General features: G+C 46.2%; 2 protein-coding genes, 1 long non-coding RNA gene and 1 other non-coding gene across 9 annotated transcripts; 3 read left to right on the top strand and 1 right to left on the bottom strand.

Annotated features, from left to right (window-relative positions):
- Positions 1–98,596: 98,596 nt before the first annotated feature.
- Positions 98,597–99,601, top strand: GPR12 (G protein-coupled receptor 12). The gene has a single exon (XM_007074351.3). It carries the CDS (start codon positions 98,597–98,599, stop codon positions 99,599–99,601), a length of 1,005 nt encoding a protein of 334 aa, XP_007074413.1.
- A 47,978-nt stretch (positions 99,602–147,579) lies between these two features.
- On the bottom strand, positions 147,580–280,802 carry WASF3 (WASP family member 3). Of its 6 annotated transcripts, none has more exons than XM_042987477.1 (11): positions 280,738–280,802; positions 220,505–220,601; positions 218,422–218,571; positions 191,301–191,443; positions 170,031–170,165; positions 167,758–167,911; positions 163,705–163,822; positions 158,557–158,732; positions 153,888–154,154; positions 152,111–152,478; positions 147,580–149,824 (listed from the first exon to the last, which is right to left on the bottom strand). In XM_042987477.1, exons 4-11 carry the CDS (start codon positions 191,431–191,433, stop codon positions 149,667–149,669), a joined length of 1,509 nt encoding a protein of 502 aa, XP_042843411.1. In that variant the 5' UTR covers positions 191,434–191,443; positions 218,422–218,571; positions 220,505–220,601; positions 280,738–280,802; the 3' UTR covers positions 147,580–149,666. The 6 variants fall into 6 exon arrangements, with proteins under 6 accessions (XP_042843411.1, XP_042843342.1, XP_042843283.1 ...); XM_042987408.1 differs by lacking the exon at positions 218,422–218,571 and adding an exon at positions 264,317–264,539 and having other exon boundaries at positions 280,738–280,779; XM_042987349.1 differs by lacking the exon at positions 218,422–218,571.
- LOC122238886 lies at positions 200,266–200,828 on the top strand. The gene is made up of 2 exons (XR_006218074.1): positions 200,266–200,356; positions 200,694–200,828. It is a non-coding gene; the product is annotated as an uncharacterized LOC122238886 (long non-coding RNA).
- Positions 248,572–248,675, top strand: LOC122232020. The gene has a single exon (XR_006209339.1). It is a non-coding gene; the product is annotated as a U6 spliceosomal RNA (small nuclear RNA).
- Positions 280,803–282,668: the final 1,866 nt, after the last annotated feature.

The raw sequence follows: 282,668 nt of genomic DNA, 5'->3' as shown, positions 1-282,668 counted from the left end.
GGGCCTCTCACCGCCCATCTTTCCTCTTTGATATGCAGTGGTGAATCATAGCAAATAATGTCACATCACATAACATTTCCCCTGGGAGACTAAAGCTCTGAGCCTTGATTTTATGCAAATGGAGCCACTATGAATCACCCTTCAAGATGTCTCTAAGTCCCATTTTCTCAAGAGAAAACAATAAAAGAAAAATCTATGTTTGGGAAGAATCTCATTCTTAGGGCCACTAGATGGTCCCAGGATCTGGGATACTTGTCATTTGGTCTCCTTACCTCTGGTGACATGCTCGGGAGGATAATTCCTCAGATGTCCCTCCTGTACTGAAGAATGCCACTGTCCCACCTGGTGCAGCAACTGTCAGTCCTGGACTGGAATTTGCTGGCTAGAGGTTAACCTATTCCACAGGCTTAGAGTTAGGTTGTTGGGAGAACACAAAGTAATTTATGTAAATTAGCATACACCGATATGCAGAAATATGACAATCCATTTTCCCCAAATTCCTGACAGATAATATCTTGTCAGTTTCTCAATATGTTAGTCTATCAGTTTGGCAGATATATTTAGATCATATCAACTAAAATGTATTCAATACATTTTAATCAGTCTGTGCTAGGTATTGTCCCATACCTAATTTCATTTACTTCATGAGAAGACCTGTGTTGGCCTGTAACTTTAGCAGATGATGCATCTGAGGATAAGTGGCTGATCTGAGGTCAGATGGAGGTGGGGGTGTTGGGGTCCCCATCCTCTGTTCTCGCACCTCCACATATCTCCGCATGGATGCCTCCCTGATCAGCAAAGGAACCTCCTTAGCAGAGAACTTGTTCAGGCATGAAATGGTTTCTTCATGCGATATTGTTCCCGGACCCTGTGTACTCTGCTTGAAAACCACGCCCCCCAGGATCCTTCTAGGTTATTTGTTTGGGTCTATTTGAAGGACTCTTCCAGAGTTTGAGTCCTGACTTTGGTCTTCAGTACCTCCATAGTGCAAAACTCTGTACTGAATCTGCCAACCTCCCACCTGGTTGGTGGTCACCCAGGTCGTTCTCAGAACAGCCTGCTCTGCCCTGCTGGAGGAAGGGGTGATGTCAGACTAATGGGCATGGGCTTCTGGGTCACCCCTTTGACCGTTCAAGTGCATCAGACCCTCCCGCTCACTTCTCTGTGGGACAAGTCCTCAAACGACACCTTTAACAACTATTGCTAACTTTTTAGGTATGAAAATCTTCTTGTGATTATATTAAATAAAAGAGTCTGTATCTTTTAGAGACACATATGAAAGTACCTACAGATGTGGTAATAAAATTATTACTTCAACACTATCCAGAGAGGGGGGATGGGTGAAATAACAGATGAAACCTTCATTTTGTTGAAGCTCGGTAATGGATATATATGGATTTGTTACATCATTCTTTCTACTTAAGATAGGTCCGGAATTTTCCAAAAATTGCAGATAGATAAACAGACAGACAGATAGATAAAGGTAAAAAAAAAAAAATCAGCATTAGGCCCTTGCCCCAGGAACACACTCTTTCCCTCTCTCAACTTATAGTTCCTTTCCTCTCTGCTGCTCTCTGATAGGGTTTAGTCCTTTTCCTGGAGTGGGTGAGGCCTTTGGACCTGCTTCTCTGACTTCTTGACTAGGATTTTGCCTCTACTTAAAGTTTTGCCTGAACCTCATAGTCTGGCTCTGCCCACAGCATAGAGTGCAATGCCTTTCTCCACAAAATTTTGTAGCAGAAACCGTCTCGTTCGCCCTGGGAGATTTAAACAATTGAAACATTCTTTACAAAGCTCAGAAGCTTTCATGATCTCCTATTTAAAAAATGAGAAAACAGAGGCTTAAGTAAGCTACCCAAGGCCACACCACTAGAGGACTGATAGGACTAGCCTTGTGAATGCAAACTGACTCCAGAAACTGCCTTTCTGCCACTGCAACATATAGACGCAACACATGACAACTCTAAACTATCAAGCCCAGCAAGAGGTGACCCCACTAAAAGAGTAGGGTGTCATTTTTATTTCAGTATTAAAGAAGTATTTGGAAAACAGAGAAAGTAACTCACAATCCTATCATTCTAACAAAATAGATAGTGGTTTTTTCTTTCTACATATATTTTATATAATTATGTTCAAAATAATAAAAAGTATACATTTTTATGTTTTGATTTTTAAGTATTATATCATAGACACTTCTTCGTCTTGCTTTCCTTCATAATATCGTTTCAAATATGCTCTAATTTTATTGCAAATCCTCTTATTTGGGGACTTTTTTGTTACTCCCAATTTTCTGCTGCTTGAAATAATCTAGGAACGCATATCTGGAGGCATATAGTGTGTTCTTTTTTATTTTTCTTTTTGTGTAAATTCCGGAGATAGTATAGATTATTAGAATGAAGGTTAAATCAGTTATGGTGTTTGAAACTTACTGCTAATTGAACTCCAAGTTGAGAGAACCGTTTATGTCCTATGGTATTTTCACTATATCCTTTCAAGCCTTGGGCATCAACAAATATTTTCTTTTCTATTTTATATACAAAGAATACGAGGTTGGTTTAATTTAAATTTGTCTTATTTCTAGTCCGTGGAATATCTGGGTGGGGAGCCATGATTCTTTCGGCATCCTAGGGTAGCCTGTCCCTGAGCATCATTTATACTCATACACATACATTGGAAGGAAAGCTACATCCTGCCTCATTAGTGCTGCTAACACACACAACGCATGCTCACAGCAATGGCCTCTGAGCCCTCAGCACATATTGCTCGGGGAAAGAAAAAACTGGAAGAAATGTAAGAACATCAGGTGCTGACATGTCTTCTTTACTAAGCCTAAGTTTTGCCACTTAGTAATGTAATGGCAGTTGTGCCAACAGCTCTAGCTTCTATGACTTTCTTCATAATCCTCTAAAATTGCCATCTCTCAGTCTGAGAAAAATCTCTTTCAAGTTATTAAGGCTTGATCACATCTTTTTCTCTTCACAAAACCGCAATTTTGTTCTAATTATAAGTTTAATTAAGACATGCAAATTGGAGAAAATCTGCGAAGCAGGAATGTTTTTAAAAGGGAACAAAAGTAATTTGTAATCCTGTCATCTCAAAAAGCCACTCTTTGATGTGTTCTATTCTTACTGTGTATATAAAACAAAATTGCTGTCACACTCTATCTATTCAGTTTGGTAGCCTGGTTTTCAACATTATGTTGTGAGGACGCAAACGGTCATTACATGGTTTCTAAAAATGATTATTTTAAATATTTTATTGTAACTAATCTCTACACCCAGCATAGGGCTTAAGATCAAGAGTCACATGCTATACCAACTGAACCAGCCAGGCATCCTTAAAAATGATTTTTAATATCTACATAATGTTATATAATTACAACAAGCAAAGTACAATAATTACATAATATTTAGGTAATATTACTTAAGCATATCACCATTTATTTTATGATTTTCTTAATGTTGGTTATCTAGATTGTTTTCAAATTTTCACTGTTATAAATAATAACCCAGTGGACATACTAGTCCATGTAAATAGCAGGCTAAGCAAATGCATTCTTAAGAACAAAGACTCTATAGCGGGCACCATACAGGACCGGGAATTGGGAGGCCTGGGTTCTGGTCCCACTTTGTGATTGTGTGACTCCAGCAAAGCCATGCCATATCGCTGAGCCTCAGTTTCCTCATACATAAAACAAAGGGTCTAAGTAAGTGATCTTTCCAGGTCCTTTCAAAGCTAGCATTTTATAAGTATACGCTAAAACCACAACTTTCTGTTTATGAACATTACACTTCATCATATCTCCAAAGAATTTTATAGTTTTTATTATTTTTGCTTCTGCACATGTCAAGTGAGAATATATATGGGAACATTTAGTGACGATAATGAGAGAACGACTCTTGTAGCTCGTTACATGTGGAACGTCTAAGCTGTGCTCATTAGCAAGCACAGTAGAGTTAGATTACTGTGAGCAATTAAGAGGAGAAAACAATAATTAAGCAAGTGGAAATACATGAGATGAAATACAGTCTACACCCTCTATAGAATATCTGTCCATGTATACAGAATGTATGGTGGAACAGGGGGACATTTTTTTGTGGCAAGTTTCAAATGGGAAATAAAAATTTTCCAGCTAGAAGTCTCTCTGCATTCAAGGGCGACTAAAGATAATACAGGGCAAAAGAAAATAAGAACTGGAGTAATTGAGGCTGCCAGAAATCCCCCAAGGTCTAGTGCAAAGGCTATTATTAAATCTAGTTATTGTCATGCTTTAATCCTCTCCAAAACTCTGGCACAGAACTGACCCTATTGGGTCACTGGTGGTTTATCTCACAAAGCCCAGAGAAAGGATCTAAGCCTTAGTAACATTTTCTTTTTGGTCATGAAAATATTTAAATACAAACAAAGAACAAAACTGTTCCATATGTTCCCTTTTGATAATAACGCTAACCCAGCTTCGGCTTTGCTAGACTGACAATCACCTTAAAGTTTTCCCTAGAGTCACAGGAAGCAAAGGGGTAGGAGATTTAGCATTTATAGTGTCCTAGAGCCAAAAGTAGCAAATGAGGCAGAACAGGGTGTAAGGCCATGCTGGGAAAGACCTTTCAGGTCATGGCGAGGACGCTGACCTTTTATTCCAAGTGTGGGGAAATCATCACAGCAGTTTGAGCAGAGGAGTGACCATAATACAATTTATGTTTAAAGAGGACTCCTCTGGCTGCCTTGTGGAGAATAAACTGGGGCAGGAAACAGCATAAGCAGAACAGAAGCTGGAGACCACGCAGGGCCTAGCAATAGTCTAAGTGAGAGAAGACAGTGGTTTGGAGTAAGATGGTAATGGGTCGGAGGGGGATGAAATGTATTTGAATATGTCTTAAAGGTAAAAGAAGAACTTACAGGATTAGTTGAAGGATTGGATATATAGTTTAAGAGCAAGAAAGATTCAAGAATGACAGCAAAGCTTTTGGCCTGAGCAGATGGATGAATGGTACACAATTTGCTGAGATAAGCTGCAGAGGGAGATTTGGTGAAAGCCAAGAGCCAATTTGGGGGCATGCTAAGTTTGAGAAGTCTATTGGATGGTGTGGTGGACAGAATAATGGTGCCCTATGGATGTCCACATCCTAATCTCTAGAACCTGTGAGTGTGCATTTTGATATGTCCAGGGGAAATTAAGGTTGCAGATGCAATTAAAGCTGATAATCATCTGACCTTGAAATAAAACTATCTTGCATTATCTGGTAGGGCCCACTGTAGGAGCCAAATGTGGAAGAGGGAGGGAGAATCAGTGTCCAAGTTATGTAATATGAATAAGACTGACTAGCCACTGATAGCTTTGAAGATGGAAGGGTCCATGAGCCAAAGAATGTGGGGAGCCTCTTGAAGCTAGAAAAGTCAACAAAATGGATTCTCCCCTACAGTCTCCAGAAAAGAATTCAGCCTTCTGACTCACCTTGATTTTAAGCCCATTGAGATCCACTTTGGACTTTTGACCTCTAGAACTATAAAATATAATTTTGTGTTGTTTTAAGCCACCAAGTTTGTTGCATGTTGTTATAGCAGCCATGGAAACTTAAACACAGGTGGCCAAATGATATGTTGTCCAAACTGGGACAATTTTGAATGGAAGAAGTTCTATTAATACTTAACAGAGACAATAGTTACAAATCAAAACTGTCCTGGAAAAATAGATATGAGGCCATCCTACCCTTCTGCCATGGGATTGGAGATGTCAGGAGCTGTGTCTTCTATTTAGGAGAGAGGAGGGGGATAGAGAATTAAATCTGGAAGGTGCTCTCATGTATATGGTATTTAAAGCCATGGACCTGGATGAGATCACAGGGAAGTGAATATATGGAGTGAAGAGAAAATAACCAAAGATGGAGCCTACTCTTAGAGGTTTGGAAGAACCAGAAGATCCAGTAGAGAAAACTGAGAAGGCACACGCAGTGAGGTAGAGGGAAAGCCAGGAAAAAGAACAAATAAACTCAAGTCAATAAAGGGTTTCAAGGAGGCAGAATTGACCAATTATATCAAATGATGGGTGAGAAGTCAAGGAAAAAGAGGAGTGAAAACTGATAACTGGGTTTGCAATGTGGAGATCATCGGTGAATTTTAGAATAGTGATGTTAGTAGAATGGCAAGGCAAATCCCTGGCAGGAATGGATCAAAGAGAATGGAGACAGAAAGCATAGCCACCCTTTTCAAGTTGGCTCTAAAAGAGAACAAATTGGGGCAGTCACTATAGGATAGAGGCTAGGGAGGGTTTCTAAAAGATGGGAAGTATTAGAGCACATTTGTATGCACAGGAAAGATTTAGTAGAGGGAAAATATTCAAGGCAGACAGGATGTAAGTGCTGGAGCAAAGTCCTCAAACAGATGGGAGGGAATAGCTCCTGGGGGATTTGGTCTTTAATAGTCACGTGGACAAATCTTCCGATGAGGAGGAAGAAAGGATGAAAAGACATTTATATTGGTATTTTTGTTTTTATTGGAAGAATAAGGAAGTTCTTTTCTTATTGGTTTCAACTTCTCTGTGAAACAAGAAATGAGGTCATCAGCTGAGAGTGTTAAAGGACGGAGTAGAGAAAGAGTGTTGCAAATTTGAAAAAAAAATGAGAAAAGGGAAGAATAACATCTGAGAGATTAGGAGAACTTGATGTCAATGACATGATAAAAATGACCACCACCGCCACCACCACAAAACACCCCAAAACCCAAAAAACAAAACACCCACAGAAAATAAGCCCCCCAAATTATGAAACATAAAGGACATAAATTGTAATTTGTTTTGGGCAGTGGAAAAAAACAGATATTTTAAGAAGGAGAAAATAAAAATAAAGACAAACTATTAGCACTTAAGAATAGCTGAGAATGTCACTTCAGTCTTTCTATTACTGCCTAGCTGGCATTGCCAGCCTGTGTGAATGTATTTGTTCAAGCTGAACATTGCACACACAATCCTTACTCCCTTCATGGGTTCACTAGCTCATCTGGGGTTGTAGTTTCTTTCGGTTTCTTTTGGCTATGATAGCAAAAAAGTCTTTTTTCCTGAGGAGTGGCTGTGTCACTGCCTCTCTCTCTCTCTCTTTTTTGTCTTTCTCCCATTATTCATATCCTCTCTTCTCTCCCCATAACATACCCCATAACTTGGTTTCTACCTTTCCAGGTTTGGACATACAGTAGTTTGCACGCTAGCCAGCTGGGCTATTTCAGCACCACGGACAGCAGCCCCCGTCCCTGCCCCGCCTTCCCTCCACTTCATCCCAAAAGGAGCATTTTGGTCATATTCAGCTTATATTTCTCTGTGCCAGGTACTGTAATAGCTGTTTGAATAACAGTTGGTCTTTGGCTTCAAAGAGATTTGAAGGGGAGGGGGAAACAGGCTACCAACACAAGTAAAATATAGAGAACTAGGATAGGTAGTCATAGAACATTGTGAGAGTATCTAGGAAGGAAAGCCCTAAGTGGACACAGGAAGGTATAAGGGAAAGCTTCCTGGAATAAGAGACATCTAAGTTGAAATCTGAAGGCATTAGCTGGCCAGTGGAGATACGTAAGGAAGCGTGCTTTTGGCAGAGGCAACAACGTATGCAAAAGCCTCAGGGCAAGAGGACATGGCTCACCTAGAGAAATACAATTAGTACTGTACACTTAGAATGTTGGAAGAATAAGGTGCCAGGAAGGAAGGAAGAGAGGCCCTGTGCTGTGTGATCGATATAGGCATGTGTACGGTGCTTAAAGGAACACAGCTGAGGGAGTAATTAATTATTGTGGGGTGAGAATGAGGGGGCAGAAAGCTCTAGCGAGGCAGCAACATTGAAATTTGTCCTTAATAGTACGTAGGAGCTTTCTGGATCTCCCCATGGGGATAAGGGGAGAGAAGATTCGACAATAATTTGATGAGGGCTGTCTATCCATATGGTAGCTGCTAGCCACATGTGCCTATTGAAATTTAAATTAAATTTTATTAATTAAAATTAAGTAACATTAGAAATTCAGTTCCCCAGTCACTGATCACATTTCAGGTGGTCAGCATCCACATATGGCTAGTGGCTACCATGTGGGACAATGTGGATCTAGAACGTTTCCATCATTGCACAAAGTTCTCTTGGACAGTGCTGGGCCGGAGGAAACAGCACATGCAAAGGTTCAGAAGCTTGCATGCATGTGGTACGTTCAAAAAATAATGACTAGCCGTGGGGGCTGTAGCAGAAGGCAGGTGGGTGGAAGTGGCTGGAGATGAACCAGGGAGATTAGCTGGAGCCAGGTGGCAAAAGGCATTTTAAGTCATTGTAAAGGAGGGTAGGCTTGACTTATCCATTTTGGCACCCGGGAGCCAAAGGGGACAGGAGGAGATCTAGACTCATGGAGTTAATTCAAGTAGCACTTACAAGGCATGAAAGGAAGAGTGAGCAAACAGAAGGCAGGGAGAATAAGCCAACGGGTTTTTGCCAAATAAATTTTGAGAAAACAGCACTTTTTATCATGTCACCTTATGTTCATCAGTTTCCATTGCTCCAAATTTAATTCAATTTTTGCTGCCTGGTTTTGAAAGTCTTTACCTAGTTTCTCACTACTATCCAACACATCAGCTCTACCCCAACGATGACAACCGTTGCACTCTCCTGCCATGTGAAAATTAACTCCTATCTCTGTTCCTTACAGTCCCTGAGTGGACCGAAAACTCCTTGAGTGTAGAACCATGTCTAATAGTAGGTAAGCCCATGCGAGCTCATAGTTGTGGTTCTCGTGGGTCACAGATAAGAGTCTGTGTAAAGTAAACGGGTAAAATGTTAATTTGCTCATTGGTTATGAAGGGGCTGACTAGCACCACTGCAGTTGTCCCAGTGGTCTCTGACTCACTGGCCCATTAGCCAGAGACCTAGAAGGAAAGAGAACTCTACTCAAATGTATAACCAAAAAATTAATAAAAGAACTATTTAGAGAGCTGTAGGCACAATTAAAGTTGCTAAGCATCCCAGAGATTAGCAGTACTGAGAAACGATCACTACTTCTGGTCTAGAGGGAAAATAGGAATATACAGGATGGCTAGAGCCCAGTGAAAAACAGAGACAGAAAGGTGGGGCCCCCTGGGAAGAAGCGTAGTGTGAGAAGGAACAAACTGCTGTATCGAGGCACTGAAGCAGGGAAGCTTCATGGAAGCATGGGGGTAAGCATGGAAGAAAAATATCCTTCTTTCTCTCTCAACTCTTGCCCTCCATTCTCTTGCTAGTGTCTCCCATTGGCTAGATGTAGTCAAAAGCCAGAGGGCAAGGGAGACAAGAGATGCAGTCCGATAGGATCTGGGTAGGAACAGACATAAAACAATCATCACAGAATCGTGATTGGCTGCACAGACAGGCAACCAAGATAACAATGGCTTAAACAATTGAAAAGTTTGTCTCATGTAAATTTAGAAGTTTGTCCGGGGTTAATATGTCGGCTCCCAGTGAGTGGGGGCCCAGGCTTCTTCTATCTAGCTACTCCCCTTCCTTAGCGTATTGCCTCAAGGTGCAAGGTGGCTGCTTGAGCCCCAGATATCATGTTGGCATTCCAACCAGCAAGAAGATGAAAGAAAAAGGAAGAAGCCAGGGCACACTTTCTTACTTGAAGTCACACATGACACTTCCATTTATATCTAATTGTCCGGAGCTTAGTCACATGAGCACACCTACCTCCAAAGGAGGTAGACAGGTGTGGCCTATGCCAAGAAGTTTTGTGTGCAGCTAAATATCAAGGGTCTTCTTAAGTAAAAGGCGGGGATTGGATACTGGAGGACAACCAGCTCTTTGTTACAATTTCGGGGCGGGGGGGAAGCCCATGATCTACTAGAGATACTTCAAGACGGAGCCCGATGGGGCACCTGGGTGGCTCAAGACTAAGCCTGAGCCTTGTCCATTTTGTAATAGCCAAAGGAGTGAACACATTAATGACAATGTATATCATGACACATCGCATGTGCCCTCACTACGTGGCAGTTACCTTCATACCAACTTCTAAGGGCATATCAATTTTGCTCTGCAGGGATAATGCACATCTGATGGGGAAATGCCAGTTAGAGATATTTTCCAAAGGAGGTTTAAAGACTCATTCGTGAAAAATATGTTGTCCGTAGATATTACGAAGCCAGATGGTTTGACACAGAAGCAACAGATCGTGTTTTCAGAGTTGAAGGATAAATCTGCATTTAACAAGATACTCTCTACAATATAATTCACTAATTCTTATGGAAAAGAGCCCCGGTGGCTGCTACGGTTACAGCATTCATGCCAACTGGCTGGGATCCAGGGCCCTTCCGTGGGGGCACTCACCACTCTCTCCGGCACCCACGCAGGTCCCCAGCCTGTGCGGCCTGCTTCAGCACTCACAGGGGGCCGTCCCAGATGCCTGTGAGCTGGCTCCCACCTTCCTCAGCCCAGGACAGTCCCAGGCACCCTACCACCCTGTGTTGCCCCCAAGGCATGCCGGCAGAAGATGTCTTTCTATTTCTTCCTTCTAGCAGCCCTGGGAGGCCTTGGTCAGTCTAGAGAAGGAGGAGAAGTCTTGGCTTTTCAACCATTCATTCAACCAACTTTTTGGAAGCAGAAGGCTGCACCCCTAGAGGCATGTGGGAGGCACAGAGAAGCAGCAGGAGGACTGACAATCTAGTCAGTGTGGGCCGGAGTTCCACACATGGAGGTGAATCATCCACGAGGCCATAAAACTGTAGCGTCTCATGAATAGCAGAGGCTGTCGGTCCCGTAAGTCCATGGAGGGACAGATACTGTGAACTGAATGCTCCAGGGGGACCTACCGATAAAGTCGCCATTTGGGTACAGTGTTGGCGTTATGGGGAGGAGTTGGCTTACGGGAAATGACTGGGAGGGGTGACAGAAACACAGAGGTAGCATGGGCATGAGAGCTCAGAGACAGCTAGGGCCGGGCTAGCTGGGCAGGTTGTACATAGCCAAGTGCCGGGACAGGAAGAGAGGCAGGCTTCGCGGGGAGGTCTTGCCGCTGGGCTAAGGAGTGTGGCTTTCTAAGGGGAGCCAAGGTTGCTTGCAGAGGAACCGCAGAAAGAAAGACGTGTTTGGGAAATGCTATCTGGCAATGGTGTGGAGACGGCGCGAATTACGTAGAGAGGGAGGCGGCCTCCATATTCGAGGACGTACGCAATTTTCTGAGTCAGCCCAAAGTAATCCACTTGAGTGTTCGGTTCATGACTTCCAAAAATAGCTCCCACAAGGCAAATAGCATCTCTTTATTCGGCAAATGCGTGCAGAGTGTTGCCTTTTGCCAGGTACTGGGGTTTCAAGTGACCTCAGGGACCAATACAGGCATGGCCCCTGCCCTCTGAAGGGAAGCCATCCTTCAGCCCGAGGCTGAGGGCTTGCTGAGGGTGGGGTGCAGGAAGGAGGCGCATCCTGGGAAGGGGCTTACTGCCATAAATCAAGCCCAAAATGGGGCACCACACAACTGCAGTCAGGCCCTGGGTAAAACGTGAGATTCTGTGCTTGAGGGAGCAAGATTGGACAGGGCTTCAGAGATCCGGGGCGGAGGTGATGGGGTGCTGGCGCAGAGCTGGATCGTGTCCAGGGAAGTCTATCCAAAGGAGGTGAGGGAGAGGGTGCAGCGGTACCAGCTCCTAGAAACGGGGTTGGCTTGAGACAAGTGGGAATTCAAGCTCCAGCCTAGAAGGACGGATGCTGGCAGCATCTTTCACGTCCCATCTCCTGGCAGTGATCTAGAGAGTCATCGAAACCCTTCTTGAGCTTGAATAGGTCTTTAGCCCACACAGATTTGCACTCTGACCCATTCCACATATGCTACCCACACGCTCCCTTGCCCCCCCCCCCCCCCCCCCCCCCCCCCCCCCCGTTCTCCCTTCTTGCACATGAGCGTGAACGAGCGCGCTCTGCTTCCGGAGCCCCGTGCCCGGCCTCAGCACGACTTATCCACGGGCCCACAGCCCACAGCGGTTTTGGTTTGTGTCCGGAACAGGGACGCAGCCACTCTCTCAAGCAGAGGCTAGACTGGTGTTTAAGCTCGAGACTGCAAACGGGGACAAGGAACAAAGAAGGGATAAATCCTTTTCAAACTGGCCGGTTCAGGGTCAAGGCCATTTCTGTAGTTAAAGGAGCCCATTGATTCGTGATGTAGTGAAGCAACCAGTCTGTTCAGTTTTCAAACTCTGGCTATTTGATCGAACTGGCAGACCAGCCAACGTTTTGTTTTGACGTCTGTGAGGCCATAACCTGAACATCAGCTGGGCAGCACAGCCCCCACCAAAGGGCTGTGCCATAGGGCCAGGCAACTCACGAAAACTCCCCTCACACTCGGCGGCTCCAGTAAAGTGGGCAGGACCGGGGAGGGGAGGCTGAGCCCCTGCACCTTGCAGCAGCCACGGCTCCCCCTCTGGACGGAGGCTACTTCAGTCCTATTGCTTTTCACATTTGTCCTACTTTAGGAAGTGGGGACGCCATCTGGAAGCTCCTCACATGTTGACTTTCTTCAGGGTCACGTAACCCCAATCACCTGGAAGAGGACTGGGGAATTAAGTCCCATTTATTTCCGCTCTTGAAAGCAAGATCTGTTAGCTGGTGAGAAATCCAGTTTAGAAATAGCATCGAACGGCCAAAGCAGGAGACAGGAACAGGGACGGGCCCAAACAGGGACAAGGAACGGCTCTCCCTTTGGAGAGCATTTGTGTGTTCTCGCAACATCCCTGTTCAGGGGCACTCACTGAGCCCTTAGGGATACAGAGTGCAAACGTGAGCCACAGTGCCTTCCCTCAGGGACCCTGGGATCCGAATGTGCAACAGGCAATGGTAACAGAGATGCCAGAAGGGAAACCTTGATAAGCTCCAGGTGTGTGGAGTTTCTGTCGTGTGTGCTGCTAAGGGACCGTGCCCAGTTTTCAGCCATTTCGGCCCCAGGATATGGGTTTGCACACTAGCCATCCCCACAATGCTCGGCTCAGGGAACGGTGAGGCTGGGAGTCTGGAGCCCTCAATGGAGGCAAAGGACTGCCGAGGACCAGCCAAGTCCCTTGGCCACCCCACTGGTCAGACTGGGCCACAGGAGAGCCCCGAGGCTCCTTCCTGCCCTAGGAAGTAGGACCTTGGCCTCAGGCTAGCAAAACTCTGGTCAACACGAAGTGTCCCCTCTTCCCCGTGGATAATTGAGAGATGACTGACTGTTAGTGGAAGGTCAAACTCACTTTATATGCATGAAAAGTGGGAAGAAGCAGAGACTAGAGAAGCTGAGAACCTACAAGCATCTCCTATAAAAATTCTTAGAATTCTGCATTATAGAGCTGGAAGAGCTTTTAAAAATTTTCTGATCCAACACCTTCATTTTACTGGCAAGAAAACCAAGGGCCAGAGAAACAACGGACTTGTCAGTGGTCTCACAACTGGAACATGACAGAGTCAGAATCCAAACCTAGTTCGGATGCCCAGCTTAATTGTCTTACCACTACGCTATGCTGCGTTCTCAATGGTGGGAGGGGGGGAACCACCTTGAAATTTGCTTTTTCATCTGAACAAAAGTCTGGTGGGGAGAATCATCCACAAGAGTTTATGGGGTCAAAAGTCAAGCCAGTCACTAAATATTTATTGGCAATATTCTGCGTCAGGCACCACACCCAGCTTCGCTATGTTCTCAATGCCTGGGATCTTTGTTGTCTAGTTTGTACGTTCGGATGGCTGTTGAGGGAAGCAGCTGTCAGGGTCTGGCCAGAATTCTGGACTATGTTCTCTCTAGAGCTCTCTGGTGAGTTGGGACAGGATGAGCCCTGGGAACCCTCTGCCTTCAGGTTCCTTATCTGCAAAGTGGAGCTAATCTACTTACCTTGAATGAAAAGAAGATCAGATATGGGGCTTGTCTTGATAAAAGTATAAGACCAGATAGGCAATGAGAAGATATTATTATTATTAAGGGTTCAGACTCAATAAGGAATCAAGGTAAAAGGGCACTTAAAGATTTAAAGTCAGAAGCGATTATAACTAAATCCCTTAATTTTGAGCAAAGTAGCCTATGTCCTTTTGCAAGATACCTACAGAACTTATGCTTTTTTTTACAATTAAAAATGATGCGTTTTGTTAATTAAATTCAAAACAAAACATTTTTTTAAATTTTTTTTAACGTTTATTTATTTTTGAGACAGAGAGAGACAGAGCATGAATGGGGGAGGGTCAGAGAGAGGGAGACACAGAATCTGAAACGGGCTCCAGGCTCCGAGCTGTCAGCACAGAGCCCGACGCGGGGCCTGAACTCACGGACCGTGAGATCATGACCTGAGCCGAAGTCGGCCGCTCAACCGACTGAGCCACCCAGGGGCCCCAAAACAAAACATTTTAAAAGCACCGTATTAGCTTGCTTAGGGTGACCATAACAAGTACCACAGATTGGGAGGCTTAAACACCAGAAATTCATTTTCTCACCATTCTGGAAGCAGGAAGTCTGCAATTAGGATGTCAGCACGTTTGATTTTTCCTGATGCATCATCTCTCCTTGGCTTGTGGATATCACTTCTTTTCCCAGTGTCCTCACACGGTCTTTCCTCTGGGTGCATCTATGTCTAAATTGCCTCCTCTTAAAAGGACACCAGTCAGATTGGATTAGGGTCCACCCAGATGAACTCATTTTTACTTAATTACCTCTTAAATAATCAATTTCTCTCCAAATACGGTCATATTCGGAAGCATATGCATGGGGCGGGGATACAAGTCAGCCCATAACACGGACAAAGGTGAATAGGTAAAGAGTAGAAAAGAAAAAGCAAAAAGCCACCGGACTCCAAGTGCTAGAATGCTTATGAAACACCTTCCCAGAGGAGCCTGGCCAGGGAGGGGCCTGTGACCCAGCTTCAGTACAAAGAGCTGAATTCTTGTTTATTTCTTTTCGTTAATTGTGAAATGGTTACAAATGATTAGGTGGAACTTATTCAAAGAAAGGCAATCTGACAGCTTACGAAACAAGGAACTCTTCTGTACAGCCCATGCATGTGCACACACAAACACACACGTGCACACACACACTGAAAACCCTCCTCTGCTTCTAAACTATGATCCAGACCTGTGTGTGGAGCTGTCTGGAAGCAGTGCCATGGAGATGTTCCGCTCGAACGAGAGGAGGTTGTGCCTGAGTGCCTGAGAAAACCAGGGTGGGGAGAAGGGGCAACAGGGTCCAGCGACTTGGGTCCAAGCTCTGGGGAAAGTGGCTACAGAATAACACCAAAGGAGTGGTTTCCAGGGCCGTTCTGGAGAGGCCTGTCCCCAGCAGCAAGGACGGAGGGGAGGTCTCCTGCCCAGTGAGGCTCAGGGAATGCAGACTGCCCTCTAGAGTTGGACAATCAGAATGCAGGAGTGAGGACTCCAGGGGAGTGTCCGGGGTGAGGCCTTGGGGACAGCAGAGAGCAGCCCTGGGATGAAGGATGATGAAGAATTGGTTATGCCAAGTGAGATATCCCGAGGGATGCCCTAGAAGGAGTGGTTAAAACCTTAATAGGGGCACAGGGTGGGGCCGGAGCAGTGACGGTCTTGTCATTACTCTTGGTGTGATCCCATGGATACCGCAAGCTGGTGAGGCCCCGGGGAATTCAACTCAGGGACAGTGTAGATACTAAGGTGTAGAGGATGTCCCCCTTGGGATCCCTAAGGTCCACTTCTACTTAATGTAGTATAGAATGAGCCGTTTGGTCTCTGGACCATGCAAATCTTGCATGGCCCAAGGTGACACTGAATATAACCGGGCACCTGGCATCCTTGTGAAGGTCCAGATGCCTCCGTGCAGAGAGGCAAACCCATAACTCCATACCATCATTACACTGATGCTCACAAGTGGAAAATTCCAGGCTCTCCATTCACGCTGCCAGGTGTCATCAAAGCACGGAAAGTTCTTCCAAATACAGCAGAGTGGGCAGGTGGCCTTTGGTGGCCACCTGACCGCTGAGGCCGCAGTTTGCCTGTCCAGACCTCCCCAGGACAGGCAGCGCACTGAGCCTCAGGTGCACACGGGGACTCGCTGTTCCTCCCCAGATCTGCTGCCTCCAGAAGGCCCTCCTAGACCCGCTGCTCCTATAACAAGCTCAGATTCTCCTGGAGCCCGCGATGGGGGTGTTTCTGCAATGACTGATGTTTGTATAAGGAACATGTGCCATTTTTCTAATTAAAAAAAAAATGAAATGGAAATGAAAACTGGGGCTCCTGGGTGGCTCAGTCGGTTAAGCGTCTGACTCTTGATTTCCGCTCAGGTCATGATCTCATGCTTTCGTGGGATGGAGACCCTTGTGGGGTTCCACACTGACAACGTGGAGCCTGCTTGGGATTCTCTCTCTCCTTCTCTCTCTGCCCCTCCCCTGTTAGTGCTCTCTGTCTCTGTCGTTCTGTCTCTCAAAATAAGTAAATAAACTTAAAAAAATGGAAATAAAAACAAATACTCTAAGGCAGGGACTGCATTAGGGCACTCTTAATCTCCTTTACTCTTTTTTTTTTTTTAATGTTTTTATTTATTTTTGAAAGAGAGAGAGAGTGCAGGCAGGGGAGGGACAGAGAGAGAGGGAGACACAGAATCCGAAACAGACTCCAGGATCTGAGCTGTCAGCACAGAGCCTGATGTGGGTCTCGAACCCACCAACAGTGAGATCACACACAACCTGAGTCAGATGCTTAACAACTAACCCACCCAGGTGTCCCTTCCCTGTTGTTGTTGTTGTTTTTAATGTTTACTTATTTATTTTTGAGCGGGAGAGACAGTGATCAGGGGAGAGGGAGAGGGAAAGGGAGACAGAATCAAGCAGGCTTTGTGCCATCAGAGCAGAGCCTGATGGGGGGCTGGAACTCACAAACCCTGAGCTCATGACCTGAGCTGAAACCAAGAGTCCGATGCTTAATGGACTGAGCCACCAGGGCACCCCTTCCTTGACTCTGTTCTAATCTTTCTTTCTTTCCAGGGCACCGATCACCTTCTAAAACACCCTAGGATTTACCTGCCTGTTAGTATATTGCTGATTGCAGGGTCTTCAACTCCTTGGACCATCAGCTCCGCGGGGGGCAGGAACCTCTGTCCTTCGTGCTCACGGCCACCCCCTAGAGACAGCCTTAGATCCTGGCACCCAGCGGTGTTCCACGTGTGTGTAGAATGAATGACACTGGATCTCCGCCTTCCCTGAGCCCCGCCAGTAGGAGGCCTAGACAGCACAAAGGACAGTCCGCTGGCAGGGTCTACAGCCACGAGGAACACCTGACTTGGGACGGCTGCCTGAGGTCGGGGCTGTTTACACTTGTGCTTGAGGAAGGGTGGAGGTCTGCAAGGCGAAGCGGGTAGGAGACAGAGAGCCCTTCCAGGGGCAGCAGTGGACACAAAGCAGGCCGCCATGAAGTAGGGCTCGAGAGGATGCAGTTAAGCGGCCATGCAGGGGGGCGGGGGGAGGCCCCACGCCTGGGGAAGGGCAGGGGCTGGAAGCCAGACAACACATGGGGTGATGGTATCTTGGTGCAATGACCCCAGGAGCAGCTGGTGGAAGGTGACAGGGCATGTGGCACAAAGTTGGTCCCAGCACGTCCGGAAATCACCATCAAGTGCCTGGTCTGGGAGGGGGGGTTAGCGGGGGCTACCCATTCTATGAGGAATAAGTGGAAGGAGGACTGTTTTGGGGTTCTGCCACTTCCTTGCATTGCAGCCCCTGGCACCTGATCCCAGGTGTTAAAAAGCGCGGAGGCGACATCTAAACCCCTGAGCTTGTGGGATGAGGGTGAGGTTGAGGGGGCCCCGTTGGCGTGGCTGATGTCGTCCCTGATGGAGACATTGAAACTCCCTCTAAGGAGAGCAAGTCCACGGGTGGCAATCCCCCAAAACACTGTGGTGTTTACGGACAGACTGGATGGATGGAAACCCTCTGTGGGTTGCTGGGGGCCGGACGTGCAATGGAGAAGGGGAGTTAAGAATACTGGCAAGAGATCGATGGCTGTGCCCAACCCCAGGCCGGATGGGCAAGGACATGCGGGGAAGGAGGAGTGTGTCCAGGGAGCAAAATCAGAGAGTTGGGGCCGAGGGGCCAGCGTGGGGGCTGGGATTTCCTGAGGGACTGGGGGTGGAGGAGTCAGGGTTCACGAGTGACAGATTTGAACTCAAGGTGTCGTGGTCCATTCCAGGAAAGAGAACATCCAGAGCGGCCAAAGGGTCAAGCAATATGGAGGGAATAAGTAGAAGGACACGAGAAGCCAAGTGTTGGTAGGCCCTGCCCTGAAGCCACAGGAGGTTGGCAAGGCCAGGGTGATGGCAACCGTGAGCCACACCCCACAGTGAACGAGGGCGTCTGTGGAGAGGGCAGGCCCACCAGAGGCCCCGCATCGGAGGGTCAGAGCAAGAAGAACGCCCTTCCTCGGGGGGTGCTGGGAGACGTTGGCTTGCGTGCTGGAGAGGATACGGAAGAACAGTGAGCGGACCCTGAAAAGCTGAGGATCCAATGGGAAAACACTAACCTCCACCTACCAAGGGCCTCCTGTGTGCCAGGCCCTGGGCTAGGAGCTTTAGACACAGCATCTCAGAACGACTCCTTGGGGAAAGTTTTATTAGCCCAGCTCACAGTTAAGTAAACGAAGAAACAGAGGAGTTCAGTGAAGAGGTAAGGGTGATGTTTGTGAAGATGCTTTGTAAATCCATAAAGCGGTGCGTAATCGCGAGGTATGCTTTTTCTTCCTGACTGGCTTCCGTGAAACAACCTCCAGTACAGCACATGCTTGCGTTGATCGCCCGGGAAACGATATGCGCTAACAATAGAAAGCTCCTCATTGTTTTATTAAAATCTATTCCAGTTCCATTCTTTGTGTATAAAGATGAGTTGATAATTCAGTGATTTGACCTAAATTAATAGTTAGTGGGCTTTTCCGGGGGTCTGTCCAGAGGCTGCCACAGAGTGTGGAGGCCTGTCCTCCCCACCCCTCCCATCCAGGCTTGGAGAGAGTAGTGCCAGTCACAGCCCATCGGACGTCTGGGGGCAAACAACAAGGAAACCTCTTCTAGAAAAACAAAGGATCCTCGTGGATCACTTGGTCTCTAGAGGACAGCCAGGTTTTTCGTGGGAGTAGGAGAGCCCTGCTTTCGTGGGAGTAGGAGTGTCCCAAAGAATCTCCACTCTTTTTTCCTACGTACAGTATGATTTAGATGCAGCAGTCCTGAGGGGGGGACAATTTGAGGGCAAAGGGAGCTGGGTGCTCCGGTTGGGACTACATACCCAAAGGACAGAATTAAGCAAGGAAAACACATTTACTGAGTGAGTAACATGACACACGCTACTCAGAAGCTTTACGAAGAAGGAGCACGGAACGGTCCAAATCCCCGGAATATGGTTTCTCAAGAGGGAAAGCACCTTGAGGTGCTAACCCTTGGCCCACCCACCTTCATTTTAGCCAAGGAGGCGAGAGAAGCCTTCCGAGTGTGTCTGCCTCTCACCGGGCCAGTTGTTCAGGAGGAACTATGACAACCCTCTCCAACTATGAAAGTCCCGGAGGGGTCACAGTGCAGAGGGCCGGACTGGCTTCCAGGATCCCAAGGGCAGTGATCAGTTCCTCCCACTGTCAGGAGGGCTTTACCTGGCTCAAGACTGGACTCTGGCTTAGACACAGGTAGGGGATATTCTGGGAGGAATCTCTAAAGTGCCCCTTTTGTTCCATGATTTGGGAACGATGTTAATGAAAGGTCATCAGCAGCTACCAAAAGTTTACACCCGCGTAGAAATATCGTGAAGATTTCATGGTTTAAATGAAGAATTTTAAATGTGCTTTTTTTTGGCAAGTTGGCTTTTCAGTACCCTCTGAGAGTGGGCTGTACCTTGGAGAAGACCCAGTGACAAATTAGGCTTTTACCAGCTTGCAGATTGTATCAGTAAACGAATCTGCCGCCTTCCTTCAGTGGTCAGCAAATTCTCACCAAGTGCTTGTTCCCTTCCAGGCATTATACACAGCGATAAAGTCGGCGACAAATACATAAATGCATGAATGTAACCAAATGGCCAAATCGGAATAGCTTAAACAAACCACACAGGGATTTATTTTTCCATCACAATAAAAAGTCCAGAGGTGGGCAGGTGCTGGCATTGGTTTAAGGATGTCAGGGCCAAGTCCCCCGCAATTCTCTTGACCTTTCCCTCTGGATCACTGGAGGTTGCTTCCGCGCCAGTCATCAAGTTCTTTTTCTGGGAAGAAAGAAAGAAGCTGCCCCCAAAACAGTCCTCCCTTGGAGTCCACCTTTCTTATGATAATCTTTTGCAGAAGCCCCGCCTAACGATTCTGCTGACATCTCACTGGCCAGTGTTTGTCACGTGGCCATCCTTCCCTGCACGGAAGACTGGGAAATGTAGTTCTTTAGCTGCATCCCTTCCATTGGCGGTGCAGTCAGAGTACATTGGATATTGTATAAACAACAAACAGCATCTGCTTCTCAGATACACGGAAGTATCCATTGTAGGACATATTGCTGTTCATTCTCCTTTTGGATCTTTGGCTGCAAAGCAGTGATTAAAGCGTCTGATCAATATTGACTAATTTCCTCCTGCCCTTCAAAAAAAAAAAAAAATTGCTTCAAACCATTTATACCTGAAAAGCTTTTTCCTGGATAATCTATGAGCTCTTTAAGTCAATGAGAAAAACCATTGCTCAAAAGAAACGTGGAGCTCAGTGGGTAAAGTTACCGTTCCTTGTCTCACTTAACCAATTTTGAAAACGGGGAAGGAAATATTTCCCTTTTATGGCTAAATACAGGCTGCCAGGAGAAGCTTAATTACGGAATGATAAAATTAGACCGTTAGAATTAGATAGTCAAATGGGTTATAATTAGTCTGAGGCAATGGCTATAGCACGTCAAGCCGAACGCCTGAGAATAGCATTTGGCCTGGAATAATGGAACCTCTAAAATCGTGAGATTGGATTTCAGTCTCTGTAGTTTCAATAGCCATCAATCCTTTTCAGCGTGCCGTGTAATCATAACCTCCATCACAGTGTAACAAAATGGCATTTTATCCTGCAAAGAATTACAGGGGGAATGAGGACTTGGCTGTAACCACCCACTCTACCTCTATGAAGGGACAGTATAGATTGAAAATTCCTCCACACATTGTCTACGGTGAGTAGAGGTGAAGGATGATACCAGGGAATGGAAAATGCTTCCCTTCAAGCGAAGCGTGACTCTTGGAATCCACTGCATCTAAACACATACCCCTCCAGATGTCACAGAGCTCACGTGTCTGTCCCCTACCTGTTGTCTGTCACAGCCCCTCTCTAGGATAAATCACTTGGTTTCAGTCCCATGATCACATTGAAGATATGGGAGATGAGATCATAACCAGGGGTCCCAAAGAATCTATATACGCCTGAGACCTTGCTGTGTGTGCCCCAGGCCAGGCAGTTCTAAGGGACAATCAAGAATCCCCTTGGGGGACAAACTGCACAGTTTTTGTGTGTGTGTTTTTGTTGTCTTTTGTGCTATCTTTCAGAGCTAGAGATGGGGCCGGAATTGTGACAAATAGTCGTGAGGGCCGTCTAACCCCAGGAGCAATGGGAATTTAAAGCTGGAGGAGGCTTAACCAATGAGTCCAGCCCCTTCGTTATACACACAAGACAACAAATAACCCATGTGTTCCCCCAGTGGTTGGTGTCACTGCAAGGAAGAAACCAAGCCTGGGAGCATGTGGAAGTGTCCCCTCATGGTGTTGGGGAAAGTCTGCTGCTTATATGGATCTCCTGGTTCCCCGCAGCTGGACCAGAGGGACTGTTGAGGGACAAGCAATCAAGAGGACAGGTCCCAGCTGGTAAAACAAACAACCTTCAATAACAGCAATAAAATTCTGCTGGCCTGTTTTCAAAAATCAATTACATCTGACTCCGGATGCTTCAGGAAATACAGGCGAGGTGGCATTTGAATGGAACCTCGAAGAATTAGGACTCCCTCAGTAAATAAAGGGAGGGCAGGGTTCTAAGCTAAAATCTCGGAGCACGGAATGCCCCGGAGCATTTGGAGAACTGCTCTCAAGTCTGGTGAGGTTGGAAAGGGGCGGGTGGAAGGAGAAACACACAGGGCTTAAGAGACTGCTTGGGGCCAGATCAATCCAGGCTTGTTGACTGCCTTGCAAACTTGCATTATTGGGATTCGGAGAAGATGTTTGGAAGGGATTCATCCTTTAATTTCCTCCATTTTGGTTTTTTATTTATGACTTAATGAGTTCTCTTATTCAACAAATCTTTATTGAGGGCACAGGTTGACAGAGCGATGAATAGTGCACATTTCTAGAGAACTCGCTGTAAGCCACGCATTGTGCTCAGTGTTTTCTATGCCCCGTCTGTTTACTTCGCATTAAGCTCTATGAGGCAGGTACCACCAGAATCACCGTCATACAGAGGAGGAAACTCAGCCCCAAACAGATATTTTTTGCAAGTCACACAGACAGGAAGTGGCAGAAGCAGATACTAACCCAGACAATAGGAGTCTCAGGTTCTCCTCCCCACGCTGCCTGGGGCCAGAGGTCGCGGTATTCTTTCTGACTCCTCTCCCTCTGCCTCCCACCTCTTACTTCTTTTAGGAAAAGAAAAATTTTAAACCACCAACACAATGCTGTCAAATCATGCTATAAAAGTATCACTCAGAAAAAGAGAAGGGAACAGAAGTGTCATGTGGAAAGCCCTGAGTTTTCAGAGGAAAATGTCCCCAAATGGAAGGAGTGGTAACCGTGTGAAAGGCATGTTGGGGTTACGGAAGTTCCCTGCTTTCTTTATCGTGGGTCACTCCCATTTAATCCTCTCTCCCACCGTGAGGGAGTCTTCTACCCACTGCAGCTGGGAGTGTTGAGGCCTGCAGACATGTTAAGTGATTTGTCCAAGTTAACACAAGTGAGGAGACTGAGTTAGCACCTGCACCCAGGCCCCAGAATGGCCCTGCCCGGGACCTCACCATAATTCTCTGCATTTATTACACCCCAGCTCAGAACCATCTGAGCTGGATAAGGACCAAGGACAGAGCCTCCTGTAGCAAAAACATAAGATTTAACTCCCTGTGGCTGGTGTTTAGTCTTGGAACCCAGAAAAAAAAAAAAAAATCCCAACTAACTCACTTTGCCAAACAGACTGCTTTGCACATTAAGCCTTTAAGCAAAACTGAATTCTTTATTTCACTCTTGAGTTCTGAGAAATGGGGAGGTATGAATTTTCTATATTTCTTAGCAATTAAAAAAAATTCAGGAACTTGTTCCATGATTTCCTGGTACCACAACTGCAGGAAAATGTTCAGCGTTTTATAAGAATTTTTATCAGTGCCTCCCCATAGATTCGAGCCTCCATCCTCAGCGGCTGGTGTCCTGTGAGTGAAACAGAGATTTTAATCTTGCTTTTAGAGTCTGGAAATCCTTTTCTGCTTCTTTTTCAGGCGGGGTTTGTCAACCGGCCCTTCTTTGCATTCATAATTCTCCAGCGCACAGAGAATCTGCCCCGGATCCCGTTGGTGCAACACACCATAGTCAAGGCAAGAACACTGAATCTATTTTGGGACCACATATTAGGAGGAACCGAATGAGCAAATGAATTATGGAGGCTGTTCACAGACTTGAGGGCAGCCTGCTAAAAATGGAAGACAGAGAAGGCATCTTTAACAGATTACATCACTTGGATATAGTTCTTTGCATGTCACCTCCCTTTACTCCTCTGTCTTAAAAGGTGAACATGAACAATCTTGTCTACGTGCACGACTGCCAGATGCAGACGCGGCTGCAGGAACCTGATGACAAGTGCAGGAACTCTCCTCTGTGACTTTTCTCTAAGCGGCTAAAATAAACAACAAAAGGGCAGCGGGGACTGTTTATTTCGCAGGCCTTTGCTGCTCTGTGGATGGGGCTGTCATAATTAGATGGGCAGAGCTCGGCTCCGGCCCTTCTCTGGAAGCCGTGATCCGGCCCTGACAGAGGGCTGGGTCATAAAGCCCAAGATGTTTAAGGGCGGGGGGGGGGGGGGGGGGGGAGGGTGGGGAGTAGCTGGCAATTAAAAGCAGGGCCACCCAAGACACGGTAATAAATTATCCATCGGGAGGGAATTGAGAGCCACTTGCTTAAAGGAGAAAGCAGACTAGCTGAGAAACTGGATGCGGTTCAAAGCCAGATGACATCCTGTTGCTGGAAAAGCACAGGACCATTCAAAACCGGAAAACAGCGTGCATCATCCGGAAGCCTCTCAAAACCCGGGGTAGCGGCTTACTGATGCCAAGTCCTCACGTCGGTCCTACCACGCCGAGAAAGGTGTGCTTGGACCGTCCGTTAACCATCGATTACCAGAAGGAAAACCAGTGGCCTCGTTAGCTGGGCGAAGCTGTCCAGAGGATCGTGCAAAACACCTCTCTCTGCTTTTACCGTCGAGTGACCCGCGAGGACAGTCAGAGAAAGTCCCAGACGGGCTCCTGGGGGCCCTGGGCTCCTCCTTGCCCTTTCCTCCACATATCCCCTTAGCTGCTTATCCTGGGCCCATGTTCGGGGCCTGAAGTAGATCTCCTCAGTTCCAGCAGGAGCCTATGCTCAGTCTTTCTACATTTTTCAGCACAGAGCCTAGGACGAGCAAACCTTTCTCCTAGGTTTGTGCATCTCACACTGGGGCCCACGTGCCCCAGAAACATGATACTTTGCCCAGGTCACCCAAACCCACGAGATGAACACCACATGAAAAGCATCATGTGTTTTGAGGGGCCTGGGTGGCTCAGTCGGTTAAGCCTCCGACGTTGGCTCAGGTCATGGTCTCATGGTTCACGAGTTTGAGCCCTGCATCTGGCTCTGTGCTGTCAGCTCGGAGCCTGCTTTGCATCTTCTGCCCCTCCCCGGCTCGTGCGTGCCATGTCTCTCTCTCTCTCTCTCAAAAATCAATAAACATTAAAAAAAGCATCAGATGTTTTAAGATTGGACTGGGTGGGATGGCAGGTTTTTTATGTAGGTTTATTATGCAGATGAATGCGAAGTTTGTATACATTTTAAAAACGAAAGCGAAAAAATTATAAATATACTACAGTCTTCACCTCAGATCCCCGGGAGATCCGTTCACATCAGGTGATGCCATGATGCCAGAAAACAGGTTCATTTGGAGCAAGGAGGTGCCCACGGAAGAGGGGACCCGCACCACCTGCCCCCAAAGGCAGGCAGCCTCGGGGCCTGTGGACGGCCAGTAGCTCACAGAGCCCCCAGCACTGGAGGCCAAGTGGTTAGAGCCCAGAGGGGACACGACACACAGACGCACTCTCCTGTCGGAGGTACAACCGGTCAGCCGGGGGACAGGTGCCTGAGGAGCCAGAAGGGCTTGGTGATGAGACGCCCCTGCAGGCAGAGAGTAAGAAACAGGGCTCCTTCGGCCTGGCTGCAGACAGGGCTTCCCAGGGGAGTTTGCCAAAGCCCCAGATTCCCGGACCCATCACAGGCGTGTCAGGACAGAGTGATCCTGAGGTGGCATGGCTCCAGTCCCCAGGCACCGACCTGAGGCGATAATAGGGAGGAAATCTGCCTTAGTCCCCTCGTGGAAGGCGGTGTCTCTTTAAGCAGGAATATTGAAATACTGGGCAATCTCCAAGCTGTCGGTGCTATTTTCTGGGCCGAGGGATCTTAACTGACAAACACTGCCGTTGGAATAATGTGCCAGAGCTCTGGATCTGTCCAGAGATCCCACCTTTTCGTTTTCAGAAATCTCTTAAGGGGACACAGACTGATTTCAGGACATAGCACAGGTGCAGACACAAAGTGGCTGTCTGGGCCACGATGCCTGGGGTGGAGAGGCGCAAGGTCGCTGCTAGCTCGGCAGGGGATGCTCTTGAGGGAACCAGGCAGCAGAGGGGACCGGGGGTGTTGGGAGGCTCTTTGGAACCTGCAGCTTCAGCCAGAGAACGTGGGGGGCCCTTCTCCCAACCTCCCCTCTGCCCAGACCTCTCTCAACCCTTCGTGCCCGCCCACCATCCCCTTTCACAGCTTATCACCAGCAAATCACTACTTTTAAATGAGACCAAGCCACTCTCCCCAGGGTGAGCAGCTCAAAGGAATTTTTTTTTTTTTTTTAAGAAAACAAAAAAGGAGAAAGAGCTCGTCTAATATATCTGCAACACAATCACTCTTCGGTGGGGGCCACCGGAGGGACTCCACCCTCGTGCCCGCGGTGCACGCTGTTATTAGCTCGGTGACAAATTCCCGAGAAAGACCAGGTTCTGCCGTGCCCGGTGCTCCAGCCGCGGCTTGCTCCCTCGGCAATTACTTGATGAATTGCTTTTTCTGGGACGCAAGCCAACTATGTAGAAGAATCTCAACCCAGGAAAAGCACCAACAAAAAAGTCAACAATTTTAGATGGCCGTGGACAGACGACAGAGGCAATCTCCCATCAGTATGAATTCGCTAAGCGTTTATGACAGCTAGAACATTCTCTGCACGTACAGATGAAAACATCGCTCTCTCCCTAAAAGAAAGATACCATGGTTTCAGGGGCGAATTCTTAGGCAAGCTTTCCAGCACGAGCTCCATAAAGCACTAGCCTTACGAAGGACTCCACTGAAGCAAACGCTTTGTGCTCAATTAAATTAAGCAAACACTGCACACTTTATACCTCCTCTGGAACACCCACGGTGCGCTCTAGCCTCTGAATTATCTACAAGTGTGTTGTTGCCTTTCCAGATACTAGTTTTCCTAGATATCACCTTGTTACTGATTTTCAATGTAATCTGGCTCTGCTCAGAGAATACGCTCTGTGTTCTTTCAATGCTCTTCGATGTATTGGAACTTGCGTTATGGTGAACATACTATGCGCCTTTGGAAAGAAAGGTTATTTGGCAGCCGTTAGATATGGTAGATCAGAAATGTTAGTAAGATCAAGGTGGTGAGTTGTGTTGTTCTGATACTCTGCGTCACTACTGATTCTGTTTTGGTCCAGTTGTTTTATCAGTTGTTGAGATCGTTTTGGAATTGATCGCTTCTTTTATTGTGTCCATGTTTGTTTCATGAATCTTGAGGCTGTGTTATTAGCTGCACGCTCATTTGTAATTGTTACATCTTTCTAAAGAACTTTCCCTTTTATGTCTATGGAATGTCCATCCTTATCTCTGGTAATACTCTTTGTTTTGAAGTCTATTCCACTTGATATTAAAATAGCACCTCTCGCCTTTTAATGCCGACTGTTTGCATGGTACCTCCTTTATTTTCAACCTGTTTGCGCCTTTCTATTTAAAGTGTGTGTCATGTAGGCAGAATATAGGATGGTCGTGCTTTTTAATCCTCTCTGTTAATTGTCTTTTTTCATTGGAGAGTTTAGATCATTAGTATTTAGCATAATTATTAATATGATTGGGGTTCAGTCTACTATTTTATCGCTTGTTTTCTCTTAGTCTCTTCGGTTGTTGATTCCTCTCTTCATCTTTTCCTGCCTTTGTGGGATTACTTAAGAAAATTTTTAGTCTTCCATTGTAATTTATTTGTTTGATTTTTTGGAGCTACATTTTGTTCCTAAGTGGTTTCTCTAGGTATTGAAATATACAAATCCACCTTTCAAAGTCTATTTAGAGTTAATATTGAAACTTAAATTAGAAACTTGGTAAGCTTTAATCTTCCCACACTGATCTTTGTGTTACGGTGTCTTCTGTATTACATTTGAATACATTGTAAACTACAAAGATAATCTGGTAATTTTTGCTTTGAACAGTCACACATATTTTATTTTTTTATTATCTTATTTTTTAAATTATTTTTTTAACATTTATTTATTTTTGAGAGAGAGAGAGACAGAGAGAGGACATAAAATTTAAAAAAAAATTATTTATTTTTGAGAGAGAGAGACACAGAGAGACAGAGGGGCAGAGAGAGAGAGGGAGACACAGAATCCCAAGCAGACTCCAGGCTCTAAGCTGTCAGCACAGAGCCCAATACAGGGCTCGAACTCATGGACCACGAGATCATGACCCGAGCTGAAGTCGGACGCTTAACTGACAGAGCCACCCGGGTGCCCCAGAGAATGGCCTTTTATACTATTCACATATCCGCCATTTTGAGGCTCTCCCTTCAATCCCAAGCTTCTCTCTGGTATCATTTCCAGAAGAGCTGGAAACATTTCCTCTGGCATTTCTTTTATGACAGGTCTGCTGCTGCTGAATTTCCATAGTTTTTCTTCATCTGAAAATGTCTTTTTTTTTTTTTTGCTTTAATTATTGAAGGATATTTCTGCTGGATTCAGAATTCTGAGCTGACAATTCTTTTCCTTCAAGCACCTGGAGGATGTTACTTCTTTGGTCTTCTTGGTATTTGAAGACAGATCCACAAGTTTAAATGATTGTTCTTCTGTACACACTGTGTCCTTTTTCTCTAGCTGCTTTCAAGAGTTTTTTTTGTCTTTATCATTGGTTTTTAACTATCTGATTCTGATGTGTGCAGGTATTTTTGAAAGGATTTGTTTTGTTCGGGGCTCACGGAGCTTCTCAAATCTGTAAATTTGTGTCTCGCAACAGGTTAGGGAAATTGACAGCCATAATTTTTTCAGGTAATGTTCTGCTCTAATCTTTCTCTTCTCTCGTTCTTGGACTTTGTGAAACGCATGTTGTCACGTTTGGTATTGTCCCACAGAACCCTGAGCGTTCACTTATTTTCACTCTTTTCTGTCTTCGTCTGGGATAAGATTTCACTGACTTTCCAACATCGTCTCTATTCTGCTATTCGGCCCCCCGCTGAATTTTTTCATATCGATGTTGCATTTAAAATTTCATATATTGTATTTAAAATTTCTCCACTTGTTTCTTTTTTATGGTTTCTATTTCTCTGATGAGAACCCCTGTATTTTCATTCCTTTCCGGTGTGTTTTGATTCACTTCATGGAGCATAGTTTTAATGCTGCTTGATAGTCTTGGCCTGATAATCCCTATATCTGGGATTGACATCTGCTCTTCTCTTTCCCCTTGAGAACTGGTCACATCGTCCTGGTTCTTTGCATATTGGGTAATTTTGGATTGTGCGCAGGACATTGCGAATATTATGTTGTGGACACTCCGTCCTGTCGTGACGCTAAGGAGGTTGCTGGAGTTTGTTTTAGCAGGAAACCAACTCAGTTCGATTCAGACCACGCGTTCTGTCTCACGTTCTGTGGGCCGCAGTTCACGACCCAGCTTAGTTCTCAGAAACTTCATGGTGCTGGTGTGTGTCTGTCTTGTGCGTGCGTATTGCTTGTGGGGAGTAGCGTTAGGACTTGGGAAGGTTTATATATGGACCTAGGAGAGCCCCTCTTTCTGGCTTCCTCCACTCTGCCCTCTACCTTCCACACTCCAGCCCTCAGGAGATGTCTCTGGGTCCTCCGACCAGAAAGATACAATTTCTCTGCAAGTTTCAGCTGCCTACAGGACCACGCCTGCCACATTGCTCAGTGGCTAGAGGCCATCCTCAGAGCAAAGCTGTGAGAGGGAGGGAGGAATGGAGACTCGCCTTGGTGGACCCTCCTTGAAGTTTTGACTCCTCTCCACAAACCACTGGCTTCGATTTACTTTTTGAAGTCAGGGTCCTCAGGTATTACTATTCTTATTTCCCCATTCAGGATTTCCGGGTGTGATTTGTTGGGAAAGGGGGTCATGCATAGGCCCTTGACTCCCACTTGGCTGCATCAGAACATGCCCATGCTGTGAGATAGTCAGGCTCCCACGGCCTGTGCTGGGCTTGTCCTTGTGAGGGGGAACCTTTCCCTATTGCGGACTCAGTGTGTGCTCTTTTGCCCTGCTGAGACACCTGTGTCAGTGGCCCCCAGTCACAGCCCCAGCTTTCTGTATTTCAGACCCCCCCAGAGAAGGAGTCGGGGCCCTTCCGCGGCAGACAAAGTGGGGTTCGTGCAATCACGCTGCGTGTGTCGGCTGTGTGACCGATCCATCCACCAGCCGCGGGGGACCGATGCGTCGCACGGGGCTGGATGTCAGGCACTGTCTCCTCTTGCTGGAAGCAAACATTGCCCCACGTGGGCTTGGTGTAAGCACGGTCTGTGCTCAGCGACTTTAGATCACGCACCGGTTTCCTCCCTGGATGCACTTATCTGCCTTTTAACCTTGGCCACACTCATGCGACTTTCTATTCTGGGGCACAGCCTGACCACCCAGCGAATGATCAGACATAATCAGATGGCTGTAATGGGTTTGTGTTGCTTTAGGGGAACTGGAACCCCAAGGAGCACTTTAGAACATTCAAGGCTCTGAGAAGTCTTGTGACAGTTACCTTGGCATAACGCCGTCTTTTCCAAGTTTGAAGGAGGCTTTGCCACACCGTTGTATGCACAGCGAATAAGCAATACAACGAACTCTGCCAAGGTGCACCTACATACGGTAAATGTGCAAGACGGGTGTATTAAATTGAATTTTATGAATCCATTGTTTGGGGGACCATATCTTGAAATAAATAAAAAGAGGAATATCTTAAAGAGCCAGTAGAAAGAAAGCCATTCTCTTTCCCCTTCATATTCCTGCCCTGGTCCATAACCTGGGGATGTCCTCAGTGCTCCTTGTCTCAGTGAAGGAGAATTAGTTATTTTTGTTTGGTTGGTTGTTTCCTTCTCATTCCCCCCCTCTCTCTTCCCCGTGAGAAAATAGTGAGAATCTGACATTCGTTTATCTCTGTTTCCCAAATGATTGGTGGTAATACGTTGAATGTAACTGCTCATTCTTGGCCCCTTGGCTCGGCTCTCAGAGTCTTAGTTATTCAGACATCATGAGAAAGGGGGCAGGCTGCAGTTCTCCTCGGCTGCGTGAATGTAGGCCAACCCCTCTCCCTCGACGTGCACATCTCAAGGTCTAGACTGCAGGGACAGAACAAACGGAAAGGGGACCCACCCCGGCAGCAGGTGCAGACTGCATTCTGCAATATAACCGTAACAGCAATTAAATGAATATTGGATGTGACTCTCCTCCGGGATCTGTGTCTAGTTACCAGCTGGCCTGAAATCTGGAGGCCAACAGGAGGAGTGGTTCGGCCACACAGAACCCCCGACGGCCGTCACCGTTAGTGTGAAATCTTAGAGGTTGTCCAAAGGGCAACGGAACAGAGAGGTGTGCATACTGCAATCACCATGAAGACAGCGGGATTTGTTGCCATTTGCTTGCCCCCTACCACACCAGAGGCTGCCTCTAGGCCCCAGGACAATGAGCAAGGCACCATCACCTCCCCCTTTCCGTGGAGGAAACAGGGGCCCTGGGTGATCACACGGCCAAGGAAGGTTCCAAGCTGTGATTTGAACTCGGGTCCCAGCAGTCCAAGTGTCAGGTTCTGCCTGCCGAGCTCCCCTCGGAACACCTCTATTGACAACTTCGTCTGCTCAAAGCAGCATATCAGAAATAATAGGTATACAGGGGCGCCTGGGTGGCTCAGTCGGTTAAGCGGCCGACTTCAGCTCAGGTCATGATCTCACAGTTTGTGAGTTCGAGCCCCGCGTCAGGCTCTGGGCTGGTGGCTCGGAGCCTGGAGCCTGCTTCCGATTCTGTGTCTCCCTCTCTCTCTCTGCCCCTCCCCCATTCATGCTCTGTCTCTCTCTGTCTCAAAAATAAATAAACATTAAAAAAAAAAAAAGAAATAATAGGTATACATATTAGAAAAGCAGAAGAAAAATATTTGTGGACGTTTTATTCCTCTGATAGAAAACCCAACACAATTAAGTGAAAAACGGTGCAAATTGCTACTTAAATCCTTCCTCGCCCTTCATTAAGAAGGAGCAAATGGGAAGAAGTGACAAGGGTTACAAGGGCTCTCCCGATGTGCCCAAGTCTTCTTTAGGGGGTAAAACACACGCTCGTCTCGAGCCTTACAAGTTTAGCTTAAATCCTCAGAGACTCACGCAAATCCCATCTCTTTAAGGGAAGCGCGCAGTCACACGTAGAGATAAGCATAATTAAATATGTTGATTTACTCTCTTTTTCTTTATGGGGAAGAAAGAGCGTAACCGTTCATCCCTGATTTCGACGCTCATGGTCTGGCTTCGCGGTATAATGCTCAGGGAATCTTCAAAAAATGAGGGTTGAGAGGATTAGATTGCCGGAATCATGTTGCGCTTAGCAAATTTCTGTAGGGGAAGAAAAGGAGCATTTCCGGGACCCTTCAGTTCACGGTTCAGAAACTAGCAGCCTGCGTGCCGATCCTGGCTCATGACGGCTCCAGAGAATAAAGAGACGATGCCGCTTTTTATTTGCAAGTGTTGTGTTTTCGCTTCGGTTTTTATTACCTCCTTCTGGTTTGCCTCCAGAAAGCAGGCCCGGGATGTCTGGGTCGGAAGACGATCGTAGGATCGATGGTAGGAAAGAGGTGGGAGGGATTCTTGCTGGGAAGAGAGTGGTAATGGGAGCAGATCCGTCTAGCAAACTTTTTGTTGTCGCTGTTTTTTACTTAAATCCCAGTTAGCATGCAGCGTTATATTAGTTTCAGGCGTACAAGAGGGTGATGCCCATCGTGGGACGTGCACGCCTTAACCCCCGCCCCGGTAACCGTCCGTGTGTTCTCCGTAGTTAAGAGGATGCTCTGGGTTTGTCTGTCTCGAGGTGACCCTTTCTTTGGTCTCTCCGCGGAACACTTCCTGTTACGGAATGAGACCAGTGAGCTTTTCTGATTCGTGGACTTGCCACTTCAGAGAAGAACTGTAACCATCATCGTAACAAATCACTTCACTCCCTTTGTTCCTTTTTTTTTTTTTTTTTTTTTTTGCCCCTGAAAGCATAAAATTCTAGCCTGACGCTAGGTCTGAAATCAGGGGCAGGGTATGGAGAGGGTGGCGATCTGGGTTTTTGTTCTATAACTCAAGGTTCCTTAGTTGAATTGAGGAGCAGGCTAACTTTCTGTAATGCTTTTCATTCCGTCATTTGCTCATTCATTCCAGAAATGTCTATTGATGATTGGCTGTGTGATAGGCACTCTGCCCAGCTCTAGGGACACAGAGGTGACAAGCACACTGTTTGGGGCCCGTGGCCCAGTGGGAGAGAAAGAGTCGAATGAAGAGATCAGGAAGTTGCAACGTGCTATGTGCTAAGAGGAGTGACTGGAAAGGGCCGCGGGCACGTGGCTGAGGGGCCCCTCATCTCCTGGGGGAGTCACGCCAGTTTTCACGTAAGGCCTTCAGCAGGAAGGTTCCAGGCCTAGGGCAAAGCATTAACAGCTGCTGCTGTTTTATTTATTTATTTTTCAAAGTTTGTTTTTTTTTTTTGAGAGAGAGAGAGAGAGCAAGCAGGGGAGGGGCAGACAGAGAGGGGGACAGAGGATCCAAAGCAGGCTCTGTGCTAACAGCAGGGAGCCCGATGCCAGGCTCGAACTCACAAACTGTGAGATCATGACCTGGGCCAGAGTCGGATGCTCAACCGACTGAGCCACCCAGGCGCCCCAACAGTTGCTGCTATTTTGGAGGACGGTCCAGGTGCTAGACCTTTGTTGACACAATCTCCCATCCCGTCACTTGTCCCGTACCTCCCACAAGCACTGGCCATAGGAGGCTCCTCTGTGAATTCACCCCCTTCCCTCTGTCCCCTGGCTGGTCACCTCCTCTGTCCTACTCACTTCCATGGCTCCATTGATACTTTACTGGTTATCTGTTTATGCATCTATCTCTCCCCCTACACTTTAACGGCCCGAGGCTTTTGGACCCCCAATGTCTGGTATGGTGGTGACGTATATAAAAGGCATCGAATAAATGTTTGCAGAGCTACTTACTGAAATGATAATAATATATTAATAATAGTATTAGACACTATACCAAGTTATTATTTCACTTTATATTCAATCCACATATTATCTAGTTAGTATGGTAATAATATATTAGTATAATATATTAGTATACTGCTGTGTTATGATTATTGTTATTCAGGGATCTAACTTTGCAGAACACTTAAATCTTCAGGTTGGGGCGCCTGGGTGGCTCAGTCGATTAGGCGTCCGACTTCAGCTCAGGTCATGATCTCACGGTTTGTGGGTTCAAGCCCTGCATCGGGCTCTGTGCTGACAGCTCAGAGCCTGGAGCCTGCTTCGGATTCTGTGTCTCCCTCTCTCTCTGCCCCTCCCCTGCTTGCTCTCTGTCTCTCTCTCTCTCAAAAATGAATAAACGTTTAAAGAAACCCAAATCTTCAGGCATTCACCCTATTTCTTGGCTCTCTGAGTAGAAGCGGATTCTTTTTTATATCTTCTCTTTTTTGATGGGATGGAGTCAGCCAGGGGTTGGCAAGGAATGCCACTAAATTTCTCAGGCAATTGCCACCAACAAGGGGACTTCTGGGAGGGGGTTGGTGGTGCTGTCCCACCGGAAAAACCTGCTTTCTCTTCCTGGAAGGTTCTGGAAATGATCCTTTCTGTGTTCAGGAAGCTCCTGGTAGCCCTGGGGTCCCTGGGTCTGAGGAGGAACACGTTTCATAAGGATGGTCCTTCTCAGGATGGGGTGCCCACTTGTTCCCCTTTTCACCCCAAGGGGGTGTCGCCTCTGGCCCCTCCCCACCCCTTTCCCCTTTGCCCATATGGGAAACATCCAACATCTGCCATTTGCATAACATGTGTGCTTTTGCAGCTTAACCTTCTCTATTTCTACAAATAAATGCTTTTACAATAAAACTGAAATGCCAGAAAAAGAGAGACAACCTACTTTAAGGTCACTGCTGCCTCCCAGCAAGGGTGTTTAAAAATAACCCCCAATCTGCCGTGTGCTCGCAACTCTCATTGCGCCCGCTCAATGGCAGGCCATGTGCCAGCCAGGATGGCAATGTGGAGGTTTCCAGGCTGTGTGTGTGTGTGTGTGTGTGTGTGTGCGTGCTGTGGACTCTCTGAGAGACTGCTTCCAGCACCTGTTTCCAGCTGTGATGAAATGGCTTCAGGTCCACTCAGAAGTGCTCCATAGGGAAGGAAAACTCCAAGGGGCTGAGGTTTGGCCAACACGGGTATGGATGCCAGGATGTGGCATCGGGTGGTGGGTAGACACTGGGTAGGTTCTTCAGTGAGCGTTGGGGCCATTACTTCTGGGATCTGCTTCAGCGAGGTGGATAGAGGGGAGCCTAGATTTTGCAGCTGAATCTCAGAGATGGGTTTTTCCAGTAGTTTCCAAGCTGTGCTCACAGCTCCCTGGAGGTTGTGGGGGCAGATCTTTAGTCCTTTATTTACGCAAATGGAATGTGTCTGTCACTTCCAATATGACCTTTCCCAAGGATTGTTGCATTGAACCAGAGGCCACCTTCTTAAGTAGAGGAATGGTAGTCAGCAGCGGGCTTCCTGTAAGCCAACAGGCAAGGGTGGGGGGGGGGAGTCCAAGGGCCACAGGGCCCAGTACCCGTGGAGCGTCACCTTGGACAGATGCCTCACATGCTTCTGTCCAAAACTCAGCCTGGGCATCACTGTCTGCACTGCTCTTCTGGGCACAGCTGGTGAACAACGGTAGGGATCAATCGGATCCCTAATTCATGACAGTTTCCTGAAAGACACCAGGGAATTAGGGCTGGAATCTCACCGAGCAGGCACAGCTGATACCTCCCTTCCATCTCTCTCTGAGGGGCCAATCTACAGGCGAATGATGGGACCAGTGTCTTTCCAATCAAGACTTTAACAAGGACCCCTTTCCCCTTGCCTTTTGCTGATGATAGTATAAACAGAAGGTGGGTCCCACCGCACCGGGACCACACCAAGGTGTTCACGTCGATATGCAAAAGAAGAGGAAGAATCTGGGGACCTCTAGAGTCATGGGGGCAATTAAATCCCCAGAAGGTTGAGAATCTGACATTTTCACCCACTTGTTGAGCATCTACTACGTGCCAAGGGCCATGCTTACGAATTCAGGCACGTTGTCTCACTTATTCCTACCCCTGAGAGGCCGTTAACACTATCCACGCTGTAGAGATGAGAAAACTAAGTTGCAGTCGGGTTAGGATCTTTCCCCAGATCGAGGCTTTAACCCAGGGCTTTCTGACTTCAAAGTCTGTCCTCTTAACCTCTGAGGATAAAGACCACGGCGATGGGCAAAGAGGCAGCACAGGTCACATTTGTCCCCAGTGGCCTCCCCACAGTCCTGTTTTGCTGACGTCCTTTTCCCCCTGGTGGTGACCCCTGTTCTTTATCTCCTTCAAGACACATGTGTACACATGCACGAACCCTCAGTTATCTCAATGCCCCAGTCAACAGCCAGCTAACCAACCGTTGCGTGAATAAAGTCACCCTAGGTTAACTCATCCGCCCCATCCAACTTCCCGCTAACTGAAGAGCGAAGGAACCAGCCGAGGTTGACAGAGCTTAGCCTAGATGAGCAGAACGTTCCAGCTGATTCATAAACTCTGAATGATAATAAGTATTATTCTTTTTAAAAAAAATTTTTTTTAACGTTTATTTATTTTTGAGACAGAGAGAGACAGAGCATGAACGAGGGAGGGGCAGAGAGAGAGGGAGACACAGAATCGGAAGCAGGCTCCAGGCTCTGAGCCATTGGCCCAGAGCCCGACGCGGGGCTCGAACTCACGGACCGCGAGATCGTGACCTGAGCTGAAGTTGGACGCTTAACCGACTGAGCCACCCAGGCGCCCCTATTCTTTTTTTAAGCCACTGAGTTTTGGGGTGGTTTATTATGCAGCAACAGCTAATTGGTACAGCTCCACACACAGCAAGTGTACCCTTACCCCTCAGACGTGGTACAAAGCTTATTTCCTCTCATATCAGCCCTATTGCAAAAAAAAAAAATGTATTATCTCAGCCATAGCAAGTCAGACCAGGCATAAACTGGATTTGAAACGTATCTTCTCACTGTGTAGTAAAATACTTCTTGGACTGTATTTCAGTCCAGGGCTGTCTTTCATATAACTGAGGTCTATTTAACTTGCATTTTATTTATAAAAAGGAAGAACTAAAACCAGGGGCCAGTCTAATGTGGTTGGCGATACAGATACTCAATAACAATTGATTTCACTGTCGAAGGAGTTATTTTCAAATGTCAGGGTCAAATTTTACAAAGCGTTTCTCTGAAAGTCTTGGTTGCTTTCTAGGTAAGACTTTACCCACAGTTATTTGGAGAAGGCAATGTTCTGCATCTCAACTGACTTGGACGAGTCAGGGCTCAGGAGTCACCTTCCAATAGAAGTCTCCTCATTCCCCCAAGAGGAGCCACACGGGTGGTGTCATAAAATGCGACGTCTGGTGCCTGATCATAGCTCCCAATCCCAGCTCGATTGCTGGCCCCAGGGCGTTATGTGCTGAACTGCATTGTTCAAAACGTAATGGTCTTTCACAAAAGATCCAGGGTTGCCCAGGAAGGAGTTTCGACCAGCAGTGCCAAGGTCAGAATTTTTGCATCCCTCCCCCAGATTCCTGTGTTGAAATCTTCATGTCCGGTGGGATGGTATTTGGAGACGCGGCGCGACCTCACGAAGGTGGCGTCCTCCTGAATGTGATCAGCGCTCTAATGAAAGAGGTTCCAGAGAGATCCCTTCTCCCATGTGGGTGAGAAGGCGCCAGCTATAAACCAGGAAGAGGGATCTCACCAGAGCACAAGCGTGCTGCCACCTTGATGGTGGACTTCCTAGCTTCTAGAACGTGAGCAATACATTTCTGTCGTTCGTAAGCCACCCCGTCTCTGGTGTTGTGTTAGGGCAGCCGGAACAGACTCAGACCGGTGGTTTGGTCGGGATCCAGGCTGTTTCTAAGAGTTTCTAAGGGAAAAGTCATCGTTGAAAGAAAAACATGCTATTGGCCAGAAGTGAGCATTCCCCACCCGCCCAAACATTTTGCCATATTTCCTTAGAATTATTTAATTAATAAAGCACTGCAGATAGAGGCAAAGTTCCCCATGTGCCTGTCGCTCATCTGTTTCCCCCTCCCTCCCCAGTTGTAATCATTACCCAGAATTCCTGTCACAAGCATAACAATGTTACTAAGGATTTTTGTCAAAGTCTCTGCTAAAATCCTGACATACTATGGCTAGAGCGATAATTGCCTCAAAAAAAAATTTTAAATTAGTAGAACATTGTGAGTGAACCACAATTTGTTCCTATTTGTTCATCATACTGCATTATAAATTATATGTGCTGTTTTATGAGTTATAGTACATCATATTGAATATTTACCCTGTGCAAAGGACTTTTCACATTTTCACTTAATTCTCACAATGACCTCTTTGAGATAAATGTTTCTATCTCCGGTCTACGGACAAAACACTGAGCTTCAAGAAGTTGCTCATGAGCGTGGAACCAAAAAAAATGTACAAGCACGTGGGACCATCTGACTTTGAAAACTGCATTCAATCCCAGTCAGCTCTTTAACATTTTTCTAGATTTTTATTTTTTATTTCTTTTTAATTTTTTTTAATGTTGATTTATTTTTGAGAGAGGAGGCAGAGCACAAGCAGGGGACAGGCAGAGGGAGAGAGAGGGAGACACAGAATCCGAAGCAGGCTCCAGGCTCCGAGCTGTTAGCCCAGAGCCCGATGCAGGGCCCGAACCCACAAACCTCAAGATCATGACCTGAGCTGAAGTCTGAAGCTTAACCAACTGGGCCACCCAGGTGCCCCAGTTTTTCTAGATTTTTTAAGAAAGCTCAGTATGAGTCTAACTGGTGCATAGTTTTGAAACATGTCCTCCACCCAGGTGCCCCTAATATTGGTTTTATTTTTATTTTATGTTTTAAAATCTTTTTTTTTTTAATGTTCATTTTTGAGAGAGACAGAGAGAGACAGAGTGCAAGTGTGGGAGGCTCAGAGAGAGAGAGGGAGACACAGAATCCGAAGCAGGCTCCAGGCACCGAGCCGTCAGCACAGAGCCCGAGGCGGGTCTCGAACCCATGAACCGGAACCCACGTCTCCCTTTCCTGTTTTTTAAAATTGAAATAACCATCCCTGATTTCCAAAAGTCCTGACGTCTAGCCCGCCTCCCCTTCCTCATGCTTCCAGAGGGAGTGGCTCTGAGATCCATCCAGAAGCTGTAACTGACGCCAGGGGAAAAGCCGCTCACATTTCAGGATTGTGCTTCAACGTCCCTGCACCTCCGGGGACACTCTCCGCGCCCTGGCCCCGGCTCCTCACAGCCTCGGCCAGCTCTGCTTCCACCCTGTCCCCTGTGCGCTGTGATCCCCTGAGAGCAGCCGCTGCTCTCTTCTGTGGTCACCTTCCCAGAGCTCACCACTGGATGCAAGAGTTCTGTGTTTAAGCCTGCTTGAGATCCCCTCTGTCCCTCTCTCCGCCCCTCCCCTACTCGTGCGCTTCTCTCTCTCTCTTTCTCAAAATAAATAAATAAAGTTAAAAAAAAAATCTCCAGAGTTTTGGGAAATAGGGTTCTGGTCTTGACTCCACAAATTTACCCCCAGTTTCCTCATCTGTAAAGGAATGAGATTAGAACTTTTGAAAGATTCCTTCTACTTCGAATACCCTGTGATTCCCAGGGATAGCACACTATTTTGTTTTCGAGGCTAACATGGTTCTGGAACAATTCGGAGAGGGTAGGGCTGCCATTAGAACCCTGCGTGATGGCACGTGCTGGGGAGACCGGAGGCCAGAGGCGTGACAGGAACAGGTGTCCTTGCACTGGGAAGACCCCATCCTAGGTCTGCTGTCCTGGTCGGCTGTGAACAGTACCCACATCTGACACTCAGGGTGCCCGGGTTTGGGCAGTAAGCTATATGTAGTCTAACCACCAGGGCACAGGGCGCATTAGCCCTCCATGCCCAAGTGTGTTCAGAGAGGGCTAAACAACTCTAGGTCGCAGCATATCCTGTGGGCTGGGCACCGAAGCTTCTAAAACCCTTATCAGACGCTCTTTGGGAGGGGAGTTTTGTGCATGCGCATATGAAGGGTGTCCGGGCAGAAGGGCACGTCTAGGCCAGTGAGGGATGCGGGGATGAACGGGGAGCCCTGTCCTTGAGGAGCTGCAGCCGCACACAGTGGAACGGTAACAATTCCAAACGCATAAAAGTCACCGAAAGCTAAATTAAAAAGTGCCACACGGGACATGCAGCGAACAAGCTAGGGCTCCTCCAGGAGTGATGAGGTCAGGGAATACGTACAGGTGTCTGGGCACTCTGGGCAGACTTCCTGGAGGCGGTGGCATCATGCAAGCAGTCCGGCCAAGTGTGGTACTGACTTGTGCTGCGTGTGGGACCGCAGCGCAGTCCCCCTGCAGGGACCCAGACTCGGGTCCCTCATTGTGTCTGGGGGCTACCTGTGTTCCTCGCCCCCCCTTGCAAGCAGAATGTGGGGACCCCAGGGGGCCCTTGGTTAGGGGAGACCTAACCAAGGAGCCGTGGGTGCAGGTGCCGCTCCCAGCCCTCCAGAAACAAGCACAGGAAGCACAGCGCAGCTAAAACGGGGTGAAGACAATTCCTTTCTCATGGGGGTAAAAACGTTCATCGACCCCATGTGTGGGGCACTCACCCTGTAAGTTTTATGGATGTAACTAGTTATCAGCGGCAGCCATACGCACAAAATTCAGTTTTCCCTCCATCCCAGCCTTAGCGCGGAACTCAGGGTCTCCCGATCTCCCCACCAAAATCCATCCACATATAGCAAAGCGAGTAGTAGGGACAATTTGCAACATCCCAGAGCACTCCATACAAAATTTCCCCAAAGCCAGGGGTGGTGGCAGTGGCGGAGGTCCCGGGTTCTCTCCCAGCCAGATTTTTTCCCCTGCCCCCCAAACATGTCTTAGGTATTGGCGTGCCTAGTTGCTCTGGCAGCTTCATAAACAGCTCGGCTGCCAGCAATCAGACCCCTTCGCTTTCGGAGGCAATTTCCTGGAACAGAGTTTCTTGAAGTCTCGCACCTGACAACATACCTCTTCCACGCCAATTCAGGGTGTTCTCCTGGAAAAGACCGTTGGCAACTATGATTTTCTCTGCCTTGCTATGTGGGTCAGCTTGGGCCCAGGGAGATTAAATCCTTTCCCCGCCATTTTGCCAGTCGAAATCAAAATTGGATTTGTGTTCCTCGGCCCCCATTCTCTAAGCGCTCACGGTCAGGCGTTGGAAGAACGTTCTAGCATTAAGAGACACATTCAGATAGAAAGCGAGGATGTGGGAAGGCTCCTGCCCTCTAGCCTAAGCTCTGACTCAGCCTTGGGAAAGAAAAGCCCAGGTCAGAAACTTCCACGGGAGAAATGCTATTGGCCACGTGCTTCCTGCGGTCTATTCTACATCTTTCCTCTGGGGCCTGTTGGGACCCCTGGGGTGCGTCTGCCCTCTCTCTCTCTGTCTCTCTCTCTCGAGGAGCCAGATGTTGGGCCAGACGTCCAGGTTTCACGCACCTGGGAGGCCATCCCGGACCCCAAGATGTCCTCGAGCCCATCCGCAGAAGTCCCTTCTGATTATCAATGGCAATAATATTATTATTGACCCGACCACCACACCATCGCGACTTACGTGAATGATGGCCTTTATGATTTCCCAGACCACAGGCTGATGCAAAGTCCATCCCGCCTCCGACCTCTTATCTTTGCTTGCCTGTTCACCGTCCGCAAAGCCTTGGCTCTCAACCTGTAAGTCTTGTTTTTTTAGGATCTTCACGACTCTGTGCAAGAATTCCATCACCGTAATAAACACAGGAGGAAATAACGTAAACTGAAAGGGGAAAGAAAAAGAAAAGAATGGTCTTCCCTTGGGGTTGTTTGTGAGCCGCCCGGCCCCCTGACATGGGCTCCTGGGCCTTATTCCCTCATTCACCGAATCACTTAGGCAAGCCAGGGCTGGATCCCACTCCCTGGGGCTGTTGGAAGGAACTTAGGATGAGGCCCAGCCTCCGCTCAGCTGTGAGGCTTGTTATCTGCTTACCCGTCCACTGACTTTTATTAAGTACCTGGTCAACGACCAACTCTGTGTTTCTTGACATGGGCTTGAGTGAGACCCTACAGCTGGGCCCGTCTTCTGCCCCGTTTGGACATCTGACAGAGGCGGGCATGGCCTGTCATCTCCCCTGCCCCAGGCCCTCTGTGCCCTGGTGCACCTGTCCTGAATGCCGGGGGTACCCTCACCACACTGGCAATCCTTGAGGGCAGTGGCTATGGATTATTCACCCCGAAGCCCTGGGCCTGCATAAAAGGCCCTCCCCCACTTCCTCTCTAGAGCTAGACACACACCCCATCACCCCGCTAGGGGAGAAAAACACACCCCTCGGCTCCCTCTAGGGAAGAAGCAAAACATTCTGAAGTCTGTTACTCGCCAGGATTTTTATCAACAACCTGCTTGGACGCCGAAGGCAGATGCCCTTTCCCTTGAAACTTGAGCCAAGGCTCAGCCAGGGAAGCCCCGCATTGGTTCCCCGGAGCCCCTCCTGGCCCTGCAGGGTCCCTAGGACTGTCTGAGGACACCCCCCAACCATGCAGAAGGCACCCACTCCCGCCCCCAGGGCCAGGGTCCTGAGGACCCCCCGTGGGACGCATGACGAGGCCCCTCTGGAGGGACTGTGACTGGGTGGTGGGTGACAAGGGCCAAGGCAGGATGTATCCTCGGGACCCCGTCTCACTCAGTCAATGCCTGAGCTTAACTGAAGTTGTCACGGGGGCTCCAACAGGGCGCAAAGCCTCGCCCTCGGCACCCCGGAGGGAAACCCTGTGCTCTGCCTTCTTCCCTTGCCCCAACTTCATTCTTTTGCGTTGGATTTGGAGTTGGACATCTCTACGTTGGGCATTTAAGAGTGGGCATTAGGTTTTGTTTTTGTTTCTTTTTTTTTTTTTTTTAATTTTTTTTTTTAACGTTTATTTATTTTTGAGACAGAGAGAGACAGAGCATGACGGGTGAGGGGCAGAGAGAGAGGGAGACACAGAATTGGAAGCAGGCTCCAGGCTCTGAGCCATCAGCCCAGAGCCCGACGCAGGGCTCGAACTCACAGACCGTGAGATCGTGACCTGAGCTGAAGTCGGACGCTTAACCGACTGAGCCACTCAGGTGCCCCTGTTTCTTTTGTTTTTAAGTTTGGCTTTATAAACGCAGAGAAAGAAGCCTCTGAAGGTTGTGAGGGGCAGAGGCCTTGTGACAGGACGGTAGGGTTTTCCAAGGCTGGGGGAAGGGGGGTGAAGAGGGGTCTGCGTTCTGCTGCAGGGTCGCCCCCCTGGAGGTGGTCGGACCCTCGGGGCAGTGGCTGCTGGCCCCCGAGGGGATCAGAGCCTCAGCGCTGATCCTGAGCAAGCCTTCCTTCCTGACCAGTACCCAAGGCTACTGGCAAGTGTCACAGAGGAAGGGCAGGGACTTCTTCAAAGGACAGCAGAGCCTCTTGTTCCCCTGGTGACCAGGGTCTGCTCTGTCACGGCCCCGGTGGTGGGGGCTGGGCCAGGTGTGGGATGACCAGGAATGAAGGACTCAAACATTTCTTGTAGTTCACACTTCTTGGAACAAATTTATACCCATGACATTACTTTAACCGACTGAGCCACCCAGGCATCCCACCCCACGACATTACTTTATAAACACAAGGGATCATGATTACCAGAAGGCCATTGGCCTTCTGGCCTGAGCCCCTCCCCTTCAACTGTACTGAAATATTTATCTCCCTAGTTCTTGAAGATCCAGACCTGGGCCTGGCTGTACGAGTTGGTCTTGGGGTGGGGGGTGGGGAGATAAATAAAATATAATGAAATAAAAAGGCTCGAGGGCATCTGGACTTCTCTGGGAATGTAACAAGATGCCTTGAGGGAGGAAACTCAGAATTTTGCCTGGACAGGCACAGACAGCAGGGAGACTCAGAGGTCAGGAGGCCAGGCTCAGAGGCACCAGATCCGAGGGTCCCTAGACCCCCCACAAGCTACAGCGGCCTTTGTCCCTGAGGCCCAGTGCTGGGACTGAGTCTTCAGGGGAAACTGGAAACGGGATGGATTTCTCAAAACAGAAATTGAATCGAGCAGTGGGGAATATAGATAGTAAATCAACGCCACCTCCCTGATTATTTTTATAGCAAGCTAATTTTAAATGCTCTATTTCTATAGGAATCAGTGAGACTTCCACCCATCTGCAGCTCCAACCCCCGAGTTTTTCTGTCTTCTCACAGCTTGGTTTTTTTTTACAGCACTGACTAAAATCACATGAAAGCGCATTTACACCCCTGATTCCCCAGGCAGCCACTTCTCATACCCTGAGACACAAGCCAATTTCTCTGAGGACAGGGACATTCATCGTGATTATTATTGTTTTTTAACCTAAGCTTCTGTGATGCGATCTCCCTCCTCTGAATTTCCATTTATTTGAGTACTGACACCTCTTAATAAGAATTTCACATTTGCTCCACAGAAAACCACGGGGGTGGTTTACAGAGGGAAGGAGAGGGGAGAAGGCAGACCAGCCTTGAGAGCGACAATCAGAAAGGAGGAGAGAGGGATAAAGAAGGTCAGGTTCTCGGGGACAGCCGGAGGATGCCATCACCACCTGCTCCCTCCTTCAGGTGGCTCTCGCTATGGGTCTCTCTGGGATGAACAGTCTCACATTTTCTCTTCGGTCGCCTTGCCTGATTCTTTGAATCACATCTGCCTTCCTCACTAACCACACCCCATGAAGTCGAGGGCCTCGTCTTCACCTCCGGTCCCTTTCAGCGCCTGCCACAATGGCGTTCCATGTACATTTATGTAAAGAGTGGGGTGGGTGGTCCCGCCTGCCCACGGAGTGCAAGTGGGCAAATCGCCCGCCTGGTGGTGATTTTCAGGAAAGTTTAAAAAGCATTATTAAGGTCTGTTTGATGCAAGCCACTGTGCCAGAAACGTTGAGACTATGTATTACACTCTTGTTCTTACCGGAGTGTTCTATTGGCCAACCGAGTCTCTGTAAGGCTTGAATCGAAACTGCCCAAGGGAGCATTTGATCCAATGGGTGGTGGCCTGGTGGCCTGGTGACCTGGTTAAGTCCCAGGGTCAGAACATGGGTTGCTATGCCCATGGACCCCCCCAGCAGGGGCAGGCTTGCTGATAAGAATCTAAGCAGCCAGGGGGCACCTGGGTGGCTCAGCCCGATGAGTGTCCAGCTCTTGACTTTGGCTCAGGTCATCGAGCTCCGAGTCGGACCTTGCAGAGCCTGCTTAAAATTCTCTCTCTCCCTCTCTCTCGCTGCCCCTCCCCCATGCTCTCTCTCAAAATAAAGTAATTAATTAAAAAAAAAATAAGAGAATCTAAGCATCCAGGGCCACCATGAACATTTATTGGCCCTAACAAGAGTAGAAATGAAAGCCTATTTACAGTCTTGTTGCTTTGATTAGTAATTAAATCTTTATTAAATAAAGAATTGGTTATAGACTGTTTGTAGATTTGATGTGAGGCAGGCTCACCAGAGGTCTGCTAAATTTCATTGGTTCCAGTTTTTAAAAATTTAAGCGGATTGTAGATTTTCTATTTTTTATCTTTTTTTTTTGAGCTCTATTTTTGTATTTCTTCTTTTTTTATAATGTTTGTTTAATTTTGAGAGGGAGAGAGGCAGAGAGAGAGGGAGACAGAGGACCCAAAGTAGGCTCTGAGCTGTTAGCGCAGAGCTTGATGTGGGGCTTGAACCCGTGAACCGTGAGATCATGACCTGAGCCCAAGTTAGACGCTTAACCAACTGAGCCACCCAGGTGCCCCGATTTTTGTATTTCTTTACCTACTTTACTTACTTCAATCTCCACTGCACTCATGTGCAATGATTCACTCCAAGGACTGAAAAAATATATAGAATTGTATTTAAAGTGTCTGGAATTTTAAGGGCGCCTGGGTGGTTCAGTCGGTTGGGTGTCCGACTTCAGCTCAGGTCACGATCTCATGATCCATGAGTTCAAGCCCCGCGTCGGGCTCTGTGCTGACAGCTCGGAGCCTGGAACCTGCTTTGGATTCTGTGTCTCCCTCTCTTTGCATCTCCCTCGCTCGCACTCTGCCTCTCTCTCTCTCTCTCTCAAAAAATAAACATTAAAAAAATTTTTAAAGTGTCTGGAATCTGAATGTCAGTTCATTAGAAAATGTAAATTCAAATTAGTTTGTGTCTTCAAAACACTCATTTTCCCCCTCAAGTATGCAAAGTCATCTAGGAATTTTAAAAGCAAATAGGTTACAACTCATGAATATCAAAAGCGTAAGTCAAAATGACTTAAACAAAACTGCAACTCTCATTTATATTTTCGAAACAGTGATTAAACCCTATTCAATATTAAAAATAAAGCCATTTACAATCCTAGCATTCAAGGTCCATCTCATTGCCAAGGTTGAGACTCAGTGCCATTAGATGGCGCATGTTGACTTTGCGCCTATGCGTATACACCTTTGAGAGCCCTAGGAGAATTCCAGAGTGCAAAATGTTCCCTTCTGGGAACCTGTACAGCCTCTACAGTGAACGCCGTACTAGCCAGCATGTGGCCTGGAGCCAGCAATCAGAATGCGAGGAGAAGCCAGGACATGGGCATCAGCACCCCTGGGAGATGAGATTTTGCTGTGCAGGAATCGATTGTATTTATGCGAAGAGGCCAAGTTCATTAATTAACCTTTCTCTTCTCTAGAAGCCTCCCCAACTCTGAGGAACTGTCCTTCTCTGGCATCAGCATGCGAATCTGCTCAGTATTTGCGCCCTGGGACACGAGAGCAAAGTGTCTTGCTGGGGCCTGAATGGGGGTTGGGTTTGGGGGGAGCACTGGGTCCTGAGTGACAGAGGTGTCATGTTCTTTAAGGAGTTGATTGTCCCTATGTTTGTGACACGCAGGGCCCTCTGAAGCAGGGCCACATGGCAGGGGCCCCTCTCGCCCAGGTCCGAGAGCGGCACTACCTTGGCCTGCCCCATGGAGACATGGAGAGGCATGGTTCTCACTCTCAAGAGCCAGATAGAGGGGAGCTTTCCAAGTGTGGGAAACCATCACCCGCCATACTTACAGGACTAGAAACCTGGGTGGGCTTAAAGGCACCGCAGAAGGCATCTCAGAGACCCCACTGCCCTAGAATCAGAGCTTCCCTAAGAACCAGGATAAGACCGAGCAGCGTGCTGCATTGACAGGGACAGACCTGTGAGATCTGAGGTGCGTTTTCTGGAGGCACGTAGAGATGATGTGTAAACACTTTTGACCTTAGGGCAGGTGGTGGTTAAAGAAAATTACATTTACTCTGTTTGACTGAGTGTCTGGTGGCCAGGCAGGCTCAGATAATTAAAACTATTTTTAATTGGGTGCATTGTTTATTGATTTGCTTGGCTATTTATAGCCTTTCTTGTCCTATCTCTCCAGACTCTGCCCGACTCTGGGGAGAGGGAGGAGCGGGGACATTTTCCCTGTGCCCCCAGGACCCTCCCCATGCCTGTGGAGCTCCCCCAGGGAAGCCTGGGGCTTAGTCATGCTTGAGCTCACAGCCCTCCAGACGCGGCAATGCTTTATAATAAGTGTCACCGGAACATACGACTGGAAGCATTTCTACTTTTTTTTTTTTTTTTTTGCATGAGCAAACACTTGTGGATTCTGGAAAATCTACCCTACTCAGCTCACTGACTCCTGCATTGATAATGGCAACTGCTACCATTTACTGAGAACCTACTGTGAGGTCACCTTTGGCCCTTGCTGAAAGGTTTTGAGGAAGGCTGTCTGCTGTCTTACAGACGAAGAAATGGAAGTTCGGGAAAGGTCGGTAACTGCTGTCGTCATAGCTGTTCCGTGTAGAACTGGGATGGAGTCCAGTTTCAAGGACCCCAATGCCACGTCGCCCCCCACCCTTTCCCGTTCTGTCTCATGCTGGTTAGTTTCAGATGGGAGGGGCTTCACCAGGAGCCCCAGCCCAGCAGAGACACTGCCTGTGAGCTCCCCAGGTTCTGCCGGTGTCTGCTCTCCCCACGCACCTCTGTAGATCCTGACAGCAAACTCCCACCGCCCCTCAGTTCCTGGACTTGCCCCGTCGGTTGGGGAGACCAAGCTCACTGCACCCTCTTGTTCTGCATCTGTAACATCCACCTTGCTCTAGACTCTTTGCATGTGGCCTTGGCCTCTCTTTGCATGACACAAAGGGACCTTTCGCTCCTGGCCAACGTGGGCGTCCCAACACAACCCCCTTCTCTCCCTCCCCCTCCCTTCCCCAGCTTTGCTCCCTACATTTCTTATGCAAAGTTTTTCTTCCATAGGCCCCATTTGGAGTGAAAAGCCAACAGGGGACTAGACGATCCAACATGAACGCATGTTTGGGCCCGTTCTCCTGGACACACACAGCTTCTTTAGGGTCGTAGGGTAGCAAAGCAGATGGAAACTGCTTCACTCGAGGAGTCTTAGAAAAAAAAAAAATTGAACCTAATGTCCATCATATACGTACCCCACATACCCACTGTTCTAGTCAGTTCAAGCTGCTTTAACAAGATACCACACACTGGCTGGCTCAAACAACACACATTTACTTCTCACATTTCCGAGGGCTTGGATGTCCACATCTGCAGATCCAGTGTCCGGTGAGGGCCCTCTTCCCGGTTTGCATGCGGATGGCCGCCATCTTGCCATGTCCCCCCATCGGGAAGGGAGAGATCATCTCTCTCGGGTCTTTTCTTCTAAAGGCACTGATCCCCTCGTGAGGACTCCAGTCTCATGACCTCCTTACCTCACAAAAAAACCCACTTATTAATACCATCACACTGGGGATTAGGGCTTCGACCTGTGACTTTGGGGAGACGCAAACTTGGCAGTCCAGAGCACGCACACACGAGGCATGCGTCTCCCAGCGAGGGCAGCTGTGACCCGCCCCACACAGAGGTGTCTGCGGTCTACGAAAGCAGTCCCGAAACAGAGCAGGCGTTACATCACACAAACGTGTGGCTATTCAAAGCTCGAGTCCCCAAAGGAGAGGACCGTGAGCTTGCTGAAGAGTCCAGGAGGTGGCAAATGCCAAAGTCTTTCAGCTGTGGTTCTTCTGGTGCTGCTGAGATATTAGGTTTCCATTAGATGGGATAATGCCTGGGTAGCCTCTGGCCCCTGCAACCTTAACTTGTTAGGTCTCTGAGCTAACAACCAAGGCACCCAAACACAGACAAAAGCAGACGGCGTGGTGAGCACTTAGTACGCACAGTGAGCCTTTGCATGCTGTCTGACTTTTGAATTATCCCAGCACACCAGGGTTCAGCAGACAGGAAGCTATTTATGGATTCGCAAGTGAAGAAGCATGCGTCTGTTCAAGCAGGAAGAGTCCTGACTCCAGACCGACATCTTTCATGTGACATTAATCGTCAGATTGCAAGCTGTCTCTGGGTCTGACATCTAATTGCCGTGACAATTGGACAGACGGTGGGGAAATGCACACCTGTCCCTGTTGAGATGTGCCACACCCCACGAAGAGGTGCCTCTCGGTGCAGGCAAAAGGCCCTTTTGCTCAGATCTGAGCCCATCTGGCGGTGGGCAAAAATTCACTTGCACGTTGGAAGCTGAGTTGCATCTCAGGGATGGGACAAACCTCAAAGCAGGTATTTGAAACGGAAAATAAAATTGTAAGTCAACTTTTTATTAAATTACAAATACGACACTGAGTCCAAGATAGAACTCAGTTTAAAGAAACCTTAGTCTTTTGGAGCACCTGGGCGGCTCAGTCGGTTAAGCATCCGACTTCGGCTCAGGTCATGATCTCACTGTCCGTGAGTTGGAGCCCCGTGTCGGGCTCTGTCCTGACAGACGGCCCAGAGTCTGGAACCTGCTTCGGATTCTGTGTCTCCCTCTCTCTCTGCGCCTCCCCCACTCACGCTCTGTCTCTCTCACTCTCAAAAATGAATACATGTTAAAGAAAAAAATTTTTTTTAAATCTTAATCTTCTCGATGAAAAGATGAAAGTCTTTTTAAAATCATTTCTACTGAGGGGTGCCTGGGTGGCTCAGTCGGTTAAGCGTCCGACTTCAGCTCAGGTCATGATCTTGAGGTCTGTGAGTTTGAGCCCCGTGTGGGGCTCTGTGCTGACAGCTCAGAGCCTGGGGCCTGTTTCAGGTTCTGTGTCTCCCTCTCTCTCTGCCCCTCCCCTGTTCATGCTCTGTCTCTCTCTGTCTCAGAAATAAATAAAAACGTTAAAAAAAATCATTTCTACTGAATCTGTGCTCAACTGGCTGGTTGACATCATTCCATCCCAAGGGATAGACACGTTAACAACAGCAGGTGGAATCCTTTACCTGTAAAAGCTTAGGACAGGCTATTAGGTAAGTTATTAGAACAACTGGAGATTCCTTTTCTCCCTACAATCACCCACGATCTTTCTCCGCTCTGCTTGGAGCCCACAGGTCTACGACCTCATTGACGGGGCTCCTTGTCCTTGGCTACCCGTTGGACTTGGCCAATGGAGGCACGACTGAGAGGGAGGAGGTAGAGGGAGGCCCTGGCGGGCAGTGGCTACATTCCTTTGCCAAGAGCCCCAGCTCATACGCTGCAAGCCTCTCCCCTGACTCACAGCTCTGAGTTTCCGTAACTTCCTTCTCCTCCTTTGTCCGTCAGGCCCAAGGAGGTAGTGACTTCCCGCTGTCCTTAGTCCCAGGGCAGGTGTTTTGCCCTCCCTTGTTGGATTCCCTTGACTCTGTCTATACCTTTATAAAAAAAATCCCTTGGTCACACTCTTCTAGATCACCCTGTCTTTTTGGAGCCATCGGTTTCCTGCTGGAATCTTGTGGAAAAAACCTCGGTGAGAGCTTCTAGTAAATTATTTCAGCGTTATCTGCCAGTGAGCCTTCAGCTCCTCTGCCGCGAACCTACTTATTCAGCCAACGTTTGTCGAATGCCGCCGCATGCCCTCTACTGTGTGAAGTGCCTTCACGCAACTTGGAGACGCGAGTGGTTAGCGGCTCGGTCTGGGCCCGGGCAGGTAGGCCAGGAGGACTTCCCAGAGGAAGAAGCATGTATGATCAGGAGTCGAAAAGGCAAATAGGGGGCACCGGAAAACGGGCTGAGGGGTAGGAGTGTTCTAAACGTGGGAACCAGAACGTGCAAAGGCCCGGAGAGCACCGGGTACAAAGTAAGGTGGGGGCGCTGAGCGTCTTCGAGACGGTTGTCAGCAAGGAGGCTAGCTGGCGGGATGTGAGGGAGAAGATCCAGCAAGCACGGTAAGCCACGGGAGGAAGCGTGGCTTGATGTTGAGGGCAGTGAGCAGTCGTGAGGGCTGTGGGCCCAGGAGGACCGAGCCCAGATGGACCGAGGCGGGGGAGGTGGGGAAATGAGTTAGCAGGCCTTTGGGGGATCCCAGGTGCCCAGACCTCAGACGGTGGCAGCGGGGTGGCTAGAAACAGACGGACTCAAAAAGGATTTTGGAAACAGACACACCTGCCTGTCACAGCCTCCCTGCCTTCACGGCCTCGCTCTGACCGTGGTTCCGATGCTGCTGCTGAGCTGCTCACGTGGAGGTTCCCTGTGGCTCCGCTTCTCTGCGTCCGCACCCCTCGTTGGCCAATCTCCTGCCCTGGGCCCCCATTTCCCAGCTCCGGCCCATCACCCTTGGGAAACCCCAACAGAGACGGATGCATCTGTGAATACAAACCCAGGGAACATTTTGGTAAGTGCCTGCCACCTGCTGGGACTGGGCGAGGGTCTTTAATGTACGATCTTCTCGAGTCATCGTAATTCCAGGAAGTCTTTATGTGGTCCCCATTCTGTCACCAAGAAACAGCAGGCTCGGCCTCCCCAACCAGGGGGCGCCGTGGCGGGGTGATGGCAGACCGGAGGTGGAGGTGTCTGCCTCCCAAATCCATGCTTTTCCCAACAAGACGCACTGTATTCGACTCAACTGTATTTTGGAGACTGTATTGTGTAAATTCCTACAAGCTGACGATTGTACCTTCGCGCAGCCTGGAGCAGAGGCCCCTGCCTTGAACCTCAGGCGACACATAAACTTGCAACCCGCTGGCATCTGCAGGGCCTAAGCACAGAGGCATTTCTTTAAATGTAAGATGATCTGTGGAGAGGGACCCCAAGAGCCGATTCCCATGTCTGGGCGGCCCCTGCCTGCTCGCTCTTTCCCCTATTAGCCCCCTGCTCTTTGTTCTGAAACCCACAGAAGGCTCACACATTTTGTTCTGCGATTTTAGCGCCCAGATGATGGTTTCACTGCTTTTTAGCTTTTTGTCTAGCTCGAGACGTACGTGTGGTTAGAAAAATAATGCAACTGTTTTTGAACTTGATAAGAGTGTTGCCTCTTTGAACCACAAAACTGTGAGGTTTTCGGGGGCGGAAACAGTGGACCGAGCTCCCAGCACATAGCATGCGTGTTAAATGACATTGACCTGAAGGAACACTTCAAGGCCAGCCCGCGCACCCTGGGCCTTCAGGAGGACTGTATTTGACCCTTCTTTGCCTCTTTAAAATCTTGCTATGTCCCGAAGCCAGTGCCGCGGAGAAAGAGTCCTGGGGGGCTTCTGGAAAGTTCACCTGATTCCTGAACCATCTCCCTGGCCCATGTCATCCCCTGACCCCTAGTTTGCTTTCACCACTGGACTCAAAAAGTGTCCTCTCTAGACGTGGACTTTGTTATGGGTAGAATTGTGCCCCTCCAAACTTACTATGTTGAATTCCTAGCCCCCGGCACCTCAGAACGGGACCTTACTTGGAGATAAACCCATTATAGATGTATAAGATAAGATCACACAGGAGTGGGGTGGCCCCGAATGCTGTGTAACCGGTATCTGTTTTTTTTTTTTAAATGTTTATTCATTTATTTTGAGGTAGGGAGGGGCAGAGAGAGACAGAGAGAGAGACAGAGAGAGACAGAGAATCCAAGCAGGCTCTGTGCCACCAGCTCAGAGCCCAATGCGGGGCTTGATCTCGTGAACCGTGAGATCATGGCCTGAACTGAAATCAAGAGTTAGACACTTAGCCTCCTGCGCCACCCAGGGCTCCCCCTGGTGTCCATAATAAAAGGGAAATTTGGACACAGAGCTAGGCACACAGGCCACCACATATGAAGGTTGCAGAAGCAGAAGCCAGGAGAGAGGCCTGGAGCCTTCAGAGGGAGCAGGGCCCTGCTAACACCTTGACCTTGACATCCAGCCTCCAGAGCTGTGAGACAGTAAATTTCCGTTGTTTAAGGCCTCCAGTCTCATGGTCCTTTGTCTCAGCAGCCTAGGAGATTCACAGCGCTTTGTAACCGACCCTGGGCCCTTCTTCTGTCCGGGCCACGGTGGCCCCTTGAGCAGAAGCCAGACATAGAGACCTGCGGTCCGGCAGCTGCATGAATGTTTATACACTCTTGTTGGGCTCAGAGTTTCCCCTCAGAGGTAACCTAGTGCGGGCTGAGGAGAGCAGGTTCATGATGATCTCCAGAAAGAGAACACAAAACCTCAGGAAGGGACGAAAGCAGCTTTTGAAACAGAGAAGAGCAAAACATAAATGAAATTAAAATTCACCTCGGGAGCACGTACATGTACTGAAGTCAGTCTTTGGGTACAAAAGCATACGCAGGTGGCTGAGCACTCTGGCCATCAAGCATCCGGCATGCACCCCGAGTCCTTGGACGCCAGGGGTCCCTGCCTTCAGGAAGCTTCTCATGTGGCTGAGAGGAAAGGAGTGCACAGAGAAGCTAGAGGGTCGTGGACACCAAGGGCAGGCATGAGTCCTGGATCTTCTGTTTGCATTGACGTTGGGAGGGGGCAATGGGGCAGGGAGAAGGAGACTCCACGGGAACCCAGCCTCTAGGCCCACGAGCCCTAGGAGCAGGGACAAACAGCCAGGAGAACAGCAGACTTGAATGACCCTGGGCGGATTGCTTCCCCTCACTAAGCCTCAAATTTCTTTGCCGTAAAAATCAGGATAACAGCTCCCTTGCAGGGCTCTTGGGTAATACTTTTAAGGCAGCATCATATATGAAGCGGACCTAGAACCTACGAGGCCCTCAGTCAAGAATAGCTATTCATGAGAGAAACAAACTGTTTATTTGCCAAAGGAAATACGAGCGCGGTCTAGGTCTGAACGCCCTCCCGCTGACCTCCACCACTACCCTCCCGGGCTTTCTAGAAGTATGGCTTCAAGCATTCCCAGGACGATTAGTTCACAGATCACACAGCGAGGGGTTCTAGGGGGACCGATGACCTGGATCACAGACTACAGAATAAAAGTTACCGCAGAGGGTGTGAGGGATAAATGATCGCATCTCCAGCCTGATTACTGTGTAAAGTGAAATTTGGAGAGGAAAGAGACTGTGATCAGATAAACCAGAGAAACTGACAAAGAAAATTGATTGTGTCCTGAAATGTTCAACCCAGCTGACCCAGAGCTGGTTCCCTGCAGAGTTTCATCAATCACTGGGGAGGTGGCCCAGGCTGAGCCACAGGGAACAACCTGCATTTACCCAACCAGGCTGTGGAGCTTGCTTCTGCGCATGAGGTCTGCTTTCACGGGAGGAGACGAAGGGATCTGTTCTTTGTCCTTAACAGAACCACGATAGAAAGGCCCAAATACTGCGCATATTTGATAAGAAATGCAAAACACACAACTTTTAAGTAAATGCTTGGTTCTACTTTCTAATACATATCCATTCGCTTATGAGTAGAATATCAGAGGCAAAAATTCCACAGTCTCTTTGAAAACTAGAGTTAATGACCCGTTACTTCTCCTGACCTGATATTGATGACGACGCTTTTGTTAAAAAGTGACACTTCCTAAGATGCCTGGTGTGAGAGCATAGCAGATGGTAAATACGGTTTTCTCGGTGTCCCAGCACAGGATTGTTTTCAAAGGAGCCGAGCAGTTTAATACCGAATTTAGAGCCACTATTGAAAATTTACCAAGTTCGGTCTCTGCCCTGATTAGTATTTTTTTTTTCCCTCTCAAAAATACACTTCTCTTTATGGGGTGTTTTTTTTTTAAACTTTTTTTTTAAATTTTTTTTTAATGTTTATTTATTTTTGAGACAGAGGGAGACAGAGCATGAACGGGGGAGGAGCAGAGAGAGAGGGAGACACAGAATCAGAAGCAGGCTCCAGGCTCCAAGCCATCAGCCCAGAGCCGGACTCGGGGCTTGAACTCACGGACCGCGAGATCGTGACCTGAGCCGAAGTCGGACGCTTAACCGACTGAGCCACCCAGGTGCCCCGGGGTGTTTTTTTTTTTTTTTTTTTATGCTGGCATTTGTCAAGCTTGCAAATATAGACACAAAAATAGATAGGCAGCGTTCTTAGATCAAGAAATACAATGCTGTTGAAACCCAGTTGGAGCTGACAGTTTCTAGAGACACTGGGTTACAGGGTTACAGCTGAGGCCGCAGCAACGGGCCCCCTTTGACTCGGAGAAGCACCAACTTTGAGACGATGGAGGCGTCACTAACCGCTCTCAGCTTCAGTAGTCTCACCTGTGAACGGGATTAACAACAGAAATAATTGTCCATTATACCGTGTTTTCTACCACATGCTATTTGTGGTTAGAAAAAACAAGATGTTGGGGCGCCTGGGGCCCACCCGGGCGCCCCCAAGAGTGTATTTATAATAGTCGGATAAATATCCTTGTGTGCTAATTCTAATATCTGTGTCTTTTTATTATCATTTTTTAAAATTTAAATTCAAGTTAGTTAACATACAGTGTAATAGTGATTTCAGGACTAGAATTTAGTGATTTATCACTTACATATAACACCCGGTGCTCATCCCAACAAGTGCCCTCCTTAATACCCATCACCCATTTGGTCCATCCCAACACCCCACCAGTAACCCTCAGTTTGTTCTTCGTATTTGTCTTTTATGCTTTGTCTCCCTCTCTGTTTTTATCTCATTTTTGCTTCCCTTCCCCTATGTTTATCTGTTTTGTTTCGTAAATTCCATCATATCTGTGTCTGGTAAAAAAACTATTTATATTATTATTTTTTCTTGTAGTTATAGCTCACATTTTCCTGCTTCTTTGCATTCCTGATAATTTTTTATTGTATACTAAAGAGTACAAATTTTATGGGTTATGTTGTTTACCTCTGTATATTGTTGGAGTTTGTTCTGGGGAGCGATTTAATTCTTTCAAGGCTGGCTTTCATCTTTTGTGGGGGCAGATCTAGGGCTAATTTGGCCCCACCACTAAGGCAATATCTTTTGAAGGCTCTACTCAATACCCACTGTACGATGAGGTCTTTCCACCCTGGCTGATGGAAACACAAATTATTCCTGGCCTTGTGGGATCTCCATTGATTTTTTTTGCCCACATTTTTCCCCCTCCTCCTCCTCCTCCTCCTCCTCCTTCTTCTTCTTCTTCTTTTTCTTCTTCTTCCTTTTTTTTAGTTTATTTATTTTGAGAGAGAGTGGGGGAGGGGGAGGGCGAAGAGGGAGAGAATCCCAAGCAGGCTCCATGCTATCAGCACAGAGCCTGACCCAGGGCTCAATCCCACAGACCGTGGTGAGATCGTGACCTGAGCTGAAGTCAGACACTTAACCTACTGAGCCACCCAGGCGCCCCACCCCCACTCTTTTCTGATGGTCCTTTTCCTGGCCTCAGGTAGTGTCCTTGCAATACATACACAGATAAGCCCTCATCCACGTACTCCACAAGCCCCCTCTTCGGATTTTTGGAGCTCTCTGTGAAGCTCCCTCCTCTCTGGTCTTTTGCCCTGAAAATTCTAGAATTTGGCCTCTCTAAACTTTGAACTCTGTCTACTCAACTCAGCCAAAACGTCAAGCTCCGTTCGGACTCGGCATCTCTGAACATCAGCCTGGAAACTCTACGGGCAATAAACGGAGGCCACGGTGAGACTCATTTATTTCCTTCCCTTCTCTCAGAGGTTACTGCTCCGTGCTACCTGTTGCCCAATGATTACAAACTCTCATGTTATATATTTTGCTGAGTTTTGCACTTGTTAAGCCTGGGGAGGTTCTGTGACTCCAGCAAGGGCAGCTTGGAAGACAGGGAAGTTTCTCTGTCCTAACTCAGACGGGGCTTTTACAGGTTGTGTATCACAGCGTAACAAGAGGCTGAGGAGAGAAAAACTAGGCAGCTACATGAGCCTATAGAGTACAAACACTGAAGTTTAAATTTTATTTAAAGTTTATTTTTGAGAGAGAGAGAGAGCAGGGGAGGGGCAGAGAGAGAGAGAGAGAGAGAGGAAGACACAGAATCCAGAGCAGGCTCCTGGCTCTGAGCTGTCAGCACAGAGCCTGACACGGGGCTGGAACCCACGAACCGTGAGATCGTGACCTGAGCCAAAGTGGGACATTTCACCGACTGAGCCACCCAGGGGGCCCCGAACGCTGAAGTGTAATGTCCTCATTCTCTTGTCAGAGATCCTCACTGTTTGTTACTGGGTGTGGGCTGCTATGGTGATAGGAGGGAGCTGAGCCGTGAGGAGACTGTGGATGGTTTGAACGGGGCACTGGGTCTGATGCTTGTTGAATTGGTAAGTATTTAGTACTATGAGCTGGGACAGAACTACCACATCATTGTTTTCCCAGATGGATCAGGAAATTCAGTGTTCGGGAGCCTGCTGGATAATTGGGTGTCTGTCTCTCGGAGGTTTTTATTGCCATCCTGGAATGTTCATCACTTTCAGTGTGGGTACACGGCAAAGTACATGGGAGGGAATCATGGGGAGGACGGTGAAAAAAGAGGTGAAGTTTGGTCACGAAAGGCCTGAATATCAAGACAGAGAATTCAGACCTCTGTCACGCAGGTATCGGGGAGCCCCCAAAGGAGGACAAGCATCGAGAGACATGTGTTCACTTTAGAAACTTGTTTTCGGAATCGATTGGTGCAGTAGGTACAGCAAAAACAGTTATCAGATCAATATCTCCTACAAAATCAATATCAAATCAATATCTCCTACAAAATCAAATAGTCAATGGGCTTATGAAGCTGAACTTCGAGGGAACTCTTTTATACAGAGGTGATCGACGGGGGTGACGGTGGAACCACTGAAGGAAGAAGAGGAGAACACAGGGCCAACGGATGACTTTAAAAACGCGAGTCCTCAACCAAAACCTGAGGGTGAGGCCGTGGATTCACAAATCAGTAAGTAGGATTCAAGCGAGCGGAAAATTAGCCAGAAAGCGCCTTCTGGCTGATCGGGGAGCAATACCCCCCAGAGCTAGATTAAAGGGAGCCCCGCCAGGCAGCCAGGCTCAATGAGGCTGCACTGAGTGTGATGAGACAAAGAAAATTTGACTTTCCAGACCCGCTCTTAACTGAAGCACGCACTCGGTATGAACTGGAGGAGTGTTTTCCCACGTCACGTTGGAGGGGGCCGAGACCTCCAAAAGCTATGACCTCTTCGGATGTTTAAGAGGCTTCCCTGTAAGAGGGGGAGACCCGTCACCTGCAGAGTTTCTGTTCTGCTCAGCAGTGTTTGCCGCTGGCTCTTGACAGGGTGATACTGCCCCCCTAGGGGCCTTTGGGAACGTGGAGAATTGTCCCACCCGCACGAGGGGCGCTGACTCCTGCCAGCGGTGACACCTGCTTCCTCATGCCTCACGCGATGCTCTCTCTCCCAAGGGAATGCTGAACAGGTACGTGAAGAATGCTGGCTGGAGGGGACGATAAGTTACCCTGCCCCCGGCGTGCTAAATTATAGCCTTGCTGACGGCATGCACGTGTCTTAGTCTTACCCCCATTACCCCCAGAAAGGGATCCCTGAAACTGCCGATACCCTAGGGAGGTGTGAGCACCCCTCGTAGCTTGGTCTTGTGGGGTTTCCACTCTCACTAGGAGCCAGGGGAGAAAAGAATGCTCCCTCCACCTGTGGATTTAGACTACTACAGCGTGTGGGTTTCCCCAAGCCCGGGGTCAAAATCAAGGTCACGGAAATTGTACACAGAGCATGGCTTCTCCCCTCACCCCACGCCATTTTTCTCCTGTCATAGGGGAGTGCCTACAGTGGCTGCCGCTGGGGCCTCAGATGCTACGCCCGTGCCAAAAGGCCAGCAAGAGCCCCCCTGCAAGGTCACCTGGTAAGGCACCTCCCATCACAGTCACAGCTCCTGCGGATGCCCCGTCCCTTGGGTCGGCACTGGGCTGCCATCGGCACCTTCACTGCGAACACAAAGCCTCTGGATCGCCAGTGCCGTTGCGTAGAATGTTCCGGAGTCTCCAGTGCATCAGATCAGACTGGGATCTTCGCCAGTTCGGGGAGCCTTCCTGTGTTGGTACCCCCGATTCACCGTGATTTGGGGGAAGGCTTTTCTTCCTGGTCTTGCCCACACCTGCTTCCCAGGCTCAGCGTGGAACAAGTTCATGGGGTCAGGCCAGAGGACAGAGGGGGGTTAGCGGCCCCGCCGTGCCCCCAACAGCCCGGCAGTTATCCTCATCCTTGCACATGGAACCCCTTCCCTTGGGTTTGCTCTGTCCCAGGAGACCCCTTGTTCTGTCACAGAAATAGGCCCCTGGCAGCCTGAGCTATAAATGGCCACACGAGCCCAGACTTGCCTGAAACTCGCGATAAACACCGGCTGCTGTCAGACCAGACACCTTGCGCCAGCCTTGGAGGGATGGCATCTAATGGCCTTCTCCCCAGACCTTGATTGCTCTCTACATTGTTCTGAGTTAGAAAAAGAGACTTTATGGCGCTAGGCGATTCCCTCCAGGCCCCAGAGGACTTTTCCGTGTGCATTGCGGTGGGAATCCGTTCATGCATCCTGGCCGGAAGTTGTCAACATCACCGACCCACAGCTTTCAGGTGCCCACGGGAAGGTCACGTGCAGGACAGGGAGCGAGGGACTCAGGATCCAGTCGAATGGAAACTGCTTCAGGCTGTGGAAGTTCATAAGCTTCTCTTCAGCGGGGAGAGGAAGCAAACGCCGTTGGTACCAAATTCTGGTGAAATACCATTAATAATTTGGACATTATGTGGTGCATCAGAAAGGAAAAGCTACTACAGAAACCCAGCAGACCAGAGCTCAAATGCTCAAATACTTGATTCAAATACTGCTGCTGGGTCTCTCCATCCACGACCCATTCTGTAGCTGTGCCTAGAAGGTCCCCCGCCTCGTCTCTCACTTCCCTAATCGAGAGAGTGAGGGGACTCATTGAAACTGTCTGCGTCATAGTCTTCAGAGAGTTTCTGTCATATCCAGACTGACTCCAGATTTAGGGCAAGTTGGGTAACCTGTGTCTGCCTCAGTTAAGAAGAAAAGAGTACCCACCTCGTATGTGGGTGGGCATTAAGGGAGATTTGACAGGTGACATGCTTACAGAGCATTGTAAATACTGTTTCCCGTTCCACCTCTGGTACCCAGTCCTCTCTAAGGCTGCAGAAATAGTTGTAACCCAGTCTGGACCCTTGATTTTGTATCTCTAGGTGCTCTCATGCCAAGATACCTGCTCCTGGAGTCTGTGCCCTAATTACTAAACCTGCATAATTGCTTGTATGCTCGCTTACCGTAAAATTTGGAAGTACTGAGTCTTTCCTAATTGAGTCTTTCCTAATTGAGTTGTTTTGTTTTTTTTTTAAATGTTTTTAATGTTCCTTTATATCTGAAGGAGAGGGAGACAGAGCATGAGTGGGGAGGGGCGGAGAGAGAGAGAGACGGAGACACAGAATCGGAAGCAGGCTCCAGGCACCGAGCTGTCAGCACAGAGCCCGACACGGGGCTCGAACTCACAAACCACGAGATCATGACCTGAGCCGAAGTCAGATGCCTAACCGACTGAGCCACCCGGGCGCCCCTTTCCTAATTGAGTTTTAAGGAAGGCTTCGTTTTGCCTGGATGCGAGCCTACAAAGGCTAGAGATGTCCAAGGTTGTGTGTCCCAGTCTCATGCAAGCGCCCTGGGTCTGCCCATGGGTCCCTTTGGCCACGACCAGCAGTTTCTACTCTGAAGGGGATAAAACTCATCCTTCCTCTGCTTGGAGCTGGAACCGAAGACAAGGTTCCCACTCTCCAGAGTCTATACACGATGAACCTTTCTGTGCAAGAGCCCTGGACGTCTGTCTCCTAGGTCTTAGTGTCTAATCATGTCAAGCCCAAGGCCCAAGGAAGTGTAGGTTACACTTCCATTTCTCACAGATGCATGGAAAAGGGAGCAGGGACCCTAGGGATAAATGCTGTGTGGGACGCCTCAAATGAACACAGCAGGTCATACAAGTCTTATAGGAGAAACCTTGCACAGCGTCACTAGAGAGGACCTGTCCCTTTTAGAGAGTACTTAGTATTATTTCTGTGGCCGTCCCTGTGGGGGGATCAGGCAGAATCTTTACCCAGAGATGAGGCCACTGAGGAAGGGTGGTTGAATATGGCGTATTCTCACTGCCTCTTCTGTGTTGCCTTCTGTCTTAGAGTGCAGGCACCAAGCCCACAGACGCCGTATCTGCTCACTCTGCCTAGAACAGGTCGCACGAGTGTCTTGCTGTGGCGAGGAGACTAACCAAGAGAGTCGCCTTGTCACAATGACGGGAACGGGAAGCCCTCCGCAGAGTGGCAAGCAACATAAGTCCCTGACAAGGGTTTTCTTCTTTGGAATCCATTGGTCCCGGGGCAACTGTCTCTCAGGTGCAACATCATCTTCCTTGAGGACCAACCCCCCCCGCTCCCCGCCCCCCAACACACACACACTCCCATTCCAAGGAACAAAGGGAGATGGGGTCGTTTGGGGCAACATCCTCCTCTCAGCCCTGGAAGAAGGGCCATCCTGGCCTCCCTCCCGGAGGAGGTGTCCCCCCCGCCCCCCACCCCGTCTCTCCATCAAGGCTTTGAACCTTCCTCTCGTCCATCTCCCTTGGCCAAACTCTACGGCTTTAAGAAGGAAGGAAGAGATCCTTCTGTGATAGGAACCATTTTCATTAGCCACACCTCTGCTCTGACAGTAAGAATGTTTTTCGATGTATTTTATTTTGAATAATTGACCTTAACAGTTTTCTTCACAGGAAGTGAATAATGACACTTAAAAACCTTCAGACCGTATCATTACCAGAGCTGCCAGCAGCCCCAGGATGTCCTCCAGACCCCGAATATCATTAGAAGAGATAAATCAGCAAGTAATTGTTCCTGACAGAGAAGAAAAAAGAGAGAGACAGTTGCCTTTGTCACTAGTGTTTTGCTTGAAATCTTATTTTAATTCTTCTACTAGGATTCGGGAGGTCTGGCCACCCTGCACCTCTCTATAAATGTCCTCTCATCCTTCTTGTAGCAAGGGGAGGGCTGGGGTCACAGGTGGGCTTGCAGGGGCTGTCCAGACCTCAGAGGTGATACAGGCTGGCCAGGTCCGAGGACCCAAAGGGGGTCCCGCAGGACCAGCCAAGAGGGTCCTTGGCTTGGTGCAGAATGGAAACCAAACGCAAGCCAGGAGGAAGTGAGAGCAGAGTTTACTGAAGAGGGAGAGAGAGCTCAGATACAGCAGAGTGTAGGGGAGACTCAGAAGGGAGCCGGAAAGAGAGCCTGGTCTTTGCCTGGAGTCTGGGGTTTTCACGGAGGATTGTGGTCTGATGCACATGTCTTCTCAGACATCCAGCACCAGAGAGAAGTGTTTAGGTGTCCTCCATAAGTCCCTGACTTCTGACTTCATCAGTTGTGCCTCTGGAATGAAGCCTCCATAAAATCCCAAAAGGACAGGGTTTGGAGAGCTTTAGGGTTAGTTGCCACATGGAGATTTGGGAGCTGCTGACCCAGGGAGGGCGTGGAAACTCTAAGCCCCTTCCCACATTCCTTGCCCTACAGATCTCTTCAGCAGGCTGTTGACGCGTATCTTTTCACATCCTTTGCAATACACCAGTAATCTAGTGAGTAAATTTGTTTCCTGAGTCTTGTGAGCCCAGGAGAAGGTGGTGGGGGTCTCTGATGTATGGCCATCAGAAGCACAGAAGTGTGCAACTGGCATTTCAGGTGGGTGACAGGCTTGGGGCCTCTGGGTGACTCAGCTGGTTAAGCGTCTGACTTCAGCTCAGATCATGATCTCACGGTTTATGAGTTCGAGCCCTGTGCCGACGGCTCGGAGCCTGGAGCCTGCTTCGGATTCTGGGTCTCCCTCTCTCTCTGCCCCTCCCCCGCTTGTGTTCTGTCTGTCTCTCGCTCAAAAATAAAATAAAACATTAAAAAAAAAGAGTCCACTATGAGTAAAACACCAAACCAGAATATTTTTTAAAAATAATGAATAAAAATAAATAAAGTGGATGACAGGTTTGTGGGACTGAGCCCTTACCCTGCGGGATCTGCCGTTGTCTCCAGGTAGATGGTGTCAGAATTGAGTTGACTTGTAGGATACCTGGCTGGTGCCAGAGAATTGCTGGTTGGGTGGGGGTGGGGTGGTGAGTCAGGGGGAGGGACCCAAACACACTGCAAGTGGGTATAGAATCCTTAGCAGAGGTATTTAGTTGCCCTCTGACCTGGAAGTGGTTGGGGGCTCTGCTCATTTCAGAGGACCAGGGGGAAAGTTCTCTAAAGTCGAAGAGCAAAACCATCTGATTAGGTGGCCTGAGAAACTACTCTTATGGATGGAAGAGCCAGCATCCAACAACCAAGATGGCTGAGTTCTCAACTGTTCCCCCGTTCGGGTTGTTTCCTTCTTCTCGGTTCATCTGTTGGATTGTTTAACTCGTTTGTTCATTATAATTCTCCATTACCTCCAAACTTGGAATGAAAGTTTGCCACACCAACTGACCACCTGTTAACGGGCCTTCGTTACAATGCAGGAGGTCCAAGCAGCTTTCGCACGTGAGGGCAAAATGACAGAGACATGGGGCAAACCAACTCAGCCGGGACATCAGAGGTACGATGACACCCAGCGTGAATGCCTCTTGCCCAGGAAAGCCGCAGAACAAGGGGGCGGGCATTGAGCGCTGTGCAGTTGAAGGGGGAGGGCGGCGAGTTATGTTGTTCGGCTATGAAAGGGAAAGGCAAACCCAGAACATCCACTGTCCAAAGACATAATCACAGTGACGTGAGAATATAGGTAACCTTTGTCAGAAAGCAAAGAAATCAGAGGCACGTGGGTGGCTCAGTCAGTTGAGCATCTGACTTTGGCTCGGATCATGATCTCGTGAGTTCGAGCCCCGCGTCGGGCTCTGTGCTGACAGCTCGGAGCCTGGAGCCGGCTTCGGATTCTGTGTCTCCCTCTCTCTCTGCCCATTCACACTCAGTCTCTCTCTCTCAAAAATAAATAAGACATCAAGAAAAAAGTTTTAAAAGAAAGCTAGAAATCAGTGCCTGAAAATTTGGTTCCAATTTATTTATGTGTCGATTTATTTTTGAGAGAGAGAAAAAGTGTGAGCAGGGGAAGGGGCAAAGAGAACGGGAGAGAATCTGAAGCGGGCTGTCAGCAGAGATCCTGATGCGAGGCTTGAACCCACAAACCGCGAGAGCGCGACCGGAGCCGAAGTCGGATGCTCAACCGACTGAGCCACCCAGGCGCCCCAATTTTGCTCCAATTTAAAAATCAAGCTTTTCAGAATTTGAAAATAAATTATATGACACACCCTGGACCTGGGAAAATAAAAGCAAACCAAAATACAGAAGGCATGAGAGGCATGGCATAAGACTCAAGACCAGCCTGGAGCACAAACTTTCTCCCTTAAGCAGAGCCGTTGGAAAGAGCTGATTTCGGAAACTGACGTGGCCTTGTCTGCCTTAGAAAGACCGGGGTTTACAGTGACTTCTGTCATGAGCTTCCAGTTAGACTAGTTTCTGAGTACTCATTGTTTAAGGAAAAAAGTTATCTAAAGCAAGGGAGAAATGTTTGGGGTGTCCACAAACATGTTGTGAGGATTATGCCCCACGCAAAGGCCTGTTTCAATCCCTCTGAATGAGGTTCAAACACGGCAGGTGTCGGCTATTGAAGGGTGTGCATCTGGAACCATCCGGCCATTTAATTGTTCTTCCACAGTGTGGCCTTATGGTTTGGTAAGGCTTTGCTGAGGAACAGTTAATTATCACGAATAGTAAAACTGAGCTGGGACAGTATTGGCATTCTCGCTCTGTCCCACTCCGTCCTGCATGCAAATGCACGCACGTGCAAACACACACACACACACACACACACACACACACACGGAGAGATTATCCTCCAGCACTAGAACCTTCGGGAGCAGAGTAGAGTGACAGAGATTCCCCAAGTCACCAGACCTCAGCTTCACTGGCATTAAGGCCTTTCCTGCTCGAGTCTCCACTTTCCTGCCCAGCCTCGTTCCCCGCCACTCACCCGCCACGCGCATCCTGGTTCTCCAACCTATCCTCCAGCTGGTTTTGTTTATTCAAAAAGAGCGACTGAGTGCCGGGTGCCCCATCTATGTGCCCGCCTCACCGTGCTCATGGCGCTTACCACGCATACTTACGTGATCTGTCCCCGTCTCCACTTTCGGTCCCTGGACCGCATGCCCCTAACACGTGCTGGGTATATCATAGACACTCAATGAATCTAAAGCGAGTGAATAAACGAAGCAGAGAACGAACGCTCCCCTTCTCGCACCCTAAGTTCACAATTCGCCCGAAAGGACATTCTACACTTTTATTTACACTCTAGTCACTAATCCTGAATAACACTCTGCTCTCAAATCTGTAGGGCTAGGCTTAGGGCTCAGAAAGATCCATATTATGAATCTTTGTGTGGGTCCTCATTAGGGCCTGCTGTAGATTTATATTATACGTCTATGGTATTTAAAGCCTCTCTTTCGACGTTGTTACACTAAAACATGCTGAAATTAAGTGCCAACAGACACAGTGGGACAGGCATGGGAACAGCCTTCTGGTCTTAATTTTGCGACAAACTAGCCATGACCATGGTCAAGGTCATGCTTGACCTTCAAGGACCCATCCTTGCACTTCATGCTCTCGTTCGATCCAAAAGGACTTTGACTGGATGATGTCATTCATCCAAGGATAGTAACAGAACCCCGACTCTGTGGTGGGTCTTGGGTGACCAGGCTGGAGCTCACGGGACGAGGGGGCTGGAGACACATACACGGAAGACTGTGGTTGTGCTTCATTGTGCTAAGCGGGGTGACACAGACAGATGGGGCTGCTTGAAGGCCTGTCTCAAGGGACGAGGCAGTGTTAGCCGGGGTCGGGGAGGGTGGTGAACTCCTTGGGGAAAGTGAAGAGCATGCCAAGCAATGGTAGAAGGAATGGACAGGTGCAAAACACATTCCAGGAAGGTTGATCCCAGTAGCAGTCACAATGCTCGGGCTTCTGTCAACCTGGCACAACTCTGGGATAGGTGGATACCGGGAGGGACCAGTAAGGGGACCTAGGTTAGGTCCAGGCCTGTCATCGAGAAAGGATGCCTAAGGAAATGGCATTTTTGCTAACATCTGAGGGTAGGCAGGAGCGTGGCATCCAAAGGGCAGGGGGAGGGGAGGGCCTGGGGAGGGCCCATCCAGGGGAGGGCCTGGGGCAGGGATGGCCCATCCAGGGGAGGGCCTGGGGCAGGGATGGCACCAAGACGCTGAGAACCTGTGAGACACCCCCTCACCCTGGCTTCCTGCGATGGGAGATTCCTTCCCTTATCTGAGCTTCACGTTTTCCCATCCCTCCGTGGTTCTCTGCAGTGTGTATGAGCATGTCCCGCCCTAGAAAGCAGAGAGGGGCTTCCAGGGCTTGAAAGCCTCGTGTCTGGCCCTGTCCTTGCACACAGAGGCCTGCGCTCAGTACCTGTCCCCCAGGGAGTGACGAGGCTCCTTACCTGAGGCCCCCACACAGCAATGCACCTGAAGTTCTGAAGAATTTCAGAAAATGCAAAGGCTCCTTTTTTTTTTTTTCCAGAGACAGAGAGAGCACCGAGCGCTGGGGAGAGGGGCAGAGGGAGAGAGAGAGAGAGAGAGAGAGAGAGAGAGAGAATCTCAAGCAGGCTCCACTGGAGCCTGATGTGGGGCTCAATCCCTGGATCCTGAGCCAAAATCGAGTCAGATGCTCAATCAACCGAGCCCCCCAGGAGCCCTCAAAGGCTCATCTCTGGTAGTGCAAACCCCATGCTTTTATGTGGATTTTCACAGGTCAATTTTTCTTAAGGGCAGGGAAGCCATAACAACGTTTTCGAGATTGGAAGAGTGAGTTTTGAATCTGTTTCTCTGGCGGATCTACCTGTTACGGTGAAAACCATTCCGTCCTCCTCAGGGATAAGATGGATAGCGTTGCTGGAAGGAATCCAGCAATTCTGAGGATCCTCTGGGGCCCGGCAGGCAGTGTGTTCGCTCACCAGGGGGCCTACCTTTTGCTCATGTGCCTGTGAACCATGCACATCTTGATTTTCAAAAGTTTTTACAAATGACACGAAATATGTTTTTATGTGAAAAAAACAAATGCATCCTGTCATCATCCCTTGACATTAAAAGGGTGAGGACACTGTTAGAAACACGATGTGGGTCTCCTGGGTGGCTCAGTCGGTTAAGCATCAACTTGGGCTCAGGTCATGATCTCGCGGTCCATGAGTTCGAGCCCCGCGTCCGGCTCTGGGCTGACAGCTCGGAGCCTGGAGCCTGCTTCGGATTCTGTGTCTCCTTCTCTCTCTGCCCCCTCCCCCACTCACACTCTGTCTCAAAAATAAACATTTAAAAAATTAAAAAAAGAAAAGAAAGAGAAGAAAGAAACTCTGTGTATTCTGTGTCCTGAAGAGCAGAAGGAGGCAGAAAAATCTGGTTACAACTAGTAAGAAATGCTATGGGAATATACGGTTACGGTAATCAAAATTGCTATGACATTTTACAGTTAACTGGTTTCTGTGTCTTCATCGTTGACTTTCTCTGTTATGTTTATTATGATTGTAGGAATAAGCATTTAGATAGTCATCAAGGTATATATGACAAAATAAAAAAAAATTGTTATAAAGGAGGTTTCTAATGAAATAAACAAAAAGGCCACTTTCTGCTGAACCAGGCAGATACACATGTAGGGAGAACTCCAGGCCAGCCCTTGACTCCAGGCTAGTCCCGAACTTCTGGCCCCAAAGACAAAGCCAGGTTCCGGGGGGCTTGCACCCAAGGTCAGTGAGCCTGTTCATCTGGGAGTCAACAAATAGCCTCTGTAAGTCCCTACCGTGTGCCAGGCATTCTTTCAGGTCCTGGGAACTTGGCAGTGGCTAAGATACAGCCATCACTCAACTGGAGGAGGAAGGGGGTACAGAAGTAAGTAACACAGTAATGCTGAAAACTGTTCTGGGGGAACCCACAGGCGCTGGGAGCTCAGAGGAGCCATGCCTCACACAGGCTTAGAGGGTTCAAGAAGGCTTACAGAAGGAAGTACGGTCCAAGCTGAGGACCCAGGGAGGAGCTGAGCACATCCAGGCAGGAACGGCAAGAAAGAGGATGTCCCAGTATGAGCAAAGGTCTGGAGAGAGGGTTCATTGAAGGAACCGGAAGTTGACAGAGGGGCCCTGACCTGTGCCTATCCAAATATTTGTAAAGTCACATTGCTCTGGATCTCTGGGTAACAAATCGGTTAAATCAACCCTACTAAAACTCTTTTAAAGAACCGTCCAGGAAGTAGTGGCAGACATTTCGGAGCAAAATGGATTGAACTGAGTTGAGGAAAGCCCCAGGTGAAATAAATATATTTTCATAGAAGCAGAGCTGGTAGCTTCCAAAGCTTCTCTGTGTTTCTACCCAGAAGCGGTTGCCACAATCCGTGACGTAATGTCAGGACAGGAGCTGAGCTGAGGGAAAAGCCGAGGGAGCAGGAAGGAGCTGAGCAGACAGGCAGTGCAGGGGAATCGAGAGTCGACTGCCCAGGGACGTGCAAACCCACCCACACTGCCCACCACAACTGCAGACCATCAAATCGAGGGCATGGAACCTTCCTAACCTTGTTATCACAAACCCTTTCAAGCCATTACGTTCAATTACATGAAAAAGGCCGGGAGGTTAATACAAGCCCATGGATTGCTGAACAGTTAATGAAATCACAATAAAAGAATTCAATGACCACGATCAATTACGAACGTAAAATCTGATTCAATAATGGCGAATAATGTCACTGTGTTCATTTCCAAGTGATGAATTGCTCTTTTCCGTTCAACATTTATTGAGTACCTACTATTTGCCGCCTGTGACATGCTGAGCACCAGGGGTATAAAGATAAATGAGACATACTCTTAGACTTCAGTGGTAAGACAGAAATCACTACAAACAGCTTGGGGAGAAAAGAGCACCTTTTAGCCATGTTTTCTGTTCTCTTCCCTGCTGAGAGCCTATTTCTTTTGTTTTCCTTTCATCGGTCATTGGGCTAGAAATCCTCATTGTCATAGAATTTTATGACCCAACAGGTCCTTAGAGATCGAATGGCCTTTTTTGTTTTCAGACCGTAGGATCCAAAGGTTTCTTGTCAGTGCCTCATGGGCCATCTGTTGATAAATGCCCGGTGGTTCTATGCTCATTCATTCCTCTGACAAGGTATAGAAGACCAACTTATTCTAGCCACAGCACAAGGCATTGAAGATGCGGCAGTGAGCAAAAAATAGAGCTCTGAATGCTCACGGAGGTCCCTGCCTATGTGGCATTCAGAGTCTGTGGGGGAAGGACATTAATGAAACCATATTCCCAAAGCACACTCATGGCTGTGACGCATGCGTAAACCAGAGGTACATCTCGCACGAGTGATGGATAAAAACAGGGTCTGACCCCGTCCAGGAGGTTCAGAAAGGCTGCCCAGGGAGGTGGGGCTAGACCAGAGGGCTGAAGGAGGAATGGGCATTAGATGGGTGGGGAAGGCATTCGTGGAGAGGGATGGTGCGTGCAAATGGCTCAAGATGGGAGAAGTTCTGGTGTTTTCTAGAGAAAGGAAGAGAATGATGGATGGAGCTCTGAGAACGAAGTAGGTTGTGGAGCAAAATGAAGCAGGTTTGCGGGGCCCTGTAAGCCCCATTATGCATTTGGGTCCTCATGCCCAGATCCATGGGAAACCATGGAAAAGGATGATAGAGCACTATTGGGCTCCCAATAGATTGGGTCTAGTGAGATGACCATATGTGAACTTGAAAAGTTCCCTCTGGCCACAGTGTGGAGAATGGGCACCGTGTGGATGTCTGGCTTGGCAAGGGAGCTCTTGGAAGCGGTTCAGGCAAACCACAATGCTGTGTGGACCCAGGAGCCGGTGGTGGAGAAGCAGGTGCGGCAGATACAAACTGCCCCATGACCCCCTAGGGGCAGGAAATACTCCATTTCTTTTTTAAAGACCCAACCATAGTTGGCTTCAAGTGACCACTCGCTTGAAGCGGGGAGTGAGTGACAACGTGGGGCCAGGTTTTATCTGACCACCATGGTTCCCCATGCTATGTCATGGCACCCCTCTCCCTCCCTGGGGTCACTCTAGTTCTCAGGCAGGAAAAACGGGGCAGGGGTGTCAGAATTTGCTCGTGGCTTGCAGTCTTTTCCCACCTAGAAAAGACTTAGCTGCGTCAATCGCTTGACTCTGAAATGAATTTGGACCTACATGACCCCAAATGCCGGCCATCTGTCCTTGTCTAAAAGTCAAAACCGTAAGAAGAGGCACTGACCTTAGGAAACATTTATGTGAACTATCTGACCACACACACACAAATAGATTGCTTGTAGCTTAGAGCTCTTCTAGGTTCTAGCTTTTCTGTTGCTATAAAAGTTTACAGCTGCTGCCAGAGGAAGGCATTCTCTGTGTGTTTAAAATAAACCCAAACAACCTACCTGCAACTCGGCATGCAGTCTCCTTTCTGCAGCACAGCCACCGGCCCAGTGCACTGTGGTCTGTGTTTTCTGTCTTGCCCTTCACACACCATTTGGAAGTGGAAAGTTCTGCTGGTGGGATCGCCTCCCCGCCACCCCTGCTTGGCCATGCAGAAGAACCTTCACCATGGCTCCCAAGATGAAGGTGCCTTGGCCTCCAGCATCCGGGTCCTGCTCCCCAGGCATTGCTAGAAGCACAGGGCAAGCCTCTGTCTCCCTTGGACCTTACAAAACCTGTCTCCTTTCCTAAACACCCTCACCTTTCTCCCCTTGACTGTGTAACCCTTATTTCAAAGAAAGAGCTGTGCCATTTGAGGCGAGGGTGATTGGGGGCGGGCCACCTACCCCACTGAGCCTGAAACAGAAAAGCTGTCGACGTCCCCTAGGGCAGGGGAGCCCACAACCCTGAAAACAAAAGCCCAGGGGAAGAGGAAAGAATATAAGAATACCTCTTTTCATTACTGGTGAATGGAAAATGCGTTCCCACTGCAGAAAAAAAAAACAAAAAAAAAAACAAACACAAAAACCCAAAACAGGGTGCTAATTAATTTATCCGAGTCGCACTGTATCCAGTACTCCCTGGGTCCATAGGGTGCTCATCCCCCCTTCCTTTGAGGAGGATACCTTGAAAGTCAGACAGTTCCCATGGTCACAGAGTCCACAGCCCAGTTGGGAGGACGGGTCCCTGCTGTGCCCACAGCTCTCTTACCCAGAGGCCAGGTATCACCACCTGACCACCCCTCAGGAGAGTCAGGCTGATGGGACCCAAGACGCCCACCCGAAGGCCACCGCGAGTGACTGTGCGGGCGTGCCTCGATCCCCAGAGGGCAATGGGCACTGAGATCCAGGCCACGCTCAGCTGCAAAAAGCCATGCACGGGCTAGAGGTGCAAGAGCCTGGGGACCGAGCCTCCTTTTTTAATTCATCTGCTCAGAGACAGTCTTCTTTGTAATCGTCTTCCCTGCAGGGGCACCTTTTTCCATTTCACAGAAAGGCACAGCGGGCGGTAGCAGGGGGCCCTGGGCACTCGACCCAGAAAGCTCTGCTCGAGGCTGACCCTGTATACACGGTGAGGGCTAAGCAGGGCAGAGGGTCCCAGAGAGTTAGAATGTTGTAACACAGGATCTTAAAAGACGCAGAGACACTGATGCAAGGACAGAGCACAGAGACGTGGCAGTGAGTCAGAGCCGTAAGGTGGAGGGGAGCTGCTCAGTGGCGACATCAACATGGCCGAGTTACGCTGGAGATGGGGCCTGGGTTGGGAGCAGTGGGTGCCTGTTCCCTGGGGCCGAGGACTGGGGTGCCCGTACGCCCAGAGCTGGCAGTGGCCGCCAGCCCCCTGCCAAGTGCTGAGTGGCTCCTGGCAACTCCAGGCCACTACAGGGCTGTTGACATTTCCTTTAACCCCTCTCGAAACCTAGCACTCAGACAACCTAAGGGTTTTCTTGGTCTTAGTGGCCCAAAGTTTCACAGAAGCCAGCGCAGCGTGTGGGAGCGAATGGACCAAAGAGAAGCCCAGAGAAACGCAGGAACTCCCACCATAAGACACAACCGAGAGGCCAGGCCACACCGGCCTCCGTGTCGAGTTGACTTCGCCGTCCGGTCTTAGGTCCCGAACTCCGATGCAGGCTTCTCAACTCTGCTTTCCGTCTCTCCTCCACTCACCGGCCCACCCTACCACCAGGGTCACGGCTCCGGGAGACGGAGCGGGTATAAGGCACCTGACATACGGAAGAGGTAGGGCTTATGGAATCGTCAAGCTTCTGTTCCTTTTGGTTTTTAATGTTTACTGACTTATTTTGAGAGGGAGGCTAAGAGCTCGAGCTGGGGAGGGGCAGAGAGAGAGAGAGGGAGACAGAGGATCCCACGCAGGCTCCCCACTGTTAGCGCACAGCTTGATCCTAGGAGCCGTGAGATCGTGACCTGAGCCGAAATCAAAGTCGGACAGTCAACCGACGGAACCACCCAGGGGCCACGTCAAGCTTCTGTTCTAACAGAATTTCCTTCTAAAAAAAAAAATCCTTCATAGCACTTGTACACAATTGCAATTATTGTGTGTTTATTTGCTTTATGCTCAGCCCCTTCACCAAATAATGAGCTTTAAGAGGACAGGGGGCCCCTTCATTGCACCCCTCAGCTCCACGGTGCTTAACATCTACTTACGCCACAATACGTGTCTAAAGGAACCTTGTTTTCTGCAAAATAACTACCTTGGTGGGCAGTTTCCCCCTAAGCATTTGGGAACAAGGCTTTTAGAATTGTCTTCGGAAAATTAGTTTAGAGGCTTCCTAAGAAAAAAAAGAGGCCTCAATGTTTTATGCAAGCAACAGTAAATGGAAACTAGACATACTAATATATACAAAATCAGCTAAAACCCAGCTGTTTAGAGAGATGCTTTTGAGGGGCTGACTCTTGCATTTTTAATTCCCAGGATTTCTACTCTCCTGGCCTCTGCTCATCTGAGTTCGTTAAAGCCAGAGAGCTGACCCCCTGTTGTCGGAGCTGGGGGTTCACGTGCCTCTGTCATAATGCAAGGAAACTATATTTCCAAATATGCTCATGCATTTTCTCTCTTTCTGATTGCTCGCCGGCCATACTTAAAGTCCATACCATGCTTTCGGTCTCGTTCTTGTTGCCAGTTTTCAGACCTCGATTCCAGAGTCGAGGTGTCCACACTTGGTGTGGACCTGCTTGGGCGACAAAGAGAATCCATCAGCCCTGGAGTCTCCAGGCCCTGTTGCCTCCCCTGGGTCACGTGTGCAAGTCTCTGACAGTGCCGTCTGTCCAGGATACTGTGAGGCCAACAAGGCAGGGCTCGGCTTGCCCGAGCAGGGCAGTTCAAGCAGGGCTGGACCCAGGGAGGCGGCGGGCGGGTGTGCGGCTTCCTACAGCTCGGCCCCGGCAGGAGCAGACCCTGCCCAGCTCTGCACCTTGGCGGTCACAGGGTCGACCCCACCGTGAGATACACCAGCGGTGCAGAGGATATTGGCCTGAAAACCAGAGGCTCTGGGGTCTCTTCCCTGGATGCCGATCTTCGGCAGTCTGGGCTGTGGACTTCTGCTGCCTTGACATTTGACATTCCTGGTTCTTCAAGCTTACTTGACCCCCGGAGCATACCCAGTGCCCTCCTTACCACAGGAGCCTCCCTGGCATCTTCTCTGCTTCCTGGCTCCTGACCCAGCCTTACTGGCGCCCATGCCCCAGCAACACTGAGCTGGGGGACCTGGCCAGGTGGTGGGAAAACAGCACAGCACACATGACGGAGACTGCAGGCTGTGCAGCCAGGGACAACGCCCCCAACGCCTCCTTGGTGACCTTCACACCCAACCCCGTCTTCAGACTCATGCCCTGCCTCCTTACAGCCCTGCTTCCTGCTCCATGACACTAGACTCTGCATAGCTGTTTTGTTTTGTTTTGTTTTAAGTTTATTTTAAGAGACAGAGCAGATGAGGGGCAGAGAGACAGGGTGGGAGAGAATCCCAGGCGGGATCTGTGCTGTCAGCATGGAGTCTGATGCAGGGCTCAAACTCATAAACCGTGAGATCACGACCTGAGCCAAAACCAAGAGTCGGACGCTTAACCCACTGAGCCACCCACATGCCCCTGTTTTTTGTTTTGAGAGAGACAGAGGGAGAATCATAAGCAGGCTCCATGCTTAGTACGGAGCCCGACACGGGGCTCGATCCCACGACCCTGGGACCATGACCTGAGCGAAAGTCAAGAGTTGGACGCTCAACCAACCAGGCATCGAGCCAGCTGCTTTACTCGGGCTGTTTTATTATTTATTCTACAAAATGGGTATGGACATTCCCACTTACCGATGAGGAACCTCTGGCTTCCAAAAGTTAAGTCACTTGTCCCCAAATCACGGGAAGTAGCAGCAAGAAACAATAGCAAACAACATGATTTTGTTGCTAAGATTTTGTGCTAAGATGTATACGTACATGTAAAACACTTCTCTGTGACTGTAAATAGTGACTAAAACGGTCAATTGGGCCAACAGCCTAGGAGGGCGAAGAAGTCTCCTCTTGGGAGACAACAGAAGCCTGGAAAAGACACGACAGACACACTGCTGGTCTCACAGAAGATCAGAGAGATCTCTGAAGCTCTCCGTGTAGACTGAGCAAAGACAAAGCAAATACTCACCGCAGGACAGCTTCCATACGCCCCAGTGTGGGCCCACAGTATCGACGCAGATTAAGATCAAGCGATGGGCTCACGGCCCAAGATAACCAGACACAAGAGAGCAAGGCACTGGGAGTCAGACAGTCAACAGGAACAAGAGGCAGCCGATTTAGCTGGCCAAGGGCCGTAGACATTGGAGTTGTCAGAGAGTACAGACGAGACGAGCTACGTACGAGTGATAAGGGGAATAAATTCAACCACAAAGCTCAATCAGCACGGGATGATCAGGAATAATAAGAGGGGATTTTAAGAATCAGAATTCGAGATGGGGACCTGGGTGGCTCAGTCGGTTGAGCGTCCGACTTCGGCTCAGGTCATGATCTTGTGGTTCGTGAGTTCGCACCCCGTGTCGGGCTTGTGCTGACAGCTCAGAGCTTGGAGCCTGTTTCAGGTTCTGTCTCCCTCTCTCTGCCCCTCCCCTACTCATGCTCTGTCTCTCTCTCTGTCTGCAAAAATAAATAAACATTTAAAAAGTTAAAAAAAAATCAGAATTCTCGAATGAAAAAAGTGCCATAACAACTGAAATAAAACCTCAGCAAAAGTGTCAAATAGCAGATTAGACAGAGCTGGAGAAAGAGTCAGACGCTAAGGTTTTTACCCAAAGAAATCACCCGGAAGTTAAGGATGTGGAAAATATGAAAGAGATAACAGATACGGATGAGACACCTAGTCAGAATTCCAGGAGGAAAGAACAGAGAGAAGGAAGAGATAATTTTCTTCTCCCAGGATGGATGGAAAACGTGGATCCACAGATCCAGGGAGCACTCCGTACCCCAACCAGGAAAGACCATGAGAGGGACAGCCTTCAGCAGGGGCAACCAGCGACCTCCGTCTCCGTCTCCTTCGGGCCCCGCCCATAGCCTGGCCAGGGGGTGGGGTGGGGTGGGAATTAAGGAAAGGAGGGGGAGCTTGGTCTGATCTTTAACTTCAGCCCCTCCCCACACCCTCTGCCTCCTCCAGGTTTGGGATGGGATGGGAGAGGGGCACAAGACAAGAGGCAAAAGGGCCTTTAAGCTTGGAGGTGCCATTCGTGCTCCCACTCGTCTGGCAAAGGGCTTCGGTTTTGAAAGACTTTCGAATCCTTGCTTTTCCCTTGTGTGAGCTGTACTGCTGGGCTAGTCTGTTGTGACCTTTCCTTTAGTTTCTGGACCTACGATGTACCCACAGCCTTGGTTAAAACGTCTCTTGGGTGGGATCCTTCAGGGTGATGTGGGCCTCATTTCCCCCTGCAGGGACATTCCTTGCCCTGCCCACTGTCTGGCCCCCGCTGGCGCCTTCTCTCCCCTCTCCTACCTGGTTCCAGTCTGCCTCTTCAGGAGTACCCCAAACTCCCAGGGACACAGGTCACACACTCTCAAGAGCTGTCTGCCCTGGAAGCGGCATGGGCTGGGCATAGGGGTTGTTTCCCCAGCTCAGTGACTGTTTGGCAGTCTATGACTCCTTGTCTGGGGGCTCCCCTGCCTGGCTTGAGGAGGTGGGGGGCAGGGGCTCAGGGGGAGGCACTGTCTCCGCTCTGCTCTGGCATGGAGAGGGGCCACCGCTCTACTCTGTGCCCATGAATTCCTTTCAAAGACCTCTCCTCAAGAAAACTCCAGCCCCCTCGTTAAGCCTGGGGTCGTGGTTATCGGACCGACCTAGCCGTATTTTAACCACATGGATGAGTCTAGAACTTTCTTTCTTTCTTTTTTTTTAAGTTAATTTATTTATTTAGAGAAAGCAAAAGAGAGGGCCAGCGGGGAAGGGATAGAGGCAGGAGGAGACAGAATCCCAAGCAGGGCTCTGTGCTCTGTCAGTTCAGAGCCCGACACGGGGCTCGAACCCACGAACCGTGACATCATGGCCTGAGTCGAGATCGAGAGTCCGATGCTTAACCGACCGCGCCACCCTCGCGCCCCTAGAACTTTCCTTCAGAATACAGAGCTCTCGTCGTTCGTGGTCCTCAGCTTTGAAACTTTCGCCCGGGTTCTGAGACAGGCAGCGCCCTGATTTGTCGTCGGAAACTGATGCAGATGGTGAAGGAACGGGGCTGAAACACAATTAGTCTGTGTGGGGGGCGCGTATTGGGCATTCCTCGCGTCTGGCTTCAGGCGCTGACCGTGTCTGCGAGCGGAGGGTACACGGCGACCGACAGGTGCACACACACTCAGCCCTTCCCTTTTTCTGCGTCGGCCTGCCTCGCATTTTTATGTCTCACCAGAACAGGCATGAGTCGCGGGTGTTCCCCTCTCTCTCCCACCTCCACGTCCACAGCGCCTGCTCTGTTCCCCATCCCCAAAGGAAAGGACTCGCCAGCCCCCGATGCACACACACGTGCACGCTCACACACAGGAGGGCGCGCACACGCGGGCGTGGGCACAGGTGCCGCGGGGCTGGAAGGACCACGGTTGGTCCCTGCGGGGCCAGCTCCGTTTCCTTGCTCTTTCCTTTCCTTCAACGCTTCTGCTCAGGGCTCGGTGCCACAGGAAAGCAACTCCCATCTGACGCCTTTTCCTCCGGAAAATAAGCAAGGCAGCGTATCTGATTATCACTAGGTTGTTTCCTTTCCCAAAGAGAGAACCAGGCAGATAACACAGCCTGCCGAGAGCAATCCAAGCGGCTCCTTTGCTAAGTCATTTTCGGTAGCTATTTTTTTTCTCTGCCCCTTGGGTGTGCTGAACAGACCCACAGTCTCTCACACACAGCCTTTAAGGCCAAATGTGTTTCAGGCATCAGAAGTCTGCAGATTTGGGGAAGGTAATATAGTGCAAATATCGTATGCAGTGCACCAGCCCCCGGGGTCTAGGACTGTACCCCATAATGAAACTCATTAACGCTTCTGTGGCAAAGACTGTGAACGGCCACCCAAAGCGTCATGAAGAGGGATCCTAATTTGCCTCGCCCCATTTCAGGTCAGGGGCCAGCAAATGAGAGAGAGAAGAAAGAATAATAACAAGTCCTCGGGCTGGGGACACTGGAATTGTAGATAAGGCCTCAGGAGTTGGTATTCCCAATGGTTTTGACTTGCCCCATAAGAATCAATCATTGCATCTTTGTTCCCCTTTTTGCTTACGTCTTCCTTTGTTCATGCGCTTGGTCTGACGTTGGAATTTTTCCCTTCTCCTTCCCCAATCTTAACCATTCTTAAGTGCCTCAGGTATAACCGCCAAACTGATTTGTACTTTAGAGTCTTATAGCTGCAACACCCTTTGTGCACAGAGAACATTCCGGCACGGAGGGAAGTGGCCTAGACTTGGACCGGAGGCTTCTCAAAACAGGTTTCTGTCTCGCGCAGCTTTGCAGACACAACCTGAGCGACCTGCAAAAAAATATATAGGGCCTCCGGTGTTTGATGAGCTAACACTAAAAAAGGATAGTTAGGTGCTCCAACTCCCTCGCCCCTCATTTATTGGTTAAATCAGTGAAGATTGTCAAACGGTTCCTAAGCAACCGATCTCACAAGACTCCACAAGAACTGCGTTCTGGTTGCAGGTGACTTTCCGAAGTAGCCCGGAGTTACAGCCGACTGTTCAGGCCAGGATCCGAAGTCTTCAAATCACAATCCCGCAGAACGTGATCGGCTGCTTCCAACAGCAAATGCTGATTTTACGCCTCTCGGGTGGCCTCGGCCGTGGATCGTGGCTCCGGGTCTCATGCAATCCACTCAAGAGTTACTAATCTTTTTGTGCAACCAAATAAGCAGCCTCACTCGCAACCGCCGAGAGGTGGAAACTGCCCCGTGTCCACTGATGTGCGCAGGGGTGCGTGCATACGAGGGAACGTTATTCAGCCTTAGAAAAAGGAAGTTCTGGGGCACCAGGGTGGCTCAGTTGGTTGAGCGTCCAACTTCGGCTCAGGTCATGACCTCGCGGTCCGTGAGTTCGAGCCCTGCGTCGGGCTCTGTGCTGACAGCTCGGAGCCTGGAGCCTGCTCGATTCTGTGTCCCCCTCTCTGTCTGCCCCTCCCCCACTCATGCTCTGTCTCTCTCTGTCTCAGAAATAAGTAAACATTAAAAAAAAAATTTTTTTTTTTTAAAAAGGAAGTTCTGACACATTCTACAACATGAATGAACCTTCAGGACACGATGCTAAGTGAAATAAACCAGTCACAAAATGACGAATACCGTAGGATGCCTCTTACTTGAGGTCTCTAAAGCACTCAAATCCCCAGAGACAGGAAGTCCGAAGGCAGGCGGCTGCCAGGGGCTGGGCGGAGGGGCGGGAGGCACGGTGGTTTCATGGGGACAGAGAGTTGCAGCTTTTCAAGGTGAGAAAGTTCTGGAGATGTGAGAATTTGCACACCAATGAGAATTTGCTTAACGCTACTGAGCTACACACTTAGAAAGGGTGAAGATGGTAAAACTTACGTTACGTGTGTCTTACCACAACTAAAAACAAAAACTAAAAAAGAGCTACTGACAAAAAAAAAAAAAAAAAAAAAAAAAAAAGGAAGAACTTGAGGACATTGCGCTAAATAAACCAGACACAGAAGGACCGATACTGCACGATTCCACTCGTCTGAGGGATTTCTGTTTGGGAAGATGAAGGGGTTCTGGAGGTGGATCGTGTATGGCTGCCCAATAAAGTGAATGTATAGGACGCACACTTAAAAATAGATAAAATGGTACAGTTTAGATTCTGTATGTCTACCACAATAAAAAAAAATCATTTCTTCTTTTCTAAGTTGATTTCCCTATTTTGAGAGAGTCAGAGGGTAGGAGAGGGAGGAAGGGGGAGAGAGGGAGAGAGAGAATCCCAAGCAGGCTCCACTAAATCAGCACAGAGCCCGACGTGAGGCTCGATCCCACGAAGCACGAGACCGCGACCTGAGCCGCAGTCAAGAGTTGAACATTTCACCAACTGAGCCACCCAGCTGCCCCAAGAATTTCTAATACTAACAAAGACAACTCCTGTTTGGCAGGAGTGCATTCTGCTTCCAGGGCGGACCTGAGCCCCGCACGACAGAACATACCTAAAATTAGAAAGCAAGAGGGAAAAAAAAAAAAAAAAAAAAGGAACCGAGTGCCTCCACGAAGAAAACCTTCAAAACGATCTTGTCCAGTTTGTTTTTGGGTGTAAACATTTTGCACTCACAGCAGCGATGACTCTGAAAAAGGAACAGCAAGTGAATCTCAGCTTTGGGAAAACTAGGACACAGTTATCATTTATAGAAACAGGTGCAACTGGTTTCCTTTGTGATTTTTTTTCTCAACTATCTTCAGGATAAATAAAAGCAGACACCGTGTCAAATGGACCAGGGAACGTGGATCACTGCTGCTGAACTGCTAAATTCCATGAAGATCAAATCTACCTCAAATGTCGGTGCACCCTGGCCTCTTGGCCCCGTGGATGCTGCTGGTTCTGGCATCTGCAGCCCCTCTGTGGCCAGACCGAAGTGATGCTTCACAAGGCGCGTGATTAACCTGGGTGGCTCAGTCGGTTAAGCATCCGACTTCCGCTTAGGTCCTGATCTCACAGTTCATTGGGTTTGAGCCCTGCATTGGGCTCCCTGCTGTCAGTGTAGAGCCTGCTTTGGATCCTCTGCGCCTCCCCAGCTCGTTTTCTCTCTCGCTCAAAAGAAATAAATAAATCTTAAAAAATTAATCCTTCATATGATGTCTGCAAGAGTAATAAAACTATATAGGTTTTCTCCTTAAAAATACATCCTCTAGGGTGACCTGGGTGGCTCAGTCAGTCAAGTGTCCGACTCTTGATTTTGGCTCAGGTCATGATCTCACTGTTGGTGAGTTCGAGCCCCGCGTGAGGCTCTGCACTGACAGAATCCTTGGGATTCTGTCTCCCTCTCTCTCTGTCCCTCCCTGCTTGCTATCTCTCTTAAAATAAATAGAAATAAACTTATATATATATGTTTATAGAATATGTATATATATGTTATATAATATAACATGTTATATTATATATATTATATATATACATATATATGTTATATAATATAACATGTTATATTATATATATTATATATATACATATATATACATATATATATATCTCCTCTGTTTTCTGTCCTCTCTTATGCTCTTTCCTTTTATAATCCCACCAATAATCCCGTGAGAAACTCATATCCCACTCCCACTTCTCAAAATGATCAGTGGAATTATAAACTAATAATTGGCTTTCAGTGAGCATATATTTTTAAGCACCTAATATTCTGGACCCTGGAGACACATTGGGAAACAAGACGACTTGCCAGACCCCTGGGAGCTCACCTTCTAGAGGAGGCATTTGGCCCGAACATTCATCCTTCCAGCTAGAAAGAGGGCCGGCTGCCCCCTCTTGGGGGGCTGTCTCACCCCGCGACGGCCTGCAGCCAGTGACTGGTCTCTGACGAGTAGAATGCAAAAGCCTGGTCTCCTTGCCTCAATTTGGAGCCATCCAGAGCCATCCAGAGCTCCCCATGGCATTGGCAGAGGCTTCTGGTACCCCTGAACCTCAGCTCCCCCTCTGCCCAGGACTGGGTTCCTTGTCCCCACCCTTGGATGTGTTGAACGTGACAAATGTCCGGCATGTAAACCCTCATCTTAGACAGTTGCCCCAAGTCTGGGATGGATACTAGGGTGTAAGTGGTGGAGACGGGCGAGGTGGAGTGGTTAAAGAGGTCCGTGGGCAGTAGAGCTATGGATCAAATGCGAGCTCCAAGGAAAAGAGGAATTCGGGGTGCCTCCTGGGGGTGGGGCCTGAGGGGGTGACGCCAATGCTATTTTCTGAGCTTCAGGTGGGGAGCAACACTGGCCACAGAAATTCTGGTGTGTTCCAAAATAAGGGCTTCCAACTCTAGTTTGTAAATTATTAAATACTCCCCTAATCATAGCTGTTCGTTTTTCATGTTCTAAGTAGTTTAGGTGCATTAGCTACCTTAACTCGTTAATTTTCACAGAAGCCCTTACCGGGTAGGTTTTATTTTCCTGTTCCTGAGAGCCCCCCTCCCCCACCTACCCCCATTCCACATCTCACCATTCTCTTCCTCCAGCTCGAAAGCTGCACTGGCTTTCTCCACTTCTTTGCCTGCACCAAACACTCTGTGACCTCAGTAACCTCAGGCCCTTGGTATGTGCTGTCCTCCACTTGGAGTGGTCTTCCCCTGGCCCCCACATTTACCTCTCTGAATGTAAATGGCTGTCACCTTCTTCAGGGATGGCCTCAAAAATCGCTTCTTCAATGTGGTTTCTCCTGTCTTCCCAGTGTTAACAGGTTGGGGTCTCCTGGTCTCAAAGAACTACCTTAAATATTTACTATCTTGATATGTCTTAAAATATTTTTATGAAGTCTTTTATTCTTTTATTGAATGACTATGATATTTAATATTTCTATGTTATTAACATTTCTATGATATTTAATATTTGTTTTATTAACATTTATATGATATTTAATATTTCTATTTATAACATTGCTTTGATGATTCTCCACAATTACAATTAAATGACTATTTGTGCAATGAATCTCCTTGTATACTTTGAGTTCCATCAATGCAGGCACTGCTTTGTTCTGTTCTCTTAGCACAATGCCTGGCACATAGTCAACTCTCGAGAAATATTTGCCAAATGAATGATGAAAATATTGAAGCTCAGTGAGATTACAGAACATCCCAAGGTTATAAGTCAATGTGTTGTAGAGCTGAGATGTGAGCCCACATACGTTTGACTCCAAAGGTCAAAACACATCATAATTTGCTGACTGAAGTTAGGTAGGCTGCCCTATCTAATTGGTCAGTAACATCTGGCTTAAGCCAGTATGCCCCAGAGCTCAAGAACAGTGCCCCAGGGGACGCCTGGCTGGCTCAGTCAACAGTGCGTTCAAGTCTTGATCTCAGGGTCATGAGTGTGAGCCCCACATTGGGTGTATGTATTACAGAAATTTGAAAACAAAATGGAAGCAATAAACAAAATGTGGTGTGCACATGTAAGAATGCTTCCCCAAAACTAGACTAAAGCATGGGCTCCTGTAACACCCAGGCTTCATTGGGACCTTTCCAGAACAGCAGCAGCAGTTCTGGAATTTTCCCTCCACCCACCCAGGCAATTCTTTTTTTCTTTTTTTAAGTGGGCTCCATGCCCAGTGTGGGGCTTGAACTCATGACACTGAGATTAAGAGTTGCGTTCTCTACCAGCTGAGCCAGCCAGGAGCCCCAGTCAAGACAATTCTAAGACAGACCCAAGTGGACATGTGTGTTCAACATGATGCTAAGAAATGGGGCTGGGAAGGGATGGGGCAGGGGGACAGGAGGCTATGAAAGTGTATATAGTCAACTGGAATCCTCAGAGACTGAGATGGGACGGTTCTAATAGATGATCATTCTTAACTGAGGAAACACTCGCTAGAAAAGCTCTTGCATGTCAACCCTCACAATAAATCTTTTAAGATGGGTTAGTCCGTTTTCCTGCAAAAGGAAATATGATTTGCTAAGCAAAATCTAATTGTTTAGTAATGACAGAATCTTGTGGGGACCCGAGGTGACCGTTCTGACGACCTAGTGCTTTAACGGTGAAGTGGAGAAAGTCAGGTACCCAGCAGGGAACACTCCGGATCAGTGAGCTTAGGACAAGTCCAGCTGGTGAGCGGGAGCAGGGCGATTGATCCGTGGGGGCCCGTTGTGCCTTCATCTGAAAAATGGTGGTAATGGACCCTATCAGTGTTTGTCACATTATTTTGACCACACCCCACAGTTGAGTTAATTGCTACTCCAAGAGTACACATATATACGTATGTTTATATAGATTTGATGCAAAAGTTTTGTATAAAAAAAAATTACTCTTTTGTATTCACTTTTTTTCCAATTTTATTTTCTAAGAAATTTTGCTTGCTGATTTCATAATCCGCTAATGGATTGCAAGGGCAGTTTGAAAACCACCGTCCCCACCCCCACCCCAGATTTGTTGATTCTCAACAAAGAACTGGCTGAGTAAGGGTAAACCTTTAACATACACGTGCAGGATTTATTTGTTTTGAAAACTAAGTGTCATGTTATCTTTGTCATTTGACTCATTCTTCAAAAAACTCAGTAAAACCTCCCACTTTCTGACTGAGAGAAAATTCTAGAATGGTGGTCATTCTGGTTCATTAAGGTTAACTTAACCCCCCTCCCCCAAGGTACCATAAGATTTACCTCAAGGGCAATGAGGGGTGGGCACTCAGTGGAACATAATCAAAGTCAAAGTCGTGGGCAGTGAAGAGAGAATACAGAGGGGATTGAGGGAATGAACCCTTTCCTCAGCTCTGGGTCACCTCTTCTGTGACTTAATGAAGTTGAAGTGTTGGCTGCCATGGTTCCTTCCACTCGCAAATTTCTATGAGGAAATTGCTGTGTCTACAACCTTTAGGTCTGAAATCCCCGAGACCTGGCACCATCAAGGGTCTGGAGCCCCATGGGTGTCAGCAGAGCAAGGTGAGAATGTTCTGTTCGTCCGGTGAGAGCTCCTGACCTCTTTACACCCACCCTGGACAATGAACCTTCCTGTCAGTGCAGCGCGACCAGAAACGTGGATGGCTCAGTGACTGGGCTGAACCACAGAAAGCCAGCAGAGACCTTGTCTTTGAGACCTTCGAGCAAGTGTATGATATGAAAATCTGCTAGCTCATTGTCCTTATCTTTTGGGGGCCTAAGCAAGCTTCAGCAGTGCTGGGGTTGAAAAGCGAGACCCACGGCCTGGTTCACACCGCGGGGTGTCAGCTGTGCCTGTCACCTCCCCCAACCTGGAAAGGCACGGCTCCTTCATGGATTGGAAAATTAAAACTCACAGAAAAGGAAGAGGCCTAGGTTACCCTGGAGTTAGGGACAAGAATCCGGGTCTCTCCGCTCCCAGTCCAATCCCTTAGTACTTACTCCTTGGGCCTGAGTGGAAGGACACTCTCAGGAATGACAACACTGAGCATTTCACGAGCACCTTTTTATTCTGGCCGGGCCCTGCTCCAAGAGTTTCACGTGCGTTAATTTAATCTCAAAATACAACCCCCATGAAGCTGGTGTCATTTTAACCCGTTTCCAAGCCGAGTAGACGAAGGGTGGCAGTTGTGGTGTTTCCATCTCCTCCTGGCCCCAGGGGTACTTTCAGAGCCCAGATTAGGGAGCACAGAGCTGTATATTATTGAACGAGCCCAAGAGGCCTTTTCCTGAACTCCTCTGAGTCACGGATAAATACGTTAGAGAAGGAAATGAATTCAATTGAGCTAATTCAAATTTCATGCCATTTAATTTTAATAGGAAGAATATCAGCCCCAAATAACACTGTTAAATTGTCGGAATATGAATACGTGCAATTCGATGTTGGACTGAAGATATTGTTTTCTCCCTCCACCTGAAACGTCTTCGGTGGCCCGTGGGTCCGCCTGGACCTCACCCTGCTCACCCAGCAATGATCACGACCAACTACGTGCACTCTGCCAGCCCTACAGCACCATTTCCAACTAAATGCAAGAACATTCCAAGGGGATTCCTGGCTTAGAAAGTTTGCGAAACTCTGGATAAAACTCAAAGAAATGTTTCTTTATGGAAGATTTCTTAGAGCCTCAATATGCTACCAAGTGTTGCGATATTCCTAGAAGGACACGCAGCATTCAGCTTTTCTGTCTCAGTTTGGGTTTCCCAGGAAGCAGACTCTGAGACAAAGATTTAGTATAAGTAATGCATTTTGGGTATATGCCCAGGAAATACTGGTAAGGGTAGAGAAGTGAGGCAGGAAAGAAAGAGAAACCAGGCAATACTCAGATTTAAATTAAAAAAAAAAGTTTAGTTTTGAGAGAGAGAGAGAGAGAGAGAGAGTGGGAGCCAGGGAGGGGCAGAAACAGAGGGGGACAGAGGATCCGAAGCGAGCTCCTTGCATTCAGCAGAGAGCCTGCCTGGCACGGGGCTCAAACTCATGAACCGTGAGATCGTGACCTGAGCCGAAGTCGGATGCTTAACCGACTGAGCCACCCAGGGGCCCCAGTAAGCAGGTTTTTAAAAGCACATTACCTTGGGGCGCCTGGGTGGCTCAGTCAGTTGAGTATCCGACTTCGGCTCGGGCCACGATCTCGTGGTTCATGAGTTCGAGGCCGAGTATCCGACTTTGGCTCAGGTCACGATCTCGTGGCTCGTGAGCTCAAGGCCCGTGTCAGGTTCTGTGCTGACATCTCGGAGCCTGGAGCTTTGCTTCAGATTCTGTGTCTCCCTCTCTCTCTGCCCCTCCCCCCCTTGTGCTCTGTCTCTGTCTCTGTCTCTCTTTCTCTCAAAAATAAATAAACATTAAAACAAATTTTTACATCACATTACCTGTCATGGACTGAATAAATTCATAATTCAAAATTCGTAATTTGAAGGCCCAGCTCCTCAGCGTGGCTGAATCTGGAGAAAGAGCCTTTGTAGTGCAGTCAAGGTTAAATGAGGTCATAAGGGTGGGGCCTTGGTCCAATAGGATTAGTGTCCTTTTAAGAAGAGACACCGAGAGCTCACGCGCTCTTTCCACTTGCACACGTGCCCCAAAGAGAGGCCGTGCGAGGACAGAGTGAGAAAGCAGCCATCTACGATCCAGAAAGAGGATTCTCACCAGAAACCAAACTTAGCCAGAACCTTACCCTTGGACTTGCAGCCTCCAGAACTGCGAGAAAATAAACTTCTGTTTCAACCATCCGGTCTGTGGCATGTCGCTGTGACAGCCCCAGCTGACGAAGGCCACCCCACCGCCAGTGACTGGAGCTTAGACCTTCCAAGAGTCAGAGAAAAACGTGCACCAGGGACATGGTTCACCCACCGAGAAACGAGCCGCACAGCTTGACTTTGAAGGCTCCAAACGAGAATAGGACCCAGGGCAAGCTGTCCAAGCTGGAGTCCCCGGCATCCCTGAAACTGAGTGGGCAACACAACCACGGCCGTTTGCCCGTCATCCCGGCTGTGGTGGCTCCTTCAGTGTGAGAAGATTATGGCGATTAGTCCAGTTCCCTGAGACCCAGGGAGGCGGGAGCCGGGGTACGGATACCCCGGTCCCCATTGGTCACGGGCACATGGCTGCTCCAAGGGCATACGCTTCCTGGCACTTCCCATCTGCAGTGCAGGTGGCACCAGAGGAAGTCCTCAGCGAAGAGATGTAGGTGCTGGTTGGTTGGGAGTTAGCTAGTGTGCCCTGAGGGGCAAGGGGACCGTCCGGGCCCCCACAGCACCTGGTATCCTTTCCAAGCATGTAATAGCATCTGTGGAATTATGTTCCTTGACACGGTGTGGAAAGCGGTGCCCCAGACCAATTTCGAGCCCTCCAGAAAAAACTGACTTCCTGTCAGAATCTGTCCCTCTGCTCAGACTCCTCTGCATGGGCCGCCATAGCAAAGTGCCACAGATTGGGTGGCTGAAGCAACGGAAACTTATTGTCTCACCTTTCTGAAGGCTGGAAGTCCGAGGTCCAGGTGGTCAGCAGGGCTGGATCCCTCCGAGACCTCTCTCCTTGGCTCGTAGATGGTTGTCTTCTCCCTGTCTTCACCTGGGCTCCCCCCTTTCTGTGTGTTCTGGGCTCTAACCTCCTCTTCGTTTAGAAGGCCAGGCAGACTGGATTCGGGCCACCCACATGACATCCTTTTGACTTAGTCATCTCGGCAAAGACCCTGTCTCCAAAGGCAGCCCCATTCTGGAAGCACTGGAGGTCAGGGCAGCAACAGATGGCTTTTGGAGGGACACAGTCCCGGCCAGAGCACCATCTGCCATTGGCATCGAGGCAGGTCACTTGAACAAGATCTGCGTGTCGGAAAGAACATCCCACTCTGACAGACAGTTTTCCTCGGTCAGCTGAGGCCCACCCAACGTTGCCGAGGGAGAGGCTCACTTGGTCATTAGTCCCTTGACGTCCCCAATACGTTGGGAAGACGTGCCCCACAGTGAGATGCAGGGTCTCAGCCCAACCTTGCAACGTCCAATCTCTCTAACTTCCCATCTCAATTCCACGACCCAGTCATCAGAAAGAAGGCCCTCCTCTGCACCAGGCCACATTCTAGGCACTGGAGCTATAACAAGGAACCAAACAGAGGGGGTAGCGTTGCAGGGAGGACACAGATAAACAACAAGGGAGAGAAATGAAACTCCGGGCGCATCAGCGGTGATCAGGGCTAAGGAGAGAAATAAAGCGGGAGGAGGGTCATTGGGTGTTGGGGGCGTGCGGTGCGGACAGGGTGGCTGAAGCCTCACTGAAACATGACATTCGAGGGAAGAGGCTAGTCACGGGCCATCGGGAGGAGCCTGGTGCTGGTGGGAAGGACAGTGGCAGGAGGGCTGGGTGGTTGGGGACAGCAGAAGGACTTGGCTTCTCTCTGGGTGAGCTGGGACCACACTGAGGGCTTTGGTGAGGACAAACACGACCTCACTGACGTGCATCAAGAACAGGCTGGATGAGAACGAGAGCACGTGTAGGAAACCAGCTGGGAAACCCTTGGGATAATCCAGGTGAGGGATGACCGTCATTTGCATCAGGGTGACAGCAGCGGAGGAGGAGGTAAGAAGTGGCATCTTTTTTCCTTTTACGATTTTTGCTTGATGAATATTTGATGCATTCTTTGCATTCATCGCTTACGATGTTTCTTTATTTGCTTTTTTTTTTAAATAGACTATCTTGTAGAGCGATCTTAGGTTAACAGCAAACTCGAACAGGAAGTACAGAAAGGTTCCGTATGCCTCCTCCCCCACACGCACAGAGCCTCTCCATTATCAACATCCCTCACCAGGCAGTGCCTTTGTTACCATCGATGAACCCGCACTGACCGGTTGTTATCACCTGAAGTCCATAATACACCTTAGAATTCGCTCTTGGTGTTGTACCTTGTATGGGTTTTGACAAGTGTATAATGGGCTATCCACCATGACAGCACCATAAAGTATAGTTTCGCTGCCCTAAAAATCCTCTGAGCTCAACCTACTCATCCCTCCCTCCCCGCGATGCCTGGCAACCACTGATCTTTCTATTTTCCCCCAAGTTTTGCCTTTTCCTGAATGTCATGTGGTTGCGTGTATAGCCTTTTCACACTGGCTTCTTTCACTTGGTGATATGCATTTAGGTCTCCTTGATGTTTTTTTGTGACTCGAGAGTGTTTTGGGCGTGGGGCTTTTTTAGAGCTGGATAATATGCCAGTGAGTGTCTGGAGGTGCCCGGCCCGGTTTATTTATCCATTCACCTCCTGGAGGACATCTTGGCTGCTTCTGAGTTTCGACACTTAGCGATTCTGGATGTATGCGGAGGGTGGAGTCCACAGGATGTCCTGACAGTTTGGATGGTCTGTGGGCGATGACTCCAAGGACGATGGCTAGGCCCTTGGCCAGTGCGACTGAGAGAATGAGAGCCACCTGGATCCCCACTCACACAGGGCACGGGGAGATGACGCACTGACAATGGCTACAGCAGTGATCACAACTATTGTGTATTGTGCCGGGCTGGGATAAGCGGACTGGGTGCTTCATCCTGCGTCACACCAGCCCTAGGAGGTGGATGCTGTTACCCTTCTCATTTTACAAATAGGTGAAGGGTTTATTTGCTCAAGGCCACACAGGTCTGCTCATACTTGGCGCCCGAGACAGTAAATATTTATCCTGTGATAGCTTTTGACAGGAAGGTATCAATCTGGTTAAGGTAAAGCTTCCCAGACCAGGGTAAATTCGCAGAGAAATTAAGGTCACTATGTAAGCCTTCAGGGGAGGCCTGGCCATTTCCCCAATGACGACATACAACATTGCGGCCCTGAGTATTTTCTAATTCCCATAAAGCATAGAGCTCATGGCACAGGGTGAGGGGTCCATAAACGCGGGCTGTGAGTCTGTAGAGGCGAAGAATATTCCTGAGTGCCTACAAGAAAACTGTGGATAGTTGGAAACTATGTACATTTTCTCTGTTGATGTGACAGAAAGTATTAAATGTCTTCTAGGATTCCTTTGAGTAGCTATAAGATCATCACGTCCATCGGTGGAGAGCCATCCTCTGACTAGTCTCGGCTGCAACAGTTTCCATCCATCTTGAACATGAGTGTTCTAGAAAAGTCAGAAAAATGCAGTGAGGTTTTCATAGAACCAGATGTATTTCATTTAAAGCACTCTCCTTTTGCTTGACATACACCCATGTGTGAGTGTGCACACACATGCGTGCTAAAAATGCCATATAAAATACTAATAAAGGTCAGGGTGCCAGGGTGGCTCAGTCGGTTGAGTGTCCGACTTCGGCTCGGGTCATGATCTCACGGCTCGTGGGTTTGAGCCCCGCATTGGGCTCTGTGCTGACAGCTCGGAGCCCGGAGCCTGTTTCAGATTCTCTCTCTCTACCCCTCCCCTGCTCACGCTCTCTCTCTCTCTGTCTCAAAAATAAATAAACATTAACAAAAATTAAAAGAATAATAAAGGTAATTTGAAGTTGGCTTGCTTAAATGAACTTATTTGACAAAATAAAACCTTGGAAACCCCATGTCCGTCTCTCCATTTTGTTGTTGCTGTTGCTGCCGCTGGCGGAATTTACCAACCCAAGAAATCCAAATTTCTGGGGGCCCCTGATCTCACATGAGCGATATAAACTCAGTTGACCGTAAAGCGATCAGAGATGTGAGCCTCCAGGGAGAACGATCAAGAGCTAGGACAGCTCAGCTTCGGGACCGAGCAGAGCGTGCATTAACTGCCCACCGCATGTTACGCATCATGCACAGAACTAGTAATTCTCCTTCCCTGTTAACCAAGACCACTGCCAAAGCTCTTCTCGTCACACAGCGTCGCACCCTGCGCACACACCCTGCGGGAGTCTGGCTGTGCATTTATCATCCCCAACCTGTTTGTGTCGCGGAGGAAAAGATACAGTGCGTTCTACACAAGCCTAGGGCAGCGCACGGGGCCGGCACCCTAGGGGGTTACTCCTTCTCGCCCCCTCTCCTTCTCTCATTTCATTCCCCAGCACTTTAGTTTTTCATTTTTTATTAAAAAAATTTTTTTTAATGTTTATTTATTTTTGAGAGAGGGAGTGGGGAGAGACAGAGAGAGAAGGAGACACAGAATTCGAGGCAGCCTCCAGGCTCCGAGCTGTCAGCACAGAGCCCGACGCGGGGCTCGACCCTCACGGGATCATGACCTGAGACGAAGTCGGACGCTTAACCGACTGAGCCACCCAGGCTCCCCTTATCCACCAGCACTTTAAACCAGCATTTCAAGAACCACAGGATGGGGGACCTGTCCAACAATCACGTTTTGGCTAAAATTTATTGATTATAATCGTCCGCCTGGGCCTCCTGACATATTAAAGAAGAATTGGAAGAAAAGTAGCACATCAGCCAAACACACTGTTTTCCTCCTTCCAGCTAGCCCCGGAGCATCCTTCCCTTTCCTCGTTTAAAGTAAAAAGGCACAACCAGGAAGCGTGTGCCACAATTCTAAAACCACATTAGCAGGGAAGGCTGTATCTTTGCTCATCGTGCACATTTCCTCCCACCCTCACAGGGATATCCATCAGGTACGATGAAATGTAGGTCACAACAAAAGAGAGAGATCGAGAACGCGTGATTCATGTTGCACCAAGTGATAGATCCCCGAGGAAGGCTTCTTTGCAAAGAGGGTATGTGTTGTCAAGCTGGCCTGCAAAGACATTGAATTCTTCATCTCAAATACAAAGCATTTAGGCTGTGTGAACGGTGCTCGCTCCTTAGTGGTTCAAAAAACCAACAGCAAGCCTGATCACCCCGCTTCTCGCCTTGCGTTTCTTGCACAAACGCAGCAGGGGGGCCACGGCCCAAGAAGCTAACTGTCCAGGCTCTCTGCCCAGGGGAGCATGGCACGCTCGAGCCAGCAGCCTGCTACAGTTCACAGCTACGATGCCCAGCTCGGGATGGGGTGGGGGTGGGGGTGGGGTCCTTGTTACAAAGCCGGGTGAGAGCGATCTCTCTTGTTTACAAGCTGAATGAAGGTCCAGGTGAACGCTTCCTCTTTATACCCAAGCGGTGGCGGCCCGGGCCTTCGCTGGCTTGACGGCGAAAAGTCAGACGTGCGCCAAGCATCCTCTAGTGATGTGGGGAGTCCCCAGAGAGGTGCCTCAAGCTCGGCTTCCTTCGCATCACCTGCCCATCTACCTCGGGAGGAAACGCCAGCCCTGCCCATCAGGGGGCGGCCCTGGGATGGACACAGTGCCCGGTTCCTGCCACTCTATGCTTCTGATGGAGTGCGGACCCGAGGTGCAGGCTCGGCCCCCCCCACCCCCACCCCGTGGCCAGTGCCCGCGCCCACGTTACTAAGGGAAAGAAGCTAGCTCAGAAAGGTTCCACACGGTATGACTCCAACCACATGACATTCTGGAAAAGGCAAACCATACAGTGGTGAACGGGGATTGGGGGTGGGGAGGGAGGGACAGGTGCAGCAAAGGCAGTTTCAGGAAGGGGGAACTGCTCTGTATGACCCTATGATGATGGAGACACGGCATTATAAATTTGCCAAAACCCGCAGAACGTACAACACCATGCGTGAACACTAACGGAAACTATGGACTTTAGTAATTGTGCGTATCAGCAAAAAAACCCCATCGATGTATTCGGGAGGCAAGAAATCACAAGTGGGTCCCTAGAACTGTATTCCTTTCAGAGGCTCCAGGGAGAATCCATTTCATTGTCCTTTCCAGCTCCCAGGCTGCCTACACCCTTTGGCTCCTGGCCCCGCTTCCTCTGTCTTCAATCCTTGGAAAAGACCTTTGGGTTATGCTTAGGGCTCCCCTGCCTGATCCAGAGAAATCTGCCCATCCGGAGATGCGTAATTACATCTGCATCACAAGATCCATTTCCCCGTATAAGGTAATACTCCCAGGTTCCAGGGATTCAGGCGAGGATATCTTTGGGGGCCGTTCATCATTCAGCTACGACCGGGACAGAGAGACAGCAGGAGGCGGTGCAGGAAAGGTATTTTTCCGTGCAGTAATGACAATAAAATACAGTAAAATCTTGGATTGCAAGTAACGTGCTCTGCGAGAGTTCCCCAAGATGAGCAAACATTTGTAATGAACTTTAACTCGATAAATGTCACATGATCACAACTGGGCCAAAGGTTCTTGAGATTCACTTTGATATACAAGTGCTTTGGATTACAAGCACGCGCCCAGAACAAACTATGCTTGCAAACCAAGGTTTTACTGTAATTCCTCAAGTTACTCTGGGGAAAAAAACAAAACAAACAAACAAACAAAATCTCCAGCAAATGCATTAAAAATATGTATCAACACGGGGCACCTGGGTGGCCCAGCAGGTGAGTGTCTGACTCCTGCTCATGTCATGATCTCACGGTTTGTGGGTTCGAGCCCCGCATCGGGCTCTGTGCCGACAGCTCAGAGCCTGGAGCCTGCTTCGGATTCTGTGTCTCCCTCTCTCTCTGCCCCTCCCCTGCTCACACTCTGTCTCTCTCTCTCTTTCTCAAAAATAAACATTAAAAAAATGTATAACAACAAAAAAAAGTTCCCAATGTCTCTCTTTCTGGAATTGAGAGTATGGGTAATTTTACTTTTTAATTTTAGTCGCAGGCAGCAAGATTTCTGTAATGAATATGTATTGTTTTAGAATCAGAAAAAGACTTTTTAAATTTTTTTTAAGTAATACATTTTTAAAAACACAAAAATTTGTACAGAAGGCAATGTTAGCACGGACAACAGAATTCTTTCTCACACAGAATCTCAGCCCGAATGTTGTCTTTGTGTGATGCGTCCTTCCTTTCTCTATCTCCTCATAGTCCCATGAAATAGGTTCCTTCTCCATTAAAATGAGAAGGGTAGAGGGCCTTAGAAAGGGAAAAGGAGGGATGTGTTATGATTTGTCAGAGGCCCTTCACTGCCTTTAAAGAGAAGTCAGGGTTGGTTTCAATGGAGGATTAAACATTAAAATGCAAATGTAAAATGATGCAGCCTTAGGAGTATACCTGATAGAAATACAAACATATGCGCATTAAATGACATGTTCTAGGATGTTCATCATGGCTTTCTTCACGATAGCCGAAACGAGACAATCACCCAACGTGCTCAGGACCCGTAGGAGAATGTATTAGAAAACAAGTGGCATATTACGCAATAGAATACTACGCAGCGATGAAAAAGAGTGCGATACTGCTCCATGAAACGAGTCAGTAAATCTCATGGAAATAATGTCGACTGAAAGGAGCCAGGCACAGCACTATTCAGAATGTAGGATTCCGTTCCTGTAAAGCTCAAAAACAGGCAGATCCAATCGACGGGGTGAGAATTGAGAAGAATGGTTTTCTTTTCCTAGTGGGGGTACTAACTGGCGCGGGGCCAGAGGACAGCCGGGGCGCTGGCAATGTTCTATTTCTCAGGATGGCTAGAGAGGACGTTGGCATATCCACTGGGCATCTCTGCATCAAACCGTGTGCTTGGGAAATACGCGCTTTCTGTATGTAGGTCACCCAGCCAAAAAAAAAAAAAAAAAAAAGGACTGTAAAATAAAGAAGAATAAAAACGAAACATTAATTTGGAGTCGCGTTTTATTCTCAGGTGTGATACGACCCTTGGCCAGGCAGCGCGAAGCGTGGCTAATAATCTGGTTCAGATCAGTGCACCAATTAATCAAACATACAGAAATTGACTCGCAGTCATTAACACGGGCAGCAAAGAAGCTGATTAGTCGCGTTGTAACGTAGGCACCGTGCCCTCCCCACAGTACTGGCTCAGTTTACGACTTGCTCCCGCCAATAATAATCCCGCTGTGGGGACGGCCCCACGGTCTACAAAGTCAATGACGAGGAAGGGCCAGGAAATGTAGGTACAGGGCTGAAGGTAGCCAAGATGCTGTGTGTGATTAACACGGGCACAGTCTTTCTCACACTAAACAGTACTTGTTCGTATAGGTTGTGAAAGTGCCAGGCTGTGCTTCAGGCTCACCGTCTCTTGCCAGAGCTATAGAGAGAGGTGACCGAAACGGTAAGCGATGAAAAGGCAAGACATGTCACGTCCGGAAGGCATCCGCTCCAGTGTCCTGTAACGAGTGGTGAATGAATTGACGAGGCAGCCTTGCAGACTGCAGCTCTACGACCCACGTCACCGAGGGCCACGCAAAACCTCCCGATCAGCCCACCGGATTCCGAGCCGCAGAGGCCATCTGGCGTCCCAGCTCACTTTTCTTGTGGGGAAATGCCCGTTCGGCAAAGTACACGTGGAAACCCCACCGCAGGACTCTATGCGTGATCCGGGCCTTGCCAACTAATTCATCCCATCCCGTCAGCCGTGGGTTGGTGCAGGGCTGGGCACACACCAGGCGGGGCCAGCGCTCTCCATGGGAAGCCCTCGCCCCAGCTCGGAAGATGGTCTCAGCACGTAAGCCGGGCGGTGGGGTTGGGGGTGGAGGGTGGGGAGGGCTGCCCGGGGCCACTTTCATGGCCGCATGAGAGATGCTTGTCTGGGGAAAGTCAGTTTGAGGCGGCCAAACACAGAGAAACAAAGACAAGGAATAAGCCAGAGACAGGGACTGACGGCGAGCCTTGGCACACAGAATTCTGTTCCCGCAGCTTCTGCTTTTCCAAGAGCCACTCCAGAATCTTTCCCAGCCATGTCAGACAACAATTTCCATTTGTAACTCAGTTACTTTGAATTGGATTTCGGCCCTTTGGCAACAAAAGTCCTAACAAATGCACAAATAAACCTAGAACTGGGAGGAAATTTTAAAGTCTTCCTGGTGTTACAAGCGATCGCTCGAGGGGCGGGGGGGAGGGGGAAGCGAGCAGAACTGGGAAGGCACAGCTAATCTTGGCAATCCGGAGGAGGTGCCCACATTGCCGTAGTCCCCGGGGAACTGCCCTTTAGCGTATCCAGCCCCGTGTACGTTCCTTCAGTTTCTTCCTTGAATTCAAGATCTCGCTGTGGGGAAACACACCCACCTCATTACCTTTTCTCTTCCCAACCCTTGCATCTCCCCCGCCCCCCACAACTCCCAAACACACTAAAGAGGGAATGAATGCCACTCCTGTCCGCTCTGTAGGGCAGGGACTGTCTCCGTGTGACCGACCAGAACAGTGTCTGGCTAGCCCTGTGCGTTAGCCTTCCCTGAACTGCGGTGTGGATGCGAGGCTCCCAAGTAGTGGCAGATAGTTTGAACCGCACCGTGCTGAAACTGTTGTGTATGCTTAAGCAGCTGGTTATCAACCCTTGATTCTAAAAGCGCTTTGATTCATCACATAGAAATTGACAGGAAGATATACATCCCTTCATTACAGCATTTGCTGCCCGACATTATTGTTCCTTTTTATGTGTCTGTCACCAGCACGAGATACATGCTTGTGAGTAGGGAGATCACATCTTAGTGAATCTGCGCCCAGCAATTAGCATGGCTCTTGGCAGGTACAGGTGTCTGATGCCTCCCACCAGGTACAAGCAGTTCCTTTTTTTTTTTTAATGTTTATTTATTTTTTTAGAGAGGGAGATTGGGGACACAAGCAGGGCAGGGGGGCAGAGAAAGGAGAGAGAAAATCCCAAGCAGGCTCCACGCTGTCAGCACAGAGCCCAATGCGGGGCTCGGTCCTACGAACCGTGAGATCGCCACCTGAGCCGAAACCAAGAGTCGGATGCTTAACCGACTGAGCCACCCAGGTGCCCCAGGAGTTCTACAAACTCCATAGAACCTTGTGTTTCCAAGGGGAGTACGTGGACCAGGAACATTGGGATCTCCGGGACAGAGGATTGCAAACGAAGAATCTGGGCCCCACCGCAGAACTGCTGATTTGTAGCTGAGAACCGGCATGTAGGGAGAGACAGGGTGATCTTGCAGAGGCCAGAGCTCATGGATGGGGGAAAGGGAGGAAAAGGGAGAAGAGGAAGTCAAGGGCAGGTGAATCTGCAGGGCTGGGGTAAGAAATGACAGTGAGCACCGGAGAGAGGCAGGATGGCCAGAGGATGATGTCCCTGTAGGGAGGAGTTGTAGGGTCCCATGCTCCGCGGACAATCTCTGTTCACACAGGACCCTTACCGTGCGGTGGAGAAAGGCAGTCAGGAAACCTTCACTGTTGAAAGGGAAAAAATAATAATAATAAATAAAAAACAAACAAAAACAGAATATCCAGCCTTGTTTTCTCCCATCTTTAAGCTGGGAGTTCACTTTTAAATTTAAGATCTACTAGGCGCTCTAGGTTTTGCAGCCAGAGGAGACACGAGCTCATAAGAGCAGACGGCTATCGGGTTCTTAATCTTAGAACCTACCGATGTGTTGAAATGAAAAAAATAAGTTAACACTGCCACTCCAGGACCCAGATGAATGGGTTTCGGCCAGCATCTGCAGGAAGCTTCTGCAGGAATTCAGTAGACGATTTCTATTTGAAAACAGCTCAAGGAGCACTTCATAAGTGCGATTTGATGAGAATGATGATTCACAGAAGAGCACCTTACATGCGGTTAAGCAAATGTGCCCCGGGGCACAGTCATAATGCACCAGGTCTAACACACACCTGAGGAAAGGAACCCTTTGGGGATCCGGATGCAGTGTGGTCAGCGGCAACTCTAAACTAGCTGGCCAATCATGTTGCTGCTTGAAGGATCAGCCTCCCTAACCTGCCCTCCGTGGATCCCAAACGCTACTCCTGAATACCACCCTAAGCCATCCTTTGGGCCATGAACGTGGCAGTTTAGGCAAAGGCGTGGAGAAGCGGGGCCCGGGAGACTGCGACTCCCCGGGGAGACCTCAGGAACGGAATAAATAGGTCACCGGGCTCCCGGGCAGTGCTCCTTTGCCCGTCACCCGGTGCAAGCCCCAGACGGCCAGCTGGGGTGGGGTGCGGGGGCAGCGGGCCGGGAAGGCGAGCGTGCAAGTCGCGGCCTCCGGGTCCTCTCCTTCCCGGAGGGGGTCGGGGCGGGGCGGGGCAGGGGGGGCGGGGTGGGGGGGCTGCAGCCGCGCGCGCTCCGCCGTCGCCTGCAGGTGCGCGCCGAGCCTTGGGGGCGCGCGCCGGGCTCCCGGGGCTCCCGCGGGCGGGCGGCGGGGCGCGCACCGGCGGGCGCGGGCGCAGGGGCGGGGGCGCGCGCGCGGGGAGCGTGTGGGCCGGGCGGGCGCGCGGCGGGGAGAGCCGGGCACGCGAGCCGAGCCCGCCGCTCACCTGCCGCCCGCAGCTCACCTGGCGCGGAGCGCGCGCCCCGCGCGCCCCCCCCCCCCCCACCCGCCCACTCCCGGGCGCGGCCACCGCCCCTCGCCGCCGCGGGCCCCGCCGCGGGCATGCGACAGGAGTAGCCCGCGCGCTTCGGAAGCACCGGAGGAGCCCCTTCGGCCTGGTCGCGCCAAGGTGACCCCCTCGATGACCCCCCGCCCCCGTGGGCCGCCTGTCCCGGCGCCCTGCCCGTCCCCGCGCGTCCTCCGCCCGTCCCCGCCGCCGGGGGAGGGGGGGAGCGGCGGCAGGTGCATGGGCGTGTGTCTGTCTGTCTGTGTCCACACTCCCATTGCACACACCTGCCTTTTGTGACCCTGGCCCGACTGCCCCGTGCGCACGGGGGGCGGCTGGGACCCCTCTTTGTTCTGGCTTGGGGAGGGGGGTGAGTGTGTGCACGCGCGCGAGGGTTTATTTTATTTTATTTTTTTGGTTTTGGTTTGATTTTTTTGGAGCGGGGAGGGGGAGTTCGATGGAAATAGGCGATTGAAATGTTCCATCGAGGATGGCGGCCCCCGGCTCGCGACCTGTGGCTGCGGCGCGGCTGCCCCGGCAGCAGCCCAGAGGTGGCACGGGGGTTCGGTTCCAGCATGCAGGACGTGGTTTTCAGCTGTGCGTTGCCCGCACTTTAGCAACCGGTCCGCCGCGGCTCCTTGTGTGCCTGCCTCGCTCACGCTCGTGTTTCCAAGTCCGATCTCGTGTCGTCCCCAGCGCCCACAGGCATCTGTGGTCGCGGGTCCTCAGCCGGCGAGACTTTGCCCTTTGTTTTGTTCCGTGACACTTTCGAGTTGGTGAAGCGTGTGGCATTTGATGGCGGTGTCTGAGCAGGGGCTGGCTTTCTGTGTGTGTGTGTGTGTGTGTGTGTGTGTGTGTGTGTTTTGCATGATCTTGGATTGTCCCCCTGCTGTGTCTCAACATTAAAAAGCCTGTCTTTTCGTTGAAGAGGACGGGGGTTAAAATGAATGAAGACCTGAAGGTCAATTTAAGCGGGCTGCCTCGGGATTATTTAGATGCTGGCGCTGCGGAGAACGTCTCGGCTGCCGTCTCCTCCCAGGTTCCTGTTGTCGAGCCGGAGCCAGAGCTGGTTGTCAACCCTTGGGACATTGTCTTGTGTACCTCAGGAACCCTCATCTCCTGTGAAAATGCCATTGTGGTCCTTATCATCTTCCATAACCCCAGCCTGCGAGCACCCATGTTCCTGCTCATAGGCAGCCTGGCTCTGGCAGACTTACTGGCCGGCGTCGGACTCATCATCAATTTTGTTTTTGCCTACCTGCTTCAGTCAGAAGCCACCAAGCTGGTCACAATCGGGCTCATTGTCGCCTCTTTCTCTGCCTCTGTCTGCAGCTTGCTGGCTATCACTGTTGACCGCTACCTTTCCCTGTATTACGCGCTGACGTACCACTCGGAGAGGACGGTCACGTTCACCTATGTCATGCTCGTCATGCTCTGGGGGACCTCCATCTGCCTGGGACTGCTGCCCGTCATGGGCTGGAACTGCCTCAGAGACGAGTCCACCTGCAGCGTGGTCAGACCTCTCACCAAGAACAACGCGGCCATCCTCTCCGTCTCCTTCCTCTTCATGTTCGCACTCATGCTTCAGCTCTATATCCAGATCTGCAAGATCGTGATGCGGCACGCCCATCAGATCGCCCTGCAGCATCACTTCCTGGCCACCTCCCACTACGTGACCACCCGGAAAGGCGTCTCCACCCTGGCCATCATTCTGGGGACCTTCGCTGCTTGCTGGATGCCTTTCACGCTCTACTCCTTGATAGCTGATTACACCTACCCCTCCATGTACACCTATGCCACCCTCCTGCCGGCCACCTACAATTCCATCATCAACCCTGTCATATATGCTTTCAGAAACCAAGAGATCCAGAAAGCCCTCTGTCTCATTTGCTGCGGCTGCATCCCGTCCAGTCTCTCCCAGAGAGCGCGGTCCCCCAGCGACGTGTAGCAGCCTTCCCCTCAGGGGACACACGGCGCACTAAAGTCTGCATTTACCAAGCACTTTCACTGCCCGGCCCAGTGGTTGAGATGCTGTCCTTAACTTCTTTCGACCGGATTTTTCTCTCCAGCCGCAGGAGCACCCAGCATTTCTGAAGCATTCATTTAGATGAGTTAAGTGATCGAAGTGGAAATAATGTTGCCAGTGTCTTCGCCCTTTAAAAAAAATAAAATAAAATAAATGATTATTTTGTTTTGTTGAGAGGCAGGGATTTTTGTTTTCTGTTGTATTTGGAGGATTGGTAGCGGGTGGGAAAGAAAGTGTGTGCTGTGGCCATGATGTTATCAAAAGTAAACTGGTCCTGGAGTGTTTACTTGGACTCTACAATAAAATTGAATTATTGCGATCAATGGAGGAGCAGTGACTTTTTCCAGATTTTTTTTTTTTAATGTCAAGGTAGATTTTCAACGCTGCATGTATGTAACTGAAGATGATCTCTTTCGAACCAACACAAATAGTTCACGTGATTCTGTTTGGAAGAGACCCGGTTTTATTAACGTGAACTCAGTGATCAGTGACCAACACGGAAACCGTGTACCCATTCTTGTTCATTCTTTCTTTACTTGGAGCAATTACTGTTCACAAGAATTACTTTGGTATTTCTGTGAATGTTGTGACTTTCTGCAAGGTTGCCTGTGTTAGCTAGACCACTAGTTTCAAATGTTGCCGTGTAAATCCAGAATCAAATGAGTCCGCTTTCAATATAGGTTTTCAATGTGTCTCTAAAACGAATTCTGAAAATTGTCTTGATTTGCATATGAAGTAGGATTGATTAGACCGGCCATTGTAGTTTCTTAAACCACAGTCTGATTGTTTTCAGGGAACAAAAGAAAAAATTTAGTAACATCTATTAAAAGTAGGTTACGCTTATTGGAGAATATTCTGAAAAATAAAGCAATGGGAAGCTATCGCGAAATATGAAAACATCACGTTTCCTATCTCTCTATATCTAAGAATGTATTAATAGTCCTGATTGAGACGAATAGCATTAAATCTTGTAGATCAAATATTTCTGGTTCATACTGTCTGTGTTACAAAGTGCATTTGAAACAGGTGGTCTCCTATTTTAACGATTAAGTTGGCGAGTGCATATAAACCACGCGTATCTGACGGTGATATCTGTAAGCTACCCTCTGTAAGTTCACCAGCGGAGTGACCATGTGGCTGTTCGTGAGAAGCTAACTTTGAATTCCTTTTCCTTCTTTTCACCAAAAAAACAACTTAAACGCAATAAAATCTGCATTGCCTGTTCCCAGAGAGCAAAGATTTTTGTCAAGAAATAACACAGAAGACTCGGTTTTAAACACATTGCAAAATCGTTGTCTGAGCGCCATTTCCTTTAGTCAGACAGACGTTTTAGACACACATACCTTCCCTCCATTTGCCGTGGATTCGTAGTGGTGCCTGTACAATCAACGAAAGGTTTCGGGACGGGATGTCAACTAAGCCCATTCGGATGGTGGCAAGACCAGTATTTCAGGGTCCGTGGGAGAATCACTGGTAATAAATTCACCTCATCGGTTTGTCCCAAACGTTATGCCCGTGGTGGTCTCGGGGCCGTTCTGTCAGCCTGCATACTGATGTCCCTCTTGCCTTCGTATGTAGCACAAGGGTGAATCAATCCCATACTCGAATCTGGGTCTCCTCCCCTAGGTTACTTGCGGAAGCGGGAGAGTGAAATATCTCAGAAGCGGGACTTTTAATCCATGTCACCATATGACCAATCTAATCAACCTGATGCCTTTAAAAAATTCCTTTTGAACGTTTGATGGAGTTGGTGGATGGGACGTGATGGGTCTGTTCGTTTTTTAATGACGGAAAACTAGACAGCGTCCCCTTGTGAGAAATGACTAAGGTGAGTTGGTTTTGACATGTGCGGGCAAAGACTCATAATGAGGTTTAAAGCAATAAATGCTGCCTTTCTAGAAATGGTGGTCCACTTGGATATCTCTAATAGTAGGAATTTTAGCGATAATGACCGTGCTGTTTCTCTCTGCACGTTCTGTGCCAGGCTCCCTGCTGGATGCTGTCCCTGCTTTGTTGCTGGATTCACTAAAATACACTTACAGGTAAGAAAATTAACGTGAAGAGAAGCTAACCAATTTCTCTGAGGTCACAGAGCTCCAGGGTAGAGCCAGGTTTTTCCCAAAGCCAATGCCTGACCCCTTCCCTGCACCAGGCTGCCTGTGATCCCTCACTGGACATGAGAGCTGAGCGAAATGATTGAGGACATGTTACTGTCACTAAGTTTTACTTCTACAATTAAGACAAAGCCTCCTGTTTAAAGTTGTAAGTGGTGTGGGGCGCCTGGATGGCTCTGTCGGTTGAGCGTCCGACTTCGGCTCAGGTCACGATCTCGTGGTTGATGAGTCCGAGCCTCGCGTCGGGCTCTGTGCGGACAGCTCGGAGCCTGGAGCCTGTTTCAGATTCTGTGTCTCCCTCTCTCTCTGCCCCTTCTCCACTCACGCTCCGTCTCTCTCTCTCCCTCTCTCTCTCTCCCCCTCCCCCACTCGCACTCTCTCCTCTCTCAAAATAAATGAATAAATTTTAAAAAAATAAATAAAGTAAAAAACTAAACACTTTTGGGGTGGCTGGGTGGCTCAGTTAATCATACAACTCTTGGTTTCAGCTCAGGTCATGATCTCACAGTTCGTGAGTTTGAACCCCACATCAGGCTCCACGTTGGCAGTGTGGAGCCTGCTTGGGATTCCCTCTCTCTCCCCTTCTCTCTCTCTCCCCTTGCCCCTCTCTGTCTCTCTCTCTGTCTCTCTCTCTCTCTGTCTCTCTCTCACACACACACACACACACACACACTCTCTCTCAAATAAACATTTTTAAATACATATACTTTATATATGTATATTACACACACACACACACATATACCTTAAAGGTGTTTATTCTTGTCAGAAGTTGATAGATAACTAGTCCATGTTCAATGGACATGAACTTTGAACTTTTCCTAGGATTTCTCCGTGTCTTGTAAATATCTATACATATATTTTCCATGTTAGGATTCTCACTTTTTAAAATCCCAATTACCATTATCTTAAGGTAATTCTTTCAGAATGTTATGCATCTGTGCAGTATGTTTCCAGATGCATGTAGGAGCATACCCGAAACTCTGCATGTTTACACACACAGCAGTAGCAACAAAGATTTGTTCTCACCGCCATGTTTTCCAAAAAGGACACTTTTCTCTATGACATATGTGGTTCATGTACATGCATAAATTCACCTTGAGATAAGTGAGGTGGAAACTTTGATTCTCTGTGTTCTACAATTCAGCTAAACTCATCCCACAGCAACCTTTCTCTAGCCAGAGACATTCAAAAATATCTCGTCTTCGTTTTGATATTTATCTGTAATCTTTTGTTACTTTTTAACGCCAAAAATACGATTAATGTTAACTGTTACCAACGGTCATTACCACCGTTGTCCTTCCTTTCAGCCCAAGGAGGTGCGAATATTTTTTTATCCAACGGACGAATGTCCAAGTCCATAGTTGAAGTGGATTTTAATATATAACTTCAATATGTCCACAGTATAAAATATTTACAGAAGAACTCCGGGAAATTTTTATCACTGGAATTCAAATGGTAACATCAAGCAGCCGTGAACAAACTTTCAACTGGAAATAAGCGTGGAGCAGAAAGGAAAACATTGACTGCGTCACAGATTTCCTGGCAGGTGAGGGTTTGAATAGACAATTACAGGCAGAATATTTTAAAAGGTAAAAGGACATCTTCCCAACATTCTCTGAAAGGCATGGATTTGCGTTTCTTACCAGACGGCATACTTGGAATCTATGGGATTCTTGCTTGGGTTGGGGGAAGATACCATAAGCCTTTCACATGAGGTGGATATTGACCCGTCTTTCCCAGACATCGTGGTCCCTGGGCTACAACCTGAAGGAACATTGGTTCTGACGCAACTATATATCCTTACTCCTTCCAGGATGTTTTGGAACAAATTTAGTCTCGGATACTGTAGAATCTAACCATTGGAAGACAAGGTACAGAGTACCATGTTGAATATTGACTCTGCATCATCTAAGTCCAAGTATCTTTGGAAACTAAAATTCCACCCTCTCCCTCGCTGCTTAGCAGTGTCTGAATATCCCTAATCTGTCTTTCTTATTACATGCAAATTCTGTTTATCTTGGCTCAGCCCCTGGAGATACAGTGAATGCCCCCGCCACAGTGAACGTTCATCTATTGCAAACACTGATCAAACAATAGAGTTCTCTTCTCAAATACAACTATCCCGATTACTTAAAGCATTTTTTCTCTGATTTATTTTATTTTCCATCTTTTTGACTATTTCGCTGATCTTTTCTTCCATATCTACCGTTCCTCCCCATACCTCAAGCTGGGAGACAGTAACCTGCTAAACGTAGAGCTCCCTAGAGCAGAAATGAGGGTCTGCTGTGTAGCAATGTGCCTTCCAGTGTGGGCCCAACCAGCAAAAGCAGCAGTCTCCTGGAAAGGTGTTAAAAATGCAGAGTCTCAGGCCTCACCTTAAGCCTACTGACTCAGAAACTTGGGGTGGGAGACCCTGCCATCTTTTCACAAGCCCTCCAGATCATTCTGATGCACTCTTGAGTTTGAGTAGCGCGTTGTGTAGCTAACTGAATCCTGACCAACTAGTGTAATATTTTTTTAAAAAGGTTTAAAAAAATTTTTTTTAATTTTTATTTATTTTTGAGAGGGGGGGAGGGGCATTGAGAGGGAGACACAGAATCCGAAGCAGGCTCCAGGCTCCGAGCTGTCAGCACAGAGCCCGACACGAGGCTCGAACCCACGAACCGCGAGATCATGACCTGAGCCAAAGTCGGACGCTTAACCGACGGAGCCACCCAGGCGCCCCCCCACCAAAACGATTTTTTTAAAAGTATGGTTGACACACAATGTTACATTAGTTTCAGGTGCACAAGAGACTGATCAGACATCTCTGTGCTAGGCTATACCCACCGCAAGTGTCGCTGTCCCATCTGTCACCATACAGCGCTATTACAATACCACTGATTATGTTCCCCGTGCTGTGGCTTATCTACTCCACCTGGAAGCGTGTACTTCCCACTTTCCTTCACCCATTTGGCCCATCCCCCCACCCCCTTCCCCTGGGGCAACCATCGGTTTTCTGTATTCATGGGTCTGATTCTGCTTTGCGTTCATTCATCCACTTGTTTCTAACCCAACATAATACTGGCATTAATACCTCGGCAAAACCGGGACCTCTCAGCCCTTTCTACCCGTGCCGTGCACTCCTCATGCTATCCTCTGACAGATGACTCTGGCGTGGGGGGGTAGGGTACAGTGCATGGACTGTTCTCGTACGTGGGTGCGTTTTCACCGCGAATGTGGGTGGTCTTCCAGTGAAAATCTAGTGATTTCCGAAACACCTGAATCCAGAGGTTATGACTAAAGCCATGGGGAAGACTGGTCTTGCTGACCCAGGAGCCACTGCTGAAAGCGGCAGGCTGCGCCCAGTGGCCCCCGCGCCCCCCGAGTGTCGTCCTCCCACAGCAAGTGCGCCACAGAGACAAGGGCTTCCTCTCCCACCTCGTCCCCACCCAGCACACTTAATGCAAAGAGAACACTAACTCGGTGAAAACCAGAGGCCACTGGGGGCCCCAGGGCAGCCCATTTGAGGTCACTCTTATTCAAAAGGTCATTGTTTCAGGCCTGGAACGGTTGATGAATCCTGGGAGTTCTTTCTACACAGAGTATTTCTTTCTCTCTTTCTTGTTAATTTTTTTAATGTTTATCTATTTATTAAAAAAAATTTTTTTAACATGTGTTTAGTTTTGAGAGAGAGAGAGAGAGAGACAGAGTGTGAGCAGGGGAGGGGCAGAGAGAGAGGGAGTCTGAAGCAGACTCCAGGCCCCGAGCTGTCAGCACGGAGCCTGACGGCGGGGCTCGAACTCACGAACTGTGACATCATGACCTGAGCTGAAATCTGACCCCCAGCCGACTGAGTCCCCCGGGCGCCCCTCTATGCAGTGTATTCCAAAGCTGAATTCACCCTACCCAGCCTTAGTGCGAAGATAGTTTCCACTTTTCACACCCTTCCACCTAGTTACGAGCTGGTTCTTACGGACCTATTTCAGGAGGCACCACTGGTCCGAAGAGGTTTCAGCAAGAAAACCTACAGGCCTCCGGGTACCCGCCTCGACCTGCAGACCTGACAGAGTGACATCGATTAAACAGGCCATGTTGACAATACATTTCTTTCCTACTGGAGTGAAAAATTTCAATTTAACAATTTCATTGTTTTGTTTTTTTTTAATTTTTCGAACGTTTATTTATTTTTAAGACAGAGAGAGACAGAGCATGAACGGGGGAGGGGCAGAGAGAGGGAGACACAGAATCGGAAGCAGGCTCCAGGCTCTGAGCTGTCAGCACAGAGCCCGACACAGGGCTCGAACTCACGGACCGCGAGATCCTGACCTGAGCCGAAGTCGGACGCTTAACCGACTGAGCCACCCAGGCGCCCCAACAATTTCATTGTTAATTGCAAGCAGAAAAGACGTCAACCAATAGTTGCATGGTCTTCATTAATAAAGAGATCAGGAACACGGGCTCTGGACACAGACACCTGGATTCATGTCGCCTCCCTGTCACTTCCTACTGGGGGGCGTTGGCTGTGCTCCTTCACCTCTCTGAAGCTGCCTGTCCTGACTCTCTAAGACGTGTGTGAGTCAAGACCCACTTCCTGGTGCTGGATGACAGCATGTGAAAGGTTTAATATGGGGCTTGGTACGAACCTACTTGGATGTTACTTTTCATTAGTATTTTTATTACTCCTGCTAATACAAGTTCCACCATTTAGTTAGCTAAGTACCGAGCTAAAAGCTTTACACATTGCATTAAATCACATCGTCGTGTGATCTTTTCAGCAACGCTATACATCATGTATTGATGTTCTCCATCACAAGCAAGGAAACTGATGCACAGAGAGGGTGAGTGATTTGCCTCAAGTCACACAGCCTTTGTGGGGGTCACTGTGCTAGGAACTGTGCACGCATAGAAATGGGCAGCACCTGCTAAGAAGTGCCCAGTCAGATGAGCCAAGAGTGGCCTGTGCATGAGCAGTTCAGGTGACTCCAAAGGTGGCCTGGGTTCAGTGTCAGAGGAGTGCCAAGCAGATACCTAACGTTCTGGAGTGTAGACAGGCTTCACGAGAACAGCTGGATGCCAATAGGTCCCGAAGGGCAGGCTGGACCTAGTTAAGTGTAAAGATAACACAGGGTTCTCTGAAAGGAATAACCACGATGGATTCCAAGGAGTGAAGTGGAAATAATTTGGTACAGAATTTCTTTTAATGACATTTCATTCAAGGGCCAATTCCTGAAAAATTTTCTGAAAACGGCACTGAAACGAACTTCAGCATGATCAACAAAAGCTCGCATTTAGGTGCTTTGTAAACCTTGTAAACGCCAGATTTTTAAAAATTTATGTTTATTGACATCCATAAAATGTCTGTTCAGGAAAAGAGCTGAGCAACCACAAATTTGCATTTGTAAACATATGCATTTGCATGAATAAAAAATTCTTTAGAAAGATTTATTTTTAAAACAAGGCAGCTAATTTACATGCAGACTCTTCAAACATAAACATAGCACAGGTTTTTTTTTTTTTTTTTTTTTTTACGTGGGTCCTTTGGATATCTCAGGAGGCATAGAGTTCATGTTCTCAAGCTGGAGAGGACCTCACTTCACTGACATTGAAGTGACGCAGGCTGACATCCCAAGGTCATTGCCTTGGAAGTGGCAGGCCCAGAATGAGAAGCCAGAATCGTGATTCCTCATCCAGGACTCCATTCTGGGGCAGATGTTCACGGACAAGGAAAAGCTTCATATGTGAAAAGCATTGCCTAGTGTTCCCTCCTGTGACGGAATAATTTGCTGTTACCACCGACTATTAGAAATTACAGCGATAATTTGAGGAGTGATCATTGCTATAAAGGCTAACGCTTTCTGAGCGCTATGTCCCAGGCACCATTTTAAGGGCTTTACGTGTATCGACTTACTGGCTCTTCACATCTTCAAGGTAGTATTTGAAAACATAAAATCTAGCCTTCAGGAAGGGGTTGTTCACAAATGCAAACCGGAAGCAAGTCTCAGGACCCTTCTTCTCTGTCCCCTAATCCTGTGTCCCATGTATCCTGGAGCTTAACACACTTCTGGGCCAACCTTCTCCAACAGTTGACTGGCTTAATAAGCGGTGTTGCAGTTCAGAAGCCGTTGCATTTTCAATACGGATTGTAAGCTATTTGCACATGCAAAATATCAGCACACAAGGTGACAAATACACTAATCCCTGTGACTCTTTGTCACATGAAAGCTGGCAAGTTTTATAAAGGGATATGCAGAGGTCCGAACCTGTTCCCATCCTGCCAGAAAGTGGGCAGCCAATGGCAGACGGCACAGCGTGCTTTTCCGGTCTGACAAGGGGCAAAGAAATCCCACACGTGACAAGTGGGGTGACAGGCTTCTGGAAATCCTAATGATACAACTATTATTAAAAGTGATAGCAGGGCACCTGGGTGGCTCAGTTGATTGAGCGTCCGACTCCTGATTTCGGCTCAAGTCACGATCCCAGGGCGGTGGGATTGAGTCCCATGTTGGGTTCCACATTGAGTGCGGAGCCTGCTTAAGATTCTCCCTCTCTCTCTCTCTCCCTCTGCCCCTCTCCCCCTGCTCGCACTCACCATCTCTGTCTATAAAAATAAAAAATAAATAAAAAATAAAAGTGATATGAAATAACGAAATTTATTGGGTTATTCTTGTTCCAGCCACCGCACTGGGCACTTTACGTAAATTAGCTCTTTACAAATGACTCAGCAACATGCAGGCACTTCTTTTCTTTCTATTTCATGGGGGAGGAAATTAAAGATTGAGACGCTAAGTCATGTGCCCAAGATCCTCCACCTGTGAGGCGGGCGGGTCTGTCCGACACCACAACCCCCTCTTAACCACCAGACCCCCTTCTTTTCCATCTGTCTTGAGCACCAGCCCGGGGGTCTGTCCTTGACAGGTCTGTCTACGTGATGCCAAAGGTAATTGCTAGAAGACAGGGAATTTCATAATTTCTTGGTGGCCACACCTCGAACTACAAGACCGTCTTCTGCCACACGCTGGAAGAAGGTTCCTTGTCTCTGCTTGAACACCGGGACACAACTTAAATGGAAAGCGTTAAATGTTTGCACAGAGGGTGGCCCTCCCTCCCGGCTTCCACCCTACCACTCTACTGCACGGGGGTGGGGGGGGAGGGAGGGCAGCTGGCCCTTTAAATACGAAAGTAATTCGTGAGCCTCAATAATTTTTTCAAAGGAAGCCCAGAAGACATTTGAAATGACAGAATTAGAGTCAGCCTGAAGACACTCTCAAAATAAGCCAATCAACAAAAAGGGGATTTTTTTTTTTTTTTTTTTTTTTTTTTTTTTTTTTTTTTTTAAAGCAGGCAAGTTGCTTTGTTAGTTCTACCGAGGGTGAAAAACATACATGGTCTATTTTCCAGCCTGCCAAGTTTACAAGCTTTTTAAGAAGATGGCCCATATATTATATTTCATAAAAGATTTCACTGAAAAGGATGAATTATGGCAGCCTATTTCAGCACAGCTGACTCACAGAACTTGAGATCCAAGAATAACAATCCTTACCACGAGGAACATCTAGTAAAGTGTACGTCAGTGGGGGGTGTGTGTGGGTATGTGCACACACATGCATTAGCACACACTTATAATCCATGTATTCTCGTTTAAGTTTTGTCAGTGAAAAACTGCTGAGGACATGTGAACTCAAGCTGGCTTTTTCTGCCAGAGATATGAAATAAAATAGTGGGAATAGGGCAAAACCTGCTCAAAAACACGTACTCAGTTTTTCCCAACACGGGTTGTATAGACTTTTAAAAGCATACAATTCAGGAATCAGGGTTATTTTTTAATTTCTCTTTTTAAAGTTTTTCACTGTAATTCCAGTATATAGCTAAATACAGTGTTCTCCAAATTTGGGGAGGGCAATATATTGATTCAACAGTTCTGTACATGATTCAGTGCTCATCACGACAAGTGTATCCTTAATCCCCATCACCGATTTCACCCATCCCCCCACCCACCTCCTCTCTGGTAACCCTCAGTTTATTCTCTATAGTTAAGAGTCTGTTTCTGGGTTTATCTATCTTTTTTTCCCCTTTGTTCATTTGTTTTGTTTCTTAAATTCCACACATGAGTGAGATCAGGTGGTAGTTGTCTTTTAGTGTGTTTTTTTTTTTAATATTTATTCATTTTTGAGAGTGAGGGAGACAGAAGGTGAGCAGGGAAGGGGCAAAGAGAGAAGGAGACACAGAATCCGAAGCAGGCTCCAGGTTCCAAGCTGTCAGCGCAGAGCTCGACCCGGGGCTTGAACTCACGGACTGCGAGATCATGACCTGAGCTGACATCGGATGCTTAACCAACTGAGCCACCCAGGAGCCCCTAGTGCGTTATTTTTTAATGTCAATGTTTATTTATGTTGCATATTTTAGATGACATTGTTACATATATTACATTATATAATTTAGTTGGTAAATGTTTAGTATAGAACTACCAAATTCAAATAGCTACTTATTTTAAAAGTTGTACCAGCTGTATTATTTATTTATTTTTATCCTCTAGAAAAACTCTGGAGCAGGGCTTTCTGATGGAACTTTCTCTGACTATGGAAATGTAGCCAATTCAGTAACTGCTAGTCTCCTGTGGTGATTGAGCATTTGACATGTGACTCATGATACTGAGAAACTGAATTTTTTTAATGTTTATTTATTTTTGAGAGAGAGAGACAAAGACAGAGCGCAAGCTGGGGAGGGGCAGAGAGAGAGGGAGACACAGAATCCGAAGCAGGCTCCAGGCTCCGAGCTGTCAGCACAGAGCCCGACGCGGGGCTCGAACCCACGAACCGCGAGATCATGACCTGAGCCAAAATCGGACGCTTAACCGACTGAGCCACCGGGGCGCCCAGGTGCCCAACTGTTGATCTCAGCTCGGATCAGCCTGCTTCGGATTCTGTGTCTCCCTCTCTCTCTGCCCCTCACCCCACTTACACACTGCCTCCCTCAAAAGAAATACAATAAAACATTAAAATAATTTTAATTCATTTACCCTTTAACTAATGAGCCTACTCGAGTACAAAGTTTCAGTCATACAAAATGAATAAATCCTAGAGATCTACCATACGGCAGAGAGCCTGGAGTTAACGATACTGTATTAAGTACCTAAAAACCTGCTAAGAGAGTAAATCTCGTATTAAATATTTAAGAGGAAGGGGGGTGGGAAAAAGAAGAAGGAGGGGGAAAGGGAGGAGGAGGAGAGGGAGGAGGGAAGGGGAGAGGAGAGGCAGGAGGAAGAGAATGCGGGAGGAAAACATCTGGAGGTAACGGGTAGATTTATGGCACAGATTGTGGTGGTAGTTTCACAGGTGTACGTTTATCTCCAAACACATCAAGTTACATGAATTAAGTATGCACAGGGTTTTGTATGTGGATCGTACCTCAATTAAATTGGTTTGAAGAAATGAATGAGTGAATGAACGAAATCCATTTTACCAATTCTAATAAGGTTTAAAGAATATATAAATATACAGAATATGAAACACATATATAATTCATTCATACAAATTATTTCTCCCCCCGCCCCGCCGCCCCCACCAGGTGGGCAGGGCAGGAAGGATGGGAGAGAGTGACGATGAATTTTAGTGCTGTGGACTGTGGCTTCCGAAGGAACGATGACAGCATTCATGTGACTAGGTTGGAATCAGAAATTGTGCTGTCAGTCATGAAACCCCTGTGTTCCGGGGCTGGCGAGAGAGCTGGGACCAGAAGGTTCCTGCCTGCTGGTGACCGGGCTGGGGCACTGGACACTCGGCCGGTAAAAGAGTGACCGTCATACATACATTCCAGGCTTGCTCCCCAGATCACTGGCAATAAAGAGTCCATTTTCTTGATTCTAACAGAATACTTTCATCTTTGACATTGTGCATTTCCCTCCCCCACAACCACTGATGTCTGCGTAACCGAAGGAAAATGCAAGATAATTTACAGTAGTCTTCTTCCTGTAGAATTTTTCAGATATTGCTTTCCCTAGGGAACTTAATTCACTTTAATCCCAGCAGATGATTTCAGCGGGACGAGCTGCCCCTTCAAATGAAAGCAAACAGGCTAACCTCTGAGGTGTGATTGTGCCTGAGCCCCAAGGGGACTCTTTTTCACAGTCATGCTAACTACCCACTGCTTATGTGAAGGTGTTGTAATTAACTTTCATGCTGCTGCTTTTTTTAAAAAAATATTTTTAACGTTTATTCATTTTTGAGAGAGAGAGACAGAGTGCAAGCTGGGGAGGGGCAGAGAGAGAGAGGGAGACACAGAATCCGAAGCAGGCTCCAGGCCCTGAGCTGTCAGCACAGAGCCCGACATGGGGCTCCAACTCACCAACTGCGAGATCATGACCTGAGCCGAAGTTGGACGCTCAACCGACTGATGTTAATTTTTAAATGGCACAAGTCGCTCTTTGTCAAGCATCCCTATTGCGCTATGCTGAACTGAAAATGCGCAGTTTTCTAACTCATGTCGTAATAGCTTAGTTAAAAGCAAAACCGTTGTCTATGAGGTATGAATGATACATCAGCTTGGCTTCATAAAAAGCTGCCTATTTCTTCATATTGAATAGATACATGTATTGTTTGTAATTTACCTACATGTGCCGTTCAGAAACAGGAGCTCGCCTATCTCTAGAATGGGGAGGTTGACTCTAGAAGTTTAGGGTTTCAGCAAAGCAAAACCTTGAAAAGGTGACAAAATTTCATCTCATTACATTTGTGCAGAATCCTGATCAGATTAATTTTTGCATACTACATACTTTTAGAACATAGAAGAACGTGAAATAAACAAAGGCTATCCAGATTGAGCCACAGATGAAGCGGCCAAAAAATAAAATGTACATGTGTCTCAAAAAATGAACTCTGATCCTGCCTTTGAAGATTTTTGCTTGTTTGAGCACTAAGGTAGGTGGTTGATGCCTGCAGTAGGAGAGACCTGTCCAAATCCCGGAGTTCCCACTTTCTCATTGTGTCGCCGCAGGTAAGTCATTTTATTTCTTTTTTATCTTTTGAGAGAGAGACAGAGTGTGAGCAGGGGAGGGGCAGAGAGAGAGGGAGACACAGAATCAGAAACAAGGCTCCAGGCTCCAAGCTGTCAGCACAGAGCCCGACGCGGGGCTCGAACTCACGGACCACGAGGTCATGACCTGAGCTGAAGTCGGACGCTTAACTGACTGAGCCACCCAGGGGCCCCTTATTTCTCTAAGCCTAAATGTCCTCTTGTGTAAGATGCCACCATTGAGAGCATGGATAGACCCAGCATCTCCATATGGGTTCCAGAAGTGGAGCTATTTTGATGATGATGAACGAAAATTCTCCCTAGTGTCAACACAAGCACGGATCCCCTCACCTAAAGAAGTCAGACATTATTCCACAAATGGGTAAACAAAGCTTAGAGGAGTAAAGAAAGAGACATGTCTAACATCACAGCTCAAGGAAACGGAGTAGGGTTGGGACAGCTTTGGCACAGGGCTCTTTGTGGGCGACCGTTCTCAGGTGATAGAGACGGGCCACTCAGATTTCAGCAAGACTCTTGCCACACAAAAGTGGAAATACTGGTTCATTACAGACACTTCAGAAAATTCAGAGAAGCACGGGGGAAGACACATAAATCTATAACTCTTCTACGCATTGATAACCACTTGAGGTTGTAATGCATTTTCTTCCATTATTTATGAACGCTTCTCTAAAACCTCAGATCACATTGTTACAAACGATGATAGCGAACACAGAGCCACGCAGAATGCTAAGTGCTTTACCTGCATTCTGTTTTACAGCATCGTTTTTTAAACACGCTCTTTTGTCCCTTGATATGCGGCGAACACATTTAGGTGTCATGTAATCCTTAACCACATGCTCTTCACTGACTCTATGGAATTATATATCAGATGGACACACTGCTGCTTATTTCCTTTCTGTGGACTATCCAGATCATTTGCAATTTTATTATTGGAAATATGCTTCAAGGAATATTCCCGCATACACGTTCGCCCACACCTATGATGTTTCTTTAAAAATCCTAGAAGAGGGGCGCCTGGGTGGCTTAGTCCGTTAAGTGTCTGACTCTTGATTTTGGCTCAGGTCATGATCTCACGGTCCTGGGATAGAGCCTTGTGTAGAGTCCCGTCTCAGGCTCCGCACTGGGCAGGGAGCCTGCTTAAGATTCTCTCTCTCCCTCCCCCTCTGCCCCTTCCCTGCTCTCTCTCTCTTAAAAAAAAAAAAAAAGATCCTAGAAGAATTATTGTATCATATTTCCAAACTTCCTTCCAGATAACAATTTACAATCCTACCAGCAATGCATGCAAATGTTCTTCATAGACATTTGATTCTATTCTAGATGCATTACATAGTTAAGATTTGATGATTCTGTTGAGTGAGTGGCTAGTTTTGCGGGTCATAACGCAGAGGAAGCTACTGGTGTCTCACCCTAGAACACGGGGTGGGGGGGAGAGGTGAGTGGGGAGAAAAGCTTCAAGTGAAATTGGAAGGGGGGTGGGGAACTCCTTTTTTGCTCACCTCCCCACCAGTAACATTTCTGTTCATCCATTGCACCCACCTGGGGACACCATACTCAAAAAGTGTTGCAGACAAATTGGAATAAATCCTGTTTACAAGGTGATTAAAGGGTCAGGAAATACAGCCAATGAAGAAAGATCAAAGGAATTGGGGTTATTTGTCCTGAAGCAAAGGAGGCGAGTTGATGAGCTAATTACTACGTTGAAGGTGTAAAGAATGTGAGAGTATTTTTTTTTCTCAGTATTAATGGAGTACTGAAGAAGAAGGCTAGATCATATTAAAACGGGGCTTTTCTAGGGGCGCCTGGGTGGCTCCGTCGGTTAGGTGTCCGACTTCAGCTCAGGTCATGATCTCGCAGTCCGTGAGTTCAAGCCCCAGGTTGGGCTCTGGGCTGACAGCTCGGAGCCTGGAGTCTGCTTCGGATTCTGTGTCTCCCTTTCTCTCTGCCCCTCCCCTGCTTGCGCTCTGTCTCCCTTTCTGTCCCAAAAATAAACATTAAAAAGTCAAAAAAAAAACAAACAACATTTAAACCAGGGCTTTTCTAGTTGGATATGATGCAAATACTTTAAATGCATTTTCTCATTTAACCCTGATGACAACCTTTCGATGAAGATAATCACGTCTGTAGTGTCATCTCCGTTTACAGACAGGGCTCTAAAGGAATGACAACTTGCTAAAGGCCCCACAGTCGATACGACAATTTCCATGGAATGCCCAGACACTTGGCATTGTGCCTGGAAGAGTCTGTGTCACTACATGTGTATTTATCGACTGTTGACTACAGGTAGGAGAACGAGGACTTCAACTTCAATCTGCTGGGCTCCAAAGCCCGTGCTTTTAACCCTGGGGTACGCTGTCCCGGTGTATAGTCAGTGCATGACGCATTGGAAAGCATCGGTGTCGTCTAGATATGAGCTGTTCCTTTGCAAACGTGACATAAATCTTGGTCCCGTCGTCAGCCCTCACCCCGGGCGTATCGTGATACACGTTGGTTCATCCGGCACTTGAGGGGTCAAGGGAAGAGTCCACGGGGTCAAGTGTTGTCTCTCCCCCAAATGCCCCTCTGGCATGCCTCTTCTCCAAACCTAATCTCTGCGCCCCCCCCCCCCCCCGTCCCCACAGGGGAATCTTCCCCGGGCCCCTGTTCCCTTCCCAGGGTGGCAGTCAACCGAGATGGTCCCCCCCCACACCCCTTTCAGAAGTGAACTCTTTTCAGGGCGCCTCGGTGGCTCCGTGCGTTAAGTGTCCACCTCTTGATTTCGGCCCAGGTCATGATTTCACAGTTCATGAGTTTGAGCCCCGCTTCAGGCTCTGTGCTGACGGTGCAGACCCTCCTTAGGATTCTCTCTCTCTCTCTCTCTCTCTTTCTCTCTCTCTGCCCCTCCCCCCCCACACTCTCTCTCAAAATAAATAAACTTAAAAACAAAACCAAAAGAAGTGAACTCTTTTCTTTGCTCGTCCCAACTCTGCCAACTCGTCCCTGTCATAAGCGACAACTGGAGGCGAGGTCCCGGAGCCCGGCCTCTACCCGAGTCCTGCGGATTTCATGGCAGCTCTCCCCTCCTGAAGCAGGTCTCATCCGTGGCATCCGCTCCCAATCATCTTATTTAATAACATGTATCACCTGGCGTGAAGGTATAAAACCCCTTCCTTCCGCATGAGCCCCCCCAGACCTCGTGGCAAAGCCCCCACATCCACAGCTGCCCAGAACCCCCGCGCCCCAGTCCACCCACCTGGAACCACCAGCCCCGGCACTGGTCCAGGAGGCCTCCGGAACTGCCACTGGGTGGGGCCCCCGGGCCCCCGGCCCCCAAGATGCCGAAGGGCAGTGGGTTCAGCTCAGAAGAACAGGAGGCTATTTGCCTGGACTTGGGGGAGCCACCCAAGCAAAGCTCGGGCCCCCCTCCCTGGTTAGAAATGGCCAGTGAGGTTCAGACGGTTGGCAGAAAGGCAGAATAGAGGATCCAAACTAGTTTCTTCATCAGAGATGTCAAGCAGCTGCGTCCTCAAAGCATCCCTTTTGGCTAAACCCAGCTAAAATCGTGGGGCTAGAATTAACGAACGCAGAGGCGTGCCTGTGTAACTTCGGTGGGGCCCTCCTCGAGTTGGGAAGCTGGGCTGCCGTAACACGCCACTGGCTGAGCTTGAGGCGTGCGTTCTACGTAGACTCTGTGACCGCATCACAGATGACCCAGGGCCCACGGGGTCTCACGTTGCTCTCCGTCCACACTTGTCGCTGGTTCTCGTTGCTTCGCTTTGCCAGCGAACCGAGGCCACTCGTGGTGGGTGTTGAGGGAGTGGCATTTCCTACGTAGAGAACTCCACAGAAGACCGTGTCTGGGGGTCAAAAAGAAATCGAGCACCCCCTCCGCGCCCACGGAGGCTGACACTTCCGGGTGAGACACGCCCCGGAGCCCTGTCACTCACACAGTGGCCGTCACTCCTACTGTTCCGATGTCACTCGAGAAGGCACACCGGGATGACAGCCACTCTGGAGGTAACCTTGAATGTGTTTTAATGGGCTTGAAAGAGACAATATTTCAGGCTTCAGGCCTTTCTTGTCAGTAACGATTTGCCCAAGACACATGGCTGGGATGTTGCACTGTTACTGAGAACTTCCGAAACAGAAGGTAGGACTCGCAGCTATCTGGAGGGACAGAAGTCACACTTTTTGTGAAAACAAGACCATTTCCACAGGACCGAAATTCGGCAGGCAGAGCAAAATGCTGAAGGCAGTGGCTCCATCGCTGCTGATGGAGGGGTGGGCACTCATGGGATAGACCCTGGGAGACAGGAAAGGCTCAGTGGCATTTTAAGGACAGGCGTGGGCTCCTCTTGGTGAAGATCCACCCACACGTTGTCTCAAAACCCAATCCAAGAAGAGGGAAATAAAGGCTTCGGACACACACCACCGTCTGTGAAACCCTATGCACCTATAAGTGACAACCATTTTCCATGACCTTCCACATCCGGCCCCTGCTAAAGAGCATTGAACTCTGCTCAGGAGGAGAGTGAGGCTAGGGGCCTGGCTGCCTTGCCTCCATTCAGGATCACTGGACGGTCACTGTCCCATGATTCAGCGATCATTTCTTCCAGAGAGTACAGACTTCAAGAGCCTTAAAGAGGGTGAACAGTGCCACGAAATATCAAAACTGATAAAAAATCCAAAAAGGTCACCATTTGTTGGGGTTTCTATTAAGAGGTGACTTTGGCTTTACCGGTACTTTGGTCAGCCTCTCTTGGAGAATAGATGAACTGAATTTCCTGACACCCTCTTCACCGTGGTTTTAGTATTAAAGTAAAAGTCGCTTAGGGTGCCATGACAAGGTTCTATCTCGAACGTGACTTTTCCCTTCTTCTTCCCATTCTTCTTCCCATTTTCCTCAAGCTTTAGCTAGGTACATGAGCACCCAGAAGAAAGTGACGCTTACTCACCTTCCTTGCACCTAAAGCACCCAATGAAATATAAGCAACATTGGTGTCTACAGCCACCTAGAAATGTCCTTAAGAGGAAGAAACGCACCCTCCTCCTCCTTCTTTCTTCTCACTGGCTGGGATGCATATTTGATGGCTGGAGCGACAGCAGTTATCTGAACCATGACTCAAAAGCCATGTGCTCAGAATCATGACAGAAAGATCTAGGTCTCAGGTATACCACACCTGTTTGCCCCGAGTGTACCCAATTAAACTGATTCCTCTGACTATTGACAAATTGCCCTTCAGATACCAAATTACAGTTCTACCAGTCATGGACGCGCTGCCCTTAAATGACTTGATTCTGAGTAGTCCTTAAATAAATAATGGAAGGGGTTTTGCCCTCTATTTATTTAAACTATCGTCATTTTGTTACCTATCCCTCACATATCACCTTATTTTAGTCAATATTGGCCCCATTCAATGTATGAGAGAACATCTACACTCTTCCTCCAACCTACCCTCCATGGCTCTGGAGATGCTCAGGGGAACTATCTTGTTTTAAGTCATCATTGCTCTGATTTCCTGCCTCTGCTGAACCTTTATTCTCTCTCTGTTTGATCTCTGTATCTTTTTTCTTTTCTCTAGAAAGCTGGGAGGTGGCCAGGAGGAACAAATCCAACAAACCCAGTACTCCTTGAGCAGGAACCACATGCAAAAGCAATGTTTTACAGAGTAGACAGCCATGAAGTGTTGTTAGGTTTCTAACGATGGGCAGAACAAAGCAAGTGAGAAATCAGAGGCTAACTCCCTGAGGGGCAGGCCTCCCTGCCCATCCACCCAGGCAGAGTGACCTTGAGGGGCAGGAGACATCTCAGGCACTCAGAGTCAAGCCAAACCAACCCCAGTGTTGGTTCTAGTTTGTTTGAATCAGGATTTCAGCCAAACTTGAACTTGGACTTGGATCCTTAAACATAGGTGTGGTCCCACACTACGTACAGCCCCAGACAGGGAGGTTAGAATTCAGGGCAAAGAAGAAATCGGACTCCACAATGTCACGTGAGTGGGAGAGGGGAGGGAGGGCAGATGTAGTCGATGACAGCCACAGACAAAAAAATTAATCTAGACACAGAACTCACGCCCTTCACCAAAACCAACTTAAAGTGGATCATGGACCTAAATGTAAAATGCAAAACTATAAAACTTCTATAGGCCATCACAGGAGAAAATCCAGGTGATATTGGGTTCGCTGACGACTTTTTTGAGACAACACCAAAAGCACAATCCACGAAAGGAAAAACATCGGTAATTTGGACTTCATTAAAATGAAAACCTTCTGCTCTGCAACAGATACTATTAGAGAACGAGAGACAAATCACCTGTACCTCAAATATACAAAGGACCATTAAAACTTAATAAGAACACAAACGACTCAATTTAAAAATGGGCAAAAGACATGAATAGACATCTCACCAAAGAAGTCACGCAGGTGGCAAATAAGCATATGAAAGATCGTTAACAGTCATCGGTCACCAGGGAAATGCAAATGGGGACAGCAATGAGATACCACTACATGCCTATTAGGAAACCCAATATCCAGAACACTGACAACGCCAACTGCTAGTGAGGGTGTAGCGGGACAGGAGCTCTCGTTCATGGCTGGTGGGAATGCAAGATGGCCCAGCCACTTTGGAAGACAGTAGAGCAATTTGGTACAAAGCTAAACACAGGCTGACCACGTGATCTGACAATCACGCTCCAAGGTATTTACTCAGTGGAGCTGAAAACTTACGTTTACACAGAAAACCAGCACATGAATATTTATGGCAACTGTATTACTGATTACCCACAACTGAACGGTACTCGTGCACCTAGCCAAACTATAGAAATGATCCCTGAAGGTATAGTCTTAAGATGTCTCTTAATAGGACAAACTGAGAGGCATCCATACAATGGAATGTGTAGAATGTGATGCTACACGTCTTCATTTCCCCCTAACCTTCCCTTTGGCAAATCTAAGAAGTAAATCGCGGTCAACCACAGCAACAAGTGACACTGTTTCCACCAAACCTGTTCAAATCCAGACTCTATGACCTCTCTGCAGCCCTTAATCTGATTTCATAAAGAAGATTCCCAAACTCTCCTCATGTTGCTAGATATTAATATTTTTGTTGCTAAAAAAAAAGCTAATCCATTTCTAATAACATCCTTCTATTCCATAAACATATATTCTGTTTGTAAGAATGTATACTTTTTCCATGAATAAAACTTCAGTATTTTAATTTTGGACCACATTTGCCTGTATGAAAGAGGACTTCGATTACCTACCAATTTTGACCTTTGTTTCTACCTTCTAATGGATTAAGTTCTTCTTTCCATCTTATCTCCTGACTCAGGCAAAAGACACAGATGGCAAAGAGTCCCCTATGGGAACGGAAACTATTCCTTCAAGTAATAAGGAGTGCCCCGAGCCAGCAGACTCCACCCGTGACTGACCCCAAGACACTGAGGACTTGGCCTTCTCTGCCCACCTGCACATACTCATTGACCTTCGTCCCATATTTTCCTAATATAAACCTGGAAGTACTGTCAGCACTTTGAAGGCAGTCTCTGAGACACTTGTCCTCTGTCTTCTCCCAGTTGGCCTCATTGAAATAAATTCCTTTCTTGTGTCATTACCACTCATCTCTCTGTGTCTGGATTTTCTCAGCGGTGACTGGCTCAGCCTGGTCTGTTGGGGACCCCTAGAGCCCGATGTTCTTGTACCCTTGGGTCCTAGCTATGTGTAGACATCATTTTCCTGAATTGGTCATTGTGGAAAAATTTTAAGATAGATAGATAGATAGATAGATAAATAAACTTCCAACTGTTCTAGAGCCACTGGCCCCAGGGAAAACGTATTGCTTTTAAGACAACATGTAAGAAAATTTAGTTCATAGTCTTGCACCAAATAGTCCACGTATAGGAATTTATCCCGAACGATGATCAGTCAAGTGCAAAGTGATATAAATCCAAAGACAATAATTGTAAGCATTGTTCAATAAAATGGGGTGAAGGAACCTTAAATATATGTCAAGAGGACATCGGTGGAATGCCATGTAATATATATATATCTATTTACATGAAGAAGATTATAGAAAATTATTATGTGATAAGGTACATTATCATATGAGTTGAAATATTTAATAAACATAAAATTGTGTGTGTGCCTGTGCAAACATACAAAAGAGATACCTATGTGGCTATTTGTCAAAATATTAACAGACAAGGGTGCCTGAGTGGTTCAGTCAGTTGCATGTTCAACTCTTGATTTCAGCTCAGGTCATGATCCTAGGGTCACAAGATCTAGCCCCGTGTCAGGCTGTGTGCTGAATGTGGAGCCTGCTTGAGATTCTCTCTCACTCTCCCTCTGTCCCTCTTCCCCGCTCCCACGCACCCTCTCTATAAAATAAAAATTAAAAAATATTAACAGACAAATATCGTATATCCCACTTATATGAGGTACCTAGAATAGGTGAATTCATAGAGACAGAAAGTATAATAGAAGTTGCCAGAGTCGGGCGTATGGGGACAATGAGGATTTTGTGTTTAATGGGTATGAGGTTTTTATTTGGGATGATAAAAAAGTTCTGGACGTGAATAGTGGCTACGGCTGTACAACACTGCGAATGCAGCTAATGCCATTAAATAGCACACTTTAAAAGAATAAATTTTATGTTATGCATATTTTATCCCAATAAAAAAATCAATTGAAAGAATTTAATTGGACTCTCTCACTGTTCCCAATTTCATTTAATTTTTCTTTTTTGCTATTAAAAACTCTTAACCATTGCCGAACATGTAAAAAATTGTTGACAGTGGCTGCCTTTGGGTGGTATGTAAGAGACATTTTTATTTTTATTCTGTAATCTCTTCTGTATTGCTGGTAGCGTGTTTATAATCAGAAAAAAAGTAAAACAATTTCATTCAAATGAAAAAAAAACGAGTGTAGGTTCTGTGTGTTCTATCCTGTTTAATGTTGTGTCTACATGACAGACACTCAATGAATGAGTGTAGCATGAACGAGAGTATGATTATTAGGATTATACGGGATAGAACCTATCTGTAGGCTAAGTCACGGACACACACACCCATGCAAACTGAGTGGGTGACAGCTTTGGTTCAACCTACGGGAGACAGTTTGTAAGTGGCTGCAAAAGTACATCTGGCCTCAGCAAACTAGGAATAAAGGTGAGCTTCCACATCTTGGTAAAGGACATCAACAAAACCCGACACTAACATCATACTTCATGGCAAAAACCTCATGATCTTATGCCAAGATCAGGAACAAGGCAAAAATATCTCCACTCGCCACTGCTTCCAACATTGTACGGGAAGTCCTAAATAATGCGGTAAGACAAGAAACGGGGGGCAGGGCATACAGATTGGGAAAGAGGACATAAAATTGTCCTTATTCATAGATGACATGACGATCCATGTAGAAACTCTGAAAGAATTGTCAAAAAGAAAAAAGAAAAACCTACTGGAACTAATTAACAATTAGAGCAAGGTTGCAGGATACAAGGTTAATACACAAAAGTTCATCACTTTCCTATATACCAACAATGAACAAGTGAAATTTGAAATTAAAAACATAATACCACTTACATTAATATCCCCCAGAATGAAATACTTAGGTATAAATATAACAAAATATGTACAAGATCTGTATGAGGAAGACTATAAAAGGAAAGGCAAGTGGGTTACCACTGAGACTTGAGCAGGGTTCTCAACAGTGGCTGAACCTTGGAATGACCTGGGGACTTAAAAATAATACAGATTCCTGGATCCAACCCCCCCCCCTCCCCCCAGAATTCTGATGGAATTGCATTATCTGGGCATTTGAGATTTCCAAAATCCCCTCAAGTGATTCTCATGTTCAGCCAACATTGGGAACCATGGCCTCAGGGCACCCAGGACACTCTTTTTCCCAGTACCCAAGGCCTCATGAACAACCACAGATGGCTGTAAGTGATCATGATATCAAGTTTGCATTATGCCAAGAAAATTCTGCTTCCTTGCTATTTTGCCTATCCTAATCATCATAAAAACTGTACTGCATGGCATAATTTGGAATCTTAATGAGAACTGCTTTCTTAGGCTTAATAGGATTCCAAGTTACGTTAATCCTTTATAAAAACCATTCAATATATTATGCTTACTATGCCAAAAATATTTTGTTAGCACTGCATTTTAAACTCAAGAGAGTGTGGGGGGGGGGGGAAGAACAGAGCAGATAGCTCATTTTAAAATACTCTAAAAGGCAAAAGCAGTTCTTTACACACGCCAGCATTGCAGACATGCATGGATGTTGGCCAAGCTCGCTTTGTAGAAACAAGACTTCCGCCTTGCAGGAAACAGAAAACACAAGCCCAGGAGGAGGCAGCGTGACTCAGGATGGAACCTTATCTACAGCCACTCCCCTACCTAACCCCAAGGAGGGTCACCTAACCCCTTGGAGCCTTCTGTTTCTCCAGGCTGGGGGGAGAGCTAGCTCGCTCTCACTACCTAATATGTCCTATATTTGCTGTCCCGTAGTCCTCCTGGCTACTTCATGAGATAAATATTATAAGACTTCCTAATTGAGTTTGGGGAAAACTAAGGCCCAGGGCATATTAAGTAAGTCGTCCCAAATCACATCACCAAAGGAGGCAGAGCTAGGACTCGAAACTGGGACCCTCTGAGTCCAAAGTTTTCTGTCGGACCCCATCCTGGTATAATAATTCTGACTGAGATCACAGACCGGTTTAGAATTGAAGACATCGTGCCAAGTGAAAGAAACCAGGCACAAAGAAGACAAATATTGTATGAGTCCACTTATACGAGGGACCTGAAGGAGTCAAATTCACAGATACAGCAAGGAGAAATGTAGCCGCCAGGGGCTGAGGGGAGGGGGAATGGGGAGTTCGTTTTCAATGGATACAGAGCCTCCGTTTGGGAAGATGAAAAATTCCAGAGATGAAGAGTCACGGTTGCACAACAATGGGAATGTACTTAATGCTACCGAACGGAATGCTTCAAAATGAGGACGATTGCAAATGTCGTGTGATTTTGCCACAGTAAAAATAAAAACAGATTTAAATTTTTTAGGGGTGCCTGGGTGGCTCAGTCGGTTGAGCGTCTGACTCTTGACTTTGGCTCCAGTCACGATCTCACGGGTTTGTGAAGCCTGAACCCCGCCATCAGGCTCCGCCCTGCTTGGGATTCTGTCTCCCTCTCTCTCTCTGCCCCTCCCCTGCTTTCTCTCTATCGTTCTTTCAATAAATAAATAAATAAATAAATGTCAACCTAAAAAAATTTTAAGAAGTCCAGAGAGATGAGCAAATAAAGGGCTCGTGACCCACCTGACAGCATGAAAAGCAACGGAATTCCTAAGCCTGTGACTGTCAACCCTTCAGCTCTCTCCTCCCACCAAAGGCTGAGATCAGGGGTTTGTGCCCCAAGGCAGTGGGGGTGGGGGGTGGGGGGGTGGAGGAGGGAAAACCCAGAGCTCCTAATGTCGTGCACCGGGTGATCTGTGACCACTCCTCAAGCACTTTTCCAAACCCCACCAGAAATCCAGTTGCATTAATTGCCATGAGATGCATTAAAATGGGGGCTCTGTTTCGGGCTTGCGCCCCTCACCTCAGAGGGAGGGACTCACCTCTTGGCGGGGTGAGGACCAATACAGTGACTGGGGGCAGAAATGCTTCCTTGCAGAAAGCGGTGGCTCATCCAGGGTGGGCCCCACCAGCTGCATCAGTGACACCCGAAAACTTGTTGGTTATGACCCCACCCCAGGCCAACTGAGTGAGAAATGCAGGGAGTGGGCCCCAGAAATCTGTGTTTTAACATGCCCGCCAGGTAATTCTGATGCGTGCTGAAGTTCGGGGACCATCCGCTTGTGTCACTCCCCATAAAGAAAATACAATCGCCTTTGTACTCACAGAACGTTTTGCCCCAAGGGGGTTGGGGATGGGGCGAGGAAAGAGGCAGAGCTCTCAACCCCCTGTTGCATCTTAGAATCACCAGCAGAGCTTTTAGAAGTTCTGCCCCCTGATTCTTGACTCAATGGGTGTGGCGTGGGTGCTCGAATGGGAATAAGGGATTCCCAGGCCACTTGCTCACTTGTCTCTGTCCTTTCATTTTGGGCTGGCCTCCACCCCGGCTGCAACTCTTCTTCTGACCCTTTGAAGGACCACAAGCCCGGGTGCAGTTGTTACCAGCCTTGAGCAGCAAGCCAGGAACTCCTGTAGACAGCGCTGTGTCCACAGCCGGGTGGGTCTCTGGTGAGCCACCCTCAGTGAGCTGACTCTGGTGTTGTGTAGATTCTTCTACTGTGGCCTTACCCTACGCCCCTGCTCTACCGACTTCGTAAGAAAAGAGCACTTACGCTGTCTTTGTACAGAATGTTAAACTCGAAAGGCAGGATTTATGCTGGTGGGAGTTGGGTATTTAGGAGTTGTGGGGTGTCGTTCTATGGTGAAGGCATGCTAAAGCATCTAGGGTTGCTCCTCTGCTCGCATTTTTAAAGGATAGGGTTACACCGTATCAGGCGTTCCAGGAGCCTGGCAGAGAGGCATGTGAGATAAATAAGAATAGATCACGTGATCCAGAAAATCCGTCTTCCTCTTACTGTTTCCTTTTTCTTTCTTTCTTTCTTTTTTTTTCAATAAAGACTTCAGGATTTCATTGCTCACGTAGGGGAACATTTTTTTTTTTTAATTTACATCCAAGTGAGTTAGCGTCTAGTGCAATACGGATTTCAGGATTTCAGTGATTCATTTCCTACATCTAACACCCGGTGCTCATCCCCACAAGTGTCCTCCTTAATGCCCCTCACCCATTTAGCCCATGCCCCACCCACCTCCCCTCCAGCAGCCCTTAGTTTGTTGTCCATATTTAAGAGTCTCTTCTGTTTTGTCCCTTTCCCTGGTTTTCTATTATTTTTGTTTCCCTTCCCTTATGTTCATCTGTTTTGTCTCTTAAGTTCCACGCATGAGTGAAGTCATGTGATAATTTGTCTTTCCCTAATTTCCCTTAGCATAATGCACTCTAGTTCCATCCACGTTGTTGCAAATGGCAAGATGTCATTCTTTTTGATTGCCGAGGAATACTCCATTGTATATATATATATACCACATCTTCTTTATCCATTCATCCAGCGATGGACGTTGGGGCTCTTTCCATACTTTGGGTATTGTCGATAGCACTGCTATAAACTTTGGGGTGCGTGTGCCCCTTTGAAACAGCACACCTATATCTTTTGGATAAATACCTAGTAGTGCAATTGTTGGGTCGTAGTGTACTTTTGTTTTTAATTTTTTGAGGAACCTCCATACTGTTTTCCAGAGTGGCTGTACCAGTTTGCATTCCCACCAGTAGTGCAAAAGAGACCCTTTTTCTCCGCATCCTCACCAACGTCTGTTGTTGCCTGAGTTATTAATTGTAGCCATTCTGACTTGTATGAAGGGGTATCTCATTGTGGTTTTGATTTGTATTTCCTCGATAATGAGTGATGGTGAGCATTTTTCATGTGTTTGTTAACGATCTGGATGTCTTCTTTGGAAAAGTGTCTCTTCGTGTCTTTTGCCCATTTCTTCACTGGATTATTTGTTTTTTGGGTGTTGAGCTTGAGTTCTTTATAGATTTGGGATACCAACCCTTTATCTGATATGTCATTTGCAAATATCTTCTCCCATTCTGTCAGTTGCTTTTTAGTTTTGCTGATTGTTTCCTTCACTGTGCACGAGTTTTTATCTTGATGAGGTCTCAAAACTCATTCTATGAAGCCAGGATTACATTGATCCCAAAACCAGACAGAGACCCCACTAAAAAGGAGAACTATAGACCAATTTCCCTGATGAACATGGATGCAAAAATTCTCAACAAGATACTAGCCACCGTGATCCAACAATGCATTAAAAGAATTATTCACCGTGACCAAGTGGGATTTATTCCCGGGATGCAGGACTGGTTCCATATCCGCAAATCAATCAATGTGACACATGACATCGATAAAAGAAAGGACAACAACCACACGATCCTCTCAATAGATGCAGAGAAAGCTTTTGACAAAATACATCATCCTTTTTTGATAGAAACCCTCAAGAAAGTAGGGCTAGAAAGATCGTACCTCGAGATCATAAAAGCCATATATAAAAGACCCACAGCTAATATTCTCAATGGGGAAAAACTGAGAGCTTTCCCCCTAAGGTCAGGAACACGACAGAGATGTCCACTCTCACCACTGTTATTCAACATAGTATTGGAAGTCCTGGCCTCAGCAATCGGAGAACACAAAGAAATAAAAGGTATCCAAATTGGCAAGGAGGAAGTCAAACTTCTGCTCTTTGCAGATGACATGATACTCAATATGGAAAACCCAAAGAGCCCACCAAAAAACTGCTAGAACTGATCCATGAATTCAGTAAAGTCTCAGGATATAAAATCAATGCACAGAAATCATTTGCATTTCTATACACCAATAACGAGGCAGCAGAAAGAGAAGCCATGGAATTGATCCCATTTACAATTATATCAAAAACTGTAAAATACCTAGGGATAAACCTAACCAAAGAGGTGAAAAATCCACACACTGAAAACTATAGAAAGCTTATGAAAGAAATTGAAGAAGACACACACACAAAAAGGAAAAAGATCCCATGCTCACGGATTGAAAGAACAAATACTGTTAAAATGTGGATACGACCCAAAGCAATCTACATATTCAATGCAATCCCTATCAAAATAACACCAGCATTCTTCACAGAGCCAGAACAAACTATCCGAAAATTTGTATGGAACCAGAAAAGACCGCGAATAGCCAAAGCAATCCTGAACAAGAAAACCAAAGCTGGAGGCGTCACAATTCTGGCCTTCAAGACATATTACAGAGCTGTAATCACCAAGACAACACAGTACTGCCATAAAAACAGACACTTAGATCAATGGAACAAAATATAGAACCCATAATCGGACCCACAAATGTATGGCCAACTAATCTTTGACAAAGCAGGAAAGAATATCCAGTGGAAAAAAGACAGTCTCTTTAACAAATGGTGCTGGGAGAACTGGACAGCAACATGCAGAAGAATAAAACTAGACCACTTTCTTACACCGTTCACAAAAAGAAACTCAAAATGGATGAACGACCTAAATGGGAGACAGGAAACCATCAAAATCCTAGAGGAGAAAGAAGGCAAAAGCTCTTTGACCTCGGCTGGACAGCAACTTCCTACTCGACGTGTCTCGAGAGGCAAGGGAAACAAAAGCAACAATGAACTATTGGGATCTCTGTTTACTTTTTCTCTGAGTTAGCAAAGGAGAACTTTAAAACAGCTATTACAAGTAAAGAAAAAGAGGTACACAATGAGTGAACAGATAAGAAGTCGGTAGGAAAAATGGAACCTTTTTTTTTAGAAATCAAATGAAAATTCTAGAACTGAAAAATGTAATATTTGAAGTACACAGATGTGTCAAGAATATATGTGGCATCCCTAGGTTCCAGGGCCAGGAGCAAAAGCAAACAAACAAAACAAAGAGGCGTAGCAGGACACCCAACAGAGGATATACAATGGAATACCTGAAAATACTTGACTAATTCAAAGGCAGGGAAAGAAAAAAGCAAGACAGATGGGATAAATAAAAACCAACAGCAAGACAGCAGACATAAATCCAACTTATAGCAACGAGTACGTTAAAAGAAGATTGAATAACAATTTAATGAAGCATTAAGTATAAGTAGACTCAATGCTCCAATTAGAAGGCAGGAAATATTAGATTGAACCCAACTGTGTTTTCTAGAAGAAATGTACTGTAAGTACAAACATACAGGCTAAAAGTAAAAGGATGGGAAAAGATATTGACGTAAAGTCTAGTCATAAGGGAACTAGAGCGATTATCTTCATCATAGACGAAGTAGGCTTCAGAACAAGAAAAATCAAAGAAAACACTACTTGAAAACAAGCGTTTTAAGAACACTTCAACAAGAAGACATAATGTTCCTGGATGTGTATACATCTACCGAAGAACTCCACAACGCATGAAGCAAAAGTTGGAAGTGAGAAAGGGAAAGATAAACGAATACAACATTAAAGACGTTGACGGTCTTTTTCGAATAACAGATGTAATATTTTGGTTATGTATTATTGCCCAACACACCAATGACTAGAATGGAGGTCTCCTGACAGTTAATGCAGAGTTCTTACCATCACATACTTTCTCTCTGAACGAAAAGAAAAAAATTAGATCTCTCAGGTTTGGGAAGGTCTTTGTAAGTTTTACAGAGGCAAAAACGATAGAGGAAAATTTGGGCAGAGTATACATTTTAAAACATTTGCACCTCCAAAATCACCCTTTAGAAAATGGAAAAGCAAGGAAAATAAAAATAAACTATTGGGACTACACCACAAACAAAAAGCTTTTACACGGTGAAAGAGACCATAAACAAAATGAAAAGGCAACCTACTGAATGGGACAAGATATTCACAAATGCTATATCCAATGAGGGGTTAATCATCAAAATACACCAAGAACTTAGAGAATTCAATACCAAATAAACCCCACAAAAAACTAATCCAATTCAAAATGGGCAGAGGAATGGGGCGCCTCGGTGGCTCAGTCGGTTAAGCGTCTGACTTCCGCTCAGGTCATGATCTTGCGGTTTGTGGGTTCGAGCCCCACGTCAGGCTCTGTGCTGACAGCTGGGAGCCTGGAGCCTGCTTTGGATTCTGTGTCCCCCTCTCTCTGTGCCCCTCCCCCACTCACACTCTGTCTGTCTCTCTCAAAAATAAAAAAAAAAAAATTCTTTTTAAATAAATAAAATGGGCAGAGGACCTGAATAGACATTTTCCCAAAAAAGACATACAAACGGCAGACACATTACCAGATTGGCCAACATCACTCATTATCAGGGAGATGCAAAGCAAAGCCGCAGTGAGATATCGCCTCACACCCGTCGGAATGGCTAGAACCAAAAACACAGGAAACAAGTGTTGGTGAGGATGTGGGGAAAAGGGAACCCTCGCGCACTATTGGTGGGAACGTAAATCGGTGCAAACACTATGGAGACAGTATGGGGGTCCTTCAAAAAATTACAAATAGGACTACCACGCGATCCCATAATTCCACTACCGGCTATTTACCCACAGAGAACGAAACACTAATTCAAAAAGATATTTGCGCCCTTATGTTTATTACAGCATTAGGTACAGTAGCCAAGACAGGGAAGCAATCCAGGTGTCCCTCCGTAGACGAATGGATAAGGAAAATGTGGTATCTTGGACGCCACTAAACATCACTCAGCCCAAACCGAATGAGACCTTGTGCAACAACACGGAAGGCGTCCGAGATGTCATGCTGCGTGAAATGAGTCAGAGAAAGACACATAACACACGATTTCACGTACATGCGGACTCTAAAAAAAACCATAACAGATAAAGCAAAACTCATAGATGCAGAGGACAGATTAGAGGTTGCCACATAGGAGGGGAGTGGGGGGTATGCGACAGGGGTGGAGGGGATCGGGAGGGATAAGCTTCCAGTTACGAAATAAACAAATTATGGGGATTGACGCCCGCCATTTCTCCAAAGCTACGTTAGTTCTGTTTCTCTGGAGGACAAGGGACACGAAGAGGCCAGCAGTGATTCTGCATCGGGGCCCGGCTCCTGTTGTGCTACACACCTGTTTCTCTGGGGAGTGAGAGGAAGGCCACTCGTGTCATGCACAGCAGCCACCAGAGTCTTGGGACTTGGGAGATCTGGCCCTGCCTTCAAAGGGCTGCTGCTCTCACCCTACAAATGTTCACCTGGCTGGCTGGCAGGTGGCCCCCTGCTTCAGTTCAGTTCATGCTGCAGGGCACGGGGGGCGCAGATCTACCCACAGTGAAGCTCCTCCAAGACCTGGGCACCCCCCCTGCCTCCACCGACCCTGCTTTCCCCGCCCCGGGCAAGGTCAGGTCCCACGAGGGTCCACCACCCGGAACGGACCCCAGGCGGCCCTGCTCCCCTTGGCTCGTGCCCTCATCTGCCCGCGCCGTTTCGCTGACCCCAGACGGAAGGCATAACCCTTCTCACAACCGCAGAAGCTGAGGAGTGCGCTTCCCTCCGGCTGGAAGACTTTCCTGCTCAGAATGCAGGCGCCCAGGCTGCGGCGGGCAGAGGGCACACGGCAGGAGTGCGCTCAGCCAGGGGCAAGGCCGAGCAAGTGGAGGGAGGGTTCGCGTGCGGCGTAGACGAAATCACATTCAGGGGCGAGTCGGCGCGTCCTTAGAAGCAGGCCCTGCGAAATCGGCGGCACTCGCGGACCTCCGCAAGGGGATTTTCGCTGCGACACAGCGCTAGAACTTGCCAGAAAAGAAGGGAACCCGGGCCCGCCTTGCTTTTGACGGAGCTATGTGGTTACTGAACCAGCTCACCCGAGATGGGCACACCCGCCGTGTTTACGATCAAACCCACTGATTCAGGGGGAAAAAAAAAAATCCTCCCAGGCCAACAGAGTTACCCCGCCCGCTGCGTTAATTTACAGAAACACAGCTTACCTCCAATATCAGCGGCCTGTTAGCATTTGCCTGCTTGACTCCACCTCTGGGAGAAAAGTCGGCCCCCTTGAGGCGCAAAACTAGAGAAGCCTGATGAAACTGCGGACGGGACGGAGGAGGGCACTGGGTAAAGCGGGGCTTCGTCGACCCAGACAGCCGGGGCCCAGGAAGGCAGGCGACTTCCCACCTTCACCTGCCACCCCCAGTCTGCGGCCACGGCAGCCCCCACCGCTGCTCTGCTTCCTCTGGCCTCAGTTTCTTCGGTCTCCACCATAAGCCAGCAGCTCCAACACTGGCCTGCCTCGCGATGCGTTTTTGTGGTTTCTTCGGAGTCCGCAGCAGCCACGCCCCAGCCTCGGGGCCCCGAGAGGATGCGGTGAGAAAGCCTGCAGGGGTGGACCGCCAACGCGTGACGTTGGCCGTCGGGGCGGCCTTGCACGCCGTCGGGTCTCGGGAAGCGCCCTTCGGGCCTCGCCCTCGGCCTGCAGAGAGCCCCACCCCAGAGGCAGGCACTGCGAGAGGCAGGAGCCACGGGAGGCGCCCAGCGACGCGGCTCCCTCCTTCCAGGAGTCACCTGATCCCACGGTGTAGACTCCTAAGGCCGCCGTGCTCAGCGGGAACGCCAGCGCGGGAGACACCGAGCCTTGCGACGCCCTCTACGGTCCCGCTCAACACGAACCGGTGATCACGCCCGTCTCGCGGCGTCTAGGGCAGGGGGTTTTACGTTCCTTGTCCAAGTTGACCCAGCTGGTGAGTGGCAGAGTGGGGCTCAACCCCAGGCAGTCCTGCCTCCAGGGGCACCTGACTCTTGAGGGGGGAGATGACCCTGCAAACCCATGGCAAGGCCGCAGGAGGGAGGGAAAGCAGAGTGCTTAAGGAGGGGGAGAGAGAGGAGTAGCTCCATCCAGGGGACGCTATGGGGGAGGAGAAAACGGTAGAAGCCACGGCCGCATCGGCAGTGGCAGTGAACGTCTCTTCTGCACTTGATACAGGGCAGACATCGTGCCAGGTGCATTGCACAACCCTCAAGGGCGCCCGCCCTGAGGAGCAGGTGGGACGGTCGCTCCCGTCTCAGTTACGAGGAGCCTGGGGCCTCTCGGGCTCCAGCCGGCACCTTGCGCTCCTGTCTCCACCCTGCCCTGGGTAATCCCGCGTTGACGGCGCGAGGTGGCTGCCTTCAGACTCGTTAGACCACAGAAATGGGCAACGGCTACAAACCAGGGCTCCGGCAGTCCCCCGTTTTTGCTTAAGACTCGGTCATCAAGCAGGTGCCAGCCGGCCCCGTCACCCAGGGAGCCCACCCAGCGTGCTTCTGACCCCAGCGTGGGCTCTTTAACTGCAAGAAGGCTCGGCCAATGGGGGCTGGGACCCCCTCGGCAGGTGGCAGGCTCTGTGAGGAGCGTGAGCCCTGGGGTGGAGGCCACCTGCCGGGGCCAGGGCTGCCTGCCAGGTAACTTGAGGGCAGGGAGGTGTCAAGGCGGGTGGGAGGACCCACAGGGGTGCTGAGGGACCCTGGGCCCCGGGGATACCTCGTCCTGTCTTTTCAAACCCGGTCAGACAGAAAAGCTTCCCAGGCGCTCTAAGGCACCACTGACACCGTGTGGAAAGCCCGTGAACTTCTCTGTAAATGAGCTTCTCAGAAAGGCCTGCCTTTCTAGCATTTCTAGCCACCCCCCCTCTTGGTTCCCCCCGAAGTCAGGTTCCCTGATGCTTACAACCACACTGTGGGGTAGGTACCATTCTCAACACCTTATGGGTGAGGAAAGAGAGCCCCAGTGACTGGCCCGGGGTCCTGCAGTCAGCAAAGGGCAGATGAGGGACAGGCACTCCCAGCAGCCACAGTGGAAGACAACTTTTCAGGTATTTGATTAAGACGTTGCAAATATGACTCCCCGCTGTCTTCCAAGTCCTTCATCAGGTATACATTTTGCAAATATTTCCTCCCGGTCTGTGTCTTGTCTTTTCATTCTCTGAACGCTGGATTTCGCAGAGCAAAAGTTCTTGACCGACTTGCCAAATTTTCTTGCCACGGATCATGCTCTTGGTGTTGGAACTGAAACGTCATCACCAAACCCAAGGTCACCTTGGTTTCTTCGGTGCTATTTTCTAGGAGTTTTATAGTTTTGCCATTTCCCATTGAGGTCTGCGATCCATTTTGCACCAATTTTTGTGAAAGGTGTAAGGCCTGGGTTTAGATTCTTTTGTTTTTTTTTCTTGCACATGATCGTCCAGTTGTCCTAGCACCATTTGTTGAAGACTGTCTTTGTTCCAATGTATTACCTTTGTTCCTTTGTCAAAGATCAACTGACTATATTTGTGCCATTGACTGAATGTTTGTGTCCCCCCCCCCCCCCAAATTAAGTGAAACCTGCTCTTCAAGATGGTAAGTTCGGGGGCGTGGCTGTTGAGGTGTGTGTGATTGGATCATGAGGGTAGGGCCCTCTTGCATGGAATTATTGCCCTTATAAAAGAGACCCCAGAGAACTCTCTCGCCTCTTCTGTTGTGTGAGGACACGATGAGAAGACCACCCACCATCCATCTATGAACCAAGAAGGAGGATCTCACCAGACGATGCATATGGACACGTAGCTTGACCTTAGACTTCCCAGCTTCCAGAACTCTGAGAACTTGACTGGATCTCTTTTGGCACTCTCTATATTGTTCCGTTGATCTCCTCGCCTGTTCTTTCCCCAGTAGCGCACTGTCTGGCTTACTGTACCTTTATCGTGAGTCTTGAAGTTGGGTGACATCGGTCCGACTTTGTTTTCTTTTTCTTCAACATTGTGCTGGCTATTCCGGGTCTTTTGCCTCTCCCCCTCTGCTGACCAACATTGTCCCAGAAACGCCCTCTACCAAAGTGGGCTGCTTCTAGAACAGGCCTGCCCACATCCTCCGGGAATGGTGGGCTCCCTCTACAGACCAGCGCCAGCCCACATTCTTGCGGGTTTTTGTTTCCTTTGTTTGGTGTTTTGCCACGGGCAGCCCGCACGTTTCTGAGGCGTCTTTGAAGAGGCTTCAGCCTTGGAGGGGGTCCCCATCCTGTCCTCAGTTCCTCCAGTGTCCTCTCTTTCTCAGCCTAGAAAAGCTGTCCTTCTGCACCTTCCACATCTGGGCTCCCTCCTAACTCCTGTTAGTAATTAACCACCTTGTCTCGTTCTACTCAGTAACTCGCTATACGAGAATGGCCCTGTTCCAATAAGCAGGGACGTTTCTGTCTCTGTTTCCGACGGACCCTGACTAATAGAGTCCCCTAACAAGGATTCAGCTGGGAGAAGCAGCAATGTCGCTGGCAGGGTCCCGGCTGCAGGACACAAAGCAGAGTATGTGTGTGTTGGGGGGTGGGGGTGGCGTCTGGGGTTGACAGACAGGCAGGCGCTCAGTAACTAGAACAGAGGGTGACGTCAAGATATTTTCAGGTGAACACAGCACCTTCCCGTTAGCAGATCCTCACTAAAGAAAATTCTAAAGCCACATACTTCGGGAAAAAACCAAAATGATCCCAAGCGGAAGGCCAGAAATATACAAAGAAGTGATAAGCCAAACTAATAATGATGGGGATTGGGATAGATCTAAAAGCGCGTCTATTCACTGCGTGAAACAATACTGTCTCATGAGGTTTAAAAAAGCAAAAGAACAAAAGCATAGAAGTCCAACAGGGGTGGCTACAGAATGAATCGTGTTCCCTGCAACTCGTATGTTGGAGTCGTAACCCACGCTGTGATGGCGTTTGGAGATGGGGCCTGGAAGAAGAGGTGACTGGGTGGAGGTGAGGCCATGAGAGGGGGGCCTCATGACGGATCGGCGCCCTTATAAGAGGCATCAGCGACGCGCTTGAGAAGGTGCCATCCGCCAGGGGAAAGAGGGCTCTCACCGCAACCTGACCACACTGGCACCCTCGAAATCACACCTCCAGCCTTCGGAACTGCAAGAACATTAATTTCTGTTGTTTAAGCTCCCCGGTCCCCCCGTGTTTTATGACGGCAGCCAGCAGAGTATAAACAGAGTGCAGGCTCTGGCATTGTCCCCGGGGCTGACACTCAGGCATTGTGCACTTGTACGAGGGAACTGGCTCCCGTGCGTTCTGATTGGACCCCGTGTGCGTCACCCTGGCCGGCACAACCATGTTTTCAAATTCCCTCTGAGAAAAATTATTGATTAACCTTAGATTTTGATCAATTAAGTTTCCATATTGTGATTTTTAGAGTAATGACTCCAAAATATAAACAGTATACGCTTCTAACTTACTGAAGAAAAATTAGAATAATTAAAAAAAAAAATCAATCCAGGGGCGCCTGGGTGGCTCAGTCGGTTAAGCGTCCGACTTCAGCTCAGGTCACGATCTCACAGTCCGTGAGTTCGAGCCCCACGTCGGGCTCTGGGCTGACGGCTCAGAGCCCGGAGCCCGCTTCGGATTCTGTGTCTCCCTCTCTCTCTGCCCCTCCCCTGCTCATGCTCTGTCTCTCTCTGTCTCAAAAATAAATAAAAACATTAAAAAAAAAAAAAAGCTAGTGGAGCATGGTGTATCAGGCAAGACAGATTTAAGGCAAAGACACTCACCAGGAAGAAGCCCGTGTCATAATGACAGAAGCCCGTTCATTAGAAAGAGGTGAAAGTTCGATTCAAAGAACAGTTTCCAGAGTCAGCCTGTTCAAATCCCAGCTCTGCTACTTAGGTATGTGATCTTCAGCAAAGCACTTAGTCTCTGTCGTTTTCGGTTTCCCCACATGGAAGCGGGAAAATCCAAAAGCCTAAAAAAAATCCTCGTATGTTTGGAAATTAAGAAACATGCTTCTAGATAATTTACATATGTAAACAGGGAAATGCCATGTCACAACTAATGGAATTTAAGTCAGCAGAATTTAGAGGAAAACCAAAGCCCTAAAATATGTATGTTGGAAGAGAAGAAAGGCTGAAAAATAATGAAGATCCCATCTCCGGGAGCTAGAAAAGGAATGGTGAAATAAACCCAAAGAAGGAAGAAATAAGGAATCACTAAAATTCAGAGCAGAAACAAATGAAATTGAAAAAAAAAAATCTACAATAGCGAAGATCAACAAACTAAAAGTTTTTTTGGTTTGTTTTTTTGTTTTTGTTTGTTTTTGTTTTTGTTTTTTGTTGTTGTTGTTGTTGTTTTTTCAAACACTAATGGGATTGATGAGCCTCCAACGAACCCGGATAAGAAAAGGAGAAAGCACAGACCTATTTCAGTGATGGAGAGAACGGAAATCACTATAGTTGCTGCTCACATTAAGAGGATAAGAACTACATTTACATATGATTTTTTTCCACTCAAAAGACACAGAAATAGAAATACAGAATGAGATTTATAGCATAATATAACTGATACGAGTTTACCAAATATGGCGTGTGTGTGTGTGTGTGTGTGTGTGTGTGTGTGTGTGTGTAAGATACGCATGTTGCTAAATAAATATATAAAAGGTTAACCTGGGGGGGGGCATGTAATGAAAACTTTTTCTCTAAATGTAGAAGAAATGGTCACAGTTCTAGAACAAGACAATTTATCAGAAATGACTCAAGAAGAGATAAAACATTTAAGTTGCCCTATGAACATTTAAGAATTGAATCAGCAACCCAAAGCCCTCCTTCAGTGAAAAGTTCAGACTCACGTGGCTTCACCCTCCATTTCTACCGCGCCTGATATCAAGGACCAAAACTTCAGTCTTATACAAGCTCTTCTACAGAATAGGGGGGAAAAAAGCAAATATTTTCTTGCTTATTTTATGAGGCAAACATAACCTTCATGCCAAAATATGATGACAGCTTAGGAAAGGAAAACTACAGGGGTACCTGCGTGGTTCAGTTGGTTAAGCATTCCACGCTTGATTTTGGCTCAGGTCATGATCTCACGGCTTTGTGAGATCGAGCCCCGTGTCTCAGGCTCTGTGCTGGCAGCACAAAACCTATTTGGAATTCTCTGTCTCCCTCTTTCTCTGCCTGCTCCCCGCTTGTGTTCTTTCTCTCTCAGAAACAAAATAAATAAACATTTAAAAAAGAAAAAAAGAAAAATTATAATCTACTCATGAACATAAACACAAAACTTCTAAAAAATATTAACAAAATAATGTAATCTGTAGTTAACAGCTTAAAGGTGAAAGTTCATAGGAATGTTGACATCAATACAGAAAGTCATTGATAAAATTCAACATCTATTTATAATTTTTTTCAAAATTGAGAAAGGAAATGGAGGGGAATTTTATTAATCTGATGAAGTTTTTTATTTTTTTTAATTTTTTTTACTTTTTATTTTTGAGAGAAAGACACAAAGACAGAGCATGAGCCGGGGAGGGGCAGAGAGTGAGGGAGACACAGAATCCAAAGCAGGCTCCAGGCTTTGAGCTGTCAGCATAGAGCCTGACGTGGGGCTTGAACTGATAAACCATGAGATCATGACCTGAGCTGAAGCCGGACGCTTAACCGACTGAGCCACCCAGGCGCCCCTGATGAAGTTTTTTAAATAACATACCTATAGTAAATATCACTTATAATAGTCACCCATTAGTATAGTAAGACAAGAAAAAGACAAACTTATAAAGATTAAAAAAGAAGAAATAACAAGTGACATGAATATCTCTATATATGTGATATGTCTATTGTGAAACACATTTAAAACAAAAGGATACAGATTTTTTTTTTAAGTTTTTGAACAAGCGCCAGGCAAAAATAAAGCAAAAGAAAGCTGGTATAGCAAATTTGGTGCCAGAGCTGTTTAAAGTCCAAAATTTTTAAAATCAGAAAGAAAAAGAAAAGAAAGAATATTGTAAATAAAAAGATAACGGACAACTGAGTTAGAGATTTTAAAATACTCTCTTCATGGGGCACCTGGGTGGCTCAGTCGGTTGGGCGTCCGACTTTGGCTCAGGTCCTGATCTCACAGCTCACAGCCCGCATGGGGCTTTGTGCTGACGGCTCAGAGCCTGGAGCCTGCTTCAGATTCTGTGTCTCCCTCTCTGCCCCTTCCCCACTCACATTCTGTCTCCGTCTCTCTCAAAAATAAATAAACATTAAACAATTTTTACAACTTAAAATACTCTCTTTGAAACAGATCAAGCAGACAAATAAGAACCAAACGTATAGAAGATTTGATTAATGTGCCTAACAAAGCTTGATCAGTTAAATATTAGAGAAAGAATACACGTTGCTTTCAAGTACATACAGAACATTCACAAATGTCGATTATGCAATAAGGCCACAGAGGAAACCTCAGTATATTCCAGAGCCTCCACAGCAAGTTCAGACTATGTTTTCTGACCTTATGTAAAATAAATCAACATCAAAAGGATCAATTTATAAGATCCCTCATGAATGAAAACTGAAAACAAAATGGAATATGATGAAATAATCTTTGAAATAGGGAAGAAATAATAAAGGAAATTATTAAATATTTTTAATTGAAATGAAAAATACTCCATGTCAAAATGTATAGGACAAACGAAAGAAATTTAGAGATAAAATCATAGTTTTAAAAATATTCATGAGAAAGCAGCAAATGAAGTTCCCATTTAGTAAGTTCCCAGAAGTGAACCCAAGCAAGCAAACAAGCAAACACAACACCCAAAGAAAAGAGTAGAAATGGGTGAAATGGGAATAATAGAAAAATGGAAGGCCAGTAAAACCAAATAACTGGTCCTTTGAAAAGTCTCCTAATATAGACAAGCCAGCAGGAGAACTAATCAGGAGAGGAGATTCAAATAAACAAAAATACAACAGGAAAATAGAAGAGGAAACAAACATTTCTCTAAGAATTTCAAATGCTTAAATGGCAGGAGGCCGCCCCCAAATCCCACCCCGCTTCAAAGGAAGGGGAATAGAATCCACCTCTTGACACGGAGTGGCAAGGTCCTGGAAGAGAATTCGAGTCCAGAAATACCGTTGTAACATTTTAATCCAATCCGTCATGGGTACCTTTCTGGAAACGCACTTGCTCCGTGACAGGGAGGTACAGCTCTAATTTCCATAGGTGTTTGTTAATAGCCCTTCGGAGGATTTGTACCAGTTCACTCCCAACAGCAGTGCATGAGAAGCACGGATCTGTCTCCGGAAGGAGTGAAAGATTGATGGAAAGGACAAAGAGTGAATGAAGAGTGACTGAATGAATGCCAAGTTGATCTTCAGAGAAACACTTAATCGTCCGGCCACTGGGAGGCGGTGTTTTCCCACGGAAGCGCTGGGAGGCGCCCTGGGAAAGAAGGTCTGTGAGCACCGGTTTGCTTTGGGCAGGGGAGGCTCCCTACATCCAGGTCCCGGTGCGTGGACTTATACCCCACTTGGTTGCCCTTGACAGCCCGGAAGAGGAAGACAGGAGTCACAGCGCTCCGTTCCTTTTGTCCTTTACAGTACAGGAGACTCCGATGCCTGTGTAAAGCCCTCCCGAGGCCACGGCACCAGAGCTCAGAACGGATTTGTCCTCTGTAGGGGCCTCTGGAGGTGAGGCCATTCCTTCAAAGGCACATTTCCAGTGGTTGTGGTTTTAGGCCTGCAAACGCGGGGGCTTGCATAGTGCCAGGGGACCTGGGGTGGTCGCTCTGCAGAGACCTCGGAGGCGCTGAGCCTCTGTGACACCTCCCCAGGGTGTGGCCCCTTCCCCCCTCCTTCAGGTGGGACCCTTGGTCACTTCCAAGGATGGCCTGGAGCCCCCGAGACCCATGAACGCCAGTGTGGCTCCAAGCACAGGGGCCCTCGCACAGGCTGAGTTCCCTCCCAGGCAGGCCCTGCAGGGCCCCAGCCAGCTTCCTGCCCCTCGACACCACTGGGGACAGAGCAGGACGTTTTGACAACGTGGCTTTGAGGCCAGGACGATTCCGCTGCGCACGAACCTTGTCAACAACTGAGTGAGGTGGGCGGAGGTCCGCCTGCCCCATCTCGGACGCTGCCTCGACCACGGAGATCCAGGCACAGCTCGGGGATGGGGTGGGGAGTCAGGGGCAGGGCAAGGAACACGGCCTCTGAATTTCACAATCTGTGTTTGGGTCAAATTAGGGACCGAGCGGGCCTCTTGGGCTGTTCGGAGGCCACGCTGTCCCCGTGCGTCAAGCTCACCCACGTGCGGCTGACCCTTTGGGAACCAACCCATGACTTCCCGCGTCAGCCTTGTGGTGCAGCAGGGGTGAAGGCTGACCACGGCGTCCCGCGGGTCCTCCGCGAGGCCTGGGAGGCCGCTCCAAGCAGGAGGGACGCAGAGTCGCTTTAGGGAGGCCCGGCTTGGAGCCTCACCTCTGGGAGCCGTGGGCAGATCACGGGGCCCCGTTTCCTCGCCTATGATCTCGGTTCCTGCTTCGTAGAGGTGCTATGTTACGTCGGAGAGTGGTCTTAGTGCCAGGCCTCGGATCCGAGGGCAATCAGTTCCCACCTCTCTGACCCTTGTCCCCTGCAGCTGTGGCCCACACACCCTCATCCGGACGGGACGGGCACTCCAGTGCCGCCCCCCCCCCCCCCCCCCCCCCCCCCCCCCCCGCCAGCAGAGGAGGGCCAGGCTGACACTGGGCACCACACACCCCGAGGGGCGGTCTCGGGCCTCCCTCCAGCGACCCCAAGCACACTGAGGAGCACGGGGCCCTGGGGACACGGCGGCTGCTCCCTGGCTATCATCTGTCCCTCAGGGGACCAGTCTGAGCAGTCAGGCACTGAGTGCCATCCCCCACTAGGGCCGATGGCTGTGTCACTCTATGCTTGATCCAATGGGACTCGGGCTTCGCCCTGGCCCTGTGTTAGTGGCCCCAGGCCATGGTGGAGGGGGGGTGGGACTGTCCTTCCCTCCCACGGGCTGACCTCTCACCGCTCCCTAGTTCACAACCAAGAAGGAGTTTGAACACAGGAAGCCCCACCTCCTGCCCTCACTAGTCCTGAAGGCAGACATTTGTGTTAAGCTACTTTGAAAATCTCTTTCTTGCCTCAGAACAGACAGGCTGGGAGTGAGTCCAGTGGGCGTGCGGGGGAGGGGCGGATATGGCCACGGGGCTTCCCGTGCTGTCCCTGAACCCAGACGAGGGTCCTTCATCACAGGGTAGAGGGCCCACCAGGATGTACACCAGCCTCTGGCCATTTAGCAGAGGGCAGAGAGCCACGATGGCTAGATGTGGGGCCAACCCAAGAATGTTTCTTTTGTTTCCCATCCCGAGGCAAGGACACCCCTGGGGAGCCCCCTGCAGGGAACCGCTTAGGGACCCGCCTGCTCCTGGCCGCCCACAGACTGATGACACAGGGAGAGAGGAGCCTTCCTTCTCTGCACCACTGCCCAGAGCCAGGGGGCCAAAGCAAACAGACCAAGGGAGAGGTCAGGCCGTGAAGGGAGAAGGGGGCTCTCAAGAGTGTTGTGCTTACAGCAACCCCAAGAGAACCCTGGAGATGCTGGGTGATGTGCAGCCCACAGCCACATTCCTGCCCCAAGGACCCCCATGGCACGACAAACAACAGAGAATCAACAACAGACAGACGAGCCTCTCCCGCGGCCGCCGGGGAAAGACCAAGGCCCGTCTGGGGAGGGACACCAATAACGACAGCCCACAGGCAAAAGTCAGGCCCCGACATTTCTCTTCCCCAGCTACTGAGGACGAGAGTTGGAAGGAGTTTCTAAATTATCTGCTCTGGGACCGTAACGTCTCCCACGCACTTTGTGCAGCCAAGACCCAATGACATAAACGAGTGAGAAGCTTGGGGAGGTTTGGACACGAGGGGACAGGCTCTCTGCAAGGAACATGGAATTGGGCCACCAGGTGCAGAATCAAAGATGGTGATTCTGCATCCCTGCACCTGCAGTCCAGAGACGACCAGTCGTTACTCCGTTCACCCGAACCCCGTCGGCACCGGGGGGGTGCTCGTCCGCCACCGAGCAGACACGAGAGTGTCGTGGGGTCCCGGGGCTCAGCATGGGGTCCCCGTGGCGACACCAGTCAGCTGACCAGTCCTGGGTCACTGCAGGTGATCTTTGGGCTCCTAGCAACCGTGCAAGGTCAGGTGCTAAGACGATGTTCTTACACTTCGGTGTTCCTAAGAATCACTCCTGATTCCTGATGAGTGTGGGTGCTCACGGGTGGGGCAGCGATCCGGGGCGGTGGGGGGGGGGCCTCCACGGTGAACCATCCACTGGTGATTCACTGGGCTGCTCTTTGAGCCCTCAGTGCATAGGTTGTTGAAACTCTAGCTTGCAAATCAAATGAATGCCTAGGTCCTTGAAATATTAAACGACCTTTCAAAGGAGCGTTACGTTGACACCCTAACTTAATTATTGAGATCATAAAGTCCTGATTTCAAAAGGGTAAGAAGGGACATTGCGAGCCACCGTCACGCACACCACAAAAAGTAACATCTTACCCATGTGAAGTGCTAAGTTATATTCACACTTTCGGGATGTGTAGGCTTACGTACTCTCAAATCGCTTGACTTCTATTTAAACTGGTTTTAGGCCAGAAGAGCTGCAGCACATCCTAGAATATTAAATGCTTTTAAATGTCACTTCATGGTAAGTACCACTTGGTAGGTTTTAAATTGTTCTCAAAGGGCATATTCTCTTAATTTTTCTTCGTGGCAAATCATCCACCGATTCACCACCTCGAACTAATCACGGTGCTATATTTGAAGCCAATTATTCAAATCACAAGTACACAGGATGAATGCGGGAGGGGGGGGATTTAGAAAAATGACACATGCAAATATTCGCAACAGAGAGCTATTGTGTTTTGGCAAAGAAACGTCCACGCGTCAGCCGTGAAGGAAGTGTATTTTGAAAGCGAACCTCTTAAGCGTCTAAGTCCCCGTCAAGATACCTCTACAAGGTACTCACACCTCCAAATTAGATAGCTGAGGCTTCTCCAGCTTTTGACAGGCCTCCGTATTGGTACTGTCTTCATAAAACGCAGAATTGGACCGCAGTTCAATGTGCTATCACAGTGCGAACACTTCTCGGTCTAAAGACAAGAAAATCGGACGGCGATGATGTCAGGTGGCCGTTTTCAGACTTCTAAGTAGTGGCACCCCTTTTTCAAAGGAACCAAGAGTCAGAAATAGAAATTATTTTGTCTGCGTCGATTTATTCCTACATTTAACGTTTTAACACTCCGTGGAAACATCAAGGTCCTTGCGGTGAACATAAAAATTTGAGACTGGGGTTAAGGCCAGCGATTTTTTAAAGTCGTCTCGGGCTCCAGGTCATTCAGGTGCCGTGTTCTGCTTGTACAGTTTAGAGCAAGGCGGTCAAGATGGCTGATGTTTTAGAGCACATCATGCGATGAGCGACTCAGGCGCCCCAGTCCTCATCTTTAAATGATATTTTAAAATGTTTTTAAGAAGCTATTGCATCCAATATTTATGGAGGGAGGCTCCTGAGAATGCAGGACTGGCCCATTCTAGAGCAATTCTTTACAGAGAACAACCACAAAGTGGACAAAATACACTTCACGACTATCGAAGGCACTGGAGAGAAATCAAAACCAGAACACCAGAGGAGGGCCGAGGCTTAGGAGGAAAATCTTTGGGTGCATTTAATGGCTTTTCTGCCCGAGGACAGGCTTCCACCTGCCAAGTAGGGCAGCTGAGCTGGAGTAGAAAACCCGCAGCCTTGCTGGCTTAACAAGTAAGAGGACCAAGTTCAGAGGGATCAGAACAGGCAGAAAGTGACAGAAGATACTAGAAAAGAGAGCCAGAAAGGAGGATCCAAAAATCCTGGGTAAAACTGCCCAAATCTCTGGTTGATCCTATAAACCAGGTGTAAAGCAAGGCAAACTCAAAGTGGCCTGGCTAAGCTAAAAGAACTTAGGAGAGTTCTGGGGTTATCCATCATAGGCAGGGTAAGGAGAAGTGGCAGCTTAATTCTAGCCCTGTTAACGACCTCCCTTAAAACTCAGCACTTTTCAGGGGCGCTTGGGTGGCTCAGTCGGTTCAGCTCAGGTGTGATCTCAAGGTCTGTGAGTTCGAGCCCTGTGTCCGGCTCTGTGCTGAGAGCTCAGAGCCTAGAGCTGCTTCGGACTCTGTCTCCCTCGGTTTCTGCCCTTCCCCTGCTCATGCTCTGTCTCTCAAAAATAAACAAACGTTAAAAAAAATTTTTTTTTAAATCAGTACTTTTCAGAGGAACATAACACACTCCAGAGTCCCTGAAATGTAGAATTCATAAAGTTTAGGATACAATCCAAAACTACGAGGCATGCACCCAAGAGAAAAAGGCAATCTAGAGACGGATCCTGAAAAGATCCACATGTTGGAATTGGCAGGCAAGGATTTTTAAAGAGCTAGTATAACCATGCTCAAAGATGTAAAGGAAAATAAGCTTGTAATAAACAGGTAGGGAATCTCAGCAGAGAAAAAAAATAAAGCTATTAAAAAAGAAAAAAGAACAGGGGCGCCTGGGTGGTTAAGCATCAGACACTTGATTTTGGCTCAGGTCATGATTTCATGGCTTATGAGATCAACCGCATTGGGTTCTATGCTGACAGCCCAGAGCCTGCTTGGGATTCTCTGTCTCCTCTCTCTCTGCCCCTCCCCTACTCATGCTCCCTCTCTCTCATAATAAACTTTAAAAAAGGGTATGAAATTCTACATGGAAAAGAAGGTTAGAAGAAAAGACTTACTAGACGGGCTTTAGAGTAAATTGTAAGAGACAGAATAAAGAGTCGGTGAACCTGAAGAGAGAAAAACAGAGAGAAAAACAATTTTTAAATCGAAAGAGCCTCAAGGAATTGTGGGCCAACCTCAAAAGGTTAATGTATGTGTAATAGGAATGTAAGGAAAGAAAGGGACAGAAAATATATTTGAAAAAGTAACGTCTAAATATTCTCCAAATTTCATTTAAGACATAAATTACAGATTCAAGCTCAGGGAACTCCAAGCGAGATAAATACAAGGAAAATCATAGCAAAGCATATGAAGCAACATTGCTGGGGAGTTTAAAAATAGTACAGCCACTTTGCAAAAGTCTGGCAATTTCTTATAAAACTAAACACACACCTACCTGTGACTCAGCAGTCGCGTTCCTGGGTATTTATCCAAGATAGATGAGCAGATACGCCCAGAAAGGACTTGTATGGAGTCTTACCAAGAGCGTGGATAAACCCGCTTCGGGATATTCATACAATGGAACGCTACTCAGTGACAAAAAAGGCATAAAATATTGACATATGCCGTGACATTAATGGCTTTCAAAAACATTATGCTAAAAGAAGCCAGATGGAAAATGGTACTATTTTACTCCACATATGTGAAGTTCTCAAACAGGCTAAAGTGAATCCATAGCTTAAAAAAACAAAACAAAACCACAACGGTGGTTGCTCCAGGGACTAGGACAGAAGCCTCTGAAGGATATGGAGCAACATGCTGGGGTCACGGCAGTGCTGGCTACCTTTGTGGGATTGGCGTTACAAGCGATGGGATTGGCGTTACGAGAGATGGGATTTGCGTTACGAGAGCGTCCACACTGTGACAACTCATCGGATGGTATACTTAGGATGCTGCATTTCACGTTTACCTCAAAAATATTAAACGTTAGTTACAAATATTAAACTCTAATTTATGATGTGTATACTGAATGTATATGATGTGTTATATACGTACACGACGTGTATCATGATGTGTTACTTGTAAGGGCTGGAGAAAAGCATCCCAGGAACAATAAATGCTACCGAATGTTCATCACTGCTATTATCAAGACTAGACGTGGCGAAGCACACGGCCTCCTGCTCCCAGAATGGCTTTTCCTTTCTCACTATGCCGGGTCCCTCCCAGGATCCAATCACAAATCCTGGTGACGTAAAACTTATGCAGAAATTTAAATGGAAATCGGAGTATTTGCTATCTAATAATGAAAATGCTAATTGAAAACTCTGCCCTTGTGGCACCTGGGTGGCTCAGCGGGTTGAGTGTCCGACTCCAGCCCAGGTCATGATCTCAAGGTTCACAAGTTCGAGCCCTGCATTGGGCTCTGTGCTGACAGCTCAGAGCCTGGATCTGCTTCAGATTCTGTGTCTCCTTCTCTCTATGCCTCTCCCCAGCTCATGTACTGTCTCTCTCTCTCTCTCTCTAAGATGAATAAGAACATTAAAAAAATTTTAAGGGGCACGTGGGTGGCTCAGTCGGTTAAGCCTCTGATTTCAGCTCGGTCACGATCTCGCGGTCCGTGAGTTCGAGCCCCGCGTCAGGCTCTGGGCTGATGGCTCGGAGCCTGGAGCCTGTTTCGGATTCTGTGTCTCCCTCTCTCTCTGCCCTTCCTCTGTTCACGGTCTGTCTCTCTCTCTCTCAAAAATAAACATTAAAAAAAATTTTTTTTTTAATTTTTTTAAAAACTCTGCCAAACCCCCAACTTCTCCCCTCCAAAAAAGGTTAAACATACAACACTGTTGCCAATGAGTAAAACCTTTTAGGGTTAAAAGTGTAATTTTATTTAGATGTTACTTGTACATAATCTATAGTAAGATATACAAACAGATAAAAATTGTTTAACAGGAGGTTGTTTTTTTTTTTTTAATACCATTTTCAATTCAATTTACAACAGCATTGGTAATAATACTGCAAGGTGACAGATACTGTGATTTATAAAACAAAACTTACTTGCTACTCTGGCTGATACATTCCCACTAGTCTTTAATGGATTCAAATGTATCGTGTATTTCCGTTGCAAATTATTACAAAACTTTCACAGCCTAGCCACTTGGTGCTCAGAAAAGATGTTGATATTCTAAACATTTACTGAAATGAAAATGTTAATTTCCTAACAGTATACTTTCACGAAAGGAAAACCAGAAGTGTACCAAATCCTACGGTCTGGGGCCACCGATGGAAAAGCAACCACGTTATGTTTGTGTAGCTAATGTGTGTGGTACCGAGCAGTCTTCTCATCCCCTCTGCCTAATCTATGATGTGAGAAAAAAGCTGATCAGAAATGAATCTAAAATACACGCGGGGGAACAAAACGGAGGATGATTTAAAATAACCTTACAACAGATGACTGCTACTTTAAAATGTAAAATTCACAGCTATGAAATACCCTTTTGAATGTCCTTCTCCGTTTGTTTTGGTAAATATTTTTTGAAAATGGAAAACTGAAAAATCAAAATATTCACTTTTTCCTTTTCATGTACTAGCACATTAGAAAAAGTCTGGATTTAAATTTTCGAAGAAATCCGATTTGCTGAGAAAAATACTGTAAAAATAATCGAAATGGAAATTTAGTCCTTTTCCATTCTGTTAAAGGCTAGGTGACACCCTAGGGCAAAAGGTTTTTCACTAGTCGGAAAATCAAGTTGAAAGTGACTTGTTGATTCCACTACAGGAAGACGACTAATAATTAATAGGCTTATGAATATTTATGAATAAAGTGCCAGTAATTTTATTGTAATAAGATATAAATAGAAGAAATTCTGACATGGGTAGTAGCTTTATGTGTTCTCTTCGTCCTGAGAACAGAAGGGACATAAAAAACAAAGAAGCGTTACCAGACAGAAGTTCTAGAATTGTGCAAGTAATTCCTACTCCAAAAGTAACAATAAAAACAAAATATTGTAATAAAGACAAAAGAGGAGTACAAATGGTAAAAGTCCCAAGAATAATGCCAACACAGGAGGCCTTTACACTGAAATAAAGGGAGAGAAATCAAAGGGAGAAATTTAAACGTTCATTACTAACTACTGCTTATAATCGGTAAAATTATGGCGTCCAGCTCCAAGACACAGAAACTCGAGAAGCATGTGTCAAAACAGCCAGTCCCGCTGAAAAGACTCAGGTAACCTGATGTGAGAAGGATGGTCTTGGGAAGGGGACACAGACATTAGGCTTTTCGGAGTCTCCAACTCTACGTGACTGAAATTCAAGGTATCGGCTTTACAGGACGAACGCCCACAAGCCACGTAAATGTCCACACAGGGACGCAGAGACCCGGTTCGAGGGTGCCGCTGAAGTCCTCAGGAGGACTCAGTAACAAAAACCCATCGGTCATGGTCCTGCTGAGACGACCACCATGAACCAGCCAGCTCTGCCTTGAGCTGAAGACTCCTCTGTCACGACCGAGAGTCACGAGTAACCGCCATCCGTGAGAAATGCTGTACTCGGGTCAGAATCCCTAGTAAGTAAAGTGTCTTAGTGTTATTTGTGAAGTCGTATCTAGAATCAAAGCCCGGGGGCGTTTATCTGTTCCGAACAAGCAGCGATCCCTCACCCCAACTGCTAAGACGTAAGCTGCCATCCGTGAGCGTTCCAGCAGTCTGCCTTCCTCAGGAAGATCAACCCCATGGCTCGGTCGTATTGCCGTGTGGGAAGCAGAGCGGGAAGGGCGAAGGCGAGGGGCAAGTGATCCGGTGCAGCAAGGAGCCTACTCTGACCTGAGGTACTTTTGAAAATCCCCTGTGCCGACGGCCACGTGAGGAAAGAGAACCGTGTGCTTCTAGGAGCAGGGCCACGGCCCCGCTCGGGTGATGGATCCCTAATGTGGCCGCGGCACCGGGAAAAGCAAGTAGCTGCCAGCATCTACGTCCACCTCCATCTAAGCTTTTCAACTCCAGAGCACGCGGCGCGAGGAGCCACGGGAAGCCCTCTCCCTGAGGTCCGGGGGTCCCGGACCACCGTGTCTGTGCTGGCCGGCTGGCACCCAAGGCTGTAAGCGCTGTCACACGTTTCTGGCGTCACAACCCCATGGCCCTGACGGAAGAAGAACCCTGTTGTTCACGTTCATCACTGCGCAGCTGCCCAAACCTCTTAATGGCAACTGCCGACAGGCAGGGACCAAGCGAACGCCCGCAGGGAACCCTGCCTGCAAAGGGCCGCTGCGAAGGAAACGAAATTATCTAACAGATCGTTCCGAGTCACACAGAGGCACAAGCCCAGACACTGCGAGCAGAAACACTGGGTCCTCCTTACTTGTTGAATCCTTCCCTCTAGAACCAACTTCTTCTGAAACACGTTTAAAACAAAACAGAACAAAACGAAGGTGAAACGGTATCACGTACTGATTGGAAGACATCACTCTGACACACGGTCATTAATCTTGCAAAGACCTAACACCAGGCAGCTTCACAAACACGCAGCAAGTCTGCAGAATTATAGCGACCAAAAGGAGGAAACCCAAACTGCACTAAATACGCTCACGGCCAAGAGAAAGGAAGCAAAATGCCGTTTTCGGGACAATGCAATAGTTACAGCATATTTCCTCGTGTGCAGCACAATTTGCTATGTGTAGTGGCACTTAAGTATTACACAGTAAATACTGAAAAAACCCAGAACTTTTGGATGTGCAAAAGCAATATCACATTATTAATACAAAAGTCGCTAAGCTACAGGGTTATAATACCACTACGTGGGCGCGGAGACCACAAAATCTGCGAGGCATTTTCCGACGCACGGTCTCCTGCCGGCAAGCAGCCCTGCCCCCACGCCGTCCACCTGCGCACGCGCCCCGCCTCAGTCGGACCAGTCGTTCTCGTCGAACTCGGAGTCGTCGTCAGAATCGCTGTACTCCACGGCGATGCGTCTGGACAGAATCGTGGCCACGTCGTTCCCAACCGGCTCGCGCTTGGCTTCTTGCTCACGCTGTTCCTGCACCTTCTTCAGCTGAATCCCTAGAGACACGACACGGAGCGTAGAATTTAATCCCTCTGCCGGCTCCACACGAAGGAAACACAAACTAACAGGCCTAGCGGCCTTTTTTTTGTTTTTGTTTTTCCTGCTGACACCCAGGGTAGAAAGTTTTGGAAACCTGAGGGGAGGAAAGCTTGGGAAATAGAAGTTTCGTGACCAACAAAATTGGCACTCAAAGTGGAAACGTTTTTTGTAGCAAAGTGTTTTACGGCAGCGTGTTCGAATCAGGACATACGAACGTCACGAAAGTTCTGGAGCTACACCGTCCAGTGGGGTAGCCACTAGCCACATGTGGCTAATTAAGGGTGAAGTTACTGGGCCCCGGGGGCTACCATACTGGACTGCATCATGAACACTTCCGGGACGCTGCTGTAATCCCAAGGCTTAGAAAGCAGTGCTTTGCCCCAGTAGCCCTTGGCCGGTGTGGGGAGTTAAGAGATCTTTGTCTCACTGATTTGCTGAAAATGAATACAAAATACAGTCGTCTGCTTTCTTATTAACAAAGTGGGATACAAAGACGATTTAATGTGCTAATTCTTTAACTTTCTCTTTTGAAACGATTTCAGATTTATAGGCTGTAAAACTAGCGGAAAAACGTCCCCATACAACCGACATCCCGATTCCATTTGACCGTCTTGTTTAACTAGCAACCCTTCTCTGGCATTCTTGCTCACACACCCATACTTTTTCCTGGATCACTTGAGAATAAGGTAGCATATGAGGTCCTTTTGCCCCTAAAATACCTCATGTGTAATTCCTAAGAGACAATGATCAAAATCAGGCTCTTAGTGCAGACACAAATATACTACCATCTACTGCACAATTTTATTTCAATTTTGCCAGCAGACCTAACAGCAGCAAATGAAGAAAGTTTTCCATCAGGCTTGGGATCCGACGTGGAAACACCCATCACGTTCGTTGTCATTAATGTCCCTTATTCTGGGAAGTTCTTCAGTCTTTGTGTTTTACGACCTTGACGGTTTTGAAGAACACAGGCAGCTCTTCTGTAGACTGTCCCTTGATGTGGGCTTATCAGAGGTTTCCTTGTGATTAGACCCAAGTTATGTTATCACTCTTACTGGAAGGGGCTCACGGGTGTCAGAAAACAAAACCACTGTCCTGCTATGACCCTAAATTTATTTGCGACGGGGTCGTGTACCTCTGGGATCTTCTCTCCTTGACAAAATCAAAGTGTGCCAATGACGTTCAAGACCTACGAGAACCCCGGGCCTGTGTGTCACACTCCAGTCTGATTTGTGGGGACTCAGAGCAGAGGCAGTCACATCCCCGCCGTCCAGTGAAGGACGCCAGGGGTGCTGCTGTTGGGCTCCCTTCTCAGTCCCTTCTGAACGGAAACAACCAGACTGTGACCAGGAGACGGTGCATCTCCCGACTGCACAAGGAGCTCTTGGGATATCTCACGCCCTGTCAGTGACCCTCAACCAGCCTGGGCTGTGCCTGGGGCTGAGAAAAAACGGGGTGGAACAGACTGGAAGTGTGTGGCTCCGGCGGGGGGGGGGGGGGGCAAAACGGGTGAGCGTCTGGGCTCCTCCAACCTGATGGGACCAGAGATGCTCTATTTCTGTATGTCTCATGTTCTGGGGTTCAGTGTAGGACTTCAATCTGACAAAAGAATTTTGCTGCTAAATAAATGTTGAAAAGCTTACTGGCTTAGCACATCGAGCTAAAAATATGGGAAGTCTAGGACACAGCTTAGATTTTTAAAAATAACTAAATCATATACACGAGCTTGCTTTCGCTCATTTATACATTTACCCTCAGAGTAGAAGGCAGAAGAAAGATCTCATTAATTAGTGATCATTTTTATGAGCTATTTCTAGTCAAGTCTCAATTCTTTATTACTGTGTGTTTATCTTGCACTGGCAAAAACGTATCTACAGTTTACCAAAAACAAAATCAAGGGGCGCCTGGGTGGCTCAGTCGGCTGAGCGTCCGACTCCTGGTTTCGGCCCAGGTCACGATCTCACGGTTCGTGAGTTCGAGCCCCGCGCTGGGCTCCGTAGCTGGTGGCACAGGGGATTCTCTCTCTCTCTCTCCTTCTCTCTCTGCCCCTCGCCCGCTCGCACCGCCTCTGTCTCTCTCAAAATAAATAAACTTCAAAAAAAAAAATCAAACAAGTGTCTTTGAACCCTATCCTCAGACACAGTTCAGTGGAGAGTAGACACTTGAGGGCCAGGCTGTAGCTGGGGTCGGAGCCACGAAGAGATCTCCTTCTAGAAGGAAGACTGTTTGAGATGCTCACTCACCCATTCGAATGGCAGCAAGCAGATCGCTTCGAGCATCGCTTATGGGTGGCTGTGCCGTCTCCTGGCGCTTTGCCTCGGCTGCTGGGGGGCCGTGCATCGGGGAGGAGGATCGAGAAGACCCTGCGCCAGGAGGACCCGGCGGGGGCGGCGGTGGGCCCGGAGGCGGCGGGGCCGTGACCACGAGCCCCGCGGCGGGAGGGTGGGGAGGAGGCGCGTAGGAGGAGCCCGCAGAGGCAGGGAAGGGGGGCTGCATGGGGATCTGGAGAGGGCTGACGAAAGCAGTTTGTGCTGAAGGAATCATGGGGGGCGGCGGAGGAGGCGGCGGTCCTGAGGGGTTGTAATACTCAATGATCTGTGCTGGGAGCATCCTAATAAAGAGAGGAAACACCAAGAGTCGTTAAAGCAGCAACAGCCACATCCTCTGCGCGTCTAATACACCTAACACAGGGGCCTCCCTCCAACACAGTATACACTGTCCTTTGAACTTGTAACACCGTAGGACGCGAACATCCACGCTTCGCACCAGCCGTTCTCACATGTCTACGTTATTCGCTGTGATGCGATTCGAGATCACCTACTCAAAGGAACCGAAAAGAAAATCACTCAAAAGGTAACTCTCTGTGGCAGGCCAGAATAAAACGGTTGACGGCAGAGGTTAAGAACAGTGACTCAAGTCTCCCCTTTCTCCTGGGCATCTCAAAGGTGGGCGGCTCACGCACTCGGTCTAACAAGGGTTCTGTGGTCAGTCAGATTCGGAAAAATCTGTATTTCCTAGCCCGTCCCACGGAAGTGCCTCAAGCCGACAGTGCCTATGGAAGTATCAAAATCTTTGAAAAGTCCTTCAGCTAAGAAATCCACTGAATTCTACTTAGCTAAGGCTTTTCCTAACCAACTGGACCACAGACCCTCTCTTTGCCTGACCCTTGGCTACAGCCTCAGAACACACTCCGAGAGAGAGAACGGATGGATGGGAATAACCAGGACTGAGTGGTCACAGAGGGAACCTCAAAAAGCTGGCGGGGCGGGGGGGGGGGGGGCAGGGCATACATTCAGGTGTTTCATGCTGCTCTGAAGAACACACATGTTAACACAAACACACACTCAACCTTCCCGGACGCTGTCTCGGAGGGCCTAACTCTTCAAAGGTTACGGTTGAGCCCGAAAAGACAGGGCAAAAGACCGCCTATCAAAACAGAGACGGGTGCTTACATTAATAAACTCCTGAACGTGAGGGTCTTTCTTTAGGAGGCGTCTGAATCCCACCCGAGACACGGAAAACAAAAGGACCCGGGGGAGGGATGATGTCTGGGCTCCAGCAGGTCAAGAAAGGGGACCACGGGGCCAAGTGCGAACACGGCTCACGGGGGGCTGCGCTGTATGGTTTTCTCACGTGTGACGGGAACTCTCTGCGGTTCACCCGGCGCACGTCCAGAAACCCGGAGATCTGGGACAGGTTCACAAAATCAGCGTGTCACCCTCGATCAACGCCTTGGCTTCGCAATCCATTCGAACGTAGCCAGGGGTACGTATGGGGGGGCGGGGGGGGGGTGCGCATGACTACAGATTCGAACCTGAGATGCATCTGTAACGGAAAGGGGAGCAGCGGGACACTGAGGCTTTTACCGCAGAACGTGGCTTAGCCGGTAGTATCTACACCCAGCCGCCCCTGGCTGCTTCTGGCCCCTAAGGCATGATCGTTCAGTTACACCTTCTCAAGCACACACAGCAAGACTCCCGATGCCACAGCAAGCGCGGCAGGACGCAGGAGTCCGGTTACCCGTAGTCTGCTGGCGCCACGGGCGCGGAGGCCTGGGACCCCTCTGTGGCCTGCGGTGGGGGTGGCGGCGGCGGCTGCTGGGGTCTGTTCGGCGCCATGTGCCTCGCCGAGGCGGAGGGGGGTCGGTACTCATGCTCGGGGGCCTGGGCTGCCGGCCCGTGCGGTGGTGCGTCGCCGGCCGCGTAAGAAGGGGTCACGGGCTGCGGCTGCAGAGAGTGGTTGGGGGTCGCCGGGTAAGAGTAATCTGTGACATCCGACGCGTGCGACCTGGCGTTCAGGGAAGGGGGGGGGAGAAATTCAAATTAAATTAGGAGGATCCCCCCACCCCACCCCAACAGGCATACACCTCTATCTGAGCAACAAACAACCTTGCCGATGTACAGAAATCACACACTGTGTTTCCTTTACAAGCACCAGCCAGGTCCAGCCCCATGAGAGCCTCCCAGCAACAACATCATTACGACTTTAGCAGCAAGCCCCAGTGTTACGTGGCTTCAGATTCACAGCGTTGAAGTGGGTAAGTCAGATTGGCAAGCAGGGAGCAGCAGAGCCCCATTTCCACAGTATTTCAGCGTGCTTTTTTTTTTTTTTTCTAAGAGAGAAGGCTACAAGACAGATCCCATTTAATTAAAAAACCGCACCTAAGGCAGAGGATTTCGGTGGCAATGAGAGTGAGAGCATATAATTAGAAGTTACAAAATGGCAGGTGACCCGGATGAACACGAACGGGAAAGAAAAGGAAAGAAATGCAGAATGCAATACAGTGAACCGTAGTGTTCTTCGACGGAAGAACTGTACTCGGCCAAAAAGGAAAGAACGTGGGGTAACACGGAAAGGTCGTCTTCTCTTTGAGCGCACAGCTGAGCGTGAAACTCTGGAAGGAATGGAGGTCTTAGATTAGACGAGCAGAGCTCAGAAAGGTGCGGACGCTGGGACGCCAGCGAGGCCCTACGGAGGGAGCGGGGACTCGTGAGTGTCGCAGCCACACAGGCCACGGGCATTAGTAACGACAGCGGCGTGTTCCTGGCCCAGGGTTACAGGACAGGTTACAGGAGGCGTTGTCAGTAAGGGGGCCGCGCGTCCTCTCAGGACAGCCAAAGCAGGGCGGGCAACCTGAGGCTGGGGTCCGAGAGCGCAAAGTGACGAACCCCCTGGGCACTCTGTCCTCGGCCGTGCTCCCTGCCTGTGCCAGCTCCTTGGTGTCACTCATGAACTCAATGCCCATTTTCCTTCTCTCCCACTCTTCTCTTCTTGTTCTTACTTTTCTCACATTTATTTGCTGGTTTCTGTTAGGATTCAGCTTGTGCTTCTCTCTCTGAAGGAAACAGGCAAACACACGTTGGGGATGCGGGGGCGGGGAGCAGGGAAGACACCAACTGAATTTCGATCTTTGAAATCCCGACGGTAGCTTCCTTAACCGGAGCGTCGCACGGCACAGAAAAGCATCCTAAATCACAAGAGGCTGCTTTTTTGCTTTTTTTTTCCCTCCCTACTTGCAATATAATGAGAATAACGAATAACTCACTTTTTGCTTCTTACTTGCAGTGTGAATTCTAGATTACGGTGTGAACACGAGTATGTCTTTTGAACCATGCAAACTGCTAGCGAGTTAAAAACACTCTTAATGGGGGAAGCACCCGACCTAGCTTTAGAAGTAGCACATTTTAAAAATGGAAACCCCGAAGACACTGGAGCCACTGGTGGTGCGTGACTGACCGTGTGTGTGTGTGTGTGTGTGTGTGTGTGTGCGCGCGCGCCTGTGTCACAGACTGCGTGCACCACTTTCTCAAGGAAACGAGGTCATCTCGCAAAATAGGCAGTGCTTCTGAGGAGATGGGGAGCCAGAAACTGTAAACATCCTGGGGTAACTTGGGGCACTCCTCCCACAGAGTAGCCTTGTGACAGAGGCCCAAAGGAGCCGGTGAAAGGGGAAGGAAGACCAGACGGAGGAGAGAGTAAAGGAGCAGGGGGTGTGCGTCTGAGGATAAGAACAGCACGGGCGAGGTCTGGAGGGTAGGGCTGCTCTGGAGGGGGGCTGCTCTGTTGAGGCGCGGGGCGCCAGTGGGCTGGAGGAAAGGTGGGGATTCGGGGGCCCGGCGGGGGCCAGACATCCCCGCGGGAAGGTAGCAGTCAGCCCCAGAAGATGCTGTACCAACGTGGAGACGAGTGGGGTGGTCCTGAAACGTCGTGATCATCACTGACTGTCCGTTACAGAAAAGAGAACTGGTAGGAGTGAAGACCACATGGAAAAAGGAAGAAGAAAAGTGCAGGCAGTGGAGACGCAGTGGGAGAATCAAAAGAGTCCCCCCAGGGTCTTGCGGGTAGACAGGTGGGCAGCGGGACGGCTGTAACACGGGCGCAGGACAGGAAGAGACAAACGCAAGGACACCTGGGCTGGAGGCATCTACCCCTGAGAAGGGCAAGGGAGAGCAGGAGGTAAGTGTGTCAATTCTTATCCTAAATTTATGCTTAGAATCAAACCATTCCTGATCAGTGGAGCAAAATCTCGTGGTTAGTTTACCTGGACTGGATTCAAACACACTACTTACACGAACAGGTTATATACATGCTGTGAAATCTGGCATTTCAGTTGTCCTCAATAGATCCATTAAAAACCTTGTTTCTAAATAACACTTAAAACATAAATATGAAATAATAAAAGTCAAAAGACAGAAAACATGGCGCATGATTTCAATTTCGTAAAAGAAAAAACATGGACGTGTACTGAAAAAAAGACCAAAGGAAGAAATACACTAAAATGCAGAAAGGGGTTTCTCTGGATGATAGGATTATGGATAATATTTTACTTTTCGTTGGTACTTTCCAAATATAAAAAGCTTATTTTATATGAAGAAAAAGTGATACACTTTAGTAAAATAAAAAAGTCTCTAAATTAAGGGACAGAATCCAAGTACACGGATGAATTTTAATCTATTATCTCGCGTGTGCAGATAGCAAGAGGCTGTGGGAAATGGGATTTGCATTCTGCAAACTAAGAAAAATGAAGATGCACCTGAACCACATAAATACAAAGGCTGAATACTAAGTAATCTCAGCAACTGTCAATTTTATACCCAACACGGAACAACGGAATCTCGGATGCCGGAGCGAGTAACCATCCCTCAACTGAGGGAGGAAAAAATCATTTTTCCACCTGCATCTGTTGAAATGGGAGAACAAGTATATGGAATATTATAAAATAAAGCATAGGTTTCCTATGAGTAAACAGGCACAACGAAATTAGTTGGAAAAAAAAATGCCAAAAAGCCAATTGACACTCTCAAGGCTATCGTATTCAAGTACCCCTCCTCACCCCTAGAGTCCCCCTGGACCCCTCACCCCTGGACCGTCACTGTTGTTATTTTCTATGGAAATAAATGGACACAGAGATTCAAACTTGAGGCAAGCACTCAGTTAAAGCTCCACTAATTCTCTAATACTGAACAGGTAACAGCCAGTACAGAAAAACTGCCTAGAACTTGCCTCCTAACATAGCCAGTCAAAGACTTACAGCCCTTCTGGGGCAGGGATGTTTCTGGGCGTGGTAACTACCAAAGACAAAGCCACTTGTGCAGCGCGGACTAGACGCCAAGGTTATAGAGATAAAAATTTAAAAAGGACACAGATGTGGGGTGCCTGGGTGCCTCAGTCGGTTAAACGTCTGCCTTCAGCTCAGGTCGTGCTCTCGTGGTTCCTGAGTTCGAGCCCCGCATCAGGCTCTGTGCACAGAGCCTGGAGCCTGCTTTGGATTCTGTGTCTCCCCCTCTCTCTGCCCCTCCCCTGCTCATGGTCTCTCTCTGTCTCTCAACAATAAACATTAAAAAAAAAAAAAAAAAAGATACAAATGTAATGCGACGTCCAGGTTGTTGGCTATTTTTAGAACATTCTTGTGTCCCTTAAGAATTCTCTATTGGAATTTTGAAATGTTGGCGGAAGACTCTGAGGCTGCAGGCAAGTGGCAGACCATGACCTTACAAAAGCAGAAACAGGAAATTAAACCAGAAGTAAAAATTGACTAGTCAGCTTCTGTCGTTCGGTGAATCCCTTTTGCAACAAATGGTGACTTAGTGACCATGTCATTCACACCTGCAAGGAATATTTTTTTTTTATTTAAATGCTTACAAATTCTTAAAAGTAACTCCAACAGAACTCTTCTCCTGAAATTAGAATACACAAGATTAGTGCACTGAAGAAAACACTATCGCTTTTGCTCACCACTCTTAGAAAAGGTTATTTAAAGAATAATAAAGTTGCATCGCAGGCACATCAATTACTACCTACTAATTAATTTTAGATACCAGGTGGCAAAGGAAATTCGAGATTCTAAGCTAAAGCAGAAGAGAAAGAATTAATGATTATTAAAATAAAAATGTCAGTCATCGACGGTTATCAAGCCCAAAGTTAGTATCAACGTTAAAACACAGCGTCTAGATTAACGGAACCATAAACTGAAGTCAGAGTGGTGGAGAAGCATACGATGTGACCCAATGTAAAATGAAACTGTTTTAAAGGATTATTTCACAATCGAAAACATACATAGAATCGACTTTTAAGGAAAGCTTTGAAACGTACCGTGGGCCACGCGAACACGAAAGCCACTGGTACGTCTCCAACGTACAACAAAACCGAGCACTACGCAGAGGCTTTGCTACGACACACGCACACACACCTAGTGTCTGGGGACAGGGATCCCTCGGAAGACGCTCCGTGGTACACACTCTGAGACAGCCTGTTGTCGGGTCTAAGCTCTTTGTCATATGCCATCATACTCCACTCCTGGCGCCTGTTTCTGGCTTTCCTAACCTTTTTCACCTCACGGGTTGTGCCATCTATACGCTTTTGCTCCTGGTGTCCAGGCAGAGAGGGCAAGCATGCCAAGACAGAAGGGAGAGGAAAACAGAAGTTAAATGCAGTCGTAATGCATAGGAAACAAGCGTGGTGTGCAAACAAGAGACATTCCCATTTCCGGTGGTTTTAACGTGAAGAAAATTCTAAGCATATACTCTCTTACCCAACGCAGACCCAACAGAAGGAACGGGTACTTCACTATGTAACCTAAATAAACAAAAGCTACTGACTGTACTGCAGCTAACTACAGGAATTGCTTAACCATCATTTTTGGTAGAGAATTCACACCTTAAGGGGCGCCTGGGTGGCTCAGTCGGTTAAGTGTCTGACTCTTGGTTTCCGCTCAGGTCATGATCTCACGGTCAGCATACATCGTGGGTCATGAGCCCTGAGTCAGGCTCTCTGCGGTCAGCACAGGGCCCACTTCGGATCATCTGTCCCCCTCTCTCTGCCCCTCCCCTGCTGGCGCCCTCCCTCTGTCTCTCTCAAAATAAATAAATAAAATTAAAGAAGAGAATTTACACCTTACTAGGCTTTTAGCTTGTTTTAAATGTGCTGTACCTTTTAGATGTGTATTATACACGTGAAATATCTAACATGCAGAGAAATCATTTCCCACCACTGCACAATTTTGACTGAGTTGTTAACAGGCCATGCTGTTTCACGAAATAACTCAAAATCCTCTATTTCCAGTCTCTAGAAGATCATTACAGAATATTTAAGCTAATCCTGCAACTAGCTTAACACAAAGCAAACCGTGATTAGGACTTACCTTCACATACAAAGAATCATTCTTGTGCCAGCCGTATGTTGCCAGCAAAAATGTCTCCAGTAAATACACAGGTCCTACATAGGTGTTTCTTTAAAGGTGAAGGCGGTTATTTCTACGTGTGTTTACGTGTTTTTCCTGCTTCCCGAGTAAGACGTCCTGGTCTTTAAGGATCAGAACTGTGTGCCTTTAACTCCTACGCTCCTCTTAAAGCACCTCCACACACGGCTTTACAGACAGTGTGCACTTGGCAAAGGCTGACTACATGACCAGGTCTAGGTGGGCTCAGGGCGCTTACTCCGTCCCAGACACCGTGTCAGGCACTGCTGATACAAACAGCAAACACACAAACACGGAATCTGCCCTCATGGAGCCTGCAATCCGGTGGGCGAAGCCCACAAGATCACACAAATAAACGCCTAGCTACGAAATGTGGTGAAACTAAGTGCATCATACACCGAATGCTGCCTAGTCTGGAAGTCAGGGAGTGTCCTGGAGTGACTGAGAGGTCAGATCTGCAGTGTGCAGGCATTAATTCTGCAAAGGAGCAGGGGTCAGCAGCATGTCCACAGGGGAGAGAACGTGCAGAGGCCCTGTGGAGGGCGGACAGCGGCACGCCAGGAGGAATAAAGAAGGGAAATGGTGAGTTAAGGTGAATGGCTCCAAGATCTAAAAGGTTTGCAAGGCCTTAATGGCTGTGTCACAAGTGTTTTTCTTCACCCCGAGAGCAATGGGACAAGGGAGGGGCTGACACCCTGCCCAGGCATGTGAGAAGGGCCCTCTAGGTAGTGGAGAACGGATCAAAAAGGGGAAGGCAAAAAAATAAAATAAAACTAAATAAAAGATAAAAGGGGGAAGGGCAGGGATGGCAATTAGAAGCTGCTCAGGCAGGTCCTGGAAAAAGGGGCGGCTGACGGCTCGCGGTGGGTGCCGAGGCGGAGCCGGACTATTTGCAGAGGGGTTCAGGAGGCACAGGCGATGTCCTGGCGGAGGATGTGAACGTGGAGCTCACAGAACACATGCAGATGGTTAATAAGGATGTGTGATGCAAATTAGATGAGGGGGAGGGGTGAGCTCATCCAAAAAATAATAATAACATCCAGGTCTAGAAGAAGTCTGTTAAGAGTATACACTGGTTCAGTCTTTTAATGGTCAGGGGCAATATGATGGTATCTTTCAAAATGTAAAACTCCTCCTTGCCTTGTAGGAATTTACTGAGAAGAGATATCGACACATGAGTACAGCAGTATTGCGGTTAAGCAATTATTTACATTCTATTTCCTAATACGCTACTGGGTAAATAGTCTACGTAGTGGGCATACCTCGGCGTACCATACAACTATTAAAAAGACCGAAGAAGATCTTTAATTATGTCAATATCCGTACACGTCTGCGTGTGTGTGTGCGTCAAGAGTGGTACAATTCTACGCACGTAAAAATACTTGGTGAAATGTGTGTGCACATATTTACGAATGCCCAAAAGACCTAAAATATGCGCCCTGAACTGTTACTACTGATTAGTGACACCTGGGGAGGGAAGAAACTTCTCCCCAAATTTTCTGATGTATTTACTTCGGTGTAATTTGAGCATTTTACAACCAGCATGTATCGTCTGCATACCTGTAGAAACCCAAAGGAGGGAGACTTCAATGGACTTCAAGCAATATGCATCCTGATTAAGGACCACTGCACTGATCAGTAACGCTCACCCTTACTTTTCAATGATGTATGTTGACTATTCAGGTATTGCTACGATTATGCAACGGTCTTTACAGCGGTTCAGCCTCCAAATCTACCCACCATCATGCACATCACACACGCGCACACATACACGTGCACAAACTCTGACAAAGTTTTAACAGTGACACATCTATACTCCAACTACACTGTCCTAAAGTCCCAGAATGTGCCCAACTGTCTCCTAGCCCAGTACGGTCTTGGCTGCTTCTACCCCAAATGCACCCCACCTCCTCTGTCCTCCATTCTTCTAGCATCCACCCCTCTTCCACGTGTGTGCGCGCACACACACACACACACACACACACACACCCTCCCCCAACTCTGCTCAGCTGACTTCTAACTCCCCACTGCTGGGGCTCAATGAATGACACTCCACTGCACTTACGCTGTCCCCTCCTCGTCCCCTCACCCCACCGCACACCACACTTTTCCTTCGCAACACTTACAGCACCGTAACGACACGCTCACAACTACCTATTTATTTGCAATTCTAAAAATGTTTCGAAACCAGCAAACTAAGGAAACCAAGTTCAGAAACAATGGATTTCTCACCCCCTAAATTTTTCTAAACTAACTTTTCTTCAGAGAGATTTGTCAGTGCAAAACTGAAAGCAGCGACCCGTGCTTATGAAACCCTGGGAAATGAAGGCTATCTGGCCTCATTTTACATTCCTACCTAGTAAAAGCAGATTTGTACTGGAATTTTCAAACTTCTTTCCCTCTTTATGAGTTCCAGCGGGCTGCATGATTACTTCGTGTTTGTCTCCCCTGCTACGTTGTCATTTCCTTGAGGACGATAATCCTTTCTCACCACTGTTTATCCAGCAGTTAGAAGGCATCCAAGACACATTATTACGTAAGTGAATAAGAAGTCCTTATCAGAATTCTATGTGTCGGAAGAGGAATGTGCAATGAGACAAAACAGCCAAGGAAATGGCGTCATTTTGAAGACGTGATAGTCATCCATAGACTAACACTGTTTTTCCCTGAAGAACAATGCTGAAAAAATTAGGTATTTTTGCCAAGATATCACTGAGAAGGGAAACCTAGAAGGCCATTTAAAAGGACATTATGTTTTAAAGGAAAATACTCTTAAACCTCTGTTAATATAAAAAGGTATAGGGACTGAGACCAATGGGCCTTTAGATAAATGTTTCTCTTCCTGTCAAGAGATTAGAGTCTTTCTTCTTTTCACTTGAATACTTTGTAATTTCTTCCCTTGAATACTTTTCCACTGGAATACTCTTCCCCAAATTTCCCAATTGATTTCCCCGACCCACAGTGCAGGGAGAGACTATGAATAACCAACCTCTGGAATTCTTCCCTGGAATTCCGTGAGAACATCTTACATTTGCAGTCTGCAAACTCTTTCCATGTCCCTTTCTTAAATCCTATTTTCACATCCCAAATTCTCTTCCATCCCAAACTGTCACTTCTCTGGGGCCAGTACATGTAAATACTGCCAAACATTAATGCCACCACCCCACAAGATACCAAGAATTTGTCCTCACCAAAGCACCCTAATCTTTTTCAAGCAAAACAGGTGCTCATTTTTTTGAAACATACTTTAATACGAGTCTTAGCAAATATTTGCCTTTGGAGAATTAACTCTCAGTGGGTTAAGTCTAATTTCTGGGCCCCAAAGGACAGTTTTTAAAACAGAAGTCCCTAGGGGCGCCTGGGTGGCTCAGGCGGTTAAGCAGCCGACTTCGGCTCAGGTCATGATCTCACGGTCCGTGAGTTCCAGCCCCGTGTCGGGCTCTGTGCGGACAGCTTGGAGCCTGGAGCCTGCTTCGGAGTCTGTCTCTCTCTCTCTCTCTCTGCCCGTCCCCTGCTCGCACTCTGTCTCTCTCTCAAAAAATAAACAAACATTAAAAAAACCCAGAAGTCCCTACACCTGACCAGAGTGGCTTATTCTTCTAAGAGTGCTTATAATGTGGATGTTTGTCAACCTTCAGACTTGCAACTCTCTTGCCTACGACCACCTCACCAAAAGGAGTCTCATTTTTTAGTAAATACTATCCCCTATATGTACAGATCACACATGCTTTTCAATTCAACATGAACATCTCACCAAGGTATTAATTACAGTGAGGTGCCAACCCACCAATTAGGAATGCTTTCAAGAGATGAGAACAGATCATTGTATCTGATGTTTCCATGATATATATTTAAAGAGCAGCAGGAGAAAAGCTATAAAACACAGTTACAAACAGAATTGAAATATTAGCCTCTACTTCTGTTAAAGCAATGCAAGTATTAGGGAACAAATCAGTATTTATTGAAATACAGTATTACTGTGTTAGACTGAATGGTCAGTATCTTCATGTAAAAAATGCAACCTACTTCTGCCCTAAATCCAGCCTCTCATCCATTTAAATGAAGAACTTACTGACTTATTTCTAAACAAGAAGCTCCCTGACACATAAGTATGCACGTTCCCGTCCTAGAATTATTTACCTTTTGACGCCTTTTCTCCTTCCTTTTGTCTTCCGTGTCCTGGAGCATTTTTTCTTTCCAGAGGTCGAAGAAATAGGAAGGATCTGTGTAGAACTTCAGCCCATCCTTTTTATCATCTCTATAAATCAATGTATTACAAGTTGGGGGGGAAAAGGTTGTTAGACATTTTCAGATGGGGTTAATACTAATTTAATTTCAACTCATGAGAGGATAACGTCTGCATGGGGCATTTTAACTGTCCTATACATTACGTTTCTCCAATTTCCTTATTTGACAAAAACTGCAAACATGCAGGAAGGGCAAAGTTTTCTAGAATAATCAGGCAAAACGTACTCTTGCCAATTCAGGTTTAAGTACAGAAAAGTGCCTAAAAATCACAAGATGGCTCATAAACAACAATATCTAATACCTCAATTATTTCAGGAAACATTTTGCTTATTCCAACAGGGGCCATACACACAGATGGATGGATTCTTGGTTTGTGTATATATATTCACCTCTTTTCTGGAGTTTCAATATTATTAGGATAAAAATTAAGAAGTACACAGGGCGTCTGGGGGGCTCAGTCAGTTAAGCGTCCGACTTCGGCTCAGGTCATGATCTTGTGGTCTGTGAGTTCGAGCCCCACGTCGGACTCTGTGCTGACAGCTCGGAGCCTGGAGCCGGCTTCGGATTCTGTGTCTCCCTCTCTCTCTGACCCTCCCCCATTCATATTCTGTCTCTCTCTCTCTCTCTCTCTCTCTCTCTCAAAAATAAGCATTAAAAAAATTTTTTTTAAATTAGAAAGTATGCTATCCCTTTTTTTTTTACATCAGGTTGGCCCAACATCTGTAAATTCAATTTGGAAAGAAGCAACATGTTCAAGGTGTGTAAGTGTGACCGAAGTAGAAGTAGTCCACAAAGAGAATTCACTCGTGGCATTTCCTTTTCGAGTCCTGCTGTAACTACTGTGGTCTGAAAGAATATTCTGGGTGTTTATAGGAGTTATTCACCTATCATAAAGCCAATACAAATCCCAAGGTGTAATATAAATCAACAGTAACGCTCAAAATAATCATAAAGTATTTGGCCTGTAGATTACCTTCAAGAGGAAGCAGAACATTTACATTTCAAATTAGTGTTTCAACAAGTCATTTTAGGCACAGAGAAAAGCAAAATGAAATGAGGCACAGTGAGAGGAGTATAAGTTTATGCTGAACAACGTGGATGGAACTAGAGTGTATTATACTAAGCAAAATAAGTCAGTGGAAAAAGACAGGTATCTGTGATTTCACTCATACGTGAAATTTAAGATACAAAACACATGAACATAGGGGAAAGGAAGGAAAAAGAAGATACAAACAGAGAGGGAGACAAACCATAAGAGACTCTTAAATACAGAAAACAAACTGAGGGTTGCTGGAGGGAGGTGGGTGGGGAGATGGGCTAAATGGGTGAGGGGCATTAAGGAGGGCACCTGTTGGGATGAGCACTGGGTGTCATATGTAAGAGATGAATCCCCAGGTTCTGCTCCTGAAACCAAGACTACATTGTATGTTAAGTAACTTGAATTTAAAAAAAAAAAAACAAAAACAAAAAACTTTCTGCCTAAACAGTCAAAGAAAACTAACTGAATGAGTCCAGGGGAAAACCCTGCCTGTCCTTGAAGTCCCTGCTCCTGGTGAACTTCTCATCATCTCAAACTAAGGCCCAAGTTCCTACAGGGGCTATTCTGGCCCGTTCAACTGTCTGAAAATCACTAACCATGGCAATTCGCTTCCTTCCCAAGTTTCCTAACGGGTATGAGACTTCCATTATAGAGATTTTATTAAGAACGTTATTGTGAAACATGTATGTTTCCCTAAGATACAAGGCCTTCTATATAGATGAAGACACAGAAAAAACTGAGCAGTAACTTGCTGCAAAATTTAAGACATACAAAATCCACACTTTTTTTTTGAAGAGGGGAGCTAATACTTTAATGAAGGCAGAAGCTCATGTAAATAAACAAACAGTAATCTAAACACAAGAATATAAGCAGCAATATCCTGTGTTTACAGCAAGTGAATACGTCATTTTCTGGTCACATCGTAATGCTCATATAACAATCTTTATTTAGTATTTTATATACCACAAATATTATTTTACTATCAAAAAGTACATCTGAGTCAGCACTGTTCTTTTTTAAAAAAAATTTTTTTTAATGTTTATTTATTTTTGAGAGAAAGAGAACCAGAGTGTGAGCAGGGGAGGGGCAGAGAGAGAGGGAGACACAGAATCCGAAGCAGGCCCCAGGCTCCGAGCTGTCAGCACAGAGCCCAAAGTGGGGCCTGAACCCACAAACTGTGAGATCATGACCTGAGCCAAAGTCAGACACTTAATCCACTGAGCCACCCAGGCGCCCCTTCTATTTTTCTAAAAGTTTATTCATTTATTTTGAGGGGTGGGAGGGGCAGAAGGAGAGAGAATCCCAGGCAGACTCCACACTGTCGGCGCAGAGGCCTACGTGGGGTTCGATCTCGCGACAGTGAGATCATGACCTGAGCCGAAATCGAGAGTCGGACGCTTAAATGACTGAGTCACCCAGGCGCCCCAGCACTGCTCTTCTTAAACACACTCTTAAAAAGTCAGAGACATTTTTATTTTCCATAAAACTGAATGCACACATCCAATATATACAAGTCATTTTTTATGTAATTAGAATTTTTCTGTCACCACAAATTATCTAATCATGATCTTGATTTATCAAATATAAGCAGTTCACTGAGTTTTATGGGCTTTTTCCTTTAGAATATTTAGTGAGGTGTCTTAGGAAAGTTTTAACAGGCCCGCCCTCAGGGCTTCCAGTGCTAAGTAAAACTGAAACTGCCCCAGAAAAATGCCTATGAACAAAAGCAAAATCACAAGTTAAAACATTAGGCTTACAATACTACTAGTCATATAGACCATCAATTTTTAGACGCGTGTGCTAAACCTTCCAGAAAAGCAGACATATTTCCCAGAAAACTGTGACAGGTTGGCCCTCTCCCATCACAGTTTCCAGGGGATTTCTAGGACTTCTTTTTTGAGAGAATCTTTCTGTCTGTGCTAAAAGAAGGGGGTACAGTCGGAACTGCTACTTTACGAGCAGAGCTTCAGTGGAGGGTGGGTCCGAACATCTCCTTTTGGACCCTGAGAAGGGACAGGAATTCAGACCAAAAAACGTCTGAGCACTCTCTGAGAAGCACCAAAGGCCCAACCAAGATGGCGGCACCGGAAGCAGAGAACTCCCTCAGTGGTCAAGAACGCCACCCAGCGGAGCTAATCCTGAGGACAGTGAAGACCACCCCTACCACAGCCTGTGCTGTGAGGGAGTGAGTTCACCAGCAGGGTAAGTGTGGGAGAAGAACAAGCTGTGTGCAGTGAGGGACAATGAGAAGGTCTGCAGATAAGGGAGATGGGAGACAAGGTGACAGAATATGGAAAGAAAACACGAATGTGGTAACAGCTAGGAGAGGTGTTTTTAAACAGCATTTTCAGTTTCTTAATATTCATTTTCTTCGCCATTGATTCTCCAGTCTTTTTTGTCAGAAGTCTGGTCCTAATAACGCGTCCTACCATTTGACAGTAACGGGTTAATTCGTTGACTATATTCTTCCCTCTTAGAAACCCCTACTGCCACGGAATACGTTTTTCTGCAGTGCTGAAATGCTGAGACCGGCATTTTGCCACATTGTACATGAACTAGGCAGCTCCTTTAAAATTGACTCTGGATATGAGGAAAAACATCACACACGATACCATATGATGTGTCCGCTTCGACTTCAGATATCTACGCTCAGATAACTACAAAAGGAGATAGGTACTACAGGTGTCTACTTCAGATACAAAAGCTAACGCGACAGTTCACGCTTCTCTCGGTGAGTTTATCTGCAGTTTCAAATATGAACCCTTTAACAGTTCTGTACCAGTAACTAATTTTGTTGCATATATAATACAATTATTATTTTCACAGCGTAAATAGTTTCACAGCACTGCCCTCCTGTCTCAGCTTATCTAGACTAAAAACGGCACCAGGAACGCACGAAGCCATACCTGTACGGCGTAAGAATATTCAGAGGAGGTGGCTTATCGCTCTGGTTGTAAATGTCAGCAACGGGATTAGGAATGCTGTTCTTTGAAACCACCTGCTGGTCTTGGACTGTGGAACTTTTGAAAGCTTTTTTCATGTTGATATCCTGTAGTGACACTATTTAGAGAAAAGCCCCCCGAGTTGAGTTATACAGAAATATTTTTCACTGTGCAGAAATAAGCATCATTTGAGACATAATCGTAAATATCCCCTAGGATAACAAAATCATGTTTTTATTGTTCGTTTAAAAGCCTGTGCATTAAATAGCATGTGCCTTCCTTCCCTCTTATAAATAATAGTTATCTCTATAAAATGAAGTCGAATCACATCTTGCCCACTTCTGTAGTGATCTAGTTATTTCTTTGAACCTAGCATTAGAGCATCATTCTTTATACTAGCACTTTGCAGAAACCACAAGGAATATAGTTGAGTGTAACAGGCATGTAAGTACAAAGATCTGGGTATCCTAGAAGGAAAAAAAACATTCAAACAGTTAATACCAGTTGAATTGTAACACATGTACGAAATACGTCTGCAAAAAACACACAAGTGTAAAAAGCGCATTAAGTTTTCTTGACGCGAATATTAAAGAAAGACGGCAAAGCTTTTCTACAGTCCTAGAAATTAAGTAGCAGGACACAAAAACTACACTCAGGGGTGAGAAAATCAGGGCTGACTATACTTATTTCTCGTTTGCACAACGCTCCGTACCTCATGTATTAACTCATCTAACTGTGACGTCAACTTTTTGAATTGGCCAACCTGGTCCATTAACCACTTGGCCAATGAAGGGGAGTGTCATGACGGTGTTAAGCGACCCTTCCAAGGTGACCCAGCAAAAAAAAGGTAGGCCTGAGATAGAACACAGATTTCCTAACTTGGTCAAATGTTTTTTTCTACTATAACATCCATGCCAAGGACAGTAATCAGGTAAATCTTGACTGGAAATGATTTTGAGGCTATGAGATAGACACACTGCAAAATCTTAGGAAATCTAATGCACAGATTAATCTTTTCCAGCCCAAGGTTTATCACTGGTGTTCCAATGGCAAGAGCCCACAAAAGAAAAAAAGAAAAACAAAACTGAAGGCAGATGAATAAATATTAAAAATCATTTGTGATACCAATTTGAAAAATGAATGACTGGCTTAAGATGATTAAAATTTCTCATTTGAATAGACCGCATAGCTATCCAGGTTTTTCCTTTTTCCAACAAGATCAATCATAAAAATCAGACTAGAGAATGTTCATCGTGGATATTAAAATTTCAATGCTCTGCATTTTTGTTAAATTTCTAATTCACTAATTTAATAACGACCTCTGGAAAGCCCCGAACATAAATGATGAGGGATGAATTGCATAAAATGCTACATTTAAAAAAAAAAATAAAACTTTCACCTTTTACTGACACTACTATCATAGGTCTAGTAGAAAAAGCAGATGCTAAGATCACTTTAATGCAACGAGACACGGTAACTACCACAGGAATTGCTACTCTGAACGTTTTCCTCAAGTAAATACGAGATGACACATCTTACACTTTTTTTCAAGTTTTTTTTTTCTTCTAGTCTAACCTCAGTCTCTCATTGGAAAGCTACAGAAAGTGAAGTCTTTAAAGCGGAGTTGCAGAATTTTAATTGTGAAACTGTCACAAGTTCACGGTAAGTCCTCAAAGTGATGATCAGTTACCTACACAGTGCTTACCAATACTGACTTTATTTGAAAACTCTGACGCTAAAGGCCTTCAGTAAATGCTATTTCTTGAGGTGTGCAATCAGCAGGATCAACCAAGGTTATTTACAGGCATCAACCCCAACAAGCGTAGCAGCTAGAAGCCTTCGCTCAGTCACGCTGTGTACGTATCACCCTCCCTCTTAGTTGGACCACATCTTTTGAGTGATTCTGTGAGTTTTGGCTAAGAAAGTATCTTTAGAATAACTACCACTGACCTAAATTAGGGTTTCTAATACCGAATTCATTCAAAGAAGGCTTTAAACACAAATACTCTATGTGTAAAATTTTTAAAATGAGTATGGCATACATAAGGCAGACAAGAATCTTTTAATTACTAAGTAACCCAATGTTGGGGTCCCGCCCCCCCTTAATATTCTTCCAGAAAGGACAAGATGAAGTATCAGTACACTACCCCAAGGAAAAAACAGTGATGACACCACAATTAATTACTGCTGTCCTGTCAACATCACCTCTAGCTCGTGGCTTCCCTGCCATTACCTACCCTCTTCCACTGTTGAATCCAGCTGGGTAACTTTGACAGCGAGGCGATCAATTCTGTCTTGAAGAGAATTTGCTCTGATGTAGAAGTTGTTAGCCTCGTGAAACAGCTCACCAAATATGTCTTCAGCATGTTTGCCTATAGGAGAGAATGAACGGAGAAGGCCATCTGTTAAGAACTGCTGAGGCAGCCTTCACACGTTCTCGCCACTGCTGAGGACTGTCGACACGTGGGACTTCGTGCAAATGATTATAAAATTAAAGCGTCACGGTCAAAGGCCTTTACAACTTTTGAAAATGTATTGTGGAAATTCATGTATATCTGAAATTGACCCAAAGTTGTAAAGTTTTAAGACACTATGGCATTTTCACTCATTTGCTACGTGAGTTATCGTGAAACGTGGTTCCCATTAAACTTCGTTGGGAAAAAATTTGCTCACATTTTGCATGCTTTATGTATAAATAGAATCTCAGGAACTTAACCTTCCTTTTACTTCCTGTGAGAATTAAATAAATCATGTTGGTTTCTAAATTTAAGATCCCGCTTCATTCACAATCAGAAACATTAGGTATCTTACGCTGCGCCTAACATTCTCTAGTGGCATTAAATTGTTCTAATCCATATTTTGAAATCTAAGCACTCTCTAAAAATCTGGCACTCTCAAAAAATCACTATTTTGCATTCGGAGTTAATTTTTTCTGCATGGATCCTTATGAGTGCCAGACACAACTACTCCCACTTTGTAAAAAATGTAATAAAAAACATTTCTGAAAAGACAGGAATAAGTACCTGCTTGAATTTCCAAATCCTAACATCGTTCCTTTATTCATTCAACAAACACTTAATAACCGTCTACCCTGATTGTGCGAGGCAGAGCTGCATCTTCTCTCTGCCAGAGATACCGCTTTAAAAATCAATAAATAAATAAGACTTGACTTTTAAGAACAGTTTCCGGTTCACAGGAAAATTTATCAGAGAGCACAGAAAAGTTCTCGTATATTCCCTAACCTACCGTCACACACAGCCTCCCCACGATCAACATCCCACCCCAGAGTGATGCATTTGTTGTAACTGATGAACCCGCAGTGACATATCGTGACATCCAGAGTCTAGTTTCCAGGAGGGTCCGTCCACTCTTGATGGCACACATTCCATGGGTTTTGACATACGCATAAAAGACACATGTATCCACCATGACAGTTTCAACAAAATGGCTTCCCTGCCCTGAAAATCCTTTATGCTCCCACTTGTTTACCTCCCTCACCCCACCCCCTCTCAACTCCTGGCAACATTTGATTTTTACTGTCTTGTTTTGCCTTTCCTAGAATGTCATATAGTAGGAATCGTCATTAATTACAATTAATCGTACTTGCTTAGTAATAAGCACTTCAGGTTCCATGCTTTTTCGTGGCAAGACAGCTAGTTTCTCTTCAGCGCTGAGTAACGTCCCACTGTCTGGACGAAGCACAGTGTGATCATCCATTCACCTACTGAAGGACACCTGGGTTGCTTCTCGTGTCTGGTGGTGAGGAATCAACAGCTATGGGCAGGTTTCTGTGCGGACAAAAGTTCTCAACTCATCTGGGTAAACACCAACAAGCAGGACCGCCAGACTGTATGGTAAGAATATGTTTATTTTTATAAGAAACAGGCAGTCGGGGCGCGCCTGGGTGGCTCGGTGGGTTAAGTGTCCGACTTCGGTTCCGGTCACGATCTCACTTCCAAAGCGGCGGTATCACTTTGCGCTCCTACCAGCCGTGTATCTGAGTTCCTGTTGCTCCACACCCTCATCGGCATCTGGTGTTGTCGGTGTTCCGGATTTTAGCCATTCTGAAAGGTGTGAAGTGGTCTTCTCATTTTAATTTGCATTTCCCTGATGACATACGATATTAAATACCTTTTCATATGTGCTGTGACCGCCATCTGTACATCTTCTTTGGTGAGATGTCTGTTCAGGTCTTTTGCCCATTTTTAAATCAGGTTGTTAGTTTTCTTTTTATTGAATTTTAAGAGGTCTTTGTATAGTATGGACAACAGCCTTTTATCAGATTATGTCTTCTGCAAACATTTTCTCCCCGTCTGTGGTAGGTCTTATTATTCTCCTGACTATCTTTCACAGAGCGTAAGGTTTTCACTTTAATTCTTCTGGAAAGAATACTTACTTAAAGCGAGAATAACCGTGATGTTTTCATAGTGCTTTACAATTTACACAGTCTGATATCCACTTTGCAGACTGCCTGCTGTAATTCACGACACTGCAAAATGTGAGAATAAGAACGAAGCCTGTCTGTTCAGTGTTGCAGCCCAGCCCTAGCTAGACCAATGAGTCCTGACAAACGCCTGTTCAAAGAACGCATTGGCTTATGAGGTCAATAGCGAGTTACTGCTTTCATTTTCCAGATGACCAACCTGACCACCAGAAAGGTGATCTGTCCAAATCTCATGGCTAGTAAGTGGCAGAAAAAGATGAAACTGAACTTTGGTCTTCTAGCTTCTGATCTCCTGATTTTATCATATTCTTCCTTGAACTTCCCTGCCTAGAAATTAGCAACTTCCACAAATTATTTCAGGCCACAAGCCACTCGTTAATTTCCTGTTTACTTAATTAAAGGGACTAAAATATTTGCTGCCTAAATGGTCACTCCCAGACACCAGATAAGCATTTCTTGTGAATCTGAAAGCAGTATAATTTCATAAATTCCCATAGTGTGACTGTCCTAACGGGAGGAACTTTCTCTTTAAAAATGAGAGCAATAAAGGAATCAGTAAAAACATTCTGTATCTAAAAAGTCATCCCTCTGCCAAAAATGGAAGGGGGATCCCCAAGGCCACTGATGTCAGCTGAGCAAGAAATCATTTCTCTTAAAGTCTGTTATCTAGTGTATGATCCTCTAGAGTCGCTTAAAATTCTGCCAACACTTTCCATTGCCACAACATACAAAACGGTTTCGACAAAGGCAAGGGAATGAAATAAAGTCCTCACAAATTACATATTTCTAAACTCTGTAACTAGATGGGATATCCAGAATTAGCGTGTGTTCACTGCCTTCGGAACCCTTTGCTGAGTGCCGGACTTGTGTGCCTAACTGGCTCATGAACATCTCCACGTTGATGTCCTACAGAATCCCAAAATGCTGTACAAGCGCGAACAGGAATTCATTTTCACGTTAACTCAAACCTGCACGCCCGTGTGGAGAGGCATCAATCACCGAAAGGGAAGCCCACGCAGAAACGGGGTCATCCGTGGCTGCTGCCTCCCGCTACGGCTCACCCAACACCAGACCTTGTCACTTGCCTCTTCCCGGCGCCCCTGAGCTCCGACTCTCCCGTTTCCCTCCTGAATTAAACAAGCGACAGTTGTTGGGTTTTTTTTTTTCTTTTCTGCTTTCAGGCTCGCCTCCCACCCTCGAACCTGTTCATCACACCACTGCCAAGTGATCTCTCTGAAAGAAAGATCTGACTGTCCCTCCTCCTCCCCATCATCTCAACATAGAATCTAGGCCTCTTGGCAGGCCACACAAGGCCCCGTGCACCTCACTTGTGCCCTCCCTTTGTGCTCCGGTCCGAAGGGACTACCTGCGGTGCCCATGGCCCTTCCCCACAGGTGGTGCCACCGCTCTTTGCTTTCAAACCCTTCCGCCCTTTGTCCCCCCACCCAGAGCAAAAGCCACAGGTCACGTGATGAACACCACCTACCCCGCTGGCCTCATCCACTACGCCACCCTCTCACATATTCCACTTCCCCAACTACTCTGGCTTCCTGCTGTTTCTCAGACGTGCCAATCATACTTGCCTTTGGGGGGGGGGTGCATTTCCTGTTCTTTCTCCCTGGACCATTTTTGTATCAGAAACTCACACGGTTTGGTCCCTCGCTTCATCCGGGCCTGTACCCAACTGTCACCTTCGAAGTGAGACGTCTCTAGCAACCTTAGCTAAGATTGCAATCACTTCACCACACTAGAGGCACACACACGCCCTTGGCCCTTCCCTGCTGTAGTTTTCTCCTTAGCATTTACCACCATGTTATAATTGTAGCCTCGTACTTTCTTTTCACATTTGAGAGAGAGCGCGCACAAGTGGGGGAGGGGCAGAGAGAGAGAGAAGGAGAGATTGAGAATCCCACTCCACACTATCAGCACGGAGCCCGATTTGGGACACGAACTCACGAAGCGAACCGCGAAATCGTGACCAAGAGCCGGACACTTAACTGACTGAGCTTCCCCGGACACGTGTGCTTATTCCTCGTGTTTCCTGCCTGTCTCCTTCTGCCAGAATGTATGACCCAAGAGGACAAGGGCTCTACTGGGTCCCGCGCACTGCTGTATCAATCTCCAAGGTCTAGGGCAGGTCTGCCTTATAGTATGTGCTCAAAAAGATTTTGGAATAAGTGAATAAAAACATATTAACTCCAAATCAATCCTTCTGGATGCAGACCGGGGGAAGATCATGCCTCCCTCTGTGTTCCCACAATACCCTAGGCATACCTCAGTCACAGGACTCTTCACGTAACTCAAACGTTGTCTTTACAGAAGTTCTTTGCGGGTATGAGCAAAGCCTTTTATCTCTTCATTGCCTGTGCTGAGTTAGTGTTCAGCAAGTACCTCTTGAACAAAAAAACACAGCATCTCTACCAGTGTTTTCTTGTTAACACGTGCACAACCAACAAATGCTCCCTGCTCAAGTAAGTTTGGGGAATGCTGGGCTGAAAAGATTCGACAAACGTGCTTCTATGCCTTGGGGTATCTCAAATCTTTAATGTGCTCATATGCAATAGGAATCTGTAAGAGAAGCATCTAGCATATCATGTTTTCAAACGGACTGGGCCTGGCACCACCTAATAACATCCTTTGGAAGTTCTGGTTTATGACACCTATTCAGGAAAATGCCCGTTCAGGCTGGATGATCTGTAGACAAAGTACCAGGTTCGAAAGGGTATCTATCCAAGCCTATCAGTTGTTTATTTGGAATACGAGACACGATCAAGTGGAGCCAACTAATTTTTGTTTCTCCATCTGGCCATTCATAGTTTAAAAGAAATATTCCAGGAGCGCCCGGGTGGCTCAGTTGGTTGAGCTCCCGACTTCGGCTCAGGTCGTGATCTTGCAGTTCGTGGGTTTGAGCCCCATGTCGGGCTCTGTGCTGACAGTTCGGACTCCGTGTCTCCCTCTCTCTCTGCCCCTCCCCTGCTCACACTCTGTCTCTCAAAAATAAACATTAAAAAATAAAAGAAAAATAAAAACTATTCCAGTGTGATTCCCACCTCTGCCCACCCAAATCCTTCCCCTTTCCCTTCCGTTATACAGAGATCTAACAGGGACAGCATGTGTCACCAAGAATATGGGAGTATATACTCTCGTCCCTTGCCAAAGTCACGCCAGCATTCTCCAAGCACAGCGACTATTGCTGAGAACCACGTTCTGCTAGATACTATAGAAGGTGACAAGGATAAATAACATGTGGCCTCTGCCTTTAATGCTTAACCCTATTTGGGAAAAAAACAAAAACCAAAGACCAAAAACCATGCCATTGACTATACTTCTGTAGGAAGTTCTTTTAGTGTTTTGTTTTGTTTTGAGAAAAGGAGACCACGCAGGCAAGCAGGAGAGGGGCAGAGGTCGAGAGAGAATCCCAAGCAGGTGCTGCACGGTCAGCGCAAAGCCCGAGGTGGGGCTCAAACTCAAGAACCGTGAGACCACGGCCTGGGCTGCAATCAAGAGTCAGACGATTATCCGACTGAACTACCCAGATGCCCCGGAGGTTCTTAATTTATCAACAAAAAAAAAAGACACAGAAATTGAGGACCGCATACTTCATCTTTTGCCAGCTGCTGCAAGCCAACAAGTGACTGAAGAAAATGGGAGAAACTATATTTTCCTGATGAACGAGACTAAAATGTTGCAAATTACAGTATTCAGTTTTGCAAACAGCAACTTATTTGAAAAGCTTAATTTTACGTGCTCTTGGAAGTGGCAAGTCCATTAATAGCGAAACTAAAATCATTCTGAATTGAAGACCACGCTGAGCTAAGTGTAATTTATTCATTCCTTACTGACAAAGGATCTACTTATGGATTTATCGGTACCATTATGAATTCGTGTCCAGGTATGTCAGGTTGGGAAGTATGCCTCTAAGCTGCCGAAGCAGTCAAAATTATGCGTGGATTTTCAATTGTATTCAAAAGCGACGATTTACGGGCAACAACCACCGTTGTCTGATAGGAGTCCTTTCTGTAGAACAAGAAACCAGTCCTAACAAGGTCCTTCAGAAATTTTAGTGCGCACCCCTAGCACCTCGATCCTGATTGGTCGAGATTCTGGCTTTTCACTCACCACTAAAAATAACAAGGCTTCTTGGAAAAATGACTGATTCTAGGGCCAAGGGTGGATAAGGCCAAGAGGAGCTTAGCACACCTTTTGCTGTGCTTTTCTAAAAACATACAGGAGTACTCAGAGAGGGGCAGAGACATGTCAAAAGGACACAGGGGTCTGCGTGAAAGGACTCCCACTGCCCAAATCTGGGAAAATGTGAGCATCAAAATAAATAAGAAAGATAATGGATGATAGCCCACAGAATAAAATGAGAATCCCTGAGTTCAAGCTGATTGAATGAATGAATGACAAGGAAAGAAAGGAAAGCACTTACAGCAGAATTCCAACTAATGAACACAGAATTAGGGAACCACCAAAATCACCTTTCTGCAACCACCACAACAGTAAGTGTTTGGGGCAAGAATCATCAACGGATGTTAAGACTAGTGGAAAGCAGTGGATGAAAACAGGCTATTACAAAGTCTCAGTACGTTTCCCCACAGATCCTTACCAATTACAGAAGGAGACACAACTTTAGCTACGGAAATCTACGGACAAAACGCCAACGTGATGGAAAACAAAGCTTGAGCGAAGTCACCATGGGCAGTTATGGGACAAGCAGAGAATGTGTGCTTTGTGAACAAACGTACTGAGAAGGACGTACCATCACTCCGTCACAGTCTTGCCAATTTCCTAAATCTAATCATGAGGAAACCTCAGGAGACCCAGACCAACGGACATTCCACAAAAGAAACGGCCAGTTCCCTTTTCAAATATCAAATCATCAAGTCAAAGAAAGACTGAGGAACTACTTCAGGCTCAAGAAGAGAATTAAATATATATATTATACTAAACATAAAATATATAATATTTTAAAAATGCTAAACATACACATAAAATATTAAATATATATGTGTACGTGTGTGTATAGGAGAAGGGAGGGCAGGAGGAAGAGTCTCTGAGAAAAAGAATATGTAGGTGAAAGTTTGAGAACTCGTTACTGTTTTGATCTTTTTAGAAGTCTGAAGTCATTTCAAAATAAGGTAAAAAAGAAACCTTATTGTAGTGTTTGCAGTGAAGTCCAATGACCATTGAGTTCCATAAAAATACCAAGTTATAATTTGGGGGCCCTAAGGATTTTCCCCCTTTTTATTTATTTTTTTTTTAATTTTTTTTAACGTTTATTTATTTTTGAGACACAGAGAGACAGAGCATGAACGGGGGAGGGGCAGAGAGAGAGGGAGACAACAGAATCTGAAACAGGCTCCAGGCTCCGAGGCATCAGCACAGAGCCCGACGCGGGGCTCGAACTCACGGACCGCGAGATCGTGACCTGAGCCGAAGTCGGACTGAGCCACCCAGGCGCCCCCTTTCCCCCCTTTTAAAGTTTTATTTTCCTTCTGTGAAAGCAACCCATGCTTATCATAAAAAATACAGAAAACACGGAAGAGTAAACAGTAGAAAGAAATGGCGCCAAGCCCAATCCATCTACTGCTGACACTCCGATTTCTTTCTTCTGTCTTCGTTGTGTTGACCAGTCTGTGGAAAAGCCAAAAAACCTAGTGAACACCTTATGACTGAAGTGTCTCTGGGAGTATAAAATATACACTCATGATAGAAAATCTGGAAAACTCAGAAAAGTAGAAACGTCACCCACAGGCAACCATGGTGAACTTTTCTGTACGCTTCTTCACGACACTCTTTTTAGCATTTCATAAGAACTAAGATAACAGAAGCTGACTGTTAAGCATATTCAGTTTACTCAGGAACTATTTCATAAACACCCCCTCCGCACCGGGTGCCATCCCAGTCGCCCGAAGGAACGCGGCAGCGAACACAGCCACAAAGCTGACGTTACACACAGGTAACACACAGGTGACACGTCACGTGATGACACGCGCTGTGAAGAAAGTGAGACAGCGAGGGCGCAGAGAGTGGTAGGAAGGGGGTGCCCCGTAGGCGGTCACCAAAGGCCAGGGAAACGTACGCGGATCTCATCTCAGGGAGGAACCTTCCAGGCGGAAGGCAGAACCCCAGCTGGTGTGGGAGGGCGGCCTCAAGGAGGCCAATGTGGCTGGAGTCCGGTGAATGGAGGGAAAAGTGGGAGAAGAGTGCAGGCAAATAAGTTCCTTCCCTGTGAAGCGGGGTGATGAGTGGCGTGGGGAGACCAGACCGGAGGCCGCTGCTGCGCACTGAGCAGGGACACCGTGGGGGCTCAGCCGTGGACGTGCCAACAGGTGTAGAGATGTGCTCCCTACTCCGAAGGTACACGGTAGGAGAGAAGGGGGTCACAAATAGAAAAGAACTGGCGGGGGGGGGGGGCAGGGAAGAAAGAAGAATGAAACAATTCTGCTTTTGACATGTAGGGTGTGAGATGCCTCAGAAAGCCAAGTGAATCAGGGGAGCCTGGGTGGCTCTGTCGGTTAAGTGTCGGCCTCCCGATCTCAGTTCAGGTCTTGATCCCAGGGTCGGGAGTTCAAGCCCCGCGTTGGGCTCTGCGCCGGGTATGAAGCCTACTTTCAAAAACAAAAACCCGAGCGCAGATACCTCGTAGGCAGTTGTGTACATAAGTCTGAAATCTAGGGAAGAGGTGAGAATTGAAGACCCACGTTTGGAAGTCATCGGCGTAAAGACGGTGTTTCAAGTCATGAGATCGCCTAGTGAATGGGAACAGCCAGAGAAGAGCGTCAGTGACCGAGCCCTGGAGTGTTCCCACGTGCTGAGGTATCATCAAAGGAGACTAATAAAGAACAGCTTGTGACGGAGGAGAAGCACCAGAGCGCGCTGGCCCAGAAGCCAGGTCAAGAAGTTTGCTCCAGACTCGAGACTAAGCACTGGGCTTGGCAATGGGGAGGCCCTTGGTAGTGCGGACAAGCACAAATTTTAAGCGTAGATGGGACAAGACTTTAATGGGGACAAGAGAAAATGAGGGAAGTGAAGGCAGCGGAGGAAGGAAGGGTCCTTTCAACGTATCCTGCTGTGAAGGGGACCAAGAAATGGGGAAACGGGTAGAGGACGGTTGGAGGTTTAAGTCGAGAGATTTCTCCATATTTTACTATTTGGCAGAAATGATGGAGGCAGGGAGGGGAGAAAGATACTGCAGGAAAAAGAGAGGGTGAACGCCGTCCTGGAGCGAGCAGGAGGGTCTCGGGTCCGGTGTGTCTGAAAGAAACATCAACAGTCACCATTTGAAAGGAGGGTGACCAGCACATCCGGGTTCTGTCTGGTATTGGCCGACTGAGCCGGCAGAAGGGGATGCCTGGTTCTCCTCTGGCTGCTTTCCTTTTCCAAACGAAGTAAGAAACAAGTCGTCAGCTCAGAGGGGAGGTCTGAGGTGGAAAAGGTACAGAAGAGACACCCTAAGGGCAGGGAAACGGATTAACGAAGCAATTACAGCAGGATCGCAGAGCAACATTGAGGGCTCACCTGAGCAATGTGCCCACGATTTTAAATCCCTCTTCTTTTCCAACATAAGCATTTAAAGGTGCAAATTTCCCTCTAAGCACTGCTTTAAGTAAATCCCAGAAATACATGGTTCATTATCACACATCAGAAACAGTTTCTAATTTCCTTTTTGATTTCTTCTTCGACCCAGGGATTATTCTAAAAGATCCTGCTTCATCTTCTGATATGTGAGAATTCTCTTAAAAGATTATTATAATTACCGTCTCATTACCACCATACTCTTCAGGATGTCGATCTTTCAAATGTAGCATTTTATGGCTGAGCCTATGTTCATCTTGGTGAACATTCCATGTGAACATTAAAAGAATGTATATTCTATAATTTGGGAGTTGAGTGTTCTATAAAGGTCAATTAAATCAGATTGTTTAGTAGTGTTGTTCAAACCACCTACAAATCTACATATATTTTAAAGACAGAGAGTGTGCAAGCAGTGGAGAGGGGCTGGGGGAGGGGAGGAGAGGGAGAGGGAGAGGGAGAGGGAGAGGGAGAGGGAGAGGGAGAGAGGGAGAGAGGGAGAGAGGGGGGAGAGAGAGAGAGAGAGAGAGAGAGAGAGAGAGAGAGAGAGAGAGAGAGAATATATCTTAACCAGGCTCCACGCTCAGCACAAAGCCCGACACGGGGCTCAATCCCATGACTCTGGGATCGTGACCTGAGCCAAAATCAAGTGTGAGATGCTCAACCGACTGAGCCACCCAGGCGCCCCAAACCATCTATATTCTTACAGATTTTTGTCTATTTTTTTTTTAGCATTCACCGAGAGGTTTTTGTTAAAATCTGCAACTGTCATTCTTCATTTGTCTATTTCTCCCTTTTGGTTCTATTGTTACGCCACGTTCTTTTAAACTAAAATGTAGAATTGTGAGTTCTTGACAAATGAGCTCTTATCACTATGGAACATTCCTTCTTTCTGTTTGATACTTTATTTGACGTTAATATACCCACATCAGCTTCCTTCTGCTTTATGTTCACATGGTATAGTTTTTACATTATTTTCTTTAAATCTGTGTCTTCATCCTTAATAATGCATGTATTTTAGTCTTGCTTTTTTACCTAACCTGATTAAGCTCTGCCTTAAATTTTAAGGGGGTATTTAACATGTTTCCATTTAATGTAATTCTTGATATGGCTGGGTTTAATTCTATCACCTGGGTATTGGTTTTCCATTTGTCCTTTCTGTTCTTGGTTCCTTTCTTCTTCCTCTCCTGCCTTCTTCTGGGAAAACCAAACGATTTACCTTGGGGGTTCCATCTATCTCCTCTGTGTGTTATCCTGGAGGTTACCGGAAATTAAAATAGGCATCCTTAACTCATCACAATGTACTTTCAAATAGTACAGTATTTCAAAACCAATGTAAAACACAGCAACTTAGGTTCCATTTCCCCACTTCTACTCTTATAGCTGTTACTGCCATATATTTTAATTTCACGGGGTATGAACTCTACAATAAACTTTCAGCAGTCAACAGCCTTTGAGCAAAGAGATACAAATATATCATTTTAATGCCCATTTTTCTTTAGTCCCATATTTACTCCTTCTGTTGATCTTTATTCCTTCTTGCAGATCCAGGCTACCATCTGGTATCGTTTTCATTTAGCTTAAAGAGTTTTTCTAGCATTTTTGGTAATGGAGATACACTGAAGATGAATTCTCTCAGATTTTGTCTAAATAAAATATGTCTATTTCATTTCCATTTCCCTTCATTTCATTCATATTTCATTTCTGGTCTTGTGTCTGATGAGAATCAGCTGTCATTCTTAACACGGTGCCCGCCCTATACATAATGTGTTTTTTTCCTCTTATGATTTTCTCTTTACTTTCGTTTTTTCAGCAGTATTACTAGGATGTGACTACATGGGATTTTGTGTAATTTACACTTCTGCAAATTTGCTGAGCTTCTTGAACCCGCTGGTTGATATCTACCATCAATATTCAAAAATTCTCATCCGTTATTTTGTCTACCTTATTTTTGCTCTCTCCTCTCCTTCTGGGACTCCAATTACATACGTATTAGACCCTCTGGTATTAGCCCGTATTCTGGTTGTTCTGTTCTTTTTTTTTTCTTTTTTATCATTCGGTGTCTCTTGTGAATTAGTTTGAATAATTTCTACTGGTTTGTCCCCAAGCCACTTCTGCTTGTGTCCGTTCTGCAAGTAGGAGCATCAAGTGAATTCCTTTATTTCTGATACTGGCATTTTCAGTTCTATTTATTTTCTCTATAGTTTCCATTTCTCTGTTGAAATTTCTGGGGTGCCTGGGTGGCTCAGTCAGTGAAGCGTCTGACCTCAGCTCAGGTCATGATCTCACGGTTCATGAGTTTAAGCCCCGTGTCATGCCCTGTGCCGAAAGCTCGGAGCCTGGAGCCTGCTTCGGATTCTGTGTCTCCTTCTCTCTCTGCCCCTCTCCTGCTCGTGCTCTGTCTCTATCTCAAAAATGAACACTAGGGGCACCTGGGTGGCTCAGTCGGTTGAGCACCCGACTTCAGCTCGGGTCATGGTCTTGCGGTTCACGGGTTTGAGCCCTACATCGGGCTCTGTGCTGATGAACAGCTCAGAGCCTGGAGCCTGCTTCAGATTCTGTATCTCTCTCCCTCCCCCACTCCCTGCTCATGCTTTGCCTCTGTCTCTCAAAAATAAATAAATGTTAAAAAAAATTTTTTTAATAAACACTAAAAAAATTTTTTTAGAAAATAAATTCTCTATTTCTTCATGTATGTCAGTCACCTAGTTTTTTGATCTATCCTCCAATATATTTTTTTAACTCTTTCTTATAACTTCAATCTCTGCTGACATGACCCATCTGTTTTTGAATCCTGTCTGCTTTTTCCATTGGCATCCTTGACATATGAATCAGCTCTTTTAAATTCCTGGTCTGATAATTACAACGTCCCTACCGTATTTGACTTTGGTTCTGAGGCTTACTCTGCCTCTTCAAACTGGGTTTTTTACCTTTTAATTTCTTTTTTTTTTTTTTTTTGGTGAAACCCAGACATGCTGTACAGGGTCAAAGGAAACTGGGATACGAAGGCCTTTGGTGACGTGTTGGGAAGGTGTGGGGAGAGGGAAAGTGTTCTAGAGTCCTATGCCCTTTGGTTCCAGCTTTACTGATGTGTAACGGACAAAACGGTATATATTTAAAGTGTGCAATGTCATGATTTGAAATACATATACTTAGTGAAAGGATTAGCACAATTGATTAACATACCATCACCTCACAAACCTTTTCTTTTTTTTCTTTTTTTGGTGAGAACCCCTACCATCTACTCCTTTAGCAAATTTCAAACATACAATCCAGTATTTTTAGTTATGGTCACCATGCTGTACATCAGATCCCTGGAACTTAGTCATCCTGTAACCAAAAGCTAAAGGCTTGTACCTTCTGACCAGCAACTGCCTGCTTCCCCTCCCCCACAGCCCTCACCCGGTAACAACCATTCTACTATTTGTTTCTAGGAGTTCAACTTTTTTTTTTTTTTTTTTAAAGATTCCGCACATAAATGAGATCATACAGTCTTCTCTGTATGGCTCATTTCACTCACCATAAAGTCCCCCAGGTACATCCATGTTCCAAATGGCAGGATGTCCTTCCTTCTCCTTGCTGAATAAATACCCCATCGTGTCCACGTATATTCCCCATCTTCCTATCCCTTCACCTGCTGATGGTAGCCCTATGACCCGGTGTCAGTCTTTCAGTGAGCCTAGGCCCCCGGGTCTCACTCCGCTCCCCCTTAGATGAGAAAGGAAGGCGAGAAGGGGCTGGAGTAGGTGGCCCATCAGTTTCCTCTGATGGAAACTCAAGGGGATTTTCCTCTAATGTTTACCGTGAGAACAGAAGGGCACCTGACAGTAAAACTCACGGAAGTGTGGAAGCCCCACGAAGAATGGACCCCCCCCCCGAGCTTTTAACTCTCAAACTTGTTCTCACTGAGCCCTCAGCAATTCACCAGTCTCTCCACACGTGGGGCCAGTGGTTTGAACTGTGACCTCTGTTCTCTGACAGATCGAAGAGAAGCTTCTGGGTTTTCAATTTGTTCAGCTTTTTCTTGCGATTTTTTATCACCAATCATTTCTGAGCCCCTTCAATGCCAGGTTGGAACCTGCAAGTCGCCTTCAATATATTTTTCATAGCATTTTTCAGCTACTCCAAAACTGGGGTCATCTCTGGGTCCTGCGGCCACCAGTTGCTTTTTCTCTTAATTATGAAGTCACATTATTCTCCTTTTCTGAATGTCTTGTATTTTTTCACTGGACAAGGTATGTAGAATAGCAGAAATGAGATAGCAAATGTTTAGTCTTATACAAGGGCACGCTTGACAGAAGAATGCTACTTTAGGCCGCTGATAATAACAATCGTGTTCCTAATGTGGGAGTGAGCATAGCAAAATTTTAGAATATTAAAAACCTTTAAAATCTTCCCTCAAAGTTTTTAGATGGTCGGCTTTAGTAAAGCAAAACAATTAGAAAAACATCTAGGGATGCCTGGGTGGCTCAGTCAGTTGAGCGTCCGACTCAATTTCAGCTCAGGCCATGATCCCAGGGTCATGGCATCGAGCCCCATATCAGGCTCTGCACTGGGCGTCAAGCATGCTTGAGGTTCTCTCTCTCTCTCTCTCTCTCTCTCTCTCTCTGTCCCTCTGCTCCTCTCCCCCACTCCTGCATACTCTCAAGAGAAGAAAGAAAGAAAGAAAGAAAGAAAGAAAGAAAGAAAGAAAAGAAAGAAAGAAAGAAAGAAAGAAAGAAAGAAAGAAAGAAAGAAAGAAAGAAAGAAAGAAAAAGGAAACCATCTATAAATCACATAAGCCTACATACTCATGAAACAGGAAGGATACAGATGATAAACCAGAAGTTCAATGATAGGACTAAACATACAGATTTGGCTGGACTCTCCAACTTGTGTTCCTATGAATTACCTTACATTTAAACTCTGCTATGTAGAGGTCCATCTAGAAAAAGGAGAAATGAAAAACAATCTAAGTCATAATTACTTCTATAACGCCTGTAAGGAAGTATTTCTGATATTTCAGGTCAAACGATGCGTCCGCAAAGTGCTTGAATTCCTAACAATCCTGCCTCTCGGGAGAGGGGCCTCTTACACTTGCCTCCAATTTGCTGACAGAACTTTTATCTCCTAGTTTTCCTAAGTATACATTGCTCACCTCCCTTCACTGGCTTTCTGTTTGAGTCCACAAGAAATGCAAACATTTATCTCAGTTTGAAGCATTAAAATTTTTAAAGTTCTTGCTGTTTCTTCCAGTCAACCTCTATCCAGATACAGCAGTACGTTTTCTCCTAACATAGCCTTTTAACCCTGGCCTTACACTGCATGGAAATGTACTTGTGATCTATTTCTTGTACCTACTGCATTTGGGTATCTCCCCTTCCTCCCCCATGTCCCCCTACAAACATCTTAGAGATCTATTTAGTGCATGCCTTCAAAATATTTAGATCTCTATTCTGAGTAGAACTGCACTTGATATAATCAATTAATCTAACTCCAAATTTTAGATCTGATTAGATAAACCAAAGGTGAGCAAGCCCTTAAGGCAGTATTTTTTTAATCTTTTTTTTAATATTTATTTATTTATATTTGAGACAGAGAGAGAACAAGTGGGGGAGCAGGAGACAGAGAGACGGGGGGGGGGGGGAGGGAATATCCAAAGTGGGCTCCAGGCTCTGAGCTGTAAGTACAGAGCGCCACACAGGGCTCAAAGTCACAAACCATGAGATCATGACCAGAGCCAAAGTCAGACACCTAACTGAGAGCCACCCGGGTATCTCCCCATTAATAGGTAGTATTTTTTATGCTGACCTAGCATTTGGTTTGATATGAAACAGTATGCATCACAAGGATTATTAGTAAAAATATTAATCATTTATTAAAATCTTTGAGAAGTCAACAGATCTCCTTTCTCATTCATGCAATTACCTGAAACACTGAAATTAACAGAAAAATTGATTTTGTAATAATTTTTTTTAAATAATTTGTTTAATGTTTATTTATTTTTGAGAGAGAGAGAGACAGAGCGTGAGCAGGGGAGGGGCAGAGAGAGAGGGAGACACAGAATTCGAAGCAGGCTCCAGGCTCTGGGCTGTCAGCACAGAGCCTGACGTGGGGCTCGAACTCACGAGCTGTGAGATCATGACCTGAGCCGAAGTCGGATGCCCAACCGACTGAGCCACCCAGGCAGCTGATTTTGTAATAAGTTTTTAAAGGAGAGGTATATTTAAAATGAATTGTGTCTCAAAAAAAATTTTTAATACCAAAAATAACCAGAGATGTATATACTGGTTTATACAAGAATTTATGACAGTGTCACCCCTTAACAAAGAAACAATTTATATGTCCAACAGTAGAAACATGGTTAAATAATTATGGTATATCAATATAATAATCTCTAGCCATTAAAAACTATGTCCTAGAAGAATCAACAAAGATGCTTACTATATATTGAGTACAGGCTACAAAACCATATGTATAATAAGATACAATTTTTATGAAGATGCATACAAGGCATTACCGATTACCTTCTCTGATTAATGAAAATTTTGCAATTTTTTTTTCCTGTGTGCTTTCCTGTGCTCTGTAAGTTCTCTGTATTATCTCATTAATGCCCTCTAATACAAGCAAAAATCTTGGGGTGGGGGGTGCTGCACTAAAGGTCTGATCCCTTTCTTTGTGACATCCTGGGAGGCTTCTTCAGATGGGAAAAGAAAGACCATTATTATCACAAGAACAAAGAGAAAAGAAGTAGTAAAAAGCAGCCTAGAGGTATTAAAGAGGATTTATGTCATCCTTGGCACAAATGTCCTATATTCCCATGTCCTTTTTAATGCAAATTATATTAAAATTACATTACAATATCAGTAGGAATTTGATTGCAAGATACTGTAATTTTAATTGAGCAACTAGCTGATAGGAACAAGAGTACTCAGATTATTAATCAAGCAAAATGATGAAAAAGCACTGATTTAATTGCTACACTAAACTGTCATTATTTGAAGGAAAAAAAGTCAATATTCCATAGTTAGAAAACCAAGTAACACACTATTAACCAAAACTGTTTAAAAAAAAATTTTTTTTAACGTTTATTTTTGAGACAGAGAGAGACAGAGCATGAACAGGGGAGGGGCAGAGAGAGAGGGAGACACAGAATCCGAAGCAGGCTCCAGGTTCTGAACTGTCAGCACAGAGCCTGATGCAGGGCTCGAACTCACGGACCGTGAGATCATGACCTGAGCGGAAGTCGGACGCTTCACCGACTGAGCCACCAGGCGCCCCTAACCAAAACTGTTTTAAATAATGGCTTCCCTGTCTCCTCCCACTTCCCCCAGATCACTCCTATTAGAAGTCAGGAACACACAAAAGAAAAAAAAAATCTGAAAATTACTAATTCTTTATTGGAGAAAGCTTTGATCTTTTAACTATAAGGCGATTCAAGTTACAAATCTGCTCTTGCGTTTCAGTGACTGTTCTTAAACTCATTACAATAATCAATATTTTCTCATTGAAAAGATTTCAATTCCCTGAAAAGCCTGGTTAAAAAAATCTAGAGCGGACAAAATTTCTCACCCTTTAAAGTCAAGTGTCTCATCTGGATATAATGGGAACACGGTACTTGGTAAAAACCTACAGATTTCCCAAAAGTTATGCAGCATTTTAGGGGCTTCAGAGGTCTATTTGGTATCCGGGACCACATTCTTTTCTTGATTATGCCAAGTCAGTGATACCTGCATGATGCTGAACTGCCCCAGACACGTGATGAGAATCAGAATGATCTGGTGAAACGGGGCCTGGATTTCTAAGTTTTCCTTTTTGGAAAAGAGCAACCAAATTCCTGCGGACTCCTGGTCTGTTCTTCCTCCCTCGCACCTACTGGAGAATCAGTTACCCTGGACCATCGCAGAAGGTCACCCAGGGCAAGTCTCTGCTGTTCAGGCGCATAGGAGTGTGTGTAGGGTCAAGGCAAATCCTTCAAGTTCCCATGGGACTCCGCCCACCGTGGCCTTTGTAGACGGAGTCCAGCCTCTCTCTATATGGTTCATGAGAAGTTCAGGTGATGTTATCACCCGCTCCTAACCTGGGGAACCCCCACGAGGGGTGGTCATGGCGTGTGGGACGGTGGGTAGGGAAGCAGGGAAGATTAAGACTTATCTGGGCCTACTGCCTAATGGGATAAAAAAATAGATTCCTTTTTGACTTTATCTTGGGAATTAATACTCAGTACAAGACTTTTTTTTTTTTTTAGAAGACTTCGAATGACAGATTCATGCATTCCTAAAACTTCATTTTAAAAATACCTGATGAAGGATTACAAAATTAGAAAATAATATAAAAACGTAATTTTTAAATTCTGATTCTTCCTAGCAAGTTTAGATCATAAAAAATTAGATCAAAAAATATCTCCTGTCATATAGTTCGACTCCGTGCAAGCCCCCCACAAAACGGAGTCACCCCAAATGGAGCAGTCATTTATTACACGTGTGAGTGCTAGAGCATCGTCTTGGTAAGTGCATATGCTTCCTGTTCTAGAACATCACCGCCAATTACATATGCTTTTAAAATTCCACGCAGGTACCAAGTCGATTTTATTTGCTGTGCGTTGCACCTAGGGGATCCCGAGTGAACAATCACTCATGAATAAATCACTGGTAACCGGCAACGTGCTATTCCACTACCAGTAAGTAATTAGGTGTATTAGTTTCCTACAATTACATCCTTGGCGTACGTATCACTATAGTCCCCTTTCCGGAAGTCTCTTTGGGCCGCAAGCATGGATCACGAGGAAGGGGAAGGTAGCGGGTGTGCTCTGAGGATGCCCGACCACCGCCCCCTGAACCGGAGGGAAAGCTCCCCCACGCAGGTGTAGGGACCAGGTGCTGCCTCCGCCAGGCTGCGACCTGCGGTCTCTCTCCCAGTCCACTCCTGTTTCTGCCCATGCTTTCGCCTGCCTTCACCAGCTGGCTTCCTCTGCCTTCTCTTAAACTCTGCCCACAACCCCAGCTTCAGCTTGCGGGTGGCCATCACTGCTTCGGTCCTGGGGGACACTTCAGCAGCAGGTCCCATAACAACCTAGCGAGCTCGCCGTGTTTCTTAGGTCAAACTTCCTGCAAGCACAGGGCTGACCCGGCTCATCGTTTCAATGCGGATACACGGTACCAGATTCTCTAGATCACACTGCGAGGGCACACTCCAATCATCATTCTGGGGGGATTCCTAGCGCCTTGTTTTAAAGCTCCCCAGGTGATTCTACCAGGGACAGGGCTGGGACCCACTGGGGCAGCCTAACTAAGGCCGACTGTCCTTGAGGCCGGTCGGTGCCCATCCCTGGGTGGATTAGGTGGGTGCAATGAAACCGAGCGGTCAGAAGTCTGAAAGGGATGTCACTGGGCTAAATCAAGGTTTTGGCAGCGCTACGTTCATCCTGGAGGCCCCAGAGGAGAATCTCTCTCCTGGTCTTTTCCACCTTCCAGAAGTGGCCTGCGTTCCGCGGTTGACGATCTCTTCTGCCATCTTCTAAGCCGGCAACGGCTGATTCAGTCTTTCTCACATCACATCGCTCTGATGTGGGCTGTTCCACCACCTCCTTCCACGTTTAAAGGAACCCTGGGATTGCACTGGATAATCCAAGCTAACCTCTTGCTTAAGATTAGCTGATCAGCAACCGTCATTTCCCCATCATGTCACATAGCGTATCCACAGGTTCCAAGGATTAAGATGCAGACATTTTAGCGGGGCCATTCTTATTCTGCCTACCATGAGCAGACTATGGGGAACAGAACATAAAACGTGTGGGGTTTACTTACAGACACCATAAACATGACCAACAACTCTATGCTGAGTGTTATTACAGCATGAGATGCAGCCTGACTACTAAAACTTCAACGATTTATGTTGGTTTCCATCTTTTACACTCTCCATCAATAGACATTTCAGCCATAAAAACAAGAGACCAGAGTGTTCTTACAAAAATATTATGAATTCAAACAGAAACACTTCTAGCCTTCGATAATTTACCAGCTATTTTCCTGTAATTATACCAATTTATACATTTTGTCAACAACCGCTACTCAAAATCAATTGTAATTAGTTTAGATTCCAAAAGATATCTATTTTGAAACAGATTTTAAGTAATTTTCAAGTTACTTTTGCCTCAGCCAATGATTATAGATATATGAAAAATACAACAACACTGTACAATTCTTTTAAAGAAAAAATACTTCTCCAGAATGTTTCTTCTTCAAAATTTAAATAAAATTATTTGAGTGTTTTTATTTTTTTTTAATGTTTATTTATTCATTTTGAGAGAGAGAGACAGAGAGAGAGAGCAGAGAGAGAGAGACAGCAAGTGAGCACCAGCGGGGGGGAGGGGGGGGAGTGAGGGGCACAGAGAGACAGAGAGAGAGACAGAGAAAACCCAAGCAGGTTCTGTGCTGTCAGCACAGAGCCGGACACAGGGCTCAAACCCATGAACTGCGAGATCGTGACCGGAACGGATATCAAGGGTCAGACACTTAACCAACTGAGCCCCCAAGGCACCCCAGAAAGTACCTGAATGTTCTTAAAAAGCATATTTCTATGCTTGAGGCTACCAGTAGGTGAAATCATGGAGGATTTTCTAATTATTAACAGAGCTTCTGGAACATTTTACTGTGAAAACCCGTCACCCAAATGCGGTGTAAACCATCTAAACCAAAAAGGAGTGGGACAAAGTAAGATAACAAGATCATGATTTAAATGTAAGAGTTAGGGGGAAAACATTCTGACTTCAAGAAACTTAGAAGGAAAATGCATTTTCGTGAATATCTGAGTCTTAAGAAATGAACTATTTCTTAGGTGTTTCACCTTCATATTCAAAATTAAAATAACAGAAAGTCCTTTCTTCCTTATATTTGCTTGCGTTTATATACCTGCACATGTAATACATACACAGTATTGTATATGTAACAGTTTATCTGTTGACCTCAATTTGGAAGTTGGTACCTGCATTTTAGTAAGTGAAAATCAGCAAATCTCACAATTTTTTGGCTTTAATCGTCAATTCACTTGGAGCATTAGTTAATCAACAAATACTTGAGCACCTACTCTGTGCCAGGCATGTTACAAGTGTTAACAAGGTTTTAATTTATCCCGTTAAAAAGAAAAAAATCAGTCCTGTCCAAGCTTAACAAAGTAATTCACATTTTTAAAAAAAGTACCAATCATGTAATCCTCATTTAATAAGAACCGACACTACTTTGAATCCACAATTCAGTCTTATCTAACAATCTGTAAATGGGTCAATTTGAACTTTACATCTTCAGCACATAAAGTTGGTATCATAAGACCAGTGAGTTATTTCACTCTGGGAAAATCGGGAGGGGGCGGGGTGGGCTCTTTCCTTCAAAGCTGCGGTCTCTTCTTGGGACAAAACTAACGACTGAAGCGAAACCAATGTGCTGACGTTAAAGTTCGTCACATGCCATCGGTAATCAGAAAAAAGTGTTCTAGACAGAAGACGACTTACTTAGACTGCTGAGCTGGCGTATGATAGCAGCAAGGGTACTGTTGGTTACACATTCAAGTTCACTGGTAATCCCCTCCGGCAGGGCTCCCCGGCACAAGTGCCGGGGCTCGATGTTCCTCTTCACTAAAGGCATGGCTCACGATCTGAAAATCAAAAAGACATTTTTTTAAAAGCTCACAGTCACATTTTAAGAAACTTAGAGTTTTCATTATCCTTTCTACGTGAGACAATCAGCTAGAAACACAGCAGATGTCGAATTAATTTCATAAAAGTTTATCGATTGCCAAGATATATTTAGCATACAACCCGACTTTTATAGAAAGATAATGTAAGCAAGATTTCCAGTAAAGTATGAATGACTGAATGCATGCATTTATACTTTCCCTCCCTCTCTACTAACATGATGAGAGATCAAAAAGGCATAAGCCCAGAAGTGCTAAGGGCAGGAAAGAACATAGCGGTCCCAAACTGGACAGAGCCTAATCAGATGAAGACACAGACAAGGCCATACCCTGGAGGCCAATGAAGGGAGAAAGGAAGTGAGCCCACTGCCCACCTTCCCCAACAACAGCTCAGGAACAGAAGGTGACACGTATGCATGAAACGGACAGAGGTGGGGGAGGAGGGGATGGCTTCCCAAGTGGGATAAGCTAATGAACTAGATGAACCACAAGGATCCACACGAAGGAATATGACAACAGGAGGACTAGCTTTTAAAAATCCGTTTACAAGTTCCTTCTCCCTTCCTGGGCTGCCTCCACTCCACCCTACCCAGCATGTTTTACTTTCTGGTGAACTCCAGGATTTGGACTTGAGACACAAAGCAGAGCTAAAGGTTGGGGCAGGAAATGCACTGAGACCAGGGGTATTCAATCAAAGTCTACACTGAATGTAAGACGGGGCTTCTCCCCACACCCTCGTTCCCTGGCTGGCTTCTCCACGTGGCTCCCAGAGCCCTGGCAGCCTGGTTTTCACTCCCACCCAAAGAGACTGGGACATCCCTCCCTGGGAATACTGGAAGAGAGATCTACAAACATGGGACACTGGGCTAGGGCTTCCCCCTATGGAAAATGCCGACCGGGTCACCTACCAGTTACACCTGCCAATAATCTCTCCCCGCACAGTTCCCACATGGCTTTTAATGCCCCGGACATAAGAACGCACAGTGAAGGATCACCAGACACTTCAGGAAAGCCTTCCCCAATGTAGGGAAACCTGGGAATCCCTTTCACTTCTCTCCACAAAAAGTACATTATAAATAACATGAAATCTCAACATTTTGTTGAAGGAGGCATATAGAGTTTCAAACCTACTACTTAGACAACCAACCTACCGCTCATACAACAGTAGAAAATCCAGTGACTGGGACATAACCATTATTTTAACAAGATCATCATATTGGCCAGCTTGGAGGTACAGAAACACAAGAGCCTAGGATGTTGGTCAGCGGTCAAACCTGCCCTGAAGTGCCAATCTGAATTCTTGTTATGGGAGACAAGTAACATCCTCTTTGTTTAAACCACCGTAGTTGGGCTTTCTGTTATGTGGTGTGAAACTTATTTCCAACTGGTACAACAACTGAATGGTACGCTGTACCTAAAGATCCTGGAATGTGGTAAGCATATAATAAATCTTTGCCTTTCTTCCTCCTTTCTTTAAGACTTTTGCTCATATATCTAATAAATACTTACAGAGCACCTACCACCTACCCGGCGGTGTAGGAGGTTGACGATCCAATGGGGAGTCAAAGCAGACAAGGAACCCCCCTTCCCATTGAAGCTCTATTCTACGAGGGAGAGAGACATTGACCCGACCGCGCAGGTTAATGAATTCGGGGTTAGAAAACCGTTTGTGGGGTCAGGGTGCTCAGCTGTCTAGAGTCATGGACAAGCTCCTGTGGACGCGGGACCTGAAATCTGAAGGGTGAACAAGGGTCCTGTGTGGTAATGTGGAGAATGAAGCAAAGGAAGGCAAAGGGGGGTGAGAGCTGTAAAGGAAAAGTTCTGTCCAATTATCCAACGTTCAATCGACTATTTCTGCCTTATATCCATGAAGGTGGTCGTTCAACACACTGACCCTATTTTCAGATTCAAATACTACTCCCATTGACGCAGGTGCAATGCCTACAGCACATCCCTTCACCTCTCTGTGCCTGTTTCCTCCTTGTAAAATGGGGAGAATACAGCAGTCCCTACCTTAGAGAGTGCGAATCTAATGAACGATTACATATATTAATCATTTAGAACAGCCTGAAATATAGCAGCACTAAAAAAAATGTGACTGATTATTAATTTAATGACATCTTATATGTTGTTATAATGTTAACTATTATTTCTATCACACTAGTGAAAGGAACGGTTTACTAGCCGACGATAAGGCTGAACCACAAAAGATAACAATATTCACATAGAAATTATGTGAAAGAAGATGTACACACTCAAGGAAGGAATGCTAAAATATGAAAATTCTAGAGGTCCAAGTCTCAAGGCAAAAAACAAGATTTACTGTGAGTTGTCATTTCTTTCTGGAGCCACATTAGAACAACAGGACAGGATGGTAACTAATCACAATAAAATGAACTAGAAAGCCAGAATTTGTCATAAGGGAAAAAGAGAAAACTCATTAACAAACTTAATAAAAACATAGAGTGTGGGAAAGAAAACTACTGAAAACGGGGACTCACTCCAGGGAAGCGAGAAGGAAATTAAGCAACAAAAACCATGATATCCATAAAGAAGCACGGAGCGATCGGGGGTGGGGGGTGGAGAGGGATGTGGTGGCAAAAGCTTCTAAGGACGGCACAGATAAGCTAGCGAACCGGATGTTCTAGAAGACTCTGAATTCGCGGGCGGCCTGCTTGTAACGCCGATTTGTGAAAGTGGCCCAAGTGTGAATTAGCTTTTAAATAATTTCTCAAAAGAGGGATTTATGAGAGTTTGGGGTAAATGTAAGATTTAGGAGCTGAAGGCTACGCATATAACAGGCCCCTCCTGCACATTCGTTCTGTGTTCATCCAGGATGAAATGTGACTCTTTACCCGTGTGTTTCAGCCTCTGACATGCCCAGCAACCTTCCCGGTACACCTCCCCCAGCCCACCACCACATCTCTTACAATTTATTCAAACGCATAGAAATCTAATCATCCACGTATCACAGAGGTCCCACCAACATGTCCGAAACACGGCCACAGCTAGGTAATACCTCCCTGCCCTCTTTCCCTGGACTGGGTCCCCAATATCGGATACACCTGCCATTCATCAGGGCATATGTGGGAGCTACCACCGGCTGTCTGTTTCGAGGGAATCTTGAAAACGCGCACAGAATCTTCCCCGTGTTCTCAGTCAGAGGTGCTCAAGGCCCATTCTGATACCCCCCTCCTCCCCCGCCAAAGGCCCTCAGTTTCGTATTTAAGACAGCCCCCTCTTGTGTTCACACAGTGAACTGTTGGCTGAACACGGTGGGTCCCGGGAGGCTCCATGGGTACTGCGGCCTCACCGAAAGGGCTCACCTAGAGGCTTGCTTAAGGCGTTATTAGGGCACCAAAGAAAAAAAGCTTAAGTCTAAGCAGGTGTAGTACCCACATCTTTTATGTCTGCATTCCGATGCTTTGATATCTTGGAGCCAGACGGAGGTCCCTGGAGGCATCGGTCCTCCAGGGATTAGCCAATTCCTAGAGCTGGTAAACTCACCCAGGGGCTCGCCTCTCATATGCAAACCTATCAGCCCACAGCCCGCACCTCCTCTATCCGCTCTCACACCCCACGCCACCGTCCAACTGCCCCAGTCACCCCAGGACCAGGTGCCAGACAACCGGGGACAACATTACGCCCCAAAGCCTGCTGAAATTACTCAAAGTAGCCAATCCCAAACCTGCTCAGCCTGCCTTATCCATCCTTCCCCACAGAAGCCTCGATAAAGGCTCTCCATGCCAGCTTCCTCTTTCGCTCTGTCTCCAGGTACCCCCCAAACCCAGTGCTTCCCCCCGCGCAGTCTCCTCATCTTGGGATCTGTAACGTTTACCTTATGGTATCACCTCCTGATCTGCCGGCCAGCCCGTATGTCACCTTTTCGATTAGCATACTGTATTTAAAAAAAAAATTTTTTTTTTAACGTTCATTTATTTTTGAGACAGAGCGAGACAGAGCATGAACGGGGGAGGGGCAGAGAGAGAGGGAGACACAGAATCGGAAGCAGGCTCCAGGCTCTGAGCTGTCAGCCCAGAGCCCGACGTGGGGCTCGAACTCACGGACCGCGAGATCGTGACCTGAGCCGAAGTCGGACGCTCAACTGACTGAGCCACCCAGGTGCCCCAGCATACTGTATTTTAAGACAACAGGGAAGTCTGAGAAGGATTCCAAGGAAGCAACATGGCAGCGATGTATCTGTGTCCCTGCTTACCACTGCAAGCGAACTGCAGGAGTCTACGTGCCTGGCCCCAGGCAAGGACTCCCTCCCGAAGTGGACTAGAAGCTTTCTGAACTCAGGGACTGAGCCTACAAGTTCTGTGTGTCCCACACCGACTTCCAGGGTCCCCAACACAACCTGAGCATTGAAAAACCGTCTGCTGGTTACACGCCGACACGTGTAGGCAGACACGTCTCTGTTTGGCCCTCTCCTTGGGCACTGCGTCTGTTGTTGTTCCAGTATTTCAGCCCTAACGAATCCCAGCCTTCACTTCTCACGGTCGTTATACGTCTCTTTGGCACCCCCACACTTGTCTAAACACAAACGATACAACAGGGGGAGGAAACGCTACTCTCCTCTCAACTTTAGAAAAATGGCTTTGTAGTTCCTTTGGAAAGTTCTAATTACCTAGCAATGACTGTCATGACTTCCCGATTCAGGGTGAAGTACCCTAACACGTGAATTTTCCCCCCGCCGGCCTTTATTTTACCTGACGCTAATCCAGTTTTGAATACACTGAACGGCAGGGTAGAGGTAAAGGGGAAAACGTTGGGTCACTCATTACTCTTGAAAATGCTCCGCAATGACAAAAACGGACACGTAATGAACTAACCCAATTAGTCACCAACAAATCACTTAAGTATGCCTCTCGATTCCTTCGCTTGAAGAACTAGGATGCATCCGGAGCATTCTTCAAAGTCATCCTGTGCGCTAAGAAAAAAATCAAAGACTGCTAATCATACGTTTATGGATTATTAGAGGTTACGTAAGGTATTGCTATTAAACCTGTAGTTGGCCCAACCTTTCTGGGAAATGTTTCAATTTAGAGACAGACAACCTGGTTCACATAACCGTGAACTAGATTCCAGACGCGGCTGAAAGCAGGCCAGAGCCCTTCCCTGGGAATTCGGAAGTGGGACCCCACACCCAGCTCAGCTGCTGCTCTCTCGAACAGCAGGCATGGGTGACCCCTCTGCCACAGGAAGTGGGGACTGCCACAGTCACGGCCAAGAAATGAGAACAAAGTCCCAGACAAACTGGCAAAGCCAAGAGGCAGACAAGGACACCCCAAGGCTTTGCCCAATCCTCAGAATGCACGGCCAACGAGGAGAGGACACTCCTACCCAACCCCCCACTTCACTGGGCGGGGGGTCAGGCTTGCATCCCGGTCTGATGCCTCTTGCGGCCTCTTCTCGCCTCCTCTCTTTCCTTCCACACCACAGTTCCCGTAACCAAACCCTCGCAGGTACGACCCCATCTTGATGGCTTTCTCTCGGGGACCCAGACAGATAGGAGCGGCTCTGGGAGTGGTTTAAGAAAAACGGGTAGTAATCCAGGGATACGGGCCTCGTGCACAGACCACTGTGCAGGAGAGGAGGCGGCCGTCTTGAAAGGGCAGGCGTGAAGAGTCCTGCCACAAGACTGTGGTTCACCTGCTACGGGACTGAGCCGTAAGCGACCTGGAAACTGTCCGGTGGAGGGAAATGCCACGACAGGAGTAACAGTGTGGACCCGTGGAAGATCCAGAAGGTAAAAAACATCTACAACAACAGCAGGGTTGGCTCGTGGCTGCTAGCCTGCACTGATGGCCTGCGTAAGGGTAATGAGGGACCGAAAGCTGTTAACAAGCCGTTAATGGCTAAGTGAGAGAACACCGGAGCCTTCCTGGTGGGTGTAAACCGGTCCTCATCAGTGACCTGTAGTGACCTGAAATGGAACTGCGGACTGGACTGCGTGACAGCTACGGAGCTCAAGATGTTCGAATGCTCGGTCAGAGCATCCTGTTAGTATGCAGATCCAGGCTGCGGTTTTCAGGGATCCTGAGAACAGGAACACGGACTCCTGACGGATGCCCATGAGGATGCTGGGCGCAAACACTTCCCCACCACCCCCCAGCTCCCTCTGGAAGTGGTCAGCACACCACTGGGGGATGCCGCACAGGCCTCGCCCCCACGGCTGGCAGGTGACCCGCGCGGGCTGCACACGTCCCTTCCCGCATGCCAACGGGGGAACTGGTGCCGGGCCTGGCGGGGGAGACTGACATCAGGCAGCCCGGGGAGGACCAGCAAGCGGTGGGTGGCTGTGCCCCAGAGACACAAGCTTCGGGGGGAGCGTGGAAGACAAAGCGTGGGAAGGCCCTGGATGTGGCAACTCTGGTGAAGCTTCTAGGGGCGTGGCAGTTGGGGGCATGCTGGGAGAGCCCCTCCTGAGTAAAAGACACATCCACAAAGAAGGAAGTGCAGCGCCCATTCGGCTGGGTCGTGGGGGCAACGCAGCTGGGATGCTGCTCTGGCCCGCAGACCGGGTGGCACAGCCGCTGCCACCTGGGAGTGGGGCCCAGAGCAAGAGGCTTTCTCTGCAGCAGGGCCGGGCTTGGCACAAGCGGCCCGGATGTTTAGGCCGTAGGATCCAGTGACCCTGGATGGTACGGAGGGGTCCGTAGCGGGAACAGGTGCAGTAAGGAGCCCCTGGCAAGCGCCAGATGGAGAATCAAGCGTATCCCCCTGGGATTCTGAAGTAAGGCCACGCCGTCACAACAGAGAATGATATGCCCTTTGAGAACAGCTCCAGGCGTGTGCATTACCAGGCCCTGGTAGAGGTCATCAACAGCAAGGGCGGAAGCATCCAAGGCCCCCCCCCCCGCCCCCGCCCCACCGGTGAGCTGGGTTTGTAGGTCAACCGGTCCACCAGGGGATGGAAAGGGCACTCCCCAGAGTGAGCCAGCGTGGAAGGCACAAGTGACTCCCACGAGCAGGAAGTCCAGACCTCCTCCACGTCCCCCACCACAGCTGCCGGCGCACTCGATGCCCGTGCCCCCGGCGAAACGCCGACTTGTACGTCTAGCGGGCAGAGCGGGGCAGGCACGAGCCTGGATGACAGACGGGTCAGCCTGACGTCAGGGACGAAAGCAAAGAGCGCCCATGGCTCTGTTACAGCAGCAACTGGGGATTGCCCTTGAAGACACCGGAGAGGAAAACCTTCCCGCACGCGGAGGTGCGACACGACAGTTCACCCCACTTCGTGCGGAAAGGAGACGGAGCCTGAGCTGAAAATCCAGATGCCTGGGCTGCCTGCTGTGTGGTCAGGGGACGAGAAGGAAAAGAACGAGAGCAGCAGGGACAAGGAAGTCTGGATACAAGCATACGGGGCAGGCACTGGGGAGCGGGCACAGTGGGAAGGCTCCTGGATCGTGTCAACCCCCCCCCCTCCCGCCCCCCACGGGAGAGGCGCGGAGTACCGAGGGGGCAAGATCCACGAGGCCGCGGCATCAGATTTGCCCGATGGGATCGCCTCCGTCGCCGCATCTGACCAGGGGCCCCCCTTCACAGCGGGGAGGCTCGGGACTGGACCCAACACGGTGGGTGGTAGGTAACACACACCACACCGTCCAGATGCAGATGCCCCCCCCGCCCCGAGTGCCGCAACCGCCTTCTCAAAGCACACGGAAGCACCAGCTCGAGAGACGGTCTGACAGGATGGGTGCCACGCTTCACGATGCGGTCTGCGAGGTCGAAGACCGCTCTGTGGCACCGCGTCCCTAAGAAGGGCACGCGGGTTCAGGAGCCAGGAGGCGGAAGCTGCCACGACCCACTTACCATCACTGCCAAGAGCCCACTGAGGGGTTCTGCGTTCCTGCCCCTGCCCGCTGGACTCTGGAGGGCCAGGAAGGGCTCATTCCGGCAGGGGCCACGGTCAAGGTCCCAGGGAACTGCAGGTTCTGGCTCCGGGCAGCACCCCGGACCCCTTGGGCCAGGGACCAGAGTCCCCTTGGGGCACAGGAAGCCGACTGTGACCAGGAGGAAGGGCTGCGTTTACACAAAGGGCAGGGAGGAGCACGCGTGCAAGCCAGGCGACACGCATCTTGTTGTCTGCTTCCGGCAGGATCCGGGTACTTGATTACCCACCTTACCTAGCGGGCTCGGTCAGCGCGCGTGCGCGTGCGTGTGCGCGCCGCACCTGCCGATTTCCTGGAGCATCTATCTCATCGTTAACTTGTTCCTCACGGTGGGGCTTTCTTCTCCGCACCTCGTTTCAGGAGTTTCCCGACACAGCAACCTTGTGTTTGCTTTGACAGAGACCCTGGCACAGGACGAGGGTTCTAATTTCTCACCGAGAGCTTGGGGTTTTTTATTTCTGGAGCCCCAGGCAGATGGCAAGCCATTTCTCAAGGCTGGCGAGCCGTTCTTCCACCCAATTTTTAAGGGATCTGACAACCCTCTGAAAATCACAGTGTTCATTTGAGGCTCCAGTTCCAGCTCGCTGCCTCAGGCTGGCCGGACACACGTTTCTGTACCATGGGCAGCATCAGAACCTAGCCTCCAGCACCTGTTCTGGTGTCCTTTCCCCTCTCGACCCCCTTGGCTTCTAACACCCGTGGACAGGCCGCCAATGTGTTCTTTCCAACAAGGCAAGATTAAAAAAAAAAAAAAAAAAAAACAACACATAAATTCACAGACACACAGTCAGCTATACTTTACCCAGCAGCTGTACGTGTCCACAGAAACTCACATGGCTAATTTCACTTCGTAGATGTCTCCTATGAGGACTCTCTTAACCCCCCCCCCCCCAGCCTCTCCATCACTGTATCACATCACGTTTCACTGTTCCTATAACCCTCTCCATTGTGGTCCTCAAATGTGGAACGAGAAAGGGTGAGTACAACGATCGGAGAATTATAGTGAAAAACTGAAAGGATCGGTGACCAGCAGAGAATAATATGGGTAAAGTGGGTAACAATGGGGAAGACAATGTCGAATATAGAGCAAAAACGTATTCTTTACTCCAATTTATGAATTGCATTAACAAATTAAGCCTGAGTCCCTGTGTGTGCTGATTACACCTTCCCTGCCTTCCTTACAGCTCACATGAAAATGTGTGCTGGGCAAAAAAAAAAAAGTAACATACTGATGGTATTATTAAATTTTAATATTAATCTAACATTCATTCCTAAAGTAAGAGACTTAATTTTTTCCCTCTAATTTTATTTAGTGTCCAATTAGTCTCCACCTGAATTTCTCCTGCAACTTGACTTACTATGGCAGCTGAATGTCCAAACACTGGCATTTCACTTCCCGGAGTGGTAATCTTCTAACTAAAGTCAAATGATTAAAGAATTTCAAGTAATATCAGTGTGCTTTCTACTTAAAGGCAACTTGTCTCTCTTCCAATAAGTTATCTAACCTCTTTTTTAAAATTCCATACACTGGGGCGCCTGGGTGGCTCAGTCAGTTAAGCGTCCGACTTCAGCCCAGGTCATGATCTCACAGCGCGTGAGTTCAAGCCCCACGATGGGCTCTGTGCTGACAGCTCACAGCCTGGAACCTGCTTTGGATTCTGTGTCTCCCTCTCTCTCTGCCCTTCCCCCACTCATGCTCGCTCTCTCTGTCCCTCCCTTTCAAAAATAAATATTTAAAAAAATACGTAAAATGAAATTCCGTATTATAAAACTCTGAAGTCTTCCTATAGAGTGATTAATTGGAATGTCTTTTCTAAAAAGGTTACAAAAGCAATTCAACAAATGTTTAAAAACGGTGTGAAGTTCTCGTAGTGTCCCTTTTCCCAACCATTCCCGTCCACACCACCCGGGATGAGCTGTCATCTCAGCAATCTAAGTCACTGGTGGATCTTTCCAGATCACTTACTGTTACCGATTTTCAGTTTAATTTCACCGTATTCAGAAGACATAATTTGTATGGACTTGTCTAAATTTGTTGAGACGTGTCTTATGGCCCAAAGCATGATTTGTCTTGGTGAGCATTCCACACGTACGTCTTGGCGAACAGACGTGCGTTCAGCTGTGGTGACTGATGAGGATGATGTTGTGATCTTCTATTTTGTTAACTAATTCTTAGTACGTTTGTTCCCTGAATCCCTGAGAGGAGGTTTGAGGCTGCCCACAGTAATAGATTTGTCCATTTCTCCCTGGCGTTCTATCAGTTTTTATGTATTTTGAAGGTCTGTTGTTGAATCTACACACACATTTCAGATCATCACGTCTTCCTGGTGAAATAAACCCCCTGTCCTTATGTAACGTTCCCTTCACCCCCGAGCTGGATCGCCGTCCCAGAGTCTACTTCAGTCATCCCTTCTTTTGACCAGTGTTTATGCAATGTAAGTTCTTCCTTTCAATTTTAACCTTTCCGTGTCTTTACAGTAGGTTTGAGACAGCATGCGGTTTGGTCTTGCTTCTGTCCAAAATGACGATTTCTGTCTTTTAATTGGTGTGGTTAGGTCATGTACTTTCTTTCAAGTGTAATGATCAGGTAGAATTTAAGCCTTCTTGCCAGTGGTCTTCTATGTTCTGCATTTTGCTCCATTTTGCCATCTTTCTGTCCTCTAATAATTATTTTTCTGATGTCTCATCTCCATAACTGGCTTTTACTCACTTTTAACCTTTCTAAAGTGGTTTCCCTACCGTCTTACGATCTATGTGTAATCACGGCCTACCTTCAACTACTACTAAACTACATCGTGCATTGTGTGTGAACATTGGCTGTAAGCTCGGAAGGGTGCATTTTTGTCTTCTTTCTCCAATGCTGATACGTTCATGTTCACCCTCATTTTTCACCATATCAGGGTCTATTCGTTTCTCTGTGTAGATCCACACTGCCATCAGGCACTCCTTCTGCCTAAAGAACTTATTTCAACATTTCTTGTAGTGCTGATCTCCTAGAAAAAAAAAGAAAAATTCCCTCGGCTTCTGTCTGTCTTAAAAAGTCTTCACATGGTCCTTTTTTTTTTTTTTTTTTAAAGAGATTTTTGATGGGTATAGAAATTTGGGTTGCCAAGATTTAGGCTTTTTTATTTTGTCTTTTGGTACTTTACAGATGTTATTCCACTATTATCTTTGCTCCTCCATTTGTAATGTTTATTCTCCCTATGGCTGCCTTTAAGATATTCCTGTTTATCTTTGGTATTTCAGCAGCTTGGTTCTTGTGTTTATAGAACTGGAGGGGGGGTTCGCATTTCTTGCTCTCTGAAATTGTTGGATTTGTATGTATTTCCTTATTTAATTTTTTTTTTTTTTTGCTTCCATCAATTTTGGATAATTCTCAGCAACTCTTCAAGTATTTTTTTTAAGTGGTGTTCTTTTTAAAGAATATTTATGTTTGGGGAGCCTGGGCGGCTCAGTCGGTTAAGCGTCCGACTTCGGCTCACAGTCTGTGAGTTCGAGCCCCACTTTGGGCTCTGTGCTGACAGCTCAGAACCTGGAGCCTGCTTTGGATTGTGTCTCCCTCTCTCTCTGCCCTTCCCCTGCTCATGCTCTGTCTCTCTCTGTCTCAAAAATAAGTAAAAACGTTAAAAAAAACATTCAAAAAAGAGAATATGTCTTTGAGAGAGAGAGAGAGAGAGAAAGCATGAGCTTTCACAAACACAGAGGATACCACAGAACACCCAAGAAGTATGGAACAATATCAGTAGTGTAACATACTTGTAATTGGAAATCCAAAAGGAAAAGAAAGAAAGTATTATCCAGAGAAAATACTGGAGGGGCGCCTGGATGCCTCAGTCAGTTAAGTTTCCAACTCTTGATTTTGACTCAGGTCATGATCGCACGGTTCATGGGGTTCACGGGATCCAGCCCCACCTCGGGCTCTGGTCTGACAGCGTGGAGTCTGTTTGGGACTCTCTCTCTTCCTCCTGTCTCTCTGCACCTCCCCCTCATGGGGGAGGCAAAGGGACTGGAAATGAAGGGAAATGGAAATCAATCATGCTTATGTGATGAAACCTCATTAAAAATCCCCAAACTATGGGGTGTGGAGATCTCCCAGGTTGGTGAACACATTCATGTACCAGGAGGGTGGCAAATCTCAACTCTGTGGGAATTGGGGACGGAAGCTCTGGTCCCTGGGACCCTTCGAGACCTCATCCCATGTACTTCTTCATCTGGCTGTTCACATTTACCTGGGTCCTGGGGGCTTTGCTGCCCTCCCAACAACTTCTGTGTCAAGGGAGAGAAGGAGCAGAATAACGGACCTTACAGCCTACCAGTCCCCCAGTACGACCATCCCCTGTATGGCTGCACCACCAGTGGGGTCCTGTCTAGTCCCTCTTCTTTCTTACCAGTGCCTGGTGGAGGCCTGCAGAAAACAGCTTGCGAGTGTGAACCCCCCTTGTATCTAGGCTCCTGGTTATTCGAACGGATGTGTTCACTCACACTCAACCTTTAAGAGCTCCTTTTAGCCACTTTGATGGTGGTCACCTGTCCCCCCGTCCCATGCTCTGCAAAACACAAAACAGTTTAAGAGTCCTGCTCTCCTCAGGAGGGCTTGCTACTCTTTATAATTCAAGATAAGTTATTACTTTATAGATCATCTGGCTTCTCTCTCTTACTGATGGAAGCAATGCTCATTTCCAACTTTTTATATCGTAACTGGAAAAGAAACTCTCTGGCAGCGTGGTAAGGACAAGATGAACACATCAGCTTCCTCTTTTGTTAAGACTTGAAACGGCTAACTATACTCACAAAGGGACAAGAAAGCAAACGGACATTCTTGAGGAGTGACCATCTGAGGGTACTCTAAGTATCTGTGTGTGCAGACCCCAAAGTGAGCAAACTGTTTTGGAAACAAAGGAGTAACACTACCATAGGAGTACAGACAACAGCTTTCATGCGTGGAACATACTGCCATGGGGAGTATAAATTAAACTGAAACCCACAACTGTGATCATTCCCCAGCTTATTCCACAATCGTAGGAAGGGCTGACCGGATGCAGAGTAACTTCTAGTAACTGCATTAAGTCTTTAGGACAGATTTTAAAACCGTATTACTGAGCGTTAGAGTTAAGTGTACAAAACTGAACCAACAGGCTTTGTGACAGGTTCCCTTCTCCACTCCGCAGCCACAAAGACAATCCTGGGAGTTCTGAGAGCACGCACGGCCTGCAGAACTTGACGGTGTTAATGATTCTGTCTTTTCTATTCTGGATGCGCCGGTAACCTTGGCTCTGACTGCCGCGTGCCAGGCAATCAGTGCCACGCGACGCAGAGCCAAATCACACCGTTCGGGCGATACACACACGCCAAACTCAACGTGTGCGTGCCGCCCGTGTCTGGCTTTTCAATCACGCTGACTTGTATGTATGAGATTTGTACTCCAGAGCGATCTAAGCAGGAGTGGTCCTGTCTCCACGCTCGTACAGAACTAAGTGACACACTGCTTCCAAGCCCCTGCTCTCACCTCCCACCAACACTGCCCACCGGGCCCTGTCGATTCCGAAGGGCAAGGGCCATGTGTGTGCGCCCTCGTTTCACGGCACGCTGCCTGCCTACTGACAGTCCCCGAAGGCATTTCCCACTAATGTTACATTCCCAAGGCCGAAGGAAGAGCCCAGGATTCCTCAACTCCCAACCTGTGACATTATCTTCTAGACCTTTAGTGCGTTTTTATTATTCTTTAGCCAGTGGGAATACGAAGAACAGACGAAAATAAGAGTCCCTTTCCTCAAAAAATTAATGGTTTAGTGAGAGACCCAGGCATATAAATTAAGTTACAACCCAGTGTGACAAGCCCTACGTTATAGGTATTTCTCACACCCGGGCAACTAAATTTAAACACAACTGGTAGGATTCAGCAGCAGGGCGGTGGGGAGGAGGGAGCCCCGCATCACAGGCCTGTAGCGCCATGCCCGGCACGCAGGAGCCGCTACTCAACAAGCATTAGCGGACGAACAGAGGTCTTACTCCAGGTCCGTGGGAGGCATCGCATTATTTTTAAAAACCGCCAAGCAGCCGCAACAAGCAAGCATCCGGGGAGAAACAGGAGACCCAGGTCTGCCGAATAACACGATGTACCTGAAACGTGTGTCCCGTACCTATTGTTGGAGGACATTCTGAGATACAGAGTGATCCTTTGCCTTTTGTGGGCTACAAAAAGGCACCAAAAGACACTTCAGGTGGAAGCTGATACCTGGTTCGCACTGAAAAAGCAGAGATCAGATGTCTAGGTTGAGATTTCTCCCCCCCAACGCTCTCCCCATTGGCTCCTGTCTTGCAGTTTCTCTGCTTCGGGGAGAAACCTCAAAGCCAGTACAGGTGACAAAAAGCAATTTATCGTAAGTGAGAATATAGAGAACAGAGTGGGGACCCTGGCAAAGAACAATCACTAAGAAAAATCCTTAGGTCCCTCTCCTCTCTTTTCTTTCCTGGTTATTGTGGGGAAGAGTGATGAGTGCCCCCCCCCCAAAAAAAAAGAAAAGGAAAAAAAAAGTCTCTGTTCTAGAACCTTCCACCATTTATTTCTATTTAGCTACACTTAGCTGAACTGATTCTTATGCTCTGTTTTATGTCCTTCTTTAGTCTGGATTTTTTTTATTTAAATAAATTACTAAGTTCCTATTAGATATGAAATGTTTTTAAAGCATATACATCTTGGGGCACCTGGGTGGCTCAGTCGATTGGGTGTCCAACTTCAGCATGATCTCATGGTTCCTGAGTTCGAGCCCCGCGTCGGGCCCTGTGCTGACAGCTCAGAGCCTGGAGCCTGCTTCAGATTCTGTGTCTCCCTCTCTCTCTACCCTTCCCCTGCTCATGCTCTCTCTCTCTCTCTCTCAAAAACAAACATTTAAAAATAATAATAGGAGCGCCTGGGTGGCTCAGTCAGTTAAGTAGCTTACTTTGGCTCAGGTCATGATCTCGCAGTTCCTGAGTTAAAGCCCCACAACGGGCTCTGTGCTGACGGCTCTGAGCCCGGAGCCTGCTTCAGATTCCGTGTCTCCCTCTCTCTCTGCCCCTCCCCTGCTGGCGTGCTCACTCGCTCCCTCTCTCTCTCTCAAGAATAAACATTAAAAAATTAAAAATAAATAATTAAAATAAAAAATAAAATAAAATAAAATAAAATAAAATATGTCTTCTGTTTCCAAGTCCATAATGGCCCTGGCGTCCATACAACCAGATACTCAGTATATCTGGGACTAGAGAATATATTTTATATTGGAGCCTACGCCTGTCTTCTATTTCTTTGTTGTGCATACAAATTTATCCCCATGCATGTTACTACTCTAGGAACCTCGAAGATGCTTTCGCCAGACACTATTTTCCTTCCCTGTTTTGACCAGCCCAACAAAACCGGCTCTTTATTAAAATAAACTTTTGGTGGATGAATGGAACCTGGGAGATCTAGACTAACTTCTTCATTTTACAGTCAGAGAGCAAGACCAAGAGACCCCAACTCTCCCACATCGTGGACATTTGCCAAGGAAGAGGAGAAATTAGCTCAATCTCTGACTTTGCTGGTGCTCTGCCCACCGCATTCCCATTTGCAAGCCTTCCTCCTATAAGCCCCATCTGTAAATATACCAACAAGCCAACACTATTTCATTTCTGTGTTTTATCAGTGTATAAAGGCAGCAAGGCAGCAAAAATTCTCTGCCTTGGTATGCAAGTAAGCCTTGACTTCTCACATGATGCTTCAACATAGTCCCTCTCCTTCCTGCTACCTTCCCAACACTGAACCACGCACCTGTTGCGAGTGGTCAACTCCAACCGTGAAAGCAAGAAGCTGGTCTTTCCAAGGCTCCATTTATGGAAGATATTGTAGTATTTTTTCTAAACAGGGGGTTTTGTCTGGTCCCTCAGCTCCTGACGCTGCCTTGTTGCTGATGCATAAAGCATCAGATGTCCTGATCTTATTCTGTTTTGTATTTTCGAAATACGTGAGCTTTTACAACGGGACTGGCTTTTGGTTAACTATTCCAGAAACCCAGATATTTGTGTTCCATCCTACTTCCCAGGCCAGGGAAGCACTCTACCTACACCTCTACTGGGCATGATTCAGCATGACACCTTGGTAACTCAACTCCCATTTGACATCTGCCAGAAAGGTGTGTGCAGGAGACTATGAGTATATACCCAGTCTCTAAGGACAAGCAGGGAAATGCTGTTGTGTGTGGGTACGGTAAGGAAAACTTCCCAGTTTAACAGGACCTTTGGGACAAGAGAAAGTGACCATCTCCTATTCCTTGATTTGGGATTACAGGTAACTTACTGTTGTTTCTTAGGCCCTAGCAATACTAAGTGAATCTCTCAATCAAAATGAGAAACTTGTAAGAACTAGGGTGGGGGTGTGTGTGTGTGTGTGTGTTTGTGTGTGTGTGTATGTGTGTGTGTGTGTGTGTGTGTGTGTGTGTGTGTGGTGTTATTAGCTCTTTAAAGGAAATCATTTCAAAAGCTATTATAATTTGAATGGGACGACTGAAGAAAGAAAAACAAATCTACGTGAGAACTTCTCCTTAAGCTAGTCTAGGCTTCTCCTTAGGCTTCAAATCCCCAGAAATGACAAAAAAAAAAAAAGATCTAGATTTAAAATATATGCAATAAGGGGCCCTTGGGTGGTTCAGTCAATTAAGAATCCTACTCTTGGTCATGGTCTCACGGCTCGTAAGATGGAGGTCAACTTGGGGCTCGTGCACTGGCAGGGCAGAGCCTGCTTGGGATTCTCTCTCTCCCTCTGTCTCTCCCCCACTCATGCTCGGGCTCGCTCGCATGCTCTCAAAATAAATAAATAAACTTAAAAAAAAAAACAAAAAGACCAACCACACCAACTGTTGGGAGGAATACAGAGCGACTGGAACGCTCAAGCCCTGAAGAAAACGTAAAATAACACCATCACTGTTGAAAAGTTTGCCACGTTCTTAGAAAGTTAAACACACACTCCTAGGTATTTATGCAAAAGAAATAAAAGCATAACGCCCACATGCAGATTTGTACACGAATGTTCATACAGCTTTATTTGTAGTAGCCAAAATGATCCAAAAATAGAAACCACCCTAAATCCACCAACAAGCGAATAGATAAATAACCTCTACTAATCAGCAGTAACACGGGATGAGGTAGTGATTCATGTAACAACATGGATGAATCTCAAGATAATTGTGCTGAATAAAAACCAGACCAGGGGCACCCAGGGGGCTCAGTCGGGTAAGTGTCTGACTTGATTTCGGCTCAGGTCATGATCTCACGGTTCTTGAGTTTGAGCCCCGCATCAGGCTCTGCGTTCTTTCTCCCTCTCTCTGTCCCTCCCCACCCCACTCTGTCTCTGTCTCTGTCTCTGTCTCTCTCCCTCAAAAATAAACTTAAAAAATAAAAAAAGACCGAAAAAAAGAGTGTATACTATACGATTCCATTTACATAATTGTGATATTGTGATGTTTTTTATTATTATTATTATTTTAGAGAGAGAGTACACAAGTGGGGGAGAAGGACAGAGGGAGAATCTTTTTTAAAAAACATTTTTTTTAGGGTCACCTGGGTGGCTCCGTCAGTTAAGCCTCCGACTTCGGCTCTGGTCATGATCTCACGGTCCATGAGTTTGAGCCCCACGTCGGACTCTGTGCTGACGGCTCAGAGCCTGGAGCCTGCTTTGGATTCCGTGTCTCCCTCTCTCTCTACCCCTCCCCCACCCACACCCTATTTCTCTCTCTCAAAAATGAATAAACATTAAAAAAAATGTTAATAAATAAAATAAAAAATGTTTTTTTAAGTTTATTTATTTTGAGGCGGGGAGGGGCAGAGAGAGAGAGGGAGAGAGAGGGAGAGAGAGGGAGAGAGAAACTCCCAAGCAGGCTCCATGCTGTCAGCACAGAGTCCCACATGGGGCTCGATCCCATGACCCTGGGATCATAACCCGAGCCAAAAAGAAGAGTTGGATGCTTAAATGACTGAGCCACCCAGGGGCCTATGATACTGTGATTTATAGTAAGAGATCTATATTTGGTTTTCATCCTCATTTCTGGTACAGAGCTCCTAAAATCCTTGGAATTTCCTAAGTCAGAAGAGCTGTAATTTTGATATTCATAACAAATCCCTCTCAACCTCGCCAGGTGACTTTGGGAAAGACACTCCTACTGTCAGAAGGGTGGGAGCCGGTTGCCAGGGAAACCAACCATGTGATTAGAGGGTTAGAACTTTCAGTCCCAGCCACCCTAGCTTTGGGGAAAAAGGAGAGGCTTGAGTTCAGTCACCAGGAGCCAGTGATTTAACCAACTGTCCCTAGGTAATCAACCTCCCTAAAGACCCAAAAGGACACGATCCAGCGACCTTCCAGGTCGGCGAGCCGGGATGCATTCATGTACTGGCGAGTGGCACAGCCCAAACTCCATGAGGACAGAAGCTCCTGTGTTCTGCCAGGCCTGTGGCTGTTCAACCACATCCTTGAATATCTCTCATAATAAACTAGTCATCTACTAAGTGAACTGGTGTCCTGAGTTCTATAAGCCACTCAAGCTAATTAATAAAACCCAAGAAGTGGGGGCATGGGAACCCCCAACTTACAGTCAGTCGGTTGGAAGCACAGGGAACATTCTGGGCTTGAGACTGAAATTGGGCAGATGGGGGGAGCGGGGGGGGGGGGGGGGGAGTCTTGTGGGACAGAACCTTTCATCTTCGGGATCCGATGCGGTCTCCAGGGAAATAAACGAGTTAAACTGCAGGACACCCAGCTGCTGTGGTCAAGTTGCCTGATGTGTGGAAAACCCACACGTCTATCGTCAGAAGTGAGGTGGTGCTGTGGTGAGGAATTTATAATACGGGAGACACACGGAGGAGTGTTCTTCCTTCACAATAACGTTCTAGGAAACGCAAGCTAACCTACAGTGACAGAAAGCAGATCAGTGGTGGCCTGGAGGCTGGGGACGGACAGGAGGGAGGGATGACCAGGGGCACGAGGAGAGTTGTGTGGGTAATGGTAGATTCACTTTCTTGCTGGGGGTGGTGGTTTCATGGGTGTGTGCACATGTCAGAACTTATCAGACTGTACATTTTAAATGTGCATAGTTTACCGTATGTCAATTACGCCTCGATAGATACAACCGTTTACAAAATCAATCAGTGGAGGCGAACAAGAGATAAGGGCGGAAAACTAATTGGGAGATCACTGAATATTTTTTCACCGCTTAGGTTCTAACACGACGGCCTAGTAGAGACAACTCTATTGTTGGCCACAGACACAGGACTAAACATCACGGCAGAAGAAACAGACATAAGCGATAAATTTAGCAGGTAGGCCACCGCTCCAAGAGTATTTACAAAGGGCCGGTTAGTGGCATAATAAACAGAAATGAGCTCAGTTCCCTAAGGAAAGTTCTCCTCCTACAGAATTCCTTCACCTGAAGGGAATCTGCCTCACCAACCTCATCAGGGAGTGTGCCACAGTCTGAGCACGGCTGGCTCTCCTCCAGGGGCCTCTCTCTCCAGCACAGCCAAACAAGCCACACGAGCAGAAGCCCCGGTTCCTCAGGAGCGGAGAGGCCTGTGGGAGTCACTGAAACCCCACTACACCCAAGTCCTTAGTTAACACACAGCAGCCAGAACATCTGCCCGGTGGCCTGAAAGGGCTGCGATGAGAAGGCCCAGCTGAAGACGCACTGAAAACCATAAAGCAGAATGCAAACACTGGATACTATGCCTATTTTTTTTTTAAGTTTATTAATTTATTTTCCGAGGGGGTGAGGGGCAGACAAAGAAGGAGACAGAGAATCCCAAGCAGGCTCCGCGCTCAGCACAGAGCCCGGGGTGAGGCGACCTCACAAACCATGAGATCATTCCCTGAGCCCTGAGATCAAGTGTCGGACGCTTAACCAGCTGAGCCACCCAGGCGTCCCTAGATATTGTTCCTCTTCAGCAAATAAATGCTCACTTGACCAACTAACTACCTTTAACCACCTCCTTTTCACTTTAATTGGACAGCAAGAGGAAGAAGCCATTTATCAGTACCACACTGTGGTGAACATGACGTGCTCATACGCTATTTAGCATGATACTATAACCTATAACCCACGTGAAGTACCTGTTACACGTTAATGCTCTTTCAAACCAAAATCGCCAGCTCCTTATTCAAGGTGTAATCAACAGGCGACCTACACACATTTTATGAACACAATGTTAAAAAAGTTAAGCGAAATTAGCCTTGTTTTAATAACATAAACTACGTCAATAAACACTCAGAAGCTAAAACCATCAACAGCATTTTATCACTTGCCAAAGACATGACTTTCTGAACGGTGCTGATGTCAAAGAATTTTTTAAAACTCAAGAAGGGGGCGCCTGGGTGGCTCAGGTCATGATCTCACGGTTAGTTGAGTTCGAGCCCCACATCTGGCTCGCTCCCGTCAAGCCTGTCGGCACAGAGCCTGCTTCGGATCCTCTGTCCCCCTCTCTCTGTCCCTCCTCCACTTGCGCTCTCCCTAAAATAAGTAAGTATTTTTTTAAAAAATTCAAGAAAAATTGTGAGGTACTCAGAATTTACCTGGTATCACCTGTGACCTCAAGGTTTAGATTTTTTTTTTTTTTTTGAGAGAGAGCACATGTGTGCGTGCATGCTAGTTGGGGAGGGGCAGAGAGAGAGGGAGAGAGAAGCAAGAGCCTTGCCCATCCAGCACAACGCCCAACTCGGGGTTCGATCTCATGACCCCGAGATCATGACCTGAGCCAAAATCAAGAGTCGGATGCTTAACTGACTGAACCACCCAGGCACCCCTAGTTTTTGCTTCTAATGATCCAGTTAACCATAAATTTAAAGTCTCCTCAAAAATTAGCATCTCCTTTTTTGTTGTTGTTAAGAAACAAGTTACCACTTTTCTCTACCTTCCTCTTGTGCATGTGAGAATGACCTTCACCAAACAAATTTACAGACTCCAAATGAATTAAAACTTATGTTTTTAGAGGCAACAACAAATTATAAGCTACAAAATTAGGGAATTTGCCAATTGCACACATTGTCACCTTACCCCGAAACAGCAAGTTGAACCGTATGAAATCACCACTCTTGCTGGTCTTAACAGCCAAAATGTTGGTAATTTCACATGAATGAACACAATAAAATGAGATAAAATTAAAATAGCAATAAAGCTGTAGAACCTACCAACTGTTCCTTAGCATACATGCTACTAACCATGAGTTCCTGTGTTTTTAGAAACAAAAGCATCCTGATGGCAGTAGTTTTGGCAACTGGAAACTGTGCTCATGAAAGAAAATTAAGAACAATTACATGGCTCTTTTAGTTAACTATTCCCAATTGTTTGGGCCATGAAAGCATTCAGAGAAATACGAGATAGTAAAACTTCTGAAATCTGCAACCTAGGCACCTGGTCTCCAACCATCAAATCTGGCAACCTATCGGGGCGCCTGGGTGGCGCAGTCGGTTAAGCGTCTGACTTCAGCCAGGTCACGATCTCGCGGTCCGTGAGTTCGAGCCCCGCGTCGGGCTCTGGGCTGACGGCTCGGAGCCTGGAGCCTGTTTCCGATTCTGTGTCTCCCTCTCTCTCTGCCCCTCCCCCGTTCATGCTCTGTCTCTCTCTGTCCCAAAAATAAATGAAAAAAAAAAAATTTAATAAATCTGGCAACCTATCAACTTCATTCTTTGGAACGTATTCCAGCAAGTAAGTCACGAGCGCCGTCAAAAGGAGCAGGCAGGGTTTTGGGGTAACTTTATAAAAAACCAACCAAAGAAACCAAGTCAAAAGGCTAATGGTAGTGAACCGGTTACAGATGACAAATGGGAACATTTGCGTACGTAAGCATTTGTATGCATTATGTCATTTATGTCCACTCTACCACTTTACAGGCTGGTACTGCGCCCAACTGAAAGAAAAAGAGATCAAGGCTTGAAAAGCAAGCAGAAGAACTTAAATTCAAAACCAAAAGGAAAAAGCAAAGTAAAGAAAAAAGGATTCTGTCAGATGCCAGTCTTTTTTCTTTTTTTTAATTGAGCTATAACATTATATAGTTAGTTGACCCTTGGACGACACAGGTTTGAACTGCGCAGTTATACACGGTTTTGTTTGTTTATAAATACGGTATAGTGTTGTAAACGTATTTTCTCTCCTTATGATTTTCCTAGTAACACTGACTTTTCTCTTGCTTCCTTTATTGTAAGAATGCAGTTACCTAATACATACAACATACAAAGTATGTGTTAATCAACTGTTTATGTTATCAGTGAGGCTTCCAATCCACAACAGGCTATTAGTAAAGTTTCTGGACAGTCAAAAGTTATATATGCAGATTTTTTTACTGTGTTGGGGGGTCGGCACCCCTAACCTTGAACCCCTGTGTTCAAAGGTCAACTGTATTAGTTTCAGGTGTACAACGCAGTGATTTGAAATTTACATATACTGTAAAATAATCATCACAATAAGGTAACATCCGTCGCCATATATAATTACATTTTTTTTCTTGTGATGGGGACTTTTAAGATCTACTCTGTTTTGACCACTTTCAAATATGCAATACAATATTCTAACTATAGTCACCGTGCTGTACATTACATTCCCAGGACTTATTTATTTTATATTTGGAAGTCTGCACCTTGTGAACCCTTCACCCATTTTCCCCCACCCTTGACCTTTCACCTCTGGCAACTACCAATCTGCTCTCTGCATCTATAACCCTGGGTGGTTTTGTGTTTTTTTTTAATTTTTTAATATTTATTTATTTTTGAGAGAGAGAGAAAGAGAAGGACAGAGCAGCGTGAACAGCGGAGAGAGAGGGAGACACAGAATCTGAATGAAGCAGGCTCCAGGCCCTGAGCTGTCGGCACAGAGCCCGACACGGGGCTCGAACTCGTGAACTGGGAGATCATGACCTGAGCCAGAGTCGATGCTCAACCAACATGCCACCCAGGCGCCCCTGTTTTTGTTTTTTAATTCCACATATAAGTGAAATCATACAGTATCTGTCTTTCTCTGATTTACCTCACTTAGCATAATGTCCTCAAGGTCCATTCATGTACTTAGAAATGGTAATGTTTTATTATCGTTTATGGCTGAATATTCCATTCTGGTTTCCATATATCACATCTTTATCCATTCATCCACTGATGGACACGTAAGCTGTCTGCATATCTTGGACTATCGAAAATGCAATGACATGGGGGTACAGATACCTTTTCAAATTAGTGTTTTCGTTTTCGTCGGATAAATATTCAGAAGTGGAACTGCTGAATCATATGGGAGTTCTACTTGTAACTTTTTTAATTTTTTTTTTTCAACGTTTTTTATTTATTTTTGGGACAGAGAGAGACAGAGCATGAACGGGGGAGGGGCAGAGAGAGAGGGAGACACAGAATCGGAAACAGGCTCCAGGCTCCGAGCCATCAGCCCAGAGCCCGACGCGGGGCTCGAACTCACGGACCGCAAGATCGTGACCTGGCTGAAGTTGGACGCTTAACCGACTGCGCCACCCAGGCGCCCCTCTACTTGTAACTTTTTGAGGAACCTCCATACTGCTTTTCATAGTGGTTGCCCCAATTTACATTCCCACCAGCAGTGCACAAGAGTTCCTTCTTTTCTGTATCCTCACCTCATCCTGTCTTTCTGATAACAGCCATTCTAATAGGTGTGAGGGGCTAGCTCATTACGGTTTTGATACGCGTTCCCCTGATCAGTGATATTGCACATCTTTTCACATACCTGCTTGCCCATCCAGATGTCTTCTTTGAAAAACTATCTGTTCAGATCTTCTGTCCCTTTTTTGCCAGATTTTTCTTACTATTGAGTTGTATGGCTTTTTTATATATATCCTGAATATGAACCCCTTATCGGAGACAAGAGTTGCAAATATTTTCTCCCATTCAGTGATGTGCCTTTTCGTTTTCTTGATGATCTCCTTTGCTGTGCAGAAGCTTTTTAGTGTGATGTAGTCCCACTTGTTTATTTTTGCTTTTGTTGCCCTTGCTTTTGAAGTTCAGATCCAAAAACTCATCGCCGAGACCACCTATACTTTCTTGTTAGAACTTCTACGGATTTGGGTCTTACATTTAAGTCTTTAATCCCCTTTGAGTTAAGTTTGGTGTATGCTGTAGACGCAGCAGTCCAGTTTCATTGTTTTGCATGTAGCTGTTCGGTTTTCCCAGCACCATTAATTGAAGAGACTGTCCCATTGAATATTCTTGGCTCCTCTGTCATAAATTGACCACATATGTCTGGGTTTATTTTCAGGCTCTCTCTTCTTTTCCATTGATCTGTGTGTCTGCTTTTATACCAGTGCCATAATGTTTCAAATACGATCACTTTCCAATATAGCTTGAAATCAGGGAGCGTGATGCCTCCAGCTTTGCTCCTCTTTCTCAAGACTGCTTTGGCTTATCCAGGATCTTTCACGGTTCCATGAGAATTTTAAAATCAGGTTCTATTTCTGTGAAAAATACCATTGGAATTTTGATAGGGATTGCACTGCATCTGTGCAATGCTTTGTGTAGTATAGGCATTTTTTAAATATTAATTCTTCCAATCCAATTCAAAACCAGCTCTGTCAGATACCGAAGTCTTATAACATTTCTGCAAGTAAGATCCTCTGTTAGCATCACCGTTTGAGCACCCACTGTCTGCTAGAAGCTCTGGGTATTATTTTTAATATTTTCAAGCAGCTTGTCAAGATTATCCTCCTTCTACAGAGGAGGGAAATGGGGATCAAGGATTGAAGTGGATTTTGCTCAAAAGCGTAGAGCCTGTATGTTTTTAGCATCTGAACCCCAAATTTTTCTGTTAACTCCTAAACTTACACTCCCTCTACTATGCCACTCTGCCATGCCAACTGATATGGCCGATAACAGGTACAGCTGACCTTTGGACAGCATGGGTTTGAATGGCATAGTCCACCTATAAGTGGATTTTTTTCAATTAATATAGTGCACTACTGTAAATGTATTTTCTCTTCCTTATGATTTTCTTAATAACATTTTTTCTCTAACTTACTTTATTGTAAGAATACGGTATATAATACATATAATATACAAAATATATGTTAATCACCTATTTATATCATTGGGAAGGCTTCTAGTCAAGACTACCAGTAGTTAAGTTTTTTTCTGCGGGGGGGGGGCGGGGGGGGGCGGAATCAAAAGTTGTATGTGGATTTGTGCAGAAGTCAGCGCCCCTAACTGTTGCACCGTTCAAGGGTCAACTGTAATTAAAATGGAAATGCATGCAGTTATTAAATATTTGTTTACATTTATAAGCATTCCACTAAGGCTGAGAAACTATTTGATTGCAAGAGACTTAGAAATGATTCCAGTAACACCATCCACAGACACAATGTCTTGCCATACAACGGTCTGCCAACAGGCAGATGGGACAAGGACTCAGGGTTCCCTCAATTCTTAACTGCCACCCATCATAAAAGTATGTATATGGAAATTACTTAACAGAAATCAACAGGCGTAATATGTGGCTTACGTTATTATGCAAAACATGTCAACAAATTCTAAGATATGTACAACAAGCATACAAAATAATTTTAACTCATCCAAAGATATATGATAGTTGTAACGGATTCAACAAGTAATTCTATATGCCCTCTTAGAATTTAAGAGAACATCTTAGTACTGTGTCAGTCTTTTTCGTTAAACCAAAGAGTAAGTTATGTAATGAAGGTGAAACCAAGGCATAACTTTCAAGTACTACACAAAGCTTTCTGGCTAGATTAACAGAAAGAAGAAAATGCTGAACCACAGCTCCCTCAACAGATTATGCTGACTTTTGACTCCAGAGAAAACAGTAACTTAAAACCACAAGTCATATAAATGTGGCCTTGTTCTTATGATTTTTACATCATGATCACAGAAACCAAAATGTAATAAATACGGTCTACTGGTATTAACATTTAGTCCCACCTCCTCTGTCCCCTTCCCTGTATCAGAGGCTAGAAGGCTAGAAGCTCATTTCTCAGGTCCCTTGCCATAGGACCTTAATTTTTCATATAGATGTATTTTTTTCATATATATATTTATACATATATATTTTATCTATTTTTCATCTATATTATATATGTATTACATATATTATATATAATACATGTTACATATACACATATGTGTGTGTGTATATATATGTGTATATGTATATGGATATATACATGTGTGTTTTTGTTTTTGATTTTGCTTTACTGCACTGACTAGGACAATTCTGAGTAAGAACGGTGAGTGAGGGGCGCCTGGGTGGCGCAGTCGGTTAAGCGTCCGACTTCAGCCAGGTCACGATCTCGCGGTCTGTGAGTTCGAGCCCCGCGTCAGGCTCTGGGCTGATGGCTCGGAGCCTGGAGCCTGTTTCCGATTCTGTGTCTCCCTCTCTCTCTGCCCCTCCCCCGTTCATGCTCTCTCTCTGTCCCAAAAATAAAAAGAACGGTGAGTGAGCTAAAATCAGGCAAAAACATGAAGTCTTTCATCAATAATTATAATTCTTAGCTGTAGGTCTTTCACAGACACCTTTATCAACTTGAAAAAGCTCCCTTCTATTTCTACTGTTCTGAGTTTTTATCGTGAATAAATGATAAATAGTATCAAATGCTCTTTCTGTATCTATTAAGATGGTTATACAGGTTTTAAAAATTCTGCTTAATTTCTTGATACTGTGAATTATATGACGGATTTTCAAATGAAGAACCAATCCTGCATTTCTGGAATAAATGGTACTTTGGCATGATGTATCATCTTTTTTATATAAACTTTAATCAATTTGCTAATATTTTGTTGAGAAATGTCTTTGTTTTTTATATCCGAGTAATAACGGCCTCATAAAATAAATCAGTGTTCCATTCCTTCTATTTTCTAAAGATTTTGTATATAATTGGTATTATTTCTTTCTTAATAGGTTGGTAGAATTCACCAGTAGACCATTTGGGCGTACAGCTTTCTTTCTGGGGGAGGGTTTTTAACTACAAATTCCATTTCTTGAATAAAGAGCTATGCAGATTATCTGCTGCTTCTTGAGTAAGGTTAAGTACCTTGTGTCTCTGAGGAAGTATGTCCATTTATCTAAATAATCAAATATATTAAGTGGCTCATAATATTCTCTTTAACTTCCTTTTGTAGAATCTACATTGATGGTCTCTCTCTTCTGATATCAGAAATTTCTGCCTTCTCTCTCTTTTTTCCTGAGAGAAAAACTACAAGTTTATCAATTTTATTGATCTCATTAAAAAAAAAAAAAAAACAAACAGCTTTTGGTTTCACTGATTAGTTTTTCTGTTTTCTGTTTCAATGAATTCTGCTCTTATCTTTCGTATCTTCTCTGCTTGTTCTGCATTTAATTTGCTCTTTGCCTTCTAATTTCGTAAGGTGAAGGCTTAGATTTTTGTTTTAAAACTTCTGTTTCCCAACAGAAGCCTTTAGCACTGTGAATTTCCCCTAGAAGTACTGTTTTAGGTGCATCCCATAAATTTAGATGTGTTGTATTTTCATTTTCACTCAATTCAAAATATTTTCTTTAAGTTTATTTTTATTTTGAGATACAGAGAGAGAACCAGTGAAGAAGGAGCAGAGAGAGCGGGGGGACAGGAGATCCAAAGCGGGCTCTGTACTGTCAGCACAGGGCCCGATCCAGGGCTCAGACTCACCAACCATGAGATGAGATCATGACCTGAGCTGAAGTCGGACACTTAACCGACTGAGTCACCCAGGTGCTTCAGTTCAAAATATTTTCTAATTTCCTTTGCGACTTCCTCTTTGACCCATGGGATTTCTAGAATGTGGTATTTAATTTCAAAATACTTGGAGATTTCACAGATAAGCTGATACTGATTTCCAGCTTAGTTTCATTGCAGTCAAAAAACACAGACATACTCGTGAGAAGTCACCTGTGAGGTGAAAGTATGGAAATCAAATTCAATTTTCTGATTGTAAATTAATGAAACGACATGCCCACAGTCAAACTGAGACCAAACTGGAGATCGGGTCTTCCAGTACCCTTTCCTCTAAAGGATATGAAGAGCAACATTAAAAAAAAAAAAAAAAAAAAGCATCCTACGTTTTTTAAGCATCCGACTTTGGCTCAGGTCATGATCTTGCGGTTCATGAGTTCAAGCCCTGTGTCCGGCTCTGTGCTGACAGCTCAGAGCCTGGAGCCTGCTTCAGATTCTGTGTGTGTGTGTGTGTGTGTGTGTGTGTGTGTGTGTGTGTCTCTCTCTCTCTCTCTCTCTCTCTCTGCCCCTCCCCCACTCGCACTCTGTCTCTCTCTCTCTCTCAAAAAAAAACATTAAAAAAACTTAGAGGATAGAAGAACAGTGTGTTCTCTCTAAATCCCACGTCAAAATCAAGACTTTTTGTTATTCTCCCCCTACCCTTCCAAAAAAAAAGGAAGAAAAGGACAGTTTCACATAGATCATCTCATTTGCTTTTTACAACTCTATAAAACAAATTACAGACACTCAGTACAAGGAAAATGCAGCTCAAAGGACTAACTCTCCTTCCTGGTTGGCCGTGTCTCATTCCTCTTGAATTATCCCTTGAAGACAGAGGAATACAGATCATTTAAATCCCTAAATAATTCAAAACCTCATTTTAGCCACCGTTAGAATCAACACCACTTTAGTTCAAAGTAAGTTGTGGTAAATGCCAACTAGGTTTCGGTTTGATTATCTTGACATCTCCTATCCATTCATTATTAACAAGATTCAGATAATAAAGAACTGGTTAAACCCCAGGAAATAACAAGTAAACGGGCAAAACATGTAGGGAGGAAAGTGAGACCCCAGTTTAGTCATAAACTATATAGCAGTGTGTTTTTCACACAAAAATTAACATGAAATTGATAGACCAAGTTATATTTTTCTCTTTCAAATCCAACTGTTGATTAGGATCTAAAGCGCCAAAATATTATCTGCTGTTAATTTTTATGTTAATATACATTAATACTTAATATGTTAAAATCTTAGACTATTTTATACTATTCTATTTTAAATTAAAATTCTAAACTATAATGTTACAGAAATTAAATGGCTTTTATACTATTCTATTTTAAATTAAAATTCTAAACTATAATGTTACAGAAATTAAATGGCTTTAAGTGTAAGAGGCACACATTCTTACCGTGTAAGTGTTGACTTACGGGTTGCAGAAATGTCCCTCAGGTAGTCGCATCACCACTTTGGCTCAGATATCAATGGTACAGCAATCAGAATTAAAACTAAAAAAAAAAAAAAAAAAAAATTAAATAACAGTAAGTAAAATGCATTCAAGTCTTCAAGAAAGTTTTAAATTTCAATTTCACATGTCAACAATTTCATCAAGGGAGTGCTACTCCCAGAACTAGGTTTTGTTTTTTGTTTTTTTTTTTTAATGAGTTTAAGCAAGGAGCTAATAAGGTATGTGAGTTCCTGAATAATTCCAACTCCCTATCCTGGAATAAACTCTGAAATTAACTTCAAGAAATCACAGTGAATAGCTACAGGGCAGAAAAACAAAAAGCCAAGTATATTACAAGTCTATTCAACTGAACCGCTCAGTTCATAGGCTCTGCACACATACATTTAAGGTTTTGTTAATGCCTACAATGAACTGAACACGGATGATGCACACAAGAACTCTCTCATATAAAAAAGCACCTGTATTAATTTTTCACACAAAAATATTTAAATTCAATAGAAATCCTGGTGGTCACCTATAATACTTTACTAGAATGTATGGGAATAAAATAGTAACAACACAAATTTAATACTTGCTCAATCGAGTCTAGAAAGTGTTTCCAGGATAATGGATATTCAGAGCCGTAAGACTACAGAACAGTCTAATATTGTTTATTATCAATGTGTTAGAGCCAGGAGGTAGCAGTAAGTATGTATGGTATAGTTTCCCACCCAAACAAGAGTTATGGTTTACTTAGGAACAACACACAGAAGAAAAAGTTAGTGAATATCATTATTGATTCATTCAGCAAAACTTTACGAAGCATTTTGTATGAGTAAGTGTCCCTTTAAACATTGCAGATACAGGGGTGCCTGGGTGGCTCAGTCGGGTTGAGCTTCCGACTTCGGCTCGGGTCATGATCTCGCGGTTTGTGAGTTCGAGCCCCGTGTCGGGCTCTGTGCCAACAGCTCGGAGCCTGGAGCCTGCTTCGGATTCTGGGTCTCCCTCTCTGCCCCTCCCCTGCTCATGCTCTGTCTCTCTCTGTCCCTCAAAAATAAGCAAACAAATGTTGAAAAAAAAATTCAAAACACTGCAGATACAGAAATGCTCGTCAAAGAACTCACAGAGGCCAATACATACCGATAATTATGCCACAATAAGATAGTCACATGAAAGCAAGAGCGAGTCCAGAAGGGAGTGGAGCATATCATCAAACAGCTTCTCCGAGGACAAAGAGTCCTCAGGAGGAGTGAGGCCAGGCAAAGGTCATGTAGGCACAGGGAAGGAGCAGTGTGCAATGTCTGAGCGGGAGGAAAGCAACTTGAAATCCACTAAAGAGGATTCTCTGGATGTGCATGAATGATCTGTCGGCCAGCGGAGTCCTCCCAGTTGAGACTGTCACCACTGCTTTGAAAGCGGGGAAAATAGAGAGATCGTTCAATGATACTCTCATTTAGACACGTCCCACTGGTTTGCTTACTTAAAATTAAAAGCAGCACATGATTTTCTTCTCCTTCCTTAGGAGCAGCTGTACGGCATGCTCTCGGTTATGCAGAATGAAAGAGAAAAGTGAGTTTTTCCCAAGCAGTTTCCACTGGCGATCACCTTATTTCCAAACGCGGAGAATCACCCCTGGGTTTCTGAGTATCCAGGCCGAACTTTACCTCTGCCAGATCATCTTACTTGCGTGATTCTCAAAGTAACCACGCGCTTCACTTTAGAGATGGTTCTACCTAGCTAAGTGGGAAGGAAAGTGTCCCCTATGCATGTTTCCTGCATGAGCGCAATCACGTGTGAATTCTTCCTTTGGGAAACACAACCGTGAATTTTCCCATTTGCGTGAAATGCTACGTAACTATTAATCTGCTATTAGCTATCACTTGGTGAATGGTTTACTCAGGATTCAGCACAGCGCTCACATGTCACACGGTATTTTAACTTATCCTCACAAGGCAGGTAACATCCATCTCCATCAAAAAATGAGGAAACCGAGGACCAGAAGGCGACGTGCCCAGGATGACCCAGCTTGGAAGCAGCGGGCTCAGGGCAGTTCTGTCTGGCTGCAGTCACTCTTTTGAACTGCGGTAGGGGACAGCCTCCTTTTGAACACGCACACATGCAGTTTTCTTTCTTCTTCTGCAGCTACCATGTCTAACCTAAGTCAGGAACCCTAAAAGTCTCGAAGAATCAACTGGGCTTTGTGAGTGTGTTGCTTAATTTTACAGGAGAGCCTATCTTTAACTCCTCGGAAGCTACCGTTTAAGGTTATTAAGCGTGAAAGCCAGCACCTCTACTTAGAGGTGTCGTATTAGCAAGCGCAGGGAAACACATTTATATGCAACACCAGAATTCAAATTCTATTTATGTCCCATGGTTAAGCTCTAAGTGGTACTGAAAATGCTTGCCTCTCCGTGGCGACAGTCTAGGAGCACAGTTGTGCTTTAATTTCCGCCCAATGGGCCTGCGCCCATGATGGCCCCCCAGTACGATCGCCCTTTTCTATCTTCCATGCAGCCCAACTGTGCCTAGCTTTCAGAATGCAACAGCCTCCTTCACCAATCCATTCAGCCCTCTAGCTGCTCAATGAACAGTTATCTGTTGTAGTAACGTGTCAGGCACTGTGTGTCCCCACCCCGGGAAGATCAAAGCCCAATCCCGCAACCCCAAGAACCTCTTGGTCCACCAGAAGAAAACTGCACAAGAAAGGAATTGGCATTCCATGCGATCAAGATATACACACGGTATTAAGAAAGCGCAAGGCAGGGAGCGGCAGGAAGACACCGCAGCCCTGGTAACACAGGTGCCTTAATCCAGATGACAGATGATGCGGACCTGAAGTAATAAGATGGGAGACGAACTTGACAAACATAGGTATCAGGCGACGAGGCAGAAGGGATGCTGGGATGTCTCTCGGAAGGCAGAGTCAAGGGCTGCTAAGACAGCACGGTCCAGCTTAACCCCCAGCAATGACGGAAACGTCCTGTAGATGAACACCATCCAATATGGCAGCCTCCAGCCACACATAGAGCACTTGATGGGGCACCTGAAATGTGGTGAGTGTGGCTGAGAATCTGAATTTGCCATTTTATTTCATTTTAACCAAACTTAAACAGCAACACGTGGCTAGCAGCTAACGGCTTCAACAGTGCAGCTCTTAATACTTCAGGCTTGAGATACTGAGTTGAGGGGTTACCATCAGTATCTGGGGAAAGGAATACCAAGAGAAAGACATACAGACACTCAGATATTTGTTGAATAGGTGAACAAACCAGCAAAGGAAAAGAGGAACAGGGTGACCTTGAAGGACTCCTCCCTCTAAAATCCCATCAAAGAGGTACCCACCCTTGCTCCTTCAGGTTTCAAATACTGCTTTCAGTATGGTGATATCAAAATGCACTCATGCTGTCTCCAAACCTCAGTCTAATTCTTGAAATACTGCTAAATTAAAATTCCTTATGCTCTTCAGTATAAAAAAAAAAAAAAACAAAAAGAGAAAAAGAAGAAAGAAAAATGGTATCATGAAATTACAGCAAGTCATAACTTGGGGAATAATCCCAGACCCAGGATAATCAAGCCAGGATAAATAACTGTCTCGTAAAATGTGTCCTTTTCTAAAAACAGAAAGAAGCGGGGAGGAGGAGGGGACCAAACAGCTTTATGATGAGTTCAGGTCATTACAAATATATTACAGTCCGCTCACCTCCTACGCAGTTCAGCTGACATTCAGTTTACATTCCTCTATACTCTGCTGGGGGAAAGGATTGAATTTATCTCACGAAACACCTCATTTTGTCCCACGGAGCATTTTAAAAGGTCAATGATAATAAAGCTGTCCCTAGGAACATGCCCTTTTATCGTAGCTATCCACAACATCCAAGTCAATATGAGATAAATAACTCTGTGACACGAAAACAGATACTGTTCAGAAACCTGAGAACAGGTTGTGTCCAAATGACTAACGTTAATCCGCCAATATTATCCTAATCTGATTGTACTAGGATTTGTTTACTATTTTGGTCCTTGCCATCCCTCTTAAGCTTCCGAATTCCAGTTTTCCAGAAATGAGAAGCTGGCAGGTATACAATACCCATGCGTGTTCCAGATAGCTGTTTCCCTGCTGCATTTTCCCGTGCTACCTTATTAAGCAGACTCCAGTTCGACGTTCCTCCCTCTCCATGAGATCACGTCATCCATGTTCATAACCACTCACATACAAAGTTCTATTTACAAGACTGTTGGGCACCTGAGAACCGGTAGCCTCTGTTAGCTTCAGAGAAACAGATCTCATCAGAATGTCTATTATGAGTGTTTTTAGCTAGAATCGTATGTGTAACAACACGGTTAACACAGAAGTCTTGTGCGTCCCCTCGTTGGCCCCTCGGGCTGGATACCTGTGCCCCAAGTCCCAGCGCCACAACAGTCCTACGTCTCTGAAATCAGAGCCAACAGGGACACGCTTGGCTGGCCCCACAATTCAATTCAAAGTATTAGTGGGCTCTTTTGCAGAAGGGAGAGCGAAAACGTTAAGTAACAAGACAAGGTCTTGGCCTCCGGAAAGCTTGATCTGGGGGGGGGAAGAGCAAATAAACACAAAAAATGTGAAACAAGCCGCACAAGAGATATTGCTATGAGTAAAACAAAAATAACTGTAGCCGACTGCCATCCACCGAACACCTACGTGTATCGCACTCTCTGCTAGGTTCACTTTCATTCGTTAATTAACAAAACCACGTTAACGATGAGCGCAGATGAAAACTTCGCCCGGTTTTGAGTAATCTGTTCATTTAGAAAGGACTTACCCCGGACCTAAATACGAGGGTCGTGAGACAGCATCTTCTTCCCCTTCACTTAACGAACAGCGTAACTACCCAGGAAACCACGAGGAGTGATCAATTCCTGACATAGCATGACTTCTGCAGAGATCCACAGCGGGCCCACACCTCTGGGCTAACGATGGTCAAGGAACCGAATAGCCCCGATAAAGATCGGGGTCACATCAACCACTCATCGATCCATCCAAACATTTACTCTCTTCCTACTGTGCATGAGAAACACAGCCATGAGTCAGATGAAGGTGAGGCCGTACACGGCAAGACACCACACCGCAAGTTCAAAATGCCAAGTGGCAAGAGAGATACAGGTGACACACTATGAGAGAAGAGAAGGCTAGTGCCAGCTGCGATAGACAAGAAAAGCCTTCAAATCCGCCTGGGGCTCAAAGTGACACCACGAGACTGATTACTGTCTTCTGAGATGCACAGACTATGCAAAGGGAATATAAAGATAAATGCCGTATCATCGCTGGAGCGTCAGGACATCATGAGGAAGTCAGGATCCTGAGCAGCAGATCCAGAGCTTCCTCACAAAATAAAAAGTATGCATCTGCCTGCTCGTCTCCAGGGAAGCTACGGGAAACTCCCAGGCAAGCGTCAGAAGGGGTCCAGAGCACCGCCCCCCCCCCCCCCATGTGAACGCATCTACTAGAACGCTGCTCAGGGAGAGGGAAGCCATGACTTCGTAACCCCACGCGTTAAGAAACACTACTTGACATGAGGCTTGCTTTCTTTCTTTTTTTTTTTTTAACATTTATTTATTTTTGAGAGACAGACAGAGACACAGCACAAGTCGGGGGGGAGGGGGCAGGACAGAGAGAGAGGGAGACGCAGAATCCGAAGGAGGCTCCGGGCTCCGAGCTGTGAGCACAGGGCCCCACGCGGGGCTTGAACTCACGAGCCGCGAGATCGTGACCTGAGCCGAAGCCGGACGCTCAACGGACTGAGCCAGCCAGGCGCCCCCGAGGCCTTCTTTCTATTCGGTTGAAGCTTGCATCTTCCTAACCTCGAACCAATGCTCTGCTCCACCCGCCGAGCCCAGGCAGAGGCTACCACACCCGCAGCTCTGCCAGCTTCCAAGCATCGGAGGGGACAGTTAACTGCTCCAGTCCCTCCAGCCTCTCCCAGGGGCCCTCTGGCCGGTGCTTCGGGAGGTGCAGTGCCCAGAACACCACACACCAGATGCCGCCCGAGGGAGGCAGCACACCCCTCCCCTTAAGGCGGCCAGCCTGCCAGTCTGCTCCACCGGTTTTCTCTTCCGGATGCCGCCGCCACGCCGGGCACACTCCTGCTCAGGACTGGCCCACCCCTCCGGAGCTCGATTCCCAGGCAGCCCTTTGGCAGGGTGGCCTCCTCCACGTCTCTCAAGTTGCGATGGGGCCCCGACCCGTCCACCCCTGCCTTTCTTCACACCTGCCTCTCCACGGTTACTGGCTCTCCTACTGGGCCGACTCAGGGCCCCCTGCAAAGCATCGTTCGGCTTCCCGGTAGCGTCCCCTTCTCCCTTCTCCCTTCTCCACCCCCACCAACCAGAGGCGCCATGCAGGATGCCAGGGTGCGGGGGGGCCCTCAAGCCGGAACTGACTCCAACCGACTTCCCCACTCACACACTCCAAGACTCCGGGCAGGTTATTTGGGCTTAAACTTCCTGAACTACAATTATCACAACAGAATGCACCTCAGGTCATGATCTCACCGTTTTGTGAGCTCGAGCCCCGCTTGAGCCCCGCGTAGGGCTCGGTGCCGACAGCTCGGAGCCTGGAGCCTAATTCGGATTCTGTGTCTTCCTCTCTCTCTGCCCCTCCCTCACTTGTGCTCTTGTCTCTTTCTCCTTCAAAAATAAATAAACGTTAAAAAAAATTTTAAAAATGATGTTAAGTCATAAAAGCCTTATGAAACTTACCAACTATAGACATTTTATAAAATAATTATTTAAGGAGATGTGCAAACAGGATTAAGAAAAATATGAGGGGCGCCTGGGTCGCTCAGTCTGTTAAGTGTCCAACTTGGGCTCAGGTCATGATCTCTCAGCTCCTGAGTTCGAGCCCCGTGTCAGGCTCTGTTCTGGCAGCTCGGGGCCTGGAGCCTGCTTCGGATTCTGTGTCTCCCTCTCCTTCTGCTCCTCCCCTGGTCTCTCACTCTCTCAAAAATAAACAAACATTAAAAAACAGGAGTTTAAAAAAAAAAAAAAAGAATTTCGAGGTTGAAATGTTCAGAAATTCACGATAAACAGCATCCGATTTCAAAGGGGAAAAACGGATTATCGAGTTGTATGACATTTCTGCCTAATGCAAATGTTAAGTTTTTTTTATTTTCAATTTGTCATGTTTTTAATGCTCATGGCAGAGAGGTCTGGCCCCAGACAGCCACCTGTGAGCCCCAACACTTTTGACCCCTAACTGAACTCTTCACTATGAACATTTTTTCATTTTCATTTTAAAATTCTTAGGACCTAGCTCAGTGCTTGGCACACGGCCCACACTCAAAAATCATTTGCCAAATAAGTGAATTTTCTTGAATGCCTAGGTTAAAAAAAAAAAATCGCGATGCCTCTTCCTGACCTACTTTGACCGGGAAAGTTGGACTTGCTTGTGTCTAGTGACCCTGTATTGTCCCCGTGGGTCACCACCTTCAGTGCTGGGCTTTACCCAAGCAAAGAGGAGAATTGGGGTCAACAGAACACGTGTTTCAATTCAGCCAAATGGTTAATGAGCTTTTGTGCAAGGGGCATAAAAAGATAAATAATAACTGGCTAGAGATAAAATAAGGCTTCCGGCTTGAGGAAAGATCGCTGACTAGGAACAAGCTTTTTAAAAGCTGTTTGGCAACATTATGGGACAATCTACAACCATTAAATACAAATGTGGAGTGGTACCATCATGCCGTTTTCTTTCGAGACACTCAGAAGCAGCCAGAGATTGGAAGGAAGAAAGGAGCAGGCAGGACAGATGCAGGGGACAGAGGGACAGAGGTCCTGGTCGGGGAGTGGGCTGACCATAGGAGGGAGGGAAAACAGGGTGAGGCCGAGGGGCCCCTGAAGTTTTCTTCCGGAATTCTGCGGACAACAGAGACACAACACACGCACCCGCTGAGACATCCCAGAATCGCAGAATTTTTTAAACTCCTTTTCTTAAAAGTGGGACACTTTGTCCTTGGCTGATGTTCTGGCACTTTTCCTGTTGCTTGTGACCCCACAAAGATGACAAATCAATGATTCCGGGGAGGCCCCTGAACATAATGGCTTAAAACTTGAAACAGATCCAACTCAAGTGAAAGATTTTCTTGCCTAAACGATGTTATATATTTTTCTCTGCTTTAATTACTGAATCCTGTAATTGGAATTCATCACTGATTCAAAGAGATGCTAAAAATAGTCTGTTTCAGAATGTAGAATGAGAAGCATCATGTAATTTTGCTACTAAATGGACTTCTATTTTTTCACAGCTCAGTAACTTACTCTTGAAATATATCTCCTCTTTTTATTAACCAAAAACGTAAAACACTTCAGATGCACGTTAAACATTAATTTTCAATATTAATTATGCATTTATAAGCTTAACATGAAATCTCAGACATAAACTAACCTTGCTTAAAAACAGCTCCTGTCCCTTTACATTTAATCATGACCTTCATGAAACACCTTTGATTGAAGAATGCAATGTCATTTACATGTGATAGATGAATTGAAACAAAGCCCAGCCGTGTTCCAACAGGCTCTCCTACTGCAAATGGCCATTATTTTTTTTTAATGTTTATTTATTTATTTTGAGAGAGACAGAGCACGTGCGAGCAGGGAAGAGGCAGAGAGAGAAGAGAGAGAGAATCCCCAGCTGGCCCCCGTGCTGTCAGCAACACACGGGGCTCAATTTCACGAACCGTGAGATCGTGACCTGAGCCGAAATCGAGAGTTGGGACGCTTAACCGACTGAGCCACCCAGGCACCCCACAAATGGCAATTATTAATAACAACCTACATTTGAACCCATGGTGCCATTTACAAAGTGCTTTCACATGAATCACGTCACATACATAATCTCCACAATAACCCTCACGCAAACGGGAAAGGTAGGAATTACTTCCATTTTACAAATTAGGGAACCAGTTCAAAAACTGACACAGCACATGAAGGTGGGAGGGCCGCTCACCCCCATCCTCCTCACCTTTAATCCCACTTTGTATTCCAAACTCAGCTCCTGCAAGGACACACTCTGTTACCTTCACCAGGCTTCCTGGACCCTCCCCCGCCCCAGCCTTGCCAGGTCACCCCTTCCCTCCAACTCCAACAAAGTTCAAGGAGAGTACTACCCGGGTGTTCCCCAACGCATCTACTTCCCATTGTGGTTGACCTTGGGATCCACCTGTTGTCTTCTCAACTCCATTAGGATCCCCTCGAGAATCTTATATTTCTTAGTGTCTAGAATCATGTACATGAAGGGCAGACACTGAACTATTTTTTATCGCACCACCTATCAAAGAATCATCGAGTAGACAAAGTCTCTCTTCTCCTACTTCCCAACTACGGCATCACTTGCAACTAGATTAGAAAATCCCGGAAGCCGTTCCCAGGCCATCATAAATAAATAAAAAAAGAGGCTTTCTTAACAGTGATTAAAGCTGCTCTCCTCTTGAACAGGTTTGAGTCTCTTCTGCTCTCCTGTAACTATAAACTGCCCTGGTTTCCGACTGACTGCTCAGTTTCGTAAGCTCCTGAGGTCCTCATTCACCGGCTGCCTGTCTGGGTTTTTTATCTCCTTGATGTGACCTGCCTTGATTCCCATATTCACCTGCTTTCTGTTCACGCCAGGATTCCTAAGTTCCAGCCCCGCCTGGGTTCTCCTGACCCTGACTTTCGAACCCATCCTATCAACCACAGCAAACCCACTGCCACAGATACCGTGCAGGCCCCTACACAGGGACCTGCTGAGCCTCCTATGTATGAGCGGTCAGGAGAGGGATATTGCCTTATTTTTTATCTTTAGTTTGCACCTGGATTCGGCATGTCCACGGCTATTTCGAGAGAAAGACGAAAGTAACACGGGTACCCGCGGCAGTGACTCTTAACTCCCCTTGACCTTATATCCTTCCTCTTCAAACTCATCCTAAACATTAGGGCAGCCCCGTCAGCAATCAACATCCTGTTGGAAACCAAACAGATCATAAGCAAATCAGGATTACCATTCGGCTTCATTAACTATGCTGACTCTTCCGTTTGGAAAAAGAGAATTCTTACCTAACCGCACCAAAGTACTTGGGAAATCTGTGCATTATCAGATGGAAACAGCAGATGTAAGTGCTGCATTGCAGAGGCTTTTTTTTTTTTCTTCATTCCCATGACAATCTTTACATATCCCCAAATCCAAATATATTTCCAAGCTGGCTATGTAACACTAAACCCGACAGAAAGATTTCACGTGCCATTCAACAAGTACCTTCAGTCATTTCCCCCGTTCCCACCCCCCCCCACCCCACGCCAGGATAAATTATAGTACCAGCCAATATAACAAATGGGTCCATAAACTTCTACCCACCGGGGACCCTGTGCATCCACAGAAGACGGACAAACACAGCAGTAACATTTTATGGCACGTCTATGCTCAATTCCCTTGAGCCTCTGGTCACCCTAATGGACACTGTATCTAAAGTAACTGGGGAATGGCTGAATGGCTCACCAGCAGACCAGACTACAAGAATACCACAGCCTATGACAGAAGGCAAACACAAGAGGGGGGGGGGGCGGGGGGGGGGAGGGCGGAATTATCACCACCCAGAAATGAATATAAAATTTCAGTCACCTAGAAAGTAACTCATTGCCACTGAAAATATTTCTAGCATTAAATTGTCTCCTAGTAATTAAGTAGTAACCATGTAATTAGTGGCATCCAATGTGATCTTGGAGAAAACACGCGCTGAGGACCAGCGGCTGCACAACAAAGGGGAAAGAACAGAGATGTGGCCATCGGAGACTGGCACTCCATGCCTGGATCCACCACCCGAAGCTGTGGACTCTGGGGAAGTTGTGACTCTCCGGGCCTCAGTCTCCCCATGTGTAAGAAGGCCAACAGTGCCCTCCCCCCCCCCCCGGAAGCACGAGGGGAGGATGAGCCATTCTGTCAAAGAATACAGCAAGGAGGCAGAGATGATTCGTAAGCGGTGGCTGCTAACCACCTCCTACAGGAAGCTAAACGCACTTGTCGCGCACTTGGCGGGGCCTTGTCCTCCAACAGGGAGGCGGAAGCATCCCGGCCACAATCGGGCAGGGTTACTCAGGCCGCTATGGCACAGGGGAAATGCAGAGACCGTGGCTTTTGTGAAGGCAGAGGACGTGCCGCTTTCTCATTCTCAAGTTACTGTAGTTAACCCACCTGTCTAGAAATGACAAAGCGGATGCCCGTGGCAAGTGGCCAACGTACTGGCTGTGCCCCATCCAGCCCTTGCTTGATTTCTGCAAGTGAAGATGATGGCCAATCTACACACCGAGAGAAAAGGCATGGAAATGTGGATATTCCCAGCAGTAGGTATTCTGATGTTTGAAATCCTCGGGGGGTTTTTTTACTTAACAAAAGCTCTTTCACTTGTGTAGTTTTCTGTTAGGTTTGAATTCTGCATGAAATGCCAGCGGAATCTGTCAACCCCGAAGGCTATGAAGATGCCAAGATCCAGATTCTGTTCTGTTCTCTCCACCACCCACCATAATCCCGAAGAGCTGACATCACTCTTCTCTCCAAGTCGAGAAAAGCCCACTTCTCCCAAAGGCAGACCTCAAGTCCATAGAGCCTTTTGGCACAGGGGTCACGGTTACGTGACTGACTCCACGTATAAAGTGGACAGAGAGAATGAAAGTGACAACAACCTATTCAGGAGCAGGCCGCAGACATGAGACCACAATGCACTTCAGCCAGTTTCATATCCAGTTTTACTTTCTCCCTTCACAACTGCAGAAATAAAGGAAACGCCATGGAAATTTACTAAAATAAATACTATATAATCCAGGTACCAAAGACGTATAATGGTATCAATTTTCATGTGTCACAAGTGCGAAGACATTAAATACTATTTTCATCAGTTTCGATGCTTAAAACAAATGGCTCTTAAATCTATTAACAAAGAGGCCAGCAATATTAAAATCCTTCTGAAGGCAAGTAAATGAGCTGTTGTACCTAAAAATACTGAAAAGAAAAAAACAGAGATACTAAAAAGACAATATTATTAAACGAACGAGATCATATGATTTCAATACATCACGGCCCTCCCTTACCACAACCTCAAGAATTTGCAACCAGACAGTCTCTACCCTGCCCGCAAGAAAGCAATCCGCTATTTCCCACATTCCTGCAACAGTCAAGGAAAGTCAGACAGAAGCAATCCGCTATTTACCACATTCCTGCAACAGTCAAGGAAAGACAGACAGAAGCGGGAAGGTGTGCAGAAATCTGCAAGGGAAACTGACGAGATTCACCAGAGCGGTGGCAATGGTGACCCTGCATCTTGTTCGAGGCAGTAAGTGATTCAGAGAGGGTGCCCCTGCTCCTCTTTTGCTGACGACTTGAACGCAAGGAGATTAAATTCATGCAGAAAGGAGCTGAAAACATCTGGCCTCCAAGACCAACCACCCAACAAAACAAAACCCCCGCTCCCATAAACACTGTGAGGTTTCTTACTGAAAACATCTTTTTGGGTCAGGGTTTGTGTTCTGAATTCTCTGCTGGGCTGAAATGTGAGCCAGGACTGTATCACACAAGGACATTTAGAAAGGAAAAAAGGAGGAGCAGGCTAGCTAACATTTCCTGGGCCTGCAATGCTAATAAGCCAGGCACGCCGCTCAACTGCTCTACAAGCTTGTGTCTTTCACTTGATCCTCATGCTAACCCTATGAGGTTAAGTGCTAGCATGAACCCCATTTTACAGATGAGGAAACTAGGGAACAGAGAAGGGAATGGCCCAAGGGTCACACAACACATAATGGAGTTCAGATTACCACCTGAAAAGTCTCTGCTTCCAGAGACGATGCTGTTAACCACTATCCACCCCCTTTCATGTGAAACTAAATAAGAGTCTCACTGCAAAGTCAGGAAATGGAAAGCTATCGAATTTCCATTCCACTCACCTTACCGTGCACTCCGCTCTGAAAGGTAAACTTCACAATTTCTCTACAGCAATCCTCCGAAAGCTGTTCGAGCCCTGGAAAATCTACTATGGACTTCTGCGTTTAGCACATCACTTAACCATTAGCGCCCAAAGAGAAGGCAGGTGGTATAAACCCCAATTAACAAATGAGTACTCTTCAGAGAGTAGGAATAACTGAATATTACCACCAGCTTCTTAGTGGCAAAGGCAAGGTGAACTCCCAGCCCACTTACAGCAGATGATGCCTTTGGAAATATTTTGCCTACTTGGCCTAAATGAATTGAATCCCATGGGATGACTGTTCACTTCCGTTCTATGACATTACACAGAGATGGCTTGCCCTAGGACTTCCAGAAGGATCCTGCTGTGCTCTAGATGTGCCTGCCAGGGGCAGGGGCAGGGGGGAGGTTGGGGAATAGCTACTCTAACAGGATCAACAGGAAAGTTGGCTGAACAGAGGCAGTGAACGCTCTAAGAATGTGAAAGGAAGAGCGGCTCCCCAAATACAGAACTGGCTCTAGTTTTCTAGGGCAATGATTTACAAAGTGCAGGGCCCCGATGGGCAGGGAGAAATGGAAACACAAAATGAATACGGAGACAGAAGAGGAATTAATAAGCCTTACTCATAGTTAACATATGTAAGACACCGTGTCTTCCTGTGGACGACAGGTCAGCGGTCATGTATCAAGGTATTATAGGAGGTGGTCAGGGGGAGGCTGCCCCAGGATGGGCCACTTGGGCATAAACATTATTTTGAGTTAAAAGTAATCAAAACCCAGCAGATGCAAGAAAAGCTCTCTCCCTGGTCCTCAACTGCTTAATTGCACTGGAAAGGAGAGCCTGCTTCAGGAAGAGAGCTATTAAGGGAGATTCCCCTTTCCCAAAAAAAAAACTGATCTGTATCATAGGGCAACTTGTTTTTCCAAACTTAGCTCCTCTCACCTTCCCCCTAATGATCTCCTCTCCTTTGTATCCTCAGGCCCTACCCCCTCCATAGCTCAAAGAAGCTTCACGTTGCCTCATTGTCTTCAAAATTTCATGTCTGTGTGGATTCCCCTTTTATGTACACTATTAAATTTGATTTTCTCCTGTTAATCTGTCTCATGTCAATTTGATTCTAAGTCCAGGTAGAAGGATCCTGAAGGGCAGAGGAACGTCTTCCTCCCAACAGTATACAATTACTGGATAAGGAAAGGAGAGCCCTGCCCCAAGAGCTACTGGCAGGTGAGATGTTCTGCAGGGTTTCAGTCTACAGGGGCCCAGGCAAAGTGGAATTACAAGTCATTTTAACCAGTTTCAATGAAACTAATTCTCACAAAAATGAAAGAGGAGGGTAAAAAAAGAGGCTCCTGGAACAACAACAAAAGGATTAAATATTGATTAACACAAGAATAAGTTGATGTAGGAAGAGAGATAATCTATTTTCAGAAATACCAAATAAAAGCTCTGCTGTCTAGTTAACAGTAGGTTCACAACCTACTGGAAATATGTACAACCCCCCCCCCCCCCACACACACACACACACAATGGAGTCCCAAACCCTTAGACCCTTCGATTCCTGGTTCTTCTTCCCCTCTGCATTCACGGGCTCTGCAATGAGCACGTGCCAAAGAACAAAGGGAGGAGGGACTGAGAGTCTGTGTGTCACCTCAAGGAAGGTACATTTGTTCTAATCAGACTACTTTTTGCCTTACACGGGCACAGGCGACTTCCGGCGAAGGCTGTAACCCTGTAGTGCTCAGCCAATGAGGCACCAGGGGAGGGACTTGCCTCTGTAGTGCTCAGCCAATGAGGACCCAGGGGAGGGACTTGCATACTAGGAGATAAATTGTCTGCTGTAACTGCCCGGAGCATGCCTGTCCATCAGACACCTGTTCTTGCAAGAACATTGATCAAAGCCTCGCTTCACTGTGCTCCGAGTCTCTGTGTCCCTTTGACTGGAGCAGTGAGCTTATTTCTCACAGCTAACAAGAAAATGGCAAAGTTGACACTTTGTCTAGGTAACTTCCTCTTGTCAGCTAGATGAGTCAAATACAATCATAATCTGAACACATCTATAGAAATCAACTTAAAATTTTTTCAGTCATCAAAGCAATGAATTGAAATAAATTTATATCCACTATCGACAATTTCAGGTAAATATAAAAATTTTTAAATTTTATGAATCTTATAATGTTTAAGGTCTTAAAACGTGGGAAAAATACAGTTTAATAACCTAGTATATATCTATAATTTGTAAGATATGCAGGGGCGCCCAGGGGGCTCAGTCAGTTAAGTGTCTGACTCCTGATTTTGGTTCAGGTCATGATCTCACAGTTCTTGAGTTTGAGCCCCACGTGTGCCTGTGTACTGACAGTGTGGAGCCTCCTTGGGATTCTCTCTCTTCCTCTTCTTCTCTTTCTCTCTGACCTCCCCCCACCCCCACTCAGGCTGACTGTCTCTATCTCTCTCTCTCTAAATAAATAAATAAACTTAAAAAAGGTATGCATATATTGGGACTCTGTGCTCATTTTCTTATTATGAAGTACATAATCAAATGGTTTTTAAGACCACTGCTTAAGGGAACAGATTGCCTCAGGATCAGAAATTAAGACACAGTATCAGCGCTTCATCAGTAAAATGTTAAACATATTCATAAGAAACGTTAATAAAGCAAATTTCCATAATAATGAGTATAAACTGAAGAAAGCTACAAAACCAAAAGTTTCAAAAGAAAAGGAAAGAAAGAAACCCATAAAAAAAAATAAAAAAAAATAAAAAGCTCAGAACAGAAAGAAAGCTAAATGAAGTAAATACCAGATATTGACAAGGCCTTCCTAGGAGAGACAGGACCCACAACTGTTTTCATCCCCAGCAGAGTGCCAGGAAGGAGAACCTGCTGTAAACAGGGGTAAGAAAATACCAGCTGAACTGTTAATAAACCTTTGATGTCCACACATGAGCAGAAATGTTGGGTTAGAATCTCAAGGAGCCCCAGACACAGGGCAAGTCTGCACTCACCTGCCAACTCTTCCACTGGGACCTTTACCAAATAATGTAGATGGCACACGTACAGACAGAACACAAGAGCTGAGAGGCTCCATATCCAGGCACCCTCTAACACCAGGAGGAAGAAAGGAGAGCTGAGAAAACTTCTTCTAAGAAACAGTAGGGCAAAGAAAGATCTCCAGAGAAGAAAGCCACAGACCGGAGGGCAAAGAGGACTCATTGGTGTCCCCAAAACTAGCAGCCAAGCTATAAAACCGAGAGTCCGTCATTGTTCAGAAAGTTGGCAGCCTATGGGGCGCCTGGGTGGCTCAGTCGGTTGAGTGTCCAACTTCAGCTCAGGTCATGATCTCACGGCCTGTGAGTTCGAGCCCTGCGTCGGGCTCTGTGCTGTCAGTTCGGAGCCTGGAGCCTGCTTCAGATTCTGTGCCTCCCTCTCTCTCTGCCCCTTCCCCACTCACGCTCTGTCTCTATCAAAAAATGAATAAACGTTAAAAAAAAAAATTTAATAAAAAAAAAAGTTGGCAGCCTAGCTCTAAAGCACAGAAATCTCCAAGGTCTTCCTGGGATCATTCTGAAGCTCTCCCAAAAACAATGTCTCAATCCCACTCCCAAAATATCTGCAGCTAATGATGAAGTGGACCTAACTCTTGCTATAGCAAAGTCTAGGCCCAGCTCAGTCCCTCGTGTCAGCAGCATGACCAAAAGAGGGACAAGCCCTTTTCGTGTGGTATCCTACAGGCTTCACTGTTCATTACACACAGTGACCACCACACAAGAAAATCATCGAACAGGAGAGGAAGAATATGATTCATAAAAAAGAGAAAAAGCAGGCAACGGAGGTAAGCCCATATATGACCCTGGACTGCAACCAGCAGACCCAACTATGTTCAGTGTACTAAAAAATCTTGTAGGAAAGATGAGCAGTAAACATGAACAGGGAAGGATCTCAGCAGAATAAAACAGAAACTAAACAGCTGAACAGAAAAGGGAGAAAAGAGAACTACAACTTCTGAAATAAATACTTCAATGCGCTTAACAGCAAACTGGAAACAGCAGACAGTTCTACAAATGTCAAGAGAAAAAAATAATTTAAAAAGCACAACAAAGTTTCCCAAGATCTGTGTCACAATATCAAATGGCTCGACTACAAGTGTAACTGGGGTCCCAGAAGGTGAGAAAAACAGAAGGGGACAGAAGAAATACCTGAAGAAACAATGTCTAAGAACTTTCCAGACTGTGATAGAGGACATCAACCCACAGATCCAAGAAGCTCACTCAATTCCAAGGAGGATAAATACAAAGAAAACCACGCATAGGCACATGATAGCCAAACTGCTGAAAACCAAAGATAAGGAGAAAACAGCCAAAGCCACCAATAGGAAAAAGGGAACCACAATAAGAATAACATGTAAGAAAGGGACATTTTATCAAAAATAGTGAAAATCAGAATGCAATGGAGTGACGTGTTTAGAATGCTGAGGAAGGAGAAAAAATAAACTGTCACACAGAATTTTTTAAATTTATTTTGAGAGTGTGTGCGTGCATGTGTGTATGTGCGTGCGTGTGTGTGTGTGTGTGTGTGTGTGTGCGTGCATGCAAGGGAGGGGCAGAAAGAGAGAGAATCCCAAGCAGGCTCCATGCTGTCAGTGTGGAGCCCGATGCGGGTCTCACTCCCACGAACCGTGATCATGACCTGAGCCAAAATCAACAGTCAGATGCTTAACCAACTGAGCTACCCAGGCATCCCCAACACACAATTTTTCATCCAGCAGAAATACTTTCAAAAACAAAAGCATCAAACTTTGCAGTCTTGAGCTGCAAAGACTCTGTTAAGAGGATGAAAGCAAGTTACACACGGAGAAAATATCTGGAAACCGAACGTGCCACAAAAGCCTCCTATCTAGAATATATAAAGAATCACAAAACTCAACAGTTAAAAGAAAAAGCACACAAGTATAAAATGAGCAACAGACAGAAGGAAACATTTCATCAAAGAGGAGAGACAGATGGCAATCAATCATTAACATTAATGGCCAACATCACTGGTCAACATCATTAGCCGTTTGGGAAATGCCACCTAAAACCACAGTGAGATATCACTACACACCTGCAGGAGCAGTTAAAATAAAAAACAGTAATAATACCAAATTCTGATGAGGAGCCAGAGAAATTAGATCACCCATACACCGCTGGTGGGATGTAAAATAAAAATAGTACAGCTACTCTGGAAAACAGTTTGGCAAGTTCTTACCAAACTAAATACGCACTTGCCATTGGACCCTGGGCCAACAAACACTCCTGGGTATTTATTCCACAGAAGTTTAAACCTATTTCCATACAGAAACCTGTATGTGAACACAGCAGCTTTATTCATAATACTAGAAACCAGTCAAATGTTATTCGGGTGGATGGTTGAACAAACTCTGGTGAATCCATACAATGCTTTACTACTCAGCAATAAAAAGGAAGAAATATTGATACAGACAACGATCTGAATGATTTGTAAGGGCATTCTGGATTGTTTTCATTATAATATTTTATTAGGATGTAAGACACGAGATACACTGTATAATGAATGCCTTAAAAACACGCTCGCAGTAGCACATTCTATATATCTGACTCATCTTTTTATTAGGTGGACCTAAGTACTGTTACAGATATTTAGCAATAAAACAAAAAATATTAACACTATTTTAACTTCCCCAAATACTTACAGATTATATAGTCAATGAAAAAAATGAGTTCGCTTTCAGTTGTGAGGACTTCTTGAACTGGGAATCTGTTCACTCATGCGGTTTATTTTTAATTCGCTTTTAAAAATTTTTAATTCACTTGACTTTACCTAAGAGTGTTTCTGTAAATTAAAATGGAGCTCATCTTGCAAAACGATATTACTCAGACACCCTGAACATGATGATTTGCTTCACCTTATTCCCACTCTTTGATCACAGCTGCGGAACATGATTTCCGGTGAAGACAGATTTATCAGCTCTTCTAAAGAAACAGTGCCATACCCACATAGTTTTAATTAGTTTATTATCTTGGGTTTGGTGAAACTTTCTTATTATCGAGGTATAGCTGACATACAGCGTTATATTAGTTTTAGGTGTTCACCAGAGTGATCCGATATTTATATACATTATGAAATTATCACCAGGGTAAGTCTAGCTACCCCTGTCGCATACAGAGTTATTACAGTATCATTGGCTATATTCTTTTCGCTGTACTTTTCATCTCTGTGCCTTACTTATTTTATAACTGGAAGTCTGTATCTCTTAATTCCCCCCACCCTTCCCTTCTGGCAACCACCAGTTTGTTCTTTATATTTATGAGTCTATTTGTTTTCTTTTGTCTGTTTTGTTTTTTAGATTTAATATTCAAGTGAAATCACAAGGTCCTGGGTCTTTCTCTGTCTTATTTCACTTAGCATAATACCTTGTAGGTCCATCCATGTTGTTGCAAACAGCAAGATCACATTCTTTGTAGGGCTGAGTGATAATCCCTACACACACACACACACACACACACACACACACACACACACACACAGGCTGTTCCCATCGTGCATGATGCTGCAGTGAACCCAGGGGTGTATATACCTTTTTGAATTAGTGTTTTCTTTTTCTTTGGATAAATACCCAGAACCGAAATTGCTGCATCATATGGTAGTTCCATTTTTAAATTCTTTGAGGAGCTTCCATACGGTTTGCCACAGTGGCTGCACCAGTTTGCACTCCCAACAACAATGCATGAGGGTTCCCTTTTCCCCACATCCCCACTAACACTAGTTATGTCTTGTCTTTCTGAAAGCAGCATTCTGACAGGTATGAGGTGATATCTCACTGTGGTTCTGATTTGCAGTTCCCTAATGATTACTGATGTTGAGCATTTTTTCATGTGTCTGCTGACCATCTGCCTATCTTCTTTGGAAAAGTGTCTATTCAGGTCCTCTGCCCATTTTTTACTAAGTACAGTACAATTCAATGTAGGTAACATTCTCAAAATAACACAACTACAGACATGGAGAACAGGGTGTAGGGGGTAGAGTGGATGAGATTATTTTTAAAAAGCACAAGGGAGACCTTATACGGTGATGAAAACAGTACCGTATCTTGACTGTGGCAGTGCTTACACAAATCTACACGTAATACAATTGTACAGAACTACACACACACGCACACAGTGTAACTGAAAATACACTGAACAGTGACTAAGATCTTAATCTTAATCTTAATCGATCTTAATCTTAATAGTTAATAGAAAGATACTAAGATCAATTTTTTGGTTTTGCTAAAACAGTAACAGGTATACCAGATGTCCCCATTTGGGAAAACTGGGCAAAGGGCACATGGGACTGTGATTTTTTGAAATCTCCTGTGAGACTATAATTATTTAAAAATAAAAAGAAAGCAAAACAAAGACATTTTCCAATAAACCAAAGCTGAACAGATCCATACTACAAAAGATGCTAAAGTTCTTCAGACTAAATGGAAATACTTCCCAGACAGAAGCAGAAAGGAAGAACACTAAAAAGGTATCAATTTCAAGGATGTTTCCATTGACATATTCATTAATTCAACTAATACTTGTTAAATATTTTTTCTACAATAGTCTCTTACGGTAAGTGCCATGGAATCAAGGACAAATAAGACTCAATCACACAGCCTAGCATACAAACCTATAAATGACATTGAATATTCAGTCACAGAAGTGCTGAAACACCACCCGCAGCTGTACAGAAAAGGAAGCTATCACTAGAAAAGAGTCAGTAAGAAAGTCTTCTTGGAGCTGAATTTACAAATGAATGTTAAGTGAATAAGTGAGGGACAGTATTCTAGACAGAGTCCAGCCACTGAGGGACAAAAGAGTTAAGACACATACGTGGAACGCCAAGGGTGCAACGCACCTGGAGAATAAGGGGGAGGAAAATCCCTCATTACAAGAAATGATGAAGGGCGGATTGTGCGGAGGGCAAGCGGAGCACAGTCTCTGCTGAAGTCTCTGCTCAAACTTCACTCTGTAAGGAACTAGGAGAGTTTGAAGGAATTTAATTAGGACAGCAATAGAAGATGGGCCTTTTAGGAAGACAGCTTTGGCAGTAAGGATGATCCATTAGAGCAAAGTGATAGAGGAAGTCAGAGCAATAATCTAATAGTCCAAGGAAGAGGTGGTAATAAGTTTAAACCAGAGGAGGAGGAAAAAGCATGGAAATAAAGGGGCTTGTACCAACTAGTTAAGGATAAAGAGGAAAGAGAAGAATTGAGAATCATGCCCACATTTCTATCTTGGGCGCCTGAAAAGATGTTACTTTCATTTACCTCAAAAGGGAACAGAGCAGCAGGGAGCAGATTCTGATGGAAAGATAATCATTATGCCGTTGGGGAATGTGAACTTGAGGTACAGAGGGATCTCCAGGATCTAGCACATACAGAGTAACAGCCTGAGGTTAAGAGGCCACAAATCACCAGCACTGGCTGTCAAAGCAGCAAGAGATGAGCTTGCCAAAGGGAAGGAGTATAAAACGAGAAGAAAACAGTATTGGAGACCAAATTCTAGAAGAAAGGGGCCCTTGTAAAATGTCAATGGAGGTGTAAACTATTATACTTCTGTTGTCAGTACATGTTCAGACCTAAATGATCTCAACTAATAATTCTTTACGATACGTGAAAGGAATAAATACAAATGTGGTCAAGGATCTATATATAAAGATGTCCTCCTTTCAATGTTATTTCCAATAATAAAACAGAAGAAACTAAATAACCAAACAAAATAATTAACTCAAAGCAAATTAAATTAGATCTATAAAATAAGTAATTATGCAACTGCCTAGGTAGTATTTCAGAAGACTTTTTAATTATGGGATAAACTTCTTATGACACTGAATATTTTACAGCATACAAAATAGGGTCTGCAGTATTTATTTACGCAAGACTATTTACTGAATACCTATTATCTACTATCACTTAGGTACTGGGGATAAAATGCAGTGAAAGACAATTTCTTGTTTTTGTGAAGCTCGGCTTCTACTGGAAAGTGAGCCAGGAAGGGTAGATAAATCAACGTGCAAGACAATCAGGAATGAAATAAATGCTAGTAAGACAAACATTAACAGGTGACATAATAAGACAATGTGTGTGTGTGTGTGTGTGTGTGTGTGTGTGTGTGTGTGTGTGTATAAAAAACTATGTAAAAAAAAAACCTGGAATCGTTTTAAAAGAAGCCTCAAGATTAATAGTAAAAATAATGTAAAATAAAAGTTTAAAACAAAGCAAACTTCAGGCGGCTTAGTAAATGGTCTAGGAAAATCAAAGTGTAATTATAAACAGGAAGTGCGTGGGCCCTCCATGGTTTCTCCTTTAGCATCACCAGGAGGCAGAACTTTTACAAAACCTGGTACCTTCCCCCTCCCGAACCAGGAAACTCAGGAAGGACAGGAAAGCAACATACTTATGGAAGCCTGTGCTTCTACCAAGCTGCTTTGAGCCAAGATGAAGTCTGCAACGCTGAAGGCAGAAAATCTCACAAGACAAGTGATCCTTCCCGTCTACCAGCTAAGATGGTATTTTTCACATTTCCTGTCTTCATTATAGTACAACCCTCCGCCCCCACAGACACACACACACATTCACCTAAGTTCATTCACTCACTGAATCAACACCGCATAGCAGCATGGCAGGGACTCCAGCAAAATCACACAGGCCCTAGAAACAGGACCCGAAATGCCATCGAAATTTACAAACCACTCCCCATTATGCAAGTATCAGACTGTTCAATTTGTGAAAAGACTAAACTGAAGGGAAGCACTGAAAATACGGACACAAGTTGTGCAACCTATTAAGAAACACCTTGGGAAAATAATTTCTCTGTATCTAAAATAAGAAGGCTCTGAGCTGACAATGCGGAGCCTGCTTGGGACTCTTTCTCTCCCTCTGCCCTTCCCCTACGCGCATACTCTCTCTCTCTCTCTCTCTCTCTCTCTCTCAAAATAAATATTAAAAAACAAAACAAAAAAACACTAGGCATCCTTAACTTCTCTCCCCCCTCTCCCTCACATAGCTCACATCGGACCCATCAGCAAATACCACGGGTGATTCTGCCTTTTAAATATATCAAAATCAGGGGTGCCTGGGTGGCTCAGTCAGTTAAGCGTCCGACTTTGGCTCAGGTCTTGATCTCGTGGTTTGTGAGTTCGAGCCCCGCATCAGGCTCTGTGCTGACAGCTCAGAGCCTGGAGCCTGCTTTGGATTCTGTGTCTCCCCTTCCCTCTGCCCCTCCCATGCTCATGCTCTGTCTCTCTCTGTCTCTCAATAATAAACATTTAAAAAAAATTAAACATATCAAAATCAGAACACTCCTCCCACCTCGACTGCTTCCATCCCAACCTAGGGCCACCATCAGGCAGCTCCCACCTGAGGACTCCCCCTGGTCTCCTGCCTCTACCCTTTGCTCCTGTTCTCTTCTGAATGGAAACCAGAGCAATTCTATCAAAGGGGAAGTTGGATCATGTCTCTCCTCTATTCAAAACCCTCTAATCGTTGTTCACCTCATTCAGGTCAAAGCCAAAACCTTTACAATGACCTAGAAGATAGCTACCTGACCTGCCTCCTTCCCTCCCTTTACCACTCTGTCCTCATCTCTCTCTCTCTCTCTCTCTATCTCTCTCATCCCCTCTCTCTCACACCCCCACCCCCTTCTCTCAGTCTACTTCAGGCCTGGCTGCCTTCCTAGGCCAATTCCCTCTACACACCAGGGAGCAGCCATTCCAAAGAGGAAGACCTTTGCATTTGCTATGACCTCTCCTGGAATGTCCCTCCCCACCCACCCCACACCCCTCGAGCCTCCTTCAAATCTCTATTCAAATACTATCTTCTCTGACCCCACCCCACACAAAATTGCAACATCTTTAATGGTTTCTTTTTCTCTATAGTACCTATCATCTTCCAAAATGCCAGAGAATTACGAGATTACCAGATTTTAGATGTGTTTATTTGGACCTTTCCCTTGGTGACCTCATCCAGTGATCTCATGTAGATCTGATGTGCACTTAAATCTCTTCCAAATTACTTTCTGTGAGTCAAGTTGTAGGGGATATTTCTGGTTTAAAACCTACACTTAAAGATGACATCTGTAAGAGGAAAGACATTTAAAGAGAATAATCAACAACTTTCCACCTTATGCCTTCCTTTAGGTTTTTTTCTCAAATAAAAAAGGTCAAAATTCGGAAAAACTACTGAAGCAAAAGTATATACTATATTACATCTTCACACAGAGAGGAAGAGGTGGCGATCTTATTAATACGTGAACAATTTTAAAAAGATATCAGAAGTTTTACTTTTTCTCCTGAATGTGATCAAACGGGAAGGGGGGGGGGGAGGGCATTTCCCAGCAGAGGGTCACGGATAAGAAATTAACAGGACGGAAATCAAAGCATCCAGGCTTCAAACCAAGAACATCCTGACAGCGCCTTTCTTGCAAATTGAGGACTGACAAAGCATATTAATGAGAAATACTGTTAAAATGCTATTCAGCCACGGGTCTTCAGTTTCAGCTTCCCCAAAGGAGTTGGTTGCAAAGGGGACGGGGAAAGTTCGACATGCGAGAACAGACGCATGTTTATGTTTTCCATTCACTGTTGTACACTGAGAGCTAATGAAGTCAACCTTCATCTGCACTGGCAGAAACCCAGAAACGGAGAGAGCCCAGTCAAGGAAGTAACGCAAAAGAAAGGCGAAAATGCCTTCGACAGCCCTACCTTGGCTTTAATTCAATGTTAAGAAGCATGATGACAGTGCTCATGAATATTAAAATCTAAAGAAACATCCAGCCAAATGGAGTATATGTTCAAGACAATCCAAAGCACGAGCTCTAACATTCTCAGAGGTGGAAAACGCCCTACACCCCAACCAACCTACCGTAACGTGATTGTTTTTAAATTTCAAGAGAATTACACGTTATCGGCCCGCCCAGCTCTGTTGAGCTTTGAAGAAATAACAAAAGGAAAGGTTTAAACGCGAGATACGTGCAAAAATCTTTCCAAAGGCTGCGTCGTGGTACGATTTCATTCGGAACATTCACCTAATGTTAAACAGCAAGACGCCTCATACAAACGCACCTACTGACAACGCCACGCCAGACCCAGATCTCTAAGCCTTCAGAGGACTTTGTCGCTTGCCTACATAAAGTAACTTTCTAAACCATACAGTCCTCCGTCCACGCTGAGCTCGATTTGCAGTGACAGTTTGCTGTCTACCAATCACGACGGTTCCCACCATGACACCTGCCCTGTGACCACTTCCCTTTAATGCTCTGCCGGCACTTCACTCCACCTGAGCCAGTCCTGAGATGAGCCATTTTTAGTGCTAATTTGATGGCTGATAGAACAAGCTGAAACTTCCTCCCAAGTAGCACGCTACAAAAGACGCCCTATAGCCCACCAATCTGGTTGAACAAGAACAGAAAGGAACTAAGTTACCATCCACCTGATGGCTAGTGGAAAAAGCAGATCCGCAAAAATGCCCAACCTTCCATAATACTGAAGAAATGCAAACTGAAGCCACGATGTGTTACACCATTTTCACTTACTAGATTAGTGGAGATTAAAACATATGAAAAACCCCAGTGTTCGCCAGGACGGGGCTACACGGGCACTCTAACAGACTGTAAATTAAAGCTTTTTAAGACTGCAAAGAGTCCGCAAGATCGAACTGAACTCCAAGGAAAAAAATACCTATTTCCCAAAACATAATCTGTGATGACAACTGAAACACAAATCCATTTTAAGGTGCCGTTTGACTTTAGTAGGAACGTGAGGGGTTAATGACCCTTTGAAACTCTGGGCTTTGTGACCCCCACCCCCACCTTGTGGCCACGGCTGACTGGACGGACGGAGACAGGCGCTACCCAAAAGGGGCCAGTTTCCCTCCCAGGAATGTGGAATTGGGGCTCGGATTCTGATTTATTCTAGTCACATGTACTCTTGAAAAAAGGAAATGTAAACTCAAGAGCTTTATCTGAAGAAGTCTCACATTCCTGGGACATTCTATTCCTTTTCAGCACACAAACAACATCTGAAGATTCAATAAACTGACTTTCATTCTCAGGATTATTTTCTGCTTATATTTTTGTTTTCTTAAACTCCCCTCTTCAACCTTTCTAATTTTAATAATGGTAATTTAGATCAGCTTATCTAATTATGTTTATTCCTCCTTAAGAACATTATTTACCTATCTTAAATAGACTGAGTCTGGTTTAATTAGACTCAACATATCCCGAACCTCAACCTTAACTTCAGAATATTATTCAGTATAAAATTCTAGACTTTCTGGTAAATGTTTTTAGAGTTTTAAGTCCTGTAGCAATTTTATTATTATTTTTAAATGTTTACTTATTTGAGAGAGAGAGACAGAGACAGAGAGAGGGAGCAAGTGGGGGAGGGGCAAACAGAGAGGGAGAGACTCCTAAGCAGGCTCCAAACTGTCAGTGCAGAACCCGACTCAGGGCTTGATCTCATGAACCAGCAAGATCATGACCTGAGCTGAAATCAAGAGTCAGACACTGAACCGACTCAGCCACACAGGCGCCCCAAGTCCTGTAGCAATTTTAAATCAATGAATCCTGAAAGTAATTTTCCAAAAGGAGCCAAAAAAATTGTCATCTCTTCATTGACTGCCATTTGCCAACAGATAAAGGCCAATTTTCTCTCATCATTTGTTCCATGATTTCCCCATCTGTTACAGAATCATACAAACTATAGATGTGACTTGCCCTTCAAAATGTAAAGCTTTACTTTTGAGAATTACCACAGCCTTGATTGTCTTCTCCTATAAACCAACCATTCTGTCCAGAGGCTCTCGCTAGACCTAACAATGATCACACAGAAAGGGAAGAAGACATATGCGTAGTTATTTCAATCATAAATACTCAACTATGACAACACAAATTCAAGCTTTCAAAGCACTTAATTCCGCTTAAAATGCAATCGTGTTACAAGCTTCGAAAATAACGCACTCCCCCATCCTGTTTTTAGAGAACTTTGAAAATCTAGACAATATGCTTCCTTTCAAAACACCAACTGCTTACAGAGGAAAAGAAAGACACAGACAAATGATCTTGCCAAGAAACGTTTCTGCAGCTTCTCTTGGTAGAGTAGCCCTTTCAGTGGCTACAAAGATTTAAATTCAATCCTTGATTGGATTGATGATATACCACCTTTTATTATTTAGAACTGAATTTTAGAACAGAGAAGAGCTTAGAGAACTCTCAACCAGTTGTCTCCAACGTTTGCAAGTATGAGGGCCCTTCTGCAATGCTAAAAAATTGAGGAGTGTTCTAATGGTTATATCTACTGATTGAAAAAGTAAAGGGACAAAAACAGCAAGTACACAGTCATTCTTTAAAAGCACCTGTACACATCTGCAAAGCTGTAAAACACAAATCTAATTTTTCACTGCAGCACCAGTGAACGTCAGAACGAAGTCTGAAACCAAGTCTCCAGATTTACAATGCAGATGGGGCTCTAAGAATCCAGGATCATTCATCACAGAGGAAGGTTTTCTTTCCAGCACCCCCAACGATTCCCTTAGGGGCTAGACAAGGCGATTTTAAAGTTCTTGTAGAAAATCAAGCGAAGATAGACAAGGCACTTCTGAAAAAGAAGACTAAAGAGTAGGGGCCATCCCTATAGAATACTGAAACATTATAAAGCTACAATAGTTAAAACAGTGTGGTGCTGACATCTGAGGAAATAAACCTAATAACTGAACAGATTAGAAAGTGCAGGAACTAATGAATATACCAAGGAACTCAGTATAAAATGGAGGTGGCGTTTCAAATCACTGGGGTAAAGACTATTAATTAAATGAGTACACAGTAAGGGGGGGGTGGAGATCCCAAACTGAGTCCTTACCTTGCCCATATACTACGCAAAGCTCTAAATGCAGCAAAAATATACAGCATGAAGCCACTAAAGGACTAGAAGAAACACGAAAGGATCTTTTTCTAACAATCTGGTAGTGGAGAAGGTCTTTCAAAGAATGGTTGAAAAACAACAGAAGCCAAACCATGAAACTACTTGAAACAGAAAACATGGTGCTCACTTCGGCAGCACATATACTAAAATTGGAACGATACAGAGATTAGCATGGCCCCTGTGCAAGGATGACACACAAATTCGTGAAGCGTTCCATATTTTTTAAAAACTGAGAACAAACTGAGGGTTGATGGGGGGTGGGAGGCAGGGGAGGGTGGGTGATGGGTATTGAAGAGGGCATCTTTTGGGATGAGCACTGGGTGTTGTATGGAAACCAATCTGACAATGAATTTCATATATTAAAAAAAAAAAAGAAAGAAAGAAAAAAACATAAAACATGGCTTCCTTACAGAAAACTTCATCGACAAGGTCAAGATTAGGCATGAAGTCCAAGCACAAGTCCAACCAGCACAAAACCCAGGTTCTATGCCATGCCAAGTACAGCACTCTTTCTGTCTTTCCTACGATCCCAAGTTGCTAGGGGTTTTAAAACAATACAAAAAAGAAAAAAAAATCAAATCCAACAGAATGCACGGTGAGAATCTCAAACTTGCCTAGGCCCCTGACCTGAGATTTCTACAGCACCACCCACAGCTACTATCCTCCACTCGTGTTAGAAACCATCCAACCTACAATAAGGCAATGTCTTTCGTAAGGCATCTTCGGGTCACAGCTTAATTTCAACAAAACGCACACACAGTAAAGCAATACGAGGTTAACAGTTTTCCCAGAATAAGCTTGCTCTGGGGTATGTGGCCAGATGGGTAACATGCAGGTTCAACACTGAATGCTTACCAAATGTATAGCATCAACAGAGACTAACTGAGCTCCTACTGTATGTAAGGTGGTATGTCAAACTCTGAGATGAAAAAGAACCAGTCTCCTGCCTTCCAGGAACCAGCTTACTAGTCAGACCATGAAGAAAGGGTATCTGCTCACCAAGGGCAGTAACATACATTGTTTCCATCTCAAATCTCCCTGGGTGGCTGCCCGAAGAAGCAAAAGTACCCCTCTCTAACTTATTACTAGAAGCAAATCGTAATCAACCATGTTGTTTTTTTTAAACTAGTTTATGGGTATACCCAAGTGACTCGGCTCAAAACCCGAAGGCACTACAGTCAGAGCCTGTCAGCTGGGTGAGGTATCTTCCTGCAGGGTAGCAGAACAGCTGCTATGCAAATTCAGATCATTAGTCCGGTATCACCTTGATCCCAAAACCATGTTGTGTTTATTTCCATGCACTTTCTCCCCTTTATCCATTTCTGGTATCCGGATCTCCCAGTTTCTTACCCATTCATTCAGTCTGCCTTGCTGACCTAGAGATACTACTTACTACAAATCATGTGCTAACTCACTTCAGTCCTTTTTTTTTTTTAAGTCCCTCTTCCCTTTTTTGCTTCCCGCACTATTGCCTGGGAGAATTATATTATGTACTTTAACAAGGAAGCTCCAATTGGGAGGAAGGGCTTTGTCACCAACACTCCTCTCTTCTCCCGGAGTAGGGGATAGTGGCATCCCTCCACTCCTTCGGCCAGCTAGCATGAGCCACCCTACCAGAACTATCGAAGGAGTACTAACTTTCCGTTTCTTCGCTTGAAAGGCTCAGAAACAGTTAGGAATTTCTGTAAGGTCCTTTACAAGGCAATTCTGACTTGGCAAAGACATTGTAAAACCTCTCATTCCCCTCTGTACCTTCAACACACAAATACTAGCAAATCAAATTCCTGAATAATTACCCCATGTCCTGGCTGCCTGTGAACTTCTCTACATAACAGAACATAAAACCGAAAAATCGTTTGTAAGTTCCTTATTTTAATTAAAAAGAAAATGACTGACTTGTCATCCTTTTATCTGGTTAATTATGAAAAACAATGAATGAAACTGTAAGTCAACTCCGATAAGCTGTCTGTAATCAACTTCTGTAGGGGCGCCTGGGTGGCTCAGTCGGTTAAGCGGCCGACTTCGGCTCAGGTCATGATCTTGCGGTACGTGAGCTCGAGCCCCGCGTCGGGCTCTGTGCTGACAGCTCAGAGCCTGGAGCCTGTTTCAGATTCTGTGTCTCCCTCTCTCTGACCCTCCCCCATTCATGCTCTGTCTCTCTCTGTCTCAAAAATAAATAAACGTTAAAAAAAAAAATTAAAAAAAAAAAATCAACTTCTGTAATGAATAATTCCGCTGGTTAAACAGCCAGAACTCGCAATACTGCACTGAATGTATCAAATACAGATTTGGTGAACACGAGCCATATAGTGTTAATTCTAGATCCTTACAGCCACTATTTCACAAAAATTATGTTCACCGCATGGTAACGGAAATTGAAGTCACAATTTTTACTCTACAAATAAGCACTCTAGAGAAGTATTCTTAGCAAGTATTTCCAGGAATTAATAAAATACTCTCATTTGCCACAGTCTGGGATTTTTCATAGTAAAGATGTGGAAAATTTGAGATGCTTCATTTGCATTCCAGCAGAAATCATTAGCCCTCAAGAGAAAGCAACAGAAAAAAAACACCAGCATTCTAACTTAGGGGTCCCGTGCAAATAAGTAACTAAGCTATGAGGCCAGAGAAAAAAAGGCACCTAAAAAAGAAAGTGCCTTTGTTACGTTTGCTGGATCTCCATAATCCTGCAAAACCAAGTGAGTATCTTCTGGGGAGAGCTTGAGCCTGGTAGGAGAGCGGGAGGGGTACCTCTTAAAAGTTAGAGGCTTAAGTAAACATTAGGCAAAAATGCAGGATCTTACAGGAGGTCACAGATTCAATGCACTGAGCCCAAAATGTACTTTACTGAAATTGAGTTTTCAGGACACCAAATTTCCGGTGAGCCTTTTCCCTCCTGCACTCCCAACCTTTCCAGGGTACGAAAGTGTCGACCTACACCCCTGACTCCTATTACTATCTGGCTCTTTGGAGAGACAGACCTGGTTTTTACGCACCCTCCTAATGACAAGAACAAACTACAACAAAGCTACAGTAGCTTCAAAAGGCTGTCAAGGCTGTAAAGAGCAAAGGGGATACTGTATAAACGTAATACAAAAGGGGAATGCAAAGTTAGTCCAAACCATTGGAACAAATGCTGTTAAAATGTCTATACCACCCAAGGCAATCTACACGTTTAATGGGATCCCTATCAAAATACCAACAGTACTTTTCACAGAACAAGAACACACAATCCTAAAACTCGTACGGAATCACAAAAGACCTTAAATAGCCAAAGAAATCTTGAAAAACATACGGCGCTATCACAATTCCAGATTTCAAGTTATATTACAAAGTGGTAATAATTAAAACAGTATGGTGCAGGCATAAAAACAGACACCCAGATCAATGGAATAAAACAGAAAATCCAGAAATAAAACCACAATTATATGCTCAATTAATCTTCTACAAAAGAGGAATGAATATCAAATGGGAAAAGTCTCCTCAACAAATGGTGCTGGGAAAACCGGACAGCCAAATGAAACAGAATGAAACTGGACCACTTTCTTTCACCATATACAAAAATAAACTCAAAATGGACTAAAGACCTAAATGTGAGACATGAAACCATCAAAATCCTTGAAGAGAGCACAGGCAATAATTTCTCTGACATCAGCCATGGCAACATTTTTCTAGATATGTAACCTGAGGCAAGGAAAATAAAAGCAAAAATAAACTATTGGGAGTACATCAAAAAAATAAAAAGATTCTGCACAGCAATCAACCAACAAAACTAAAAGGCAACCTACAGAATGGGAAAGATATTTGCAATGACATATCCAACAAAGGGTTAACATACAAAATACATAAAGAACTGATACAACTCAACACCCAAAAATCCCCAAATAATGCAATTAAAAAGTGGGCAGAAGAGGGGGCGCCTGGGTGGCTCAGTCGGTTAAGCGGCCGACTTGGGCTCAGGTCATGATCTCGCGGTCTGTGAGTTCGAGCCCCGTGTCGGGCTCTGTGCTGACAGCTCAGAGCCTGGAGCCTGTTTCAGATTCTGTGTCTCCCTCTCTCTGCCCCTCCCCCGTTCATGCTCTGTCTCTCTCTGTCTCAAAAATAAATAAACGTTAAAAAAAAATTTTTTTTTTTAAAAATGGGCAGAAGGTACGGACACTTCCGCAAAGAAGACATCCAGATGGCCAACAGACACACGAAAAGATGCTCAACATCACTCATCTTCAAGGAAATGCAAATCAAAACTACAAAGAGGTATCACCTCACACCTGCCAGACTGCCTAAAATCCAACAACACAAGAAACAAAAGGTGTTGGTGAGGATGTAGAAAAAAAGGAAACCTAGGGCCCTGTTGGTAGGAATACAAACAGCCATTGTGGAAAACACTATGGAGGTTCCTCAAAAAAATAAAAATAGAACTACCCTAGGACCCAGCAATTGCACTACTGGGTATTTACCAAAAAAATACAAAAACACTAATTCAAAGAGATACATGCACCCCTATGTTTATTGCAGCATTATTTGTAGTAGCCAAATTATGGAAGCATCCCAAGTGTCCATCGATAGCTGAATGGATAAAGACGAAGTGGGTGTGTGTGTGTGTGTGTGTGTGTGCGCGCGCGCGCGCAATGGAATATTACTCAACCGCGAAAAGAAGGAAATTTTGCCATGGGCAACAACATGGATGGAGCTAGAGAGCAGAAGCAAAATAAGTCAGAGAAAGACAAATACGGTATGTTCTCATTCATATGTGGAATTAAAAAACCTGAAGTAAAGCAAGCAAAATAAAGAAAAATAAAAACATCGGGCTCATTCAAAAATTATTAAGAAATTTTTTTTTTTAAATGAATTAATTAGGGGCGCCCGGGTGGCTCAGTCGGTTGAGCGTCCGACTTCGGCTCAGGTCATGATCTCACGGTCCATGAGTTCGAGCCCCGCGTGGGGCTCTGTGCTCACAGCTCGGAGCCTGGAGCTTCGGATTCTGTGTCTCCCTCTCTCTCTGCCCCTCCCGCACTCATGCTCTGTCGCTCTCTCTGTCAGAAATAAACAAACATTTAAAAAAAAAATTTTTTTTTAATGAATTAACAAATGAAAAAAACATAGTCCCAACCCCAGGGTACCATGTGTTCAGGGGAACACTCTTCTGAGAAACTGTCTAAAAAAACAACAAAAACAAAGACTATAATCAAATTAGTAATTTAAAAAGTAAACATTTTTTTTTAATAGGGTAAGGAATTTTCTACGAAGATACCATCCAGCAGAAAACAGTTCCCGCTCGGGTTGAAGGACCCCTGGGGTCCAGCTTCCACCTCACCTCCCCTGTGAACTATTCTGTATCTTTCAGCGCTCCCATTTTGGGCACAGACAGCCACCACCCCGACCTCTAGGAGAAAGAGCCCCACGCTCATATCAGGAATTCTCTACAGGCCTGGTGCATTCACTCACTGACCGCGTGAACCTTTCTCACCCATCGAAGGAAAATCGCTGGACTTTTTCTCATCCTTGCTTGCTCCCCAGTGCCTCTGGAACTTGCCCCCATGCAAACGAGAATCATCTGAACAATAAGCTACCTTCTGAGCGTACTCATCAAATTCCACCGGATCGTAAAGACCCTTAACACCATAAATCACTAGACAAGCATGCAGTCTTTCGAGAACTGGTGACAAGTTATCCACACTAACTCCGCCCAAACCACAACACCGCAGTTGTCACTCTCTTCGCACCAAGACCCCAAATCACTAACTCGGCGTTAATTTCCTCCTGCCCTGTTCTAAACATCCACAAAGAGGCCTGTCATCACCTTTCTGGTTGACAAATTATCCCCTCATAATTCTCCCCTATTACTTCTAACAGCTAAAAAGGACACCTAGGTGGTTGTGTCCCTCTCTTCAAAAGTGTGGTCAATGCTGCACACACAGGTCTGAAACTTTCTCAAGAATGTTCTTACTCTTTCTGTCGTCCTCTATTCTGCCGGCTGCCGGGCAGGTTTCTATTCTTGGTACATCACTCTCAACCCTTTATTTATTATTTACATGCTCTCCTTTACTCCTTACAACTCTATGGGGTAGTTACTGTTTTATAGATGAGAAGAGCAAGGCTCCCCGAAGTTGGCAAGTGCCCCAGAAACCACGCTGCTAGGAAATGGCAAAGCCAAGATTTGAACCCAATGAGTCTGCCCCCAGAGCCCCTGCTCCACTGGCTTGCAATTCTGTCTCAGCCGGTCTCAGAGGCCATCAGTCATCAGTCCCGAGCCTGAAACCTACAAAGGGGTAGGTCTAGCCAGGAACCATCTCTACATGATTGCGTTTATGTACATCCCCCTGTTCAAAAAGACAACAGATGATGGAAGTCAGTTAAAAAAAAAAAAAAAAAAAAAAAAAAGACTAGAAGCATCATGTGAGCTAGAAATGAAACAAGTGCGGAAGGCAGCCCCTAAACCCTGTACATCCGCTACAGGTGAAACAAGTTTGGTAGAAGGACTTGCAAAGGGAAATCTGAGATACTAAAGAACTCAGTGTCTACAGCCACAAACCTGCCAAACGCTCACGGAAACTGCCTTTACTCCCGATTCGAAGTCCCGAAAGCAAACATATTTCAATCCACACCTGCTAACATCCTATCCCAAAGTACCAGTACATATCCCTTCCTCCTCAATATCCCAAACAGCCCCCCTGTGTTCTTCCGAAACCAAAGCCCAGTTTGTAGCAAACGATTGTCAAAGAATCTCTAGTACAAGATAATTAAAAACAAAAAGCCAAGGAATTCTGATTATCTTCACTGAAAACATGACAACTTGGGACCCCTTACCCACAAAAGCAGTGGTTCTGTAATGTGAAAATGAGCGAAGGAAAACCTCACTAAAAAGGACCAGGGAGGCCAGAAAGGGGAGCCTGGCCCACTCAACATCAATTACAGGAAGCAGTGTCAATTACAGGTCCCAACGGGAAAAGATGGGACACCGCATCTCCTACAAGGAATGTGCTACCCCTTCAAGTCAGCCAAAGAGAAACCGTTGTCACCCTGAACTCTTGCTTCTCTCCGAGGGGCTTTCTGTTCCCAACAACCCCTCCCAACTTCCTCCTCCTTCTCAATAAATTAACATTCCTCTCCTTCGTCTGGGGGACTGGCCTTCCACAGATTTCATGTCTCAGACTGCAGTTCTCCACTATCCCCGGATAAACCCATTTTGCTGGTAAAATAATTGGCTGTTTTAATTCTTTTAGGTTAACAGTAACTTCTCATTAGAACACCAAGCAGCTGCAAAGGGAATGAGTCTGTTTGGAACGAGAGCGGAAGGGTGCCGACTGATTTCTCCACGCTAACTTGTCACTCGTGACTACTCCCCGTCCTTCTCTGACATTTACAGCTAACTCGTGTCCTACTGCTTCCTTCTATCACAATATGAATTTATGAAGTTTCCCCCTTACTTTCCTTCCCAAAGGAACAATTACCAGCCAAAGTGAAACTCTGGGTGATAAAGCTATTAAATATATACATACGTGTAGGAAACCTCACTGGGAAGGAAAAACAGCAAATTAAGAAAACTGAAGCTAACCGAAGAAACTTACATACAGCAGCAAGAAAATAACAGTGCCTAAAAAAAGTTACAAAACTATGCTAGATTAACTTCGGTACTCTAGAACCAGAAAGAAAGCAGTAAAATATAACCTTAAGATGTAGCATTTATCATTTCTGCATCTGGGGGAAAGGGAAGGGAAACCGATCAAAATGCTCTGGTCAACTCAAAGCACTCTGGGCTTCTATTCATTCAACTTTCCAAAAATTTGCTTTTTCTAGTTAATCATTCGTATGCCTACCACTTCAAAAATTCAGGGAGCTTCAAATTAAATTTGCTGAATCTTCTGATTTATTTTAGCACTTCAATCAGAAGACTAGGATAAATCAAATTCTACTCAATTTAGGAAATCATATTCCATTCCTCCAGAGAAGGAAGGGTTTCATTAACCATCACTGCCTGTAAAAACAAATGCCATCTTCAAGAAAAGAAATTCTAAAATTACTAGAAATAATTTGAGGCTGTAATTAGAAAATTGGGGGGGGGAGGGAGAAAGTTGGGGGGCGAGGGTCAAGAAGCTCTAAAATATATTAAATCCAACACTTCAGAAATAATATTTGAATGCTAATTGGACCTATGAAAGAATATGAATCTAATGCTTGGCCAGTTTTATACAAAGCCCATTGAGAGAGTAACTCCATTCACGGAGATTCTTTCCAATGTTCCTGACAGAAATGGAAAGTGCACATACTTTTAACCCATGTCATGCTACAGAACCTCTGAAAAAGCCCACTTCTAGACACATTCATATTAATGGATCTGCCCCAATACTCTTCTAAAAGGAAAAGTTTAAGAGGCTATTTTTTAATGAAATCTTATATACTAGAAAGCCAAAAATACACAGTAAGAAATTCCTGGAAATGCAGGCATCTCCAATGTTCGACATCTGAGGTTTCAGAAACACAGTCAGTCTGGAAATCGTCTGTTTTTCAGCATGATGTGGTTCATTTTTTCTGGATTCATCCATTCCTTTGCATTACCAGTTCATTCATTTCTGATGACCATGCATAATCAGGGTTCACACTAACCATGAGGAATGTCACCCCCTGGTAGAAAAGGGTCACTGCAAGGGTACATATCATGTCTATACATCACTGCACGGGAGGCCGGAGGGGGGACTGCAAGATGGTCTACGTTTTTCTTTTTTTCCTTTGTTTTTATCAGAAATTCACAGAGACCAAAAATACATAAATAAATAATGGTAAAACAGGTAAAACACAATATATGTGAGATTATGTTATATGTGCAAAATAACCCAAACAGAAATGTCTCCTCAGAAGAGGAGAAATATTATTTTCAACCTTATTTTCTGTCATTGGCACTTCAATTCGACACTTGTCCGGACCCAGATTACTCACTTATTTAATCCATGGAACACTGAAATATTTGAATTTCATTTGTCTACCACCCGAAATGACCCAATAAAAGGTAAGCAAAAAAAAATAAGGATTATAATTAAATAACTTACTTATAATCAATCATCAGTATCCTTCCCCTTTCTCTAGCTTAGACACCTTACTACTACTTTTTTTTTTTTTTTTTTTTTTTAAGAGAGAGCAGGGGAGAAGGGCAGAGGGACAGAGTCAACGAGCCCCACACAGAGACAGATCCAAAGACCCAGGGATCATGACTTGAGCCAAAATCAAGGGTCAGATGCTCAACCAGCTGAGCCACCCAGGCACCTCTACTTATGTATTTCAATCTAGTTTCTCTCTTGTTGTTTTTACAGAGACTAAGTATCCATTTCATGTTCAAAAAACAATCCCAGACAATCATCATCCTAAAATTCCATAGTCCAATCACAGACATCAGGTAATTATCATTTTTTAAACGATTTTGAGGTTAAATCCTACCTAGATGGAAGCAGATCAACAAAACTGACAAACCCTGAAACTGGCCAAGATAAAAAGAGAGTAGAGCACAAAATCAGTTATGAAATAAGAAAACATCAATTACCACCAACCAATTATAAAGGAATAACCAACAAATGTACGCCACCAAACTGGACAACTCAGATGAAAAGGAAAGTTGCTGGAAACATATAAGTTAACAAAAGTAACTAAAAAAGAAAGAGAAAAGCTGAATTAGGTCGTAGCAAGTTAACAGACTGGATTAATAATTAAAACTCTTCCCACAAAGAAAAGCTCAGGGTCAAATGGCGCCTGGGTGGCTCAGTCGGTTAAGTGTCCGACTTCAGCTCAGGTCATGATCTCACGGTCCGTGAGTTCGAGCCCCGTGTCGGGCTCTGTGCTGACAGCTCGGAGCCCGGAGCCTGTTTCAGATTCTGTGTCTCCCTCTCTCTCTCTGCCCCTCCCCCGCTCAAGCTCTGTCTCTGTCTCAAAAATAAATAAATGTTAAAAAAAAAAAAACTTTTTAAAAATTATTTTCTGAAAAATCGGTTGTTTTTCTACATAACAGCAACAACCAGAAATGAAATTAAGACCCCCAAGGTAAGGTGTTTGTACAAATCTGGGGTCCAGCACCTTATCTGTTTTTCAAGACCTCAAGAGCAGAAGTCACATAAGCATACAATATACCACCATCCCAAACTATAAATCAATAGAATTCCCAAGCTTGTGTACACGGCAGAATCCTCTAGAGGTCATTTAGAAATTTCAAACCTATGCAACACCCCAGGCCCAATTAAATCACAATTTATGGGACCAGGACACAGGCATGAGTATCTTTAAAACTCCCTGGGTGAACCACTGCTGTATGAAGCAATAATCCTCTAAAATTTTTGTTCAGGACCTCTTACCATCTGAAACCCCAAACTGTGATTGTTCATGAGTTGTATGTATCAATATTCACCATATTAGAAATTATGAGAAAAATGTTTTAAATAAAACGCTGGGGTGCCTAGGTGGCTCAGTCAATTAAGCGCCCAACTCTTGATTTCAGCTCAAGTCAAGCAAGATCCCACAGTCATGAAACAGAACCTCACACTGGGCTCCATGCTGGGCATGAAGCCTGCTTAAGATTTTCTCTCTCTCTCTCTCTCTCTCTCTCTCTCTCTCTCTGCCCCTCCCTGGCTCACACACATGCGCTCACTCTCCCCCTCTCTCTCTCTCTCAAAAAAAAAAAAAAAAAAAAAAAGCACTGAAAAGGACAAAATAAATTCATTATGTGTGAACAAACGTATCTTAAAAAATAACTGTATTTCTCAAAACAAAAAACCATTGGCACCATTGTATTTTTACGAGTTTCTTTAACATCTGGCTTAAAAGAAGGCAGCTGGATTTTCGTATCTGCTTTCTGAATTCATTCCACTGTAACACGTTGTTTTGGCTGCAGTGTGTGGAGACAATTCAGTCTTACACAGATATCTAGTTGGAAAGAGGAGTTTTTAATAGTCTTTTCAAGTAACTGTTAGCTCTGTCATGCAGCCTCTGAAAAACCCTATTATATGCTCTGAAATAATGAGAGTAAAAAGGGCAAATTATATTTTAGCCTAATTTTGAAAGTAAGTGCGACCTCAATGACCCCTAAAAAGGTGCTGGAGACTCCCCGAGGTCCCATTCTACACTGAGAAAACTGCTGGTCGAGAGTATAGAAGCAAGGAGGACTAATGAGGTCTGCAGCTGTCAGAGAGGCAGGACTTCCGCTAGAAAAAATAGACAGGGGGAGGGGGAGAGAGCTGGCTCAAAACCCACATTGGTTTTCGATGAAAAGATTAACACTTATAAGTGAACTGAATCAAAACCGAACACGAGCTGTGAAGGAAATCTATATCCGAACACCAGTGTAAACGTGACGTATATAGAATAAATCTAGCTATTAAAGAAACTGCGGCTTGAAGGATTAACGCAAAGTGGACAAATCCAGGGAACCACCATCAAGATCATGAAATAAGACCATGCCAGCACCCTCAGAAGTACCCATCGTGCCTCTCTCACTTAGAATCCCTTCTTCTTCCCCAAAGATAATCACCTCCCCTGTTCCTGACACCCCTTTAAAACCGTATTTAGCAAAAGCATGCAGTTTGGATTCTGCTGTCTAGCATCTTTTCACTCAACGTCAAATTTATGAGATTATTACTGCTGTCGCACACGGCTTCAACTTTTTCACTTCTATCACTGGGTGGTGGATGAATCCACCACACTTTACATAATCGTTGTGCTACTGACGAACACGTGGGATGTATCCAAATGGGGTATTACAAATAATGCTTCTATGCACACCACCGTACACGTATCTTGGTGCAATCGTGCACGCATAGCTATGGAGCGTATACGTAGAAGACAGATACTGGTTCACGAGGAATGTGGACCTCCAACTTCGGTACAACCCCCAACAGCTCTTCGACGCGTATGTACCAATTTCCACTCCCATCAGCTGGGATATGCATTCCGGTGGCTCCACGCTACAGACTGCCGGTCTTTTCAACGTTAGCCCATCTGAAGACTGTGGCGATATCTCAGCATTATTTATTCTGCACTTCCCGACTACTGAGTTTAAACTTCTTTTCGTATCTTCATTGGCTATTTGTACATCTTCTGGAAAAGTGCAAGTTCAAGTCTCTTGCCCATTGATCTGTTAGGTTATCTGGCTCTCTTACTGATCTCTGCCAGCTCTTCAAATTTTCGAGGTAGGAGACATGTCAGTTTACATGTGATTCAAACATTCTTTTTCAGCCTATGGACTACTTTTTGAATCTCAATGGTACACTTTAATAAACAGAAGTTCTTAATACTCAGTTCAACTTAGCATCTGTTTATTTATAGTCAGGGCCTTCTGTGTCCTGTTTAAGAAAGGTTCTCCTGCTCACAGGCCATGAGGATTTTCTGTATTATTTTTTACCTGTAGACCTGTAGTCTGTGTGGAATTGATCTCTGAGTATGATACAGGATAGGGGTCAAATGTCAATTAGGGACAGCCATCTTAACAATCACACAACAATTTTTATCAAAAAAAAAAAACATTCTTTCCAGACTGTTTTGCACTTAACATAATCAGACATCTATAAATGCCTGGGCCTGCTTTAGGGCTTTCTACTCCACTTCATTAATCGTGTTTGCCTACGCTTACACGCATTAATACCACGCTGCTTGAATCCTATAGCTTTATAATAACTCTATGTATCTGATAAGGCCAGGGATTTGTTGTTCTTCAAGAATGTCTTGAAACTCGTGGCCCTCTATTTTTCCACATAAATTTTAGACACAAATAGTCAATTTCCATTCCTCCCCAAATTTTTCAGGCTATGGTCTAAGGTTGAACAGAATCCATGTATTGATTTAGAGAGGACTGACATCTCCATAATATTAAGGCTTTCATTTCATGAACATGATATAGTCCCCCTTTCCTTACCTTTCCCTTAAATTCTCTAAATATTTTATAGTGTCCTGCACAATGGTATTATAAAATTCTTGCTACTTCTACTCCTATATATTGGGACCTTTAATGCCAGAACAATGTCTTTGTTAATTTCATTTTCCAATTGCTATAGAGAATTCAACAACCATGCTAAATACACTTCTAAAGTCTAGTAACTTATGTGTAGATTCTCTTGGATGTTTCTATATACAATACTACACAGACCAACTGTACTACCTACATATATTCAATTGTTCTTTTTGTTCTAATTCTTATCCTTTTACTTTTCTTTTCTTACTGCATTGGCCATAACCTACAGCATAATGGTGAATAAATGTGGTAGGGACAAGCATTCTTATTTCATTCCCAATTTCAGAAGATAAGCATTCCATCACTGAACACCATTAATATGACATTTGCTGTAAGTTTCCTTGTAGATACTCTTCCTGAGATCATTCTTTCCTAGTTTGCTTAAGAGTTTTTCAACATGAACAAATATTAAATTTGAGTGCTTTCTGCATCTCATAATGATTATACTAGTTTTTCTCCTTCATTAATATGATGAGATACATTTGATTTTGAGTATTAAGCCAACCTTGCATTCTAGAATAAATACAAAACGCTCATATTACCCTTTTACACTGGTAGATCTCATTATTATGTTTAAGGATTTTTGCAAGTATGTTCATGAATGAGACTGTCCTATAATTTATTCCTTGACAATATTTGATGTTAAGATTATGCTTGTCTGGCAGGACTTCCAGGCTTGCAAGAGTTTGGCCACCCTGATTCCAAATCTCCCCATACATCCTCTTTCCGAAACATCTATAAGAAGAGCAAAAATATCCACATATGACCCATGCCTTCGTGCCTGAATAGGAAGCAGAATACAACAGCCTTCAAATAACCTGTAAATAAATAAACTGCATTCCAACAGAGTTTCCATCCTACACCACTGAAAGCCTATGGCTGGAGAGAACAAAGCTGGAGAGATGAAAGGTTATATAAAACAGAGTAGAGACATGTGGAAGACTTAAATGACCCTCAACCCCCTGGGGGGAGAAAAAGTGCTACGTCACTGAACACAGATCAAGACTTGGTAGTTCACAGAACTGGCTGCAAGAGAGGGGCTTGAAAGTGAGTGGAACTAGAAGTCGCAGCCTTGGAGAAGCAACGTTTGTGAAGAAGGGTCAGTTATTTAGAGACTGGCACGTCTTGGAGACATGGCAGAAAGGGGAAAGAAAGAAAGAAGAGGAAAATTAAGAAACTGCAGAAATGAAAGCAAATATAAGACAAGCCACCCGCCCACCAAAACTGACATCATTAAAAGAACTTTGGGGAACAACCGGAAAGAGTGCTCTCCAACCAAGAAACCTACTCACAAAATAAACAGGGATTCAAAAACGTAAATGAAGTCCATACCCACACAAAACTGCTAGAAGAAAACAGAAAATGTAAATCAAAGCATTTCACTAACAAAACTTCTCCCCCAAAGCATCTGTGAAACCAAAGAAAACTCTAGTATGACACTCAAAACCGAACTGAGTACCCTCAAACAAGCACATGTGAATCTAATACAGAAGCTGAGAATGAAAATGGACTGAAAAAGAAACTGAGACAAAAGCAAGCTGAACTTAATTGGGAAAAAAATAGAAGAAAAAAAATCCTGTTGCAGAAGATTAAATGAAAAGGTTCCCAAAGGAAATTAACTTCAAATGAAAATTTAATAAAAGGCATTAAGAAAAAGTGAGAAAACAACCTAAAGAAATGAGTATGTAGAGAGTGAATGAAACAGAAAACAGGCAAAGAAGGTCAAACATCATGTAACTGAAGACACACGTATTCCAGGGTATAAAGAGTCAAGACTCTGGGAAAAGATATTTAAAATACTGAAAGAGGGATGGCACCTGGGTGGCTCAGTTGGTTAAGCATCCGACTCTTGATTTTGGCTCAGGTCATGATCTCACGGTTGTGAGATGGAGCCCTGCGTCAGCCCGAAAACTTAGCGAAACATAGGTTTTTATATCCAGCCAAGCTGTCCTTCAACTATCAGGACCATGAAAAATACTCGAACAAGCAAGAACTCAAAAAATGCTTACACAGGCACGCATCCTGAGGATTCCAATCACCCTTCTCAACTCAGGCTCATCACCTGAATCAAAGACACAGAATGATCGGCATGACTATCTTCTCAGTTCTCCCAAAGACACAAAACTAACACACTTCTACATCCACGGGAGAGAAGTTAATCCATTATATTCAATGGATGCACTAGACACTGAGCTCCATCTAACCAAGGAATGGAACAGGCAGTCAGACATGAGTAAGAGGCAAAGGCAGTGATACACAGGAGACACATAAGAAGCCTGAGGGCACAACATCCTGACTTTGTGGCTTTTTTTTTTTAAATGTGTATTCGTTTTTGAGAGAGAGAGAGAGAGAGAGAGAGAGAGGATATGAGTGGGGTAGGGGCAGAGAGAGGGAAACAGGATGTGAAGCTGGCCCTGAGCTGACAGCCGTGAGCCTCATGTGGGACTCGAACTCACGAACCCTGAGATCATTACCTGAGCTGGAGTCAGGCTCAACCGACTGAGCCACCCAGGTTCCCCCTGACTTTGTGGCTTCCAACACACAGGGCTGACAGACCAAGAGCCACAGGTGTAGAACATGGCTCTCCTCTTCAACCTCTGTCCCAGGGTAACCTGTAGATTCATTTTAATATATTTACACTGTGGTTTCAACCCCCACCCCCTGGGGGAGATGGCCATGACAGTTCTGGCAAGAACCGTGTGTGTATAGGGCCAAGAGCTCCCCTTCCTAACCTGTGGGAGTAGTCCCATAGATGACTGGAAGCAACCTCAGCCCTCAGTGGGAGATGGCCCTAGCTGTGACCCATGACCTATGCAAACACAGAAAGAAATGTCCCCTCTAACCCCGGCAGCTGCCACTTCTGGGCCTGCCCACTCTCCCACCTTGAGGATGTACTGTCCTTAATAAACTGCTTCGTGCTTGCTACTTTCCGTCCGGCCACCTTTATTCCAGAGCAAGTGTGGATCCACACATAAATCTTCTCCTGGGGAAGCCAAGAACTGAGACCTCCATTCACACAATGCAGAATCTCCCACCGGTCACAGGATGACTGAAGAGGACTGATGAAGAAGTGCCCAGTCTGTGTATTCAACGGCAGAACTAAAACTAAAAACGAGACGAGGGTCACGGATAGAGGTACATAAACCTACGTTGTGACAAAGCAGAAAATTGCAACAAAAATAATGGGAAGGGGCACCTGCGTGGCTCACTCGGTTAAGCGTCTCGACTCTTGGTTTCGGCTCAGATCGTGATCTCAGTCATGAAATCGAGCCCCAAGTAGGGCTCCACACTGGCCATGGAGCTTCTTAAGATTCTCTCTCTCCCTCTGCCCCTCCCCGGCTTGCGAGCGAGCGCATACACTATAAATAAGTTAAGTGAGTGAGTAAAATGGGGAGGTAAAAGAGAAAGAAAAAAACAATAAAATCACTACTGTATTGGTAACAGGTGAGAATCAAAAGAAGCCGTATCAAGGTGACATACAAGAGAGTAAAATGGGTTAAAATGGTTAAAAAGGGGGAGGGTGTACTATACAGGTACATAATTGAAAAGTAACCGCTAGAACAAAAATTTATTCCTTCCTAGATACGAAGTTGTCTTTATCAAGCTCAAGGAAAATACACGTAATAATGAGTGAACACAGTAAGGTCGATACACACGGTAACTGTATCATAGATGACAACAGAGCTGAAAACAAGTATCTCAGTTATAACAATTCATGTGAATGAACTAAACTTGCCTACTTAAAAGATTTTCAAACTTCCTCAGAGAGCAAAGGCCAACCCTGTACCGTAGTAACGAGAAGACAGATTTAAGATGCAAGATTCAAAAAGGCTAAAAATAAAGCGATGCACAAAAACTTATCAGGCAAATGGAAGCAATTAGGTGGCAATCATACCAGACAAGATAAAAGTTAAGACAAAAAGTATTCAAGCGGATGAATGCTAAAAGCTATTATTTCACAATGCAAAAAAAGTATTAATATCTATGAATCAAATAACAGAAACTACAACCAATCCAAGAAAAAATACAATCTCTATAAATAAGAGACACGCACTACTCAGTACCCAAAACAGATCAGGAAGGAAAATAAACAAAGACTAAAAGTAAATGATCTAGGGGCGCCTGGGTGGCTCAGTCAGTTGAGCATCCGACTTCGGCTCAGATCATGATCTCGCGGTCTGTGAGTTCGAGCCCCGCGTCGGGCTCTGTGCTGACCGCTCAGAGTCTGGAGCCTGTTTCAGATTCTGTGTCTCCCTCTCTCTCTGACCCTCCCCCGTTCATGCTCTGTCTCTGTCTCAAAAATAAACATTGAAAAAAAAAAAGTAAATGATCTGAACAACGTAACCAATAAAGAAGGGTTTTTTTGGACATATATGAGCGCCATGCTCTAAGAATAGAGAATATACCTCCTTTGAACAAACACAAAACATTAATCCCAGGATAAGGCACAAATAAATCATGAACGTAATCTTGAAATAGCAATATTACCAACAATAACCAGTGATCAAAATTGCAAAGAAAGCTGAAAGACTGGAAACAATGTAAAATGGTACAAGAAGAGAAACATAAATGAATTATGGTACACACAATGGAATCACACACAGCAAGAAGAATAAATGACCCAAGAGTACTTGCAACAACATGGACGAATTTTTAAAAATTGGTGAACAAAAGATCTAAATACAAAACCATTTATAATGATCAAAATTCGAAACCAGGCAAAACTCATCAGTTTAGAAGTCAGCATAGGGGATGCCCTTGGAGAGCAGGGTGGTCATGACTTAAAGGAGACACTGGAATGTTCTAGGTGCTAGTTTCATGGGTGATGGAATACATTTTGTGAAAATGCACCAAGCTCCACACTTCTAATGTGATTTTTATCAGTATCAATAAAATTAACATTTTTTTCTTAAAAATCAGAGAAAAGCTAGAAATTATTTTTTTAAAGCCTTCCCACCGAAAACCTTAAACAACTCTTGGAAGAAAGAGAATATACAAACAAGTCACAGAATTCCTAAAAAATAATGATAATGAAAATATTACATATCAGACTCCATGGAAGAATTTAAAGTACTAATCAGAAACAAATCCAGAGCCTTAACCACCTATGTCAATTTTTTAAGAGCAGAAAATGAATGAATTCCATTCCTAACTCAAAAAGCTAAAAAGGAGAACAAGGTAAACCAAAAGGAGTACAAAGAAGGCCCCTCACTCAGTTGGTGGAGCTTACAACTCTTAAGATCAGGGTCATGATTCGAGCCCCATGTTAGGTCTAGAGATTACTTTAAAATAAATACATTTTTTTAAAGATGGTAACTGTAAAGATACAAAAGCAGAAATTAACTTAATAAAAATTCTCATTCTTTAAAAAAAAAAAAACTGAGTTCACGTATATGAGGGACCTAGAGTCATCAGATTCATAGACAGAAAGGAGAACGGTGGTTGCCAGGAGCTGGGGGAAGGGAAGAACGGGGGGTGAATATTCAACCAGCACAGAATTTGGATTATGGGAAGGTGAAGCAGCTCTAGAGCTGAATGGTGCTCATGGTTGCACTTAAAGGACGTAATGCCACAGACCTGTACAGCTGAAATAACAAAACAAAGCATACACTAATTTCAGCAAAGGAAAAAAAGAAGCGAATACACGAATACAAAAAAGATAAAACCTATAAATCATAAAAGAGTACCCTGCCCCCTTGCATGCAAACACATTTAAAAACCTAGATGAAATAGATAATTTCTTAGGAAATACAGCGTATCAAAACGGACCCCAGCAGAGACAATGCTTAAACCAACTAACTTCCCTAGAAGAATCAGAAAAAGTTACCAAAGAACTACCTTACTGAAAGAGGACCAAACCAGAGAGCCCAGAGGAAATCTACCAAACCCTTAAAAAACAGACAGTTCCAATATTAAATTGTTTTAAAACATGAAAAATAAAGAGTAACTTCCAAATTCTTTTTATGAATCAAGTATAACATAAAAAACTGTAACGTTAATACCTGAACCCAATTAAGATAGTAAAAAAAAAAAAAGAACACCTTTACAAACGAATAGCACTTAGGAACACCGATGCAGACATATGAAATAAAATATTAAAGAAAAAAAAACCCAGGGCACCTAGGTGACTCAGTCAGTTAAGCGTCCAACTCTTGATTTCAGCTCAGGTCATGATTTCATGGTTTGTGGGATCAGGCCCCATGTCAAGGGTCTACACTGACAGTGTGAGGCCTGCTTGGGATTCTCTCCCTCCTTCTTTCTCTGCCCCTTCCCTGCTCACACACATACATACTCTCTCTCTCTCTCAAAAATAAATGAATAAACTTAAAGGAATAAAAAAAAAAAAACCAGTATTATTATTATTGTTATTCAGTATTAGCAAATTGAATAATAACAACTCACCATACTAATAAATCTAATGAGGAAAAAATACATAATAACCTCCAAAAAGGCCCGAAAAAAACCCTTGACAAAATTCAGTATCCATTCCTAATTTTGGAAAACCATCTCTTGAATAAATAGGAATGAATGGATGCTTCTTAACATGACTTTACCGATACATATAGAGAGAGTATGTGCGTAGGAGTACCCACACAAGAGAGTACACCCACAAGAGAGCACGCACACAAGAGAGCGGGGGTGCCAACATCTTACTGGGTCAAAACTAGAGGCATGCCCACTTAAGGCCAAGAACCAAGCAAGGATGCCCAATACGTTGTCTACTATTTAACACTGTAAGCATTAATTAATCTGGAGGCATTCACCAAGAGAAAACAACTAAAAACACAAACAGTGAAAAAGGAGAAATAAAACTCTCTACTAGCTGATTGCATGACAGTAAACCTGGAAAATCAAAAGAATCAGTGATAAAAAATAACTCAAGAAAGGGAATTCCGCAAGGCAGCAGGATATAAAATTAACAAACAAAAAAACAAGAGCCTTCGTGTCCACAACCGATAACCAGTCAGGATATGTAATGGAAGAGAAAACCCCATTTGTAACAGCAAGAGAAAAGAACGCACACTTAACAAGAAATGTTCAAAACTTCCATGAAGAAATCTACAGACTCACACTCCTGAAAAGGCACACCCTGTGAGACTTCCGCATCCACCATTCATGGATGAGATATCGCAACTTCAGGAGATTGGCAGTTGGTTCTCCCTAAACTAATTTACAAATATAACACAACTGCAATAAAAATTCCTCGGAAGCTTCTTTATGGAGCTAGACAAGTTGACGCTCAGTTAACACTGAACTGGAACGAGGGAGAAGTAGCCCTACCAGATACGAGAACAAAGTTCCATGATTAAAATTGTGGTGGTAGCACTCAAAGAGGCAGACAGACCAGGGAAATGAAACAGAGAATGCAAAAACAGACCCAACCTATATACGGAAACCTAGTAATATATAATAATGGTGGCATCTCAAATGACTTGCGCGAAGATGGGCTTCATCAATGTTGGGGCAAGTGAATAGCCACGTGGAAGATAAGATGAGACCCATTCATAATATCACACACCAGAATAAACTCCAAGTGCAGCAGAAATCAAAATGTAAGAGCTGAAAGCTACCTAACTTCTTAAGGAAATCATTGGTGAAGCCTTCTGTAACATGGGTGCAGGGAAAGGTTTTCAGACCTTGACTTAAAATCCATACCCGAAAATTACATGTGAATCTTTGCCCAGGGGTCAGCATCCTTAACCCCCACGGTAAGGGTCAACTGTACTTCCTCCGTGTTTAGTTTGCTGTTTTGTTCCTAACTCCGTGAGATGGATGTACAGATCACTGAATGTTTTTCAGTCTTCTTTCCTAACATGTATTTATGGCTATAAACTTTCCTCTAAGTATAACTTTAGCTGCATCCCCCAGGTTTCGATATGAAGTATTTTCATATTAATTCTGATCAAAATATTTTGTCAATATTTAAAATTCTCACTGCAATTAAAGATCTTCCATAATTTGTGGGTATTTAGAAATGATTTTACTTTTTGCTATTGATTTTAGTTTAACGCAAAGAATACTGTACTGTTTGACCTCAATCCTCTGAAATATCCCATAAGCTGACAGCTTATCCACATGAACTGGTAAATAATGTGTATTCTACAGTTGTTAGGGGCAATGTCTAGACATGCAAGGCAAGTTTATTGTTCAAATACTGTGTTGTTCAAATCTTCTATATCCTTACGAAATTCTGTTCACTACAATACCAGGGTAGTACAAAAAATAACTCCCTCTATGATTGTGAATGTATCCATTTCATCTCCCTATTTCTTTTATAATCACTGAAATTATTTTCAGATGATCTAGACACTCTATTAAAGAAAATAAAAAGATGAATAACCTTCACTACACCAATAAAAATGGCAGCAACTTTTTCCGCTAATTATTATCCAAAAGGGGATAATATCACCTCTCTCAAAAATAAAAACCATCGCTATAGACATCCTCCAAAGTTTCATTGGGTCAGATCCAGTAACTGCAGACAGCAGATCAATTTGTTCAACTACTTAGAGGTGTATTTTGCAACCTCATTCATGCTGCCGGGCTCATGGGAAAGGTTATCAACGCTCTACAATACGTTCCACAGATAAATCACGGAGACTTTTCTACAATTTTTCCGGACCAAAATTACCTTGGTCCTGCTCTCTGGCAAAGATCATCCGTGCCCCTTCTGCGCACACTGCACCGTATCCCATCGGGGCCCGACGCAATCTTAGAATCACTCTCCCGCGGTGCTCCAGAGAACAATCGTTAGGATCTGAAACCCACCGCCACCTCTGCTCGATGGCAGAATCTCTGACGATCTGTTCGCGTGGTTCTTCCAAAACTCTCAGAGCTCAGGTATGCAACGGGCACCTATTCCGATCAGTCTTCATTAGCGTCCTCCCGTTTGCTCAGGCGGGTGTCGTCTCCCACTCTGGATCAAGCACCCCTCCTGCCCAATCCCACGGCACCTTACACTTTCCCACCTACAGCTACACACGACAGTGATCTTTTCACTTGTTTTTCTCAGCGGTTACACCATCAGCCCCTGGAGGAAAGGGCCATCTGATTCATCCTGATACCCTCAGCATCTAGCAATGCCTAGCAGGTGCACACACTGTCTTTCTACCTTGTCCCCTACAATGTATTCTCTACACGACACTGCTGGCGACCCTTTTAAAATCTAAGCCACATGGTATCGTTTCCCTGCTCAAAAACTTGCAATGGCTTTCCATTTGACTCAGAATAAAATCCAAAGTGCCACCACAGTCTACCAGACCCTACATGATCTGGTCCTTTATTACCTCTGTAACTGCACACGTACACACACACACACACACATACACACACGCACACACACACCCCACTTACTCACACTACCCTCCTACCACCTCAAGGGTCTTTGCACCTGCTGTTCCTCCTCCCATAAGGCTCTTGGCCAAAATATCTGCCGGACTGGCGCACTTGACCTTCATCACGCCTCTGTCAACTGTCACCCCAGAGACACCTTCCCTGACCACTTCCTTGACCACACTATCAAGAACGGCAGTCCCCGATACACTGTCCCCTTGCTCCTGTACTTTTTCCATGGCCATTATCACTACATGTATTTATGCTGCTTATTTATTATCTTCCCCCCCCCCCCACTCGAACGGGATCTCTCTGAGAAAGGGCACTTACCCTCTAGAAGAGGGGTCGGGATTTTTTGCTCTAAAGACTCAGACAGTAAATATTTTGTACTCTGCAGGTTAGACAGTTCCTGTCACAACTACTCACCTCTGCCTTATAGCACAAAAGCAGCCACAGACAGTATGTAAACGAATGGACAGGCCTCTACTCCAATAAAATTTTCTTTACAAAATCAGGCAAAAGTCCAGATTGGGCCCGAAGGCTATTGTTTACCAACCCCTGTTCTGGAAAAAGCTTGGCATTGCAGTACATTGACTCTGAATTAATCAATCATTTCTCCATTTTTGGTCTCTAAAAAGTCTACCTCTAATTGACAACATAAAATACCAGCACTCCAACCTAATCAGGAAAGAGAACTTCAAACCAGCTTCTATACACCTTTTACCAAAAAATCCATTTGAGGCTCATTATATTCCTGAATGGCTGTTTTGACAGAGATGCAGTGCATTCACACTTGCCACCAGAAAGCACATGAACCATGTGAGTTTAACCCTCTGCAGAAACGCTGTTATTAAGGTGTGTTTTCCCTTCATCTAAAAAACAGAATATAATCAGCTTCAGAAAAACCACGTCCTATGGGCTGCACACCCGTCACTGTGGCTCTCAGTGTAACCAATACGAACCCCAAGTGAGGGTTTGGGGAACGTATTAAGGAAAGGAAACTGGTATGTTTTCTACAGATGGTGAAAGCTGCAGGGTAGAGCTAACGATGTTTCCCCCTTTCACCACCAGGATGCTCGGCCAAGTTCCCAGTCTGCAGACTGGTTAGTTATGTCACCAATATCTACGTCCTCTCTTCTCGGGGATTCAGAGTCAGCCTACGGGATTCAGAGTCAGCCGACGTTTTTAGCCTTCAGCACATTAAATGAGGGCACGTCGGAGTTCAGCCAGGGGGATGAGAAGTGATGTGTGCTGGCCCATAAAACCTCCACGGGACTTGGCTCTCTCCCGGCCCACCAGCTGAACCGAGCAGGAGGAAGTTCCTACTTCCTAATGGAGGCTGAGTCACAGGTGGAAAAAGCTGGCCTACCAGAAGGGTCCCGTGGAAGACGACCCCATGAGGAACACAAACACTAAGCAACAGATGCTTTTGGGGCTGAGTCACTGACGCTTTGCACGAGTAAAATTCTAGCCCTCCACAACTAAAACACCCACCTGGGAGGCTGGGCCCTTGTTCAAAGAATAGGTTTCATTGTTTTCATTCATGATCTTCACATGGTTTTGATTCTCGTTATTTATATTCAGCTTCATCACTATGAGTATTTCCTATAAGCTAATTTAAATCTTTATGTAATGGGGGACGAGGGACAAGCCTCCACTGTTTGCATTCAATAAAATCATAAGCATCTCAAACAACAAAATCTGAACAAATATATTTGGATAAAACATAAACACTGCAACAAAACCCTATTTGTAACATTCACTTGTACACAGTTGGTCTAAGTTGTATCAGGGTCCAGAACCAGAGGGCATGCTGGGTGAATACTAAAATGCAGGGCAATATGTTTTATCTCAAACGTAATTTGACAATCATCAGAAACCAAATAGCCTAAGAAATGAAACCACACGTTTCTAAACTCCTGTCTAGCAACAATAAGTAGCTATAAATGTAGCTTAAAACGAAAATTGTTCTAGACCCTGTAATACCTAATGCCTCTATAATTCTACCAAATGATACCATGAGGTTTTGTTGTTACCACATTTTTTTTTTTTTTTTTTGGGACAGGTAGTATGGAATATGCTGGACATGTCAGAAATGGAAGAAGTTTTTAATTAATCCATGCAATACAACGGGCAAACTCAGGTATGAACTTCATTATCACTGATAGGCCTTGCAATCCTCCAATTTTACAACGCTAGCTTTCAAAAAGAAGTAACATTTTAATAATCTTCCTCCCTGGGATATCTCAAAGGACAATCCACATTTTAGTAAAGCCTTTGGAAACAATGTTGTTTGCAGTGTGTAATTAAAACCTGAAGACAGGTGATTGGGGAATTAAGGGGTCTCTGTGCATTTCGGTTTTTAAATCAAAAACCGGATAATTAACTCTAAAAGATGTACACAAACAGGAGATAAGTACTATGGAAAACCGAGAACCAAGTTATGTTTCAAACTCTATAGGTTTGGTTATAAACAAAATGTGTTTTTCTGTTTCTATTGAAAATGGGCATGTAACCTGTATTGGAAAACTACAGTCTTCCCGCCAAAATTAAAATCTTACTTTTCAAGAGACGGAAGGCAAGTCAGTTCCCCTTCGTTGTAAGCTGTGAACAGCCTCTCTCAGAATGATACAAACACAAACATAAGCTGCTCCCTCACTTTCCTGCCACTCTTCTGGTTAATGTCATCCCTCTACTGGACTAGACACTTCACTCCCTGAGTGTTTAGACACTGTTCCTTCCATGCACCGCAGGGAGCAATTTAAATCCATGAACCTCTCCGTAAGCGTTAATTCTAAACTGCACAGAATATGGCCCCGAAAGGAGTTACAAAGTCAAATTCAGAGCCGAACTGTGCCTAGGTAATAACTCTAACACAGGACTACATGACAAGACAAGAGGGGGGAGGGGGGAGTGTCATGCACGTGTTTCGGGGGGCTTAAAACAAAAGTGCAACATGAGTAGAGCAAAACGACTCAGTCCGGACTCCTAAAATTAGAAAGTAGCGATAGTGTTCTGCTTTTCCTATGGTCCTCAATCAAAACCCATGACACGTTCAGTCAATGAAAACATATTTGTTGAGTATCTGCCATGTGCAAGGAAGACACCATTTCTTCCATTTAGCTGATAAAATATGGCCACATGGGCTCTTCGTTCGGTCAATCACATCCATACTTTTATGTGCATCACAATTTCACTGAGCTGCTCGTGTGCACAACACGGATGACAGCGCTCCGCGAGAGGAACCACAGCAGCAGGGTAATAACATCTTCAGGACGCACTGGAGCACAGCTTTAAAAATCCAAGATGGGGGCGCCTGGGTGGCTCAGCCGGTTAAGTGTCCACTTCGGCTCAGGTCACGATCTCACCGTCTGTGAGTTCGGGCCCCGCGTCGGGCTCTGTGCTGACAGCTCGGAGCCTGGAGCCTGCTTCACATTCTGTGTCTCCTCTCTCTGCCCCTCCCCTGCTCACGCTCTGTCTCTCTGTCACTCAAAAATTAATAAACATTAAAAAAAAAATTTTTTTTAATCCAAGATGGCTTTCAGTCGTTAGTAAAAGGAAGTATTCAAGGACCAAAGATCACAAAGGCTTTGGCCAAATGGCCAGCTGGAGCCAAGGAGGCACTGGGTGTTACCACTGGCCAGTAAGGTTATGACCTAAACAACAGTCTGTAAGTGGCCACAGTGTTTAAGAGGTTACTTAACAAAGCTGGAGCACATCTACTAACAGCCGGCTGTGGACGAGGCACCATGCCATGCCGTCTGGTGCCTGCCCACAAGGAGCTTACAGTTAGTTTGCAAGACAATTTACCTCTGTTTTCCCTCTCCAGGTATTGAGGACTGGTGCTTTGCCCGATTAATGCTGTTATCAGCAATAACCAGAATGGTCCACAGTAGGCATTCAATCATGTGAAAAGAACCATAAAGCAAAAACTAAAGAGAAATGTTAATAAAACACTGAAAAAGTTCAAAAATATACAATGCAGCAGAAGACATCTTTAGATCAATATAAGACCACTGCTCCCAGAGGTTGGCGGGCCCCCTAAGAACAGGCCCAAGGGAAAATTCCATCCCGGATGCTGAGCCCAGAGCTGAGGCTCAGAAGCTCCTACTAGACCTGAAAGAGGAGAAATCACCCTGGGATATTCAGGATGTTTAAACCTACCCCCCACCCCAAAACAAACAAACAAACAAAGAGAGCATCAACAGGAGAAAAGAGAAGAAAAGAGCTAACCTCAAAGAGAAGAGGCACAGATCCAGGGAAGAAGAACCAGAACAGGGTGGCTCCAAAGATTAAGGCCGAAATCTGAGTATGGAAAAATTATCCTAATCTAGGGACATCTGCTAAGACAGGAGGATAGGCTCTTACACAAAACAAACAAAACTGACCTTGAGGTAAGCAGCACAGCACTGACAGCAGAAAGCGTCCACTCAAAGCAAAACAGGACAGCACTGTCGCGGACCATACGACCTTCACGGGACACCAGGACCTAGAAAAAGGCACGGCCATGCCCAGAGCACCCCACCCTGAGAAGGCCCAACCAGTCCTAAGAAAAGCATGTCTTAAATGGAAGAGAAAAAAAGGCGTTCTTAAAAAAAAAAAAAAAAAAAAAAAAAAAAAAAAAAAAAAAAAAAAGTTAATAAAAGAAAATAAAGTCAATGTTTAAAAAAAAACAACAAAAAACAACTCCCCTTGAACCAGACGTGCCTCCCTAGCGAATGCCCTTCTCTCCTCTCCATAACCAAGGTTTAGAAGCACCGCGTAACCCGACCAGCCTCCCCACCCGAGTACAATCCTTGGTCCGTGGCAGTAAGGCTCCCCTGGGACTCCTCCTGTGAAACCAGTAATGACATCCCAGAGCAGAAGCCAATGGACACTCTGTACCCACTGTCTGTCTGGATCTCGTGCTAGCTAGCACCCTCTCCCCTTGGTTCCTCAACATGCTCAAATCCTTGCACTAAAAAACAAAGAAGTCCCCCCTTTCCCTGGCCTCCTGGAGCCACCCTTCACCACCACCACGCCCGAGAGCTGTCCCCACACACCGTCCCCACATACTTCCTGGCTCCCGCTGTTAAACCCTCTCACGATCTGGCCATCCCGCTCCTGTCCCCATTACCGTGTCACCGCTGCCACCTCCTATATCACTAATGACTTCCTGGCTCTCAGCACCCCTCTTTGCTGACATTCTTTTGGACCACGGCTTCCGGATGCCATTCGTGCCCCCCTCCCCCCACAACTGTCCTTCTCGGTCTCACAGTGAGAGCCTACCCTCTCCTGCGTATCTTTTGAACACAGGAGCTCCCCAGGTCACATTCGACACACTCCTTTTTTCTGTACGTGCTTCTTGAATAACTCCATCCACTCCAACAGCCTCCGTTCACAAATACGGGCAAAGGCAGAGGTTCTGGAACTTTCTCTGTTCACGGCACCCTTAGCGTCTCGGGCCAAAAGAAACGCCTGACTGCTGCATTGTTGGACAAGTTCAAATAACTTAAGTATTCATGCCCTAACAACTTATTACCTATTTTTAAAAAGCACATTTCAATTGAGAAAAAAAAAAATCAGTATTTTTATGTCTGAATAAACCACCAGTATTTACTTATGGTACGCGTGCACCTGTTGGGCACCTCACAATTTCTCAAACCTTGGAGCTGGACTGGATACCACCTCGTGCATGTCCTACTACACACTGAATCTCACAGGGAACCCAACCACTGAACGCCCAGCGTTACAAACGTTATCAACGAAAAGAGAGTAATGCAACTGATGGTGGAAAGCGTAGATTCCTCTGAGCGAGTATTCCCCACAGGGCAGGACAGATGTTATGGACTGCTGAGTTTCCTTCCACAATTCAATATCCTGCAGTCTCCCTGGGAGTTCACTGCATCACATCAGCACACAGTCTGGGAACTGCGGTCTAAGGACTCTCAGATGTCTGTCTCAAGTCCAGACATCCCCCAACAGCCGGATCCCTAACGCAGTCGACTAACCACCGTGTCCCGCGGCCACCTGAAACTTCACGAAGGCAAGTGCACCGGGCATCGTTTCTTCCAAACGGCCGCTGCTCCGTTGAGAAAGGCACCATCATCCACCCGGCTGGCCACCCGGGACTCAGCACTGCCCAGAACTCCCGCCTCTCCTAACTCCCCCACATGTACCCCCACCAACCGACAACCAAGTCCCAGGAATTCTACCTCCTCGACCTTCCCTCCTTCCACCCTTGCTCCCTTCCATCCATTCTGCAAAGGGCAAATCTGATCATGCCCTTCTGCTTCAGAATTCCGCAACTGTTTCCTTTCGTCCACAGAAGAGTCCAAACCCCTTACGACACGAATCGCAAGGCCCTATGCCGCACAGCCCCGGGTCGCTTCTCCTGCCCCATTTCTTGCCGCTTCCCTGAGCCCATCCACACCTTGTCACACCACCAGACTAAATTTTGTCAGGTGCTCCAATATACCATGTCCCTGACAGCCTTTACCAAGCCTCTCCTTGACCCAGACTCCGACCAATTCCTTCCCTTGTATTTCTCCCGGAGGCTTTTCTCATCTCTCTGAATAGTCCCTAAGCTTCGGTTTCCAGTCACCCTCTAAGCTCCAGCAGCTGAGCCCTTTCAGAGCACTTACCATATACCACACTGCTTAACTAAATGTGTGCCCCATCGGTTAAAACTGTCCGATGGGGCACCTGGGTGGCTCAGTCGGTTAAGCAACTGACTTCGGCTCAGGTCATGATCTCACAGCTCGTGGGTTCGAGCCCCGCATCGGGCTCTGTGCCGACCGCTCAGAGCCTGGAGCCTGCTTCGGATTCTGTGTCTCCCACTCTCTCTCTCTCTCTCTCTCTCTCTCTCTCTCTCTCTCTCTGCCCCTGCTCATGTTCTGTCTCTCTCGCTCTCAAAAATAAACAAACATTAAAAAAAATTTTTTTTGTAAAACTGTCCGAGAACCCAATGACCAGACGCTAAAAGAGGCATCTACCTTTTGCCTTTGTATCCCCAGCACGTGGAATAAGCTCAAGTACAGCGAATGAATAAAGCAAGCAAACGAATGGACTAGGCCATTCATGTGATGCTCCGCATCCCTCTCTGCTTACTAACTCCCATCACGGCACTGATCACACTGCACTGAAATCGTTTGTCTCGGCGGACTAACAACATCTTGAGAGCTTTTCTGTCTTATTTCTGCGCTCCCGGTATGAAAATAGCGCTGGGCGCCTAGCGGGCATCCACTCACTGGCTTCTGAAGAAAAAAAAAGTTATCGAAAAAGTTCTGGAAGGCCACACCCCATAGGATCAGGTTTGGTTACCTCTGGAGAAAGACACAGGGCAAGGGCACCCAAGAAGAAGAGGAAAAGGGGACTGAAGACTTGTTACTCCACGTATCTCCGTAGTGACACTCTATTTATTTTATAATAATGCCTTATTTACGTATGAATGGCATACACTATTCCTGTATTACCAGCGTAAAAGGCACCATGGGTGAAGACCCAGCCCTGAGCATTGGGCTCCAAATGCCCCAGGGCAGGTCCCAAGAAAACCTGACCTTGCAGAGGAAAGCAGGCTTCTGAGCAAAAAGGACTGAGGTGAGCATCAACAGTCTGTACGACCAGGTGGGGGGCAGGCCCAAGAAGATATAAGGAATGATAACAGCGTAGAAGTGGGAAATATACTCGGCGATTATTTCTCAAAGAAAAGTTCTGGGAACTCTAAATGAAACCAGTAGTACTGGCCTCCTAGGACAGACAATTCTTTTTTTTTTTTTTTTTTTAATTTTTTTAACGTTGATTTATTATCGAGAGACAGAGAGACCCAGAGCATGAGCAGGGGAGGGGGAGAGAGAGGAAGAGACACAGAATCCGAAGCGGGCTCCACTGCAGGCTCTGAGCTGTCAGGACAGAGCCCGACGTGGGGCTCGAGCCCACGAACCGTGAGATCATGACCTGAGCAGAAGTCGGTTGCCTAACCGACTGAGCCACCCAGGCGCCCTGACAGGGAATTCTTTTAATACTGATAAACGGGCAACTGTTTTAATGGAACCGCTCCAATAAGCAAGAAGTGGCTTCCCACATGCAGGTCACTCTGGGAAGGGTAAAGCATGTGTACAAAGACACGCTGAGAACACACAGGGGGCTACGATGCCGACACCACCACTTAGTAAAGTGCAGTTTCACCTTTTCTTTTTTTTTTTTCCAGAATTTTTTAAAAACAGAGTAGTACACCATTGGCTATTAGGTCGTAAGTTTCAAGGAAACAGACAAAACGCTGCTATAGAGCAACTTCACGTCAGCAACTGGAAATGCAGGAACAATTTTTACGTAGACAGTTCCAGAACAAGCTTCTTTTCACGGTTTTAAGACAACAGTGAATACAGGTCGAACTGCAAAGGTATGATGAAGTCACGCAAACTTCCCAACCTAGTGAGTTTTAAACATCCGAAAGGACACAACTTTTGTGAATATAAATTAAGATCTTCAAAAATGAAGAAAAATGAGCACTAGGTGGAGGCTATTAGAAAGGAGACCAGATACACAATAAGAACTGCCTATGGGAAAGGTCAAACCCAGCTTTCCTTTGTTTAACCTCTCTAGTAGATAAAAGAGCTAGCTTTAAAGAATCACTGCGTTGTTTCACGGCTAGAAAAGGAAAGTTGAGGAAAGCAGGCACAAAAAAGAAGCAACCAAGGTTCAACAGAATTTGCCCTAGAGGCGACAGAAAAAGAAGTCCATTATAACACTTTGAACTTAGTTTTGATAGAGACGCAGGCATTTTAAGTTTTCGACAAACCGATTTGTTTAAATGGGGCTAGCCCCTCCCCTCAAGAAAAACCAAAAATGTGGATTCTGAATCTTAAAATTTCGTGCCCCCGTATGCATTTGATTTGGAGAAGCAAGCACAAAGCAAAAACTGACCTTTTAAACACTGAGAAATTACTGCTGGTAGTTAAGTAAGATTTCAACTGACCCCCAAATGAGAAAGAATTCCTAATACGCCCGACGGCGGCTAAGAAAAATGAGATGCTCCCATTCATCCCTAAGCCCATCGCTTAGCTTCTTAATAATTAAAAACTCTGCTCTCCGCCACGGAACTATCCCTTGCAGGGAGGCTGAAGCAAGAAGAAATCGCCATTGCCCGTAAGTACCACGGACGGAGAGGGGAAGGTTTTCCCCGCGCTGGAGCTCCGGCGCGGAGGAGGGCGAGAGCCAGGCGCCGCGGCCCCCGCCCGCCGCGCAGGCAAAGTCTCCCGGGGACGATCCATGCCCGCGAAGCGGCTCCCGGGCGCTCAGCCCTCTCCCCTTGCCCTGCAGCGCGCCCCCTCGCCGGCTGCCCGACCCCCCTGCCCTGCGCTCGGGGAGCCGAGCCTGGCTGCGGAGGCCGGGAGCCCCGCGGGCCTGCAGACCCGGGGGAGGGGGCACCCGGCGCAGCGGCGCGGGGAGGGCGAAGCCGGGGGTGGAGGGAGGGCCCGACCCGGGGCGACAGGCACGCGGGGACCGGGCCACATGCCGGCAGGGCGCGCAGAGCCACGGGATGTGAAGGTCCCGGACGCCGGGCAGCCCCGAGCATCGTGCGTGGGGCGCGAGCGGAGGCCCGGGCGCCACCTGCGGCCGGGATGGCGGGCGCCTGCCCCGCAGCCCGGGAAGCGCGCACCGAGCAGCGCCGGGGCCGAGGGCCGAGGAACCGCGCGGGGGAGAGCGGCCGCCGGGCCGCGCCGCGACGGCGGGAAGCCCGGGCCGGCACGGGAGCCGGCGCGGAGGATGCGGCTGGGCTGCAGGGCAAGGCGCGGGGCGGCGCCGCGGCCCGCAGTGGGCCCCGCCGGCCGCCCGAGAGCGCCCGGCGCGATGCAGCAACTTCACTTGGCCACGGGGCTGCGGGGACCCGGCCCGCGCCCGCCCCTCCCCCGGGGCAGCCCCTCGGCCCGGAGCCGCGCAGCGAAGGGGCCAGGACCGGGGAGTCCGGCCGGCCGCAGCCCGCACTCACCGGTCCGCGGCTCCGCCGCCGGCGCCGGGGCTGCGCTCCGAGCTCCATGGTCCCGCCGCGCCGCGGCCGCCCGGCGCCCCCGCCCCGCACCACACCGCACGCAGCGGCGCCAGCGACGCCGCCTCCGGCCCGGCCACGGCCGCGGCCACGCCCCCTCTCGGCCGGGGGCCCGGCCGGAGCAAGAGGGGGGCTCAGTGCCGGCTCCACCAACCGGAGGCCTCTCGCCGAGCCGCTTCACCAGGATTGGCGAGCGCCTCAGCCAATGGGGAAATGGAAGGAGCGCGGAGCGTCGGCGCCGAGGGGCGGGGGATTGCGGAGGAGGTGGCTCTCACGATCAGTCCTCCGCCCGCGGCTCCGGGTGAGGATTTGGCCGGAGTCGGCCCCGGGGTGGAGAGGTGGGGTTACTTTCGGCTGAGTTTATCATCAGGGGCCCTTCCATCGCCTCTGCTACCGACGGACCCACTGCAGTCCCTTTGAGTTTCCACCCGTACCCTAACCTTAGCCGGGTTTTGAGGGCCCCTGCGAACAAGTCCCATCTACCTGTAGGTAGTCAGACGTCCTACAGGGTTAAGTTCAGGCAACCTTGAGAGGATTATAGCTATTGTCATCTCCTGGTTCCATGCCCTTCTCCAATCCGTTAACATTCTGCCTATTCTCCTATCCTTCTACAGATTCTTCCCTTTTGATTCACCCTATCTCCAGTCGCCCTCCAGCCCAGATGTGAGACAATCCACAGTGCCCATTAAAGATCTGATAACCCTGAAACTAAGCCCCGTGGCAATGAAGCACAGCCAGGCGTAAACTTGATGACTTGACTTGATGACTCAGGCGTAAACTCAAGAATGGAAGAGGAAAGGAAGAGAAGAAAAAAGAAAAGCCAAGTATGCCCTCGTGCCCCCAAGTCCCGAAGAAAAGGGGTTTAAAAACTTTAGATAGAGAAGTCATCTGTATTTTAGTTGCAAGCCTTTATTCTTCTATCACTGAAATTGAAAAACTTGAGAAAAAAAATTTCAAATCCCAGGAAAGAGTCCCAAGAAAAACTAATTCAGATTGCCTTGCTCTTGTCTGTACAGACGTGTGATAACTATCCACCTTAACGGCAACCGCAAGCTAGGAAAAATGAATAGCAGTTGCTAACAGTATTAGCAAAATTTGCACCACCAGAAACGCGTGAGAAACAGCATGGGCCCCTCTTCGGGTGAAATCCATTAACCTACCAAAGGAAGGGTTGGGAAAGCTCTATTTTGAGATAACATACACTCAGTTTCCATTTCGTGTCAACATGAAATATACTGGCAATTAATAAGGTAAATAGAATTTTAGTGAATTATTTACAGTCCTCTGTATTTGAAATATTGGTACTAGTGTGATAAATTTCCTCTGAATTCAAAGCTGAATTGGTATACAAATTAAAATGACTTTTCTTCATTTTGTCTTCACTTACCCAGGCACTAGCTTTCCTGTCCATATTTAGGTCATTGATTTAATACTCAAAAATATGAAGCTATAGGATACCCAAAGTGTGTTTTCAGAGTTGACAATCACATTCCCCTTTCCTCTCTTCTTCAGTGACCTCACCTTATGGGAGCTGCTGCTATACTTAGTTTATACCCACTATGAGCCCTTCATCTTACCGTCCTGATGCGCTCAGGATTATTTCATATAGGTCGCTCTTATCTCTAATCAGATGGTAAGTTCCATGAGGGTAACCTCATTATTTCATTCTCTCGTTTCCTCTCCCCGTGATGCCCAGCACAGTGCTGAACACGTTGGAAATATAACTCCATCCTTAGCATCGTGCCCATAACATACAGAAATTTTTTCAAATGTAGTACTTCTGCGAACCAGGCCTTTAAATCAACATTGCTTAGAATAGTCTTGTCAGGGAGACAGCGTGTCACCCTGAACGGTGCTTGAAAAATGTCGCCATA

The sequence above is a fragment of the Panthera tigris genome, chromosome A1 (genome assembly GCF_018350195.1).
Source record: "Panthera tigris isolate Pti1 chromosome A1, P.tigris_Pti1_mat1.1, whole genome shotgun sequence".
NCBI classification, from domain to species: domain Eukaryota; kingdom Metazoa; phylum Chordata; class Mammalia; order Carnivora; family Felidae; genus Panthera; species Panthera tigris.
This window is presented reverse-complemented; position numbering and strand designations above follow the sequence as displayed.

Bases quoted from the DNA above. Each gene is read 5' to 3' on its own strand.
- GPR12 (XM_007074351.3), top strand. From the start codon at position 98,597: ATGAATGAAGACCTGAAGGTCAATTTAAGCGGGCTGCCTCGGGATTAT.
- WASF3 (XM_042987477.1), bottom strand. From the start codon at position 191,433: ATGCCTTTAGTGAAGAGGAACATCGAGCCCCGGCACTTGTGCCGGGGA. The intron at 163,823-167,757 runs GTATGGCTTCGT...ATTGATTTATAG, and splicing joins AATATTCTTACGCCGTACAG to AGATGATAAAAAGGATGGGC. The intron at 154,155-158,556 runs GTGTGTGTGCGT...CCTGAACGCCAG, and splicing joins TCCCTGTCCCCAGACACTAG to GTCGCACGCGTCGGATGTCA.